A 278,303-nucleotide genomic window follows, 5' to 3' on the forward strand; every position below is an offset into this window, starting at 1 on the left:
CTAAGGCACCCACCCCCCCCCCCCCCCCCCCCCCCCCCCCCCCCTCGCCCCAAACCCCCCCCCCCCCCCCCCCCCCCCCCCCCCCCCCGCTTTCTCCTCGTTCCCATCACCCTCACTCCCACACCACCGCCTACGTGGCCCTCCTGCCCTCCGGGGACACCGGTGTCTGAGGGTCGGCTCCAGCCCCTCACCGCCGTTGCTCCTTCCCTGGCCTCGGTCATGGCTGCAGGCTGCATCCTAAGCTTCGCTCTGGGGAAGATCCCAGTGCTCTCCTCTGTGCACCCCTAGCGGCCTGAAGCCTCTCCCTGCCCCGCTGGGCCTTCGTTTCCCACTCCGTGCCCTGCAGGCTTGGAGCTGGTGAGGTGGATCCTGCTGCCCCGGGGCTGGCGGAGGCAGCCCAGCCTCCTGCTTCTGAGGAGGACTCAGCCCTGCAGACAGCTCTCCAGGCGAAGCAGATGCAGCGAGCGCGAAGTCCCAAGGGAATGGGCTTCATCCGCGGTGCTGGGCGGTTCCCAGCCCGTGCCCTCCACTGCTTGAGCCCCGCGGGGGCCGTACTGGCCTCCTGTCCACCCTAGGGCCCCTCCCACGAGCACGGAGAAGTGTGTGCGCCCGGGGTCCTCCTGTGCAGGGGCAGAGCATGTGTACGTGTCGCGTCAACCTCAAAACAGAACACAGTCACCTTATCAGCAAAGCTGGTTCTTCTTCAGACCAGCAAGGAAGGAGAGAAGGCTTTTTTTTGTGAGGGGGTGGGGAGGGGTTGAAGTATAGTGGCTTCTCATTGGCTGAGCCATGACTGCCTTTCATTGGCTGGGCTGTGAATGTCTCTCATTGGCGGGGCCATGAGTGTCTCTCTAAGGGGGACCGTGATTGTCTCTCATTGGCTGGGCAGTGACTGTCTCTCATTGGCAGGGCTGTTGCCAGGGCCAGAAGAAAATCTTTCTTCCTGCTGGTGGCGTAGTAAAGTAGTATCCATCCACCTGCAACTTGGTCCCTTTAGTGGGGTCTGCAAATGGCCATGAGTGGGGGGCCTGGAGAGGTTCTCCTGCGGCTCCCAACTCCATTCTAAGTTTTCCTTTATTCAGTTCCACAGTGTATATGTGTATGTAATTGTATATGTTTGTCTATGTGTTTGTATGTGCATGTGTGTTTGTGTGTGTGCCGTGGGTGTGTGCATGTACACATATGGCTTTGCACACGTGTAAGTGTGTGTGTGTGTGTGTGCCCCATGCAGACTGCCGTCCCTCTGGGGCGGCCCTCAGCCTCCCTCTGTGTGTCAGGAGTCCTCTCCTGGACATGCATCTTCTGGTCCGTGGTTTCTCCTACCATATGACCCTCCTGCCTGTGTTTGGCAGGGATTTCTCATCATTTTAGGACCACTGAGAAGGCCCCCTTTTACATTACCATGGAGTTGAAAGAAAAGTCACAGAGATCCTTTCCTTGCTTCTTAAGGACTTGTAGTGGGTATTTGGCCATCCTTTTCTTAAACTTTTTATTGTGGGAATTTTCAAACAGATACAAATAAAATAATAATGAACTCCATGCGCCCTCACCCCCAACTCCAGCAATGACCAAATCATGACTGGTCCTATTTCACCTGACCTCCATCTACTAGCTTAGAATATTTTGACAAATGCCAGACATCATATCATGCCATCTACAAGAATTTCAGTGTGAATAAAAGATAAGGATCGAAAAAACACACGCGCAGAACAGCATTGCCACACCTGAGCCAGAATGAACACGACTTTAGTTTTATCAGACATGCACTCAGTCTTCACCTCTCCCCCATGGTCATATACACCTTTAAAAATAATTTTCTTAGATTGGGACCTGAGAAGTCCATGTAGAGGCCCAAACCTTGCGTGTGCTCTCCACCACCTGCCCACAGCAGTCACAGAGCTGTGGCCCTCAGTCCTCACAGGAGCAGCACCCCCAACCCAGCCCTGCGGTCTGTGTACCCCATAGCATCTGAGTGGGCCTGGGGTGAGGGCTCAGGTCCTGGCTGATGGGCTCCGCTCCTCGAACACCTGCATTGGTAGGCATGCACTGTGGTCAGACCTGCTTCAGGGTCCTTGGCTGAGGCTCTTTTTCCAACTCTGACTCAGTGCTTTTCACTCCCAGCCTTGCCCCACTGACCCTGCCCCCCCACCCCGCACCATACACAGGTGGGAGCTTTATATTCAGGGATCCTCAGGAGTGAGATGGTCCTCCTGCCCGTCTACAGGGCGTCTGACTCTTGCCTTGTGTAACCGTGAGGCAAAATGGAACACTGAGCAGCCGCTGCCTTTCTTCCATCCCTGGACTTTGCTATGACACTAGATTGTGACTTGTCATTTGGCCCAACACCCTAAGTGTCTGTGGACACCGGCCGCTTAACAGGATGTACTTAAGGTCCCTTCCCTCCACTAACTGACATGCGGTCAAGTCTCTCGCTCTCCTTTTTTTTTTTTTTTTTTTTAAGATTTTATCTATTTATTTGACAGAGAGATCACAAGTAGGCAGAGAGGCAGGCAGAGATAGAGGGGGAAGCAGACTCCCTGCCAAGCAGAGACCCTGTTTCAGGGCTAAATCTATTCTAAGCTAGTAGTCTGAGATCATGACCTTAGCCGAAGGCAGAGGCTTGACCCACTGAGCCACCCAGGCGCCCCATGGTTGAGTCTCTTAGGTGAGAGATTTCTCAGTCATCTCTTTCTCTCCCCTTGTGACTCTTGTTTTTGATGCCCGGCCCTGCACAGTGGCCCACAGACCGGAGTCTGCTGCTTGCACCCCTGGAATGTCATGGGTCCTGTTCTGTGCCTTCTCTGCTCTTGTCCCTGGGATCTAGCTCCAGGGGTTTAATCAAGTTCAAGTGGGTTTTTTTTGTTGTTGTTTTTGTTTTTGTTTTTGTGGCCAGCCTCTTCAGGAATGGACTGGTTGTCTGTTTGTTAAGTATAATTACAAATTCATGGATTTAAGCACTTTTTTGTGTCCCCATTCATGGAAATGCTGCTACTTTTTGCCATGCAAAGCATCTTGTCTTTGGCCAGTGGGAGCGAACTTGAGTTACCTCCTGAATCCTTTAGACTTTAGCCAAGAGTCTTGATCTGCTTTGTTTTCTAGGATGAACGACTATCCCAGGAGTTCTATATTCCTAAGCCAGACCTGCAAGTATCCACTGACTTCAGGAGCTCCTCTTTCTCTTCAAGAGAAGTGGTATCTAGAGACCAAAATCTAGATGCCTGGGTGCTGGTTTTTAGGTCTTGTCAGTCAGAACTTAGTCAGAACTTAGTCTGAACTAAGATACTAACTTTCCTTTCCAAGAAATGACACAGTACAAGTACCTACTAATACTATGCACCCAGATTCCGATCTGCATGCTTCTCCCTGGACCTTTTTGAAAATACATCTGCATCTCATTTATCCCACACAGAAACTTCAACAATGCCCAGAGTCAGTATTCATTTACACTTATTCACAACACAATAATCCCCAAATCACAATACCAACATTATTATCAACAGTGTGATTACTGAAAACGGTTTAAGATGCTTTTATGTATTTTAAAAAACATCCTTGCATTATGCACATGTACAGATGAAACTGGGTTTTAACATTATTTGGAAAATGATTACAGAAAATGAAGTGTTTTTGACATCCTTTTCATAGTTGGACTATACAGGTGACAGTCAAATACTGGATTTTAAAATCACTTGGAAGAGTTTTCTAGGACTGTGCTGTCAGGTGATAATGCAAGTTTATTGGTTTTATCTTGCTTTCAAGTTTAAAAATTTCCTTTGGGGCACTTCGAGGACTCAGGGGGTTAAGCCTCTGCCTTCAGCTCAGGTCATGATCCCGGGGTCCTGGGATTTAGCCCCACATTGGGCACTCTGCTCATCAGGGAGTCTGCTTCTCCCCCAACCTCTCCCCCCTCATGATTTCTCTCCCTCCCTCTCAAATAAATAAAATCTAAAATCTAAAATAAATAAATAAATAAAATTTCCTTTAAAAATGTAATTCAATTTAATTTAGTAATTACATAAATATTTATGTAGCTCTAAAGCCAAAGCCACAAACCAAGGGATATTCCTGTATATAGAAGTCTGGTTTCTATCTAGTCTCCCTTCACCTCCTTTCTGCCTATTCCCTATAGGTAATAATTTAATTTAAAACAAATTTAATGGCTTATCCTTCCATTTGTAAAGACAAGCTGCTGGCATGCTGTAAATCAATAAAGACACATCAGTGATTTTTCTCACTTAGCAATCTATCCTGGAGAAAACCATTTAGTAACATATAGAATATTTCTTTTTCCTTTTTACAATCCCCTGGTGCCCCGCGGTGTAAACAGCAAGCACTTCATGCATGCAGGGCCCTTTGACGTCAGGCTGTGCTACCCTACCGCACGGCAAGAAATAGCCTCTCCAGTCTCCTCTTCCTCACTGGGCTGGTCTGTGAGTGGGACAGATTCCTGGAACCAGGATGATTGGGTCAACAGGCAAGGCATCTCTAAGTTTGTGCGATTTCTAGGTTCCCTCCGATGGGGTTCATATCACGTTAAATCCCAACAGATGACATCCAAGGCTATCTCCCCCAGAGATGGCTGTCAGATGCCAGGATATAGCCTCATCTGACAAGGACAAATTGTGCTGCAAGACACTTTTAATTTCTATTTCTCATTTCATGAATATGCTGAGCATTGTTTCAGATCTCCAATGAACCCTCTCTAGCTCATGGTTCCTCTTCTGTGAATCTGTTCCTCTCTGTTCTCCATTGGTGTCCTGCCCAACTTCCAGAGGAAGTGGTCCTTCAGAGCGGTAGGGGGAATGACATGGACGAGCAGGAAGTGCTCAGCAGTGTTGGTCTGGGGAAGCTGAGGACCCCTGTCTGGGCATCTCTGTGGGTGCTGGAAAATTAAGCCTCTCCTTGGACCCCGCACCCACAGACTGGCTCAGAGAAGCCCAGGCAGGAGGCCGGCTGCCCTGGGAGGTGGGCGGTGGGACCCCTCCTGAAGACATATGCCCTTTCCGGGGAGATTGCCCTTCTCAGGCTCCCTCCATGTCAGCTGTAGACATTCACGGTGATTTCCAGATGGAGTGAGCTAGTGCTCTCCATCCGTCACACTCTCAGCCTGGGCCCAGCCCTGCAAGTCTTGGCAGGCAGGTGCTTGAGCTGGGAGGACCACCTGGAAGAGGAGGCTTCCTGGGGAGGGTGGGCGCAGTGAGTGGGGACAGCTCCCGGGTGGGCTCTGGGCTCCAGGACCACCGTGTCTGCCTCCCCGGCTACGGAGGTAGGGTGGTGCTGGAAGGCAGCATCCCCAGGCGTGAGAGCAGGCGGAGGACCTGGCATGGGGCCAGCGGCCAGCCTCGCAGCCACAGAGCGCCTTGGGCAGAAAAAGGGGAAGGAGGTCTGTGAGAGTAAGGGAGCGAGTTCAGGGAGTCAGCAACAGTGTGAAAAGCAGCTGGAGCAGCACCACCCCACCCCACCACCCCTATCTGGCAGGGTCCCATGGGGCTCCGAGCAGCAGCAGAGACCAGAGGACAGCCCATTGAGGAGCCAGCCCCGAGGAGGGCAGCAGCAGCTGTGTAGGGGTGAGTGAGCCATCCCAGGGCAGCTGGGGGCCCTAGGATCAGCCATGGGGCCAGCACCTGCTGCTGTCTCCCCAGAGCAGCAGCCTCCCCTGCTGGATGTGGCTATGGGGCATGGGATGTGCCAGATGGGGACACTTCTGTCACCTGCAGGTGTCTAGATGCCCCGAGGCATCTTCCAGCTAGGGGGAAAGGCGCAGCTGAGCACAAGCAGAGGGGGTGGGAGGCGAGGGGGTGGACAGCTGCCGGAGCCTAGTCCCAAGTGTCTGAGGGCAGAGGCTGCGGGAAGCTGCCCCCTGCTGCTGGTGAAGGGGATGGGGTCGATGCAAGGAAGGACAGGGAAGGGCAATGCCCAGGGCACTCCCATGCTAAGCCTGTGAGTCTGCTAGGCTGTGGCATTGGGAGTGGGAGGGACAGGATAGCAACCCCCCATCGGCCCCTCAGATCCCCTTGTTCCCATGCCAGCCACCCCTGTGATGTGACAAAGGATGCCAGCAGTGGGAGCAGGAGCAACTCAGCCAAAGTTGCAAGAGCTCAGGACCTCAGGCTACCTCAGGACCTGGGAACCCCTCAGGATCTCAGGACCCTTCAGGACTCCAGGACCTCTTCAGGACCTGGGGACCCCTCAGGACCTCCTCATGACCTCCTCAAGACCCCCTCAGGACCCCAGGACCACCTCAGGGCCCCTCAGTACCCCTCAGGAACCCTTAGGACCTCAGAACCCTTTCAGGACTGCTCAGGATGCCCTCATATCCCCAAGTTGCCCAGTGTCCCTTGTCCTATGGTGGCTTCTCCCTTCTGGCAAAGCCCCCCCTCCCACCTTGCTTGGGCCAATCTCCATCCGGAAAGGACTGTAGATGTGCTGTCTGGGTGCCTGGCTTGACCAGACCCTCTGACTGGCACTGTGGGGTCCCAGGCGGCCCAGCAGTGCCCTCCTGGATGCAGGGTGAAGAGGGAACAAGGGGCTCCAGGGGGAAGATTTCCGAGGGGGTGCTGAGCGGAAGCGCAGAGAGCAGAATCAGGAGCACTGGATGACCAGAGCCAGGGCTGCCCACCCCAGGACTCCAGGGCTCCACAGCGCTGTCCTAGACCCGTGGCCTCTGTGTCGAGCCCTGGAGTGTGCGACTCTCAGGTCACAGATAGCATGAGAGGTCTAGAGGCCAAGGAGTGTCAGAGCTGAGTGTCAGACCGCAAGGCTCTTCCTGCCACCACAGATGTGCGTGCCAGCTTCTGGAAACAGGGCAGCCATCCTCCAGTAGCCCCCTCAGAGGCTGTTCCCCACAGGCGTGGGCCTGGGGCTTTGGCTGGAAGCTGGGGGCAACTTATCCTTGGCCTTGCATGCACCCCAGCCATTTCCTGGGGTACAGGGTAGATGCCAGAGGGGAGAGGCCTGGGGGGCAATGTAGCGAGGAAGTTGTGACTGTCCTTTCCCTCTGGGGAGTTGAGCTGGGTCTGAATGCTAAGGGAAGACCACAGGGCCAGGTGACACTGGAGAGAAGAAGCCCTCCTAATGGGGGACAGTGCCGGGAGGGGGGGTGACTTAGGGACAGGCCAACAGCAGTTCCATTCTGGGGAGGAGTTCCGGAGTGTTTCCTGTGCGTGAGAAGGACACTAGTCTGCCAAGAGTGAGGAGGAGCTCTCATGGCAAGAGGATGTTGGATGGGGGTGGAGGGTCTGTGAGGAAGAGAAGGGGGGGGTGGCCAGGACCCCCTCGCTGAGGAAGGGAGGGACACTCGGGAGATGGATGGCAGGTGGGACTGACCCCACCCCATGGTGTCCCCAACACCCCTCCCCCACAGGTTTCCCCATCCCCTGTTTCTCCCTGTGGCACCCTCATCTGGCCAGTCTGGTGGGAGGGGAAGAGGTTTCCCAGACCAGGTTTCTGGGAAGAGAAGAACAGAAAGTGTCCATGGTGGGGAAATGACAGAAGCTTGGGTCCTCTCTCTGCTCAGCTCCGCAGATAGTCTAGACTTGTGGCTGAGTCAAGGTTCCAGAGGCGTCAGTTTCCAGACACCAGGTGCCTGGGCCAGGGCTGGGGCCAGGGTGCGGCAAGGGTGGCCCTGACCTCAGGCCGAACATCTCAGAGGCTGCCAGCACCCAGTCATAGGGACTGACTGGGCTTTGATGCTATGTTTGACTACACGGAATCAAGAGCACCAACCCTCCATGAACGTGAACATGAATTGGCCCTGTGCTAAGGGCGGGCGGTGGGACTGGCCTTCTTTTGCTTCAGGCTCCAATGTGGCAGCGAGGGGAGGTTGTGAAAGACCAGCCTCTACCCAGCCACCAGTCCGGCTCTGAAGGTGGCCTGTCCAGCACTGGGGAGCTCCTCTCACGCTTCCCCTCCACCCGCAGAAAGGGTCATGTCTCAGAGCAGGCGGCCGGCTACCTCCCCTGCCTGCTGTGGGCTTCAGGCTGTGGGAGAGAAGCTGCCTCCCTTCCTCCTCCTCCTCCAGGCTAGCGTGCTCCTTCCCTGCCCCATGGGCACCCTTCCACCTTTCAGAAGGCCCTTCCATCTCCACCTCCTCCACCATTCACGCCCAGCTCAAGTGCCGCCTCCTCCAAGAAGCCTCCTGTCCTAGTCTGCCTTCTGTGAACCCCCAGAAATAGTGAGCCGATGGGAGTGCATGCCCCACTCTGCATGAGGGCACACCTACATGGATGGCCTGCATCCCCCTGCCACGGCGCCCAGGCGGGGGGCCCCAAGGGTGGGCACAAAGGGGGAGCAGTGATGTCAGAGCAGATGCACCTTTTAGCTTGGGGAGCTGACCCTCGGTGGGTCAAGGCTGCACTGCCTGGTGTCCTTAGGGCCCTTTGCCCTCTTCCTTGGCACTTTGATTCCTCATTTGACCCAGGTGGGCGGGGGCATCATTCTCAGCAGGCGAGGGGAGTGAGGGGAGCTTGGGGAGGGCGGGAGTGCCCAGAGGCTGCAGCGTTTCCTGGGCCCGCCCCTGGGCCACAGCCCAGAGCTCTGTGCAGTGACTCAGCGGCCACATTCACTTCCCTAGAAGGCCCAGCTGCACATGGCAAGGATGCGCATTTTGTCATCAGCGGAGTAGCCCCAAGTGTCCAGAGGGGTGGAGGACCAGGAGGAAGGGGGAGCACGTGGGCTCTGCAGGTGCGAAGCAGGGGAGGGACCTGGGGGTCCTGCAGGTGGTGGCCAGGAGGGAGGGCAGACTGGGGGAGGCTCCCAGGGGCTCCACGGTGTGGGGTGGGGTGCTTGCCAGGCCTGTGTTGGTGGTTCAAGGCTGCCACCAGCAAGAGAATGGACCTGGGCTGCAATCTGGAGCCAGCCCTGTGCTCCCAAGCCTTGTGAACCCTGGGGGTGCAGGGGGCCTCTGCCCCTGGGAGGGAGCCTGCCTCACAGTCCACACAGAGGCCCCAGCCCACCCCGTGCTCTCCTCCAGGCCACAACCAACTGGTCAGCATGCTTCAGGGGGCCTTCCTTTGTGCCCTACTCTGAGGCATTGATGTGGCTGAGAGCAGGAGGTCCCTGCCTTGAGCTAGAACAAAGTACACAGCCTGCTACTTTAATCCATGAGAAATTCTTTCTAGAAAAAACCAGACCCAGTGCGGTGCTCAAAATGGCTGGGGATGCCAGAGATGGACAGAGAGGCAGGGAGAGAGGGAGGAGCCATGCTAGGACCCCGGTCAGGCTGGGCCTTGAGGGATGGGCCTGGGGCCACTGTGGTGGGGGAGAGTGGAGACAAGACCCCTCTTCAGGAGCCTCTGGGCAGAGAGTTCTGGTGGCAGGGTCTGGGGGGGCGCCGCCCAGCCCCTCCCTCCTCTGGGTCTCAGTTCCTACCTCTGGGAATGGGAGCATTCCCTTGTCCCTCATAGCTGTGCCAGGAGAGATGCTGGGGTAGACTGCAGGGCCCACACGGAGGCCCACAGGTGCCTGGGGCTAAGTGAGGGCAGGGCCAAAAGGCCTGGAGGAGCAGGGGGCAGGGGTGAGGCCTGGTCTGGAGATCTGGCTTCTGAAGAGATGGGCTTGAGGAGGGCCACCCGGGGGAGGGGAGGGAGGAGCAGAGTGGCAGGAAGTCCCCTGATCCTGGGCTGCGGGGGGACCTGACCAGAGCCCACCTGGCAGGTCACCTGTGTTTCTGGGGTAGCTGCAGTTGTGAGGGCAGGGCAGGCAAGGAGGAAGGACCCCCATGGATGGTTCCAGTAGGCACTGGGGGGTCCGTGGAGCCTGGCTGGCTTGTGGTCTGAGGGGCCTCTGAATCTGGGTGTCAGAAAGAGAGAAAACCAGAATCCTTTAAGGGAAAAAAAAAAAAAAAAAAAAAAGGAGAGTATCATTAGCAATGTGTGGAGTCTTCACATGCAGAGAACAGCTCATACATCTTTAATTGCTGGCAAGTGTGCCATTTTCAAATTCAAAAGGGATGAAATGGGATAATTTGGCAGAATATTTCTGTTTCCGGCTGAAATCTGTGCTCCTGCTTCCCTAATGGACTGTGACCTGGAGGTTCCCAAGGGATTGCAGTGAGGAAATGAGCTCCCTTCCCACCCACCCAGCCCCAGGCACCAATGAACCTAATGGTTCTGGATATTTCTCCCTTTCCTGTGTGGGGAAGAGGCAGGGACGCAGAGCCCGCCCAGGAACCCTCCCTTCCATACCACTCCTGGAGAGCAGGGAGCCCCCAGAGGTCCTGGTACTCATGGGGGGAGGGGTGGCCACTCCCACTCTGTCCCCCCAGCCCCCCAGCCGAAGGAACCAAGGTGTGGGGGGGAGTGTGCCCTGTGCCAGACACTGGGCACACAGGCCACCCATCCAGGTGCCCCGTGATCCCACGTGTGTGACACCAATGCCCCATTCTGCTGGAGTGCCTGAGGTCCACCCAGCTTGGGGTGAATCCAGAGTCCAGTTCCTAGATCATGGGCCATGCCGTGGGTGTCAGAGCCCTGACCAAGTCTACCCTGACTCTGGGGCTGTGTTCTGGAGTGTGTCCGGGGAGTGAGGGGACTGCATGGGGTGGTGGAGGGTGAGGTCTTATGGTGGCCTTAACGGTGACAGGGATGGATGCCCAGGGCTGCCCAGAGGCCTGCTCTGACCTGAAGGTCTGGGCCTGAAGGGGCAGGGCTGCCATCAAGGCTCTGATCACAGAAGACTCAAGGGTCCCTTCCAAGTGGGACCCTGGCGCATAGGACTGGGGTAGGCAGAGCCTCGGCAAGAGTGTTGTGTCTGGGGCCTATGGCGGCTGTGCCCCGGGAAGAGGATGTAGGGCAGCAGCATGGGAGGGAGACCAGAGTCCTGGGCTTTCCGGGGAGCCATCCTGAGCCTCAGCCCTGCTGCCTGGCCCTCTGCCGACAGGAGCAGCCGGGTGGGAGACAGCGGGGGTGTGAGGGAGGCTCACAGATCAGCAACTCTTGTGGCCAAGTACAGGGAGGGGCAGAGGGGCCCTCTCAGCGGGCTCAGGCCCTCGGGACCTGAGCACTGGCACACTGACCACTGTGAGCTCCTCCACCTTCCTTTCTGCCCAGCAGCAGACGCGTCACAGGCCAGGAGGCTGGGGAGAGGGGAGGAGATCTGGTTCTGTCTCTGGGCCACCTGGCTGTGTTACCCTGCCCCCTGCCACACACCCCCACCCCCTGACCCAGCCTCTGAGAGCTTTGGGTTTCCCTATCAATCCAGTGCATGGGGATTTGGGTCTGGCCCGGAGGGTGACACGCAGCTCCTGATGATTTCTATGATTTTCTTGGGGAAGGCAAGTCTGGATCCTGGATATGGGCTGGAGGTGGGTTGGGGCCCTGCCAGCCCCACAGCCCCCTTCCCTGCCTGCCATCCTTATCCTCTGCTTCTCGCCCTCAGCAGCGGTACCATGAGCAACAGCACCTGTGTCCCCAAAGAGCTCCCCTGGCCCTCCTTGGTCAAGACTGTCCTGTCCACCTACACGGGGCTGCTGCTGGGTCTGGGGCTGCTGCTCAACGGCCTGGCGCTCTGGGTGTTCTGCAGCCGTATGCGGCGATGGACTGAAACCCGAGTCTACATGGTCAACCTGGCAGTGGCCGACTTCTGCCTGCTCTGCACCATACCCTTCTTCCTACACTCCCTGAAGGAGAGGACCACAGACACGCCCTTCTGCCAGCTCTCCCAGGGCATCTACCTGGCCAACAGGTACATGAGCATCAGCCTGGTCACGGCCATCGCCGTGGACCGCTATGTGGCCGTACGGCACCCACTGCGTGCCCGGACACTCCGCTCCCCTCGCCAGGCTGCAGCCGTGTGCGCGGCGCTCTGGGCACTGGTGGCCGGCTTGCTGGGGCTGCGCTGGGCCCTTGGCGTGCAGGAGGGTGGCTTCTGCTTCTCGAATGCATCCCGGCAAAGCTCCAACACCACGTTCTTCTCCCTCCTGGGCTTCTTCCTGCCTCTGGCTGTGCTGGTCTTCTGCTCCCTGCGCGTAGTCACCGCCCTGGGCCAGAGGCCGACAGCCAGCCCGGACCAGGCAGAGGCGACCCGAAGGGCCACCCGCATGGTCTGGGCGAACCTGGCTGTGTTCGTGGTCTGCTTCCTACCCATTCACGTGGTGCTGATAGTGGTCATGGCCACGAGCTTGAACACCTCTGCCATCTGCTATGCACTCATCATCACAGGCAAGCTCTCGGATGCCAACTGTTGTCTGGACGCCATCTGCTACTACTTCATGGCCAAGGAGTTCCAGGAGGCATCTTCGCTGGCCTCAATGCCCATTGCCAAGGCCCACAGGAATGAGAACTCCCTCTCTGTGACCCTTGCCTAGAACAAGTTGTGGACACATGGGCCAGGTCCCAGGCTCTCTGGGAGGTCCTGCCTGCTGGGGCATCCCTGAACTCGCTGTGGCTGTTGGGCATGCTCCAGGAGCCTGGCAGGGTGGAAGGGGTGCGGGCACAGACCCTGAGGCAGAGTTGTCCCAACCCCTGGGATGGAAGAGGGTTGGGACCAGAGCAGGAGGCCTGAAGGCTGAGTGAGGCCAATCTTGGACAGGGCCAACACTGGAGCGCCCAGAGTCTGGTACCCCTGGGGTACTGGAGTGTATGTTTGCTCTGTGCTGTGACGCCTCAGTGGGCAGCCTTCTGCTGTCCCCCAGGGCTGGGCCTGGACTGTCAAGGGTCCCCCACACTCTCATGGTAGGAGGCTGGGGTGTCTTTCCAGGTGGCTTTCAAGGACTCTCCATCCAGGGACTCTCCTTGAGTCACTCCACCTGCTTCCCACCCCCTGGCCCACTCCCAGCCATCTGCAGGTCTCCTGGGGGCTATGGGCAGCTCTCGGAAGGGCCATACTAAAGGCCCACAGCCTGCTTTCCTCCTGCCAAGGAAGAATCAGGACCGCTCGACACCCTGTAGGGGCTGCACAGATGCAATGGGCTGGCGGTGGGCTGGGGGACAGTGGGGAAGGGGCCAAGGTCTGTCGAGGGGGCACGCTCCCTTCATGATTTCTTTAGGGAAGCTGGAGGACCCTGCCTGGGGGCTGCAGGACCTGGAGGTCCTCAGGCGGGGGTGGGGGTGCCCAGGCCTGTGTGAGCTGTACCTGAACCCCTCCTTGGCCTCCCTGCTTGGGCCTGGGCACCCCCACTCAGGCTGGAACTACCAGGGCCTTCTAGGGCCCCCTGTGGTGCTGGCCCGAGGGGCTTGGCTTCGAAACCCCAGCCCACCTGCCTCCCTGGACACCAAAGAGCCTCCCTTTCCTATTCTTCTGTCTATGTGCTTGGAGCCCAAATGTCCCGGCTTTGGGCCCCTGCAGCTGAGGCAGTTCCTCAGGGGCCCCACGGGGAGTGGTCCCTGCTCAGGGAGGTCCACGCTTAGGGGACCTCTGCTCAGGGATGGGGCTGTCAGGGGGCCCGTGCAACTCAATCTACGGCTGTCCTATGCTGGGGCTCAGATGCCCCCTCCACCGTTGGGGACCCCTGCCCTTTGTCACCTTGGGTAGGGAGTGCCGACCCTGCCCCCGCGACGTGCACCAGGGCTGGGCCAGGCAGCACTCTGTGCTGAGAAGACGTACAGATGGCCAGGCTTGTCGGGTGGAGCAGGGCCGGGGGGAACGCAGCCATGTGGACTAGCCCAGCTCCCCTGTGTTCTCCCGTGCTGTAGGCTCGCCAGGGATGTCCTTGGGAGGGCGGGGGCGCTGGGAGGAGACCTTTTCGGGGTGGGGCTGGAGCTGCTGGGTGGTGGAGGCAGCTGGCTATGCTCCTAGGACACCAGCCTCCTGAGAAGGGCCCCCCACGGCTCCCCCTTGCTGGCCCCCGTCTGTGGCTGGGGAAGGGGATGGGTGTGCCCTCTGTCCCTCACGCCACTCCTGACTCCCAGCAAGTGCAGGCAGCTGGACTTTCACAAAATTCCCAAAGGAGCAAGAAAAGGAGCCAAGGCAAAAATCACAGATGTTAAACATCCAAAGAACTGACTTCTGGACACTAATCATGGCCCACACACTCTGAGAGGCTTTTGGGCCGGGCCAGACCACATGGAATACCTTTGCCCTAACACCCCCCACTCTGGCTCAGATGGCTTACGGGGCAGTTGGGCACACTGGTCAGGACTGGGCTCACCATTAATTAGCAAGCAATGGGCATCTGAAAGCAGGCTCACTTTGAGGTTGCATCAACAGGAGTATAGGGCCCAGAATGCGGGAGGACACCAGTTCGTTCTTCTGCTAGGCTTACATCTAGGGTATTTTATCTGGCTAGGGACACTGTTCTGTCCCATGCCATAGTCATCTGGAGGGGGTCTGGAGTGTATAGGCTGGTGAGGGCCAGGCAGCAACCAGAGGAAGTGTGAGCAGCAAGTGACGGGAGGTGCCTTCACCTCCAGCAGATGAAGCAGGAGGTGGTGGCATCTGTGGTCTCCAAGCAGCAGACAGATCAGGATGGCTGTGGAAAGCAGAGCCATGATGGGGAGGGACCCAGAAAACGACCCAGGACCGGGGTGTGTCCAACCAGAGAGCTGCACGAGACACAGCTGTACATATCCAGGAATTTGCACACAGAAGGAAGGTGCTCCTGGGGGGACCATGTCACCTGATTCCTAATCGTCTGTGTGTCATCCGGCCAATGTCCCTTGTCTGTGGCTGTTTCCTCTGGGGCAGCTTGCTTCTCTGTGAAGGCTCTCTGTCTCTGCTGGGGGTTGGAGCCTGGCTGCAGCTGGCCTCAGGAGAAAGTATTCTGAGGGAGGAGGCTGGCAACCCATGGGCAGAGCTGAGCTTGGCCTCCTGTTATCAGGGACCCACCCGCTGCTGTGCACCAGAGAAACCTTCCCTAAGAACACGTGTCTATCTTCTACAGGGCCAGGGTGTATCAACCAGAGGCAGTACCACAGCAAGGGGGCTCTGCAGGGTCTTGGGGAACGGGTGCAGGTGTAGGGCTGCTGCCCAGCCCCCCTGTGCAGGGGCATGGCAGGGTTTGGGCACCCCAGGGGCCCCAGGGAGGGGGGCAGCAGAATACAGTGTCCACCCGACCAGAAGGTCAGTGCTTCAGGAAACTACTGCCCACATTCCCCAAGTGACCATCCAGATAGTGGCCCCCCGAGTCTGACCACGTGAAACCCGCTGGGGGAAGCAGCCTGTCCATCTCATGAGCTGGCAGTGAAAGGGTCTTCCAGCTCTTGCCTCCCCGGAAGGGTACACAGGAGGGCAGAAATGACACTGACGACCAAGAGACCCCTCCCCCCACAGGATTGGGACCACACACCTCTCAGAGCAGGGGTGTCCTCGCCACCCTTTCAGAGCCCCTGCCGCACACAAGATGGCTGATGCGCTGGCGCCCATCGCTGCATCTGTGTGGCGGGCCGTCCCTCCCAGCGTCGTCCTAGCACCTGCCCTCAGCTTACCCCCATCATGGCTTCACAGGCCATGTTGTTCCAGTGTGAGGTGTCCCCGACTCATGGGAAAATGGGCTCCCCCACATGCCTCTGCTTCCTTCCAGGCTCTCCCGAGCCGGGGCCAGTTCTCAATTTCCTCTGATGCCCTTCCTCCTGCAGGTGGTTGGCAGACCCTCTGCAGCCCCAGGCCTGGACCCTCTCCCTGGGGCTGCTGGCACAGCCAAGGGCAGGGCCGCCCTGGTGCTCGGGCAGGCTCACACTCCTGCATCAGGGTGGCTTCCAGAAGTCTCTGAGAGGGAGGTTTGCATGCAGGGGTTTCCCGAGGAGTGTGCTTGGGAATCCTACCCTCAATGGTGCTAGCAGAGTGGGGAGGGCCAAGGGACAGGCTTCCGTACCCGTGGGGGCCCTGCACTGAGATGACACAGCCGAGAACACAGGTTGCCATGGACACATGGTCCCTGAGGCCCTGTGTTACTTGCTGAGGGCAAGTCCAGAGGGGATGTGGGCTGGGCTGTGAACTCTGGCAGGAAGGGCAGGCAGCATGTGCCTTGGTCATTATGGGGGCCCCTGGCAGCACCCCACAATGTCCACTACAGCCTGCCACCCTGTCGGGCTGGGTGCTTGGAACCCTGAGCGGCAGCTCTCCTTGGCTGTGGGGGAGGGGGATGCGGCTGAGGGTCTCTGGGTTCTCCAGTCCCGAAGGAGGCAGGTATCCTGTCAAAGGTCTCCCCAGCCAGTGCCAATCATGGATGTGTAGAGGTGGGGGGCACCACCTGGCCCAAACTGGCCTCCTGGAAGCCGCATGCAGGCCCTGCTCTGCCCCGTGTGGGAGGCCAGTCCCTGCAGGCTGGAAGTGCCCTCGCTCTCTGGCCCTGGGCTCCAGATGGCTGCAGAGGTGGCCCAGGGCTGTGGTCAGGAAGCAACGTGGTGCAGGGTGTCACAGATGGCAGGCAGACACAGCGGGAGCCAGGCACACAGAGACCAGAGCAGGGGGCTCTGAGCAGGGGTGCCCCCCTGCCAGATGCCCTCAGACACATGACCGTACCTGTGCACAGAGAGCACAGAGCCTGTGATCATGGCTTTGGGCTCCAGTCTGGCTGTGCGGACAGTGGCCCAGCCCAGCTCCCCAAGACCCCAGGCCTCCCAGACTGGTGAGTACCCCCCAAGCCTGCGGCCCCCTGCTGTCCTCTCCGTGAGCCCTGGCCTGTCCTCTCCCTGCTGGCCAGTGGAAGCTGGGCAAAGGGCTCCCAGGTGCAGGGCCCCAGGCTGGCTTGCATCGAGCCCCGTGCTTCCCACTTGAGGACCGCACTGCGCTCCAAGAACAAGCAGGCGTAGGGCAAGGGCTAGGGGGACAGTTAGCGTCTGTTTGAGGTAAGATAGTTGGGGGGTAAGGAGTGAGGGACAGAAAGGTAGAGCTGGGGGGACAGAGATGGGGAGACAGTGGGAGGGACAGAGATAGAGCTGGGGGAGAGAGAGGGAGAGACAGTGGCGGGGGCAGTGGGGGACAGAGGCTGAGAGGAGGGGGAGGAGAGAGAATGGGGGAGATGGGGGTTGGGGGAGAGCCTTTGGTGGGAGGGAGGCAAAAGGAGGGCCCCAAGGAGGAGGGTGGACAGTGAGTGGGAGGGCCGAGTGGGTGGCTGGGTTGAGGGAGACACGCAGACACAGAAGCAGGAAGACCAACAGAGCCAGGAGAGAAGACAGGCTCAGCCTGGTGATCCCACCACTCTCCTGATGGGCCGGGGGGTCCTCTCTCTCTGTAGACTGGCCTGTGGCCCCTGCCAGAGGAGTGTGGGGGCCCTGCCCCGTGGGCCATGGGCTGATGGTCCTTAGACAAGGCCACAGGATGTTGGGGAGTCGAGTGGACAGTAAAGTCACAAAGGTCTTGGGCTGAGCTGGTAGAGAAGCCCAGAGAGGAACCCCCACAGAGCCCCCTTCTGTGGCGGGGTCCACTGTGCTCATCCAGGCATCTGGTCCCTCTGGGTGGAACAGAGGGGGTGGCTTCAGTGGAACCTCTTGGGATCAAGACAGGGAGCCCTTGGGGCTGTTACTGGAAGTGGTGGGGGAGGGAGAGAGAGCGGGGAGGTCAAGGAGGAGGGACCAGCCACAGCAGCGGTTCCCTGCCTGCCCCCAGGTGGAGCTGGTCACTAGCTTCCCACCGCCTGTCAGGGAACAGCTCCAATGGGTACGGATCAGACACAGCTGGGCGCGTGCCGTCCCAGGTTACCAGGGTCGATCTGCCCATCCGGCACCAGGGCTGCCCCTCAGTGGGCTTGGGCTCTGGGAGTTCTGCAGCTGCCGGCAGAGGTGGATGAAGACCAGCATCTCCATGGCCAACCCAGCAGCCACCGACTTCCTACGGCTGCTGAGCCCACCCAAAGTCCTGCCCACGCTGGGCCAGGAGCTGGGGGAATTCGAGGGCCCGCTGTGAGGGTCCCACAGGACTTCTACCACGTCAACCCCTACCGGAGCACGGGCCTCCCTGTGGCCATCCCTCGGACTGCGACACCACCTCCTGCTCCCCCTGCAGGCTTGGGCCTGGCGCAGCCCCTGCCGGGCCGCCTTCACCGGCCTGGCCTCTGGCTGCTGGTCTCCGGGACGGTGGCCCTGGTCATGTCCCTGCCGCCTGCAGATGAGAACTTCTACTTCGGGCAGGGACACATCCGGGCCATCAAGACCTTTGCCTTCTCCCTGCCTTGGGTCTCCATCTCACTGCTCACCCTCAGCCTCGGCTCTGCGGGCACCGCCTCAGGGGGCCGACCACATCCCCAGAGCCCTCCACATCATGGCTGCCAACCTGGCCACCTTCGTGCTCTGTGTCCTCCCAGTGCACGTGGCCTTGGTGGCCGAACTTGCAGCCAAGCAGGCGAGTGCACCTTGCCCCACCACCCAGCACGTCGCTGATTTGTGCAGGGTACCACCCGCCTGGCCTTGACTTTCCAGGGATGGACGCGGGGCACACCTGCAGGTGACCACCCTGACCTGGGTGTCTGCAGCGGGGCAGCTAAGGAGAGCCCCACAGGAGGGGCCCCACACACGGCCCTGCAGCAGGCGGCACAGGCCCCCCACAAGGAAACAGTCCCCTCCCCCACCATGGCACCCACAAGAAGCAGCCTCCCTGCTCACAATACTGCTTCAAATTCATGAGTCCTGGGGATGGGGACTATTGCTCAGCAAGTAGAATTTAAGCAAGGAATTTAAGGATCACCCCCAGATCTTTGTTCTTCCTGCTCTGCTGGCTTGGACCCTTGGGCTGCTTCCTTTGCGGCATGCGCCCCCTCCCCAACCCCAGCCCTCAAGCTCCAGAATGACCCTGACTTATGCTAGGCTGACCTCCAACCTCTGTACTCCACCCCTGCGGGTGCTCAGGAAGGGAAGGACTCTCCAAGCACCCAGGTAGCACTCCTTGGCAAGTACTGAGAAGGGTGTTTAAAAAAACACACATTTTTCTGTGTCACTTATAGATCATGATTAGACACCAAAATCTATCAAAGTTCCAAGGTCTCTCTTCAGGCCTGTAACACCACTGCAGACCGAAGCTCAGGATCCAGAAGCCTGGATCCCAGGGTTGTGGGACACACGTTTACAGAGACACAGACGCTAATTAAGTTTAAAGACATTCCTTTGCAGGGCACCTGGGTGGCTCAGTGGGTTAAAGCCTCTGCCTTCGGCTCAGGTCATCGTCCCAGGGTCCTGGGATTGAGGCCCACATGGGGCTCTCTGCTCAGCAGGGAGCCCGCTTCCTCCTCTCTCTCTCACTGCCTCTCTGCCTCCTTGTGATCTCTCTCTCTGTCAAATAAATAAATAAAATCTTAAAAAAAAAAAAAGACATTTCTTTGTAATAAATGTTCAGTTGTGTTCCGGAAGCATGTCGAAGAGGTCTAGTCCCTACCTTTGGGGTGCTTCTCAGGGCCGCTTGTTCTGCTACACACATCACACCTCCCAGCGCCAGCAGCCGTCGCCACCCCACAGCCACATCCTCCACTCTGGGCCAGGCCCGGGGACGCCCACAGGCTGAGCTGAGAGGCCTGGTGATCCCCTCTGTTAGTGGGGGACGGGAGGGGCTCTCCCCACAATGCTGTGGCCGTCAGGATGTGCCCATCCGGCTGGAGCCCGAGGGCCTGCCTGGGAATGGAGCTACAGGATCAGCACAGACACCTCCACAGAGAAGCCAAGGCAAGAGACAGCCCCCAGGGGCTCATGTTGGAGACTGGGGTCCCCAGACTTGGCCCAAAGATGCAGATGTGGATGCTCCTGAGAGCCTCAAGGGACTAGAGGGAGATTGGGAGACCCAGACCCCTGTCCCCTTCCCCCCACCCTCCTCCTCTCCCCTCTCCCACCCACCCCTGCCACCTGCTCCAGCCTCCTCAGAGCCATCTGCCTGGCAGGGCCAATCCGCAGGCCCTCGGGGGTACGTCTCCGGCCACACAGGCAGAATGAGAGCAGCAGGGCCTCCGGGCTGCACCCCAGGCTGCACCTGTCACCTGCAGGGCCACTGTGGTGGGGGCTGGGACTATGATGGGTTGCGGCACTAGGATGGAGTGTCCAGACCATCATGGGAGTGTGGGACCGTGATGACCACCAGCCACAGGAGGCCTCAGTGCAGCACTGTGCAGTAGCAGGGCTAAGGAGGGCAAGCGGGGCTTCCAGGAATTAGGGTGACCCTGTGCGGGCGCAGAGGGGTGTGACAATGGGGAGGAAGCAAGGGACCCAGGCAGCAAAGAGGCAGATGGGACCGACTGCCCTCAGGGAAGCACTCTCTGGAGAAGTGGCCTGCTGTGTGTCCTGTCTCTTCTCAGGAACATGCCCCCACCTCCCACCCCAAGGTATAGGCAGACGCTTCTCGACTGAACCCCCCGGGTGCCTCAAGATAACTTGTTTAAACCAAAAACCTGGTTTATGGCTTGCCAAGCATACTTTGTACACTCGCTTTGTAAATGAGTGGCCCAAAGGAAAACTATCTCGTCCTTAACATAGGGATCAATGTTGCTACTCCCTGCATTCCTTGACCTTAAAACTCGTGATTCCTGCCTATATGTTAAGCTATAATCTTTTTGAACTTTTACAAGAATGTACCTCTGACCTGTCAATTTGTGGCTCCTTATGTAAAAAGGTCTATAAACTTTGTAAAAACTGTTCATTCTCTGGAGCCCTTTCTTCCCTCTGAAGGTCGTGTTTCCCGGGAAGCTGTTCTAATCTGGGCTTGAATAAAACTATTTTCTTCCTTTATTAGTATTCTTTCTGGTCAGTTTGCATTGTCACTTGCTGGTCTACAATAGACAAACTGTGCTGGTCAGGCGAGCTCCCCCTGCTGGCCGCCGGACACGCCACACCCCTCTCTCCTCCAATTTTGACTCCCTAGCTGTCCCCTTCTCAGCACAGCAGCCTCTGGAAGCCTGCCTGCCACTGTCTGTTGGCCTCTGCCCAGGAGCCCAGTGAGCCTGTGGAGGATGGCCCTTGGTCCAGCAGTCAGGAAGGTGGTCCTTGCACCCGGCAGCAACAGTGCAGATTCAGGGGGCGTGGTTGCCAGCCTGTTTTCCTCTCTGCCTCAATGGTATCGCTTGTAGCCTGAGGACTCTCAGATCCAAGGTCACACCTAACACTAGGACACAGATGTAGGAAAGACATTCGAGTTTGAAGCCCACGGCCAAGAAAGCAATCTTGAGATGTCTTTGGTGCGAAAAGGTGGTTTTATTAAAGCTTGGGGACAGGACCCGTGGGCAGGAAGAGCTGCTCCGGGGTACTGAGGAGGGGCCCATTATATACTGTAAAGTTGGGAGGGGGTTAGGGAGAGCATAAGCCTCCCAGGTATTTTGGCAACGAGGCTTCCAGGATCCTGAGGGAGCTAACTATTGCTGGGAAAGATCATTTATTACTGCTTAGTAAAAACTCAGTCATGAGACTGAGTAATCGGTGGATCGTATGCCTGGGGGTGATGGCCAACATGTATCTTATGGGGGTAGTGATAAAGGAAGTTTCCAAAGGAATTTCTATAGTTGAAGTAGATTCACAGGATCCCGGGGTCAGGCTAAGATTGCCTGTGCCCTTAGGAAGGTGTCCACAGGGAGGCAGCCAAGGTCCCAGGGGAAGGTCACTCTGCCCGTTTCAAGGACTTGTCAGTGGGCTGTAGGTAGTAAGGAAATTTAACAATTTTTCTTCTGCCTTTGTTTCCCACATCAGACATGACCACAGGTGGAGACTCACATGCTTGTCTAGATATTTAATGCTTACATGTGTGCCTTTGAAGCCTGGTGTTGGTGCCTGTCCCAGGCACCTTCCCCCCACCCCCAACTCTGCCCCGAGCCCTACCTAGATCACAGGGCCGAGGAGCTGCCCTCTTCCTGGTCCAGCCCTGGGGGTCTGAGCCATAGCGCCGTCTGGGATGAGGCCAGGACTCCTGGGTGACTCCCAAGCCATGGACAATGGTGGGGAGGGGCCTTCGTGGGCGCTCCTTTAGCCATCCCACAGGGTTTCGAGGAATTGTCCAACAGCTAACATGAGCAGAGGACAGGGCAGGCCCATCCTACCCGTGCTCTCCCTTTGAGTGACTCTGAGGAACAGCCTCTGAGCTTCCTGGGAGGCCGTGTGGGTCCAGGCACTGCAGGCTCTCGTCCCTCTGTCTATGACTCTGAGGTCCATCCAAGAAGATGGCCAGCTGCTCACCATCTCCATGCTAAAATGCCGGGGCGGCTCTGCCTCAGACTTGGGGAAGTGTGGTGGGGTCTGGAGGGCCCTGTGACAGTGCTGCCACAGTGCACTGGACAGGAAAAGCTGAGAGGGAGGGGTGGCCGCCCACAATATGCAGCGGGGTTCCATGGATAAAACAGCCACCCGTGTGGAGGCTGCAGCCGAAGACCAGGAAGATGGTTTACTGATACAAGCACCAGACCTGAGAGCAGGGAAGCGGGTCTGGGGTCCTGGAAAATTTGGTGACCTTCACAGTTTGCCTGAGGTGGGCCTGGCTGAAGAGGGGCAGGTTTGACCTGTGACCTCTGTTCAGGGCAGCCTGGGGCCCTTCCCTGGTGAGGTTGAGACTGAGTCCCCACAGGAGGCTAGGGGAGGTGGGCTGGAAGAGAGGGAGCCCATTTTTGCCCTCGGGGTCGTGGCGGGTCTCAGGTCCCCATTGGACACCCTCAGGGCCCCCTCATTCCTGTGGGAACCCCTGAAGTGTGCTCTGGGACACTGGGTTCCGTCTGAGTCCCCCCAGGAACAAGGGTGGAGGCGGCTGCCCATGGAGGACAAGACTCACCAGGAGCTGGATCCTGGGGCTAAGAGAGGAGGTGGCCGGGCCGCGGGGCAGGCCTCCCACAGCTGCGTATATGCTCGCGCCAGGAAGGCCGAGGGTGAGGTTTGATGAGGGAGCAGGAGGCTGGCTGAGGACAAAGCAAGAGCTGGCGCCTTGCACCCCCCCCCCTTCATCCACTCCCCTCCATAGGTGTAGCATTCCTCAGGCACCCCTGACTGCCATAAAATGATAAATAGTTAACTTGCTGAGATCACAATCCTGCAAGACAGGAGTCTCCCTTGGTTTGCAAATTTCCTTGAGATTACAACAAAGAAGTTAGCCCAATTTCCAAAGACACAGAACTCAGTTCCTCAAGCCTAATGTTACCCTCCCCTCCATAAAAACCGAAGGAGGTGGAAGTAGAAGGAAAAGTAAATAAAGTTAAATTTCTTCTAAACCTAAATCTCATTAGCAAGGATGCTTGATAGCAGGAATGTAACATTCCACCAGACTCCCAATTGTCTTTACTTGATAGCAACTAAGCCTTCAATATCCTGATAGTATTCTTTGCCCCAATAGCCCTTCTGAACACCCCTTTGTCCTCACCTACCCAACTCCTACGTATATAACCAACCACCCCTCACAACCCGGGGCAGCCGCATCTCCGCCTGCCCACGGGCCCTGTCCCCGTGCTCTAATAAATCACCTTTTGCACCAACGACATCTTAAGAATTCTTTCTTTAGTCGTCGGCTCCGAACCTCCTCACCCCACCGAACCTGACTTAGGTTCTGGGACTTCATCAGGATGACCCACTCTGACAGCGTTTCCCCAGCTTTTTCACTGAAATTTAGTTGGTGGAACCTGTCAGTCTCCTGACTGGAGCAAACGCACCCATCAGTCCACATCCAAGTTCCTGTCCGCTGCCTTGAAGGCCGGGTGCCCCCAGAAACTGTCCTTGGGACCAGGACTGTGGGAAGGGACAGGACGCCCCACGTGCACACTGCTGTCCCCAGAATTCCAGTTCTGTCCAGCCTCCGCTCGAGCCATCTCAGAGTCCCTTCACCACAGCAGAGAGTCCGAATGAGAGACGAACAGACGTGCTTTGCCTGGGGACTGCATTTCACAGATTCTGGATCAGTGTGAGAGACCACGGAACAGCAGCGAGAGTAGGTTCTGGTGTCGTCTGGAAACCACCCAAGGTGGAGACTATTCACTAAGATTCACGCGTGTAGAACACACATTTATAAAACACCACCTTGGAATTATCATCTTATCAGGTCTCTGGGACATCGTACACTTAATAACAACAATAAAACTGAAAAAGAAAAAAAATTGGATTTATTTTAGAGGATAAAAACCTGGCTGTGTTGCTGGGTTGTTTGATTACGTGTGTTAGCAACAACAAAATACTCACTCCCCACAGACAGAATGATGCCCTAGCCCTCGTAACTGTCACTTGTGGCTTGAGGACATCGTCCAAGAATTACAAGCTGCGAGATTCCGGTGGAAGCCATAAGTGGTCACTTAATAGCAGTGACACCGAAGGCAAAAATCAAGATGTTTTAGTAGAAAGGAAGTGGTCTGGCCACGGTCCTACGTCTTCAGCAGTGGACTCAGGGGAAGGTGGGGCCCCTCAGAGGGACTCACTTTTGGGGCTCGTGGGCCCGGGAGCCCCACGCACTGATTCCAGAACCGACTGATGCAGGGTCAACAGCAGCTGGAGGTAGACGGGGTGGGGCGGGGTCTGAGAATGGAAGGTGGGGTTAGTTAGCACTGACGTGAACGTCTGATGAGTACTGCAGTGTTGATGTGACCGGCTTGTGTCTGCCACCCCGAGCGTGCAGTGGGGACAGATGCCGCATGGATACTGGAAAATCAGAAGGCAAGTCGATGCCCCCTTGTGCCAACACTTATTGGGTGTGCTTGGTGGGGGCCAGTAAGATGGCCCAAGCCCATGGAATTCATTCCTTTGAAAGCATATAGGACACCTGGTGGGCCAAAAGGGAATGGCCACTGTCATCACTGCCCCCTTAGAAGCTGGAGTGCAGAAGGACAGATTCTCCAGGTCAGCCCTGGGTGGAGGACGGACGACTACGGCCAAGGGCAGTGTGGCGACCACGGGGATACCGGACCAGAAAATTTCCATTTGAGAGCCAGGCTACTGGGTTGTGATAGAGATGGCGAATGACCGAAGGACAGAATCTTGAAACCCGAAATGCCCATAACATCCTGCAGGACGCCCCAGAAACACTGCAGTGGGAGCCCGGTGATCAGAGGAGTCCACCAGGTGAACATTTAACTTGCATATCTGGACAGGTGCATGTTACTGTGGGAATGCCAACAGGTACGCGTATGTGTGAGCAGGGAGCCCCTGAGGAGTGGCGAGGTTCCCCTGCTGTGCGTGCCCGGGCCCTGTGAGCGGCTCTCGGCCAGCAAAGGGCTGCCAGTTGTGTGGACAGCAGTTCCAAGGTGATCGGGCTGCATCTGGGGCCAAAACTCTGACCAAAGAAGGTAAAATTGAGTCAGTCCATGAATAGAATTGCACACTGTTGGACATCTATGGTGTTTACGGGCCTCGTCCAAGTAGGACATGTTGGTGCCCATAGAAGAGCTCCCTTCCATTGTCAGAAGGTGATTGGAACTGCAAGTGCGAATCTCAGCGCATTTGCGTGACCCGGTCCCTGGCCGGTGAGCTGAGGGCATGTGGGAGCTTTGCCACCTCGCGGAGAGGGGCAGAGGCTGGACGCCCTCCCCTCACACCCTTGAGCCTCACAACGTCCCCAAAATGTCTGCCAATGAGGCAGCCCAAGACCGCAGACGGCTGCGGGGTTCCCTGAGGGGTGCACTGCAGGCACAGAGCTGACTAGCAGATCGGTGCCTGGTGGCCCCAGGAGGCTGCAGGGGGTCCTGCCCAGGATAGGCTGGGCTCTGCTTACTGGTGACTGGATGGTCAGGGCGCAGTAAGACAGCAGGAGAGTAGGTTCTATACCGATGTGCACTGCCAAGTTCATCTTTTCAGACCGAAGAACGTACTTCTCAGAGAAATGGTCTGATAGAGGATTGGAACAGGCGGGTAAAACATCGGTTGTCTGAAATGTGGGGAGACCCGGCCATGGAGGGCCGGTGTGTGCTTATGCTCAACATGAGGGCCCACCCCTGTGGACAAGGAAAGGTCTCTGTGGCAGGGGACGTGGCCTGCACTCAGCACTAGGGGCTGGTGCTGGGGAGGCCCTGCCACTGTGACCCTCAGGTGTTAACATGCACCCGGGCTAGAGCTGCCCCCCTGGCTGTCCCCCGGGGCAGGCCCGGGGCTGGTGCCACTGTGCCCTGCAGGGTCCAGCCCAGAGCTGCCTACAAGTCCCGGGGCCGCCCAAGTGGCTTCAGGGCCTGCATGAAAGCCACAGCCCCCACAAGGTTGGGTAAGATGCCAGCTCTGGGGTCTGGGCTGGGACTGTACTCCCAGTTTGGGCCAGGAGGAGCTGAGGGCCACCTGGGCTTTGGTTTGTCCTCTCAAGGATGCTCAGGAGCCCTCTGGGCCTCTCTTCAGCTGCTGGGAACCAGCTTCCACTACAGAGAGGCAGCCTGCCCCTCCCTCAACAGCCCAGGCCTGCTCCCAGGCTTGGCCCCGGGGAAGGGTGGGTCAGGGCCTGCGGTCACCTGGGCTGGGCCTCGAGGAAGGGGTGGGTCGGGTCTATAGCTCCTAAATGATGGCCAGGCTGAGAACAAGATTTTGTTAGAATTCAGATGCTGTGTCCTCCTGCCAGACTCCAGGCTGCTCTGCAGCTTCTCACCTCTTCTGCAAGGCCCACCATGCGTGCTCCCAAAGACCTGACATCTCCATGCAGAGAAACTTCGGTGCTTTATATCTGTAGCCGCCTGGGAGGGAGAACTGGTACCCGATACGGCCTGCGTTCCTTCCACCATGAGCGATCTCGAGCCTGCAGCCTTGTGTCCAAGTCCACCCATGTATCTTTTTCTGTGAACCCTCTGTTGTTTTACTTTTTTATTTTCTTTCTGTTTTTGAAAATAATTTTTAATAAGATTTTATTTATTTATTTGACAGAGAGACAGAGATCACAAGTAGGAAGAGAGGCAGGCAGGGGGGTGGGACCAGGCTCCCTGCTGAGCAGAGAGCCCGATGCGGGGCTTCATCCCAGGACCCTGAGATCATGACCTGAGCCGAAGGCAGAGGCTTAACCCACTGAGCCACCCAGGCACCCCTTTGAAAATATATTTTAGAGTTCTTTGTTTGTTAATTTTTGCCCTTTGTCTGTGACAAAGGTTGCAAACTGTTTTTTCCTGGTTTGGCATTTGTCATTTGACTTTGTTACAATGTCTCCCCTATGCCAGTCTCCTTTTTATTAGGGTATTGTTAGAGGAATCGATGCTTTTCCTTGTTTCTGGATATTCTGTCCTGGTTGGAAAGATCTCCCCTACTCCCAAGTTTAGAAAGAACTTTATCCTGTTTTCAAGTTTTCACAGGTAAGTTAACACTGCATTTGATGGAAAAGAACTGGTGTTTTGCATAAAAACAACTTTGGTTTTATTATTTGTTATATTTTTCCATTATTTTTTTCCTAGGAATACAGATATTTATTTTTTCATTAACATACAATGTATTATTTGTTTCAGGGGTACAGGTCTGTGATTCATCAGTCTTACACAATTCACAGTATTACTATTATATATTTATAATTCTATATTATATAATTATATGCTAATAACTTTATTATTATTGTTTATTAACATGTATATATTAACTTGGGGAGAATGGACATCTTTAGGATGTTGGGATATCCTGGATATCTGGGATATCGTAGAACAAAGAATGAGTTTCCCTATTTTCAAATCTTTCAGAAATGTTTAAAAATTTTCTTTGGACCCAGGCTTTGTGCCTTCCTTATTAAATGAATTTCTAAGCACTTTGTAGCTTTGCTGTCATTGTTACTTTTCTGCTCATTGCTGGCTGTGTGAAGCCTCCTGGATGTCTTTCGCCTGTTAGTGTTGGCTTCTGCTACATTAACAAGCTATCTCTTACAGCCCCTGTCAGATTTTGCCTCGTCTGTTTCCTGTGTAACTATTGTGTGATCTGCCAACAGGAATGCGACTCCTCTCATTGTTCCCTCTCATCTAGTTGCATCAGCTCATGTCCTGGGCGCTGACCCTCGATGGGATGTGGGCGCCTGGCAGTGTTTCTGACTCAGCCAGAATGTCCGTGGTCTGTTCCCACCGAGCGAGATGCCGTGTTGGTCATACGTGCTGTCTGTGACTAAGACATGATCTGTCACCTCCTTTTTGGACAGGGAATGGATGTTTTCTTTTTCCAGATGCCTTTTAAGTGTCAGTGCAGATAACTATACGATTTCATTCCTCAGTCAATTAATAGGGTAAATTATATTAAAGAACGAACGGCCCAACATTGAACCACTCTTGCATCCTTCCTGTTAAACTTTTTCCCCCCCCCTGGTAATTTTTAAATTGTCAGTTCATCAAAGCTTTGTATTAAAAACTGTGTTCTTTTCCAGCAAATGCAGTGTTCCTTAAATTTAATGTATGCTTCCAAGCTTGTGGAGTTTACTTTACAATGCTTTCCAAAATAAAGATCCTGAACTCCAAGAATTCTAATAATTTGCTGATATACTTTATTGCAATGTCTGCATATTCACTTGTCTTGTACTAATTTACTGGTTGAATTTGCTGAGGGAGCACCAGAAGCTTCTGACCTGAAAGTATTTGTGCCGAGACTGCAAGGACATTCTATGGGGACAGAAGTGCCATTGGCCTCTGGTCTGGGGTACCCTGAGGAGCCTCTCCTCCTTCCTGGGGCTGCGACATTTGTTGTGGCTCCCCAGCCTCCTATCCCACACAGATCCCCTTGGAGGGGAGCTGGTTGGTCCGCATCCCTGCACCACCCCTGTGTGCTCATGGTCCTTCTTCTAGAAGACTCCATGCAGCCCCATTAAGCCCTGCAGAAGCTACACTGGGTTGGTGGTCAGGATCAGCCCGGGGGCCCTACTGACCCCTCCCAGGGTGGCCACTCAGAGGAGGGTCAGGGGAGCCTGGGGCCCAGACCGATGGGTGGGAGGGGAGAGGATTTAAAGGGGGTGAAGGGGCAGCCACAGGAAGTGGGGTGGGAGGTTCTTTCTCTCCCATCCCCTGGGAAACTAGTGCAGGAAGTCATGGCCTCCTCACGAGAGAAAAGCTCACCCAGGACCTCCCTGTTTTCTGTCTCTCGCCCTTTTTGGCCTGAGATGAGGGCGAAGCCTTGGGCTGGAGACCCTGCCAGCCTCACTTTCGGAATGGGGCTTCAGGAACCCCTAGCTGAGGAAGACATTCTCCTTTTGGGGTGGAAATTTCCAGGTTAGCTCTGGTCTTTGAGAGGAGATGGCTCTTCTCAGCCTAGCAAGGAGGCCCCGTCATGGGCAGGGCTCTGCCTGGCTTTGCAGAGCCACGGCCGAGCTGCTGCGAGGGTGGGGTGCTAGTGGGTGTCCAGCCCACTCCCCTGCAGCCTCAGCGGGAGGAGGCTGCTCCAGCCTCTCCCAGCAGTGGGATCTTGGGTGTGTCCAGGACAGCCAGCACCTTCTATGCGAATTCTCCCCTCGGGTCTTCTCAGGCCCCGGGGGACGCACCCCGGACCTCTTGCCCACCCTCCCAGCTTTTACCTTTGGTTCTAATTCTGAAAAAAAAAAAAAAAAAAAGAGGCAAGAGACACCCTGTGGGACACAGAGGTGACTCAGCCCAGGCTCCCTGTGGACTGGTCTCACCTCTGCTTGCCCTTCCAGAAGCCTCTGTCAGACTAGGGAGACAGTCAGGTTTCATGAATGGTTTATTGACAAATGGTTTCCAGGGAGATGGGGGGTGCGAGTCTGGACCCCCTCAGCTCAGAGGGGCCCCAGGGTCCCACCAGGGCCTCTGTCAACTATGCTGGTTCAACCAGAGCCTGGTAGCTGCCGCCCCGCCTCACGTGTGGTCTCCCGGCTTCTGCACCCCCCTGCAGGCATCGGGGTGTCTCTCTGCCCCGGGGCCAGCTTCCCTCTAGGAGTCCGGTACTTGTTCTTCTGACTATACAACAGGTTCCTCTGGAAAAGGCGAGGAAGGCGGCCATGGTGCAGTAGGACCGCCAGCACCATCCCTGCAAGAAACCGAGGGTCAGACCACTGGCCCAGGAGGCTCACTGGGGCCTCTCCGCCAGACTGTCCGTGTGACAGGGAATCCTACAGATCGGGACCTCGGCCAGCCTGCATGTCTCTGTCTGGGAGCTCTGGTCTGCTCTGGCTCTTCCCCAGCAGAGGGGGTGGCCCATAAGGAGCCCGTGTCCTTTCAGACCACCCTCTGGGGACCCGGGCCCAGCATTCCCTGCACCAACGTCCTGAGCCACATGCATGGCCTGCTTGACCTCCTTCCTCCCAGGACTGCCTCCTGAGAGTGACCTGTCATCCGTGGGGATGGCTGTTTTGAGGGTGTGGGCAAGATGGAGGTGAGGACCAAGGAGAGGAAAAGCAGGGGGGCTGAGGGCAGGAGCAGGGCCTAGCCCCTGGTCCCCAGGTTCTTCCCAGAACTTGCAGACAGAGAATCCTGGATTCCCGAATGGCCGCCCCGGTCACAGGCAAGGTGTTGGCCATGGCAGGAGAGGGGAGCACATTTGAAGTTTCATGTGAACCCATTAAGGACACAAACTGTAGTGTGTGGGCCCTGAGAAGGTCAGGGGTGGCCTGGCCAGGACCGGGCTCCATGGAGGCCCAGCCACCCTGGCTCCCAAGAATGGTCCCGGGCCCACACACGTCCATGCTTCACTCGCCGTGCCTCTCTTACCTTTAGTGGGACACTGGGGCCACCCCTGCTATGGAGGAGGAACAGCCCAGGGAGGTGAGTGACGAGCTCAGGGTCTCCTGGGCACACATGTCCATGGAGAGTCACAGCCCAGGAAGCCACCCCCACTTCCCATGCCTCATCACCGGTGGCCCAGCTTCTCCAAATGGACAGGGATTCAGTAAAGGGCACCAGCCCACCAGCGGGGAAAGACCAATGCCACAGGGGAGGTCGAAAAGCAAGGGGACAACAAACACGTAAGTGGGACCCAGGGAGCAGAATCCCCAGCCGGCAATGCAGAAGGCTGGAAGGCAACCCGCTTTGTTCCACAGAACCCCCAAGTTCCAGCAGGGCACAGCCCAGGTACCCTGGATGTGGACGCATCCCATGCTGACCTGCAGGGCATGCTGTACGGTGTGTGACAAGCTCAGTGGCCCGGAGCCCTGTTCCTATGGCAGTTCCCATCCCAACCCTGGAGGGAGGCAGAGAGAGGCTGTGGCCTTGGGGCAGCAGGAGCACCCCAGCATGGGAGTCCCCTCCCTGGACAGGACAAAGTGGGCATGAGTACGGAGGGTGCTGCCCTTCCAGCCTCCTCCCTGCTCCCCCCACGAGGTCTCCAGAGGAAACCCTCATGGCTTTGGACTTCACAGCAGCAGTTATGGAGTCTGAGGTTCTACTGGGTTAAATGGCATCCCCCCCCCGCCAAATTCATGTCCTTCCCCAAGCCTCCAAATGTGACCTTATTTAAAACAACATCTTGGGGTGCCTGCGTGGCTCAGTGGGTTAAAGCCTCTGGCTTCAGCTCAGGTAATTACCCCAGGGTTCTGGGATGGAGCCCCGCGTCAGGCTCTCTACTCGGCAGGGAGCCTGCTTCCCCCCCGCCTCTGCCTACTTGTGATCTCTCTCTCTCTCTCTCTCTCTGTCAAATAAATAAATAAATAAAATCTTAAGGAAAAAGAAGAAGAAGCATCTTTGTATCCTTAAGTGGTTGAACTGATGAGGTCACACTGGAGAAGCGTGGACTGAACCCCAGTGTGGTTGGCGTCCTACCACAAGGAGCCGCAGAGACAGACTCACAGCAGATGCCACGTGAGGACAGGCAGAGAGGGGAGAGATGCAGCCACAGGACAGGGGACTGATGGCCACTGCCAGAGACCCGGAGGTCAGGGAGGGGCCCTGTTAGCCCTTAGAGTGAGCAGGACCCCCACACCCGCATGTCTGAGTGCTCACCTGGACTGCGTGCCAAGTGCTTTGGGGCTACAGGCGCCAGGAAACAAATGCAGAGACCACAGGCCCCCACATGCAGGAGAGGGACCTCTACCCTGACTTTAATCCATGACCTGACACGCCATCAAGCTGGGTCAGAGAGACACGTATTTCCGACACTGAGGTCTCCAAGATTATAGCCAGGACCACTTCTCAGGGCCCCCGGAGCCGTGCTCCGCCAAGGAGGAGTCACCCGGGACCAGAAACGGAAAATGTCCCCCAAGAGGAAGCTGTCCAGGAGTTCCTGAGTTGTCTATGCCCCTCGGGCCATGCGGACCCTGCTGTCGAATTCGTGACTGAGCACGAGAGATGGGGACGTCCCTGACCGGGGGAACAAGCCTTGGGACCCCAGGAGGCCCCAGGCCCACAGAGCTGTGGGGGGCTGGGCTATGTGGGACTCTCAGACCCCAGCGTTCTCATCCAGTGTGCGCAGAGACCTTTGTGGCGCCCCCGCAGGGAGGGTGGAGAGCACATGCCTCCTACCTGCGATGTAGAGACACTGGGGCGAGTCAGGCCGCACTCAGGGACCTCTGGGGTGATGTGTGGCACAGGGGGAGACTGCTATGTCTCAGACCTCGCTCAAGTGGACCGTGAAGTTACCAATCGTAACCCCAGCCTTCTCATCACTCCAGGGACTGCTGACTGCCTGGGAGTCCCTGGGGAGGCTGGGGCTGTGCTCCCTCAGAGGAAAGTGGAGGAAACTTCCAGAGCTCCATGGACCCCAAAGACCCATCCACTAAGTGTGAAGAGTGAGCGGGGAGCCCAGGGGCTAAGACCAGGTGCTGGCAAACCCCAAGGCCAGGGTGGCCTGGACAGGCTCCTGTAGCTCCCGCCACGGGTGCCCCAGCTCAGGGTCTGTGAGACGCCCCCAGGCGCATCCATGAGGCTGCCCTCCCTGCCCCGCCCCCATCCTCCCTGGTCCCAGCCCCTCATGACCGCATCTAAACCAAGATGGGCCGGGGCGCCTGGGTGGCTCAGTGGGTTAAGCCGCTGCCTTCAGCTCAGGTCATGATCTCAGGGTCCTGGGATCGAGTCCCGCATCGGGCTCTCTGCTCAGCGGGGAGCCTGCTTCCCTCTCTCTCTGCCTGCCTCTCCGTCTACTTGTGATTTCTCTCTGTTAAATAAATAAATAAAATCTTAAAAAAAAAAAAAAAAAGTTAAACCAAGATGGGCCACTCGGCCCCATCCCTGATGTCCCTAACAGGAACTGAAAGGATCCCCCCATCTCCCTCACCTACATCAGGGACCCCAGAGCAGGCCATCCCTGAATCGACTCCCCACCCATGAGCTGGAACACAGGCATGTCCACCAGGAATGCTTCGAGTGTCTCCCAAGCCACCATCCACAGATGGCCTTGCCAACTGTCTGTAGTGACCCTTACCTGTCAGAGGACCCAGCCAGTACACCTGGGCATACTCCAGCAGGGTGGACCCTGAGCACTGGAAGGTGACTGAGGCAGCCAGGGCAGGGTTGAAGAAGGCAGACGTGAAAGGCCCTGCTGTGGAAGGAAACACAGACGTTCCTTGTGGACCCCTGTCGGCAGCCGCCTCTCCTTGGGATGGAGCCCTGTGCCAGGGGCCTGGAGCTCAGCCCATCCCGACCCTTGTGCTGATGGGGACACAGGTGGGAGGGCTGTCAGCCAAGGCCAGCTCCACAGGATCAGGGAGCAGCCAGGACAAGAGTCTTTCCACGAACGTCTACCACCCATCCCAACCACTCGCCCCTGATGAACTCTCCTCTCCACCACTTTCCCCACCACCCGCCTGTGGGAGGTTGTCCTTGAGAGAAAGGGGGACAGAGACAAAGATGGAGAGAGAGAGACAGAGATGGACAGATGGGGAGAGAGACAAGGGCAGAGACAGAGCAACAGCAGTGAAGGGCTGAGCCCAGAGAGGAAGCAAGAGAAGGGAGGAGGGATGGGGAGGACGCGGAGACATGGAAGAGCACGAGCATCCCTTCGCCCTGGACTGGGTAGACCACTGCCAAGGAGCAGCGGCCTTGAGTGGGCCGTGTAGGACCTAAAGCTGGTGGTGGAGACCAGGCTCTGGGAGTGGTGTCCTGGATGGCTGCAGGGCTGAATCAGGAGCTCCCTGTGTCTCCCCAGGGCTGGAGCCCAGGCAGTCTGGACACAGAGCCTTGCTGGCAAGTGTCTGCTCACCTGTGCCTCAGTTTCCTCACCTGTACGTGGGCTCTAGCAGTACCTTCCTGGACACACAGTGTCTGTCCTGTGCCAGAACGTGGACAGTGTCTCAGGAATTCAGCCCTCAGTGCTGGTTTCTTCCCTACTGGGCCTAGCCTGCCCCAAATGCACACGTGGGCTTCCAGTTGTAGCCCTGGGCCTGAGCAAGCATGAGGCACCCACTGAGTGACCTGTGGCACGTCCCACAGCACACCCTTCCCAGGGAGCCCACTCCCAGCCTCCTGTCCCTCCCAGCACACCAGTCCTCTGGGGTGGAGGAGGCATCCATGCCTGGAGAGCCCTCCTAGTGGAGCAGATCCCACAGACAGAAGAACTATGGTGGAGTCCCCTGGGGATTTAACAACAGCCCCAACCTGGCGCCTTAAGTTCTGGCCCAGCTCCATCCCCATGTCCAGGGATAGCTGCGACATCCAGCAGCCTGGACATCCTGCAGCTGAACTCAGCTCTCTGCTTCTCCAGCGAGGTGGGAAGGACAGGTGGTGTCCATGGCGGCTGAACGACCCCAGGAGAGCTTCGTCCAGAGGCCCAGGGCCCAGGCATAGGCATGGAGAATGGGAGGTGGGGGGGATGGGAAGAGGATGGGAGGAGGAGAGGAGGATGGGGGAGGATGGGGGGATGGGGGAGGATGGGGGGATGGGGGAGGATGGGGGAGGATGGGGAAGGATGGGAGGAGGATGGGAGGATGAGGGAGGATGGGGGGATGGGGGGATGGGAGGATGAGGGAGGATGGGAGGATGGAGGATGGGGGAGGATGGGAGGATGGGGGAGGATGGGAGGATGCTGCCCTCTCTAGAGACATTTGGAGCCACTTGGGAAGGGACGGAGAGGGTAGGAAGAAACAGCAGGACCTGGGACTCTTGGAAAGGACAGCAGAGGACTCCAGAGGTTCCAGACCAGAGGGTGGGCTGGGCCTTAAAGAAATGTCGTGGGCAACCCACCTGCCCCGGGACACGGACAGGAACATTTTGGACCATGGAGCAGCGCAGCTGGGAAGGAAGGCGCTGACCAGGGCTGAGGGTCCCACCCCAGTGCACTATGTCCAGTCCTACTGACCCCCATTCTGCCACGACCAAGTTCCCAGAAGAGGGCTGTCCACCATCCCCAGGGGCCAGCGGTCCCCCTCAGCGGCCACCTCTGTCCTGGGTGTCCAGACGATGCAAAGGCTCTGACATGTCCCAGGGAGCGCAGCCAGGTCTCACCTGTATAGGCCATGAAGGTGACCAGCAGGGCCGTGAGGGGCACCCTATAGACAGGCAGAGTGTTCCGGAAGCGGAGGAGGCTCAGGTGGAAGAAGAAGGCACAGGCGCCTTCCACCAGGGTGCCATGGGGCACGGACGTGCGCAGTGTTGAGCTGCAGTGTGCATCCATGAGGCTCTGGAGGACATGCAGGTCGCTGAGCTCCCAGGCCCAGTAGCGCCGGGTCAGCACGCGGGCCGCCTGCATGCCCAGCCCCTGGGCCGCCAGCGCCAGCAGCGTGCAGGGCACAGAGGCCTCGGCCAGGAGCAGTTCCTGCAGGGACACAGTGGGGTTGGCCGCTGCCCCATCGCAGGTTGCCCCATGCACCAGCAGGAGCAGGAAGAGCAGCGTCAGTAGCAGGTCGGGGCCGAAACCCCCCGCCCAGGGGCCCAGCTCCACCAACACCCGCATCTCCAGGCAGCAGGCCCCCAGCTGGGCGGCGCCCACCACCTCCCGGGCGAAGCTGGCGTAGGTGCCCTCCGAGAGCAGGGCCTTGGACAGCCTCCTGGCTGCCTGGCAGAGGGCGAAGGTGGCGAAGAAGAAGGAGAGGGACACGTTCAGACCGGCCATTGGCCTGGGGGCTCCTGAGGAGCAGGGCCCAGCAGGACGCCTGAGCTGACGTGTCAGGGCCCGGCCCAGCCCCAGCCCCAAGGACAGGGCAGCTGTGGGAGACGCCACCTGGGCGGACAGCCCTGCGAATGCCACACCTGTGCCCCTACCTCCCACCACACCTGCTGCCGGCCTGGGAGCCGAACCGGGAACTTCCACAGTGAATGCCCCGTGGCCAGGCGTCTTCCCTGGGGCAAGAGACATACCAGGTGCCTGTCCGCCCAGCTGCAGGGGCTGGACATGGGCCAGAGCTTCAAAGCCACCACTGGAGCTCCGTGACTCAGCCCCTGGGGCTCTTGGCTCCTGGGACGCAGCTGGGCAGCTCCTTGCACCTGTGCTCTGTCCCCCACACCCCCCCCCAACAGGTGAGGATCTCCGGCTCTGCTGTGCTGTGGGCAGCTGTCTGCTGGGCCGGGCCTTCCCATGTGAGGGAGGGAGGGAGCCCTGGGTGCTCCGGCCTGGCTGCTGGGGACGCCTCGGGGAGCTGAACCTGCAGAGGTGGCCCCACCACACCACACACGTTAATTTTTCTGACTGGCAGTAAAGACAAATAAAAATGCATCTCTAAGCAAGCCTGGCTGGTGAGCAGCTCAAGTGTCTCCTGATGGACGCACAAATGCATTGGCCTTGGAAAAAAGACCCGTACCCTGTTCCCTCCGTGAGCAGTGATTCCCTGTGCACAGACCTCCTGGGGACACCCTGTGGGGCATGGTTCTTGAGGGCAGAGATACTGTCAGAGACTGTCCCCAACACTGACCGGGCTTCAGAGACACAAACCTAGGGGTCCATGGTCTCAGGGCCTGGAGGTCTGTGGCACACCACAGTGACAGCAGTTTGCTCAGGGAAGAGCAGACATCAAGCAGCTACACTGGGTCCTCAAGGGCAGCCAAGCCCTGGTGGAGGGGTCATATGGGCCCAGGGAAATGGCTAAGGACAGCACAGAGGCCACTCCAGGAAGGGGTGTTGGGGGGAACTTGCAAGGGGAAGGGGCTGCCAGGCTGAGGAGGGCCTTGTGCCCTGAGCCCTGTCCCCCAGGAGAGGGAGGAGAGAGGGAAAGAGGCTGGGAGAGGTGTGGTACTGCTGGGTACAGCACCGCCAAGGGCCACAGGGGGCCAGCCTGAGGCGGTGGGTGCAGTGAGGTGCAGAGATCAGCTGTGGGGGACAGGTGCCTCATCCCTCTCCCCCGTGTCCCAATGCCTGAGGCCTGCAGTTGGCCGGGTAGAGCCATGGATGTGGGCTCTGAGCACAGTGGCTGGGCTCTGCACGGCAAAGACTCCACTGTCTAGACACCACCAGGGGTACAGGAGATACCTCTGCCCCTCCTACCCTCACCTGTGCCACCGGGAGGACCCCCACGGCCAGCAGCAGACCCTGACTTCTGCCCTGTACCCCTTCCCCATCTTATTGTGCCCCCTGCCCCTCAGGAGAAGGTGGGAGCACCTATCAAAATCCTCTGCCTTTCCTTCCAAGGAGTCAGCTGAACACAGCTGCTGGAGAAGGTGCAGAGTAGGACATCACCAAGAGGAGGGGTTCCTGAGAGTGCCTGACCCCTGAGAGGGCCCGACAGCTGGCGGACTGTGGCAAAAGTCCCGGCCATGCCCCAGTGGTCCTATCATCTGCAGCCTTGAAGGATGGCCCAGCAGGCCCCTGTGATACAAGCAGTGCTCCTGCTCTGGACCCCAGGCCACTGGGAGCAGGCTGGGCACGTTTACAAGGAAGCCTAAGGGGAGCTCCATCTTTTCCAGGAGAACCATCTTTCACCTCCCCTGTCCCTCTGCCTCCCTGATAGTCCCTTGGTTTGTACTGTTCCAGCCCCCAGGGCTCTCCCTCCACTTTGTGCAGGTGGGGGACTGAGGTGCAGGAGAGAGGGTCTGAAGCATGATCTCAAGGTCCAGAATGTTCCCAGAGGTGGGGAAGGTGTCTGAGGTACAAGGGCGAGTTTAACCCCAAGAGGAAATCCACCTGCTGCTCCTCCTGGAAGGCAGACAACCATCCAGACTCCAGCCCAGCGGCGGGGGCGGGGTATGGGGTGGGGGATATGGGGGGTGGGAGATCCATCCCATCCTTCTCCACAACCTTGGCCCCCTCAGAGGTAGGGGCAAGCCATGGAGACTTGGAGTCTGGAAGCAGAGAAGCGGGGGCTCCCTCAGAGAGCACACAGTCACCCCCTTCCTCTCCCCCGCAGGTGGGACCCAGCCCCGTGAGAACACAGGGATGTGGTTTCAGACACAACAACTGTGTCTCCGAGAACAGGCGAGCCTCCCAGCTAGAGTGCGGCAGTGCCTCATGCTGGGAGATCCAGGGAACTGATTTCATAATTCCACATACTTTGTAACTTTCAACGAAAACTTAGATAAAGCGGGCCCTAGGAGCCCCCTTCCATGCTGTGCAACAGAGGGACAGAGCCAGAAAACTGAGGCCATTGCGGAGAGGGACAGTCCATACCCAGGCCTCCTGCTGAGCCCACCGCCGGCCGGGGCGCCCTCTCCTTGGATGTCTATTGTCACCGCGTTCTCACAGGCCGTCGCATGCCATGGTCACGCTGCTGAGTCTGGCGGCCTCGTGTGGGCCTGTGGGCTGCGCTCGTTCCTTCTAACTGCTGGATGGGGATAACTTAGTTCCTTCTAACTGCTGCAGGGGATAACTTAGTTCCCCAAGGTGGCAGTGGCCCAGGAGCCTAGGGTGGGGGTGTTGGTAACGCACAGTATCTTCAGCATTTGGGCCGTGAAGCCTGAAGCACAGCTTCTGCCCACTGCTCATTTCTCCCTGTGGCCCCGACTGCATCTCCCCAACGGTGACTGAATATGGCCACATTCTGCTCCTCTGTATTTTATCTAACTTTTTCTGATTGAGTTCTAATGATTTTTCACATATTCTATATATACTCCTGATAAAGCCCCTTGTCCTGTAATTGTTTCACATGTATTTTCATCCAATTCCATTTTTTTTAAGATTTTATTTATTTGAGAGAGAGAGCAAGAGTGAGGGGGAGGGGGGGAAGGGGGAGGGGGGGCTGAGGGGGAGGGGCTAAGGGGGTGGTGGGAGGCAGGTTCTCCACCAAGCAGGGAGCCTGATGTGGGGTTTGATCCCAGGACACTGGGATCATGACCTGACCAAAGGCAGAGGCTTAACCCACTGAGACCCCAAGGCACCCCTGCTGTTTTGTTTTTTTAAATTTTGAATTCCAATTGTTCATTGCTGGTTAATAGGAAAGCAAGTGACTTTCATGTATTGTCTCTGAGTCCTGTGACCTTGCTAGGATCTCTGCTTAGTTCCAGGAGGTTTTGGGTCAATTCTTTAGGATTTTCTTCAGATGATCTTGTCATCTGCAACAAAAAACAGTTTTCTCTCTTCCTTCCCAATCTGCGTGCCCCTTCTTCTCTTATTTCACCTCGAATTTCTAGGACGGTGTCGAATAGGACTGGTGAGAGGACCTCCTTGCCCTGCTCAGTCAAAGGGGTGAAACCTCCAGTTTGTCACCAGTAAGTATGACGTCAGCTGTACGATTTTGACAGATGTTCTTTACCGAGTTGAGGAAGTTCCCCTCTATTTCTAGCCTGACCCCCGTCCCCTAAGACTTTGTCATGGAGAAAGCTCTGGGCATATTCTAAAAGGACTACACTGCTGTTCCTCCTGTTAGAGACATGAGGGGATTTTTCTTCTCTCTTCAGTGAGAACTTCGTGGGCTCCTTCTGATAAAAGCCATGGGAGTGTGAGGGCCCCCTAAGTCCGAGCCCCAGGAGTTCCTCACCTCCAGCTGAGCCACACTCAGCCTCCAGCAATGCGGAGTCAATGCTGCCATCCCGGTGTTCCCACACACCCCGGCCACGACGGCTTCTGCACCCACAAGCAGCTCTCAGATGGGGCTCTCTGAGCTCCTTGCTTTCGATTCTGGGTGACGTTCGGCCCAGTGACCTCAGTTCTCTGATGGGTGTGAGAAAACTTGCTTCTGGTTTTATTCAGCTTTTTCCGTTAGGATGAGGCATGGTGGCTGCTAAGATCTCTACAGTCTGAGTTGATGACTTAATGTTTTCGACATTTAGGAAAATCAATCTATAAGGAGCCTCTTGGATGTCTCTTCCTCAGATTTCTTTTACTCTTATCCTACAGTTTATTTGTTGAAGAACTGAGGTCATTTTCACATGAACTTGACCACGTTCTGGATGTTTTGAGGCAAATTTATGCTCAAAGACGGATCCGTCTTTGCCAATAATTTATTTAACACAGGCCCACCGTGGGAATTATAATTTAGAGTGATGGTAGTTTCCAAGCCAATAGCACACAGAATAATGTCTCCTGATGAACCAATAAGTAACATTATCCAGACACATTGATTGATCACACGGTTGTTCCAGGCAGAGGGAAGAGGACAGAACGAAAGTCCAACTGAGTTGAGAGCTACCTTCCCGCGGGTGGGTTCTCGGAAGATGTGGCTTAGCCAGCGAGGGCGGATGAAGCAGGCATGAAGCCCAGGTCCCCTGTGGCGAGCACACTGTAAGGGAATGTAGGTGTCAGGAGGGAAGGAAGGAAGAAGCTCCGTCTTGGGTGTTGCCACCACCGCCACCAGTTGCCTCACCGTGCAGGACTGTGCCCGGGTCTCGGGAGAGCACTTTAGATCAGCAAAGATGGCCTCACCAGACAGAAGGCTGGCGGCTGGTCCTCACAAGCTCCGATATTTGCAGTTTAAACACCCACCCACCCGCGATTGCCCCACTTCCCTGTGTGCCCACCCGCATTTGCAACTGAGCGTCCGCAACATGAACACCTTCACCCTGAGTCGCACGCAAGGGGCCCTGGGGTCCTCACAAATGCCCCCCACACCCTGGATCTTGGTTCTCGATCGCAGCCCCCTGGGGTCCTCCTCGGCTCATCCAGAAACCCGATCGACGTCAGCTGTTCTCGTTCATTTGCCCTGTACTGTGTGGTCCCATGATGAGGTAGACATTGTCCAAATACCTCGGATTTCCAGTCAGCAGTTCTTGGTGAAATACTTCTCTATCGAAACACCGCTGTTGTCTCTCCCAACTGAAGCAGGATGTTTGGTCCGTTTCCAGTTGGCATCGCTAAGGACCAATTTTCACAGAAGTCTCTTATCCGAGTATTTATGTTCTTCTTGTCCAACTGCTCTTTGTGCCCTTACTTTTCATTTCTTCTGATTGATCACGTACGTTTTTATCGTCTCATTGGTCTTTTCTACGACCTTATTGGCTAAAGGTGTAGTTAGCCATGGGCATTAAATTTTGGCAGCTGCTTGTTCTATATCCACAGAGAGAGTGATTTTTTGTTTGTTTAATGTGATTCATTAATGTGATTCATTAATTAAATTCATTTAATGTGACTCACCAGATTCATTTTTGAACCAACCTTGCCTTCCCAGGACAAACTCCGCTCGGTCATGACAGTATTTTCCTTTTTACACATCATTAGCTTCCCTTTGGTGAAAGATTTGAACTTATTTGTTTTCTATGAGGATGTAGCCTGAAGGTCTGTAGTTTCATCTCCTTGTAATACCTTCGTCTGGTTCAGGTATGGGGTAATGCTGACCACATGGAAAGCTTGGGGCTGCCCGCGCGCCCAAGGGTGCGTGAACAATGCGGGTGGGTGTGGCCAGTGACCAAGGAACACAGGTGGGCGCCTTCATGATAAACATCATCTTGTCCCTCACACCCCTTGGGCTCTCGGCACCCCCCCACACCCTGCCTCCCCACCGTGAGCAGTGGGTGCTGTCTCTGGTCAGTGCTGGACATCTGGCCCAGCGGCCATTTCCAGCCTCATCCAACAGACTTCACACACAAATAAAGCCACTGTGGAGGCCCGCAGGTCTGGTGTTGCATAAGGAGCCACATTTATTTCTTAATTGGACAGAATCTTAAGTGCACACACACAGTACAGGAGCCTAGAGCCTAACACTCAGGTTTAGGACGTCAGGGAACTAGAGTCATTACATCAGGATGGTGGTTACAGGGCAGGGGCCCAGGGTGTGCCACAACCACATATGTACAAGCTAGGGGAAGCTGAGGGGACGGCGAGCGGCAGGAAGCGCAGGCCCACAGGAAGCCACAGCCTCTGCTGATCCCAGGGATAAGAGGAGGGCGCCTTCTGGAGTCCTGAGCGGGAGAGAGCGGACAGAGGACCAGCAGCTTGACCCCGCTCACACCTGGACCGGCAGCATTCAGGAACTCTCCCCGAGTGTTCACCACACCTGCCCCTCAGGGAGGGCCCCTCCTTGCAGCCCCCCGGGGCCCGGGAGTATGTGTGTGTGTGTGTGTGTGTGCGATGGGTGAATGGGACACGGGCACCGAAGGAGTGATGACTTGGAAAGAACTCAGGAGCCTCTCAGCTCCCTCCCGGGGACTGGCCTGGACACAATGGAGCCCAGCACCCCCCCTTCCTGGGCTCACCCTCCCCTGGAGGAGGCAGAGAGCTTCTCTAGGGGAGGATGGCTGTCCCTCAAACCAAAATGAGTGGCATTAAGCAATAAAACAAAAAACCTCCCAGAGACTTGGCTTTCTGGATCTTTCCGTCTCTTCCCACTTAGTGGGAAATTGTCAGGTCTGACCTTCCTCTCTGCCCCCCACAATGGGCAGACCCTCAGGGGCCCCCAGATCAGCCCCCCGGGGTCACAGAGGTGAAGCCCACACCCCAGTTTGCTAAATGCTTGGCCCCCTAACATGACATGTGGGTAGCTTCTGGCAAGGGCAGACGTGAAGAGACCAGCTTTTCAGACTCCGATTTCTCTCCCCAGCACTCTGAGGGTCTGGCTGTGACAACAGGGCCAGGGCTTCCAGCAACTGCCAAGGGGCATCAGGCCAAAATTAAACAGTCCTTGAGGAACCTCCATGGCTGTGGAGGCTCCCGAATTTGGGGTGGTTCCCAGAAACCCTCGCGCAGGCCCCCTTCCTTCAGCCCGCCCCACGAGGCAGGTGCTCTGCAGGTTGGCTGGCCTCAGACACCTGCGTCCTGGGTACGAGTGCCTCAGACCATCCAAGGCCACGGCTGCAGGCTGGCTGACCTGAGTGGGCTGTGGCCAGGGCGGGGCACCTCCGGGCTCCCTGCAGGCACGTGGGGCTCCTGGGAACCAGCTCACCTTAGCACAGCCCCTGCCCTCTGTGGTCCTCCTCCCTGCCCTCCAGGCCCTCGTAAAAGCCAGAAAAAGTGCTGCTCTGGACTAAGCCGCACCCCTGCTCTCTGCGTCTCGGCCTGGGAACATCTGGTTTCTGGATGACGTGTGATTTCAGTCTGGATGGGAGCACTCATCCAGTGCCTCCAAGGAAGGCTACGGAGCCCTGTGCCTTGCAGATGTGGCCTTCCAGGACACGCATCCTAGTGAAGTAGCTACTACTCCAGGGGTGCCTCCCAAGCACTGGTGGTGGGGGCGGGGAGCAGAGAGCAAAAGGGGCCACTGAGGCACTGCCTGCAGCTGGGGGTTTAGAAGGCACGCTGGCCTCTCTGCTTCTGGCTGGGCTGGGGCGGCTGGTGGGCCACACCCCACTGCCAGTGGCCGCTCAGGTCAGGTGCCCACCAGCCTAGTCCCACATCCGAGGTGGCACTGAAGGGGCCTGAATAACTTTCCCCAAGGAGCGCCCCCAACTAGAACCTTCTCATCCGGTGTGGGAGCTGACCCCACACATCCCTGGAGGAATGCAGCTATACACCCTCCCAGCCTCGGTGCACAGAATGCAGATAGGGTCCACATGTCACGTGGGTGTCTATCGGGGACAGCCCAGGCTGGATGGGGCGGGCTTTGGAACCTCTGACCAGGTGTGACATGGTAATCCAAACTGGGTGAAGAGGTGAGGGGTCTGTGAGCCACGCCCCGCAGGGCCTGTAAAGACAGCAGAGAACAGTGTGGACAGACCGGCTGGCCGCGAACTTGGTCCTGGAACCCCTTGAACTCTGAATGAAACCTGCTCTCAGGGGGCCATGGCAGGGACAGGGGTTTTGTGGTTTGGTTGCTGTTTTTCCTTGAGTTGGAAGGAGGCCATCTGAGTGTGGGAACAGGTCATTGAAGACCCCCGGGCCCCGCAGTCTCTTTGATGTGTTTCTGGTCTGGGTGTGATGCCTGACCAGACTCTCAGCCTGGGGCCGACCCTTGCCCTGTGGGGGCTGGGCCTTGGGTGTGGCATCTGCACAGAGAAGGAAGTAGATCTTGGAACAAGAACTCCCAACAGCACGAGGACAGCCCCTGGGTGCAGGACAGGAGCACCTCCCTGAGGACAGTGGCCGGCCGGCTGCCCTCACCTGACCCCGGGACTCTCAGAAACTCTTCTCTTGGGGTAAAGGGGGAGGTCACACACTTTCTTCCCAGGAACGACCTGGAGCTCACCCCATTTCTCACCGCAGCTGCAGAAGCAGCACCTGAAGCCCCTGGCTGCCCGACCACCTTGAACCCCAGCCACCTGCACGTCGGCGGCCAGGACACACGACGCCAGCTGCAGTCCCGGATGGGAGAGCCCCACAGCCCAGGGGCCCGTCTGCCCGGTCTCCCTCTGCTCCACATGCTCCCAGGGAAAAGCTGCATCTCCAAGGCTGTTGTCCGGGTGATAGGATGCCACTTCCTGCTGGAGGACTGCACGCCCCGCTCCGCGCAGCTCAGGATCCAGGCACCAGGTCCCCTGACACTCACACTCCCCCTACCCGGGATGAAGGCCTTCCCCCCCCATGTGGCTGGGGAGAAGCCCCCGCTCGGGCCTGGCCAGGCGTGCCCCATGGTGCCAACCAGGAGGCGCCTGGCCTGTGCGGATACCTGTTCACCATGGCTTTCCCTATGAGCCCTGGGGGATGTGAGTGGGAGCAAGCGGGGGACAGGGTCCATCTGAATCCTACAGATCTATGTGAAGGCATTAGAAATAAATACTTATAAATAGAACACAGTCTTATAGTTAATTTCTGAGTGGACCGTTTCAATGTCACTAACTAATGTATATTAATTATAAGTCTGTCTATGCTTAAAAAAATATTAGAACGGCAGCGATGCCCCTGTGGCTTGTGCCCTCTGCCTTTCCAGCACCTCCCAGCTCTTCCCACCCAGGGCACGCTCGGAAAGACCAAAGAACAAACATGGCCTCTGCTGGGAGCAGGACAGGTCGTATGGTGCAGGTCCCCGGGCCAGAGGTGGCGCTCACGGGGCCCGACGCGGTCCCCAAGAGGGGACTCGCTGGCTGGCTGGTAGGGGCAGGCTGGGCGCGGTGACATGACGGGTGGTGATGAGGGCTTGGGGGGCCGGCCTGTGGCTGTCCGAGAGGGCTCCGGCTCACACCCTCATCTGGGCAGACCGCCTTCTGGAGAGCTTGGACCTGCGGGAGGGTCGGGAGACATGCCACGGTCGGGATGCCAGCTTCCACATGGCTGACATCCCCTCTGCTTCCCCTCACCCGGAGACCAGCTCCTGTCCCTGGGACTCAGCGCCCCCGCCTTCTGGAAGGCCTGGGTGTAGGGGAGTGGGGCTCACCTGAGCCCGTGTGTCATGTTTCCAGCCACAGAAGGACGGCCCCCTAGTACAACACTTAACCAGCAGCAACAGCCAAACAAGCTTTAAAGTCTTCAAAACCTGCTCCCTCAGGCCCAAGGAGCAGGGCAGGCACTGCCAAGACAGCCCATACCGTATGGTGCCGGCCAGGAGAGGATTGAAGGCGTACAGCCAGTCGTGCATGTCCTTGTCACTGTTGGCCTGCAGCAGGATGCCGCGGTGCTCCGTGCACACAGCGAACGTGTTGGGCGTCTGTGAAGGCAGGAGGCCGTGAAAAGGTGCGAGGCCTCCCCACCATCCCAGTCAGCATGCAGGGTCGTGCTTCCCGGGGCCCGGCTGGAGCAGCTCGGGGGTGGGGGGTGCAGGACACGGGAGAGAAGACCCCCGGGAGAGAGCTAGGAAGGCTGCCCCACTCTCCGTGGCCTGCACAGCCCATTCGGACGCAGACAGGTGTGGCCTCCTAACAGAAGGGTCTGCGGTCAGGACATCCTATCTCTTGCACGCCCCAGGGCAACCTTGCCACTGCTCTGTGCCCCCCGAAGACGTGTCTACCCCCACAAATGAGGTTCCTTCCCCTTGACATGGCTTAGCTGCCGGGCCTGGCCTCCTCTGCTAAAGGCCGAGCCCTTGTGGTGGGGGACAGTGTGGGGAAGCAGCCTGAGATTGTGTCCCCAAAGCCCACCACAGGGAATCAAAGATCAGCCAGTGGGCACTGAGGCTCCCAGAGGAAGGGGTTGAGGTCCCCGGCACACACATCCAGTGCCACTGCTGACTCCGAGAGGAGAAAAGCCAGGGGACAGGAAGGCCGGACTCCCAGGCCCACTACATGACCTGTCCCATGGGGCTGGGTGGCCCCAGGAGAAGGGGACAGGGTATTGACTTCTCCTGAATGGGAGTGGGTCAATGCCTGCTCCCCCGCCCCAAAGGACCACAGCCCATCACGGCTGGTTGTCATGGGATGAGGAGCCCTACGGGTGGGCAGAGGGGACCCCCAACATGAGAGGCAGAAGGATGCTGTGCGAGACAGAACACTAGGGCTGTGGTGTGGCAGCTAGCCAGAATAGGGCCCGCTGGGAACTAGGTGGCTAGGGAGGGCCAGCCCCCTCCCCGAGCCCTGCTGGCGGCTTGCAGGCCTCAGCCTGCCCGGAAACCCATCCCATCTCCCGGGCCGCACCTTGAGCATGGCCTGCTGGTCCTCGCTGTACTCCACCTGGGCGGTGGACAGGTTGAGCACAAACCTCTCCACGGAGTCCTTGTCGCTGTTGTATAGGTAGGCATAGGGACGTCGTACGACCACAAAGCGCTTGGCCCAGCCTGCCGTGTGAGGCTCCAGGAAGTGCAGGTAGCCCTTCTTCGACACGATGGGGCTGCAGGGCAGGGACAGCTGCTGGCTCCTGTGCTCCTGGCCCCGGGGGAGGGGGGTCCCCACGCTGGCCCCCCACCCACCACCAGGCCCCTGGCAGTACTGGCCACTGGGAAGGTCAGACAGGGGCCCCCAAGAACGGCCAGGGCCAAAGTGCTGGGAGATGCCTGGCAGAACCCCAACCTGGGTGGTCAGAGACCAGAACCACCAGTTCTGAGCCTCAGTTTCCCCATCTGTACAACAGAGAAAGTGAAACAGAGCAGACACTGCCCCGAGCAGTCATTCCCTGTCACGTGAGCGTGACCCATAGAGTGTGGCCTTCTTGGGGCTACACAGGTGTCAGACTAGTGACGCACAGATGCACGGAAACCGGAGTTCTGCAGGGGCACCCATCAGGTCCCCTGCCCCGGGCCTGGCACTGGTCCAGCCTCCTCCTTGCTCTTTCTCTACCCCTGCCCAAGGTTGGGGTGCCCAGCCTGTCTCCCTCGCATGGAGCTGTGGGGACAGAGCTGGCTGGGTGGGGCCTCAGAAGCACCCCTGTTTGGGGGCCCCCCACATACCTGACCCGGATCTCCTGGATGTCAGGAACCAGCAGGCGCTGGGGCTCCTTTTCTGCCTCTGTTGCCCGAGCCGGGGAGGGAAGCTTCTTCGAATCTGCCTCTGGCACAGGCTCGGCATCTGGGCTGGCCGGCCGGGAGCAGGGCTGAGGGGTCCTGGGAAAACAAAGCCAAGCCTCTGCCTTCCTGCGAGGAGACGCCCTGGCCAGGCCAGGCCACCATCTTGGTGGCTTCCTCCCACCCCCTGCATTACCCCCTTAGGTTGCCATGAGTACCTGTCAGGATCTGTCCACCCAGACGCACCCACAGCTGGGGCTGGAGGGCCCAGGCTACCCGATTCCAGGGCTGCACCAGGGTGCCCCGCCCGTCCCATGGCACCTTCTGTCCCCCGCCCTCGTGAAAGCGGTCCCTCTCCCCAGATGGCCCGTGGAGCCCGGGCTGTCTTGTCTTCAGGGGCCCTCTGCACTGGGGCTTGCTGGGTCCAAAAAGTCTGACCCATGGCCAGGGAGGCCCATCTCTGGGGAGGCCCAGAGGGCTTGGATGAAATGTGGACACCTTGAAGGATATAAAATGTAAGGGCTCAGGTGTGGGCAGTGCTAGCATGGCTGGGGGAACGGGGCAGACGGCCGGGTATATGGCCGGGCATTGCGGCCACTGCCACGGGGCTCACCTTCTATCCTACTGAGTATTGTGTGAGCCCATCCCCCTGAAAGGGTTTTTGGTTTTGTGCCATTTGATCCATTCAGCATTAGTCCCCATGACACTAGAAATCAGTGCTTCAGCCGAAAACGTCCTTGGGAGAGTCAGACGACTGGAGAGCAGCTAGGGGCCATGCCGGTCAAGGGTGCAGGGTGGACCGCCCCCCCCCCCCGCGCCCCGCCCTGCCCAGCTATGTGCGGCCTTCCCGGGTCACTGTTGCCCCACCCCATCCCCATGCTCTGCACCAAAGCGGCAGCCACACCGTCCTCAGCTGGTTTGTAGCCCTGCCAACTTCTTTGGGGTCTGCACTCACCTCAGCTCTGCAGCTCCGTACCGCCCTTCAACCAGAGAGGGGCAGGTGGAGGAGGGCGTGAGCGTGGCTGCGCCCAGAGGTGACATGGAGGGGTCCCGGAGCAGGGTGACAGACATCTCAGAGAGCTGTGGAGAGAGTGAGCCTTTCATGGGGCAGACGGGGTGTGGACGCCCCCACAGTGGCTAATCTCTGCACCTTGGCTCATGTTTTACCTCCATTTAGGGCACCCCCCACTCCAATGGCAGGCCAGACCCCCTTCCCAGCCTCCCTTGAACCTCTCCCAGCCTGCCCTTCCCCGGGCTGTGGGCTCTGTCTGGCCTCAGGAGGGACTTGTAACAGCTGCACTCCAAGGAGGGAGCAGGGACCACATCCAGGTCAGAGAAGGCTCTGCCGCCGTGTAGTCTTGGAGCCCCGACTGTAGGATGGGCAGTCCAGGAGCCTCAGGGAAAGGCCCTTCCAGGCAGAGGGTGAGGCTAGTGCAAAGCAGGAAGGCCAGGCTGCAAGAGGGCTATGCATGGTGGGCTCTGTGCCAGGGTGGGCGGGGCGGCATGAGTGGCCCCTTTGGTAGGGGAAGACAGCTCCAGGGCTGGGGCCCGAGCACCCAGGACAGAGGCAGCTGAGGGCCGGGCTGGAGGCAGCAGGGAGGGTCCTGGATGGGCCTAGCCCTGGTTCGCCCTGAAGGCCCCAGGGCTCCACGGACCCCACACACAGACCAGACCAGGCCCTTGGCTAGGAGGTGCTCCTTTGGGCTCTGAGAGTATGTTTCTAAGAAAACCCTTATTTCCTTCTCTGGACGGGGGTGAGAACTGTTCTTGGAGACGAAAGCCCTGCGGACAGCCCCTTGCTGCCTACCTTGCTCTCGCTCGCGCTGACGCAGACATGGCTGTGGGTGTACTCTCTGTTGAACGTGTGCGTGAGGAGGCGTAAACACTGTAACGAGAGCAAATGTCCAGTTGGGGGTGGTGCCCCAGACCTGGCTCGACTGCAGCACGGCCCCTGGATGTGGAGGACTGGCTGAAGGCCTGGACACAGTGGCTCCAGCCTCCAAGGTGATGAGTGAGCCAGGGAAGCCTCTGGGAGCAGGCCCCGGGCCCAGGGCAAAGATTGGGGGGACAGCATTGCCCAGCCTAAGAGGTATTCCCAGTGGCCCATCAAGCTACCCAAGGAGCCAGCTCTGGAGAGAGGGGTGAACTCCCCATCAGCACAGGTATTCAAGGAAGCAGATCACTGCTTGGGGGAGGAAGCTGTAAAAGGCTGCCAAATTCCAACATATGTGGAGTGAGCGGCAGGCAAAGGGCCTCTATGGACCCTCCTTGTCCCAGCTCCTGCCCTAATAGGACAAGGCTGAGTCCCCAGAGCCCTGCAGGGACCACAGTCAGGGCAGTGCTGCCTGAGCTACCTTGACGGCCAGCTCCCGTTGCCTCTCGTTGGGAGCCTCCACAGGGGACGGCCGGCCCTCAGCAGAGAGTGGGGAGGAGGGGCTGGATGAGCCGTGGGACCCGGAGTCCTCACTGGAGGCAGGGGATGGTGCCTCGGGGCCGGGCCGCTGGGTGGTCTCCAGCTTCTCCCGCAGCAGCAGGTAATGCCTGGTCTTCTCCACCTGCAGGAGGCGGGACATGGCTCAGCCGCTGCACCCCAGGGTCATGTGGACTCGAGAGCCTACCCACTGTCTCCCCATGGGCTGTGCTGCTGATGGGACTCAGCCCAGCCATCCGGCCACCCTCCGTCCAGCATCCGCGTCCCCCACGTCTGTGCTCACAGTGAGTGGAGGGACAGTTTACCCCTGCTGCAGCATCCTCCCAGCGCCCTGCTTCCCACATGCACCTGCGGCCTGGGCTGTCCATGCCCACAGCACACGAGCTCACCTCCTGCAGCAGGCTCAGCTTCTCCAGCTCCCATTGGTGGTCCAGGATGAGACTGTCGCTCCGGGGCCGCCAGCCCGCCAGGTTCTCCTCGCCCCGGACATAGGCCACAGATGTATCCAGCACTCGCCTTCGCCGCCGCTGCATCCCTACAAAGGGGACCCTGGGCTGACCACATTCCCGCCCTGGCTCTAGGCCTTGGGCTTAGGGTGGGGATTTATCCACAGAGGGAGTCTGGTCCCCCTGGGAGCGCCATGCCCACAGAAGTCATCCAGCCCCCAGTGCTGCCTCTCCCCTCACTGTCCTCTGGCCTCTTGGGACAACCCTGCAAGTTCAAATGTTAGCACTTGAGTCTCAAAAGGGAGGGCCCCCCCAAACTGCAGCTTAGCTGAGGTGATCTGAGTGACCCCAGAGAACCCCGACTCCCTGACAAAGTGCCCCCACCCCCTTCAGAGAGAGCAGGGCAGAGGCCTACCTGGGCTGCCTGCATCAGCCACGTGGCACAGGCTGAGCTCATAGACGCCCGTCACGCGGTTGCTGTGGGGAGCAGAGAGAGGACGTGTGGACACCAGGCCCAGCAAGGGCCTGTCCAATGCACACTGGAAACAAGTCCAACTGCATGCCCTTCTGGGTGGCCTTGCATGGGGTCCCTGGGCTACAGCCCATATGGATAGGTTTGTTGGGGAGTCCGCATCCCAGACCTCTCCAGGCCCCATTTTGCTGAGTGCACACTGCCAACCTTGTCATGGAGGCAGGCCCAGCCGGCAGGCAGTAGCCCATCCCCTCTGGGTGACCCCCGGATGCCTGGGTCATAGCCAGCCTGAGGCCACTAAGTCCTGAACCCCACACTCCACCCTCCTGTCTGTGCCCCAGGTGTCCTGCACACTGGGGCCCACAAGACAGCGTGGGAAGGAGGTGAGCACAGGAGGCCCAGCACCTGTGGTGGTCTCCGCTTCTGGGACAAAGCCCCCTCCTCACTGCCTTGACGGTCCTGTCCATCACCCCGATACCCCAGGAATGCAGGGACTGGTCAGAGGGCAAGAGGGGATGGCTGGTCCCGGGCCTGACATTCTACTCCCTCAGGTGCTGCCAGCCTCCAGGAGGCAAGAGGTTCTGTCCAGAGTGCCCTTTTTCCAACCCAGCCCCCCCCATCCTGCTGACATGATCCCCGAGTTCCCTGGGGAGGAGGTCTCCCAGCCATGGGGGTGGAGCTGGGCTCCAAGACCACCCACGAGAGGGTCCCAGGGCAGGGGAACGGTTAGGAGAGTGGCTGGTCTACCTTTTCATCTGGGATGGTCTGCAGCTGGCCAGTCACTTGAGCCTCTGCCGGGCACACCCAGCCACTCCCCATAGAGTGTCCACACAGCAGCACCCCAGCCCCCGCCACCCCCACTGTAGGCTCGCCTCTCCCAGCCACTTCCCATGCAGCCCCCCACCATCCCCACTGCAGGCTCGCCTCTCCCAGCTGCTCCCTGTGCAACCCCCCACCACTTCCACCGAAGGCTCACCTCTCCGAGGCCCGCAGGCTCCCACTGCCAAACAGGTTTCGGATGGAGCGCGAAGCAGGCAGCTTGGCGTCCCGAGAGTAGAAGACCATGCAGAAGTCCTTGGTGATGACCGCTGGCTGGGTGCAGTTCTCCATCTGCCATGGGGCCCAGGGCAAGGGCTCAGGCACAGGAGCATCCCCACAGGACCCAGGCACCAGAGCCCCTCTAACCATCTTTGGGGGGCTCACAAGCCACTGGTCAGCAGCCTCAGACCTCCATGGTCCCCTGGCATGGCACCAGACCCAGGCGGGAGGTCTCTGCTCCCTGCAGCTGACTCCTGGGAGAAAGCCAGGATCCCACCTCCCTGGGCTGCAGGTGGCTGGGTGTTGGTGCCGGGGACCCCGAGGATCCTAGACACAGGCCCCAGCCGCCTGGCCATGGGATCAGGCGACACACTCCCGAAACGCCTGTGAGGGTTGAAACAGATCCCAGTTCTGCACCCACGTTCTCCTTTCCGTGACTTCCCCGGGTGCCGACAGGCTGCGTCTCTTGACGCAGGCTCTTCTGTTTTCCCGAAGCTCAACAGCACCCCGACGAAGCCCGTGCGCACTGGGACCTTACTGGGCCAGACCGGCAGCGTCTCCCCAACAAACCAGCATCCCAAGAGGCAGGAAAGTGGGTCCCCATGGCATAGCTGGAGTTTCAGGCCCAGAGGGCAGGGGGTGCCTTTACCTCCCCCGAGCCTCCTTATTCCTCAGTAGTGCCCCCACCTGGCAATACCCCTGCTCTCAGCCACTCCCCCGCCCCACCACCTCTGTGCTTCACAGGGAGGGTGCAGCCCAAGACTGGGGGCGCCTATTTCCAGCCCACGTGGAGCCTGGAAGGAGCGTCCTGCAGTCCCAGGGCAAAGCCGCACCCTGCGGTGAGTAGGAGGCGCCTTGGAAAGTAAGGAAATCAAACGAGAACTTGACAAGTCCTCAAAGAAGACATAGGGGCATCTGGGCTTGTCCAGGGCCACTGAGCACCCTCCCTGCCCCTTGGTGAGCAACTTCAGGAATCTCTCACCTCGATGTAAGCTGAGACAGTCATGTAGATCTTCTCTCGGTACGGGGTGACCCGGTTGAGCAGGAGAGAGTTATGCATGGAGCTGTCCCACGCAGCCTCGAACTGGTAGAAGGTCCTGGAAGGAAGCAGAGACAAGGTAAAACATGGCGGCCCACAGGCTGGGCTTGTGGGTTGGGGACATGCAGATGGACAAACACAGACAGAGACATGAGGGCCGCCACAGGGAGAGCAGCCCGGGCGGTGTGGAGAACAGACTCCTCCTTACTCGAGCTGGAGGGGTTTTCCCCTGGGCATGGACGGGCGGGGCAGCCCACAGCGCTGGCTCTAAGGCAGGAATGGGAGTGGGGGCCAGAGAGGGCTGAGAAGGAAGGGAGGGAGGGAGGCCCGTGGGCTGGGACATGGCAAAAAAGGGGAAGAGAGGGCGGGAGAAGAGGGGAGGTGGAGGCGGACAGAGGGGTGAGAGATGGGGAGAGGGCAGAATGGAGACCACCCCCTCCTGCCCTGTCTGAGTAAGGAGGGGTCAACCTGCCCGGGTTGGCCAAAACCCTGTGGCCCACCTCCTCCCCTTGGGGGAGGATGCTTGGAGTGGAAGCCAGGGTGGCCCATGGCAGATGGCATCACCACACACCCCCCACAGCCAGGCTCCTCTCCATTTAGCACTGAGCAGGCAGTGGGCTCTTCCCCCGTCCCCATCTCTAACCCCAGAAGAAAGTGAGCAGAGCAGACGCCCGTGGCCCAGAAGGCCCTCTGAGGGCAGCATAAGGGGTCCCCAGGGGGCCAGGACGTTAGTCTTCAGTGTCTCCACTCCGGAGCAGGCTCTCCTTGTCCACTGCCCAATGGCAGAGCTCCTAGACTCTTACTTAGGCAGGGTGCCCATCTGAGGATCCTCTGTGAGGCAGGGAATTTGCCTCAGTCCAGAGTGCGGCCACTCCACGAGCCACTCCGCGAGCCCCGGCCAGCACCACTCAGCACCCAGCCATGCCCCGTTTCCATCCAAGCATCCTCAAAGACACAGCTGAGACACACTTCAGCACAGACTGCGGACAGACAGCGGCACACGCCCCAGCACAGCCAGACCACCCCCTGAAGAGGCTGGCCCAGCCTGGGAGTACAGAGGGCCACCAGGAGGGGCAAGGCCACGCCAGCTTGCAGCCCATGCCTGCGGCCTCCTGGCTCTCCAGGGCACACTCCAGGGACACGGGGCAAAGCAGCAGGATGGGGCAGGGCCGCTGTCACACACATACACACACGTCACCAAAGACAACGATCCAGAGGAAGGGCCATGAGGACAGCGGGGTGACCAGACTGGTAGAGAGCGCGGGGAGAAAGGAAATTGAAAAGCAGAAAAGGACAGACCAAGCGAGTGCGGAAGAGAAAAGTGAGCTGTACCTAGTGTCATTTCCGAATGAAATGCTAAAGGTGGAGGCAGCCAGGACACACACGTACACACAGAAGAGATGGACACGTCAGAACGAGCCCCGTCACGTGGCCGGGTACAAGCTAACCCACAGTGAGCGGGGGAGTGCGCCATATCCGCCAACTGCCCGGGCGGCTCACGGGGCAGCGTCGGGAGCCCTCTCCGACCCCCAGTCCCCGAATCTGCAGCCAGAGCTTTGAGTCCGTGCCCAGCAGGACCAGGCAGGTACCCATGGACCCGTGACCGACCCCTAGAGGGACGCCTCCGTCCCAGGGGCCCCCAAGCGCCCTAGTCCCCGTGGGCCAGGCCCTCGGGGAGAGCCAGAGGTCCAACGCAGCCCAGGCCAGACAAATGCCGTGGCACAGCTGTGTGACCTCTGGCCATCACCAGACACCTCTGTACCCTGCTTCCTGGACCAACCGCTGGCAGTCACCATCCCTGCCTCATGGAGATGTCCTATGGGTTGAAGGAGCTCATCCGAGGTGCTGAGGGCAGGGCCCAGATGGGATTATTCTTACTAATTCTTGTTACTAGTCCTCACCTCCAAGGGGCCCTGACCACACACTGGGAAAGGCCAGCCTGAGGGCCTCCTACCCGGGGCGGCCAGCCAGCCCCAAACCCTCGCTGCCCGTCCCCTGTCCACCTTCCTCAATGTCATTAAAGGATGCTGCTGGTTTCTGACCCACTGCTGGTGCTCTGGGGATCAGCAGGGCTCTCTTACATTGGTGTGCACTCTCTATTTGTCTTTCGGGAAGACCTGGCCCTCCTAGGGCAGGCTCCTAGTCAGACACCAAGAGCTGGACCCCCATCTCGTCAGGAGCCCTTCACCCTTGGGTGGGACATACCAACGGAACTGGAGCCAGCCCAGTGAGGGTGGCCAAAACATTAGGGCCCGGTAGCAGCCCTCACCCCAGGACCAGATGGACTCTGCCACAACTGGCCGGGACCGTAGGAGAAATGAGCGGCACCTCCACACGAGACTCACTCACCGAGGCCCCTCGGAGATGCTCTTGGCCAAGAGGGCCTCAGTCATGTTGGGATGTGGCTCTTGCTGAGACCCAAAACCCCTTGAAAACCTAAACCTGTGGGTCTTGTGTGTTGAGGTGGGGCCGGGCAGTGGGTGGGGGTCCCCCTTGGGCCCATGTACACAGCTTAGGAGGCGCCTTCCACTAAGCCGTTCCCCAGGCACCAAGATGGCTGGGGTCTGACCTGGCTCAGCCATGACGCTGCTCACAGGCTGTTCTCAAAGCCCTAGTCAGCCTTCAACCCCAGGCAGCCCTCCTGTAGACCGGCCCCTGGCTTACAGCCAGCCATGCATCCGCACAGTCAGGGGGGTCAGAACCTGGAGCCCCAGACAGGAAGGGTTGTCAGCAGCACTCGCGAGCCCCCGGGGCCTCTGCAGAAGGAGGTCTCACCAGACGCCAGCAGGAATGCTTAGGGCGGGGAGGGGTGACCGAGAGCCAGCTTGCCTGCTTGGGACCTTCACAGCCCTGAAGGGTGCAAGGCTGCGGGACACAGCATGGGACCGGGGATCACTGTCCCCCATCACGGAGACAGCCAGACGGAGTCAGGGCTACTACACCAGGACCCCCACTCGGGAGCAGACACAGGACTCTCGGGACCTCTCTGGCCATCAAGTCACCCCAGGAAGGGAGCACCCCTCCCTCAACTCCCACTTGGGACACCCAGCCAGTCCCGCAGATACACTCTCAGGAGAAATGTGCCAGCCAAACGAGGGGTCCCTGGGTCAGAAGCACTGCGGATTCCCAGACCCCACCCGAGACCCACTGAGGTGGAAACATGGGGGCAGGTTGTGTCGTGAGCAAAGTGCCTGGGCTCACTCTGGCGCCTCACCACAGTCTTGGCCCACCCTGCCGACCCTTCGGATCCAGATCCATGTCAGGCCGGGACCCGAGTGTCCCTGACCCAGGGAGGCCCTGCCCACAGCTCCCAGGCCTGAGCCCTTCTCCAGGACACCCAGCAGCAGGCAGGGCTCTGCTTCCCCAAGGGAAGAGCCCTAGGAGTTCCCGCAGGACCCTTCCTCTTTCCGTGGTAGACTGCAGGAATCAGGACAGAGGCTCCCCTCCTCCGAGCCCCCTACAGGGGCTGCCAGCCAATATCTCCCTCTGACCAGCAGGGGTGGGTGGGGAGGGGGTCTGTGTTGATGCCCCAGCCACAGGGCTTGGACAGCGGGGGGCCAGAAACAGGACCACCCCCCAACTCAGCTCCAGGACTTAGAGTTCAATCCTCAGACAAGTGAGGACCCACAGGGGAAACCTGAAAACGCATTACAAAGTTGTGTTGACAAAGAATATGTCATAGGCTGTGAAATGTTTTTTTCATGCTGATTCTTGCCCAGCAAGCTTCAATGGCCGTCCCCGCCACCACAACAGTTGTGGGTGTTTCATGTCCCCTTGGAGGGTGACATGGGAGCCCCCTGCGTTGGCCTGGCCTGATCTAATGGACTGTGTGCCCGCTGTATCCCTGCGGAGCTCAGGGGCAGGCAGAGGGTCATCCCCCGCCTCACCCACCCAACAGCGGCACCTGGTCGTTCCTCACGGGATGCCAGCTGCACACAGCCCATTGATGCACCTTCCGACAACTGTGTGGTGACTTGTACCCAGCACTTGGGACGAGCATCACAGCCACGGTGGGTTAACGGGCAGGCAAGGGGAAAGGGATTCTGCTGTGCCCACTGCAGTCCTGTGCACGGCTTAGCGGCCTCATGCACTGTGCAGCTGGAGAGTCCTCAGACCCAGAGGGAATGAAGAAGTAAGAGGATTGAGAGACTGAGGAGGTGAGGAGGTGAAGGGGTGAGGGGGTGAGGGAAGGAGGGGGTGAGAAGCAAAGGGGTGAGGGAATGAAGGGGGTCGGGGATGAAGCGGTGAAGCGGTGAAGTGGTGAAAGGATGGGGGCGAGGGGATAAAGGAATGCGGGGATGGGGTGAGGGGTGGAAGAATGAAGGGACGGAGGGGGTGAGGGAGTGAGGGGGTGGAGGGGTGAGGGGATAAGGGGTTAATGGGTGAGGGAATGAAAGGGGTAGGGGATGAAGGGGTGAAGGGGTGGGGATGGGAATTAGGGGATGAGGGGATGAGGGAATGAAGAGTGAGTTCTGAGGGGATGAGGGAAGGAAGGGGTGAAATGAGTGGTTGGGGTAAGGGGATAAGGGGGAAAGGGGATGAGGGGTGAAGGGATAAAGGGATGGGGTGCAGGAGTGAGAGGTGAAGAAGAGGGATGTGAGGTGAGGAGATCTGGGGATAAAAGGGTGAGGGGTCAGGAGGTGTGGGAATGAAGGGGTGAGGGGTAAGTGGCTAGGTAAGAGGATGAGCGGGTGAGGGGATGAGGGTGAGGAGCTAGGGGTGAGGGATGAGGAGATAAGAGGTGAGGGGCTGAGGGGGTGAGGGAATGAGGACTGACAGGTGAGGGGATGAGGGACAGAATGACCACGTGACCCACATTCACACAGTTGTGTGGAAGCCTCCCAGCTAATAGATTTTTGTCACCTCATTTCTGCCACAGCAACTTCAAGCAGGGGTTAAATTATCCCCTTTCTGAGGACGGAAGGAAAACGAGGTTCCAGAAGCTTCCGCCACCTGTCCACACTCACACAGACAGCCAAGGGCACTGCCAGCCAAGGGCACAGCCAGGCTGCCCCAGTCCACACATCTAGGGCGAGACCCTCCCTGGACCACACCCCTCTGTCCACTCATTCCCAGGACCGTCCCCACAGTGGTTCCTGCCCCACAGGGCTGGGCCCCGTGAAGGAGGCAGGGGCTCTGACCCCCACTGCCCCACATGCCCTGGGCCTCCTCTTTCAGGCCAAGCCCACTGGGGCCGATGAGCCCTCATCTGGGACTGGGGGTCTGGACTCTGCTCAGGCGCAGGGGTGAGGGCCTCATGAAATTGGGCGGCTGAAAAGGAAAATCAGTGCCCATTCCTTCCATGGTACCTCTTCCTGGCTATGCAGTATTGTCCCCATTTTACCTAGGAGCTTCCTGGAGGCATAAGTTGCAGGTGTGGAGTTGGGGGTTCGAGGACCAGTGAGCACCCCTCTATCCTACAGAGCTAGCTATACAAACGCAAACTTGAACAGAACATGCACATCCCCCCCCTTCCCGCACCAAGCTATCACACTGAGGGGATTGGAACCTTCTATTCATCAAGGAAACAGCTCTTGACATGGGTCCTGTCCAGCAGATGCGTCCGAGCAAGGGGCTCTGGGCCCAGAGCTTTCTGAGAGCAGGACGACGGCCTTGGCCGGCCCAGGTCCCTACCAGGCCCCCTCCCTGCTCTGGGCCTGCACGTCTATGCTCCCTGTTCAGAAGCAGCCACCGCCACATGTGTTCCCTTGACAGGGACCCCAGGGAGGGCGAACAACAACCTCTGGAAACAGAGTGTCCACAAACTGTGTCCACCACACAGATACACGTGTGCGCATGCTTTCGGGGTCACACCAGCAGGAGCCACAGCCTGTGGGGCCCAGGGCCTGTTCACAGTGACCCTCACAGCGTGACTCAGACAGGCCTGTGGTGCCACCCACACCACCCTGGGGCTCCTCCCACAGAAGGAACAGGCACCCCCCCCCCACCCCCCAGGCAGCTGAAAGGCTCACACATTTGCTGAAAACCTTCTGAATGCTCATTCATCTTTCAAAACAGCTGACCTGCAGGACCACCCCCACAGCACTCTGACCACCGTCCACAGGACCCAGAAGGACATGACCTTGACCCTCTGCTCAGAACAGACTCGAGTCTCACGGACGGTCTTGATTAGGGACTTTGAGGCTGTCTGCCCCTGGGGCCTCACTGATCCTGGCACCCAGTGGGCCTGCTCAGGGACCTCACTCAAGTCGGGGAGGCAGCCCCCACCCAGGAGCCCCTGCCTCGGGGGGTTCGGACAGAGACCGGCTGGGCCCTTCACAACTTACTTTACTGCCCACCCCCTGCCATCCAGGGTGTGTGGCAGTCAAGGCCAAGAGCGGAGCTGGAGCCCCCAGCCCAGCCAGGTGAGGGGCTGATGCTCAGGCTGGAAGGTGTGGAGCATGGAGGTCCCTGGCAGGGCTGGTTCTCGTCCGCCCTCCCGTCCTGGGCCCACCACAGCCCCTCTCTCCCTCTTTTCTCTTTCACCTTACAAGGGGTGGGGCTGGTGCTGGCCAGCCTGCATGCGGGGGGCGCCTGCTCCGGCTCCGGCAGGGGCGGGGTCAGCATGGGGCGGGCAAGGCTGGGGGCAGGAGCAGGAGGCTGGCCAGGGTCTCCGGAGGGGCAGGAAACTACTGAAGCAGCCAAAATCAAGAGGACGGGCAGAAGGAACTCAGCCAGGAGGGAGGGGTGGGGTGAGGAGAGGAAGCAACAAAGAAAATCAAAAAAGGATTCCAAGGAAATAAAACCAAAGAAGATGGAGAAACAGGAGGGAAAGGGGAGCAAGTGTAGAAGAAATCCAAAAAGCTGAAAATAAATGTCAGGGTGTGGGGCTGGGGAAGGAAAGAGGCCAAAATAAAACCAAGGGGCACAAATGATACCTAGGCATGTCCGAATCAAGAAACTGCCTGCAAAACACAAACAATTACAGGTTAGTGAGGCCGGCGGGGCAGGGCAGCGGGGTGGCGGGGCAGGGCTGCAGGGCGGCGGGACGGCAGGGCAGCGGGACAGCGGCAGCAAGGGGAGGGGCAGCGCAGAAAGAAGCTGTCCGTGGTGACAGGCCCAGTCTGAGCTGGGGAGGCCGCGAAGCACAGGGCCTTGGAGCGGGAGGAGGCTGAGGCTGTGGCAAAGCAGGTTGATAGCTCGCACCCCTCAGCCCAAGCCTCGGAGGTCTCTGAGCCTCAGCGCCTTTCGGGGGGAAAGGGTCCACTCAAGTGGCCCATTACAGGGCTCCGAGAACATCAGCCAGGGTCCAGGAAGAGAAAGTTCCCAGGGAAGGGGAACCTGCCGGCTTGGCCCGCCGAGCCTCCAAATGGCATCTGCCTGGGGCCCCCAGGTGGGGACGGTCCCCAAGATTTTCCTGGGGGAGGGCTGGGGGGTCGGCGGTCCTGGGGCTGTACCATCATGGGCAGGAGTCAAGCCTGAGGCCAAAGCAGCTCTGGACAAGGTCTATCATCCCAGCCCACAGATGGGTCTTCCTCTACATTTGAACCAGGGCAGCCCTGACCTCAGACACAGGGCCAACAGGCCCCAGAGCTGCCTGTCAGCCAGCCTCACTTCCCACGGCCCCTAGGAAGCAGAACCAAAGCTCCGTCAGTAACGGGGCCTCAGGCCTCTAGGATCAGGGCTGGACTTGCTTAGCTAAGGCCCTGAGGTCCAGCCGGGAGCCAGAGCACCCTTAACTACTGGGACTCAGCCTAGAGCTGAGGCCCCCAAGGGCCTCCCCAGCAGCTCACAGAGGGAAGCCTCAGAGACACGGTCCCCCATGTAGGGAGACCACACGGGGCAGGAGGCTTGGAAGGAAAATACTTAACCCTGCCCTCTTGGGTTTTGCTCCCCACTCCCTTTCTGCCCCAAGAATCTAGAAGTTGCCAGGCCAAAGGAAGGGTCTGAGGCAGAGGGAGTGCTGAGCTCACTCAGCAGGCAGAGCCTCCAGGGTGGCCCTCCGCTCTGGGGTCCTAACTCCCACATCCCTGCAGGCAGCCCTCATGGGATTGCATTCTTGTGGTCAGAGGAGCCCCTGAGCCGGCTTGCTCCACGGTGCCCCCCAGCTTCCCACTCTGCCAGGCGGGACTCCCAACCCACTCTTCATAGTGACACCTCCCGGCGTTCTGCACCCCAGGACAAGAGTGCAGGTGACTTCCCTCGGGAAGGTTTCTGGGCAGGGCTGGAACCAGAGTCACAGCTGCCCCTCTGGGAGTCTCTGACTTCTGGCTCCCCAGTTGCGTGCACGTGCACGTGCAGGGGGGATGCTTCCCTTAAAGCCCACTCCCCAGGGTGTCCACAACAAAGCCAGGTTCCACTGGGGCTCAGGAGTCAGAGGGGCAGGACCTGACGCCTCATGGGTCCTAGCGTTCCTGGCAAGTGCAGGATCCCCAGTCCCCTCCAAGCACTCCCATCCCTCAAAGACATTTTTTTCCTGTAGACACTGCCACAGGAACCAGTGAAGACAGCCAGAGCGCGAGCTCCCGGGGTCAGCTCTCAGCGTCTGCCTGCAGGCCAGGTCTGCCCATGGGAGAGCCGTCTGGGATGCTGGAACATTCTCGTCATTTCCCCAAGTCCCTGGAGAGCAGCAGCTCAGACACAGCAAAGCCCACATCCCCACCAAGAGGACAGGTCTCGACAGCTACGAGGTACCCACCCCCCATCAGTCCCCAGATGCCACCCCTCACACCCCCTAGCCAAGCCCAGCAAGGCTGATGTTTTGGGGGTGAACGAGGGCATCCCCGGGGTGTTGGCACACCCCACCTGCCCCCCTCACATAAAGGGGGAGCTGGGGCTGCCCTGGCTGCCAGGTCTTGGCCATTAACTGCAAGCTGGGAAAGGAGCAGCCTAGTGACAAGGAGCAGGTGCCAAGCTGTGCCCAGAGGCCAAACCATTGACCTGTGCACCCTGGAACGGCCACCGGAACCCCCAGCCTGAGGCCCAGACCACCCACAGCAGCATGGCTGGGGACGTTCGGGGCTACTTGTCTGCCCAGCAACCCCGGTGTCCCCCCTCACCCCCGAAACTCCTAGGACAGAACCCAGCTCAGCCATCCTCAACACCCACTGCCCTTCCGCCAGGTGACCAAATGAACAGGCTGGACAAATGTGTGAGCTGTGATGGGACAACGTGCAGACACACACACCAAGGGACTCGGAGGCCAGGCCTCCCCTCCCAGCACCCGTTCTGCAGGTGTCAGAAAGGAAGGCCCGAAAGTTCTGTGGCTGGACAGGCCCAAGACCTCACACAGCCAGGTCCACTGCAGTTGTGGCGGGCTGAGGACACACCCCGGGTCCTGACCTGGACTCTGTCTCCAGGGAGCTGGGAACAGAACCCACTGTTGCCCGGAGGGCACTCACCGGTCATCCTGGGCCGGGTGGATGTAATCAGAGGACAGGATGTTGAGAGACAAGATGTTCGGGTCAATCAGGGATTCATCAGTTTCTGGTGTGTTTCGGATTCGACCTACAGGAAAGGCCACAGTCCAGTCATCTCCCAGGAGGACACGCAGGTGCTAGGTCCCTGCCTGGACCGGCACGCCGGAATCTTGCGGCCGCGTCAGGGAACCGACTCCCCCTGGGCCCACAGGAGCACCCGACAGCGAGGCCGCGGCAGCGTCTCTGCCAATCCCGGGCGCCGGCACTCAGCGTACCACCCTGCCCTCCGTCCTCCCACAATCTCAGTGTCTAGTTTATCAGCCATAAATAAGTCTCTCTCTCCACATCGGTCTCTCTTGCACCCAACTGAGAGGTTCTAACCACTCAGCCTAGAATGCACAGGCCCTTGTTAGGAAAGGAAATCTTAGCAAGAGAAGGAAAAATGTTCCTTCTTCTCTTTATACTAGAAGGAAGGGAGAATGAAGGAGGGAAAGGAGAGGAAAGGAGGGGAGGAAGGACCATCTGGTTGTTAATCTCTCTGCAGGGCACACTTCTTGCAGAGCCCCCTAAGTCGCCCCCTGGGATGGCGGTCATGTCTGGGGAAGGCGCCACAACGTCTATGAGTCAAGAATCCTGCTGGTGGTTTGGTGTGTCATTTCTTGCCCCAGTAGTGTTAGATACCAGAACACTCCGCTTCGTCAGGGAAGAAACAGACACTGAATTTTCTCCATTAAGCCATGCAGGAAGACTGGCCTTTTGTCCCCCGTACACATGGGTGAGGCGGAGCCCAGGCCCTGGCCAGGAGTCTGTGGCCATGTATGCTGGAGTTACCTGCCCCACCTCCTGGAATCTTCTTGCAGCATTTGGGTTCTGGGAGGAGGCAGGGGTGGGGTCCCCCCAAAAGTGCTCCCAGGGTGTGACCCCCATAGTGGGAGGTGGAGTGCCCCGTGGCTTGACTGGAGCTAAAAAGCTCCTTCCAGGGCTGGCCCCTGACCTCCTCGGCTCCTAGGGCACGACGTCAGCAGCTCTCTGCCCATGTGTGTGGTCAGGCACCCCGCTGGCAAGCGTGATGCCTGGGGGCCCCTGTTGGGCAGAGACGCCCCTTCCCAGTCTATCTCGTTTAGGAGGCCCAGAGAGACAGCGCCCAGAGCCCTCAACCCAGAGTAGGGCCTTGGTGTTCATAGTTTTCCCCCCTCCTCCCAGCAGCTTCCCTCCTCTGCCCACACATGGGGCAAGCCCTCCCATCTGCACGAGGTCTGGGTGCCGGCGGGGTACGTGCTGCATCTCATTCTTTAGGTTGATTCCCTAAACTTGCCCTAAACACCTCAAAGGAGGATTTGCTAGCTCCAGCCTTTTAGGATTTGTGTGAACACAGATACCAAATGGCTAAAATGAAAGCATTTGTCTTGGGCCCCCAGAAGCCCACAGTCCTACACCTTGGGGCCCAGCATATGGCTTCTGGCAGTGGCATCCCTGCAACCACGCCCTCAGGGCCCCCCATGAGACCCAGGACAGGACCCTCCAGTGGCAGCCCTCCTGACCACAGAAAGGCCCAGGAAGGGGTTTCCGGAGAGACCCATAGGGGAAGGACAGATAATCCTCTGAGCCCTTGAAGGGAAACTGGAAAACAAACTCTTCACAGCTTGGCAAAAGAAAATGTCCGAGGTCCATGGCAACCACTGTGAGTTGAACTGTGTGTTCTCTCCCTGTGTGTCCCCCACCACCACCACAAAGGATGCATCGTGCTGACCCCCAGGACCTGAGAACGTGACTTTATTTGGAGCCAAGGTTTTGGTGGATGTACTTAGCTGAGCTGTGGTCATACTGGAGGGGGTGGGTCCTGATCTAGGTCCTCCCAAGAAGAGGCCACCTGAAGGGTCCCTAAGCCGAGGAGGGCCAGGCAGTCCCCACAGACTGCTGACAGCAGGAAGAGGCAAGGACCGGCGCTCCGCTACAGGCTTCAGAGGGTGAGTGCCCTCAGCCTCGTGCCTGCAGGTCTGTGGGAGGGCCCAGCTCTGCCATCCGCACCAGCGTGGCTGACAGCAGGGGACTCCACAGAAATGGGGCAGCATCACCGTAGCCCGAGCTTTCCTCTCCAGGGAAGGGACTGAGGCACAGAGAGGTTCAGCGACTTGGCCAAAGTCACGTAGACTTGGGGCAGCACTGTGGTTAGAGCTCAGGCATCTGGCCTGGACAGGAGTCTTCCTGCCAACCCACCCCAGCCCCTAAGGCAGCCCGCACTCATCTCACTCACCCACGACCAGCTCTCGAACTTCCTTCCAGCGGATGTGGCTGCCTGTCTCATGCAGCAGGGTCACGGTAATCCGTCTCTGGATGCCCTGCCCAGCGCCAGGAGAGAAGACATGTTCAGATGGCCTGGGGCCCCCAGGGTGGGGAGCACAGGCAGGCAGGGGCAGGGAGCACCTCGCACCTGGTGAAGCAGGAAGGTCCCCATGCATGGCATCCCGCCACGGTGGTCCACGACTGCAGGAATGTAACTGCGAAAGAGAGATGAGTGAGGCAAACCCCCCACCCCCCACACTCCCCAACACATACCTGTGCGCCCAGAGGAGATGAAGGGTGGGAACAGGAAAAGCAGCTCCCGCCTCTGGCCGAGAGGAGGCGGTCCAGTCCAGGGAAGACAGAGTCAGCCAGGCAAGGACAGCCATGCACACCAGCCCGAGGCTATGGCCCGGGCAGCCTGGCCATAGCCAGTGAGGGTACTCACTCGCCATTGGCCTCCAGCTCGCAGATCTCGAAGTAGACCAGGAGGTCGTACTTGCAGTGACAGGGCCCAGGGCAGGGCCGCGCCAGTGTGCTGAGCTTGGTGGCAGGCACTGTGGAGTGACAGGAGAGAGACACCACGGGTGGGAAACCCAGCCTGCCATGTCCCGGCAAGGTGTGGGGACACATCAGGGCAGCACGAGCCCATCGCTCCCCCAGGGGTGGACGCAGGAGAGCCCCGGGGTACCTGGCTTGGACAGCGGCATGACCCTCGGGAAGTGGCGGCGCGAGGGCCTCAGGGGGCTGTGGAGAGAGAGGCGCCGGGGTGAGGCAACTGCAGGCAGGTCTCCAGGCCCCCAAGCCACAGCTGGAGCCAAGGGCAGGAGCAGCAGCAGGAGCTCACAGCGCTACCTGCTCCAGGTCCCCGTCTGCCTCCCAGGTCCCAGGAAAGGCCCCAGGCTCAGGCCTTCACCAGCCTGGATGCGGGAGGAGGCCCGTGGGGACCCCAGACCAAGCCCGTGAGAACTGGGTGAGATCGGACTCTAGTTCTCCGTCCAGGGCTTCCAGGACAGAGCCTCCCTCAGCACCCCAAGGACAGATGAGCCTTGTGGGGCCAGATACCTGGGTACCAGCACTCCTCACGGCCTTTCTCTTTCTCCAACACTCTGGAGCCCCTGCATAGCTCCGGGTCCCTCAGGACAGCAGAGAGGGCAATGGGAGTGGCAAGAGGCTCCCCTAGCCCCAGAAGCCTGTCTGCGGTTCTCCCCACACCAGGTGGCGGTTGGGAAAAGCACAAGGGACACCTGGCCCACCCACAGAGCCCAGGGGAGGTCACAGGAGATGAGGGAGATGGAAGGATGTTCCCTCATGCTGTCTGGGGTCTAATGACTCCAGGAGCCTGGAACTGCTGGGCCCAGAGTGGCTTTCTCTGCAGGAGACAGGAGCAGTCTGCCTCATGCACCTCCCTGGCCATTCCCCCACCCAGCCCCTGTTTCCCTGGCCCCAATACACAGCCCCTAGCCACGAGGGCAAGGTCTAGACAGCAGTCCTCTTTAAGAACCTTGCTGCTCAGTCCTGGAGGGATGTCTCTCATTTCTCCTGGATCCTGCTGACCTTGGGTGCCCGGCCGCCCTGTCGATGGGGAAGGTGGGCATCGGAGGCCTGCCTGGGTCAGGGCAGCTTCACTGGTAAGGAAGGGAGAGGGCCTGCACCCTTGAGAAGGGCCCTCCGACCCACCCCAACTTGGGGGTGCTGACCTGAGCACGTCCTTGCAGAGGGGTGGGAATGGGTGCTGCTGGTAGTGACCAAAGACTTCGAACACGATGGGCTGGCTCTTGATATACTCGATGAAGGACTTGGTCACCTCTACCGCGATCTGGCAGGTAAGGAGGGCAGGTGGGAGGGTGAGGCCATGCCACAGGGGAGGGGCAGGAGGGTCGCAGAGGTTAACAGCTCGGCCTCCCCAGAGAGCCAGACTGGAGACCCTGGCTGGGCCCGACCTCTGCCGACAAGGGGGTGATGCTCCTCCCTCGTCCTTCCAGCCCTGACAAAGGCCAGCCTCCCGAGAGTGCCCTTTCAGAACATGAAGCTCAAGAGGGGGCAGAGGCACCTCTGTGGCCTGCAGGGACCCTTCTTGGGCCCTTGCCTGCTCATCGAGGGGTATGGGTTAAATTGTGTTCCCGACACTCCCCATTCCTGTGTTGCAGTTCTGACGCCCAGATCTGTATTCAGAGATAGGATCTTTGTAGAGGTAATCCCAAGTTAGAACAAGGGCACCAGGGAGCCCTAAGCCAATGTAGCTGTGTCCTCATGGAAAGGGGATATCAGGACACACAGACAGACACAAAGGCATGACCACGGGAGGACAGGGAGAAGAGGGCGTCTGCCTGTCCAGCAGAGGCCTGGCATGGAGTCTCCTTCACAGTCTCCACAGAACGACCCTATCCAGGCTTTGATCTCAAGCTTCTGGCCTCCTACGTGGAGGGGCCGTGGCTTTGTTAAGGTTGACCAGTAAGTGGGCTCTGTCCAGGGTGCCCAGGAAATGAGCCCACCAGGTGTGCACACCTTCACGCCTGACTTTGCTTCCCTGGCTGAGAACCCGAGGCTCAGGACGGGCTGGTCTGGGGGGCCCTTTCGAGTGTGGGCGCGGGACCACTCAGGCCACACACCCACAAGCTGTACTGGCCACATCTGTTTCACACTCCTTGGCGTGCACGCGAGGCCTCAGCCCTTAATGGCACCATTACGGCCAGGTGATGGCCAGCGGCCGGTGAGCCCTGTTCTCCGGCCTCCGGCCTCCGGCCTCCGGCCTCATGAGCCCTGTTCTTCTGACTCCACTCGGAAGCCCCTGCTCTCCTGACTGCCAGGCTGGGGACACTTCCTGCCTAGGGCTTCCCCGACCTCTCCAGACTGTGCCCAAGCACCCGGGGACCCTCTGTATGCTCTCTCTGCTTCTTCCCCACACCAGCCAGCACCACGCTGGGTACCCTAGACAGCTCATGTTCATACCTGCCCAAGGGGCCCCAGCCCCAGTCTTAAGCCCACTGAGGCCCCCACTGCCCAGTGACAGCACATGCCCCCACCTGGCACCTGAGTCCCTGTGCCCTCACACCCCAGCTCACGGCCGGGGTTCAGGACCGGGACAAGGTATGACGCACAGTGACTGCCGCCGGGCTCAGCTTTGGGGCGGCTGCGGTGGAGGGGAGAGGGGGTCCTCAGGACGTACGTTTTGGACATGGTAGAAGCCGAGTGGGGGGCCTCTCCCTGTGTTCTTGAGGGGCTCCGTGGAGAAGGCCTCATCGTGGCGATGGATGAAGCTGTAAAAGGAGAGGAGGCACTGGCTGGGCACAGGGGCTGTGGGGTGGGGACCCGCAGCCGGCACAGGGCATGGGGCTCACTTGAACTGGCAGAAGATGTCGGCGTATTCAGCAGAGATGCTGGACGCCTGCAGGACGGTCACACGGAAGGTGAAGGTGTTGCCCAGGCGTAGATGGTCCAGGGCGGCGTCCAGCGGCCCGTCCAGAGGGGCCTTCTCAGGGCTGTCCAGGAGGAGGCCTTCCGGAGACACAGCTGTTGGGGGGCCGAGGGCAGAGCAATGTGGCAGGACCTCCGCAGGGCTTAAAGCCCGGGATCAGGTGAGGAGCCCACACGGCTGCTGTCCCAGGAACGTCCTACAGCCTCCCTGGGGGACCCTGGCAGTGGGGGCTGAGCCAAGAGGGGGTGAGCCCTCTGGACCATGGTGGGTGGGGTGGCCCCCTACCTGAGCAGGTGTTATTGTTGACCTCGTCGGCCGAGGGCCCGGCGTCTGCACCCTGGCCCTGACCTTCCACGATGCGCAGCTCTTCCTGGGAGGTCCCCGAGCGGGACATCCCCACCACTGGGCAGGATTCAGACTGGAACTGGGTGGGTTGGGGGCCAGAGTCAGAGGGAACCAGCTCAGGGTGAGGCCACACCACCCACTGAGGACCCCAGAGCCAGGCCAGGGCCTTTGCAGACCCGTGATCTAGACCCGCCCCTGCCTAGTGGGTGCCCACCGCCCTCAGCCTCAGTTTGTGTGGGCTGCAGAGGGGAACGTGGGGAATGGTTCAGGTGGAGTGCTGGGCAGCCTGGTGGGGATGGGCTAGGAAAGAGCCTTAAGATGGAGAGGGGAGGAGCCTTCTGTGAGCGGAGCCCAGTCTGGGGGCGCTGGGCAGGACCCTCCCCTCCTCTACTCTGGGCCTGAGAGCAGAACAGGGAGCACAGCTGGAAAGCACCATCTCCTTTGAGTGAGGACCCGGCAGGGGGCAGTTCCTGTCCTTTGGCACCAGAGCAGGGCCAGCCCAGGACTGTGTGGAGGGGCCCCTCTAGCTCTTGCTGCAGTGTCAGGGCAGGGCAAAGATGGAAACAGTGTCCGGGACAGCAAGCTGGGTCAGGGCGGGTCAGTGGGGGCATCTTGGCGTGTGGTGGCCCATACAGCCAAAGGCCGGTGGGGAAAGCAGGCACAGACCCAGGGGAGGGCAAAGTGAGGAGACAGATGGACCCCATGGGTCAGGACAAGTTAGACAGTAAGAGAGGCCCCGAGGATGGGGCCTGGGAAGAGAGGAACCAGGCTAAGGAGGACCCAGGGCCTGCCAGGCAGGTCCCGAGCAGTGCAGGCATGCCAGGACCCTCTGGGGTCAGGCAGGAAGAGGGTCGTTGGTGTTGGAAGGGAGGCCAACCTTTGCGCCTACCTTTTCAAAGTGCTGGTCGTCAAAGGAGATTCTGGCCGTCCCTGACTGCCGGACGCCAGAGCCATAGTCAGGGGCCTCCTCGTCAGCTACAATGGGAACAAGTGCACCGTCAGGGCCCTGCTGGTCCCCAGGAGGGCTTGGCAAAGTCAGTCGGAGCCGCCAGGCAGGGGAAGGCACAGGAACAGGGACGGGCTCTGACCCAGGACGGGGGTCCCCAAGTGTGGTCCCCAACCACAGTTCCAGAACACCCAGGGCGCTGTCCCGGGCACACAGCCCACCAGCCTGTATGTCTCCAGGTCCAAGAGGGGGCTGCCTCCTCAGCATAGCCGGCCCTGATGGGGCTACAGACTCCACATTCTCAAAACCGAGCTATGACCCCTGCCCCTCTACTGAGTCCCGGCCGCCACCACCCACCGCAGACTTAGATGCTCCAGCTGAGCCCACACCACAGGGCCCTCCTAGCTTCACCCCCAGAATCACAACTGTCCCTCTGCCATCACCTTTGCAGGCCTGCACTGTCCTCCATCTGGACCCTCAACAGCCCCCACACAGCCCTCACTCAGCTTCCATACCTGCTCCCCACATGCCCCCCATTCCCCTCCCTTCACAGAGTCCAGGATTTCCCGTTGTTTCCCACCCCTTGTCCTGCTGCCCCAGGGACACCTGGCTTCCATCCCCTCCCCAACCCCGACTCCAGCGGACCCCACCCTGGGAGGCCTCTCGGACCCTCCAGGGGCTCCAACCACCTCTTCTGGGGCCTTCAAGAGGGGACAGCCCTGCTGTGGAGAGCACAGCAGGGCTGCCCAGGGTCCCGGGGCTGGTCTAGGACCTGAGCTCGGCACAGTTTAGCGCTTGAGGGTCCAACAAGCAGAACCTCGCAGGCCAGGTGGGATCTGTGAGCACTGGAGCTTTTTGAAGTAGCTGCTTGTCCGCCATAGCGTTAGACAGGGAGAGTCCCATGTGTCCAAACAGACAGCACAGGCCCATAAAGCAGGCTGCTCAGTGGGACCGACTTCACTGAGGCTCAGCCTGGGTCGCAGAGGGCTAAGGTCCAGGGGACAGAGCCCCCCCCCAGGATTACAGGGACAGGGTTCCCTGTGAGGAATGAGGATGGCCCTGGATGTCCTGAGTATCTGTTTCTGTCCTCCCCCTACTCAGGATCCCAGAGGTCTTGGCACGGCAGTGACACGACTGGAACACACTATGAAGAGCACCTAAAAACTGTAGGCCAGTGAGAATTTGGCAAAAGGGTCCCAAAAGTACAACCAGAGCCCCCTTTCGTGGCTGGGTCATCCCGGTGGGGGTGGGCGGCACGGGGCTGTGCCGGTGGGGGGCTCGTGCTCTGCACGGCCCGGCCTCATCTTGTCCTAGAGACGCTTTGCCATCGAACTCCCCAGGGCATCCAGGCTGCCAAGGCCGTGGGGAGGGGGCAGAGCAAGGCCACAGGGCGAGACCACGGGTCAGGGACCGAGGGCCCGAGGGCCACGAAGGCCATAAAGGCCATTAGAGCATGAGCACAGGCCCTCAGGCCTGCGGTTTCTACTCAGATAAGCGTGTTCACAGCTATGTTCTGAAATGGTCTTTCAACACGTCTGTTGGGTGGGAAGTTTCCCGTGGGATGCCACTTACAGGGAAGCACACCCAGGCTCAAAGGCATTCACTCTGTGGCTCGGGGTCCTGGGACCCTGCCAGGCGGAGGGGGCTCAGCAGCAGGAGGTACCTGCCTCTGCAGCCAGGGGATTTGACCTGCAGACCACTGTGGAGGGTCCATGGCCTCTGGGCGGAAAGGCCAGCTCCAGAGAGGCCAAGGGGTCTGAAGGACAGACCCAGTAGGGAGCCTGGAAAGAGGCTCTGAAAGCTACTGCTGTGGAGGTGGCCATGGTCCGGGGTCTGCACGCCTGTGCTGGGCTCAGACATGGCAGGGAGCCAGGACAGAGCAGTACTCTGCCCCACGCTGGGATCTGGGTCCACCTGGGGCTACCCGATGGGAGACAGGGGGCCCCTGAGATACAGTGGGCTCAGCCTGCACAGTATCAGCACCCTGTCCCTGACCCGTCAGATCCAACCCAGGATAGTCTGAAAGGACAGAACCTGGAGCTGGGAAGCAGGAGCTGCTCCCGGAGACCCTCCTGAGTGCTGGCAGACTGCATGCTAGCCTGGGGGCAGGACAAACAGAGGAGGCCAGCAGCGTGCTGGCCACGGTGTAGTGCCCACGGGGACCTCCCACCCAGGGCTGCCCCACACGCACCTGAGGTGGCCTGGACGGCCACGCGAAGGAAACCCTTCACCTCTCCCTTCTCACTGACGACGGCCACACGGTGCACCAGGGGCACGGGGTACAGCAAGTTGCTCAGGTACACGAAGGCCCTGGGGGAGCAGAGGCCAAGGTCAGGGCCTTCCCGGTGCAGGCTGGGAGCAGCGCTGGCGGCAGCACGGCCCGGGCTCACGACACAACACGGCGAAGCAGAGCGAGGAGCCAAGCAGCCAGGGCAACGGGCAGGCAGGGCGGGCGGGGGCTGTGCTAGGGGGGTGAGGCAGGGGGGCAGTCAGTGGGCTGCGCAGGAGACAGGAGGAGGCACAGGGACAGAGGAGGAGGAGGGCGTGCGCGGGGCAGGCAGAGAGGAAGTGCGAGTGGGGCTGGCACAGGGCTGAGCCCGCAGGGCCATACCCGCTGTCTGAGAGCTGAGGAGGGAGGTTTCAGCCTGCTTCAAGGAGGAGGAGGACCTGGGGACCCGGCCACGCCGAGCTATGACCCTCACACTGGCAATGATGCCCGCAGTCCCTCTGCCTCCCACCCCTTTCCCAGTGACCCCTGGCCTCAGCACCCCACAGAGGGCTCCCACGGCAGAACAGAGCTCAATTCCTTCTCAGATCCTTCCAGAAACACAGCAGGCAGGAGCTCAGAGTTGGCCAACAGGACACCACCCCCACCTCTGTGCCAGAGAAGTGGGCTGAGCAGAGCCCTGAGGACCCCCTAGACTGCCCTGCACTGCTCGGTGAGTCCCCATCAGCCACTCACAGAGTACCCAAGGCTCTTCCCATCCGACTGGCTCAGCTGTGCCCCCGGCAAGTGGCAGGACCGACAGGGTAGTGGCCATGTCACCCCAGGAGTCTGCCCAGCTCCCAGCTAGTCTATGTGCAGAGGTCACTCAGATAGCCAAGAGGACCATGAGAATCCTGGAATACGTGGGCCATTGGGCCAGGTGTGTAGGCTGGTGTGGAGCACAGCTCCTCCCTGGTCAGGGGCAGCCTGCCCAGGAGGACTCCGGGCACAGGACAGGCGGGCATAGTGTGGCCTAACTCTGGCAAAAACCCGCCGCTCTGCTCATCCTTCACCACAGGACCTGTCCCCAACTTGCCCTCCCATCCAAGCACAGAGTGACAGGTGAGGGCATGGCATTCAACAGCCCTGAGCTCCCAGGAAAATCTTGGGGAAGCTGGGGGCTCCCAGGAGAGAGGTCCAGCTTGGGCAAGGATGGGAAGGATTTGGACCCAGAAGGGAAGAAGGACCAGAGGTTGGGGAGGGAGGCCCACGGCCTCAGTCAGGGAGAATCAAGGAGGTACAAAAGCAAGAGCAACACTGGGAGTGGGGGGTGAAGGGGAGGTGGGGGAGGGAAGGTCACAGTGCGCAGGCCAGGTGGGTACTGGGAGGAGAAGAGAGAGATGTCACCCCACCATTGCCCCTGTCGGCTTGTTCAGAGCTCAGACACTACCCAGGCTGAGCCACCGGCCTCGCCCTATACCTGAGCTCCCAAAGGACTCCCTACAGCTGTAGGCATGGGGAGGCCATTCCTCAAGGGCCCCAATTCCAGGCCCTGGCGCCCCACTCCATTGTGGTTCCTCCATCCACAGAGGTTTAGAAAGCTGGGCACCACTTGGCTCTTCTTCCACCCCAAACGTCCCCGCCGAGGGCTGGCCACACCTGTGCTTCCCCGGTGGCCCCCACGGCAGCCAGAGAAGGCTCAGGGCTCCAACCAGACTTCCACACACCCTCGGTGCTAGCCGAGCCTGCCATTCAGCACCCTCCCGGTCCCAGGACACCCCAGGCACTCTCTGCTCCCAGCACTCCCATCGTGTAACCCCTTATAGCCATGTTTGTCTGACTCAGCAGTGGCTCTGTCTCTGCCAACATTCCCTTACTTGCTGGGCACCCCCAGACCGAGATAGGCGCCGGCAAAAGGGAAAGGCTGTGCTGTTTCAGGGGCTCAGTGTCACCCCGAGTGTCTGCGCCCAATGGCTTCCTGGAGCCCCTCTCCTTCCCGGCAAAGAGCCCTCTCCGGGAACACCCCAGAGAAGGACTGCTCCAAGGGAGCAGCAGTGTTGGTGGATGACCAGGGTGGGGGCTCTGCTGCCCCTGACCACCCACCAAGACAAGACATGGGCACGGCTAGCAGAAGCCAGCGCTGGCCCCACTCACAGAGGAGCCCAAGGCCCAGGGAGCAGAAGCCCCTTGCTGCAGCAACCTAGGGCACCCCGCTGACAGGGACTGGCCAGGGCTGGCCAGCACCCACCTTGGCATGGACATGTTGAGAGATGGAGGCGGAGGGCAGGGCCCAGTCTAGGTCAGGGCAGGGACAGGCCGGCCCTGACCCGGTTCTCTCCTTGAGACCTTGCATCACAAAACCTGCTGTGCTCGTCCCAAATGGACTCTTTCTGTCCCGTTGCCAACCATGGGCCTAAGAACCTGCATCACTGTGCAGATCCGAGGTTCCCACAAACCAGATGGGGGCTGGGCCACTTGTGACCTCAAGGCCCAAATCGTGATGAAAAAGCCGTGATGGAGTCCTAGCTGTTCACTGCACCCGGAGCTGGTGGGGGCTGACCCCGGACAACAGGGCCATCCACTTCAGGGCAGCACTATACCTGTCTCTTCCCAGACGCCCACTCCTCACATCCTGGCAGTGGACACGGGGCTGCCCTGACCCCCACTGCATCTTAGCTCAGGTGCCTGCACCTTCCTCTCCCAGGTGTGCATCAGAGCTGGTGAACGAGGACATTAGTGCCCCTCTGCAGATCTGCACATCAGGCTCAAGAACAGAGAGGAAGGCGCCGGGGGCTAGGGTTTAAACCCAAAGCCTGGCTGCTCTCCAGCTCCGGCAGGTGCAGTGCCCACCTGCTAATTAGGAGATCAGTTCTTTCCTGATTTTTTAGGATTTCATTCTGTCAGATGAGAAGGAAATTCTGAGCCCTTATGACACTGAGCACAGCAAAGCCCGAGTTCAGATCCTTACACAAGACCCATCCTATCTGTGCTCCCAGAGGCAGGGCCTCCCAGGGCTAGGGCCTTGGGGGACCCTGTGGTGGGAAGTGGGGGATTACCTAATGAAAAAGACCCCTGGGGTCCATGGCCGACCCCGTTCCCCGGCTCTGAAGGTCCTAACCCAGCAATGAGTGAATGCGTGTACACATGCTCCCCTGGGGCACACGTGGGCAGGGGGGGACACCCCCAGAAGGCAAGAGAGCATCTGGTGCTGGATGCTGGGGCCGCTCTTCTTCCTGACCCCTCCCCAGAATCCCCAGGATCTAATCATGAGATGGTGGTGAGCACATCACCCAGAAGGGACCTTGGGAGCCCAGCAGTCACCATCCCCAGGGCCGGCAGCCTGAAAGACCCCACAGCCCAGGCAGAGCTCAGCCTGACCCACAGAAGCCAGGACATGAGGAAACGGGGCCCACGGCCCAGACACTGGCCTCCCCTGCACTGCCCCATAAGTGCCAGAAAGTCTGATATCAGCCTCAGCCACCAAAGGCCAGAACTGCCCAGTGCTGCCCGAAGGGCCTCTGCCAGCCAGAGCTCACCCACTGCACACAGAGGGGCTCATAGCATCACCGGTGACAGTTCGGGCTGATCGGCCCTGTGCACAAGGCACTGAGCTGGGAGCTGAGGGACTGGCCACGCCAGCCCAGGGGGCACAGTGTGGACCCAAAACAGGTCAGCACTGTTCCACAGAGTCTGGAATGCTTCCCTTGGGTTGTCCCCCTCCCACTCCCCTGCCCTCCTTCCCTGCACCCTGGCAGCCAGCCCCTCACCCTCCTCTCTGCAGCTCCCGGCCGTCCAGCTTCTGAAAGCAGTGCTCCTGGCCAGGAGGATTTTCAGTGGTGGGGGGCAGACCAGAGTCCCCAGACCCCCTTCCTCTGCCCAGGTCAGCCCATCCCACCTCCCCACTTCACCTGGCACCCCAGACCACCAGAGGGAGAGGCCACTGGGGGGCTAATCCTGGCCACGGGCGAGGAGCCCAGGGTTCAGATGTGGGTGGCCCACGCTGGGGGGGGGGGGGCTCATCCATGGGGGAGGGCACCTTGAAGCAGGCTGAAACCCGCCCAGAGAGAGAGGAGGCGGCAGAGCACAGAGCCAGGGCTGCGTGTGGCGGGAGGGGAGGAGGCGGGGCTAACCACGAGGCTGGTGAGGTGCAGAGACGCATGCTGGGGCCAGGAAAGCCTTTCCGAAGGGAGACAAGAGTGGGCACCCCAATTCTGCTTAAGCTTTGGCGAGAGAGCCAGCAGCTACCAGAAGGATTAAAGGGAACCAAAGATAGGGTCCTTCTCAGGGCCTGGCCTGCACAGCTGCCACGCGGGAGAAGCCAATTCTTGCCAAACCGAAAAGATGGGGACTTTTCCAAATGAAGCCCCTCACAGACCGCCCGCTGAGGGGGGCTGGCCTCTCACTGATGACTTTCGTTTGGTTTGCTTGTTTTGTAACATCTCAAATCCACAGGGGGGGAGAATGTTGGAAGGACCCAGCTCTTTCTGGCTGAGACTGCAGAGCCCACACCCCGTTTCTCCTGGTACCCTCGCTCCCCTGCACCCTGAGCCCACGCCTATCTGACAGCGGAGCGATTCCCGGGCCCACAACCCAGGGCTTTCTAGAGGCCTGCGAGGAGCTGGCCCCCAGGGCTTCAGCCCCCTGACGGGCTCAGGGAGGCCCAGACGTGGGGCATCTCCAAGGGAGAGAGCCCACATTTGCATCCAGGAGGCCAACATGTCACACCCACGGAAACCCGGTCAGAATAAATCTGACATACACCTGCGGGAGCCTGCTTCTTTCCAAGAGAAGTCAGGGTGGGGGGGCTTTCGTTCCGGGGTCTGCACCCAAGGGCTCCCCATGTGAAGTTCCTAATCTGGGGCCAGCCTCAGCCTTCAGTTTCCAGGCCTGGTGCTCCAAGGTCAAGACCTGCAAAGGCTCCCACTGGCTTAGCCCAAGGAAACAATCTCAGACTCAGAGAAGGTCACCGTTGAAACCATCTTGTGCTTTTCATATGTTCCTCAAATCTAAATGCAGTTGTCCTGTGAGCCAAACATCCTACCACTGCAGCTGGGTTTCTAGAGTTCTCCTTCACCTCTTTTGCTCCCATTCCACGGTCATAAAACCATTAATGGCAGCTGCATCTGCCCAATCTGCCGGCAAGGTCTGGGGTGCCCCGGGGCCTCTGCTCCATCTCCTGACCTTGTCTTCCCTCTTCTGTCCAGAAACTGTAACGGGCCGTTTCTGTAAAGGGCACTTCCCAAGAAGCATGGGCCCTGTGTGCCGTGTCTCTCCAGGACAGGCTGGAGATGAGGAGGAACGAACTGTCCTCACCTTCGGACGGAGAAAGGCTCGAGGAGAGGCAGGATCCACTGGGCCCCAGGCTTGCAAAGTAGACCGGCCCCTGCCTGAGCGCCAGCTCTTCCTTCCTGCCCTCCAGGACGGTCTCTTCTGGCTTCTGCTCCTTCTCCCAGAGGGTGTGGCAGGGAGAGCAAACTGGAAGCCACCCCCTCTGGGGCAACAGCAGAAGGAGGCTGAGGGGAGTGAAGCCGCCTCAGCAGGAGGTGCGTGCAGAGACGCAAACCCCCACTCTCCCAGATGCCCCCACGGACTCCCTCCCAGGGTTCTACAGCCTGTCTGCTGGAGGAGCTCTGCCTGCTTGGAGCCGGAGGGCCGTGCTCTGGGTGCAGGGCCCCTTCCGGGACTGGGACCCTAACTGTCCCCGCTGGGCATACTCCAGGATGGCCAGGAGCCCTCTCGCTCCCTCACGCACTCTGCTCGGGGAGGCCAGCCCCGCGGCCTGCCTCGGCCTGGGGGTCCGGGGAGCTGCCCTGGCGGCGGTCGAATTGTGCCCGCAGCAGTGCTCCTGCGTAAAAGAGCTGGTTCCTTCCCAGCATGCCGTCCTTGACCTCACCAACCTTCCTACTAAACTGAACAGGGGGGGCCGGTCGTAAAACGGGTCCCGGCCGTCGCACAGCGCGTGCTCCGGAAAGACGTCGTCCTCCAGGTCCTCCTCCTCCTCCTCCTCCTCCTCCTCCTCCTCCTCCCCCACGCTCTGCTCCTCGGCAGGCTCGGTGGCGTCGGAGTCGGGGCTCGAGAAGGTGGGGGAGGGGGTGAGAGCAGCCATGCGCTCGCTCATGCATGTGTTGAGAAGAGGGTAGCTGTTGCAGCCAGAGATGACTGAACTGAGGTTAGTACGACAAGACAGAGAGAAGTTAACACCAGCTACTCGCAGGGACGGACGGGGGGGGGGGGGGGGGGGGGCTTCTGTTCAAAACCAAACACATAAACCATCAGGAATGTTGCTTCAAAAGACAAGAGAACCAAAGTGCACCCCGTCCCCAGGCTTGGAGAGAAACCGCACGTGTGGTCAGTGGAAGGCTACAGAAAGTTCTAGAAAGCACCCGCTGGCATGATCCTGGCCAGGTGTGGCTGAGGTTGTGTGAGGACCGGGTGACTCACATTCACACCCATGGACACATGCAACCTGGTGGCCATAGCCCCTGGTGGCAATGCCGAGACTCCCTCCCCTTCTGGTCTCCCAAATTATAGGGCCCACTGGCCTGTGGACAAGAATGGCTGGGGAGGTGCCTCAAACCCAGGAAGGATGAGGACAGGCAACTCAGGGTGGAAAAGGGCCTCTTGCTGGGGTCCCCCAGCCAGGGGTCTCGGCCTTGGGAGGAGGCCCATTCCCTGCCCCCAACACCTTCTCTCTCTCTCTCTCTCTCAGCCCAGGGAGGGAAGGAGGTGCCCACCTGCCCACTAGCCGGAACCAAGGAAAGCGGTCATAGAAGGGGTCTCCACCAGTCACCACGTTGTCACAGTCCTCGATGACACTGGAGGGCACCTCCGCCGCCCGGTCGTACATCTCCCGCATCAGGTCCAGGCGCTGCCTGTTGTGGGGGCGGGGGTAACAGAGGTCACCATGGGTGGAGCATGGGGCAGGCCATGCCTCCCACCGAGCCAGCAGGCTCTGCTCAGCTCTGGCCGCAGCTCAAGGCTCAGTGTGATTTGCTGACGGAGCCTCCTCACTCCTCAAACTCAGTCAACCATGAGCAAATTCCAAGTGAGCACGCGAGGCACTGCTAAATGGCCTCGACACTGACCCAGGGACAATAAGGCGACATGAGTAGGCAGACCAGGCCTGGAACAGGAGGCAAGGGGACCGAGAAGGCCTGCCAAAGCCCAGGTAGGGCAGCTTGGGGTGGGGGATCGTGTCGCCAGGCCCTTAGGACCCAAGGGAACAAAGGGCAGATTGGTGATCGGATGTAGTCATAGAAAATATTTTCAAAATGATTATCCCCAGGAAAACCAACACATATAGAAGAAAGAGAATGCAGTCATTTCCCCCTAGAACTCGGGAGTGACAGGAACGTGGTGCTCATCCTCACACGAGTCCCAGCATGGCCCCAAAGATGGTGGGAAGGGGCTGTGAGCATGGGCCCTGGCTCGCACGAGTCAGGGGAGCACATGTCCCTGCGTGTGTCCACGTGTGAACAAGCCATACGAGAGGAAGGTGTGCGAGGGTGAGTGTGGAGGGGTGTGTGTGGTTGGATCTGGGGAGGACTGAGAGCATGGATTAATGACATCTTCTGTTCTCCATAGTTGATGACGTCGTGACATCCCTGGGGCCCACCAGCTGGGTCAGCCCGCGAACAACTCATGGGTGAGCCAACCTGTCGCACACAAACCAGCCCACCCGCCCTTACCTCGCTCACACACCAGAGCAGCACCCGTGCCCGAAATCTCCCGATGGTCAGGCCCATGGCATCCTGGGCAGCCCTGTGCCCAGACCCCACCAGGTGGCCAGTTCCCGTGGATGGCCCTGCCCGCCGAGGCCTTGCCCAACTCTGCTCCTTCTCCCTCCTGATGCCCAGAGCCCTCCCACCGGCACGACCTGCCTCTGTGTGGAGCCTCCACACCCAGGGGACCACAGCAGCATCAGACTTTCCTCTGATGGCATCGACCTCTGTCTCACTCAGCCTCTCTCCAGATCAAGTCACACATTACACTGAGCACGTGGGGAGCACGGAGGTGGGGCTATGAAAGATGGCTCTCACAGCAACAGCTGCACCCCCCTGTCCGAACCCTCCAGGTCCCTCCGAGCCCCTCTGCCATCCTGCCTGGGATCCCTTGGGTCCTGAGGTGGAGAGGCACCCTGCTGAGCTCTTCTGAGAGCCCAGCTTGGCTCTGGAGACTCCCCACCCACCTCTCGGGGCCTGCTTTGACTGTGCTGGCCCCACGCAGCCCCCACTGCAGTACTGTGAGCCTCGTCCCCCGTTTCCTCCACGAAAGCCCACTGAACCTCACTACTGCGTCGGCAAAGGGAGAATGCAGCTTCTATAACCGCACTTTTCCTTCAGATTATAAAAGCCATTGCAGCAGGAGAAACGCCCTCCTTGACATAGGAGCTCAGAGGGTGTGCCCCCCCACACCTGAGCTTCTCCAGCGTCCAGTAGTGGGTGGCCCCATTCTTCTGGTCCTGGACCTCCACGGCCACAATGGTGCGGGGGAAGGGACGAGTCTCCCGGTCTTTGGCGGCCTCCGGGGGCAGCAGATCCGGTGGCAGCGGGGAGTAGAGAGTGTCTGTGAGGAGGACGAATTGGAACTGGACCTGCAGCAGGGGAGAGGGTGGCGGCCGTCAGCCCTTCAGTGGATGGAGGCCAGGCCCCAGAGCGCTTCCTTCCCACCTCTAGGCTGCACTGGAGCCTTCTGAACGGCAGCCGGAGAGAAAGCTGCTCCTGTTCCCCAGTGCTCCCTGAGCCTGAGGCCACAAGCCTGCCTGGGTCTGTCCCCAAGCCTCCCTACCCGTCCCCATTCTCAGGGCCCCAGGTCAGGGGTGGCAGCTGTGCCCTCCCCCGGGGGTGCAGGGATGCCCATCACTGGGTCCCCCCTCGTGCGTGTGGCCACGGCGAGCGGGCAGTGAGGCAGGAGCCCACCTTCTTCTTGAGCTCGACACTGATGGCATTGGCCTCCTTGAGGAAGATGGCGTTGCCCCACAGCAAGTCCCGCAGTGACGTGAACTGGTACCACTTCCACTTGCGGAAGGCCCAAAGCGCCAGCTCACACTCTCTCTCGGTCCACTGGACTGTGGGGAGAGGTGTGCACAATTGTTGCAAAAAGGCCACAATACCCGACTCTGGCCATGGCCCAGGGTTCTGTGTCTGGACCCCTAGTGTCACACTGACTGTTCCGGGAGCTCAGAAAGAAGGAAACCAGTGGGAAGGTCTGCCCCAGGGAATGGCCTGAAAGGCCCAATGGGCCCCAGAGAGGCCACCCAGAGCCAGAGCACTCGGAGAGGCCATCAAGCTCAGAGAGGGTCGTGGCAGCGCCCTTACAGACATGGGGGGCCCCCGGCAGGGGCAGGTGCCCATGGGAGGACGGCAGGAGGGCCAACCGGGGCTCAGCCTGACTCCCTGCCCTGGCTCACATGTCTCTGCCCCTCAGGCCCACAGAAGGAAGGACGCGGGGACACGGGGACGGGCCTGTCTGGGCTCCCAGCCTCGGCCCCTCTCACCCCGTGCCCCTGCCCTGAGGGAAGAAGCCTCATCAGATAAATAGCTCCACACAAGGGCATGCCAAGGTCACGTCTGCACAAAGGTACTGACCAGCTGACCGCGGGCCAAGCTGGACATGAACCCCGGGTCTTTTTCTGCTCCTTCTACCCCACCAGTGGCCCCCCTCGTGCCCACAGTGGCTGAGGTCAGCAGGTGGGCCCCTGGAGTTAACGCTCAGAAAGGGGGTCCTGAGGTGAGCAGCAGTGACCGGGTCCCGGATATGAGCGCAGCCTCATGCTGGCAGAATGAGAGAGCAGAAGCCGCACCCTGCCCATACCCACCTCGCCACCATCCAGGCTGTTCCCGCCGAGACTGGCCTGCGTGCCAGAGCCCAGCTGCCTCCCTGCCGCAGCCCAGCCCCTACTCCCCAATCCTGCTGCCATGGGCACCTCCCAGCGACAAGGAAGCCTCTGCTTAGGTTGGGCCAGGGGCCCCAGGGGAAAGGTATGGAGCAGCGTGGGGGCTCCTCTTGTCCAAGACCGCTCCCCAGCCCAAGGCCAACGCCCCATCCACTGAGAGCCTCTCACCTTCGTCCTCAGGCTCTTCCTCCTCCTCGTTCACCTCGGGGTAGTACCTGGAGTCCATCTGCCTCTGCAGGGCCTCCAGCTTGCTCTCGTAGTCCTGGCCACGGGAGAAGCCCTGTGGACCCATGCGGGGACCGGACCCTGTCCCTGCCCTCCCGCCTGGGCCTCCCTCTGTGGGCCCCAGGGCCTGCACCACAATGACGGCTGGCTGAGTGGGGACCCCAGCTCCCCACCCTGCCCGTGGCCCAGGGCCCAGCAGCCGCCCTCACCAGCCTCTGCTGCTCTAGCAGGTACGTGGCCTCCTCCCGCTCCCGGCGGTACTGGTCCTCCAGCTCCTGGAGTCTGCAAGAGGGGGCTGGGTGAGCACGCACAGGGGGATGAGCAGCAGGAGGGGCGCAGGGACCCTGGCCTGGGCCTCACCTCTGCTCCATCTCCTGCTTCATGTCAATGCCCTGCTTCTCCAGCAGCTCTCGCTGCGCGAAGGCCCAGTCCACGGGCTCGGCGGGCGTCTCCGCACAGGGCGTGCGCTCCCGCTCCTGCCTCGCCTGCTCAGGGTGGTTGAACCGGAACACGTGGCTCTTTCCCATGATGATGCGGTTTCCTGGGGGACAGAAGCCAGGTCGGCAATGCGGCGGGGGGCTGTGCCCTGGGGGTGGCTTCCAGAGAAGGGGGCAAGGAGGAGGAGGGGATAGTGGAGCACACGCGCTTCCTCCGGCTGGCCCACCCCGGGGCGCTACCGGGAGCCACCCCAGGTCCCCACTCTGGACCCGCCAGCCACCCGCCCCATGGCCCAGGACCTCGCTGTCTCCCCAAATCCACGTCCTCTGTGCCTCCCCATAGAGCAGCCAGGGATGTCTGCTAAATAGTCCTGGCACTTTTCCAACAGACAGTCCTTTCCCTACCCGACAGGGGCCACTGCCCTGGCCATCCTGACCCCGTACCCTGTCCGTGGACATTCCTCCACCCCCGGGGGCTGTGCTCAGGCCCCTCCTGCAGTGTGGGCTCAAGGGTCCTTCCCTGCCCACCTGCCTCCCCAGCTGCTGGAGCATGACAGGGGCCAGCGTGTGTGTGCCCAGGGCCCGCCAGAACAGATGTGTTCACTAGGCCAGCAGCATAGCCATACCTGACCGCAGGATACTGGGCTCCGTGACTTTCTTGCCATTGACATAAGTGTCTGCACCCTCACAGGGCTCCAGGGTCACCACGGCTATAGGACAGACAGGGGAAGGCTAAGAGGAAGACTGTGAGGGACTGTCATTCCGGGTGGTGGTGCCCTCTCTGACCACATGCGAGGCGAGGCTCATCCAGCCACCCAGGTGCGGCCCCCATCAGGCCTGTCCCCTCCCTGCTAGCTGCAAAGCCCAACAGCTGGCAGACAATACCTTGTTTGGGCCACACAGGAGGGCCGTACCTCCCACACAGATGAGGAAGGAGACGCCCGATGGAGGGGGCGCGTGTGCCCAAGTCAGAGAACCAGGGGGCCATCAGGGTCTCCAGGTGGGCACGGATAGGAAACAGTGGCTGGCCTGTCCCCAGGAGTCCCAGAAGCCCCCTGGAGCTTAGAGTCCACCCATCCAGAGGAGGGCAGGCTTTGGGGACAGCATTCTGGGAGAGCCAATGTCCCAACACTTAAGGCAATGACCCTGAAGTGTCCTGGTCACAGTGGGCTGCGGGCCAGACACTTGTCAGGGAGCACACCTGGTGCTGGGGGAGCGTGGGGCCTGTGATGGCACAGGGACACAGCAAAGGCCTCCCCAAGAGGACCACGTCCAAGACAGGCAGTGGGGACAGAGGTGGGCAGGCCAGCTGGGTAGTGGACAGATGGCAGTCCAAGCCCAACAGAAAAGTGGGGTCTAGAAGTAGCTCTCCATACTAGATCTAGGCTCATTCCCACAGCTTACTATCCTCCTGCCCAGGGAGACCCCCAGCCCACTCTGGGGGCGGGAAGGGGGCTCCTGGGTCCACAGCCCAGCACTCAGAGCCCCAGTTCCCTGGAACCACTTCCCCAGGGCCGAGATACCTTCACTGCCCCCTCGGGAGTCACTCCGGAAGATGCAGTGCTCCTCCTTGATGAAATGCCCACTCAGGACAATGTCTTGTCGTCTCTCTGCATCCTCACGGCCCACTCTGCAGAGGAGGGGGGCGCAGTGAGCACTGGCCAGACCCAGTGCATCCAGGCCGCCATCCCCGGGCCCACTCCTGCCCCCCAACAGGGGAGCCTGGCTGGACTCCGTCGGGAAATGCCCAGGGTGCATGTGAGCAGGGCCGCAGGGGATGCCCCAGACATAGCCTGGCATGGAGAGCCCCGTGGCACAGAGTGGCCCCAGCCTTGTGTCCATGCTTGTTAGCGTGGGCAGACAGTAGCATTCCAGAAGACACCAGGCTCGGCAGCCCCTCTGTGGGAGAAGCCTGACTCCCACGAGCCCCACCTGGTTATCCCGTCCTTGATGTAGTACAAGAGGCACTCAGACATCAGTGGGTCCTCGTTCAGGTTGACCAGATGTGGTGTCTGGGGAGAGAGGAGCCCGATCACCTCTCCTGGGGAGGCATGGGGGCCCAGCACTGACCACCCACCTGACCTCTCTCTCCTCGGGGGCCAGACCACCACCAGCCCAAAGTTGCCTCATGGGGACACAAGTGTCCTCCCAGCCTGGCTTCCCTGAGGAGGGGCCCAGGTCTAAGGGTCTGGCTTCCCTGAGGAGGGGCCCGGGGAGCTCAGAACCTACGTGGGAGGCACTCAGGGGGAGCCCAGGGAGGTGCTGGGGGCTGGGGGTGGCCTTGGGTCTATAAGTTGCATGCTGGGTCCCGCAGGGACCAAGGCATCAGGCTCTGGGTCCGTTCCTCCACCCTAAAAGGGAGCTATGGGACTCCATTCAAACTGAAGCACCCAGGAGCTGAGAGCCCCAGTGATCTGTGAGTCCAGAAGGATTAGGGTGCTGCTGGGGAGGGATCTGACCTACAGGCCGAGGAGCAGAGGCTATGAAAAAAGTCCCTTCAAGCCCCCCCTAGCTCGGTACCCCCATCTGCCTGCCCCCCAGGTCAGGCCCCCTCCCATCTACGGGTGTACCCAAGTAGAGCAACCTGTCTGAGCACTGCCTCAGTTACTTGCCCCTTCCTGAGCAACCCCACATGCGTCACCCACTGGGGCTCTAGACATACTTCCTGAACTCAGGAATGCCACCCCACACCATGTCCCAGGCCGGGGTCCTGCAACCCATGGAAGCTGGGACAGCTTTCTTGGCTTCCCACTGGGCACCTTAGAATAAGCAGCCTCCACACCAAGCTCCAAGTCCCCCAGTGCCCCACCACCAGTCTGCAGGACTGTGACCGTCCCCATGTTATCAGACACTGGGGACAACCATCCCAGCCACCCCTTCTCCTAAGCAACGAGAGCTGTGCTCGCCAGAGTCCCAAGATGCCCTCTAAGGAAGAGGTATCCTCAGATGCCCCCAGGGCAGTGCCCAGACCAAGGTCAACCAACCCAAGAGGGAATACTATTGCCTCTGCCACCAACGGCAAGCCTCCAGGGTGCAGATGTCCCGAGACCACCTGCCCCAACAGCTCTGTACACCAGCCCTAGGGTATGCCCTCCAGGAGGGGGCAGGGGCTGAGAGCCCAGGAACAGTCCATCCCAAGTGAAAACTACAGGCCGATTCCAAAGGGCTATGAAGCAGCCTATCTCCTACCCCCCAGCCTGCCCCAAGTGCAGAGCCTGCCCACACAGCCCCATCCTGTCTCCGGGCCTTAGCTCCATGGCCTGGAGCTCACAGGGCAGAAGCAGCCTGAGGAGCCCAGCCCCGCACCCAGGGAGTGGCCACCAGGCTGATGAATGGATCACCCAGCACGTGCACTTCCCTCCCATGTGTCTCCAGCGGCACGGAGGGCACTCCACATGCCTCTGGCTTCAGGTCCTGGCAACACAGAAGCCCTCTGTCCCAAACAACGCCTGGGGGGAAAGCCAGCCACAACAAAGCTGCTCTAGGGCAGGCAGGACCAGAGAGCAGAGCTCCGGTCAGAGTAGGCTGTCACCACCTCCTTGGAGGCTTCCCAACTTGAAACTTGGCTCCTAAGAGGTCTAAGGGTCTGGCAATCTCTGGGGGAATGGGGGTCCTGGGTCCTAGAATTATCAAAGAGACTTTTCCCCAAATGCTCATGCTACAGCCATCTGAACTGCCAAAGGGGTTGGCGCTTGGCTCCACATGAGGCCCCACTGACAGCGCCAGATCTGCAGAGCCAGCTGGGACGGGAGAGGAAGAGTCCCAGCTGGGGCAGCTGGGACCCCAATCTGGCTGAGCTCCAAGAGGGCAGTGCCGCCCACCGTCCTGGCTAGCACAGGCTCCGGAAGGTCTGCATCCCCCGTCCTTCCAGTGGCACCCTCCTGGGCTGAGCGGGGGTGGGTCCCAACCCTGGCCTGTCCGAGTTAGGACCGCACCCCAGAACTAGAACGGGCACTTACCTTTTTGGGAGAGAACACCCCCAGGGTGCCGCCGTCCTCCCTCATGGCCACGCCCATCTCCGCCAGCAGGGCTTCCCTGAAGGAACAGTGTCTGATTCAGCCTGAGCCTCGAAGCTGCAGGAGCCTCACTCCCAACTGACCCATCGGCTGAGCAGGAGCTGGTGAGGCTCTGGCCCTTTGGCCCAGGGGCACACCATTGGTCCATGATTGCCTGGAGAAAACTGTCACCTGACTAGGGATCAGGTCAATGGGACCATCAGCGATGGGGGCGTCAGGGGGAGTCTCTGATGAGAGGACACGAGCCTGTCCCCCACTGGGACACAGCCACCCCCAGGAGCAAGAGCCCAGGGCTGGGTGCTGGAGTCCTCAGTTTCCCCACTGCCCACCTCTCCATCCGGATGGCTTCCGTGCGCCGCAGCTTCTCCTCCCATGTCTCATTGAGCTCCGCGATAATCTTCTCTGTCTCCTGGGCAGTGGGACAGAGCAGAGTGAGGCTGGGGGTCTGGAGTGGGAGCAGACAGAGGCCCGGCTGCCAGGCAAAGGTCTGCAGGGCACCGGGGCCCCAATTCCCAGGTCTGTCTAGCCAGCACAATGCCTTAAATGCCAAGGGCCGAAGGACTAATGTATCCACAGACACAAGTCTCTTCTGCGGACACAGCCAGACAATAAAGAAAAAAGGCAAAATAAACCTGGAGAAAAAGAAACACATATACATGTAAGGACCCTGAGAGACATGTAGGACACTGAGACACACATGGGGCCACAGGGAGACACACAGGACATTGAGAGACATGTGGGGACACAGAGAGACACACAGGACACTGACAGATGTGTGGGACACTGAGAGACACTCAGAGACACAGAGAGACACAGGGGACACTGAGACTGGTTCTGAGGCCCAGATGTCCCTTGGCCACTGCCGGGACGCAGACGACAAGCACTTCCAACATCAGCCCCAGCTCCTGGTTTCCTTCCCAGCCCCACACCCCAGGGGGTCCTGCACCCCAGGGTCCCCCACACACCCGGCACCCCCCACCAAGCTGCAGTCCAGCCTCTGTGTGTCTGCCTACTAAGTCAGCCCCAGTCCCGTACAGCCCAGCACCCCACAGTCATTTGCTAAAGGAATGACAAGCCCCTCGACTAAAAGCCAGCCGGACCCCCGCAGGGCCACACGCGTCAGCACAGAGCACAGGGAGGGAGCATGGAAGCCCCTGGGACCCATCTGCCCTTCTCAGCACATGCAGCCTCTTGGTGCTGGATGGCAGACCCACATGGGCTCTGCTCCGGTCCGCCCAGCCCACTGTGCCTCCAGGCAAGCCTACCCCGCGCTGTCAGCACACCCCTTCAGGGATCCCAGGCCCCTCAGGAAGGGACACTGCCCCCTCCCACCCCCCGCTGACCACGCCCTCACCTTCAGCCTCTCTATGGCCTCCTCACTGCCCGGGGCAAACAAGAGGCGCTCGTGCAGGCTGGACACGGAGGCGGCACGGCTTGACAGGGCCGAGAGCGAGGACGAGGGGCTCATGCCCACCAGGGCGTTGGTCACTGTGGAGAGATTGTCAGGGGCTGGACTCAACTCCGCCCCGCCACGGTTACGGTTATTGTTCTCAAGGTCGGACATGTCTACGGGAGGAAGGGGAGGGGAGGGTGGGCAGACATACGGGAGGGAGAAAAAAGAAAGACCAAGTTGGGAAAAAGCCAGAGGTGGGTGAAGAGAGGCAGGAAACAGAAAGCAGCAGCAGGTGCAGCCAGGGGCCCAGCGCTGGACAAGCACATGCGGGGCTGCCGCCGCCTCCCCACCGGAGGACCCAGCCCCCAGAGCCCTCCCAGCATCCCGGCGGCAGCAGGGAACCCCCTCGAGCTCCTCTCTACCTCCCCACCCTGCCCAGACCGGTGGCCTTCTAGCAGTCTCTGCACACCCACTGGGTCTCCTTCCCTTGGCTGTCGCTGCCCTGTGGCCCTCCTGCACCCAGGGCCCTGACACTTGGCCTCATCCTCTCTGCGATGAATGCCCCCGCCCCGTACCCATCACCTGCCTGGCCCGCCATGTGGCCCTGAGCTTTGGGGACCATGCTGCGCTAGCTGTCTGGCCCCACTGAACACAGGGATTGGCCCCAAGGACACCTTGGAGGAGAGGTGCACTGTGGGACCCCGAAAGGGCCCCTGCTCCTCCACCCTGGAGAGCCTGCCCTGGCTGCCCCAGGGTTCCATCCCCCCCAAGACCTGGGACTTGGGGTTAGGACAACCCCCGGCAGAAGCAGGCACGCAGCAGAGCAGCGGCAAACGTAGGACAGCACGGGGCGCTAGGGAGAACGAAGGTGTCCTGTGCCCCTGGGTCAGGGAGGCCCCAAACCGCAGGCCCATGCCACAGGGAACCTGACCCAAGGCCAGAGGTACACAGGCTGGGAGGCCCTGGCAGCATTCTCATTCGGCACTTCTGAGGGAAGGGGCTATGTGGTGTGGGGGGCCCGAGGGAGTCTGGAGCTGGGAGCCAGGGGGCAGACCCGGCCTCCTGAGGCCCCCCAGGGCTCCCCGCCCTCAGGCACTAGCTACCAGGCTGAGCTTCCCAGGACTCTGGGAGAACAGGCTAGGCTCAGCCACTGAGGCCTCCCTGTGGCCTTGGTTTCCTGTACAGACATGGGCTGAGCCAGGAGCCTAGGTGCACCAGGCAGGGTGCCCGCATCTACCAAGAGACCTATTGCCCAGCCCCTGAAAGGGGGAATGGCAGAGGAGGGCCGGGCAGCTGCCTCCCCGCCGTGCTGCCCTACACCCCGCGGAGCAGGGACAGAAGCAGGGAAGCAGGGAGCAGCAAGGGGGATACACACATTTGGGTCCTCCGGGCACAGTGTTGGCTACGGGGAGGGGAGGCATGGGGGAGGGAGGAGAGACAGAGAAACAGAAGAACAGGTTTGTCTCCAGAGGGCCTGAGGCCCACCTATCGCAGGCCAGGCACCAGGCTGGGCGGCGGGGGTCTTCGGTGGACACCCAGGGACCGCGGCCTCCCCAGCACCCCCAGTACACCAATGTGGCTTCCAGGGAAACCATCTGCGGCCTGCTTGGGCCAGCACCAGACCCAAACCATGCTGTCCACCCCGGCCGAGGCCAAAACCACAGCCTCCCCCCCGAGGTGGCTTGCCCAGGGACTCAGAGCTGGGCTGGGATTCAGGTCCACGCAATGAGGGCAGCCGGACTGGCCCCAGCCAGCCAACGGGTGGCTGTCCCGAGGCAGGAGGCCACCTCGGCCTGCCTGCCCTGCCCAGGACAGGCGGCCCAGACACTCACTGTCGGTGATGTCCCCGAGACCCTGGGCATACAGCAGGTCCCGCAGCCGCGTCACCTCGTCCTTCAGCTCACGGATCAGCTTGTTGTTCGGGTCCTCATTGATGACGGCATTACAGCGGATCTGTTTGGCCCGGTCGGCATACCTGGACGGCCAAGGGAGCTGTGGGCTGTGCCCGTGGCCGGCAGGCCCAAGGGGGCCCAGAGCCCTGCCCAGAGCAGAGCCATGGTGGGGAGGACCTCAGCAGCTGGGGCCCAGGGGCTGGACACAGAGCAGGTCACCCCACCTGGAGCCAGTGGGGCCATTGGCCAGAGCCCTACAGGGGGGTCACCTAGCCCTGCCCCACATTTGGCGGGACTGAGTCACCAGGAAGAGCAGGGATGGAGGGTACCTCTCTGTGAGGCGGAGCCTTCGCACCTGGACCTGTTCTCCCCGGGGCACACCCCTTCATCCTTTTACAGTTGGTGGCATGTGACCCAGTCGGCTGAGCAGCCTCCTTCAGGGCCAGTGCCTAAGCTGCCCGCCCTGCTGTCAGAGGGACCCTTGGAACACACCCTTGCGCCTTTGCTCCTTAAAGACCTGGTTTGGTACATGGTCCTGGGCCCTCGGACCCACGGGTGGTGGGAAGGGAACAGGCCCATGAAGACCCAGGTGCCCCCAGTAGCCATTGGAGCCTCAAGGAGCCCCAGATGAGGTGACCCTCCCCCCCCGAAGTGGTGCCTCTGACTCAGGGAGAGAGGGATCCATGCCCTCCGGAGCCAGGCCAGTCCAGGGCCCACTCATTCCAGAACACACCTCAGTGTGCTCAGGGTCTCGTCGTAGTTGATGTCTGCGGGGCTCAGGGCCGCAACCATCGCCGTCCTTGAGTTCCCGCCTGTGGAAAGAAGGCCAGGTCAGGGGGGGTCCTCTCTCCCCCGTCCACTCCTACCTTTACAGCTGGGGAAGCCAAGGCCCAGATGGGTAAACCAAGCCATGGTCCACTGTGTGAACAGGGGATCTGGCCTGCACCACGGCAGAGGGGAGCCCAGTCATTTTTCTCCTAGAGTGTGCTTTTCTCACATTTGTGGCTACTTCACAACAGCCAGGCCCCCTCCCCATAACAAGGGGGGACTGGGGCGACTTTACAGCATTTCCTGCAACATCGGGATAATTTCTTTAGAAAAATAATTTTTTTAAAGATTTTATTTATTTACTTGACAGACAGAGATCACAAGTAGGCAGAGAGGTAGGCAGAGAGAGAGAGAGAGGGAAGCAGGCTCCCTGCTGAGCAGAGAACCCGATGCAGGACTCGATCCTAGGACCCTGAGATCATGACCTGAGCAGAAGGCAGCGGCTTAACCCACTGAGCCACCCAGCTGCCCCAATTTCTTTAGAAATTTAACATTCATTTCAATTCCAGATGCAACAATTTCTTTCATTTTTATCTTTCTCGTTTGGAATATTTTTTTAAATATTTCATGTCCGAGTCCTGGCCCAGGGTGGCACGGAGCCTGGTGTCCGGTAGTGCACTGCGTGAGGAATGGACGTTTCAGCTTCAGCTCTAAGGCTGATGGATCACTCGAAGGCTCAGAATGTGGGGAGCCCTGGGCAGGGGCTGCGGGCTGGTCAGCAGCCAGGGCTCCCCTCAGGGACGTGTGTCCTGGGAGCCATGTTCCCAGGGTGTGGCCCCCACACAAACTGCGAGGTGACAGTGTGAAGGGCTTGGGGTGCAATGCCACAAGGGGTGTCAGACTGGACTGCACAGGGGGGTTCCCCCTGCCCTACCCTGGAGCTGGGCCTGGTTGTGGCCCTTGGCAGAAGGGTCCATCCGGTCCACGTCCCCAGTGAAGAACCACATTCCTAAGACATTCCCATCCACCCTTAGGGGGTCCCCGGGAGCCTCCAGGAGGCCTGACATGGCATCCATCACTAGCCTGAGCAGAGATCAGTCAAGCTGGTTCTGGGGTGCTGGGTCAGCCAGCTAGGGCTCCTATACCGCGGCCACGAAGCTGAGGAAGGCTATAGGGCCCACCTGGTCTGCCTTACGCTCACCAGGTCAGTCCAAGACTCAGTTTACCTTCCTGGGCGTCAGCCTCCCAAACTGTGAACATAGCCAGGGAGGACCCCCAAGGTTATTTTTAGGAGGAAAGGGATCAGTATTGGGATCCTTCAGGCTCCATCTCCCTATCTGTGTCTTAGGGGCTCAGAACTCAGGGAGACAGGGTGACAGATGCCACCATCCAAAAACCCAGCAAGCAAGCAGGGCTCCCAGAATCACTGAGTCCCAGCAAGGAGTAGCACTTGGTCTGGGTGTCACAGGCTTGAAACAGGAGCCCCAACATAGGTGTATGTGTTCTCTGGGCCATCCTGCTTCCCCGCACTTGCTCTCGTTGGCCCTTTGCTGGCCACCAGCCCTGGCCCTCCAGAAGGATCCCCCAGGTTTGCCTCAGCCTAGGCCCAGAAAGAGGGAGAGGCCTCCTGCTGGGAGGGAAGGCAGGACAATGGCTCAGGGCAGAAGTTAGAACCCTAGGGAGAGGTGAACCCAAAGAGTCCTCACCCAGGTTTTCTCGGAGGAGCCAGGTCAGCACAGAATCTCTGTATGGAATAAAATCTGTCTTCTTCTTTTTCTTGTTCTGTGGGAAAAGAACATTCCAGGTCAACCCTGAGCCCACTGGAGGGGAACGGAGATGGAGGGGGCAAAGCCAAGGGTCTGTGGGGTGGGTCCCCAAAGCCAAAGGCTGCTGTGGAGGGCAGGGCTAGGCCAGTCCTCAAGGCCTCTCCCTACCTGCCCCATACGGTGCTACCCCCAGCCGCCCACACTCAGGGCCAGAACCAGACTTGCTGTCCCATCCCCTCAGGTTCTCCCTAGCCCATCCCATCACACATCTGGGCCACACAGCCGGACAGAGCTGCCTTCCCTCCACTCTGTCAGAAGAACAGACCCGAGCCCATCGCCCCCTCCTCAAACAGCACTGTTGGTTCTGCTGACTAAAAAGAAAAGGTCCCACCTCACCTCTCTCTATCCACATGGAACTCCCCTTCCCTCCGCTGCAGTCCAGGCACAGACTCCTTCATTAGAACCTGCTCCCCCACCTCTCCCCTCAGGATGAAGCAGCCTCTGCTGGCTGCTAGGAACCATTGCTCCTTACAGACACGACTAATGGACTAACCGAAGGGTCCACTGATCATGGATACTCAGGTTCCAGTGGTGCCTAGTTCTTGTGGAGTTGCTTAAAAGTATTTGTTGAGCACCCGCAGGGGCCAGCAGACATGGCGCCTGCCCCCCAGACTCCCCACCCAGGGCGACGCACATAGGGGCTTCCATGAGGGCTGAGTCACTTCTCTGGGCAGAAGCTCTTCCGTCATTGTTCCTCAGGATGATTTCCAATGGGCGCTCCCTTGGCTCTCAGAGAACATAACTTGTGAAAGCTCCTGAGACAAGAGGTCAGGATGGCTTCCCGAAATCCTGCGCTGGCTTCGCTGTCGGTGGGGCCTGAGTGTCCCTCTCCTCACAGCTCCTCAGGACTGACGGACGGCCTTTTTCTCTCCATTGACACTTGGTGGGTGAAAACTGTACTTCTATGTGACCTTTGGGTTACTTCATTCCCGAGGCTCAATCCTCTGCCACATCTGTCATAGTCCTTGTTTCCACAGTAAATGCCCCACAATCACGCAGTCCCTTCCGCGATGACCAGGAGTCACCTTCATTTCCACTGCTCTGTCCATGCACCATCAGTGTTGTTCAGTCATGCTCCTGCCCCTCCCAGAACTAGCCGCTGCTCTCCCTTCTCCTCTGCCTTCCCAGCCTCTGTCACCTCATACCCAGATTTTTGAGACACTGACTTCCATTCTCCTGACCACCACACCAGGCCACCTGGGTCCCCATTCTCCAGGCAACAGCCTGAGCAGCACATGCCAGATTAGATCAGACTGTGAGTGGTGCTGGAAACCCCTCCGCTGCTCCCCATCCAACCACAGTCAGCTAGTTCCTGACAATGGATCAGGCCCCTGTCCTTCTCTGGCCTCATCATCTACATGCCTCCATGCTCCCTGCTCTAGGCCCTGAGCCTCAAAACCTTTCACATTCAATCCTGAAGAAGTTTCTACTGCAACTCCTCCCACAGCACTTCACACAGTTCCCACAGTGCCTCACATGTTCTTTCACAGTCCCTTCCTCCCTCACGCAGTTCCCCACAGCACCCTGCACAGTTTCAGGTCCACCATACAATTCTGCACCATTTGTCACACAATGCCTCCCACAGTTCATGACACAGTTCCTCTTTCTTGGTTCCTTATATCGTTCTTTGCATAGTTCCACCTAGATCCTCACAAAGATCTCTGAGTTCCTCACATAGTTCCACTCTATTCCTTATAGTTCCTGACATAGTCTTTCACAGTTCTTCACACATTTCCCCAAAGGGCTCCTCGCAGCTCCTAACATAGATCCCCCTCAAAGTCACTCACATAATTCTGTTTTTTAAAGAGTTCCCTACACAGTCCTGAGGCAGCTCCTGACACTTCCACCCATAATCCCACAATCCCTCATAATTCCTAAAAACGTCCTCAGCACTTTCACACTGTCCCCACACCATTTTGCATTCTTCCTCTCACAGTTCCACATAGTTTCTCACAATTCATACAGTTCCCAACAGTTCCTCAGTTCCTCATCTAGTTTCTCACACTTGCCCCACATTTCCTCACACAGACTTTACACAATTCCTCACACAGTTCCTCACAATTCTTCCCGTTTCACACACAGTACTGCACAACTCTATATACAGTTCCACATGGTTTCTCAAACAGCTCTTCTCACAGTTCCTTACATGGTTCCTCATAGAGTTCCTCTCAGATCCTCACATAATTCCTCTTAGTTCCTGACATAATCCTTCACACCACCCCTAACACATTTCCACGCATACTTCCCACACAGTTCTTCAAACGGTTCTTCACACAATTCTTCACAGTTCCTCAGTTTCCTCACATAGCTACTCACTTAGTTTCCCCATAACATTCCACATGTTTCCTTACACAGTGCACACAGAGTTCCTCACAATTCTTCATACAGTCTACATCTATTTCCTTACAGTTCCTCACAATTCCTCACAGTTCTCCACAGGAGTCACCTGGTGCTTTACATGGTTTTCATCTCAGATCCTCTCATAGTTCCTCACCCAGCTCCCCCACACAATTTTTTCCTCTCACAGTTCCACAAAGTCCACATACAATTCCTCACTATTCTTCACAGTTTCTCACCCAGTTCCACATACTTTCTCATAGTTCATACCGTTCTTCACAATTACCAACAGTCCACACAGTGCCACAAACAGTTCCACACAGATATTTTCACACAAATCCTACACAATTTTCCACACACTTTCACACAGATTCCCTCAAAGTTTCTTACACTTTTCCACACAAATCCCTGACATAGTCCATTACACAGTTCTGCATGCATTTCCCCAGAAAGTTTCTCACAGTTCCTCACATTCCTTTTCCCACTGACTATGTGGGAAGTGTGTGTGTATAACTGTGCCAGGAACAGTGTGAAGAACTGCACTGAGACTGTGTGGGGAACTCTGTAAGTAACTGAGAAGAACTGTGTGAGGGACTGCGCACTGTCCCTCACATAGTTTTCCATATAGCTCCCTCACAACTCCCATACTTCCCCCACACCATTTCACATACTTCCTCTCACAGTTCCACAATTTCTCACAGGGTTCACATATGTTTCCTCATAATTCTCCACATAGTTCCCCACACAGTTCTACCCAGTTCCTCATACTTCCCCACAAATTTCCCCCTATCGGTCCAGAGTTCGTCACAGTTCTCCAAAAATTTCCTCAAAAGTCAATCACACAATTCCCACACAGTCCACCCACATAGTTTCACACACTTGTTACAGTTCTGCAAAGTGCCTCACGATTCTTTACACAGAGTTCCTCTCACAAATTCCTCACATAGTTTCTCCCACAGTTCCTTACAATTCTTCATGGAAATCCTCAGAATCATGCAGTTCCTCATGTATTTCCTCAAACTATTCCTCATAGTTCCTCAAACTGTTCCCCATACAGTTACCCCACATAGTTTCTTCATAGTTTCCCACTCAGTTCCTCACAGCTACATACAATTCACCACAGTTCCCTCAAACAGTTTCACACACTTCGTCTCACAGTTCCACACAATTTTACACAGTTCCCTACACACTTCGTAACACACTTCCACAGAAAGTTGCCTCATACTGTTCTCACACAGTTTCTTTTTGGTCCTCGAAGAGTTCCTCTCATTTTCTCACAGTTCTTGACACATTTCTTCGCAGTTCCTCCTAGTACCTCAGTTTGCCATACAGTTTATCTCATAGTTCCTCACAGTTCCCACAGGTTCCTCACTGAGTTCCTCATAAAATTCCACACAGTTCTCTCTATACACTTCCTCACATAATCCTTCACAATTCCTTTCATAAGTCACCAGTATTTCATACAGTTCCACATAGAACTCCTCCAAATTCACAGATACAGTTCCCCACACTGTTTCACATACTTCCTTTCCCATTTCAGTTCCATTCAGTGGTTCCTCACACATTCCACACAGTTCCTCACAATACTTGATACAATGCCAGACCTCTTGCATGGTTCCCCCTACTAGTACCTCACACTTGCCCTAGACAGTTCCCCACACAGCTCCTCACATAGTCACTCTTTGTTGCTCACAGGTCCATACACAGTTCCTCAAGGTTCTCCCCACTCACAATTACCACATATTTTCCCACACCATTCCAACTATTTCCTATACCTCCACAGGTGCTCACAATTCTTCACATGTTTCCTGCCTGGTTCTCCACACAGTTCCGCAGTTCCTCACAGTTCCCACACACAATTCCCACAGAATCTCATACACTTCCTCTCACATTCCCTCAGAGTTCCTCACATAATCTTCACAAGGTTCCTCACAGTTCCCACACAGTTCCTTGGTTTCCTCACACAGTTACCCATTTAGCTCCCCATACCATTCTCCATAGTTCCTCAAACAGTCCACACAATTACTCATAGTTCTTCATACACTTTCATATGCATTTTGTCACAGTTACAATTCTTCACAGAGTGCCATACGCAATTCCAATTTTCTGTGGTCCCCAATACAGTCCTTTACAGTTCCATGTGCATTTTACCCATTTCTCACACTTCCTCACATCCCTTACACAGTCCTATGCACAGTATTTCACAGTTGCCCACGTAGTTCCTCACAATTCTTCATACAATTCCCACATTTGTCCCAACCCATTTCAGATACTTCCTCTCACAGTTCCTCAGTTTTCAGAGTTTCTTACACAATACTTCATAATTCCTCACACTGTTCACAATTCCACACACATTTCCCATAGTTTCTCACAAAATCATTCACATAGTTCCTCACAAATACTCACACTGTTCCTACAGATAGTTCCTCTCAGATCCTTGCTTAGTTCCTCCCGTATTTCCTCACAGTTCCTAACACCTTTCCTCATACAATTCCCCACATAGTTGGTCACACTCTTCCTCTCATTTCCTTACATAATTCCTCATGCTTCCCCACATGGTTCCTCACATTTCTTCCCACGCAATTCCTTACATAAATCAACATTTTTCCATTTCAGCACTCTCACATTGGGCTTTCCAACTACATGGCACAGCTGAGTACCCCTCTACCCGGGTGGCTCTTCCCCACTCCTCAGGTCTTAGCCCTAAAGCTAGCTGTCCTATAAAGCTTATGTGGCCATACTGACTAAAGGCTACCTTGTGTATGGGTCATGCTCACAGTCCATTTTTTTTCTTTGTGAGATTTATACCAATTCATAATTCTGTTTCTATGTCTATCATCTATGTCGCCCATCGTGCTGTGGTCCCTGCAGGGCTGTGTTGTTCTAATACACAGCTTCGCTCAGAGTTGGGCTCACTGTGTTTGTCTGCTAGGTGCACAAACAAAAGGTACTTTTACTGCCAAGACCTTTGCAGAACTAGGACTAAAGGCACTCCTTGCTTCTAGACCCCAGTGCAATGGCTGAAGACTCCTCCCCCTAAAACTGAAGAAAGCAGCTTACCTTATTGGGCCCAGAGTCCTGGAAAAGAAAGATAGAATCTGAGAACCTGGAGTGAGGCTGGGGACCCAGGGTGTGTGGGGAGGGAAGGACGAGTGGGCTCCAGAGAGCAAAGGAACCCACTAGGTGAGCCAAGTCACCATGAGAGCCTGCGAAAGGCCCATCACTCACCACCTGGCCATCGCTGGCCACCCTGGTCCTGACAGGCCAAACAACAGAGCGATCTCTCAGTCTGCTGTTACCCAGCAGCTCTTCCCTCACCCCAAACTATTTAAGAAAAAGGTTGGGGCCTTGTAAGAATTGTCCTTCTCTGGACAAAAGCCTAGGTGTCTTGGTGAATGGCCAGTACTGGTGGGGAAATTTCGACACCATCTGTAGCCTAGGGACACACACCCTTCACATCTCCGAGATTTCCCTTGAACCCCAGGCACCCTGATAGAGATAGCACTTGGCACAGGTATGAGAAGCTCCCAGCATCCTTCCAGAAGGAAGGACAGGGAGCCACAACCCATCCCATCCGCCCAGTTCTAGAAACCCAAAGGTAGCTCACCATTTCAGCCAGAGCAGAGATCACCTTCCCCAGCGTGGTCAAGGACTTATTGATGTTGGCTCCCTCCTGTGTGGGGAGAATACAGTCAGGACATCAGGAAGCCTCAGGACCCTCTCGCTCCAGAGTGATCCCCTGGGGCCTCATGCCATGAGACAAGGGGCTAAGGCTGCCAAGCCCTGACTGTTCATCCAGGACTCCTTGGAGCACAGGGGGCTCTGGCAAGAAGCCAGGCAAAGGCCCACCCTGGCCAGGGGAGTACACTTGCCCTGCTTCTTCCAGGCTCCCTGGGGGTCCTCGTAACATCTCACACTAGCCCTGGGACCCAGCTGGTACAATTTCCAGAACCTCTTCCCACCCACAATTTGGGTATTGTGGCACCAAAGGGAGGCTGGAACATGAAGGCTCTCCTTCCTGACACTGAAGACTGCTTTGACAAGAGACTGTCTGCCTCACAGCCTGTGTTCTGGAACAAAAGCCACACACCGATACCCAAGGCACTGTGAGGGCCCGCGAAAGGCCCAGCTTTCCTGCTGGGGTCTCTGTCCTTGTTGGCCCCTAGCCAGTGTGCCGGGCGCAGCCCTCTGACTCCTGGCCTCCTCACACCTCCTCCTGTGCCCCCTGCTCTCCCTGCCCGGGCTCGCCCTGTAACGGGGTGGCCCCAACCCCTTCCAGCCCGAAGACGAGCCCTCCTGCCAAGCCCATCCCAGAGCAAGCCAGCCTCAAAGACATGGCTGCCAGGTGAGCGAGGTGCAGGGTCACAGACACGCCAGTCCAGCCCCTACCTTGAGACGCGTGCCCTTGGCTCCTGTGGAGTCGGCCCGCTCACTCCCGGCCAGGTCCACCAGGCTGATCTTGCTCACCTGAAACAGCAACTGTGTCAGCTGCAGAAGAGGCCACAAGGCCACTGTGGGGACATGGCCAAGCCCTTCCCTGGGCCTGATGGTCTCTGACCCTGCACTTTCCCTCCCTTCACAGCTTGTCCGAGGCTCTGCCTGAGGTCAAAGCCCACATCCCTGAGAGGCTGTGCACCCCTGGCCCCTAAAATGTCTGCTGCTGCCGCTGTGCTGCTCTCAGCACACAGGGTGCTCTTCATCTGTCGGCACGGAATTCCCCACAGAGCTCCCCAGGGTGTCCTGTCACCTGTTTCCACAGATGGGCTCATTGTCTATGGTGGGATCCGAATCCAATTCCAGAGCCCCAGCGGCTCAGCTGCCTCACAGGGGCATAGTTGGCTGGTCCAGTGACCGGGCGGTGTTGGGGAGGAAGCGACACTGCCACGGCCTGGGCTATGCTGCCACATGGGTTCCAGAAAAACCCAGGCTCTCCCGATCTATGGCCACTGCAGATGCAGACAGGATTTGCCCAGACTTTAAAAGCTAGATACCCTCTTGGTGCCCAGAGCCCATGCTGGGTGGCAGGGGGTGGGAGGGTGTCACAGCAGGTGGCCCCCAGCCCAGTCCACCCTGTTCCAGTTCCACACTCTGGTCCCACTGGGCCATCGTGACTCTCTGCAAGGAGGGCACCAGGCTGAGGTGACCCTGGCATGACTGGGGCCTAAGTGGGGCTAACTTCTCCCAGACGCCCTGCAGTCCCTGGGGTACTGCCAGTCAGGAGAGGACTGGGACACCCCCAGGAGAAGGCCTGGACCGTGGGTCAGGGGAGATAACACGGAGAAAACCTGACACCCAGAAACAGAGCCACCAAGGGACAGGAAGAAGCTGTGAGCCAGCCAGGCTGCCCCTTGGGGAACACAGAGACCACATGTCTGGACAAGGTGTCTGTCCGGGGCCACCACGCAGGCCAAGATGTGTGGGAAAGGCATCTGTAGCCGCAAGCGGGGTGGCGCCGGCCAGCACAGCCTCAGCTTTGTGCCTATGGATGCCAGGGCCCCCGCTCCCGCCCGTTGGTCAGGCCCCACGGTCACCCCCGTGACAGGCGCTCATCCCACCCATGGCCCCTGGCCCTCAAGGGCCGCCAGCACCCACTGCGGCGCAGCTCTGGGGCCGGCCCTCCTGGGCCCCCGTCCTCACCACAACTACCAGGCAGGAGGCGGACTGGGGTAGATGCTGGGTGGGGCCCAACGTCGAGATAAGGTGGCCTTGCAGGCCTAGCCACCAGGCTGGCAGTTGTGAGGGCCTGGCACCCAGCGTGGGGGACGGCGGTTGCCCTGGCCTCCTCGTTCTGCCTGACGGGACTGACCCCCGCCCCCTGCCCAGACGGCTGCCATCTGCCAAGGCCACACTCACTTTCTCCGTGGTGATGTCGGTCTCTGCGTCGTGGCGCTTCTGGGTGAAAATGATGTTGAAGACCGCGTGGGAGCGGCTGCTGGTTTCATTCATGTTTGTGGCTGCCACGGTCCTGGGGGGAACAGAAGCCACACAGGGTTACCTGTCATCCCGTGGTAGGGAGTGAGAGTGGCTGATGACCCAGCTGGGCCTGCTCCCCTTGGCTCCCCGGGTTGCCCTGCCCAGCCACATGCTGGCGCTGCCTCTTATCACTGCACGAGCAGGGCCCCACCCACCTGGCCACCAGTAGCAGCCAGATGCTGTTGACAGGGGCTCCAGAGAGCCCAGACAACCCTCACACAATACAGAAAAGCCCCACCCAAGAGGGAAAGAAGGCGCCCATCTCTGTCCCAGTCTGGGGAGGGCCAGAAGCAGGCCCCGGGGGCAGAGCCCAAGGCAGCCTGTGGGGAGTCGAGGAGCTGCGCCCCATGCTGCTGAGGTGTGGAGACCATAGGGCGTCCACTGGACCAAGCTCACCATCTGAAAGTCCCCAGCAGGGAGAGGCCTCTTCAGAACAGCGCACTCACAGGGCTGCGATGGCTAGAGGCCCCTCACCCTCCTGGAGGCCCCGGGCAGCAGAGAGGGGAACTGGGCCATGACTGCGGGGCAGACCCCCAGCACAGTGAAGCCAGGGAGACAGACGGCCTGTGCCCTGCGATGCCTTCCCTTCGGCCCTTTGCTGAGAGCCTCTACCCTGTGCCCTATCTGGAGAGCCATTCGCCCTCGGAGAATGCAAGATTGGCCCTCCTGACCATGGAGTCTGACAGGGCAGCTGCCCATGGGGAGAGCCCCTGGGGAGCCACCACAGATGACACCAGTGCCCCCCAGGGAGCAAACCAACACCCCACCCCCAGAGGAACAGTACTTGCATAGGGGACAGGGTGGGGATCTGGAGACCCCTCCCAGGCTGGCATGTGCCCTCCGTGGCCTCAGGCCCCCGGGGCCCACCCCGCCATGGTAGAGAAGGGGGAGGTCTTGGACAGACCAAGAGGTGCCCCAGGGACCAGGCCTTCCACAGGGGCATGCAGCAGCAGGCACCGGGAGGACAGACCAGCCACCCGGCACGCACCTGGCCTTGTTCCCTGAGTCCATGAGGTCCTGGATGTCATTGTAAGAGGTGACGGCCAGCTTGGAGAGGTCCTCCACATACGGCCCCAGCAGTGGGTGCTCCCTCACGCGCAGGTTGCCCTTGTTCTTGGGATTCAGGAGGTCGCGGACGCGCTCACAGTAAATCTCCATGTAGCTGACCTGCAGGGCAGAGACATTCCCTCAGGGACCCCCAGGCAGGGAGCTGGGGGCGTGGGGGCCACCAGCAGGGAACCATCCCCCAAGGTGGGGATACAGGGTTGTCATCAGGGACTCTTAAGATAGGGGTACGGGGCCACCTGCTGGGTAGGGGGAGGCATGCAAAGGACCCCCAGCCCATGTGAGTGCAGGAGCTGGGCTGTCAGCCCATCCGCTCCAGCTGGCCTCCCCCTCCTGCTCACCCCCCATCCTGGGGGCCCGTCCAGTGGGAACACTCCAAGGGCACTGCGGCCACAGCAGAACCAGGCTATGCAGCGCGGAGACACCTGTCCTCACACCTGGCACAGAGCGCTACTTAATCAACACTCACTGAGCAGGGGACCACCTGGACCACCTCCCCCTCCGTGCTGGAGTCACAGACACTCAGGGAGCCCTACCTCCACGGAGTAGGACATGTTGTCATTGGTTGTGTCGTTGATTCGGGAGAACAGGTCCTCACAGAGCTGCGGGGCGGAGGACACAGCGTCAGACGATGGGGACAATGGGGCTGTTCTTACAGGCCTGCCCCCAGGTGCTGCCCCCAGGTGCTGGGGGCAGCCCGAGCTCTCCAGGCCTCTCCTGCTCCCCAGTAGTCCATCTCAAATGCACTGAGAAGGCCTGCACCCTAAGAGCAGCTGTCTTCTGCTTAAGTCCTGGAGTCCTTTTGGATGATATCCGATCCTTTCCCACTTTCTGCGTGCCGTCCTTGTCTACACTGGGTGGGCAAGGGTGTCTTATGCTATAGACTACCTGGCATTCTCCCCTGCCCAGGCCAGGTCAAGTGCTAACCAGCACAGATCCAGAAGCCTGCCCAGGGGAGCTGGTGGGGTGGAGGCCCGGGTCCCAGCAGTACTGAGGCATCTGTCTCAGCCTTAAGTTACCCAAAGGCCCCGCCTCATCCAAGCATCTCTCTCTGCCCAGACGACTAGGCCTCACAGAGCCCTGCGCTAGGGTCTAGGGCTCCAGCCTCTTCAGGGAAGCTCTGCCCCTTGCTGCTCCACCATGCCCTCTGCCCTCCTGGTTTACCTTCCCTCCTGGATCCTGTCCTCCTGTGGCTACTCTCCCAGGGCACCCTGCTGGGTCCTTCCGCCTCAGTGGGTGCAGACCCATCTGGTTTGCCCTTATGAGGCCCTGTGCCACCTTCCCTGACCCCTGCGTGCCTGTGGGATGATGCCCTGCTGGTCCTTCTCCTGCTTGCCCATCATGGTGTAGGACTTGCCGGCCCCGGTCTGCCCGTAGGCGAATATGCACACATTGTAGCCCTCGAAGGCGTGCTGCAGCATCTCCTCTCCGATGTCCCGATATACCTGCTTCTGGGAGGCGTAGTTGATGTCCTCGGGCTGGAAGACAGGAGGCCACACAGCTGTAGGAGGCCGGATGCACCCCTGTACCCCCACCCCTGCACACTCCCTGCACAGGGGTCCTAACCCTGCCCAGCAGGGTGCACTCCCCGGGGAAGGGGCTGGAAGGCGCTGGCCAGAGGGCATTTCTGCAGAGTGAATGGGCTGTACCAGGGTCAGAGGCAGGAACAGGAGACAGAATGCTCAAAATGAAGGCATGGCCAGCAGCCTTGGGACTGGGAGGGCGGGACGGAAGGCCCAGGGAGCCCAGGGACCGGGCTACCATGTGGAATGCTCTCCTAACAGGACTGCTTTACGCAGGTCCCAGGGAGTTACCCTAACAACGCATGTCACCACTGAGGGTGACCTTCCACATACAACTTGGGAAAGTAGCCCCCTCCCCGCCCCGCCCTGGGTCTCAAACCTGTCCCTCCTTCCCCTGTCCCAGCGGCAGCCCTGTTTAAAGACACAGACATCTCAGAGAGGTCAGGGGACAGGTCAAACATCCACACAGCTGTAGCCCACCCCCCACGTCCCGCGAACCCCAGCCCTGGGCTTACCGAGGTGTGTGACCAGTAGGAATAGTCGAAGCTGAAGCTTTTGGGGGTCTCCTTGGGCTGTTTGGGGTTAATGATGGCTGCAGAGGGGGACAGGCATGGCAGTTAACCCTCTGCTGGGGGGACAGGCCATCAGCATGTGGTATATACCCCCCAGACAGGTACCCCAAGAGAGGGAGGCCTCTGGCCCAGACAAGCCAGTCCACCAGGGGGACAGGACCAGGGCTCCAATTCCAGTCAGACAGGCCATGTGTGCCTCTTTCCTCCGTCAGGTGGACCCTGCTGCCCATATATGCCTCCTCATGGCACCCAGATGGGTTCCTTCCTGCAGACGCTGGGTCAGCGGGAGACCCCACAGCCCACCTCCATGCCTCGGTCCAGCCCTTCTCCCCACCCCACCCCTCTGCTCTGCACACACGCGTCCGAGACACACACAGAGGCTGGAGACCATGGGCAAGGTCGAGCTCTTCTCCCTGTGTGGCTCATTACTGCGTGGCTCATCCGTGCACCACGGGATTCCATTGCAGGTCACACAGCTGGGCCCTCCTGCCCCATGCTGCTGGTGCCTTGTGGGCCTGCTCTCACGGGCTTCCCTGGTACCATCTTCTGCAGGGTCCCTGCCCCCAGTGAGTGGCACATGATGCTGGCCAGAGGTACCACACCCAGAATGTCATTTCTTCAAGCCAGGAAAGAAGCCACAAAAGTATGGTGGTGCCATCAGCCACCAGCTGTGCCGACCACAGAAACTGGCAGGCCCCCACCCCAGGCTGCTTTGCCCCAGGCCGGCATGGAACCCCACTCCAGTGTTTCCCATGTGCCAGAGCCACAGGCCACATGCATCTGGGGGTCAGGCAGGAGCCACCGAGGCCCCTAACCCCATCAGGCCACCCACCCACTGCCTGCTGGGCCACCATCCAAACCTGCAACTGCCCTATAGGCAGGCCTCGCAGCCATTTGCTCGGCCCGAGTGCCCCACTCCCGGCACGGGCTTTGCCTATAACCTGTCCCCAGGGATGACTCAGTTTTGGGCCCCAGACCCCAGGTTTGAGGAGTTCTGGGAGATCACCCAGCACATTTGGGAAACAAGCAGATGGAGCAGGTGACTGACCGTCACAGTGCTGTCCTTGGAGCCAAGCGTAGCTCACATCCATGCTGCCTCCAGGAGCAAGGCCGAGGACAGAAAGCCGCCCTGCTTTCAATTCCTGAGGGGACCTGGGGACGCAGCCACTGGAACCCCAAGCACAGATCATGCCAGCGCCAAGGAAACAACAATCACAACACCTCCTAACCCAAGCCCGGGCCAGGCCCCCGATGGCCCTCCACCCTGTCCAGCCTGCTTCCCTTTGTCCCGTGTGACCCTTGCCCGGTTCTGGGTGCCAACCTCGCTCTGACCGTGTCCTGGGGGAGTTTGCCATGTACCTCTCCTGGACTGCGGGCTCCCTGCGGCGGTGGTGGAGGGCTCCCAGGAACAGAGCACAGCTGTGCTCAATACCGAGTGACTGGGGACAGCCAACAGTGAGGGACAAAGGGCAGGAGCTGGCCACAGGAGAGTCGGCCACGAGGACCATCAGGCAGAGGTCTTCCGGCACTCAAGACTGCCTGTCACCTCTCCCCATTCCCTCCTGGGGGGTCCCATGGGCTCTTGGGACCTTTACAGATGGGATGTGAGCTCCAGATGCAGTGAGACTGGAAGCCAGGATCCACCTGGGCCCGGCTCCTCACCTCCAAACCCTCGCCAGGCACGCTGAGACAGGGCTGCTCTGCTAGAGCAAGGCCCTCCCTTCAGGGGCTTGAGTTTCTCCTTGTGTGGCACTAAGGAGGAGGAAGGGTCCTCCTGGGGCGTGCTCCTGCCAGGCCAGGGCGGTGGGGGGGGGGGGGGGGGGGGGGGGGGCTGGGCAGGGCCCCTCCAGAGAGTGCACAATAGAGGGCACACAAGGGACAGGCACCTGCCAGGGATGGAGATGTGGCTGGTGGGGGCCCCAGGTTGGACAGGGAAGGGAGGCAGGGAGGGACTGATGGAAGCCAGTGTGTGCACGTGCGAGAATGTCAGTGTGTGCACGAGAGTGTGTGTGCATGTGAGTGTGTGAGAGAGCATGTGTGCATGTGTACACACATGCGTGTGTGCATGTGAGTGGTGCACATGTGTACATGTATGCACATGTGTGCATGTGAGAGCATGTTGCGCATGTGTGTGCACACACAAGAGTGTGTGTGTGCATGTGTGTTCATGTAAGCCCACACACGGGCGAGCTGGTTTACCAGATGCCCACCATGGCACACTCGCTGGACTGGGGAGACGGCTCACTGCAACAGACCAGACAGAACACTACTGGGCTCTCAGGGAACAGAGAGTCCAAACCCTGGGAGCCAGCATTCCTCGTGCACAGGAGCACTCACCTCCTCCCCTCTCCCAACCCACTGGGACAAGCTCCCTCCACCAGATGTGACTCCCAGTGCCCCCCCATCACTGCACCCCTTCTTAATGCTGCAAGACACTGCCTTTGTCCCTGCTGGTCTGGCTCCATTGGGCACTGATGTGTGTGTTGCCTGCCTCCCCACTGGTGTGTCACCCAAGGGCACTAAGAGCCTCAGTTCTGCTGCCCTGGGGTTCCAGAGGGCAGCCTCCTAAGGCCCGTGCCCAGCAAATGTTTACTGATGACGTGAAGGGGCCTCATGTCCACCCTGCTCTTCCCATGCAGCCACACATGATGACACACATCACAGAGCCTTGGTCTCCCCATCCATGCCTCGGGAACTGTCCTCATCCATGCCGGACGACGGGACAACACACACAGCCACCACTGCGACTCTGTGAGCAGGACACCCACTATAATTCTAAGGGAGAAGAATTCTAAGGGAGCAATTCCAGGGGAGAAGATGGCTCCGGGCTGTGTAGCCCTCCCTGGATGGGGCTGGCAGGAGAGACAGGCAACTGCCCCCTGAGCTGAGGCTGGTGCCCCAGCTCCCGGCCTCCAGGGCTCCTCTGTGAACACCGTGAACAGGCCTGCAGTGGTGCCACCACCGAGCTCCCTTCTGTGGCCTTCCATTCCCAGGCTCACTCTATCTGAAGCCTAGAACATTCTAGAACAGTGACAGCCAATAGAGGCTTAGATGAGTTAGGCGTTTCCAACACCTGGGTCTGTGCGAGGGCTGCTGATTGACAAGGGCCTTTGGGAGAAAGACCCCTAGAGCAGAGGAGAAGGGTCTGGAATGTTCCAGAATGGTGGTCACTGCCTGAAATCACACTGGGACCAGTTTGCCAGGATCCAAGAGGAGGGCTGGAGGCAGGAAGGCCAGGCTGAGCATGGGCCTGTGGAGCCTGGTTGGGCTGGGGGCAGGCCCTGGATGTATTGGCCCTGTGGCCTTGGTCTGTCCCCTCTGCTCCAGAGGCACTGTCCTGGGTGAGGAGTGTCCTCCCCAAATTCACATCCACTGGGAACCCCAGCACGTGACCTTCTTTGGACATACAGTCCTGGCAGATGAGATTAGTAATGATGAGATCGTGCTGATTAGGGCGGTCTGTATATAAAAAGTAGGGTCCACCAGAGATAGACAGACAGACATGCACAGGGAAAAGCCCACGTGAGGACAGAGGCCAGCCCAGGCCTGTTGCAGCCGCCACAAGCAGAAGACAGGTCAGAAGCACATTCTCTCAGAGTCTCAGAGGTAACCAAACCTATGGACACCTTGGCAAAATCACTTCTGTCTCCGTTCATCTGTCCCCGGAAACGGACTTCCCCCCAGTGCAGAGGGCCTCGGGGTGCTGGCTGGCCCATGGGGGACACAGGAGGCAGGAGACGCAGGCCCAGCCTTGCCTACAGGGCCTCAGCGGTGCAGCGGCGGAAAGACCCCCATCCAGAGTCTTCCTCTGTGGGACCAGAAGGACTCAGAAGACGGGAAACCTTGCCAGATGTCCCCACGTCTGCTGTCTTGCACAGTGGGAACGTGGGGAGACACACAGGAGTCTGCACCCCTCGGTAACCTCCACTGGCCTGCCAAGGGGCGGACAGAAGCGTTTGCCATGCAGTTTGCCTGGCTCACAAAACCAGCGGATCTGGCCCATTCAAGGGAAGGGCATTGTTCATTCAGGTGATAAACACAGGAGGACAAAGGATGTTTAGCAGTGAATGTTTCTAATGTGTATGTGTCAGCATGGCTTCGAGAGGCCCATTCAGGGAACTGGCATCTCTGTGAGCACCTGGATCTGAGATCCAAGAACTGTGTCAACATCCCAGGGGGTGGATCGGGGAAGGCAGGATGGCCTCCCACCCTGACACTCACGGCCTGGCACGGGGCCCTGACGAGCCAGTGCGTGGCCAGAATGGCCACGCGGTCCGCTCCCCGGAGTCTCCGTATTGCTGGGCAAGTGCTCCCTGCTGAAAACACGGGCTGGCCCTAAGGCCTTGCATAGCCTCCACAAAGAGCAGCATCCCCACCCCTTCTCACGGGCCCCACCTACACTGACAACGTGGCTGTGAGCTGCCGCCCAAACAGCTCCATGCAGGCCCACCTCAGCCTGGCTGGGGGACCCCCCACAACTCTGCCCCAAAGTCGCCAGGAAGAAAACCCATCCTGGCCACTGACCTCATTCCACAGATAAGCTTTCCTGCACCGAGGGCTGGAGGGTGTCCCTCTCCTCTGGGCTCCCCTAGCCTTCACCCACACTTCTGACATGGCTTCTAGCACTTTCTACCAGTACCATCACTACTCTGTTTTCTCCCAGATGAATACAGCTTCCCGAGTGACTTTCTCAATTATCCATTCTTCTGACACTTCTTTCATCTCTGTCTGTCTGTGTCTCTGCGTCTCTGTCTTTCAGGCCAGAGGCCAGTCAGAGCTTTCCACCCCACAGCTCATCATCTCCTCCAGCTGTCTGCTTCCCTGGCACCTGTCACACCCTATCTGAGACCATTCCCAAGCTCCATGGGAGATGGGTCTGACTCTGATGTGTTGTTCTATATCCTGCCAGCTCCCAGAGGGTGTGGTCACCTGTGAGCCGCTCCTGCCCAGACTCCCAGCTACTGTCTGAGGTGAGGGTGGTGCTGCCAGGGCCTGGTCCAGGAGGGAACAAGGGTCCCCACCATCATTCTTGATGTCTGGGATCATCTGACAGTGACATGGCAGACCCTGTCGGCTCCTTGGGCACATGTCCTCTGCCCACCCAGGGTCACAGCTCCCAGCAAAGGTCATGGTTCCCAGCCTGTGGTTACTTCTCATCAGAAGTCACAGTTTCCACCAGGGGTCACAGTTCCCACCAGAGGTCATGGTTCTCAACAGGGGTCACAGTTCCCATCAGAGGTCATGATTCCCACCAGGGGTCACAGTTCCCACCAGAAATCACAAATCCCATCAGAGGTCATAGTTCCCACCAGGGGGTCACAGTTTCCACAAGAGATCACAAATCCCACCAGAGATCACAGTTCCCACCAGAGGTCACAGTTCCCACCAGAGGTCACAGCTCCAACCAGGGGTCACAGTTCCCACCAGAGGTCGCAGTTCCCATAAGGAGTCGCAGTTCCCACCAGTAGTCATATTTCTCATCAGAGGTCATGGTTCTCACTAGGGGTCACAGTTCCAACCTGGGGTAACTGTTCTCACCCAGGGTCATGGTTTGTATCCAGGGGTCACTGTTCTCACCCAGGATGTCATGGGTCCTACCCAGAGTTCACAGTTCCTGTGCAGGCCTTGGCTTCCAACCTTTAGGCATGAGTCATACCCCCTGAGCACCTGCTCATGTCATAAGGAAACCAAGCCCCTGGACCAACCCTTGGCTCATGCTGGGGAAGATGCTGGATAAGCAGCCAGCCTCAGGGGAGGACAACGCGGAGATACATTCTCTATGCCAGAGGGTCCCAGTGACCCAACCCCTGCTGTCTGGGGCAGCCACCCATGCATCAGCATCCTCCACAGCTTCTCCCCAGGTCCACGTTCTCTCCCACATAGCCTGGGACCCCCTCTTTAATAAACCTTTGGCACCCAAATCCTCACATCAGGGTCTGCTTCCAAGGACCCAGTGGAGGCAACACCATTCCTAAGCACTGTGACAAAACCTCAGATGCACATGGCCACACTGTGCCCAGTGGCCCTGAGCGAGCTCTGAGCGGGACCTCCACAACCTGCCCACCCCGGATGAAGGAGTCTGAAAAGACCCCCTCCCCACCCCCACACCTTCCCACAGAGCCTAAGGTACCCAGAACATTCTAGAGACCCCTGAATCCTCACCCCCTCAATAGGCCTAGGGAGGCAGCTGCCTTCTACTCTGAGTGCCTCTCCCCTTGGCCAGCCCCTCCCTAAACACCTGGAGAGCTGGTGTGGGGGGTGAGGCCGGCCATCCATCCCACAGCCTCTGGGGGAAATGAGAGCAAACACATGGTACGGCTTGTGGCCCCTGAGCCTACGGTGGTGATAGTCGCGGTGCTTGAGGGACCCCAGGGGCAAACCACTTGGCTGAGCCCGGAATTCTCGTTTTAAGTCACAGGCCTGGGGACAGACTGTTAGTCAGCTGGAGACATAACCCAGACACTGCCTCAGTTTTCATAGGACCAAAACAAGTCCCCCCAACTTCTGTGTTAGAAGCAAAGGTATACGGGGGGCAGGAGGGTCTCCCAGGGTCTGGCCATGCTCCACTTCTTGGCCTGGGTGCTGCTCGGGTTGAAAGAATCTGTCCACTCGTCTGCATGAGGGGACAACATGATCCACAAGTTCAAGGCCAGGGAGCAAAGGCCAGGCAGGGAGTGGGTGCTGTTTCCCTCCAGCAGCCTGTGTGCTAACGAAGCTGTCAGGGCCCACCTGCCTTCCTGAGCACCACACTGTCATTCCCTCCCTAACTCCCGCCTGTCAGCATGGGGACTGCAGGCCTCCTCTCCTCAGGAATGTTTGAGACAACTTACAGTCATAAACAAGGGAAAAGAACAGGCTGGAATGAACTGACATATATATGTATAAGTCGGGGGCAGCTGAAGCGAGATGAGATCCAGAACCTCATGTGCTGGTGGGAAGTGGGCCCCCAATTCACGTTATCCTGAGCCTCAGAAGGTGACTTTCTTTGGAAACGGGGTCTTTGGAGATGGAATTAGCTGTCACAGTGAGATCACACCAGATCAGGGTGGGTCCTACATCCGGGGGTCAGCATTCTGTTCTCTTTTTGTATTTCAAGTTATTATTTAAATGCTAGTTCGGTCACATACCGTGGAGGACTGGTTTCAGTGACCGTCCACTCTAGCCACAAGGCCCAGTGCTGACAGCAAGTGTCCTCCTGAGGGCCCAGCCCCCACCTAGCCCACCCGCCCTCCACCTGTGAAGGCCACTGGCCACTGCAGGCCACAGGTCCAGACAGTCGAACCAGCTGGAGCCACAGGAGGCAGGAAGGAGTCTGGTCTAGAAGGTCAGAGGCAGCAAGACCCTGTCAACACCTTGACTTTAGACAGTGGCCTTCAGAACTGTTGTAGGAGCCACCCCCACCCCCACTGGTGATCATCTGTTGCCACTAGCTCAGGGAATCGGTACCCCATGTGTCGATGAGGGAGCCGGGGTGGGGGGCTCCCCAGGCCCCAGCAACGAGCCGCCCGTGGCCACCCATAACCAGTACTCACTGGTGGTACTTCCGGACATCTGGATGATGCACTTGGAGTCTCGGCTCATCTCCCGAGAATTGAAGGGGCGGACGCGTACCGCCACCTTCACCGAGGCCCCGGCCATCGTGCCGGCCTTTGTGGGTCACCCTTAGCAGTGCTGGGAGCCCGAGTGAGCGTGGAGACCTTGAGAAAAAGGGAGACATGAATTAGAAACAATACAGAAAGGCAGAACAGCTACTTCTGGGGGCCAGCAAACTTCTCCCTTCCAAAATCCCACTAAAGGAGGCCTGCGTGTGATGCCAATCCAGAGGGACAGGGGGCTGCAGCGGGGGTGGCTATGGATAAGAAACACCACAAGTACAGCCTGGCTTAGCAAGCCTGGAAATCCGGAGCCTAACAAGAAACAAGCCAATGCACTCAGTGGGACCCAGAAAGGCTCCTGGCGCCTCTGAAAGTGGCATCCGGGTGGGACCAAAAATGGGTGTTGATGGAAAGCCAGCATTAAACCTGCCATGGGTTGAATTCTGTCCCCTCAAAATCCCTGTGTTGAAGTCCTAAACCCCAGGACCTCAGAATGTGACCTTATTTGGAGATGGGGTCCTTGCAGATGTGACTGGTAAAGATGAGGTCATGCAGGAGTCTGGTAAGCCCCGGACTCAACATGGAGTCCTAACGAAAGAGAACAACTGGACAGACACACACCAGGAGAGTGTCAGGTGAAGACAGAGGCAAAGATCCAGGCGATGCTTCTACAAGCCAAGGAATGGCTAAGGTGACAGCAGACAAAGCCCAGAAGGAAGCCCCCCTCTCCACACCTGACCTCTGACTTTCGGCCTCCAGACTGGGAGACTGTGGAATCATGTTTCAGAGCTCCTGGCAGTCTAGGGAAGACCCCCAGGGCCCCACCCTCCACTGTGGCCATCCAGGGCCTGGACCTCCCCCACCACCTGGCAGGAGAGAGCCCTGCCCAGCCTGAGGACCCGCGGCCCAGATGAGGGCGGGCATGGAGCACCAGCTGAAGGGACAGGGTTGAGGCACCCCCAAGATGCCTAGCCCTGAAATCCCCATGCGGAGTTCATGGCTGGGGAGACCTGCCAGGACCTCACCCTCCAGCAAGAAATACAGACACTGAAACCACCAGGAAAGGAGCAAGCAGCAAGGAACAGTGCAGGAAAGAGAAGAAAAGTATTTTTTAAATTCCTTGTAATTAATATTCTCAGAGAGAAAAATTGCTATGCCCACGAATGGGTGGAGAATGCTATTTTCAAAAGGGCTTTCTAATGAATATGAGAGGTTTTGGAAATTAAAAATATGAAAACATAAACTTTGAAAGTAAACCAAAAGGTTGGAATTAAGTAATTTTCCATGAAAGGGAAGAGATAAGATTTGAGGATCAGGGAAAAGGAGCCACTGAGAGAGAACTCAAAGAAACCTCCCAGGACCGCCAGTCACGAGTCTCCAAACTCAAGCATCACCACTCAGCCCACTGGCAGGAGAAAGTCACACACCAAGCAAACTGAGGCTAATGGAAAGATTCTGGTAGCTTCCGGAGAGAACTACAGACCACAAACGGTGGAGAATGGGAATGGCATAGGTATCTCACACAGACCCCAGAGATTATAGAGAAACACATCCAAACTGCTGAGGAGCAGTGGGGACAGTAAGGGGGGGCCAGTCTTTGCTGGAGCATGGGGAATGGTGGGGGTCCCTGCTGGGGCATGCGGGATGGCAGGGAAAGGAAGCAGCCAGGGGGACCCTGGGGAGGCCAGGGAGGGGCAGGGAGGGAGGCACAGCACAGAGCTGCCCCGGGCTCCAAGGCAGGGCCAAGTGTCCCTGTGGGCAGGAGTACAGTAACAGGCACTGGGGGACAGTCCCATGGTGCTGGGGCAACGCAGAGCCTCCAGCCCCACCTGGTGGGCAGGCAAATATTCAAAGGAACCACAAAGCGACAGAAAAATCTTGTTTGCACCAAAGCTAGAGCTGCTGAAGACCCAATGATACATGGGTGAGTCTCCTGAGGCTGAAGCTGAGCCGCCCCATCTGGCAGATGGCTGACAGGGAGATGCGACATGGCCCCTTACCCAGCCCCCGACCCAGTCCTTCTCCTTCTGACTCCATGCCAAGGCTCCGGGGCCACTGTGAGGCCAGCAGCTGGGATCAGTGGACAGGCACAGGTCCTGGCAGGGCCAGAGTCCAGCCTTGTTTTCCCAGGGAAGCTTCTAGGGGGTCCCAGGAACAGAACCATCTTCAAGCATCTGTTTCCACAGAAAAATGCTGCCAAACACATCTCTGAGGCCAGGCCTCTTCAGAGCACCTGGGGCCCTGTGGTGTCCCTGCCACAACGAGGCAGCGTCCCGACCCTGAGGCCCAGGATGAAGAGGGTCGGGCAGCTCAGCACTGGGGGCCGTGCCAGGTGCACTCAGCGGGAGCCACAGAAGCCCACCACCCTCTGACTCGCGCTCCTGCGCCCTGGCCCAACCCACTGGCCAGGGACCTGGTGGACACACCGATCTCCATTCCCCTGTGGGAACGAGCGGTGTGTGGGTTCCCACCAGCAGTGGGGACAGCAGTCATGGGACGGAGATCATCCCCCCAAAAGCCTGACCCTGACATAGGCTGGGCCTTTAAACCTGTCAAGGGTGTTTTCAAATAGGACAGGGTTCCAGAATGTCCTCCCATACCCTACATCCTAGGGCTCTCACTGGCAGCTGGAGCCAGCAATAACCTGATGTCCAGATGAGCAGGAAAGGAAATGGTTAGCTCAGCAAATCCAAACGATGGGACAGACGGTCCTAAGCAAGTGGACAGATGCTGCATTTCAGTACTATGTCCCACAGCTCCCAACTCAGGCTGCAGCCGCCGGGGGCATTCCTGGCATCGACCTCACGTGGAGGAGATGCAAGCCAGGGACCAGGGACCCAGTCCCGTTCCTGCCTTTGTCTCTGCCGTGTGATTTAACCCCTGAGCCTTGGTTTACCCTTCTGTGAAATGACAGGGTTGAGGCCATTTGATGACCCCAAAGCGATTCCACCTCTCAGGGCCCGGGACCCTGAGGAAAGCCAGCAAAAGCTCCCTGCGAAATTACCGTGCTGCTCTGGCCACTCTGAAAGCCCTTTCCCACAGGCCTCCAACAAGCTTCCAGCCTGATGATGTAGCCGGCCACCCAAGGGGGCTTGGGGGCTTGCAGGACAGGGCCCTTGGGAACATGGAGGAGGACAAGCTCAGGCAGAGAGATGTGGGCCATCCAGAAATGGCCAGGAGCTCCAGAAAACAGAACTCAGCCTGACATGAAGACCAGTTGCCACCTAAAATGAACCAAAGTGCCCATTCAGCTGTGAACCCCCATCACTAGAGGCATCCAAGGAGAGCAAAGGCTTAGGGGAGAGGGCTTGAGATTCTCAAGAGCAGAAGGATCCTGACAAAGATGGAGGGAGCCCCACAGGGGCTGGGATCAATGCAGACTTCAGGCTTTAAACTCCCAGGCCCCACCCAGGGTCGGGACACCCCCAGCACAGGCTAGATGTGGAGCAGAACCACCCCGTGGGCAAGCACAGCCATCCAAAGGCTGCAGGGAGAGAGGGATGCCCTAGAGCAGCTGGCCACTGAGGGCTGACAAGTGCAAGACATGAGCCAAAGCCCAGGTGGGTGGGAGCAAAACTGGGGGCTGCAGACACACCAGCCACATGCCAGAGCCCCTGCAGCCACAGCACACACTTTTACCCACACACTATAAGTTAAGGGGTTTTTTTTAACAGTCTCACCCTCTCACCTCCAAATATGGTCACCAAGGAGGGGATTGGAAGGATGTGGCTCCCTGGGAATCTGCATTTCCTTAGGCAGCAAAATCTCCCCCACACTCCAGATGGAGAAAAGTATTAGGCTATTCCAGCTGGGGTGGGAAGGGCAAGAGCAAGGTCATGAATTCCTGGTGTGGATGTAAATTGAAATGAGATTTCTAGCATTTAGCAACATGCCTTCATGTCTTCAAAAAAAAAAAAAAAGGAAAAAAGGAGGCTATATCTGTTGAGTGAGCAATGCTCAGTGCTGAAATAGGAAATAATTAGAAATAAAGAAAATATTTATGAAAGCAGATGTTCAATTCAATATTGCACAATTTTCAGTTCTTCCCAAATTTAGATATGTTAATTCAGTGCTAGTCCAGTAAGCAAAATATTCCAACAGGATTTTCAGTGGAATTATGCAAGAGTTCCAAAAAGACCAGTGAAAAATAAGAACAAAGAACATACCCTACCAGCTATCAGATTTACTATAAAGCTGTCATGACTTCCAAAGTCCAGCAATGACAGATGAATAGAAACGAACAGAAAAGATGAAGCATGACCACAGGCGGACAGACAGACACACCTAATGGATGATAAGGCAGCATTTCAGGGAACTGGGTGAGACTGGTATTGGAGCAACTGGCTCTCTCATATTTAAAAAGAGCTAAAACCTCACCTCTGAGAGGATTACAAGAATACATGGACACTATGCTATGGCTCCAGGGTAGACAGCGGGTGTGAGCGCAGAGTAGGGAAAGCAGAGCCCTTCCAGGCAAAAGGGCTGGAGACACATCCATGCTCCCTCCCACTGTTTCTGGCTAGAGAAGCTGGGTAAAATCTCACAATGTGAATCAAAGAGCTACAGAAGCCACTCAGACTAGCAGGCCAAGATTCCAGAGACGGGGGCTGCTGGGATGGAGACAACATTCCAACACGCCACAGCACTTTCTCCCTAAATGCATTTGCATTCTGGGCACGGAGCAAGAGGCTGGGAATCTGGAGTCTTCCCAGGCAGAGAGCTGTTGCTGAGGGATGGAGAAACCCACTGAGTTTTTGGTCAAGAGACGCAAACTTGAGAGGTCAAAATCCCAGGAGAAAGAAGTAGGAAGCTTCACTCAGCCAGTTCTCCTCTTAAGTGCAAAGGTATGAGGGTCAGGAGTTTAAAAATCCAAACAGAAATCCTCTGCAAATCAAAGAAGAGTCTTCTGCATTGTCAGGTGCTAAGGAGACAAGGATTAGCATTCAAGATCCAATGGGAGAAGGGGCTCCAGTAATCATACCAGGGCCTGATTTGAAAGCCCTGAAAGGCACAGAGTCTAAAAGCAGAACCACAGGGAGAGCAAAGCTTAGCAAAACTGCGATGCTTCCCTGACTCAGTCAACTAAGTCTTTGCCTGAATTAGGGATGACTGTCCACTCTATCCTCTTGGAAAGAAAAAGGTGAGTCACCCAAGCCTCTTCTGTGTTACAATAAGCAAGATCTGACATTAAATCAAAAGTCACAGGGCACGAAAAAAGACAGGCCTATAGGATTCAAAACAAATTGGGGGGAGAAAAAAACCACAAAAAGAAAAAAAAAAAAAACATATCTACACATGATCCACATCTAGGAGTTATCAAAGAAGGACTTTATAATAACCATGGCTTATATTTCAAAATAAAGAGAAAAGGACAGAGAAAATAAATGGAAAAATGGAGACTTTTGCAAGATCTAAAACTATGAAAAAGAATTTCTAGTGAAAATTCTAGAACTGAAAACACAATAACTGACATTAAGAACTCAAGAAATTAGACACAGCTGAAAGCAGTGTTCATGAACTGGAGGAATTAAAGAACAGGAAAAAAATGAATGGAAAATATAGGAAATAGAGTCAGAGTAATATAGGACACAGTGAAATGGCCTAACATGCAAGTAACTGCAAGCTAAAAGAAGAAATGGAATAGGAGAAAGGCAATACTTAAGAAGATAATGACAGGGGAGCCTCATGGCTCAGTCACAAAGTGTCTGCCTTTGGCTCAGGTCATGATCCCAGAGTCTTGAGATCAAGCCCCACATCAGGCTCCCTGCTCAGCGGGAAGCCTGCTTCTCCCTCTCCCACTGCCCTTACTTGTGTTCCCTCTCTCACTGTCTCCCTCTATCAAGTAAATAAATAAAATTGTCAAAAGAAGAAGAAGATAATGACCATTGTCTAAAATTGCTAAAGTACATCAACCCACAGATTCAAGAAGCCTACAAACACAAAGTAGGATAAATACAAAGAACGCTACACAAAGGCACATCATAATAAGACTGAGTGCCAAAAAGGAAGAGTCCTAAAAGCAGCCAGAAAAAAAGAGACAGATAACCTCTAAAGGAACAAAAATTGGAATGACAACTGACCTCTCAACAGCAATGATGAAAGCCATAAGACAAGGTCAGGTTTCAGCATCATCAGATAAGTGGAAAAGCAACAATTTATATTAGACTTTCTAGGATACATGTTTCAACTGCTAAGGTAATCATCAAAAAAACAGGAAAAAAATATGTAACCAACAAGTTAGTAGCAAGAACAGAAAAAAATGTACATCATTTTATTTTATTTTATTTTAATATTTATTTACCAGAGAGAGACACAGTGAGAGAGGACACAAGCAGGGGAGTGGGAGAGGGAGAAGCAGGCTTCCCACCAAGTATGGAGTCCGATATGGGGATCGATCCCAGGATCTTGGGTTCATGACCTGAGCGGAAGGCAGACGCCCAATGAATGAGCAGCCCAGGTGCCCCTGTACATCATTTTATTAATCCAATAGAAGGTAACCAAGGAGGAAAAACAAAACAACAGCAAAAAATCCTAGGTTGAATGGAAGATGAAGACTTAAAACTGTAGATAAAAACCCGTTAGTATGGCTTGAACACTCCCGGCAAAACATCATAACCATCAAAACAGATTTTTTAAAAATTCTATTCTGTTGCTAAGAGACAACTTTTTTTTTAAAAAAAAATATGTTCTTTATTTGAGAGAGAGAGTGTGTGTGCACACAAGCCTGCATGGGGGGGAGGGGCAGAGGGAAAGAGAGAATCTCAAGCAGAGTCCCTGCTGAGCATAGAGCCTAACATGGGGTCCATCTCACCAAGTGGGATCATGACCTGAGCCAAAATCAAGAGTAGGACACTTAACTGACTGTGCCACCCAGGCGCCCCCAGGAGACACCTTTAAATAAACAGGTTGAAGGTTAAATAAACAAGGTTGAAAATAAAAAGATAAACATTTTTTGTTTGCTTCTTCTATCAGATACTGAGAAGGGAAACTATACATCATACACGTTCTTTTAAAGTGCACATAAAGGGGCACTTGTGTGGCTCAGCTGGTTATGTGACTGACTCTTGATCTCAGCTCTCAGGTCTTGATCTCCAGGTTGTGAGTTCAAGCCCCATGCTGGGCTCCACTCTGGGCATGAAGCCTACTAAATAGATAGACAGATAAATTGCACATAAAGATGTACTAAAATTGGTCATATACTAGTCATAAATCAAACTCTAACAAATTTCAACTTAAAATTAAAATCCTAATGTGTATGTTCTCTGACCACAGTAGAATTGAGCTAGACATCAATACCAAAAAAACAAAACAACAACAATAAAACCCTACAAAATCCCCCAACTGCTTGGACATTAAGCAATAGGATTCTAAATAACCTATGGGACAAAGAAAAACATTTAATCGGACATTAGAAAAATACTTTGAACTGAACACTAATGCAGATATAACATATCAAAACTGTGGGAGGCAGCTAAAGCAGGACTCACAAGCCTGCAGGGGTCAGGGGGCCTTCACATGGTTCTCGGGTAGATTCAGGCCCAGCGTCCCTCTGCAAGCTGCAGGTTCGCCAGGCTGACCCTCGTTTGCCTGGAGACCAGCCCAGTGGATGTGAGCCAGCAACCGGGGCTCTGCCAGAGCAGGGCTATCTCCTGTTGATCCCTGAACCCTGGTGTCAGCAGCACCAGGGGGTTGGAGAGACATGGAAAACTCAGGGAGGTGGTTGGATGTGTGCATCTGAAGAGGGGTCAGGCAAGAAAAATGAATGCATCACTTGTGAACACTAAGTCATGGCAATGGAAGAGATCAATAGGCTGGATAGAAAAGGGGAGAAGGAGATGGAGGAGTGGGAGAGAAGTCTGGAACTCTGGACAGGCCCTCTAGAATCCTGCCCTCACTGCCAGAGGCAGTGGGAGACCCAGATCCCGAGCCTTGTGGGGACACCACAGGTCACTTCCCAATTCCCCACCAGCCTCCTCGGCATTCACCTTCCTGAATCTGCTATCAGTTAGAACGAGGGTTCTGCTTTTCATTTTCCCAAATGCGTTGCCATGATTTCTCTGTCTTCCACCCTTCCAGAAGGGCTTCGGTCTCTTTCATTTACCTTTACCGTTATTTTAGTGCCATTTCAGGAGGAAGAGAAGATAAATGCATGAACCTCACAGACAGAACACTGAGAAAAGATGGCCCAAAGACAAAAGTGGGTATACTTTTTATAATCGTACTTATGCAACTTCTTAAACAGGTCCCCCAAAACTGGCAGAATAAGCACATTACTTAGCAAGATAGAGCCAAAAGCATCAAATAGCACAAAATAGCTAAGAGAGCTGGAAGAGGTTGGGGATGGAGAGGGAAACCTGCTGATTTCCTAAATAAGTTTTGTAGATAGATCTGACTCTTCGAAACTGTGCTCATATTTAAAGATTATTTTTAAAAATTACCAAATGGAGGCACCTAGGTGGCTCAGTCATTAAGCGGCTACCTTTGGCTCAGGTCATGATCCTAGAGTCTTGGGATCAAGCCCCACATCAGGCTCCCTGATCAGCGGGAAGCCTGCTTCTCCCTTTCCCACTCGCCCTGCTTGTGTTTCCTCTCTCGCGGTGTCTCAAATAAATAAAACTTTAAAAAATAAAAATAAAAAATTACCAAATGGTTCGGGTAAATAAGTAAATAAATAAAAAGACCTTCAGTTTGCTCATTAAAATTAACATATATAAAACCAACAGAAAAACAGGTGAATGAGAGACCTCCACTTTTGGCAACATGGTGGACGGAACTCCCTCCCATTAGAAATCACTGAGAAACTTAGGATAAATAACAAACTTCAGAATAAAACAAGAGAATGTCTGAGGAAGGGGAGAGAAAGCAGCAGGAATTGCTGAATCCAAGAGGCAAGCCCACCAGGGAGAAAACTGCAGGCATATGTTGACACCAGAACCGTGGTGAAGCGGATCTCACACACTGAATGGAGGACCGAGGCATGGCCTCAAGTTCAAGGTTGGAACTGGAACCAAACCACCACAAAGAGTTCAATCCTTTAAAGCTAGAACCTTGGAGCATGGAAGGCTGGGAGAAAGCCATGGCTGGGAGAAAGCCATCTGTCATCAGAGGAACACAGGGGACTTATTCTGAGTGATCTCAGCCCCAGGTGGTTAAAAAGCCAGTGTTCCTGAGAACTCGAGGCCACAGACCTGTCTTCATGCAGCTTTGTGTTTCAAATTTGCAATACCTGCATGATCAGTGAAACCCGAGTTTGAGAAGTCAGCTCAGAGTGTGTCTTGGCTGTTTGCAACTTTAGGACATCATCACAAACACAAATACAAATCCTCCTTAGAAACAGCTTCCTCTTCTTAGGTCCCTACAGATGAAGATCAGTCAAAGGAGAGCTCACAATTACATATTACCAAATACCACAGAAGCAATTCACTGTGAGCAAGAGTTGGGAAAAGGAAAAGAAAACAGAACTAGAATTAGATCCTGATCTTGGACTATCAAGGATTTCAGATACTGAAATCATCAGATACAGATCATAAAATATGCATGCCTAAAATGTTTAGAGAAATAAACAGGAATGAGAAATAATGCTGTAAAATATGGAGGGGGGAACCATGTAGAACGTTCAGAAATAAAAATGTGACCATTCAAACTTTAAAACTTAGCAGACGTGTTAATCAGTAAATAAATGAAGCTGAGCAGAGAATTAATGAACTGGAAAACATATTGGAAAAAATTACTCAGAATGGTCCCACAGAGACAACACGATAAAAACATAAAACCAAGATAAAGAGTCATGCACCATGAAAGAATTCACTAATTCATCATGGCAGAAGTTTTAACACATTGCTCACTAATTGACAGCCCAAACAGACATAATTAACAAGGATATAGATGGTCTAAACATGACAATCATGAACTAATGAACACATGTGCTCTCTTCTTCTTGTAAATTAGAGAAACGCATTCTTTTCTAACACATATGGAACAACTACAATATTCTACCATTTTGCAGGTCAGAAAACAACTCCTAATAAATGTCAAAGACTCTGTACCAAATGCATCTTGTAATTTGAAGATAATTAAAAATCAATAAAAGACCATTAAAAACCCTGTATTTAGAAAAATTAAAAATAAACTTCTAAATAATTAATACACAAAGAAGAAATCATGATGGAGATATAAATAAACTTAGTAGTGAATGATAATGAAAAGACTACTAGCAACACTTGGGGCATTTCCATGTTCAGCCATGATGGGAGTTACAGGACCACACTTAAACTCCCCCTATAAAGAATAAACTAGCAAACCTGGGCAAAATGTATGAAAATAACTGTCTTTGGACACTGGACAGCAGGCCATGCAGAACTGTGATCCCTGAGAGAAGGGAAACACACAAGGGAAACCCTACAATCACTCCAAATCCGCCCAAAGGCAATTCCAGACCTCATGATTTGGACGGTAGGACGTAAATAGCTCAGCAGCTCTGATGAGTTGAGGAGATGGAGGCTAGAGTTTGGGTAGTTTGAGGCAGCTGGAAATTGTGGGTCAGAGTTCTGGAAGGGAAAGAGTGGCTAAGCAGCAAAGGTCAATATATTGCATAGGAGTGCCTTGAGTCTTTGTAGAGGATGCGTCCATCCCCATGTAGTGCAGGCAAGGAAGACACAGGGATTCCCAAAGCTCACATAAAATAAGAAGGGTATCTGGACCATAATAGTTCTCTTGATCCTCCATTCCAGACATTCAGTGGATATCCCAAAGAAATCACACTTGAGTAGTGGGCTTAACCATCCCTCTGACATCTGCTCCAGTGAAACTCTTAAAATCAGGACTTCAAGGATCAAATGAGCTCAAGTAATTTACTACCTGCCAAAACAAAGCCCAACATGCTTTCTGGGAAGAAAGCATAATTCAGATACTCCACAATGTAGAAATGTCTAGAACCCAATTAAAAAAACAAATTGGGGCACCTGGGTGGCTCAGTCCATTAAGCATCTGCCTTCAGCTCGGGTCATGATCTCAGGATCCTGGGATGGAGCCCTGTGTCAGGCTCCCTGCTCAGAAGAGGAGTCTGCTTTTCCCTCTCCCCCTGCCCCTCCCCTGCCTCGTGTGCACTCTCTCTCTCAAATAAATACTCTTTATAAAAAAAATTACTACATGTGCCAAGAAGCAGGAAAAGATGATCTATAACCAGGAGAAAAATTAGTCAGTGGGCACTTGAGTTTTCTTACAACAGTTAAGGAAGCTGATTTAATAGTTTAAGAATCTACTTACCAAAAAAAGCAGGAGACTTTTCACAAGTGAGCCCTAATATACACTCAAAAAACCCAGTTAATTCCAATCTTATACAAACCCTTTAAGAGAACAGGAAAGAGGGAGACGGGTAGAGAGATTATTGGAGACAAAAAAATTGGAGAAATGAAGATCAGACATTGATCTCACTAATGAACATAGATATAAAAGTCCAAAACATTAGCAAGAAGGCCCAGCAGCAAATAAAAAGGTTAATACAGTAAACTTATTCTAAAAATATCAATATGGATATATATGTGGTTTAACATAAGACCTCTATTCATATAATTCACCACATATCAGATTAAAGGAGAAATAACCAAATGCGGTTCTCTATAGTTGCTGAAAAGGCATTCAATAATTCTCAAAATCAGTTTATAATAAAACTCTTGGCAATAATGGGAAATAAAAGAAATCTTTACTCTCATAACAGGCACCTACTAAAAGCCTACCCAAATATCATACCTACTCGTAAAATATTAGGAACACTTTCTTTAAATTCAGAAACAAGTTTAGGACGCCTGTCATCACTTCTATTTCACATTGGAACAGTGGTGCTAGCCAGAGTGATAAGGCGGGAAAAAAAAAAAAACAACAATAACAAAATATGGATTGGAAATGAAGAAACCCAATTTGTCATCACTTGCAGACTATTTGCTTATCTACACAGAAATCAAGAGGATCCACAGATAAATTATTTGACTTAGTAGGAAGGTGACACAAAGTTGCTAGAAACAAACCAGGTTGGAATACACGAGAGATAAGTAGTTAAAAAAATATTTTAAGGTGCATTTAAAAGATAATCCAAAGCATATAGTACCTTTATCATAATAAATGTCACAACTGATGCATATAACTTTGATGAGGAAATTTTTAGCCTTCACAAAAATATAGAAAACCTAAATAAATGAACTATAACCTACACATGGAAAAATTTTGATATCTTTAAAATGTTTATTTTCACTCAAAGGAATAAAAAATTCAATGTATGGTCAAATGAAATCTCAACCAGATTTTTTATGAAAGTGTTGATGCTATGAATACTAATGACCCATCTAAAGAAACACAAGAGGATAGAAGACAACGTGTCCTCGTGGAATCAAGACTTAACATAAAAGTACAGTAACTAAGATGGGGTGGCCAGGACAAGGTAAGTCACCACCCGTGTAACAGAAGGGATCCCAAAAGAGACTTACACAGACACAGTCCTTCTGAGAGTGGGCAAAGGGGGCTTTGCAGGTCTGTGGGAAGGGAAAGGAGTACTGAAGCTATGTTACTGAGAAAACCGGTGATGGCCTGAATTTTGGGACCCCATATTCCTAACCCAAACCCTACCCCCCAGTGGGAAGGGATGAGGAAGTGGGAGACACTGCTATATGGTCAGGCATAAATGAGCTCAGAGGGTGGGCCTTATGAATGGGATTAGTGCTCTTATAAAGGTCCCAAGAGAGCATGCTTCCTCTCTCCAATGCAGAGTTAGCTATCTGCAAACTAGAAGTAGGCTCTTGCCAGAATCTGGCCCTGCCGGCACCCTGATCTTGGACTTCCAGTCTCAGAATTCCGAGAAATCACTGTCTGTTTACAAGCCACCCGGTCTCTGGTATTCTGTTACAGCAACCCAGACAGATGAAGACAACTGGCTAGCCATATGGAAAAACACAAAATTAGATTCCTCCTCTATACCAAATCAAATTCCATGCATACTCAAGACCTAAATGTGAACAACAGTTTTGGAAGATAAAATAATGAAGAAAAGTGGTATCTCCATATTCTCCTTCGAGGATTCAACCCACAGAAGGTACCAAAAGGAAAAGTCCAGACATCAAGATACCATTAATAGGTGAAGAAGAGTTCACCCCCCTGGAGATGTATGCAGCACATCTAACTGACAAGGGTTCATATGCAGAACACACAAAAATCAAACAACAACAGAAAAGAACACCAAAAAAATAGCCAAAAGTTATGAACAGGCAATTTACAGGACAAGAAGCTCAACCACAATGGATAATGATGAAAGTGTGGCTCAAAACCATATCCAGGGGCGCCTGGGTGGCTCAGTGGGTTAAGCCGCTGCCTTCGGCTTAGGTCATGATCTCAGGGTCCTGGGATCGAGTCCCGCGTAGGGCTCTCTGCTCGGCAGGGAGCCTGCTTCCCTCTCTCTCTCTCTGCCTGCCTCTCCATCTACTTGTGATTTCTCTCTGTCAAATAAATAAATAAAATCTTTAAAAAAAAAAAAAAAAACATATCCATCAGGGGCACCAGGGTGGCTCAGCCTGTTAAGCATCTGCCTTCGGCTCAGGTCATGATCTCAGGGTCCTGGGATCTAGCCCCACGTCAGGATCTGTGCTCAGCAGGGAGCCTGTTTCCCTCTCTTTGCCTGCCCCTTCCCCCGCTTGTGCATGCACGCACTTGCTCTCTCTCTCTAATAAACAAATAAAATCTTTTAAAAAAATACATCAGATCACAAAATTAAAACATGTGGCAACATGAAATGTTGTAAGGACAGGGAAACGGGAACATCACAGCACACTTGGGAAAACCTCATGAGCACAACCACTTTGGAAACAACATGGAGATGTCCACTAACATTGCAGACTCTGGCACCAGCCACTGGGCAACTCTACATGTACGAGATCACAGGAGAAATGTCCCCAGTATCTGCAGCAGAAAAGAGAAAGAGGAGGAAAGGGGAAGGAGATGGGAAAGCCTGACTGTCCACTGACTGGAGACTGAACAAAGTGTGACTCAGTCACACCACAGTCATCCAGATGGGACAGTGAGTGAAGGAGAGCCATCCATAGTCCTTGGGAAACTTACAAACAGCCAATGTCACTTGCCCAGCAATATGCAGCCCACACGGGGCTTCACACACAGAAGGGACGCTACCTGGAGCCCAGGGGTCAATGACAAAATTCTGCACATGCTGAGGGCTAAAGTCCGGGTGGTGAGAACCTGCAGGTCAAGTCGGGACTCTGAGGCCCCAGGGACTGCCAAGGCCTTGATGTGGACCTCCACCAAGTCTGCAAGGTGGGGTCACACCAGAGCCTCCTCCTCCTTCTGTGAGGGTTAGGGGAGTGGTCACTCAAAATGCCAGGGACCGGAGAGTGTGCTGGAAATGCTTCCTCTCTGAAGCTGACCGTGCACACATGGCCATTTGTGGAAATATTCTAGATTCTTTTTCATGTGTCCTACTACATAATAACCTTTTTTAAAGACTTAACTTCTTTTAAGAAGTCTTGCCACAGAGGGGACCAAGCAGCGGGGCTGATTTTCAGGGGACAGGGCCAGGCCTCGCTGCCTGGGGCCGGGCTGCAAGCAGAGGGTCTGAGGTGGGACGCTGGGGGTCATGGTGTCGGACATGCCGTGTACCGGAGAGTGGCAAGAAGGGCCAGCCTCTCTCAACAGCACTGGGTGTAAAGTCTGAGAGGACACGAGCAAGTGTGAAATGGTCCCGGGGGTGCAGAGTCACGTGGCCGCAGGTGCCACGGAGGACTGCCCACCGAGCTGGGGAGGGCACACGCAGGGGTAAGGGTCAGCCAATCGCGGGCTCAGAGCCAGGGGAGGAGAAGGACAGGGCAGGGAGTGTGCCAGAGCCCAAGGAGCTGTTCAAAGGGTTCCTGAGCCATGAGGGTCTGTGCCCTGCCGGCCCTATGTGGGGTGCCATCCATGTCTGAGGGTGAAAAGGCCCAGCCTGCAACCGTGAGACGTGCAGCAAGGACAGAGAGGACAAGGGAGCCAGGCGACAGTGGCCATGCACGTGGATGAGGAAGTGACCCTCGGTAAGGACCCCAGGGGAGGGAGACCCGGAGCCACGAGTCAGGGCCTCCAAGGAAGGAGGGGGTTGAGCCCATTCACTCGGTGAAGATGTGCTGAGGACCCGCTGTGGGCAGGTCACAGGGGACACAGGGAATGGGGCTGGCCCCTCAGTGAATACTGAGGACATCACATTTCTGCGTAAACACGGAGTATGGGCAGGAAGCTCAAGGAAAAGCCAAACCTCTACGGACACATGGATGGGCAAAGGTGGCCTGAGACCCAGGACTGGCCCCCGGTGCAAACCCACATCAAGCACTGAGGCTTCCCCAGCGTCCCTCACCTGGCGCCCATCTACCCCCAGGTCAGCAGCACCGCCTGGAACAGAGCACCCACATGGCACCTCTTCCTGAAACACTGATTTTCCCTCGAAAGTTGGGAAAAACAGAACTCATCTTTCTTAGTCTTACAAGAGATGTACATTAGAGCCCATGCCGGGCCCACCCCGGGGCCCCTGCAGGCTCGCTCTTGAGGCCCATGAAACAGAGGGCAGAGCTTGCTGGTGGGGGGCAAGAGAGAGTGGTGAAGGGCAGGAGAGAGGCCTCGCCAATGACCTCAGACCCCTAACAAACCTTCTGGAGGCTGGGGTGGGGGGTGGCCCAGAAACAGCCCGGAGGGGGTCGGCATGATAGCAGGGCCCTCCGGGGGTTCTGGGCTTGTGGGCTCAGTGGGGCCCATGGAGGGAAGGCGTTCCAGGATGCAAGGCTACAGAAGACGACCCAGGTGTGAGTCTGCAGAACCACCACATGGACCCATGGGACCTCCATCAGCTCCTAGCCGCCCACCCCCACAGAAGTCATGGCCGCCACACCCCCAGGCCCGGGCTCCCCAGACACGGGAGAAGATGTGTGGTGAGAGTAAGAGCACCAGTGTGGATGTTGGCACCCCGCATCCTGGAGGAGCGGGACGGGACTACGTGGACCTCGCACCCAGCCCTCCAGACCTAAAGCAGAGCCCCCTCACCCCCATGCTGGGCTCCAGCCGGAAGCCCACTCTGACCTGGGGAAACCAGGGATGGCGTGCTCAACCCCCCACCCCTCCGCCACAGGCATCCCCAGCAGGAAAGGGCCCTCAGGGCTTGCCACATACACCAGGAGAGTGAAAAAGCCTTGAAGATGAAGACTGTAGTGAACCAGCAGGGAACTCAAAATAAACCACAGAGCAGAAGAAGAAACAAGCAAATGAACAGGAAACACCTCTAGGAACACTCAGAATGTTTCAGGAGGATCGTGTGCTTCCGAAACAGGAAGAGGACGCTGTGAAATGGGAACAGTTAGGGACAAGGAAGAGGGAGCTCTTAGAGATGGACACGTAAGTGCTGAAACACATGATCCCAAAAAGAACTCAAAAAGGAAGCCCAGAAATTGCCCAGAAAATAGGACATAAACAAGGAGACACAACATACGAGAGGAAAAAAAAAAAGACCAAGACAAGACAACCAGGGCCTAACATCAAGGAAGAAAACAGAAAGCGTAAGGGGTGGATGGCTGCTCGTAACGCGTGGGCCCACAGGCCAGGACATCGACACCGAGACGTGCCGCCAGACATACCACAGACCCAGGGCGACGACTGACCCGGGACCCCATCCCACAGGCAAGGACTCAGCCCCATTTCCAGGAAGTTGCACAGGAAGCCAAGAAAGGAGAAGCTCTGTGTCCAAGAAACAGAGCCATCCGGCCCGGGGATGTGGACAGCAGGGGGCAGCTGGGGGGGACACAGGCTGGAAGAGGCTCCCAGGTGTGGGTGCCAGGAAAGAGGGGACTTGGCAGAAGAGAGCGCATGACGGAGAGCTGGGGAAATCAAATGTTCCAGAGGTCTGTCTTGCCTAAGGTCAGAGCTCACGCAAAGAAGAGCAGGCCCTAAGTTCTCTCCTTGGGTCTGGGTCCGGTGACCACGTCCCTGCTCATCCTCTCATCCTCTGGGCACCAGGGACCTGTGGCCATGTGGCGGAGAGTGAGGACCAGGTGACACAGAGCAGCTGAGTCACCCCAGGCCCCAGTCCCACGACGGCCCCTCAGAAACCTGGTCCCCATAGACCATAGACCCATAGGCCTTGGACACTGATGGCCCCGCCCTGTCCCTTACCATCCCGGCCGAGCTGATGACAGATGGGGAAGGAAACTGAGGCCCACCTGAACTCTCCTGGCAGGGCTGAGACCCAAGAGCAGGAAAAGGGCTCCTGACACCCCTCCAAGTTCTTCCTGGGCACCATCAGCCTCCCTCCTAAAGGCCGAAGGCCAGACTCTAGGGAGAGGGGCCTGCAGGGGCCCGCGGGCCCTTCCCACCCATCCCTAGCACTGCATTTCAGGAGAGGCACCTGCCCCAGGACCTGCTGGGCCCTGAATGGGAGATGTGAAGACACACAGACAACCTGCGCACGCCCAGGGTGGCAGCCGCTGTGTGTGAGGCCCTGCACTGGCTGGGGTGGGCGGGGGCAGGGGGGATGGAGGGGTAGATCGGGTATTTGAAGGGGCAGGTGGGGCAGAGGATTTGGTCAAGGGGTGGAAGAGTGGGAGGGAGTCGGGGTGGGTGGAGGTGAAGGAGCAGGGGTAGGTGCCGGGGTGGGGTGGAGATGTGTGGAGTAGAGGAGTAAGGGAGCGAGCAGGTTGGAAGGTAGGGTAGGGGGCAGGTCGGGGCTAGGGATAGAGGGTGGGCTGGAGGAGTGTGATGAGGTGAAGGGGTGGGGTGGGGGGCAGACTGGAAGTGGGGGTACGGGAGTAAGGTAGAGGAGTGAGTTGGGGTAGAGGAATGGGGCAGAGGAGTGAGGTGGGGTACAGGAGTAGGGTAGGGGTGGGAGGGGGGACAGGAGTAAGGTGAGGTAAAGGAGTAGGGTAAGGGGCAGGTTGGGGGCAGGTTGAGAATGGGATAGAGGGGTGGGGTGGAGGAGTGGGGGGTACAGCAGGGTGGAGGGCAGGTTGAGGGTTGGAGTAGGGGGTGCTGAGGCTGCAGAAAGTCTGGGGTCTAGGGAGCCTTTGCCTACAGATCTGAGAAGCCGTGGGGGGCACCACCTGCCTGGCTGGGATCATAGGAGCACCCCAGGAAGTCTCCCAATTCTGCAGCCAATAAATGTTGACTTTCTTCCCCCAGGCCACTGCCCACCAGGGCTGGAGGAACACCTTGGGGGCTGCGGGCAGCTTCAAGGTGGTGGAATCTGGGGGGTGCAGGGACTTCCTGTGGAGGCTGGGTGGAAGGCTCCAGAAAGGGAAGAGGATGAGGTGGGAACAAAGACAATGAGGGCACGTGTGTGAGGGGGGTGCACGTGGAAGTCTGTGTGCGCATGTCAGTGTGTAAAACTAAGAGTATATGGGGGTTGTGTGTGTGTGTATGTGAGAGAGAGCACGTGTGTGGGTGTGTGGCTGTATGTGTAAGCTAGTTGTAAGTGCGAGAGAGGGTGAGGCTGGGTGAGTGGATATGAGTGTGAGTGCGTGTGTGACTATGCGTATGAGTGTGTGAGACTGGAGGGGTAAGAGTCTGAGTGTGCGTGGGGGAGTGTGTGAGACTGAGTGTAAGGGACTGCTTGTGTGTGGGTGTGCCCCGGGTGACTGATGTGAGGCCAGCTGAAAAGGAAGAGCAGGAGGTCTGGGTTGGGGGCGGGGGGACTGGCTGGCCCTCCTGGCACCCCGGCACGTCCCCACCCCTTCTGAATGGGGGGGCAGCCACACTGCAGGCCAGGATTATTAGGAGATTAAACGCAGGGGGCTGAGGCTCTCCAGAGCAACAGCCCCTCCTCTCGGATGCCCAGCCACCTCCATCCCAGTCTTCTCCTGATCCATCTAGTGAGGCCTCGGGGCTGGTAAGGGGCTCACAAGGGGCTCAGATTACAAAACCACAGAGAAAGCTGGCTGGGGGCCGGGGACATAACCACAGAGGCACACAGGAAGGGCTGGATAGGAACCCAGAGGGGTCAGGGGGCTCAGCCTCTGCTGTGCCCTCCACTCTTCCAGCGTCCCCTCCACTCTCAGTGCAATGACCCCTTTGCTGAGTCCCTGAGCTGGGGGTAGCGTCCCAAGCCAGAATCCTCATGGTGTTCAGGAGTTAAACTGCAAACCTGCTCGGTCAGGTGGGGCAATGAATCACATGCCCACATCCCCGACCCTTACCCTCTGCCTGCTTCCCCAGCCCTGCCTGTGGGGTGAGGCCCACAGCTAATGGAACAGACCCACCTGCCGGGCTCTGGCCTGGGCACCCCAGCCAAGCCAAGAGGTTTGGGGCAGGGTGTGGTCCAGCCCCAACGGAGCTGTGTGATGCTCCTGGATGTGGATGGGGAGAGGAGGGCAGTAGAGGTGGGGGGTGGTGGGGGTCCACTCCTTTGATCTAAGAACACTAAATGGGACAGTGCTCCAGGAAGCATCCAGGACTGGGCAGGAGGGTGAGCATGGGCTCATCCTGGGGGTCACTAGCTGCTGCTGACCCCTATCCCACCCCAGGGGTGACTGCTCAGACCCCTCGCCACTCTTAGAAGTAGGGGTCTCAGGCATGGAGGGCTGTGTTCTGATCCTTAAAGGCCAGGGCGTGGTTCCCAAAGCTGGTAGCCCCTCCTCGGTCCCCAGTCAGGTGGTAGCAGGCCCCCATCAGAACATCCCCTCCCCCTGCCACACCCTGCTCCCCTGCCATGGCTGGCCTATGCAAATTGAGTGAGACTACTCAGACCCCCCAGGCCCCTCAGAGTCTTCTCCTGAAGCTATGTTGCTCCCATCAGCACCTCCTACCTGTCTCTGTTCCCCCACCCCTATGCCTCCCCCAATCCCATCTCTCCCTCCACAGAACCCACAGGAGGACCTTCTTCCTTTACTTTCAAAGGCCATCTTTAGCCTGGGTCATCAGTGGTGACACCAGGGGGGCTTGAAGGGAGACCAGGCAGGGTGGCAGGGCCCTCTGTCCTAGGAGTCTGGATCAATTCTAGCTCTGCTCAGTCTCCATCTGGCTGGTGAGGCCCCTGGGGGTGAGGGGTAGTCAGGCTGTGGGGGCACCCCAGTGTGGGGGAAGGGGGCACAAAGCTGACATTCAGCAGGCCCTCCTCACAGCCCCTCCCCACTGAGAATCTTGGGTTGGGGAGCCCTGACTCCAAAGCTGATCCCCATCTCTGTCCCCTGGACCACACCCCACAGGTCCACCTGTCTTCAGATCCTCCCTTAATGTGGGACAGAGTTGCTCATCTGCTCCCTATCTAGAACCCAATACCCTCCCCAGACTTCCCACCCAGATAGAGGCTGACTGTCCCCCTCCGCAGCCAGTCTCTTCCTTGTCACCATCAACCCTTCTTGGATCTTCACTCCAACAACAGAAAGCAGATGGGCAGGCTCTAGCAGCATCCCTCACCCTCCACCGCAGACACCGCAGACACCGCACCCCACAGCAGGGGACACAGCTGCTCTACACCTGACCACCCTCACCCTACAGCCCCAGTAAGGCGGGTGGCCAACCACACCTGCAAAATGGCCGCCGCAGGTAGAGCCCCAACCCCCCACTCTGGACCCCAGAGCTCCCGGGCAAACCTGCAGCTGCCTTCTCAGGCCGAGTCGAGGCAGATGGGCACCGCTGCCCTGGTAGAGCCCCTTTAGCCAGACCGAGAGCGGGGCAGGGAGGGCGGGTCGGTGGCACAGCTCTGCGGGAGCCTGCGTTCTGGGTCTTGCAGAGTCCTCCCCAGGGTTAGGACCTGGGCAGCCCTGCGCGTCAGGGACCTCTCCACACCTACTCCCGCAGCCGCAAGATCCGGTGCGATACCCTATCAGGCCTTTAATCCCAGCAATGCGGGTACCCCTTGGAGGGGGCTGCCATTTGAGGAGGGGGCACTAGTCTCTCAGGGGAAGTCGCTATTCCTGGGAACGAGGGCGCGCATCGGGTCCGCGCCGGGGCGACGTCGCGCCCGCGCCCAGCAGGCCCCATGACTTGGCATTCCCTCCCTCCCCTCCCCCTCGCCCCTGCGGCCCGCTGTCCTCCCCCCGCCCCCGCCGCCCACCTAGCGCCCAGCAGACTGCAGACCCTCCCTCGGCGCCTGGATGCCGCTGCCACCCTTTCCCCCGCGCACAGCCAGCGCCGCTTGTTTGGGGTGGAAGGAGAGAGGGTGAGCCGCAGCCTAAAAGGGGAGTCCAGGGGTCGTCGCGGCATACTCGTCCCTGTCATCCGAGTCGGGCGGTCCCGCAGCCCCCTCCCCGCCCGCCGCCGGGCCACACCTGTTACTCGGGCGCTGGCTGCGTAGACACAGGCCTCCTCCGCTGACGGCCCCTCCCAGGCCTTTCTAGAAGGGAGCTAGGGTCTCTCGGGGGGAGGACATGGCTGGGGGATGGTGAAGGGCAGTCCCGGAGGTGCGCACGAAGCTGGCCTCCCGCCGCAGCCCCCGCCCGCCCCGCCCGCCTGTTATGCTCCGGGCTCCAGCATCCGCCCTCCCCCACCCCGGGGACTCGGGCAGATGCCCCGCGCTCTCCCCTTCTCCACTGCCCGCCGGTCTAGCTCGGTGGCCCCTCTCCAGGAAAGGACTAGAGCGCGGAAGCGAGGGAGGGGGCGTCTCGAGAGGCCACCGGCGGCGCGCACCCTCCCCGCGGCGACCCTGCCCCTCCCAGCGACAATCCCGCCACAGCAGAGGCCGTAGCGATGGGAACCTTTCCCGAGGGCCCTGCCAGGACGCGAATGAAAAGGGGACACCCCTCAATTTGCCCCATTGTTCTCGGGGACGGGGGAGGGTCGGGGGAAGGGAAGGGGCCGCGCGCGCGGCGCCGGCGCCTCGATGGCGACAAGGACTCGGCTGCGGGCGTGAGCTCCCCACGCCGCGCGCAGTCGATGCAAGTGCGGGAAGCTGAGCGCAGGTGCCAGAGGCCAGGCGGGCGGCCGCCTTACCTCCCCGGCGTCACTGGCGGCCCGGCATGGGCACGGGCATGGGCGCGGGTCCCCGAGCGCGGAGCTGCTGCTGCTCCCGGTCTGAGCCTGGTGCTGTGACGGCGGCACCGCGTGACGGGCTGCGCGCCCCCGGCCCGGCCCGCCCCGCTCCCCTCCCGCCGCGCTGGTTGGCTACGCGCTGCGCCCAGAGCCCCAGCCGCCAGCTGGTTTGTCGCGCGGGTAGAAAGACGGGCGTCGCGGCCGCCTCGGGGAGGGGGCTGGGGCCGGAGGGGGCCGGAGCCGAGCTGTGACATCACCGCCGACACAGCGGTTTGCTGGGTGCAGAGGGGCGAACCCACACGGGGCTCAGACGCGGCGCCCCCTCCGCCGGGCGCAGTCCCGGATCTCCCTCGCAGTGACCCGGCGGCGCTCAGCCCCGAGTCCCCCGCCCACCAGAACCTGCCACGGATCCTGCGCTGGGCCTTCCCCCACCCTGACCCCTTTCCAATGAAATCTCCACCTGCCCGCCCACCCGAGAGGCTGGCAGCACAAACGCTTAATCGCAGAGGGACAAAGCCCAGGTGGGCTCCTTGCACCGGGGAGGGGCGCTGGGTCGGGCAGGGAGGGACCCTGACTCTGGGTGTAACAGGTGAATTTTGAGTCGCATCTGGAGTCTTGGTCAGAGCACTAGAGGGGAACAGAGCATCGCAGACCGCTCTTCCAGCGGGGATGACATCTCTTCTGCCGCCTCTCCTCCCATCATGCCTTGGGTGTAGCCCCCACCCTCCGCCCGCCCCACTTCTGCAGGTCATCAGCCCCCACTGTCCCCACAGCCTTTCTCCCCAGCTTCACTTCCCAGAACCGAGTCACACGCTGCTCCAGTGCCACACGGGCAAACCCAGCATTCGTCAGCCTCCCCAGCCGCTCTTTGGGCCACTTTGAATGACTGACAGACATCTCTGCTGCCTGCAACCACCATTCGCACCGCCCCCCCTGCCCAGGGGTAGAAACTTTGACAAAGCCCCTGGCCAGCTCACCCACCGGAACTGCGGTGGGTGCAGTGACGTCATGCCATCGTGAAAGCCGGGCGCCGGGATCCCTTTCCACCCCAGCTCTCCTCCTCAGTGTTCTCTGCATCCCCATGGCTCCGCCTCCCCCAGCGCCTGACACCTGCCAGGAGCTGCCCTAATCCTCATGCAACCTAGTGAGGGAGGGGGGTTTCACCTCGATCTGCAGCATCTGTGTGGCGTATGCCCCCAAAGTAACAAGGGCATAGACACATGCCCACTCTGCAAAGGAGACCACCCTCTCACCCTGCCCCCCAAAGGCCCCCAGACAATTTCTCCCTTTCTATTTCCTTGAACTACCTACGTGAAAGAGAATTTATTGTTTTTACAAGCTTTTGGTAGAAACAATAAAACTATGGGGGGGGGTAACTTTATCATTTCCATTTTCATCATATTTATTGATCTGGTTCAGTTCTCTATTTCTGGAGCCAAATTTTACATGTTTCTAGGAACTAATCAATTTTATCGAACTTTTAAAATTACTATCATATATTCCTTTTTCTATTAATTGCTTCTGTAATTATTTCTACTTTTTATTCTACACTTTATTTATTTGCCTTATTTTTCCTTTTTAATATTTCCTAAGGACCAACTTTTAGTTTTGTTCATCTTCTCATCTTTCCCTTTATTTCAGTTACTCCTGCCCTTATCTATTATTTCCTTCCTTCCTGGTTCTTTGGATCTAATACGTTGCTCCATCTTGAGCTAAGTGCTTAGGCTCATTTATTTTTGAACTATTTAATTTTCTGATAGATATATTTAAAACTGCAGAATTCCTCCCCCAGCACTGACTTACTGGGTCTCACAAATTGGGACATACAGTGTTTCATTATCATTCAGAGCTAAATATTCCTTAATGTCCCTAATGATCTCTTTTACACTCATGAGTTACAAACCCATGCCTTCTTTAATAATGTTACTTACTTGCTAACAGCGTTTCTTGCTTGCTTGCTTGCTTGCTTGCTTTGGTATTTTTTTATTATAACTTGTTGTTACCAATTTCTAATTTAATCATGCTATTGTCTGAGAACAGTCTGTGTTCAGTCAGGATCCTGGCAGGAAGCAGATGGCACACTCCAACTGGGTAACTTGAGGAGTGTTTGATAAAAAGACTATTTACAAACGAGTAGGTAGGAGTAGGGAAACCACAGGACTGAGTAACACTAGGGTGACACTGTGGCCTAAGGAGGAGGGGGCAAGGGAGGGAGAGAGAGGGAGCAGCCCCTGGAAGGAGCCAAGGCCTCAGCTGAGCCCTCATCCGGAGGGATCAGAGCAACCAGCCTCTGGGCCTCACGCTCCCTCCTTCCTGGATCTGGGAGTGTTCCCTTTGGCTGAACCCAAAGGGCAGCTGGAAGGCAGGGGCGCCCAGTGACAGTAAGGAGGTCCATTTAGGGTGGTTTCTTAGAGCATGGGGTGAAGCACAAATCAAACCTAGCAGCCCAGTTTGCTGGAATTTCGCCTCAGAAACTTATCAAGGCTTCCTTAAGTCCTAACACCTTTAGGTCCTAACACCTGGTCTCTCTCTGTGAATATTCTACATGTGCTCAAAAGCTTATCTTCTTTTTGATGGGTATAGAGCTCTGTATACGTTTAAGAGTTTAAGATTATTATGTTGATCAGGATTTGGAGATTTCTGCTAGGTTTGTGTCTGCCTGAGCTATTAAATTATTATTTTTAGAAATAAAATCTCCAGTTACATTTGTTGAAATCTCTCTCTCCTTTCCATTCTGGCAGATGCTGCATGATCTGCATTGAGACATCTTTATAGGTATTGAAATGATTTTGATGCATGTGCATGTTCGTTCTGTGGCCCATTTCATTAACATGCACATGGTGTCCTTTGTTTTTGCTTTTGTTTTTTGTTTTAAATTTGAATGTCATGTATTAAGATGTCTATCCAGTTTCCTTTGGTTCATATTCGCCTGGTATGTCTTTTGCCAACGTTTTATTCTAAACTTCCTGTATCTTTTTTTTTTAAGTGTTTCTCTCTTTTTTTTTCTTTTAAGATTTTATTTATTCATTTGACAGAGAGCAGAAAGAGGAGGGGCAGAGGGAGAGGAATAAGCAGGCTCCTGAGCAGGGAGCTGGACATGGGGCTCAATCTAAGGACCCTGGGATCAAGCCCAAGGCTTACGCTTAACCAACTGAGGCACCCAGGCACCCCGAACGTTTTTCTTTTAAGTTACCATTGTTAGAATTTTAAAATCTAATCAGTTCGTACCTCTTTTTTGGTTTCCTCCTTTTGATTGGAATTTAATGCACATACATTTATAGTAATTAATGTTATATTGAGACTTAGTTTTGCTATCCTACTTCCATTTCCCATTGAGTACAGTGAATATACTTCTGCTGGTTTATCCGTGTTCTTATTTTTATTCTATGGCAAGTGTCCTGAATTTAACACCATTTTAATGTAAGCTATGTGCCCTTTGTAGTCATATATTCTCCCTAACATTCAAGTTCTCAGCCTGGTCACATATTCTTTACTCCCAGGCACTGATCCTGTCTAGGACTACAGACTGAGTTATTGTGAATATACTTTTCCTTTTCTTTGGCCTTGATTTCATTTAAAATAATTAATACTCATTCGGGGGAACTTGGTCTTATTTTCCATCCTTCTGAAAGATTCTCCTGCATTTTTGTTGTTTAGGAAATACAAAGTATTTTAATGTGGGGTTTGGGGTGAAAAACATTCTGAGGCCTTAGATTCCTGAGAATTCCTTTATTATACTTTCCACTTGGCTAGATATAAAATTCTAGGTACAAAGTTTATTTCCTTCCATTACAAAAAAAAAAAAAATTACTTCGTGGTCTCCTTGTATGCTGTTGAGAACTCCCGTGTCCACTGGCTTCTTGTTCCATATTCTTTCTCCCAGGATGCTTCTAGAACTTTCTAAAGGTGTGGATTTTCCTGTAAGCTTATAATCTGAGGTTGATTTTTTTTTTCATTCTGGAAAATTAACCTCCCTTGTTTTTCAAATATTTTCTCCTCTCAGTTTTAATATTTTTCTGACCTTAGGACACCTACCATCTGCATGCTAGCCCTTCTTATCCTCTGCAAGTCTTTCTCTTTCTCTATTCTCTAACTCTCCACTGGATGATGGTGGAATTCAGGGCCCCTCCCTCAAGCAACAAGACAGGGCTAACAACCAGATCCTTCACATCTTAGCTCACACCCATGCACTCCCCTAAGTTCTTGTACCCATACGAGGATTCCCTTTCTTTTGCCCTTTTTGTGGGCTCCAGTCTCCATCAGCTGTGCAACCCCAGGGCAAGTTCATTTACCCCCTAAGTCCATCACGGGCTCCTCAGAAGGGATAAGAGCAGGACCGACCTCACACGAGAAATGCCAACAGCAGGGCTGGACACGCGGTGAGCCCCAAACGGACCACGTGCCACAAGGAGGGACACCAAGAGGACTCCTGTGATAATGAGCGATTTGCACTGTCGGTCACCTCCATTCCTCTGAGAAGTGTCAGCCATTGCAATGACAAATGAGAGGAAAAAAGGTAAAAATATTGGAAAGGAAGAAACAACATTATCATTATTTGCAGATAACGTGATTTTCTACATAGAAAACTTTAGGGATGAGGGAAAAGCAGTGAGTTAGGGGCAGTAGGAAGGGGTAGTTAGGAAGCAGGAAGTTAGGGGCCCTAGGAAGCATCATCATGGAGAGGACAACAGCTTCTGTAAAGCAGACAGTAACTGGCTGGAGCCTCTTACGGAGGAGTCTGAGCACAAAAACACTAAGAAATGTAAAACATCCAGAAACAACAAGAAATGTGCACGTTTCTTATTTGTAAAGAAGTCAACAGAAAAACTAAAATCCACCAAAAAGAGGTAAAGGAATGGAAAAGCACAGCATACTTTTGGAAAGGAAGAGGCAATATTGTTAAAAATTCAGTTTTCCCTAAATTAAAAGTACACATTTGATGCCATCTTAATTAAAATAGCACCAAAAGTTTACATGGAAAAAGCAAACATGCAAGACCAGCCAGGAAATTTGTTTAAAAGGAGACAAATGAGGAAGATTTGCCCTGTTAGACCTTAAAACATGTGATGAAACGCTAAAAATTCTAAATTCTGAAAGAAATAGATCAAAAGTTTATGGTATCATGTCAAATAATGTGGGGAAAATAGTAACAGGTATAGGTCACTGTGAGAGACACACAAAGCTACCACCTGACACGGCATCAAGAAAAATTTCTGATGGAGTAAACATTTATCTGTGGAAAAAAAAAAAAAAAAGAAACTTTAGGAAAGTAGAATGAAGTGTGATTGGATATATTCAGTATCTCGGTATGGAGAAATCAGGACCCATAACTTGAAAACACTAGAGAAACCCGATGGACTGCAGAAAAACTAGGCATCTATATGGCCCAAACATCCTAAGCAAGATTGAAACACCAACCTCATACAGAAAAAATATTTCAGAACATGGGAAGGTGGAGGGAAATTTCTAGAACTATAAAAAGCCTATGCGAACTAATAGCAAAAATGTAAGTAACCACCAGAGAAATGGCCACATACTATGAAGGGACACTTTACAGAGAAACAATGGCTCACCAAGCAAAGGTCATCACCTTTAAAGGAATGCAGATTCAAATAGTGAGTTTTTTTGTTGACCTATCAGACCGTGCAAAATGCCAGGCGAGATCCAGAGACCAGGCTGTAGGGAAAAGCGCCCCTCCACAATGTGGCAATGGCCAGGGCCAGAGGCACTATTTTTCGGCAGGGCAATTTGTCAAAATGGTTCCTCATTTAAAGTCCTCCTGTCCTTTTTAATATGGGGCTCGAATTCACCACCCCCAGATCAAGAATTGCATGCTCTACAAACTGAGCAAGCCAGGTGCCCCAAAACTGCGCCTATCCTGGGTTCAGTAAGCCTGGGCTTGCAGTTTCTACACACAAAGATTGGTCCCCAAAGCTAGAGATAATCCAGGTGTTCCCCCATGGGTACTGGCTGAACGAATTGGGGTAAATACGGGACACATTGTTCTGAAGCTACTAAAAATCAGTGAATCTCAAAAGTTATGTGTGGCTATGCAAAGATCACCAGGATGTTTAAATTATTTAAAAGGGGCACAGAAGCGTGTGCATCAAATCTGCCCCTGCCTTTGTTTTCCTGAAACGAAGCACGAAAAACTGGAGACAGGGTTTGCCAAGGCTGGGGCTGCCATTGGGGAAGGGGGCTGAGGAGGCCTTCACTATTAAAAATTTATATATTGTTTTTCTGTATGCCCAGGTTGAATTTTCTAATCTTAGTCGGGTGTATTCTTTTATTTCAATGTCTCTAAAAGTGGAGATTAAGACCCATTTTCATTTTTACTTTCTTTTTTATCATTCTGAATTGACAATATTAATAAATATTAGAAATAAAAAGTTTTTAGAATCCTATCTGAGCTGTAGACTTCTGTATAGCCAAACAATCTGGAAAGACCCCCAGGCACTCCAAATATTAGGTTTCATCATGAAATCGCTAATGTTCAGCTATTTTTGACCTACATGAAAAAATGGTAATTTTAAAAATAAACTGTGGAAAAATCTATCACTAAATTCAAAATACACAAGCCAAGCTTGCAAACGGAAAAGATCATCCCCCTAAGTGCCACGTGCCAAGAGGAAATTCAAAACTATGGTGATGGCCACAGCCAAGTCGAGCCACTCAGGATGAGCAGGGATTGTAATGTCTGGACAGCAACTTGGCAGGTGCAGAGGGGACATGGAGAATAAAGTGGGGAAGGAGGTTCCCCGTCTGCTGGGAGAGCTCTGTAGGCACCGGGATGGAAGGACCAGGTCAGGAAAGTGACTGTCCCACTGGGGTCACCCTTGTCCGAGCAAATTGGAAAGAAAAGTGAGCCAGAAGCCTCCTGCCCTGTGGGTCCAGGGAGTCTGGGTCAGGCCAGCACATAGCAGAAAAGCAGAGGAGGGGCGTGGGGTTCATGGGGAAACCAGGTGCTAGCCTGTGACCTGAGCTTGGGAAAGATTCTTGAAATTCCAGAAGGAGGAATAGAAAGACATTGAAAAAAATATGTGAATAGATATTGGCTTAGAATTTTCCAGAAATGCAGATAGAAACACTCAGTGGAAAATCAACATGACCCCGAATAAGAAAAATAAAACCAAAGCTGCAGAACACTAGACATATATAATAATAATAATAATAATAATAATAATAATAAAAAATAGAAAGCAGAGTGACAAGACAGGTGACCCGAAAAGAAGCGGCATTGGACAGCTGGGGAAGTGCTGAGACAGCTGTCCCTGCCCCAAAGAGGGAGACCTTGGCTACCCTTCCCCTTGGGTGGGAGTCCTGGGAGCGGGGGACGCGGGGGTGTCTGAGGGGACAGGTGCAATTCAGAAGATGCTGCGAGGCCTCGAACCCCGGCCTGCACCGGGCTGTGCAGGGACCACCGGTGATCTGCCGCCAGCGCCTAAGGAACAGGAGCCGGGCCCTGGAGGCCCAGCCCTGTGCAGGCCTCGCCTAGAGGAGGAGCCCCTGGTTGCCTCAGCAACCCGGGCAGCCCGGTTTGGGCTCTGCGCTGCCGCTGCCACAGCAACCGGGCTGAGCGGGGCGTGTCCAGCCTGCACTGCAGAGCCGGTATCAGCGGTCCCCGTGGACCCCTGCGCACCTGTGGGCAGCTGTCCTTCCTGGGGCTCTCCTGCTGCTGGGGTCCGGAGCCGCGGAGACTCTGGGCTCGACCTGCATTGCCACCGGCTTCCAGACCTGTGCTGGAAGGCCCTCAGCTACTTCTTCCAGATAGGGAAGGCCATGATGGAAAGCCAGGGGAGGACTTGCTCCAAGGCCATGCAGCTGGTGTCTGGGTAGGATCCACCCAGCCCAGCAAGGACCCTTTTCTCCCCAACTTTGCTCAGCTCACTCTTACAGGTCCAGGCCCTATGGGCAGCCTCGGTAGGACAGTTTCCCTGGACTTGGATCCTGTGGCCATAGAGCTCCTCTAACTGGCGGAAGCTCCCTTGCCCACCTGGCCCTCACTTTCTCCCTCCAGACTCCTGCCCAGCAGCACCACTGCAGGCCTCGCCCACTCTATAGGTCACACTTTCTCTTTCAGCTTCTGCAGCCTTCCCTTAGCGCTGAGAATTCCTCCTCTCCTAAGCCCTCCTAGGATACCTCCTCCATGCAGCCTTTCTGCCTCCACCACTGGGTGGAACGTTCCCATCCTGAGTTCTCATCTGTTCCAACTCTTAAGAGCCTCAGGTCCTCGTGTTTAGAGTGGGGACAATGACCTTGTTTGGGTTTGGAGAAAAGTAAAACAAAGGAGTCAACAGGCATTGTGTAAGCTGAGAACCAGGCTGTCAGGGCCCACACTCCCTAGGCTGGGAGGCCAGACCAAGTGCAGAGCATTCAGGGACCTCAGTAATGCTGTGTACAGGTTTTCTGCAGCTTATGGGGCTGCAGAGATGGGGTGCTGTGGGTCTGGGTGCAGTGGAGAGAGGCCCCACAGAGCCCCAGGTGCTGGCTCAGGAGGCTCGGTAGACCTGGGGCCCTGGAGCTGACCACAGACTCAGGTCCTAGGGTCTGGGACTGTAGACCAGGGTGACCTGAGGGCTGCCTGACATTGGGCATGTGGGACCACAGAGGGACAGCCAGCAGAGAGCCTCAGGCCCAGCCTCCAAAGCCCTGCTCCGGATTCTCACCAGGAACCGTGGCCCTCCCAGCCCCTGCATCAGAAAGCAGAACTTCCAAAGTTTTTACCTTTGAATAACTGAGCTTGGTTTACACATGCTCTCTTGCACAGGGAGGCAGTTTTCAACCCCATTTTGTGCATGAGGAAACTGAGGCTAAGAGACTTGAAAAGGCCCCAGAGGATCAGGGTACATGAAGTCAGTCTTAGTCAGAACCTTGGCTAAAAACTCACATCTAGACTCTAGGAGCTTCTCAAGGGCCATAGAGGGTGAGGCAGACCCTGGGAGGGGGAAAGCAGGTTCGGGGTTCCCAGGCCAAGCTTTAATTAACGGAAGCCCTGGTTGGCAGCAACCTCCCAGTCCCTCCCGGGAGAGCCAGCAGGGCTGGGATGAGGCCGGGGGAATCTCTTTGTAAGAACACACCTGCCTCTCATCAGTACCTAATGTCACATCACTGCTGAATCACCCAGGAGGTACCACCGATATTCTGTACTCCTTTATGAAGCAGTGAAAGGACCTGCAGGAGAGCTGCTTGCTGGGCCTCAGACTGGGGAACCTGGAGCCGTGGGTGGGACAGAGCAGAGCAGGGTAGAGACTGGCAGGCCCCGAGCTTCTGGCCTAGGAGGCCCAGAGGGGAACTGCACTGCGTGTGGACAGCTCTGTGGGGCTCTGCTCACCGGCCAGTTGCTGACTCAGTGTCTGGATAACAGCAGCTGGCAGGTCAGCAGCTGAGCGGAGGCCAGAGCCCATTGTGGGGGACTGGGACCACAGAGCAGCAGCTTCTGGGGGCTCCTGCGGTGACCCAGCCAGAAGGAAGTCACTGGCTCCTTAAAAGTCAATCAGAGTCCCCTCATGGAGCTGTCCTTCACCCCTGAAGACCCTGCCATGGTTTGCCCTCCTCCGCACATCCACAAAGACCCTACAAGTTCTGGGCTGGGTCTGGGACACGTAAGGTGAGGGAACAGGAGGGACTGTCTCTATGTCCTTAACATGCTCTTTGTTAGGTGGGGGCTAAGTCCGGACCCTCCCACTGCCCCCCTGAGCTGGAGTGAGGGTGGAAAGGAAGAAGATGGAACGTTCCCCAGTGACTCCTGGAGGGACTCTAGGTCAGCCTGCACATAAAGCTGGGGGAAAGCACTGAGGACTAGAGGCTGCGTGGGGTTCTGTGTGCAGAGGCTGTCCAGCACACAGCCAGCTGCTGCCCAGGGCTGATGGCCAGAATCACCTTCCACAAGGACTTACAGTGACGGCAGGGGGGACATTGTGCCTTGGCAATGCCTGGGAATCTGCAGAGTGGGACCCCCTCCAGACCTGGCTTCCCCTCCCCATCAGCCTCTGTCTACTCTGTCCCTGGAGGCTGGCCTCTCCTGGTCTGGACTGGTTTCAGGCAGTGGGAGGCTCCAGCAGGAGATGAGAAGGCAGGAGGAGAGGCCAGGGTGCAGGTAGGAGCAGGTTTCCCCAGTTCCTCCCTTTTCAGAGCACCCCTGGTGGGTTGCCACGCTTGTGGAAGGCTTTGGCCCCTCCACGGCCTACTCTGGTCCCCTCCCTGTGCCCTCCAGCACCGGCGAGGATCTTGAGTACAGCTGACTTCTAGGCTTCAGCCCTGCTCCGTGGGCCCTCCGCCACAGCCACCTTGAGTAGATGCCCCCCGTGGACTCTGCGATACCCCACTTCAGTGTGCTAGCGAGTTTCCCGAGGGAACCGCCCCCAATGCATGCCGGCCCTTCACAACGGCCCGTGGACACTGACATCATTTTAATTAGGCCTCAGGCCCCTCCCGCAAATACCAGCCAATCAAAGAAGAAATCGTACACCCCGTCTTTTCCTGAGTCCAAGGTAATAAAAAGGAAAACGAGCCAGAGAAGGATAGTCCAAGGACAAAACACCAGCACACCAAGCAATGGGAAACTAAACATGTGTTTGGTTTAAGGAGGAAGAAAAAGGGAAGCCACGCTGTACTTGGAGATGAGGGAGACGGTCCCTATTGCCAGCGGAGGGGCATGGCCACATTCCAAGAGGCAGAGGCAAGAAGCTTCGAGAAAGACTGAAAACAATGGACCTCTCTATTCAGCTTCTGAGCTCAGATAATAAGCAACAACAATAAACCGCAGCCGCGGGGAGTCAAAGGAAGAGCTAAACCCTGAAGTGATGGAACAGAAAAGAAACGCGGTTCTGACGGAGAGCAAAAGGATGCGTGACTTGAAAAGGAGGAGATAGAGCTATAGAAAAAAAACACGTTAAATATTTATACAAAATGTGAGGAGTTGTCCACTAAAAAAGTGGACAACTTTCCAAGAAAATGTGAATCGCCAAGATTTTCTCACAGGGTGCTGATAGCTGCATGGTTATGTCCTGGTGAAATCCCAGCGCCCCGCGGGCCAGGGTTCAGAAGCAGGAATTCTGATAAGCAAGCTGGTCATGAGGGCAGAAGACTTGTCTGGGGGCACAGGGGCTCCAGAAGCCACACTGGATGAGCACAGCCCATGTTGCCATGGAATAAGACCATGACAAAAATGACCGGTGACAGAGTTAAAGGACCAAAAAAAAAAAAAAAAAAAAAAAAAAATTCAGCAAGGAAGAAAGGTTTATGACATCGGTGAAAGATCATGGACCTGCACCCCCAATATGGAATTCTCTCTAGAGCTTCAGTCCAGGCTTCCGTGTGTTTGGCTGTTTATAAAAGAAGGTATTAACTTTGATGTTTCAGAAAATGAAGAACCAAATGTTGAAAAACCATGAAGAAGGATGACGCTGCGAAACGGTTCGTGAGGACTCAGGATGGCGAGGGCGGCCTTGGCTGGGGGGCCGCACCCCGAGTCAGGCGGGGCTCCGGGGCCAGTGCCCTGTGCCAGGACCCGTGTCTGAGCGCGCACTGGAATCCTTCGTTTCTGCTGACTGCTCCTGAGCCACGGGGCTGGTGTAAGGACTCCCCACAGAGTTTGGGGGTTGGCGGAGTCCCTCCAGAGGCTCCAGGAGAAACCTCCCTTTCAGCTCCAGGGCCACATGGTCCTCTTGCAGCTCCTGCCTCTGTTGTGTGGCCTGACACATGGTCACCACGATGTCCCTGCCTTCTCTGCGTGTCTGCTCTCCTTCTGTCTCCCTCCTCTGAGGACCTTGTGATGGCACGAGGGACAACCAGACGGATGTCACCCACCAGAGGCAGTCCTGGTGACACTGACACACAGTGACCCTGTAAAATCAGGGGTCACTTTCATGGCTGCACTGAGACTACTGTGGGGGACTCCAGGGAATTCCCCAGGGCCTGAGCCTCACCGGATGGCAGTGGAGGCATCTGGCTTCCCTGCACTGATTTCTGTGGGGGGCGGCTGCGTTGGCAAAGGTGTTTGGCTTCTGTTCCACTGAAGTGTGAACAGACTTCCTTCCCTTCTGGTATCATGCGAGTATCTCAGGCCCAGGGGCCGTCCCTGCGTGCATGTCCCACGTTCATCCAACCAACATTGTGCTGCTGGTTGTGAGGGTCGTGAGCATGGGCGCGGCCAGCTGCACGCGGGCCACCAGAAGCCCCCTCCCCTGGAGGCACCCTGTGACAGCCTAAGGCCACATCCCCCACGCACACGGTTCTCCTTCTCAGGGGTCATCCATTCTCCTTCACGTGCTTGTGTTGGGATCTTCCCCTCTGAGTACCCCCTGCCCAAATCTGTGTTTCTTCCCACAGGATAATGTGCCTGTCATCTTCCTAAGGACTCAGGCAATCATTCTGCACACCAGAACGGCACGTGCATGCTCCACAGCCTCCCCGGGGAGGCTGAGAGGAAAGAGGCCCCTGGGAGGGTCTTCAGTTCTGCCTCAGCCCGGGAAACACGGCACACGGAGGGCAGAATTCAGCCTCAGAGGGCAGAGGATGACATTGCAAAATTGAAACTGGCAGCAAAAGTGACTGAAATTAAATCTTTTCTTAGATCTTGGCAGGAGAGAGTCTGACCTTGGAGGAAGGAGTTTGGGGATCAATTCTTCTCTCATTGGCTATTCGAGAGGATGTGTGCGGGAGCCAGGAGCCCAGTGCAAGTCCCAGGGACGGTGACGGTGCTGTTTGCGAAACTTCACCGGGAGCTAGAGTGAACTGGTTGCTCTCCTCAGGGCTTTGGGCCTCCTCAAGAGGGGTCCGCATGCCCCCACCCCAGGTGCGAGCACTGGAGGGGCCGTGTGGAGGGGCACCCCAGGCAATAGTGGAGCAGAGGCAGGGGTCCAGCGGGGTGTTCAGGGACTGGGGCATGGCCTGTGTGAGCCCTAACTAGCATGCTGCCTCTGCTAGAGCAGCTGGGAACGAGATCCCAGTGACCTCGTAGTCTAAGCCACTGTCTGGGAGCAAGGAGAAAAAGAGGGAGAGCCCAGAACACAATGAGAAGTGACAGGTAAGCGCTCTGCATCAGCCACAAACAGCACAAGGCCCCCATCTGCCTCCAGGAGCAGCCTCTGCCTGGCCCAGTCTCTCTCTCTGGGGGGCCCCACACCCTGGCCCAGCAGAGCAGAACTTCCCGCCTCCTAGGGAGATACCAGCCAGGTCCCTGACGGCCAGCACCTACCTCAGAACAGCCCAAAGCTTTCTATCTGCATTCTCACCTGGGGCCCAGGCAAAGAGGCCCACTGGTCACCACTGATGGAATCCCATGGTGGCCTGGTGGCCCGGTAGAGATTTCCAGGCTGATGACCCGCCTCATGCCTCAGTCTCCTCATCCGTAAATGGGAATAACACCAGACTTCCCTCCAGGGGAATCAAAGATTGCCTGAGTTAAGTTCTGTAAAGTACAAGGACAGGGTGCACCGAGGGCCCACTCGCTACCTCCTGGACTTCGAGAATACACGGGAACCTACTTCCTACCTGGGCTCTGGGATTCAGCCCCCACCTCAGCTGGATCTGGCAGAAGAGGTTGTCCCAGGACCCCCAGCACTCCCTGTGACCTGTGCTTCCAGCCAGGTGGGGAGAGCAAGCTTCCTGTCAGGGGTCCCGACATCTCCCTGATGTCTCCCTGGGCCTTGGCTGCCACCTCCTGGGCCATGTCTGGAGTCTCAGGAGCTCAGTAGCCCCACTGGCAATGGCTCCCTCAGAGCGGGTGCCCACGGAGAGGTCAGCAAGATGCTCTTAACTGCAGAACACCCCTCCGCCCACACTGGATCTGAGGGGCAGGGGCAGCCCAGAGGGGTGTGCAGAAGCTCCCAGGCCTCCCGCCAAAGCAGAGCAGAGGCAAGGGGACAAGGAGGGCCAGGAGTTGACCCTCAGGTCTTCCAGGGTGACAGAGTGAAAGTCTGAGCCTGGAGGGAGGGCTCTGTTCTGAGGAGGGGGATGTCTCCTGCTCTGGGGTGACACTTCTTATAGTGCTTTGACCTTTCCCGCCAGGAAACCACACCTGGCCTTGGGCCCCAAGCCTCACACCCTGGGGGAAGTGTCCCTGCTGCCTGCACCCTCGGCCCCCCTCCCCTCTGCGCAGAGGCTCCAGGGACAGGAGGTCTGTGCCCGGGGCAGCAGAGGCTGGCCAGGTGGCCAGGGCAAAGAGCTGGCCTCCGTCTTTGAGCTGAGCTGCCCCTCACTCCAGGGCCTCTGGGCAATCGCCTCCCCTTGGTGGGCTCAGTTACCTCTCCTGGGCCAGAAGACTCTGGGACCCTTTAAGGATCTCATGCCCCGACTCAAATAGAATTAGCAGCCCCTTCATTCACCTGTCACAGGTGTCCCCCTTGCCCTCAAAACTGTCTGTTCTATGACACAGTTGGAAAATAAGGGGTGACAGGTTGTCCCCACAACCCCCTCACCTCAGCATCACCGAGGGTATACCTCCTGACCCGCATGTCCAGAGCCGTGCGTCAGAAAGCCCCCAGACCCGCCGGGTCCCAATCCTGGGGTGAAATCTATAAAAGACGGAAACAGAACCAGGATGGAATGCAGCTGCCAGAGGTCCACAGATATCTCCAGGCCCAGGAGACAGAGGGCAGCGCTGAGCCCTGAAGGAAGAATACTCCCAAGCCAAGACTTGGGTTCTTTTTACTTTCTAAAGAATTTGTTTATTTATTTGAGTGAGAGAGATAACACAAGCAGGGGGAGGATGAGAGGGAGAAGCAGACTCCCTGCTGAGTGGGGAGCCCAATGTGGGCCTCGATCCTAAGACCCTGGGATCATGACCTGAGCTAAAGGCAGACACTTGACTGACTGAGCCCCCCAGGCACCCCAAGACCTGGGTTCTTTAAGATGTCAGTGATGTGGAAAAATAAAAGGTGGTGGGGTGGGATCCCTACACAGGTACATACAGACATGCATACGTGTACACAGAGGTACACACATACGTACACATGCACATGTATGTGCATATGAGAACGCGGGCTTGCTCTCATCACAGCACCGGGACTTCATCTGCATCCAGCTCGAACAAATTACCTTTGGAGAGACACTGTCTAGACACCTTGGGCGAGCCAGATACGACCGAGGGATGAGTTTCAGAAAATATCTGTTTAGATGCACTCACTCCGCAAGGTGGGGGTGAAGTGACGCAGTGTAGGATTTGCTTTAAAACCCTCCACAAGGGGCACCTGGGGGGCTCAGTCAGTCAAGGGTGTGTCTTTGCCTCAGGTCATGGTTTGGGGTCCCAGGATTGAGCCCCGTATCGGGCTCCCTGCTCAGGGGGGAGCCCTGCTTCTCCCTCTCCCTCTGTCCCTCCCCCTGCTTGTGCTCTCTTTCTATCTTTCAAATAAATAAATCAATAAACTCTTAAAAAGAAAAAAACTGTCCAGGGAAATTAGATGAGGGCCCAGGTCAAAGAGACAAAGGTGAGTGACAGTCCTCTGCCCCGGCGCCTGGGGATTTCCATCGGGACTCCCACTGAAGGTAATGTAAAGATAATCACCCTGTCCTTCCCTGTGTCCCCCTCACTGCCCCCAAGGGGCCCCACAGACAGGGGGCACAGGAGATTGATGTGTCCTTGCTCATGCCCAGAGCACAGCCAAGCTCAAAATTCCTCGTGCAGCACAGTGAGTATCCAGCTACCTCCCGGGACCTCCTGCCTGTTGGCAGCCTTGCCCGAAGACCCCTATCCCCACCTCTGCCCTACCCGCAGCAAGGGACCTGGGCAGCTTTCACCTGCAGAAGAAAAACAAAGCTTTGTTCCGAGGGAGAAGTAGCAGCTCCCGCGGGGGCTCCATCTGGCCACTGGGGGTCACTGTTTCCCCGCGGGGCGGTGCCCCGCGGTCCCACCTTCTCTGTCCTGTCCCTAGGCCGGCCACTCTCTGGGAGGTGGCGTCCAAGCACAGGTTTTTGGAGCTGGGTGACCTCCGACCCCAGACATACCCGCTCTGAACCTTCCCCTGCTGTGGGTCCACTGAGAAGTCTGGCCTGATACAGTTGACACAGAAAAGACACTTAAACGAAAGTATGAATTAACGAACCAAATGTCCGCACCTCTCCCAGAATGGGACACAAATGAGGCACAGGAATGTGGGTCTGCTCACGGACCGTTCAATTTCCTCAGTTTTATAAAGCCAACTGTGCACCCTGGCCAGGGTACCCAGGGCCACCCGGCTCGGTGACTCATTAGCGCCCCCTCCCCAAACTCAGCTGAGGCTGTGCTCCCAGCTGGGATTCACAACAGAGAAACAGTGCAACGAGCAGGAAGGGAGAAGTGGGGGGACCAGGGGTGAGCTTCCAGGGCCCTTCCCCCTGGAGTCACACAGGCCACCAGCAGGCATGACGATGTGTGAGGTGCTATCTTCAGGGGAGCCTGTGAGAGACGCAGCACCCAGGGTTTTTATTGGGGGCTAGGCACGGGGCACCCCACCTGCTGACGATTGGGGGTACCCAGAAGGAAATGGGTGCTTAGCATGAACCAGGTTTCACAGAGGTGTGGGGGCAGCAAGGTCCTCTCATGAACGAGGGTGCTGGGAACTCTGCTGGGAACTCCTGCTGAGGGCCCCCTAGGAGAGCCGTGGGGCCTGCTTGTTGACCCTTTTCTGCACAGCGGGTGACAACAGCTCCCAATGTCAGGCAAAGCCGATGAAAAGAAATCTGCTGTAGAAACACCGTGGAAAATACTCTATTGAAGCTGCGGCTAAACCAAACACATCTGCTCCCAGGCCAAGCGGATGAAGGAGGCCATAGCTTGCTGTATGTCAAAGCTCAAACGCTTTGAGGGGCGCCTGGCTGGCTCCGTCAGTAGAGCATTCGACTCTTGATCTCGGTGTTATGAGTTCGAACCCATGTTGGATGTAGAGGGACTTTAAAAAAATTAAATCTTTAAAAAAAGGAATTGGAACGGAGGGCAAACTCCGAGTGTCTGGGGGCACTTAGAAGAGCAGTGATAACCTGTGGCTCTGGCCTGTTGTGTCCTTCTGTCAGGGACCCAAGAATGGCACTGACTCTGCTCAAACACCAGTCTACACCAAGTGATTGCCATGACCCGGGCAAACATCTGGCAAAATGGGCACAAGAAAGTGACCTCCTCCTGTTATGAAATGGTCTCGTGTAAATAGAGGGTTTCTAGGCATTTAATTTGTTTTAAGTTTATTTTGTTCCTTTTCAAAATTATTTACAGTGTGTGCATAAAGACATTTATCTTAAACTCATCTGTAAAAGTATATCTCAGGAACGCATGGGATTCATTTCCCCAGAACAGCAGGGCCCACTGGGTTTGGGGAGCATCCAGATAAGGGGTTCAGGGCGATCATCTGCAGAGCTGCAGGAGAAGGCGAGGGCCCACACCCCCCACCACAGACAGAGCCCTGAGGCTCTGAGGGAGACAGAGCTCTGAGGGCGTCCGAGCCTGGATCAGGACCAGGGCCCAGGCCCAAGAAGAATCTGTCCATTCAGCTCCTCCAACATCATCCACACACAGTCTCCCTCTAGAAAATGACCGAGTTCAGGGGAATGGGTGTTCATGAAGTTCTCATTGAGTGTCAGATGTAGAAGGGCTGTGGGAACAGGATGAAAGTTCAGAGCCAGGGGGCCAGTCCTCACAGCTGTGAGGGGTCCGTCGGAGCCTCTTCCCATAAGCGCTGGGCTGTGTTTCTACCAAGCAGCCTGGGTCGGGGGTGCCCCAGCCTCTGCCAGCCAGGCCCGGACACAAGAGATATAGCCAAGGATCCCTTCCCCTTCTGTATGTTTGCTGAGCTGAAGTGTCAAACCCTTGGGGTGTGGGAAGGGCAGGAGCCAGGAGAAGCTGTGGAAGAGATGCCTGCCTCGGGGCCAGGCACCAGGCAGCAGGTCCTGAAGGAAGAGGAGGCCGGCGAGGGCTGTGTGTATGCTCTGAAGACCTGCCTGCAGTTCAGCAGGTGCCCACAAGACCCCCGAGGAACTCCCAGGCCTTAGGAACTCCCCGATGTAATGCGTGTGTGTTCAGCTGATCCGGCCGGTCCCACTATGAAGCCTGGGCCAGCGTCCCCTCCCTGGGGCCTGAGTTCACCACCTCCGTGAGGACCAGCTGGACGAACTCTCGGCAGAGGGGATGAGGAGCCAGGTCCCCATCCCTCAGGAGGAGTCTTGAGACCTGGGGACGCCCGAGGGTGGCACCCTCACTTCACCACACATTTAGGATGCCACCTGCTGCTTGCAGGAGAATGGCCAGAGGGGGCTGGTGTCCGTACTGTGGGAGCTGGGGGGCGGGGCAGGCATGCGCATCTAGGTGCCAGAGTTCCATCAGACTTTTCCAGAAAATCTCGTGTGCAGGCTTTCGACAATCCTCCAGCTGGATTTTGGAATTAAGGCTTGTGAGGGACCCATCCAGTTCGGGCTCCAGGATGCCTGGGCCTGCTTGCTCCACGTACCTACGTGAAAGACGGCCTGAGCCAGCTCTCGCCTTTTCTCTGTGGGGATGCAAAACGCTGCTCTCCCAGGTTTTGAGGTGTGAGGGGGTGGGGCACTTGGGTAATCCTGGCCCAGGTTGCTCTTCTGTTAAAAGCAGTATTTAAATCCAAATGCCAGCGAACAACATCTCTCAGGCGTGAAATATGAAACTCCTTAAATGTTTCTGCTGTTGGTAAATCCAGCCAAGCCGGTCTTGCAGCTGCCCCACAGGGAGGGGCTGGGACGCGGGAGTTTGGGGGGGCATGAGGAGGCCCTTGGACGCAGTCTGGCCACAGCCCCCACATCACAGGCAGGCCCAGGTTCCGGGCTGGGACAGATGCCAGCCCGCATCCTCCCTGCTTTGCCATAACTGTCACATGATGAAAAAACAGCTTCCTGGGGAGCCCCGGATGGGAAGGGGCAGAGCCCCCACGAGGCCCGAGATGCACTGAGCAGGCATCTTGGGTGGCCCAGGGACGCAGAGTCACTGTCGGTGGAACCGCTCAGTCTCATCCAGCACGCACTCCATGGTGACAGAGCAGCCATGGGTCCTACGGTGTGGCCAGGGGCCAGCCTCCCCGCTGCCTGCTCAGTGCCCGGCCCACGGGGCTGCGTAGGACAGAAGCAGCGGCAACCAAAGGCCACGGTCAGCACCCAGTGGTGTGACAGCTGCCCTGGGGTGTGCTCCGAGCTGCTGCTTGCCTGGGGCCAGGCATTTCACATGCAGACCCTTGTATCCCACACCCCAGGACTCCCTGAGCCCCCAGGGGCAGCTCAGCAGGCAGCAGGGGCACTGATGATGACAGATGATGTCAGGAACGTTTTCCCATGGCCACTAAGCACTTATCCAGGGACACCATGCTCTTCAGGGACCCCTCAGTGGGATAGGCTCTACACAACACCCATGGGGCAGAGACCCCACCCTGCTACTTGCTTGTGGCCTGGACACCCTGAGCCGGAGCTGCATGGCACCAGGCAGGCCAGGCAGACTGAGATGGCAGGTTCCTGGCCAATCCCTCCCTCCCCCACTGATCTGGAACAAGGCAGGCTGTTGGTGGAAAGGGGAGTATGAGGCCCTCTCTTGGCCTTTCCACAACAGCCTGGCTCTAGTTGTAGATTTAAAACAGAGCACCCCTGGATACCCAGCAGGAGCGGGCTGTTGGCAGAGGGGCAATGGACCTGTGCCACCCACAGACGAGCTCATCGTTTGCTGGAGCACCAAGGGGACAGACAGCCCATACCCTGCCTTCCTGACACTACACTGGGGTTCGGCAGGTGTCAGGCCCATGGGCAAAGCAGTCATTTGTCCTTTTCACATCAGTTATGGAAAACCAGGAGTTAAATTAAAAAAACCAACTGTATCATGGCAGGTGGTGGTCGAGGGGCCCACAGCTGAATGGAGAAGGAAGACCCCCTTGAGTCTGCAGGGAGCTGGCCCAGGAGCAAGGCGGAGGACTTCATGCCCCACCCAGAGCCCTGGTGGATGCACAGGAAGCATGGGACACCCACCCCCGGGGAGCAGGGACTGCCACTGTCCTTAGTATCCAGGCTTAAACCTGACTGGCCCACCTGCCCAGGTGGCCTTTATCTCTGGGACTCCAGAGACAGAGGTCGGATACCTGCCCCTCCACTGGCTGTCCTCGAAGGCTTCCTCGGCTCCCAATCGGCTCTTGGCCTGAGGAAACGCCTCTCAGGATTGCAACAGCCTCCTCCCGGGTATGTGAACACAGGGCATCTTCCTGTTTGGGAACAAGGCCCACACCCCTCCCTGGCTTCCCTGGGCGGCACACGCACACCCACCTGCCAGAACTGGACATCCAACCCTGGGCCCCAGCTTCTCCCGCCCTCCCACGTGCCGTGCCGCACATGTGGTGCTGCCTGGAGTGGGTCCTGCCCTGAGGGGCGGAGGGCAGACCATAAACAGCATGACCCATGTGGCATGTGACATGATGGAAGGGCATCCAAGGAGCTCCACACAGTTGAGAGGACTTTCTAGACAGGAGGCTTGGCCATAGCCCTGAGAGGAGAGCAAGCCAAGCTGAAGAAAGGGACAAGCATTAAAGGCAAAGGGAACAGCACATGCAAAGGCACAGATGCACTTGTTAGCCTGGAGTAAAGGGTCCGTGTGCCTGGGGGGTGGGGTGCAGCCCCCCAGCTGGGAAGGTTGTCACTGAAGGAAGCAGCCCAGGGCCCATGGGGCTCTAGACAAGGAGCCAGGTTGGCAGCTGAGTGAGGGGGCTGGTCCTTGGGGAGAGTTGGGCCCTGGTTTCTCACAGGCAGGAAGTGCCCATGGTGATCAGCTCTGGTTGGAGGAAGGGTTCACCAGGGCTGGGCCTGGCTGACTCCACACTGTGACTCCAGAGGCCTGGGGTCACACAGATGTCCCCAGACCAGCACCAGGCCCCACAGGCCATGGTGGGGCAGGACTCAAGTCCGCCAGCTCCCTTAGGGGAGCTCTGCCCAGGTGCCCCACACATGGGTCTCTAGCTGGGGAAATTGCCCCGCTTTGTTCCCTGGCCCCTGTGGATTCCTCTGGGTACTTCCTGTACTCCGGGCCCTGGCATGGGCCCACTTCTCCATTCTCCAGGCCCAGCTCCCGTGCCTCCCACTCCCCCTTGACCTCCCCCTGGCAGCCCCCATGAGCTTCTCCTTCCTTCCAGGCTCTCAGCAACCTGGAGGCCATGCAGACCTGGGACTCCTCTGGCCCGCCCTCCTCCCTCACCTGTTAGGCTTCTGGTTTTCTTCTTGTTGACACCGCATCAGTGGGAGCAGCCGGCAGAGTCCTGGTCCTGGACCAAAGCAAGGGCTCTGGAAGGAGGGAAGGAGGGGAGGTAGGGAGGGAGGAAAAGAGGGAGGTTGGAGGAGGGAGGGAGGGGAGGAGGAAGGAGGGAAGGAAGAGGGAGAAGAGGAAGAGGAGGGGAGGAGGAAGGAGGGAGCTCCCACTAGGCCTTGTTATGCTGGGGCAGTTGAGGCTAACGGTCATGGCGTGCATGCCCTTGGCCAGCTAGAACCGCATCTTCCCTGGGGCCGGGGCTGGGCCCTGGGGCTAAGCTGGGCTGCCCTCTGCGTAGCCTGTGGAGCCCATTCCCTCCGCCTGTTTCTTCAGCCATCAGATGGACAGAGCACCACCACTTCTGCAAGGCTGTGGAGGTCCCCAGGGGCCCAGACCATGCCCGTCCAGCCCGGCTAAGGCTCTTCCGGTCCCTGCACCCCTATGCTGCCAGAAAAACCCAGACCCAGCAACAAGAGCTGAATGAAGGGATTTTGCTGAGCTGGGGATTGAGCTGTCATGTGGGAAGGTCCCATGCCAGGCCCAGGGGGAGGGTGCTGCCTCCTTGGTGACCATGAAGAATGCTGCAGGAAGCCCTGATGCTCCCCTGGTTACTAAGGCCACGGGGTTGGGGCCCTAAACGCAGGAAGTCCCGTCCCTGCTCCAGCCAGGCCCCCCAAAATGTAAGCAGGTGCTGAGCAGTGAATAGCCAGTTGGGCGCCTCCTTCTCCTGGCTGCTGGCGACACGGTCTTCTCCTCCTTTCCAGGAGAGGAGCAGCTTCTCTGTGCCCATGTCCCTGGCTTGGCTGGGTCTAGCCCCTTTTCCTGCTTCATGACCTGCATTTATTCTACCCACCTGTCAGCTTAACAAATTGGAGACAGCTCTGTAAGCAAGCGTGCCCTTGGTTACGGGATTGAACACCAAACGTGCCCTTGGGAAAGAAGAGGCACAGGGAATACTTATTTCTAGAAGGATGAGGAAGGAACATGTCCCAGTGTGTGTGTGTGTGTGTGTGTGTGTGTGTGTGTGTGTGTGTGTACGCGCGCGCCTATATGCACAGGGCATACGTATTTTCTAAACTGAGCCTTTCCCTTAGCTCGGCAAACTATGGCCCCTGGGCCTAATTGAGCCCACCTTTTGGTCTTATAAATAAAGTTTTATTGGCACTCAGCAACCCCATTGTCGTCACTTTTGCACTACCACAGCAGGACCGAGGAGCTCTGCCAAGCCAGAAATAGCTGCTCACTCACTGGTCCTTTAAAAAAAACCTTTGGGGTCCCCTGAGCCCGGCAGGATACATTTGGCTGGGGCTGGGCACCTGACAGCTGAGAGGAGCTGGGGAGGGGGCGGGGAGGGCAGAGGGCAATGCGCCAAGCTCTGTTTCTCATTGACTGGACTCCGGAGGCTCCTCCTCCCTAGCAAGGGTTCAACACCCCGCCTGTCAGGCCCTGACATGCGGGAAAGACGCCGATAACGGGTCAGGTCACCACGGCAAACAACGAAAGTCCAAAGCTCTAGTGGGAGCCTATCGACTGGCCTCGCCTCCAGACACCAGCTCGAGGTGCCCTGGGACATGTTCCGAGCACTGGCCAGGGCCACTGCGGCACTGGGGCCCCAGGCAGCAGGCCGGGTGCGCACCATGGCCTCCCACCAGCTGCTGGTGCCCCCACCGAAGGCCCTGCTCAAGCCCCTGTCCATCCCCAACCGGCTTCTACTGGGGCCCGGCCCTTCAAACTTGGCCCCGCGCGTGCTGGCGGCTGGGGGGCTGCAGATGATCGGACACATGCACAAGGAGATGTTCCAGGTAGGCCGAGCAGGGGGCAGCGGCCAGTCCCTAAGCCTCCTCCTCAGCTGGGCGAGGGAAGGGAGGAGGGCCTGACCCATGTCCCCTCTGTCCCCAGATAATGGACGAGATCAAGCAGGGCATCCAGTACGTGTTCCAGACCAAGAACCCCCTCACGCTGGCCATCAGCGGCTCAGGGCACTGTGCCCTGGAGGCCGCCCTCTTCAACCTCCTGGAGCCGGGGGACTCCTTCCTGGTCGGGGCCAACGGCATCTGGGGGCAGCGGGCTGCGGACATCGGGGAGCGCATTGGTAACATGTGGGGCACAGGGTGCGGTGTGGGTCCTTGCCTCCCCCTTCCCCACGACCTCCAGCCTGCCTCCCAGGTGAAGCTGGCAGACCCAGCCCACCCACCCCACTGAGCCATCGTGGCCCCTCCCCAGGCGTGCCCATCCCCCTCATGCCTCCACCTCCCAGCGGGCCAGCGGCTGCCTTCTCCTAGCGGGCATCGGAGTGCTTGAGAGACTCCCACCTCCCAGGCTCCCAGAGCTTGAGGACAGCGGTTTCCAGAGCCCGCGGGGAGACAGCGCTGGGGGAAGCTATGGATTTCAGCACAAATCTGAGAGCCCCTGCAGCTCTCCCGGGCTCCCAGGCATTACCTCCACCCTGTGACAGGACAAGGTGCCAGAGGCTGAAATCCCCTCCCAGTACCAATATCTCGGAAACAACCCTGTTTCTGGAGCAGCGCGGACAAGGTTTTCATCTCCCAAGTACAATGTTCTGGAGAGACAAGAATCAAAAGCAGGAGTGTGCCGAGGGTTTAATGATTGACCTCGGTGTTTGGAAGCATCTCGCAGCTCCTGCATGGTCAGCTCCACACATGGCTGCACTCGGTCCTCATTAATGGACAACCTCCAGTGGCCCAAGGGGTCCCCACCTTTCACCTGGTCCCCTGAGTGTACACACTGGCTTTCAGAGGGAGGTGTCAAGGGGCAGAGGCCGGGCCCTGGTAGGCTCAGCACCGTGCTCCAGAGGCTCTGCCCACAGCCCGCACCTCGGCCTTGGGATCCCACATGGGGTTGGGGGTCCTGGGACCTCCTCCTGCTCACCTATGGCTCTCTGGGGGTTGGCTATGTGGGGGGGGGGCACTGTGGGGGTTGCGAGGGTCCGAGAGAGGGAGCAGGGGCCTGCCTTCCCAGAGCCCCCACTCACCCATTCCTCCTCCATTCGGTCCCCAAATGTTGCTGGGAAGGCACGGGGTCCCCGGGCCTGTGCAAATGCCTGCTTGCTTCCTGGGTGAGGAGCCTGGCTGGGCTCGGGGAGGCTCACCCCAGGAAGAGGCAGTACAGCTGGCCCCACACGCTCACACCCACCTTCCACTTCCCTCTGGCTTCTTCTTTGGGCTGGGGTGGGTGGGTTCCTGCACACACAGGGCCTGCTGCCTCAGCACAGACCCTGTCTCCAATACTGGGGGGCTGGGCACTCGCCACTCACTCTGCCCTTGCCCTCCCCCAGGAGCCCGAGTGCACCCAATGATCAAGGACCCTGGAGGCCACTACACACTGCAGGAGCTGGAAGAGGTAGGGCGCCAGGGAGGAGAGGGGCCAGCCCACAAAGGGGGCTCAGGGCTAGGACACCAGGGCTGGTGGCAGACCCTCAGCTCTTCCCAGCACCGGGGGACCAGGACAGGAGGAGCACTCCAGTACTTGGGAGCCGGTGGAAAGGGATAGGGATGGTTCTGCCTGGCAAGGAAACTGAGTCAGGATCCTGGTCCTGTGGGCTGAAGGCAGGATATGGCGGGCAGGACATGCCCTGATGCTTAGGACATCCCTTCAGGAAAGGTCCATCCCAACCAGCTAAGACCCTGGGGACTCAGCGGACCTCCCAGCAGCCTCAACAGGACGAGGTGGGAGACTGGTGCCATTCTTCTTTGGTCTCTGGAAGAAAGTCCTTGTCTTCCTGGACAAGCCCATCTCCCCAGAGCCCAGGCTCTGGCTCAGCTCAGGGAGGGACACAGATAGGGGACGAGGCTTGCTGGCGATGCCCAGATCTCTACCGTCCATGGGGAGGAAAGGAGAGTGTGGGGGGTGGATTCTGACATGCCGTCCCCAGCAAAAATCTTTCTGGGCCCAGAGGGAGTCCAAGCCTGCTGGCTCTGCCCATGACAGTCACCTCTGTCCCTCGCAGGGCCTGGCCCGGCACAAGCCAGTGCTGCTGTTTCTGACCCAGGGGGAGTCATCCAGCGGTGTGCTGCAGCCCCTCGACGGTTATGGGGAGCTCTGCCACAGGTAAGCCTGTCCACGGTGCTGGGGGCAGAGCCAAGCGCGTGGGAGTCCGCTGGGGCTGAGACCGCTGGCAGGTCCCTCCAGTCTGGGGGGCAGCAGACAAGACCCAGATCCCATTCTGATCTTCTACACCCTCTCCAGCCTCTGTCACAGGGCATAAGGCCCCTCGGGGGTCCTCTGCCCACCAGAGAGGAGGACCCAGGTGCTCCAGGCCAGGTGTGCCCTCTGCCAGCCAGTCCCCGTGGCTGGGAAGGGCTTGAGACTGCCTCTGCTCCCTGGGTCCCAGGAGCTGCTGGGCCTGCCCCAACCTTGTCCTGAGATCCGAGGGCCCCGGAGCAGCCTCCTACCTCCACTGCCTTCCTGCAGCCTCCCCACCCCTGCTTGGGATGGGCAGGACCTACGGTGTCATCAGGTGGGACCGGCAGGCCCATCCCAGATAGTTGACCACAGGGTGCAAGAAGAGAAGCTCTACTCAGCCAGACAGGATTGCCCTGGCAGGGCTGCTGTGCACCCTGGGGGAGAGGGGGCTACCTGGCACCACCCCAGCCAGGACAGCCTATACCCTAGGGTCTTGTCTAGTAAACCAAGCTTGGGCTATCACCCCCCAGGACATCCACCTGTTCCCTCTGCGCCCAACGTGGGGCTCAAACTCATGACCCCAAGGTCAAGAGTTGCACGTTCCACCGACTGAGATGGCCAGGCGGCCTCATGCCATTTTTTTTTTTTTTTTTTAAATTCCTGAGAAAACATGGAAATGGAGGAGAGTAAAAGCTTTCAGCTGTTTCTGAACCTTGTCCTCCCTGGGTGTCCTTCCTGGCAGAAGGAAAGCCCAGCCTCGTGTGCTCTGGTCCCCCGGCCCCACTCAGAGCCCCAGCGGTCCGGCAGGACCACAGCTCAGTGGGGTGGCCCTCAAACACACCTGAGTGGGGGGCCCTATGTGCAGGCCAGCCGGGCCCACCACACTCCCCGGGGTCCCCTCATGGACACCTGCTCCACCCCTCTGCTCACCCTGGTTCCCACACAGAGCTGGTCCTGGGGGTCTGGCAATCCAGGAGGGTGTACCCTGGAGGAGGCCAAAGGCTGCTGAGCTTTCTTGCTGGCCTTCTGGGGGTCTTCGAGGCCCCTCCCAAAACCCCAGAGTCCGAAATGTCCCGGGCTTCACTCTGCTGCCTTGCACGCCCAGGTACAACTGCCTGCTCCTGGTCGACTCAGTGGCATCCCTGGGGGGGGCCCCCATCTACATGGACCAGCAAGGTAAGCCACGTACCTGTACCACTGCTGCTTGGGGCCCCTCTGTGCCCGCAAGCTCGTCGTCAGCCCACACTGTGGGTTAGGGCCCCAGGGAAACTTCATCTTCTCCCCCTCCACCAGCTAATCAACACCCCATTGTTTCCGCTGGGCTGTCAGGCCGCGATGTGGGGAGCAAGTGGGAGGGAGAAGCCCCTCCAGCATCTGGAGAGGTGCTCAGAGCCCCTCAGGTGTGCGTGGGAGAAGTGACAGGGTGCCTGTCAGCCAGGCTGGGCCTCAGTTTCCCCATCGGCCGGCACCCCACCAGTGCGTCATGTGCAGCCAGAACTCTTTGCAGAGAAGCCTTCTAGGCCCAGCATTTCCCCCCAGAGGAAAGTCCTGATCCACATGGGTGGTGCCTGTCTTCGGCCACCCACCCAGCTTGGTCAGCCACACTTCCCCCAGAACCATCTCCATCAGGGAGCTCCAGGCAGGCGAGGGCGAGATTTCTGGGCTGACCCTCAGATCACTGCTCTGCAAGGAAGGGCTCAGGAAGGGGGCCCTGGGGACGCAGTGCAGGAGGCAGGGCTGTCCGGGATGCCCACACTGTGCCCCCCAGGCCAGACAGCCCACCGTAGGAGAGAGGAGGCTCCAGCCCAGGTCCCCAGAGAAGCCGGGGTGAACCCAGGACACGCTCCGTACTTCTGCCCTAACCCTCCAGCCCATCCTCAGCGGAGGCTGCGGACCTCAGTTTCAGGCCAGTGAGCTTTAGTCATGTCTTTTGGCATGTCTGTCCGTCAGTGTCATCTGACTCCCTGAACGTACCACAGCTCCCCCTCTCCAGGTGGCAGACCTTTGGGTTCTTTCCAGCATTGCACTTTCAGGAGTAAACCATAGACAGTGCTGGCTGTCCATGTGAGCCAGTAGCCCACATCAGTCCTCAGTTGTCCCTGCCAGGCCACGCGATGCTCAGACTCACAGCCTCTCACATCAAATTCGGTTTTCGCAGAAGTCAGAAGGCTCTTACTTTGAGATGGAGCAAGAAAACCTGTTTCCCCATTCCCTTGGCCACCCCCACATGCCCACTCACCCCTGACGCCACCTGCGTGGGCTTCTCCTCTACCCAGTCCACTGTCAACAGGCGGCCTAAAATTTAACTCCATCTCCCTGGACACAGCGTCGGGTCGCAGAGGTCAAGGGCTGAGTCCGACAAGACTGTCCACCTTGCTTCAGACGGCACCTGCAATGAGCCCGCCCTGGGTGGAGCTCGACCCCCCAGGAGCACGCGCCCCTCCTCTCCACAGGCATTGACGTCCTGTACTCAGGCTCCCAGAAGGTCCTGAACTCGCCTCCAGGGACTTCGCTCCTCTCCTTCAGTGAAAAAGCCAAGTGAGTGACCCCGGGACCTCCCACCTGGGGCTGGATGAGCAGTGAGGCCGTTGGCCCCTGAGGAGGGAAGATCAGAACAAGGGAGGGAGGGCTTCCTTGGGCCATGCTCAGACACACTGCTGCTCCCTGCCCAGCTGGGACAGGTGCACGCCCTGGACAGGTGCAATGAAGCTCTGAGCTCACAGGGCAATGGGTAGCCGGGGCACAGTGAGGATCACGGGTATGAGCCTAGTAGCCTCAGAAGATTCTCATCATGGTGTGTGAGGATGCAGGGCCTGGCGTTCTAGAAGCTCCCCAGTTTCAAGCCAAGGACTGGGAGCTCCGTGGCCATGCCCTGTGCCCCCCCACCCCCAGCTCAGCATCCAGGAGCTGATGCTTCATGGGGTGGGCATGTACCCGCTTTGTCCGACAGCCCCAGTGTCTCCCACATCCCCAGTGTCCAGACCCTGAGCCAGGTCGGTCAGGGACAGGGGATTGGCCCAAGAAGATGATTACCGTAGGCAGCCCTCGACCATTTACCAGCTCAGAGACTATCTTAGATGTGGTCAAGGGTTGCACATGGGTGTGGGAAGACTGAGCTGCCTGTGGGAGGACCACGGAGGTGGCTGGGTCTGAGAGCGGGGCTCAGAGCTCAGCTAGAGGCCCATCTGTTCACACCTATTTGGATAATTGATGTATTTAAGGCTTTGAGGCCTGCTGCATTACCAGAGGGCCTGAGAGCTGAAGTCCCCAGCTGTACCTGGCCCAGGAAGGCGCAGAGTCTGGGGAGGCACAGAGTCCCCCTGGGCCAGAGCACAACCACAGGGGTCCTGGGGGGCCCTGCACCTCTGGCTCACTTCTGCAAAATAGGAGAGTCTGACAGGACTGCTCCCAGCGCTCCATCCAGACAGGCATGCACTCAGGCTGGTCCTTCCTTCCCAGAAATAAGATCTACAGTCGGAAGACGAAGCCTGTCTCCTTCTACCTGGACATGAAGTGGCTTGCCAACATCTGGGGCTGTGATGACCAACCCAGGATGTGAGGACCGCGGCAGGGCGCATTTCTGGTGGCCCCTCACCACCCAGCCTCTCACCAGTTGTTCACACCCGCCTCTAAACCCAGACCCCAGCTGGAGCCCCAGAATTCACCAGGGTCAGGCCAGCGATGCCGCTGGGCCTGGGGGCTCAGGTCCAGCAGCACGACCCCCATCACCTTCCACCAGGCCCTCTCCTCTCAGAGTCCCTGTGAACCTCTGGGCCCTTTGGACCTGGCCCAGCCACATCTTCCCATTCCTGGGTGTCAGTTTACCCACCTCTCAAAAAGAGGAGCTGAGCTGAGGGCTCCTTGTGAAGAGACTTTGGCTACAACCCAAGATCCCTTATGACACACGTGGGGCTGAGGGGCACCAGGAACTGTGCCGTACTCTGGGGCCACTGGGGCTAAGAAAGGCCAGGTGGAGGGGGAGCCAGTCCTAGGCGATCTGGCCAGGGTCCTTGCTCTGAGCCTTGCTCTTCCCAGACCCAGCTGTTACTCTAGCTCGGAGTCTGTCATGCCCAAAACTGGGCAGCAGCCCCCGGGAAGCAGGCTGGGCCCATTGTCAGAGAGCCTGACTTGTCCCCCGCCCAGTGACAGGGGACCAAGCACCGTCCTATCTTCCAGATACCATCACACCACCCCAGTCATCAGCCTGTTCAGCCTGAGAGAGAGCCTGGCCCTCATCGCAGAACAGGTGAGGGGGGCACGGGGCAGAGAGCAGTGTGGAGCAGGGGCAGGGGCGGGACCTTGGGGCAGCAGCTTCCAGGAGCCCCTGTGATGAGGCTGGCTGCCCCAGGGAGGCCCCTTCTCTGGACCCCCAAGCCCTTCTGAGGAAACAGATGGGAGGGCTTCCTGCAGAGAAGCAAGGGTTGAGTGTATGGTGAAGCAGAGAGAAGAGCTTCGCAGGACAGTGGCTCTGAGCTGGACAGGTCGGGCTCTGAGAAGGAGCCCTGGGAGAGGGGCGGGAGGGCTGGCTGCGAGCAGAGGGGGCCGAGGAGGACAGAGCCCTGGGGTCAGACGCAGTGACGGGGCAGGTAGGGACGATCGTTTGCCCCCTGGGCTGCTTAGTGAGGTGCTCCATGAGGGCCCAGCTGAGCATGAGGGGCTTTGAGGGACTGGAGTTGGCTGCTGGTCCTGAGTGTCAGAGGGACTGACTCCAGCAGGCTTGGCGCTGTCCTAGAGCCACTGCCAGCTCCTGGGGTGGGGCAGGGGCGGAGCAGGGACAGGCATGTGTGACTGGGGGTGGAGGGGTGGGGGTGGGTGGTGACTTTGTCCAGTGCCACGACCACACTCTCATGGCCCCAGGTGTATTGGCTCTGCAGGACACAGGACAGAAGACACTGCCCCCAGCACAAAGGCCTTTCTCATCCAATATCTCCCAGGGGCCACGGCCTGCCACCAGCCCAGGAGCGGGAATGAGCACTGGAGCTGTGGCGGGCCTCATGCCGAGGTCTGCCCTTCTGGGTCTGCTCATAGAGCTGTACCCCGGGGCTGGGCGAGGAGAAGTTGAGGTGTTCTGGAAGCTGGGTTGTCCCTACACCCAGGCTAGCCAAGGGCTCGGGGGTGTATGGCTGAGATGGACTAGGGATTGTGGGGGTCCATGTACTGGGAAGACAGGATACAGTGGGGAGCTTGGAAGCCCCTTCCTGCCCCATGGCCACTTCCACACCCACAGCAAGGGGCTCCCACCTCACATTGTCCAGGAGCTGCAAGGTCCGTCCACTGGCCAGGCCCCTCCCAAGTCCCCCAGACCCAGACTATGTCCACCCCTGAGGTGGCTCCAGGTCTGGTCACTGGGGCAGAACCAGGGCCACCAGACTGGGGACTCAGGGGGTCTCAATGGGGATCGGAGTCCAGGCCAAGCGAGGGGCCCAGGAGCCCCCTCTGGTCTGAAGCTGCCCTCCCACCCCCCAGTCATGGATGACAGCCAGTTTCTTCCACTCTCACCACCGAGGGAGATGTCCCCCCCACCCTCCCCGGCCCTACCCACTGGGTACCCTCTGCCCTCCCAGGGCCTGGAGAGCAGCTGGCGGCAGCACCGGGAGGTCACTGCATACCTACACGAGCGCCTGCAGGGACTGGGTCTGCAGCTCTTCGTGAAGGATCCAGTAAGGAGGGCGGAGGGCAGAGGGCAGAGGGCGGAGGGCAGGGGGTGTGGGGGGGAGGGGAGAGCTTCTGCCCAGTCCCTGCTGAATGGACACAGCATCCTGTGGTCACCCAGGCAGTCACTGTCACAGCCACAGCTCCCTGACCTCTGGATTTTAGAACACTTTGACGGCCCTGAGAGCCTCCTTGAAGTAGTTGTGGGTGATCTCTGAGCCAGAACACGCCCCTCGGCCTCCAGAGCCCTGGCAGTCCCCAGGCGGGGGTGGGGTGGGTAGGGTCACCAGCCAGTCAGCCCAGGCTTCTTAGGAAATTGAAGCTCCTTAGCCCCAGGGAGGTCGTGACCTGTCGGAGGGAACAGACACACGGACACACCCAGCGTGCTCGGGCTGCTGGGGAGGTGGTGACCTCACTGTCCTCGGGCTCCTGCTCCCCCACTCCCTGCCCATCCCCATCTCTGCCCGGCCCCTCCAGACCCTGAGACAAGGGCTGGTTTGGCCAGATCCACTGGTGCTGGCCACATGCCGTGGGGAAGGTGGCTGAGTCAGGCATATCCTGCAGGCCATCCGGCTACCCACTGTCACCACGGTGGCTGCACCCGCTGGCTATAATTGGAGAGACATCGTCAACTATGTCATGGACCATTTTGACATCGAGATCACGGGCGGCCTTGGGCCCTCACTGGGGAAGGTAAGGCGACAGCGGCTGCTTGCCACCTGCCACAGAAGCTGCCTTCCCCACCCCCCACATGGAGCACAGTGCACACCAGGCCCCAGCTGAGGCTGGCAGTCATGGGGTCCCTAGGGGGAATCCGGGCAGAGGGACAGCTCCTGCCCCCTTTCACCCCAGCTCAGTGATGTCGTGGGGTGCAGCACTCCCAATCCCACACAGAATGGCCTTCTGCTGCTGCGGGTGGACCGACCAGGCTAGAGGCCCCGGGCCTGGGTCCAGCTGTGCCCTCCAAGCAGGCAATCCTGAGTGCTCATTAACTGACCACCATCCTGGCCACTCCTCCTGAGCTCTGCATGGCTAAAGGGCCAGGGGCTCATTGTGTGACTGGGACAGGGGCATCCCCGCTGGAGGACCTGGTTCAGGGCCTGCCTGACATCTGCATGTCCCGCCCCTACAACAGGTGCTTCGCATCGGCCTGCTGGGCTGCAATGCCACCCGGGAGAATGTGGACCGTGTCATCCACGCCCTGCAGGAGGCCCTGAAGCACTGCCCTCGAAGCAAGATGTGACCTGGAGGCCCATCCTCCCAGAGGGGTGGGGATGGGAGACCCGGAGCACACAGACCTCGCCACATGGCCTGGCCACAGAGGCGAGGCACACGGGAGCCCCAGACGTCCTTCTCCTCTCCAAGGGGCACCTCCCGGAAGGGGACTATGTGGGCTCAGGTCCCACAGTACCTCCCATGAGAGACACAGCCCCTAGGTCCCTGGCCCACCCAGAATACTCAATAAAGAATCACTAGGCACCATCCTCACTGCATGGAGGGTGGGTGGCAGAGATATCTGGCAGGGAGTCACCATGGCTGCCAAAGGCTCCTTGGCTTGGGGATTGCTGGGGGACAGAGCCTTGCCTGGGGCCCCCCCGGGGCTGGAAGACAGATTGGGGACCTGTCACTGTACACCGTAGCCCCAGATCTCACACCTTCCAAGGACAACTGCACATATGCCTCCCGGGCTGACTCGTGACTCGAGTCACACATGTTATGGCACCATCACACCCCAGGCACAGGGCCAGGACAAAAGCCGGGAGGGCTAAAGGTCACGACACATGCGTGTAGGTTGGCAGGTGCCAGAAGTCTGGGGGCCTCAGCTGGACAGCCAAGGTGGCCCCCGGCCCAGCCCCTCACCCCCTCAGCTTGGCCCCTCTGGTCCTCTGTCCCTTAACTGCTCCTTCACTTGGGGTTTCTGCCTGTGCCCGGCTCCCTTCCTCCCCCTTTCTAGGAATCTCAGAATACACCTTGGCCCAGTCACAGCCACAGCCATACTCCAACTCCTCACCGTCCTAAGATCCCCAGGTCGGGGGCCAGGCAGGGCCTCTCCCAGGTTGAGGAAGACATCCAGAGCCCAGTGGGCCCCGTGTCTTTGTGCAGGACCTGGGTTGGCCTGGCTCGGCCCCCATCACTCACACAGGTGCAGGCCGGGCACAGTTGTGTGCGCTGGGGAGACCCTTGAGCCAATATACGCGACCCACCCCGTGTGCCCGTGAGCACAGAGGTGCAGGAGCAGAGAGGGCCCGAGGGTCTGAAACCCCCAAGTCGAAGACTGGGTGGAGGGCGGCTCTTCCAGAGAGAACCGGACAGGGCCCTGTGGGCCACCTTCGTGCTGATAGCAGCCCTGTCCGGGTTGGCTCTTCCTGAGCAGACATGGGGAGGAGAATCCAGCGCAGTTCCCCTGTGTCCCCACCAGGCAGCGTCCCCTACCCCCATCTGATTAGGCCAGTCCTACAGGTGTTTGCGTGTCATATCCACAGAGTCACTCAGCACATTCTCTCGTGTGTCTGCTGCTTCTGTGTGGCACTGACAGTCACACATGCTGCTGCGGGACGCAGGGACACGTTTTGTCTCCCTTCCGGGGCTGTTCCATGATCCTGGCATCTGTTGGTCACCTGCTTTAATGGACCTACTTGTGCACCGCCTGGAGCGTCCTGGGGTAGCACAGGAGGTCCGGCTCTAGCGCTAGAAGATGCCACGACGCTCCCTGGGGCTTGTGATCCTTGCCATCCCCACCGGCCGTGCCCGCGAGTCCCAGCGGCTCCGTCCCCGCCGACACCTGGGGTGTCTTCTTTTCTAGCGGGGGTGAGATTGTGTCTGATCCGGTATTAAGTCGCATTCCTCTGATGCATCATGACATGGACCATCTTTCCGGGTGGGGACTGGCCATCTGTAGGTCTTTTCTGACTTGTTGGCCTAAGTATTTTGCTCCTTTTACTTGATTTTCATCTTTTCATTGTAAACGTATGGCCATGATTTTCTAAGTCCCGGCACTGCGCGTGATGCGTATTTTCCCCTATTCCCCCGCTTACCTAGTCATTTTCTCTCCTTTTTTTTTTTTTTTTTTTAAGATTTTATTTATTTATTTGACAGACAGATCACAAGTAGGCAGAAAGGCAGGCAGGAAGAGAGAGGAGGAAGCAGGCTCTCCAGGGAGCAGAGAACCTGATGCGGAGCTCGATCCCAGGACCCTGGGATCATGACCTGAGCCGAAGGCAGAGGCTTTAACCCACTGAGCCACCCAGACGCCCCGTCATTTTCTTAATCATGTCTTCCAAAGAGCAGGTCTTTTCCCTCCGTGAGTTCCTGGTTACACGTCTTCTCTCGTGGTCTGTGCCATTGGTAAACTGTCTGGACACTTTTGATGATGTAGAGCTTCCAAAGATCTCTGCTGTTTTCTTCTGGAAACTTTATGGTGTCAGCTTTTGTGTTGAGGTTCAGGACACACTTTATATTAATTTTGTGCATGGGGTGGAAAGGGGGCAGTTTCGCTTTTATCCACTCCGACAGTCCATGTTCTGGCAACGTTTCTTAAACAGGCTTTCCTGAGCCCACCTGATGGACGTGGCCTCTTCGTCCTTTGATCATCCTTACAGATGCGCTCTGGCCTCTCCTCCCTGGGGCGCTGCCTCCATCCAGGCCCAGACAGCCGCCCACACTGCAGCTTCACGGAGTCTTGAAAGCAAGTTGTGCCAGCCTTCCGATTCTGCTCTCCCTTTCAAAGATTGCTTTTTTTTATCCTAGATGCCTTGAATTTCCACGTAAATTTAGAATCATCTCGTCTCTCTCTTCAGAACAGCTTGTCGGAATTTTGATAAGAATTGAAATAAATCTATGAATCAAGTTAAGGACAATGGACATCATCAAAATATAAATTCCTATTCATGAATGTTAATTTGGGTCTTTTAAATTATACTCAGCGATGTTTTCGTGCACAGGACTTACATATCCTGCATTACATGTATTCCTGGGTGTTGGACAATTCTGACCCTATCGTAAATGGTATTTTAAAAATTTTCTTTCCAGTTGTTTATTCTTAATGTATACAAGGACAATTAACTTTTCTCTCTGTTCACCTGTCTTCTAACCTGGCCAAATTCACAAAGTCTAGCAGTTTCTTTGTGGATTCCTTGGGGTTTTTTACATAGACAAGCAATTTGTCTGTGAATATGAGTCTCACTCCTTTTCCAATCTTCATGCCTTTTATTATTATTATAATCCTGTCTCGCTGCACAGGCAAGCCTCTCTGTAACCCTTGGCTCGTGAAGGGCAGCTCAGGTCCCGTAGCCACCAAAGGTCCCGTGGCCGGAGGCTCCTTCTCCACCGTGGCCCACTACATACAGCCACTGCGTTCTGATGAGCTGTTCCCTGCTGCAGGTTTGCACGTCGGGGTTTCAGAGACACTATGTGCTGTCCCATTCCCCCAGGGGCACCCTCAGAGCCATGCTTGTGCTGTAGCACGAGTCCATCCCCAATCCAGCCCTACTCAGAACCAACAGCCTCAAGTTACCCGCTATGCAGACATTCCCAGTGAGGTGCATGCGACCTACAAAGGCCAGTGGGGGGGGCTTGACCCTGCCCTCACTCATCACAGGAGGGGAACTCGGCCTAAAAACCCCTGCTATTCCTCCGAAGCAATGTCTTGGCATGCCCAGACCACAGAGCCCCTTCGACCTTTAGCTCTGACACAACCCTGAGACGGTAACATTTGTCTCCCAGCCTTTGGAGTAAAAGTGTCCTACAAGGCATCAGAAGCTCTTGCCAGTCAGTGCTCCCCGGAGGCCTTATCAGTATGATGTCATAAGCCAGCAGGATACTCTACAGGACCCGTCTGGGTGATGAAGGCCCACGAGGCCTGCATCGTGACACAGAGCAGGCGGGCCTACCTCAGCCTGGGGCAAGACCAGGATTTCACACTGTTGCCTCTTCCAGGTGAACACAAACCATCTCTAACTCCCTCCTGCACAGGACTTGGAGGGCACATGTTCTGCAGCTCGGCCACCAGGAGCCTGTGCCGACGCCTTCCACGCAGTCCAGACCACCCACCAGAGCACCTTGGCTACAGGTGTTGTTCGCCACATTTCGAATGTATTTTATTTTTTAAAGACTATTTTTATAGGAGTTTTGGATATATAGCAATATTGAGAGGAAGGCATGGAGATATCCCATAAAGGCCCTCCTCCCATCACCAACGTCCCTCAACAGACAGTGCATGTGTTGTAACTGAGGAAACCGCATGGACACGTCACCATCACCCCAAATCCATCATTCACTTTACGGCTCACTCTCGGTGTCGTGCCCTCTGCAGGTCTGGACACATGTGTAACAACACATATCCATCTGCATTGTTTCATACTGAGTATTTTCCCTGCCCTAAAAATCCTCCATTCTTCACCTGTTCATCCCTCCCTCCCTCTCTCCTCACCCCTGGAACCACTGATCTTACTGTCTCTGTAATATTGTCTTTCACAGAATGCAGAATGTCGCCTTCTCAGATTGGCTTCTTCACTTGGTCATAAGCGTTTAAGTTCCTCTACGTCTTTCCGTAGGTTGACAGCACATTTCTCTCTAGCACTGAGTGATATCCCGGTGTCTGGTGGACCAGTCCGTTTATCCACTCACCCACTGAAGGACATCTTAGCTGCTTCCAAGTTTGGGTGATTACTTGTTAATGTAGCTGCTGTAAACATTCATTGCAGGTTTTGCGCAAACATGAGTTTTAAGCTCTTTTGGGTAAATACCAAGGAATGCGATTGCTGGATCGCGTGGTAATAGTGTGTTTAGTTTTGTGAGGAACCATCAAACTCCCTTCCAAGTGGCTGCCATTTTGTGTTCCCCTGAGCAACAGACACAAGTCCCTACTGTTCCGCATCCTTGCCGGCGTTTGATGTCAGCAGTGTTCCAGACTTCAGCCATTCTCATCAGCGTGGAGAGGTTTCCCGTTGTCGTTTTCGTTTGCATGTTCCTGTGGGCACTCGTTTCATGTACTTCTTCACCATCTGTGTGTCTTCCTGAGCGAGGTGTGTGCTCAGGTCTTTGGCCCATTTTTCAATCAGGTTGTTTGCTTTCTTGCTGTGTTTTAATATTTTTTTTAAAAAATACATATTCTGGATAATAGTCATTTGTCAGACATGCCTTTTGCAAACATTTTCTCCCACTCTGTGGCTTGTCTTACTCTCTTGACATCATCTTTTGCAGAGCAGGAGATTTTCATTTCAATGAAGTTCAGCTAACCGATTATTTCTCTCATGGATTGTGCCTTATCTTTCAGTTAATCTTTGGAAAGGGCATAGGTCTGTGTCTAGGTTCATCATTTTGAATGTGCATGTCCGGTTGTCACAGGGACTTTTTGCTGCACTATATTGCCCTCACTCCTTTGTCAAAGATCAGTTCATTATATTTGTATGGGTCTATGTCTGGGCTCTATATTCCATTCCACTGACCCATCTGTCTGTTGTTTCTGCCAATATGGCACTGTCGTGATGCCTGTAGCCTTGAAAGGAAATCTTTCAGGAAGTCTTGAAAACAGTACCATCAGTCCTCCAACTCCGTTTTCCTCCTTCAGTATCATATTGGCTATTCTGAGAGGGTCTTTGGTCTCTCTATATACCTTTAGAATCAGTTTGTCAACAGCCACTAAATAGCTAGCCAGGATTGGGATTGCGTGGAATGTATAGGGCAAGTTGGGGAGAACTGACATCTTCGTCTTTGGAGTCAAAGTGTCCTACAAGGCATCAGATGTTGAGTCTTCCTATCCATGAACATGGAATATCCATTTGTTTACCTCTTCTTTGATTTTGTTCATCAGAGTTTTGTAGTTTTCCTCACATAGATATTTTACATATTTTGCTGGATTATATCTAAGTATCTCATTTGTTATTCATCTGATTTTTGCTAAGGTTGTACTGGTAAAATAGGGTCTTTCAGGATGATGCTAAGTCATTATTGCCCCTGGGATACAGGGCGTTTTGCTAGACTATTTTGGCCATGAGCATAGAAGTGCTTTTGAAGTCTTTCCCTTGGCCTTTCCTACCACTAACAGACATCCTGATACATACTCAGATACTGAGGAAATGATTATAGGGTGGGCCTTTGTACCCACTGTGAATCTGATTGGACCAAGGTTCTGTGCTCTGCAAGCCCCTCTCTAATGGCATTTTGTATCCCCCTGTATGAATGTCAGCTCAGGCCCTGAATCCCATGGCCTTCAAAGGACCTGGCATTTCCTGTCCTCCGTGTGTGGCCCATGGCCATTGAAGCTTTGGAGGAAGCTGGGGAAGATGCTGCTCCATGCACTTGCCATGGGAGCAAGCTCAGCAGCTTGTCTCTGGGAGACAGCTCAACAACTGAGGAATGAATATAACTGAGAGGCAAAGAGGGTAGAAAGTAGAAAACATAGGTTCTCACGTGAGAGCTCAGTGGGGAAGGGGCTGCACACTGGCTGTTACGGGCTGATGAGAGAATGTGGCATGGGGAAATGGAGCACTGAGGACAGATGGAGGGGATGGTGTCAGATGCCCGGAGATACCACCTTACACAGGAGAGGGGGACCACCCCCTTGATGAGACTGGCACAGGTAGGCAATGGGACCTGCAGGTGTCCCCTGTCGGCTTCAGTTCATTCGATGAATTAGAAGGTGGGGACATTTGGGGAAGAGGGTGATCATTTACAGGAAATGAACAAAGTTGGAAACTGCCCACTAGCTTCTTTCACTTCTATGTCTCCCGGGGAAATATTCTCCATGCAGATGTACAGAAAGTGGTAGGTGCCATCCCCACTGTATCCAGTGCGTTCCTTTATTCAAGGTCAGATATACAGTATTTCGTGGCCACAAAGCAGCATGTGACATAGGTGGGCACAAGCCGTTGAGCTCCAGGTCTCATGCAGACGCCCGGTTCTGAGAGTCTGATAACATCACACAGAATGGATCAATACCCATCTGGTGAAGCACAAGGCGCCTTCATCCCGGGCCCTGGGGGGTCAGGCTGCTGCTCCTGGGGGCCTGCTGCCCGGCATGCTCAGACCCCCACCAGGCCATCCCCAGACAGGTGGTCCCTATGGACATCTCTACTACCCACCACCTGCCTCCAGGTGAAGCCCATTCTCCTCTGCAAATGGCCTTCTATCCTCTGTGGGGCCGTGGGGCCAGGCCGTGGGCAGTAAAGACTGATTAGGGGATTGCTCAGCACTCCTCGTTGTCCAGAGTCCTGGTCTTCTGGAAGATGCTCTGCATGGCCGAGATCCGGTCCTTATCCTGGATATTGAAGACCTGGAACTGCAGATGGGACAGGGCATAGTGGGGTCACGGAGCTGTCTGGGGGACGCATCACAGGAGCCTAGACACAGTGTGGGACAACACATGGTCCTTCACCACCAGCACTTCCTGCCTCTGGGTCTCTGCCTGGTCCTCCCCAACCTGCACGGTCCTCTCCCACCCAGGGCCCTCTCCTTCAGGTGTCCTTCTTCACACACAGGTATCCTCCCCAGGTGGGCCTGACACACAGAAGGCCCCACCAGGTGCTTGGAGAGGGCTGAGGAGGCAACTCTACTCTTGCTTTCATCCCTCCAGCCCCCATGGGTCCTGGAAGGAGATTGTGTTGGCTTTTTAGGTGAGGGTGGGGGTCAGCCCTGGGGGAAAGGAACAGGAATGAGCTCAGTAGGAGCAGGGGAAGGGAGGGCTTAGCAGAGCTGACGGCACCTTGAGGGCTCAAAGAAGGGCAACTGGGAGAGTAGCCAAGTAAACCCTGAACAGGCCATGGGGGTAAACTCCTAGGGACACAGCGTGGGACTCCTGAGTGCAGGGAGGCAGCAGGAAACTGTCCCTGTGAGGCCCAGGGACAGCCACACCCATTCACCGGGAAGAGAGTCCCAGGGTAGGAAGGTGGGGCTCGAGCTCTGGTCATGTGTGGCTTTAGGGGCAGTTCTGGTGGGTAACGGAGGCTGGCTCAAACCTGGCCTCCAGGGGCACTAGTGGGCAGGGGCCCTCATGGCCTGTCTGGCCTCCAGATGCCCCAATCTTGCCGACCAGAGGACCGACCTACCCGGCCTTCCAGCTCTGTGCCCACCTCATGTCCCCCTGGGCCTGTCTGAGACCCCCTCATCCTGCCACGCCCACCTTGTCCAGCAGGACGTCAAAGTAGGCGGTGGCCCAGTAGGCCGGGTTGCTGGCAGGCAGCTGCAGGAGCGCCTTGACCCCACTGCCGAGGCGCGGCGGGGGGCTGCGGCCCAGGTGGGTCACGTGGATGCGCAGGGATGGCTCTGGCTGGCTGGCGAAGTGTTCCACGTGCTGGTACAGGGCGTTAAGGTCCAGCCCGGTGTCCGCAAGCAGGTTCCGCTCGGGGTGGAGGAAGTCCGGCAGGTTCCTGGTGGCCAGACAGCAGAGCAGCACCACCAGCAGCCGGTACACGGCGCCCTGCAGCTCTGCCCAGTCCTCTGGCTCCGGGAAGAGCACTGCAGCCCACAGCAGCACAGTCTGAGGCAGGACTGGGGGTCAGAGCCCACCCGAGCATGTGGCCTGCTCCAGCCCAGGGGCAGCCCACCCCACCCGGCTTCCCCACCAGCCTCACACCTGGCCCCTGCAACCCACCCCCCTCGTCCAAACCTACCCCCCAACCAGCAGCCCCCTGTCCCATCGGTACCCCTCCCCCACACTCCATGACTCTGCAGCCCTCTGCCCCACCAGCACCTTCCCCTACACTCACTGCCTCTCCTGGAGGTCCCAGGGTGGGCTCAGCTCCTTCCCACCTACAGTCTCTATTCTGGCCCCTCCCCAACTCCCCGAGGGCGAGGTACCCCGCCCCCAACCAGCTCCCATCCCAGGACCCCTCAGCTCCTCTGGCCCTTTGCTTCCTGCCCCACTCCCCTCAGATGATCATGATCTCCTACTGCGCAAGGCAGCCTGAGCAGAAGAACCCTATCCTTGGGCATTGTCCTGGTGCCTGTGTGTGTGTGTGTGTGTGTGTGTGTGTGTGTGAAAAAGCCCTAAGAATGGAGCTTCCTGACTGCACCAGGCACCCTCTACTCTCCCTCTCCCTGAGGCCCTTAGCCAGAGGCCCCTCCCCTGCCACACCACTGCAGCTACCTCTCTGTGCCCTCACTACCCCTCCTCCCACCAGCCCCCATCATCCTTCGCTCACTGTGGGGCTCAGGAGCCACTGCCCCAGACCCCAAGGCCACCCCCCCCACCAGAAGATGGCAACCCCTCAGAGGTGGAATGGAGGCCTGCAAGGGATGGTGAATGGGTCAGAGGGAGCTCCTGTGACAGGCCAGCCCACACCCCTAGCCCCCCTGAAGACCAGCCTTACACTGCTTCCCCGACCCCAACACAGCTCACCACGGGCAGACCCCACACAGGCCAAGGAGGACACGGCTCCAGCCAAGTCCCAGCAGCCTAGTGAGCAGCTGAGAGCTGCAGACAGGGCTGCTTCCTCTCAGAGGGGGAATACCTGGCCAGTGACCTTCACAGCCGCCAGGGGCCCTTGCACCCGAGAATCCCCCGCCCCTGGCCCATGCACCTTCAGATGGCCGAAGGTCAGGCCAGGGCTCTGGCCACCATCACGCCAGCTCTCGTGGTTGACCCGGTCCAGGATGGAGAGGCTGTCCAGGCGGTGGCCCGGGAAGGAGCCCAGTGCACCTAGCAGTCTGGTGAGCAAGTAGTCAGTGCAGACCCTGGGAGTCGGGAAAGGCACACCACAGATGGTTAGCGTTGTGGCCCCAGCCAGGAGTCTGGGCAGCCTGCCCCCACCACTTCGCCCCAGGAAGAAAAGCCCCCAGCTTCTGTGGCCTCCCCGCGAGAGGACCCGCATGCGGTCCAGGCCATGACAGGACCAGTGGCTGCACCCAGCACACCCTCCCCATGGTTCCCAGGCCTGTACGTGTTGGGCAGTCAAATGGGAAAGGCCAGTGTTCTTGGAGAGACATGTAGGCCCCACAACATGGAGAGGTGGAAGGAGCCTCCAGGCCATCTTGGCCCTTTTGTGTGGACAGGAAGGTGCCACTCTGACCTGCCCAGGGTGGATAGGCAGTTCTGGTCCTTGGGCTCGCACGTCCACTCCATGCCCCATTGGCAAGTCCAGCCTTCCCCGGGCGGCCACACAAGAGCTTGGGGCACTGTACCCCCGTGGCACTCACTGTGGACTTGCTGAGCCACCAAAGGGGTAGAATCTGAGGTCCCCCCCAAGGGCCCCCCTCTGTGGAGTCTCAGTACTGGACAGCCGACTGCCTGCACACTCAGAGTCTGAATGGAGGGACAGGGGAAGGATCGTTCCCTGCTGGCTTGCACGCGTGACTGCCCAGCTTACCCTCCCTTCCTTCCCACAAGCCCGGACAAAGCCCTGCTCAGGGTGAGGGGCTCAGAGGCGCTCAGGGGAGCCTTTCTTTGGGGGCAGAAGGCCACAGGAGGGCATAGCCAGCTCCATGAACATCGTTGACTTCCAAGAATTACCTGTAAGAGCAACACCCACCCCAACCAGGTGCCCTGTTCCCAGAAGCAGCACCCAGCGTAGGAACTGGTGGGCGGGTCACCCCCCTCAAATCACACCACCCCTGCCTGCAAGATGCTGTGGAAGCCATTTCGGAGCTGGAGGGGGCTCAGTCCCTGCCCTTGGCTTGGGGGTCTCAAGGGCAGCTCAGCCTCCACCACGTGCCCCCCACCCCCGACTCTATCTTTCTATCTCACAGACACCAACTCAGGGCCTCCCTTTCCTGCAGGTGCGTCTGAGGAAGGGGCCTCAGCACCTCACCGGGATGGAGACTGGAGGTCCACAGGAGGCTGGCTGGGGAGGAGACACGCAGCTAACCCCATGGGTGGGGGACACACCATATCCCATCTGGGAGGATGCTAGCAAATTCCTCTGGTCACCCTCACTGTGCGGGGACCCCTCCCAGCCACCCCAGGACCCTGCGTGACCCAGATAAGTCTCTGTCCTTTGCCGCTTTCCCACCTGAAACAAAGGTGTCAGTCCAGGTCTCGAGGGTTCCCTTCCAGGCGGCCTCCTGCGCTTCCCAGTTTCTCCCCGTCTCTCCTCACAGCCTGCCCTGCCCACTCCTCACGTGGGGTGGGGGCACAGCTCCCCCCTCACCACTCCCTGCAGCTGCAAGGAGCTAAAGCTGGCGGTAAGGAGTGAGCATCCTGGCCAGATCCCACATGCCCTGCCCCTCAGAGATCCCAGTGACATTGGTATGGATGGCTAGGGCAGGGGGGACATCACTGCAGACCTTCCGGCTCAGAGTGAGGGGAAAAGTGGTGGGGCAGCCCCCTTCCTGCCAGTTCCCCAGGACCCCCAGACCCCAGGAGGCATGTCCTACCTCCAGTGCTGAGCACTGGCTGGTACCAGCGCCACCTTTTGGCTGACGATCCTTTTCAAGCTGCCTTCAGGGAACCCATGCATCAGCTGGGCCCCCTCCAGGGCGGGTACCCTCTGCCTTCTTCGTACCACAGGCACGACGTGGAAGCACACTGTTCTCCAGCCACTGGAAACCAGCAGGGACAGATGGAGCTCCTCCTCCCTCAGGCTGTCTGCGTTCAGAGACCCTGCAACGACCGCCATGTCTTGGAGTCCCCATCTCAGGCTGCCCTTCACACCTCTTGGAAGGGTCTGAGGAGGTGCAGGACGGCCTGGGATGTAGCACACGTGTAGCCGCACACGTGTCCCTGAAGGCCTGATGTTGGACATGCTTAGTGCCCAGTTCCCAGGAGGGTCTGAATCCGAGGGCTGACAATGAATGAGCCTGCCCTCCCTCATTCTACTCCACACCCTGGGTCCCCAGAACCGCATCCCAGACTGCACATGGGAGTAAAGATGCTCCCACATCCCTCATGGCTGACGCAGCCCAGCGCCCACTCCCCTGACCCAGAGCCCCCAGACCAGCCAGGAGGGGACATTCCAAGAACAGTAGGGGCACTCTGGTGTGACCCGGGGCCCTCTGGACTTCCATGTCCGTTGTCCCTCTCCCCCCGCCACCGCCCGCCAAAACATATTGATACCACAGAGGGAGAAAGGGGAGCTGAACAGTGTGGGGAACCCTCGCATCTCCAGCCCTGACCAACACCAGCCAACACTGGATTCAGAGCGGTCGCCCCTTCCCTCCCCTGGCGCTGCCCAGCGAGGGTGCTGGTTAGAGGTCAGGGACCAACCTTCTGGGAGACATGTACCAAAGGAGGCCCCCAGTATGTGCCTAGGAGAAAGGTCTCTACGGGACTGAGCGCAGGAGCTGCATTCCCAAACTATTCCACTGCACACAGCCCACCAACGCCCCTCGCAGCACTGGGGGTCCTGTATGAAGGAGCCTGCTCCCCCATTAGGCAGACCCTTCCCCCAAGTCTCCTATACGGTAGTTCTGGGGCCACTTCTGGGGACCTAGCCCAGAGCAGGTCCTGGTCCTGCCCCCTGGGCCACTCTATCCCCCTCCAGGAGCCCCAGTTTCCTTGTTAGTTAAAGGAAGAAAGGAGTTGGGTGATCCCTGGCCCCTCCCAATTCAGGGTTTGAGCTGCAGGTGGTGGCTTTATTTCCTTATCTACTGCCGGTCACACCTTCCCGAGGTGGAGGCAGGCAGCTAGGCTTGGAAGGCAGCCACACCTGCAGCCCCAGCCAGGTCACAGCCACACCCTGCCTTAGCCCCTAGGCTGGTCTCACCAGTTTCTGCCCTGGGTGGGAGCATCCTGGACCTTGTCACCTGGAGGGAGCTGCTGTGTTTCCCTTTTAAGGTACGTGTCAGGAAGCAATGCCTGGAATTTCCCTGCGTGCTCAACTCAGGCGGGTGTGGTCCCAGGCGCCTCTGCTCTCTTAGCCAGGAACTGAGGACGGTGGAGTCCCAGGGATAGTGAAGATGGGCAGCTCAGAGTGCGCCCAAGTGGCCCAGGCTTGGCACACCCCAGCAGGTGTGTCTGCTCCCAGACGGGCCCAGGGCCGGCAGGGGCTAAGGCCAGGTGGGAGTGGCTATGATCTGTCACAGAGGCAGACAGACAAGTCCCTGCGGTAATTGAGAGGTTCAGATGATGAGCAGAGAAGATGTGGAAGGGGCTGGAAGCTGGGCAGGCCTAATGACAGGCTCCGACTGCCCCGAGAAGGTGGCCACCGGCCCCAGGTCACCAGGCAGGCCTGGGAGGGGCCAGAGCTGGAAGTTGTTCCCTCTTGGGGCTGGAAGTCCACCCAGGAGCCACTCTGAACAGCCCAGGGCGGGTCACTCTCCCCGAGATGGGCTATCTCACTCTGGCATCACAGCAGACATGAGGACCAGCCGCCACCATGGGCCTGTCCTTCCCAAGGGAGGCTGGGCATTCTGTTTTGGTTCCCAGTCCCTGCCAGGACAACCCAATATATTTGCTCTGGTCCCCAGGAGGAGGCCCTGCTGTCTGGATCTCTGCACCTGCCTCTTCCCGGGACTCTCACAGTCCAAGCGGCCCCCACTGGAGGGAAACCCGCCATCTGTGGTTCAGCCAGGAGCCCTGCACTCCCTAGGGGCTCACCACCCCGAGTCACACCATGTGGGCACCCAGACAAGACACTAAGGCCAGACTCCAGCATGGAGCCTGCTCAGGGCCCAGGACACCAAGTAGCAACCGGTCCATGCATGGAAACAAAACTGTGTGTGTGTACACACACGTCCACACACACTCTCATGTGCGCCCACTTCTGCATGCACATGTGCACATACTCACACACGTGTCCACAATCCTGCACACACGCTCACTCACTCATATGTACACACTTCCACCTACACATGTGCACACACTCAGACATGCGTCCGTAACCCATACATATACACATGCACACACATACTCTTCCCAGTGCGATGTGACCAGGGATTGCACTCAGGGACATCTGTAAGGACAGCGGGCTGAACCAGAGCTGGTAACAGGACCCCTCGCCCAGACCTGTGGCCGGACCCTCATCTAGCAGGTCAGCGGGAAGACGGTGCCCTGGCAGGCGTCGTTTCCAGCTGTTTCACTAGTAACAGCCTGTCCACTGTGGCCACCAAAGTCATCAGGCGACATGGAAACACATGACCTGTCTTCTCAGAAGTGTCTGGAGCTAGAAAGGACCTCAGAGCAATGTCCCTCGACTCGTGTGCCCTCTCAGTGTGTACACTGAGAGACCTCGTCTATGCATGTATGCGCACACGTGCACACATACACACTGCCATCACACGTGTGCCCCGACACACCCCAAGAGACCCCGTCTGTGCACACACACGCATACACGCACACACAGCCATCACACATGTGCCCCAACACACACACTGAGAGACCCCGTCTGTGCACGCACAGGCACACACGCATACACACACACACACACACACACACTGCCATCATGCGTGTTCCAACAGTTGCTTGGTGGCTACCTGGTGCGATGAGGCTCTGGTGTTTGCAGTGCACGATGGCTGCCACCAGAAGGTCCTTGAGGACACGCAGGACCTTGCTGGGCACAATGTGGCTGCAGCAGGTGCCACTCCCCTCCGAGGAGATGCTGGAGACATCTTCGGCTGTCCACTGCTCCAGGTTGGCCCCTTCCCTGGGGACACCCAGGCGGCAGGACGTGGGGCCATCCCCTGCCTCGGCGGCCCCTACCTCTTCAACCAGGAGGACCTCGGCATCCACCCACAGGGGTACCTCCATGCGCACTGGATCCTCGGAGGAGCGCAAGGCGAACTGGAAGGCCTCCAGGTCCCGGGAGTAGTCCACGAGGAAGCGGGGGTCCAGCTCATGCACGCGCTCCAGCACCACTAGCAGCACGTTCTCTGCTCGCTGGTAGTCCTGTGCCCGGGGCGCCCCCCTCGAGCGGATGGCCTGCAGGTAGTGGTGCCACAGGGACACCTGTACGGCCATGGCTGGGGCCAGGGCACAGGGGCAGCCAGGGACCGAGGACCCAAGGATGTATGCAGGCCCCGGAGAGGAGCAGGTCTGCGGGTGGGGCCCCAGCTCTCCGCAGAGCAGAATTCCGGAGCTGCCACTGGGTTAAATAGCTGAGCCAGGCCCGGCCTTTGAAGTGGGGGTGAGTCAGTCCCCAACAATTAGGAATGTCACTGGGAGCCTAGGGCAGGGGGAGGGGCCGGGTCACAATTCAGCTCTGGCTCCTCCCTCCTGTCACACAGAGTGCCTCTTAGCAGTTCCAGAGAGCCCTGGAGAAATACCACAGTCAGGCTGCGCTCCTGCCATGGCTTGACCACCTCCCGCAGGCCATTCCTGGTGGCCCCCCCATCCCTGTGCAGCGGCCACAGAAACTCTGTGACACGCAGTCTCCCACCAGCCTGGGGGAGGGACACAGGACAGCCTCCTTGCTCAGATGACAAAGGTGAGAGCTGGTGGTAGCCTTCCCAGGCCCCCGGAGGGGCAGCCCACTGCAGCTGCCTCTGAGGAGCCTGGATGGCAGGCTAGGGGGTCTGCACTCCCCCAACAACCTCATTTTCCACTGAGGCACCTATGCCTGGCCAGAATTGGGGAGCCTCCAATTGGGGGGGTCACCTGCCAACCCACCACCCAGGTGAGAATCTTGCCTCCTCTCCCTGCAGTGCCACACTTCCAAACCCCAACCCCAGGCCCTAGCTCAACCTTAAGGAAGCCTGTACCCACCTGGGTCTGTAGCTCTAGGGGACATCTCCTGGGCTCCTTACCGGGTGGAAAGTCTCGCCCTACTGGCCGCTTCAGCACAGCACTGGGAGCCCTGCCCGGCCCAGCCTGTCTCCCAGCTCAGGTGGGCAAGTCCCAACCAGTCACCAGGGAGCCGCCCCCGCTGACCCTTGGCCCTACTGGGCCAGCCCTATATGCACACACCTCCCACCCCCCCACCCCCCCACCCCGCACCCAGTGTCTGCAAACAGTAAACTTGGAGATAGCCCCTAATGAGGTTTCCCGGAGACACAGCCCTGCAGCCCTCAGGGTGAGCCCTCTCCTCCACCCATACTTGGGCCTCAGATACACAGAGCTGCAAGCAGAACCCAGATGCAAGGGGCACCTGGGGTTCTCATTGGGTTAAAGCCTCTGCCTTCGGCTCAGGTCATGATCCCAGAGTCCTGGGATGGAGTCCCACATCAGGGTCTCTGCTCCGCAGGGAGCCTGCTTCCTCCTCTCTCTCTGCCTGCCTCTCTGCCTACTTGTGATCTCTGTCAAATAAATAAATAAAATATTAAAAAAGAAAAAAAAAAAAAAAGAACCCAGATCCAAGGTGCTCACTTCTTGGTCCTTGGAACCCCCAGGGCCTGGCTTTCTCTTTCATACCTCCCAGGACAAAGAGCTCACCACCTCACAGTGCAGCCCATAGCACCATCAAAGAAAAGACGAGTTTCCTCCCTCAGACCTGGCCTGGTCCTGTCCTCTGGGGTTGTCCAGAGCACGTCAGTCCCTCTCCCAGGGCAGCTGCTCAGTGTCAAGGATGCTGATGCCCTTGGCCGGCGTCCTACCCCATCCATACTGTGTTCTGCTCCCCACCACACACTCCGTGTGGCCCTTCCATTTTCACGGGACTCTGACCTATAGGGAGGGGCATTGCTGTGGAGGACCTGGGTCCCGCGCTCCTGACTCTGGCCCTGTCTGTGCCTTGGCTCCACCATCTGCAACCCGTGATATCACATTTCTCCAGCTTCCTTGGACCTCAGGGCAATCCTGAATTCCCCCAGGAGAGCAGGTGGCCCCACTAGGCACGGCGCTGCAGGGACCTCCCCGACTCAGGGGCGGCCCCAATGTTGTGCACCCCACCCCCGGTCCTGGGAGCCCCCTCCTCAGGGAGAGTGACACCAAAGTGTCCAAGGCCAGTTGTCTGCTTTCCCCTCCACTGCTGGTCAGCTTGCCCTCACTGCCTCCACTACCACTCCCTGTGACATGTGTTCCACATACCCCCCTCCTTGGGGCTCAGGGCCCCGGGCCCTAGGCCCCACGGCAGTTCTGTGTATGCCCTTGGACTTCTCACAGACCGCTCGCACCTGATCTCTTGCAAGGGCAGGGCTGGGAGAGAAGATGCAAGAGCAGCCCTGGCCCACTGGGCAGTGTCTGACCACAGAGGAGCCATGGAGTTCAGGGGCTGCAGGTCACAGAACCCAGGACCACCACCCCGCAGACCCCAGGGTGGGGCAGTGAGGGGCCCGGGAGGGTCACGGGGGTCCGCGTGGTGGGCAGTCAGCAAAGGAGTTTGCCAGCTGGTGGACATGCCACCCCCAGCACAGGTTCATGCAGCTTCCGTGTCCGAGGACTCCCTCTCCGAGGGAGATCAGCGCAAGCGTCCTGATCCTGTACTTCTGGAGCTCCTGGTTGTGCTACAAGAGGGGGACCCACATGCAGCCCACAAAGTGGACCATGGGAGTCTGGCAGCAGACCCCATGTGACCTCCGAGGCCCCCCATGCTCACTAGCCCCCTCAGAGAGCATGGGCTGCCACTCAGACATCCTAGGCCTTCCTGCCCAGACCATATCTATCAGCCACAGCTCTGGGCCAGCCCACGCAAAAACAGATGCTGCCTGAGCTGCCAAGTGTGATCTCCCAAAAGGGTCAGCAAGGCCTGAATCAGCCACAGAGTCCCAGGGGGCCCCTTCCTCTGGGCCCAGGGGCAGGCCTCTCTCTCCAGGCCCTCCCCTTCTCACTCAGCCCATACGCCCAGAGCACTGGCTGGAAGCTGCTTCCACTCAGGGGTTCACACAGAATTGTCAGACCTCAAGAGAAGACATACCCAGAAGCTGCTCTCCAAGAGACCCTGGGGGAGCCGCTGGGCGAGCTGCTGGCCGGCCTGGGAGCAAAGCCCTCGGCAGAGAAACAGGGAGCACAGGATAGGCCACCAAGACACGGCCACGCTCTGATGGTGACCCACACCTCTACAGCCACCAGCTGCCCAGAAACCAGCAGCCCTTTCTGCACGATGCCCCTGGTGGGCCGGGCAGTTCCTGTGTGCCATGGATGCAGGAGCTGCTGAAGTGAGCGCTCCAGCACCAGAGGGTCCCTCCCACATGTGGCTTCTGTGGGCCTAAGGTTGGAACAGCAGTGCATGCCAAACTACACACACCTAGGCCTGGCTCCCGGGGTCCCTAAAGCCCCACTGTCAGCAGTGGCCTGGTGGTCATGGGCAACCCCATCTCAGCTGGATGCTGGTCTGTGGCCCAACCACATCCAGGACACGCAGTCAGGGTGGCCAGAATCTGACATGCACATCTGACTGGCATGGGTTGCAGCTGTGAGCGCGCACTCGTTGCTTCTGTGGAACATCCAAGCCTATCGGGCCCGGCCTGTGTGTCTGCCCCACCTGGTCCTCCTCCTCCTAACTCACCCCAGGAAGGTCGCAGCAGCAGCAGGGAAATGGGGTGTCTCCCCCGGCCCCAGCCTGCCGCTTTTCCCTGGAGTCCTGCTGAGAAGGCCCTGCTTCCTTTCCCAGCTGCCTCCAGCCTCCAGTACAGGCTGCAGGCTTGTGGCACGGGCTGGGGATTGAGGACGAAGCCCTATGGGAAGCAGAGAGACCGGGAAGCAGCTGGGGTGGGTTAGGGGGACAGGGTGTAGCCCACGTGGACCCCAGTGGCTAGGGGTGGGAAGAGCCATAGCGCCAACGGGGTCAAGGCCTGGCCCCAGGAGGGGGCCTGCACTCCCGAGGTGGGGCTGTGGTGAAGGGGCCTCAGGGCACGGACCCCAGAGCCGTCAGGCACCAGGGTCCACGGTCACTCAGGAAGCTGAGCCCAGGGAGACGAGGCAGGAGCCAGCAAACTAGAAACCACAGCGGGAGAGAGAAACAAGCTCCTCACAGCCATCCCCAGGCTGCGGTCTGACCAACCGGCCAGCCCAAGCTGCTGGAGCATTTGTGTGCTGGACATCAGGGGCAAGGAGCAAACCCACAGAGTGGGAAGGAGGGCTCAGAGAAGGCCGGGCCCCACGCTTCCGCACGGGGCCCTCGCTTGGCAGGGGAACAGTCCAGGCAGGAGGGACAATCCCAAAGTGGTGGTGGGGCTTACAGGGAAGGGAGCCAGGCCCTAGGAGGAGGGGTCCCCAGCCCCCAAATGGATCACAGCCCGCATCCCCGCCCAGGCTTCCTTCAGGGATTTCTCACGTGGTGAGAACGAGGAAATGGCTCTGGCCCTCGGCTTCCGCAGGGCTCCCACGCAGCTACATCCCTGTCACTGGGCGTGACAGCCCAACCGTCTGAGCACCAGCAGCCTGTGGGTTTATGCTGCCCCTCGGTTTCTGGTGATTTCTTGAAGGGATCTTCTGCAGAGTCACTAGACATGAAAGGCACAGAGCACAGGACTTAAATCACCGCTCCTCGTCCCCCCGATCCCAGCGGCCATCTTCTGACCCCCCGCCCATCACTGCCCATCACCTCCCCTCGTCCCCTAGGTCCCATGGGCCGTCATCCATCCTGACCCCCCGGCCCATCATTGCCCAGGAGCCCCGCGGGTCTGCTTCTTCGAAGGTGGCCTCTCCCACCAGCCCCAGAGCGGTCTTCCCTCCCCTGGTCTAGGGAGGACACGGGGGCTGTACTACCTGCCCGGGAGCCTGGGGCTGGGGGCTGGCTACCCGGCCAACTGCCTCCTTTTGCAGAGACCAGCACAGGGGTGCCCAGCTCTGGCATAAAGCCCATCACACCCTTCTACCTGCACCACACCATCGAGCAAGGGACACGTGGGACTGCACATAGGAGGTGACAGCCCACAGGGCAGCTGACAGGGGTGTTGGCCCAGGAGAGACGGAGGGCACTGAAGAGGCGCTGGGGAGGAAATAGGCAGACCTTCCTGTGGAAGATGCATGTGTGCTGGTGGCTGGGGTGTGAGGGTTCATCTGTAGGCTGCTGTCCGGCTCTTTGTGGACACTTGGGGTCCCCCAAGGAGAAGCAGGTGTGGGCCAGCACTGTCACCCAAGAGGTGGCCATCCTCAGCTAGTGGCAGAGGCAACCAGGAGCAGAGCTAAGCCATGAAGCTTTGCAAGGCAGGAAGGAGGCTGGGGCTGCCACAGCCCAAGAAGGGGGCTGGCAGAGGCTGTGGGGAGAGGGGTTCTGAGGGTCTCAAATCCAACCACTCAGTTACATAGCTGCTACCTCTGTCCCCTGGTTCAGGGGTACAGACACACTGACAGTGACCAGTAGCCTGGGGCACTCCCCCCACGGGCAGTGCCTGAGCCCGAGTGTCCACAAGGAGTCTATATTTAACGTAAGTGCAGAGTATGCAGCCTGCTTCCTGTCCAGCACCTGCAAGGGACACACCCGATGGAGGCCGTGACCCTAGGTAGTTGAACCACAGCTGCTGGCAGGAGTCACTCCTCTCCTGAGTGATCACCCACCGTCCCGATGGACTGTCACCGAGGACAGCTGGCTCTCAGGGAGGGGGGAGGCGGGCAGGTCCTCAGGGGACAGAGTCACTGGAGAGGAGACTGACACCTGGACAGATCCTGGAGCCAGTTAGGGTGGCCCGGCTGCTAGGAGGCCCTGCGGGGCTAGGACAGAGGCAGACCGTTCCTCTCCTCCGGGGTTGCCCTGCGTGTGACCCATCTTCAGAGGACAAATCAGGACAACGTGTCCCATCCACGGCAGGCCCGGCCACACCCATCCCTGTCATGCCTGTCAGAGCGAATATAAGAGATGTGACCAAGGATTGGCCTTCACACCAGGAAGCCAGCACTTTGGTGCGAGTTTTGAGGTCCCTTCCCCTCTTGGAGAGGGTCTGAATCAGATGTGGCAAATTCTGGTGCTCCCAGGGCCGGCAACCAACAGAAAAAGTTGAGGCCATTCTCTTGCTCTGGGTTAGGACCAGTTGTGGTCTTTCCTGAGCCCTGCCCCTGCTCATCCCACAGAGGTGCTACCTGCATGCTAAGGACCTCTATAACACCCTCCATCCACTCCAGAACATTCCCCAGGAGCCATGCCTGGGCCCAGGGCTGCCTGGTCCCGAAGGTTCTCCTTCTCATCCATTGACAGCCCAGGACCAGGAGCCACAAGCATGGACACCAAGCAGTGAAGCCACGGAGCCTGTGGAAGCCCTGAGGGGCTGAGCATCTCCCTAGAGGAAAGGGTACTGGGGTGTGGGCGAAGGCTGACCTGTGCCGGGCTTCTCTGTGTGGCCCGAGTGTTTAAGGGGGAGAATAAGCCGAGGTGAATGTTGGGTTGGGGAGTAGGGGCAAGAGGCACGACAGGCTGTCCCTCCAACCACGGAGCCGCAACTCTCCTGGTTTCCTGAGAGAGATGGCGGATAATGACGCCGGCCTCCACAGCCCCCTCGTGCCACCACCACAGGGATGTCCCACACTGAGCTCCCGGGGTGGGAAGACTCACTGGAGGCAGGCCTTACCCTCTATGCCCTCAGAGCCCACCTCGTCGGGGTCAGAGGAGGCCCAGCCCCTGAGCAATGTTGCCGCTCCCTTTGCCTCCCTGAGGACACCTGCCTCACATCTCTCCAAAACCCCTGGGCTCAGATTCTGGGGGGAGGGTCCTATAGGCAGCCTAGGGTGCTGGAAGTTACCTAAGCTACAGCATGGGTCCCCTGGGCTCTGAATCTGGATCTCGGCTTTTACCTTCAGAAGCTGGAGGTTATGCTTGTCCAGAGGGGCCTGGCACAAAAGGACTGGCTAGGGCCCATCCACTTGCCTATCCAATGAGCCCCATGCCAGCCCTGCAGGCCCAGTGGGACTACGTCCAGCCGGGGAGCCTGGCCTGTGCCTGCGTGAGGCACTCCGGTGGCTGTCCTTCCGGGGGGCAGCCAGCAGAGGCCCTGAGGATTCCGGAACAAAGATCCCGTGCTTCTCAAGGACAGCTTCCTTTAAGCACAGGTGACCTGGTCTTGGATTTCCATCTTGAGGAGACAGATTGGTCCCTCGAAGTCCCTCAGCAGCCCTCCCACCGAGCATCCCCCCTCACCGCCAGGTCCCTTCTGGCCTTGCCCAGGCAGGCTGACTCCCATCTTCTTGAGTGGCCTCAGAGGAGCCCAGGCTCTGGGGGTCCCCGGGACATCCCCAGAGTCCCATATTGGTCTCCTCTCATTCGAGGGGCAGTCATTCCCGGCTGCTGGGCCCATCTCCAGCAGCTCTGTCCCTATTCAAGAGGGACTCTGCTGGGAGAGACCCAGCTTGGAATGAGGCATGGGGAGGGGACACCGGTCTGCCTTGATGCCCAGTGCCAGATTCAGTCCAGAGGCCCCAGGAGGCCCAGGCTGGGAGGGACACAGGTATGTGCCTGTCCCTCACTTGCTCCTGGGCCTGGATCCCATCACCCCAGTGGGTGAGCTCTGGGTGTCCCTGCTGGTCCTTTATGTGGCTCTGGAAAGTTTTCAGTGACAGGGTTACAACGAGTATGGCACAAGTCACCTGTGGAATAGATTACCTTGAGACCGAGCTCCAGAGGGAAGCGTCCAAGTGCAAGGTTAGGATGATGGGGGTCTCCTTTGGTCCTCGGGAAGGTGGTTTCTCCTCTCCAGGCGTCAGTCTACCCATCTGCTGGACACATTCCCACTACTGACCTGAAAGTTCTTTTCTAGATGTTAGAAAAGAAATCCATAGGGGCTCCTGGGTGGCTCAGTCGTTAAGCATCTGCCTTTGGCTCAGGTCATGATCTCAGGGTCCTGGGATCAAGCCCCACATTGGGCTCTCTGCCTAGTGGGAACCTGCTTCTCCCTCTCTGGCTCCCCCTGTTTATGTTCACTCTCTCTCTCTGTCAAATAAATAAATAAATAAAATCTTAGAAAGAAAGGAAGGAAGGAAGGGAAAGAGAAAGAAAGAAAGAGAGAGAAAGACAGACAGACATAGCTTCTGATTTTCCCTTAGGAGAAAGCTGATGTGTGGCCCCAAGCACACAATTCCTCCCAGGGAGAATGCCCTTGGAAGGCCAGGAGCCCTTCCCCACAAGGGCGGGGGAGGGGGAGACCTGGGGGAGAGCCAGCCCCTCTGGCTGTGGTCTTTCAGGTGAACAGCTTCACTCAGGGCGTCTCCAGTGTCCAGGAGACCGCTTGCAGACAACAGCGTTCCTTAGTCCCCATGGCAACAGGGCCTGCACTCTTGTTTCCAGGGAAACTCAATCCTCAGCGTCGCGGTTGCCCCAGCAACGCCTCTGGCTTAGTTGGCTGCTTGGTCGCCAGCCCAGAGGGGGCAGCTGGACACCCAGACCGACCAACCGGAGGAGCCAGGTGCTGCACAGGTGTGGGGCTGGGTGCACTGGGGCAGGTCCCAGCCTGGCCAGGGCACCAGGAGGACACTCACCGGGCAGCCAAGCCCCGGCTCTCTCCCTGAGTCCTGTGCTCCCATCCGAGATGAGCTCTGTCTCCAGCGAGCCTGGCCACGGGGATGCCACTGCAGAGCGGTCTCCGCTGGGGCTGGACACCGTGATCCAGGTCAGTGGGGCACCCGCCCTCTAGCACCCTCCTGGGAGTAGTCTCCGAGGGCACCTTGGGAGGGTGCACGGAGAAGCCACACCTCCCCAGCTCCAAGAGGCCCTCAAGCACTCACGTGGTCAGCACGAGCACGCACACTCGCGTGTGCACGCACACATACACCAGGGCAGCCTCAGCTCAGGAGAGGGGCCTGGGGAGAGAGTGGCCTGGGCGTGGGGAGACCTGAGTCAAGCACCTGGCCTCCCCGTTCATGCCTGCATGAGCTCAGGCCACCGGCCCCCTTCTCGAGCCTCAAGGTCACAGCCTGCGCACTGTGGGTGGGGAGTGACGGACTACCCTTCCACACCGGGGTCGCACATGCTGGGATCTCATTCCCTGATTTCTTCCTGGCAGAGTGTGGGAGCCGCCATTGCTGGGCAGATAGGGTTCATCCCAGGATCTATTCTGTGACTTCCAGAACTTTCCCATGTGCATAACAGCAACAACAGTGGGGACCGAGAACTCTCCCCCTGCCCCTCTCTCCTTCGTTCCCCTACTTCCCAGAGTCAATCCAGTGCAGCACCACCATCCCCACTCCTCAGCTGCCCCCCGACTGCCATCACCTGGCTCTGGCCACCTGGGCCAGGCCGTCCCCACCCTGACTGACCCCTTGGGGATGCCAGTGAACCCTCGGTGCCCTGGCTGACTCAGTCATTAATTAACCCGGTTCTTAGAATCTCAGAGTGTGCTGTAGGAGGTTGACGTGGGGTTGACGTGGTCAGAGAAGAGTGATTGCCCATGGTTGGTGCCACGTGATTACATAACACGGTGCAACCACCCTCCACATGCACATGCACATGCACACCCCCGTGCACACACGCATGGTGCCCACATAGGGTACGACATGATGGGACAGGATCCTTGAGTTGGGCGATACAGCAACACAAAACAAGGGCCGGGCCTGGTGACTTTGTCTGGCTCCCAAGACTCTCAATTCTCTGGCTGGAGAGAAGGACCGGCAGAGGGAGGTCAGGCTTGCACATCACAGTTTCCAGACTCCTTCAGCCAGGCATCGCACCCTCCCATCAGCTGTCAGGGGGGAGGAGTCTATCATCCCCTCTGGATTCCAGGAAAACGTAGGCTTGAGGGTTGAAGCACGTTGCTATGGTTACCGGGGTCTGAGGGAGAAACTCGGGCTGGAGCCATTGTCTGGCATTGGGCGCAGGTGCCTGGCGGACAAGAGTGTCCCACAAGTCCCCACTACCTGTGGGAAACTGTCACCTGGAAGTCACAAGGAGTCATACCCGAGGTCCACACCGCCCACCCAGCCAAACCTGTTATTTGCATCGTGGTGATGGAGATCCGAGTGCCGACACCCCAGGGGGTGAACAGGCAGGCTGGCGCCAAGAGATGCTCAGATAGGCCTGTCCAGACGGGGAGGCAGGCCCACGGGGCTCCTCCAGCCCCGCCAGCTGCAAATGGAGAAACTGAGGGGCCTGGGAAGGGGCGGTTTGTGGATGGGGGCCTCGCAGGGGAATGGGCCTGAAAGTACCCCGGTGCCTAGAGAAGCGCCCCTTGCAGCCTGGGCCAGGTGCTCTGGGGCCTCCTCCTCAGAGCTGGGTTCTTGGGGCATCCGGGCCCAGAGCAGAGAGACGGGAGAGCCCGAGCAGGGGGCCAACACCAGAGGGCTCTGGATTCTGGGTTCAGTCCCTTTAAGAACTACCGAAACAGATGCTCTTTCTTTTGGGTATAGGTTCTGATTAATGATAATTTCCTGGGAATTTGTCCACAATATCTGAATTTCCAGACTTACTGACAGAAGTTATTTCCAGTATGTTCTTGTTCTTGTTCTGATGACTGAGGACCTGAAGCAGGTGGCCACCGGCCCCTGGAACTGAGGGGCTGGAGAGCCGGGGCTTCCCGCGTGACATTGAGGGGACCCGGGGCAGGCCAAGAGGGGTCGGTCACCCTGAGTGATACCACGTTTCCTTTTCTGACTTCAGCCATTGGTTGATCCTCTTTCCAGTATTTTTGCCTTCTGGTCCATTAATGTATAGACTTATTATCCTTTGCTTTTCAGTTCTTTGGGATTGTTGTTCATCTGACTTTTTGAGATGTGTGCTTATCTCATTAATTTGCAGGTGTCTTTAAAAAAAAAGATTTTTTTTTAACCGTGCGCCTGGGTGGCTCAGTCGGTTAAGTGTCTGACTGTTGGTTTCAGCTTGGGTCATGATCCTGCGGTTGTGGGATCGGGGCTGGCATTGGGTTCTGTGCTCAGTGTAGACTCTGCTTAAGAATCTCTCTCCTTCTTCCGGTCTCACTCCCTCCGTCTCTCACGTGCGCGTGCATGCTCTCTCTCAGGTAAATAAATAAATAAAATCTTAAAAAAAGATTTTTTTAACTTCTTAAAATATTATGGTAAATATAGATGTATCTAGGCATAGAATTTACCATTTTCACCGTTTTTTTAAGTGTGCGGTTCAGCGGCATTGAGCTCCAGCACTTTCTCGCCTTCTCAAATGTAAACTCTGTCCCCATGAAACACAGACTCCCCACCCCCACCTCAGCCTCTGGCACCCGCCTTCTGCTCCCTGCCTCCATAAATTTGGTTCCTCTCAGGACCTCGGTGGTGGGGTCAGACACTAACTCTCCTCTGGGCCTGATCCATTTCACTCTGCGCAGTGTCCCTGGTCGGGGGGGTGGAATCCATGCGCTCGCCGTGGTCACAGCGTCCTTCCTTTGCAAGCCTGGATTGTGCTCCACTGTGCGGCTGGACCAATTTTTATGTCTCCACTCACTTGTTCACAGACGGCTGGGTTGTGTGAATACGCTGCTGGATCGTTGCTGTGCAAATCTCCCTTCCAGTCCCGCCTTCACTCCTTTTGGGATTCACCCAGATATGGGGTTGCTGGGTCCCCCAGTAACTCCTGGTTTAATGTGAGGAAACCACCCCCACTGTTTACCACAGCAACTGTATCATTTCCCACTATCTTTTGGTTGTTGTTTTTTTTTAAGGTCTGCTTTTCTTTCTAAACAATGCATTTGCTACCTTCCATACATTTTGTCATAATAATTTTTGTCATTATCCAGTTCAAACTGTTTCCTAATATCCATTTGATTTTATCCATGGGTTCTCTAGAAGTATAAACACCCTGATTTCCAAACACATGGGGGTTTTCATATTGTTTTTTTAACACCTCGTTTGACTACACTGTGCTCAGAGGTTTGTTTGGAACATCTTGGCGAGGACAAGCCTACTGGCATCCAAGTGGGGACAGGGAGGTGAGTGGATGTACGGAGCTGACCTCAGGGAGGAGCTCCATGCTGGAAATAGACATTTGGGGTTGTTGGCAAGTGAGTAGCCGGGTGTGTGTGTGTACATAGAAAGAGGAGCTGGAGCACTCTCCACTCAAAGATGAGGGAGGCAAGAAGGAACCAGCCAAGGAAACCAAGACCAATGTCGTGAGGACAGCTGGGAGGGGTGGTGTCAGGAAGACAGTGTTTCAGGGAGGAGGTGGGACCCACCTGCTGCTAACAGATCAAGGAAGTGGAGACCACGGACCACTGGGATTAGCAGCATGTAGATCACGGGTGACCCTGACTGCAAGGTCCCCTCATGGGGCATGTAGGAGCAACACTTTTTTTTAAGAGTGGTATAAACTAAAACAGTCTGAGTCTATAAGAAAGGTCTGAAAGAGAGAAAAATCACTGATGCATAAGGAGAAGGCAGGCTTGCTGGAGCCATGTGTTAGGGGCATAACAGAAGATGAGGTGTGATGGGACAGGATGGGGTGGGAGGGAAGCTGAGGGGGCCCACCCATGGGACAGGAGCTGGGATGGCTTGAAAGCATCACAGTGTGGCAAGCCCCCATTAGTCACTTGCCAAGGGCCATGGTCTGTCCTCCTTCCAAGCCAGCCAGAGACCAAGGCGCCGGCCCATCTTGAATCTTCCATCCATTTGCCCTGATGCAGCCAAGGTCACAGCAGACCTGGTTAGATCAACCAGCTATGCTGATCAGATGGGCCACATCCCCATCCTTGTTCAGACACACTGCCCTTCCTGCTGCCACCCAGGGTCCAAGGGGACTGTGGTGGCACAGCCACCAAGGGGGCAGGTATTCAAGCTTTCCACAGTGTCCTCTGCGCCCTCCTCCCCCAGGCCCCACACAGACTTTGAGAACCCTCCCCACTTCCTTTGCTTCCACTCTTCCCTCTACCTGGACACCTGATCTGTGTCCCCACTAGCTGTTGGACAGCTCACCTGCCACTTCCTCTAGGAGGTCTGTGTGGGCACTGCAAACACAGGAGCAAACAAGACCAACAGGGCCCTTGCCCTTCCAAGAGTTCCTTAATATAAATTGTTTGTAATTGGTGATTTGCTCCTTAGGCTGGGTTTTCCGCCATTCACATGGTGACCTGTGCCAAGCGTTGATCATGCTGGGGACACAAGAGATAAATGACAAGTTGTCCCCCCTCTCCCCCAGATGCCTGTTCGGTGTCTGGCCCGCATCTCCCATTTATTATGAGTTGAGGACCAAACGGCCCCCCATAAAAGCACGGCCCTGCTCCTGGGGTGATACCCAGTGCCCCAGAGGGCTCCACAAATGCATAGAAATCTACACTGGCCAGTGCTGAGACACAGCAGTCAGTGGCCAGGTGCTACCCCAGACACAGAGAAGCTCTTTTTCCTCAGGAAACGGAACCTGGCAGGCATTCACCCCAGCTAGGGCCCTCTCTGCCGCAGGCCAAGCCACGGAAAGATGGCAAGCAGACGTCCGGTCGCTGGCCTTGGCTGCAGGCCCTGTCCTCAGAAATGTTCTCCCAGCTGTGCGCGCTCCTGGCGAGGGCCAAAGCCTGCTGCCAAGGGATGCGGAAAGGCCTGTGGTGCCCACAGGGGGTGGGGGGGGGGGGGCTGGAGCAGGCAAACAGGGAGGAGAACAGGGTCGGGGGTCTCGAGAGCCCATCTCCCTGGGCTCAGGGACGTGCCACACTGGGGAGGACTCCTGAGGCCAGCATGCCTGCTGAGACCCAGTCTCCAGCCACCAGGAAGGTGCCAGGACCAACACAGGTGGCTCAGTCCTAACTCTGCCCTTTATGAGTGCATGACCTTGGGGGAGCCCCCTCACCCATAAAGTAGACAAGAGTGGGTGTGACAATGTTCGCTAAGAAATCCTCAGTGGTGAGTTCCCTGCCTCACTCTACTCATAAGGGCTCCAGACCGTCATGACCTTCACTTCTCGTGGCTTCTCAGCGGGGCCAGTGAGCCCTGCACCCTTGCACGTCCCCCTGCGGGTGCAAGTCCCCCTGGCCCAGCCTCCTAGCTCAAGGGCTGGGACAGGCGCAGCCTCTTGCAGTGCCTCTAGCGGCCACACGGCGGCACTGTGGGAGCTCGGCCGCCTGGCCCTGGCAGCGGCGGGCGGGTCCACGCGAAGAGCCGCCCAGGACAGCCCCTGGAGTCTCACTCCCTCCCTAGGTCTGCTGCTGCCTTAGGACGCTGCAGCCTTAACCTGGCTGAGCTGGGATCGTCCTCAGGACGCTGTCTACTAGGGTGATTTTAATGAGAGGTTCTGGTGCCCCTCCCTAACCGCCCCTGGGGTGGTTCACTCTGGGGTACCCAAAGATCCCCCTCAGTCGGGTACAGGGAGCCTCACCTTCTCCATCTTGAAGATGCCAGGCTCCTCTTGTGAACCCCTCCTTCTCTCCGCCTGGGTCATAGGCTGTCTGTGTCCCCGTGTCCCTAGCAGCCTGGACGTCCAGAGGGGACACTCAGGGACTTACTGATGCTGCCCCAGCAAGAGGAAGTAGTGACCTTGCTCTTCGTGATTTCCATTCCTGACCTACAAGGTCATCTGCCCTCTGGAGAGGCCTCCTGTCCCGCAGACTCCACACCGCACCCTCCACAGAGCTGCAGCACCCCCAGGGCTCTAGGATGCCCCCTCCCACTTCACAAAGGAGGAGCTGAGGCAGAAGACACACCCAGGGTCACAGCTTTCGCTGGCTGTGGTAGGGCAGGGACCCCAGCCCAATTCTCATGGGGAATCCTACTCTGATCCAGGTGGGAGATAGATAGGGGAGCCCAGGTTCCTACGCATGCAGGCTATCCCCTCCACACAGCTGCAGTGGAGAGTGGAGCAGTGGGGAGCGTAGCGGTGACCGTGACCAAAGGGTGCCTGGCCCCCTAGGCGGGGATCTGCTTCCATGGACAGGGCCACACAGGGGCTGGGAGCTCGCCTTTAGTGCAAGTTGAGCTGAAGAGGGCGCTGGGGGCAGGAGGAAGGGTAATGGCTGGGTTCAACTATGAGTCTGAGGTCTTTGGGGAAACCGACGTCCAGCCCTCCGACGGGCTGAGAGTACGGGACGGGGCGGGGAGTGGGGTAGCCCGAAGTCTCCCTGTGCACTGCCGGGACACGCTGACGCCCAGTCACCGGAGCCAAGCCACAAATAGCCAGCTGGGGAGGAGGGTCCCGGGGCGGAGTGAGCAGCCTCTGTGGGCCAGACTCAAGGCTGCCCGGAACAGGCAGAGAGCAGCGAGGTCCTGCCCCCAGGTCCGTGAGGCCCCGCGATCCGCCCCGGATGGAGACCAGGCGTCTCTCCTGGCCCCGCCCCCTCCTGGCTCTTCCCTTTCCCCTCCCGGACCCGCCCCCTCCCGATCCTCCCCCCTGCCCGGCCGCCCTCCCCTCCTGCCCCTCCCACTCCCCGTTCCGGGCTTGCCCCTTCCCCGCCCTCAACACCCCACGGTCCCTCCCCTCCGCGCGCCCCCCGCCGCGCCCCCTCGGCTCCAGCTGGGCCACGGCCCATCGCAGGCACCCGGCCACAGCTGGAACCCATTACGCCCCCAGCGCCTCTTGGGACGTCTCGGCTAATAAGTGACCCTCTGTAAATGTTAGGAATGAGTCAAGTTTATGCGGCGCTGCTGCCTTCCCGTTAGCGGGTGGCGCCTCGGATGCCCGAGGGAGCGGGGAGGGTGGGGGAGGGCGAAGGGGCAGAGCCATTCCGGGCCTCGGAGGGAGAGCTTCCTGGAGTTCATTGTTCCTACAGCGGGGCCGCTACCCCGCTGAGCCTCAGTTTCCCCCGAGTGCAAATACAGGGTTCAGGGCAGACAAAGGCCTAGCCCCTTCAGCCGCCTTGCCTCCCGGGAAGACATTAGAGGCGGTTGATGGTCTTGGCACCCGTGCCTTGCTTGGCCCAGAAAGGGTAGCAGGCATGTCCTCCCAGGCCCCCAAGGCAAGCTGCTCACCTCCCACCCCGGGTAATATTGAAGGGGGTCATCTGGGGGAGATGTGGGGGGATGGCGCCTTCCCAAGGCCCCCTGCTGAGTCAAACTCAAACATCCTCCTGCAAAGCAAGACTCCAGCCTGAAGAAGGGCTGGGTCCCAGGTGGGCCAAGACTAGGGTTCTCTCTCCAGGGGGAGGGCAGTGGAAGTCAGGCAGTGGTATTTGCTCAGTGATGGTCCAGGAACTGGGCTGCTGTTGGGGATCAGAATGGGGCCCTACCAAGTGTCATGCAGGAGCCCAGGTCTGGGGGTGACTCTTGGCAGTCTGGTTCAAGTGGAACATACCTTGTGTCCGGGGAGAATTGGAGGCATGTGGGCAGAAATACCAGGGCAGTGGAGTGGGCAGAACAAGGGTAGGCCCAGGAAGCCCTCCACCCCAACCAGCCAGGGGCTGAGGGACAGAGCCAGGTGAAGGGGTCTGAACCTGGAGAAGGTCTTCAGAGAGAGCTAGGAGGAAATCAGAGGAGGGAGGGGACCAGCAGTAGGAGGTCACTCCTTGGGACCCCGGGCTGGGAGGGAGATCTGGAGAGTCACAGGGTGGGCGAGCAGGCTCTGAGGAACCACAAGGAGAGGGATCCTGAAAGCTAGAGGAGGGGTGAGTTTGAGCACATCTGGGACTGGGTAGGGGGTGACAGGAGGAGCCCGGTTTACAGCCCTGGAGAGTCACTGGGAGCAGACATCTGTCTCCAGGATCCCCTGAGAAGACTTACATGTCCAGAGAGGGTGCAGGCCCCTGGATGTCCTTCCCAGGGCCAGTGCTGCAGTTAGACCCGGCAAGAAGGGCCTGTCCGGCCTGGGGTTTGGAAGGCGACGCCTGTGGCCCTCCCCCAGCTCTGCTCACCTAATGAGGCAGAGAATCCCCAGGGCCAAAGCAATGCACCAGCAGAGCCCAGGGTCCCTCAGCCCCAGCCTCTGGGTATCCAGGATCCTAGGATTTCCTGCCTGCTTCCAGGCCTCCTGACACCTCTCCCACAGCAGGTCAGCTACTCTGGACAGGCCAGGAAGGAAGGCTGTCATCACTCTCCTCCCATAGCCCCTCCCTTGGTTCCTGTCCTGCTCTCTCCCAGGGCCTCCTCGTGCCCTTCCTGGTGGGCAGGGAGGTGGATGGGTGGGTCTAGGTTCTTTCAAGTTGCCAGTCCCTCTCAGAAACCCCCACAGCCAAAGTGGTGAGACTGTGTGCCACAGGGGGGTGCCAGATCGGGTCCCATAACCGAAGCAAGGGCAACTGCCTCCCAGTTTCTCAGGAGGGGCCCAGTATGAACACTCAGCCCGGCCCCCAAGGGAAGGAGCAGGACCAGAGGGCAGGGCACTCGTGAGCAGCTAGGCTATGTGTCTCCTCCTGGCCCCCAGGGCTCAGGACACATCCCTGGCAGGCAGGGTGCTGTCCCACCCTGCAAGTAGAGAAACCAAGGCATGTACTCTGGGAGATAGCCTCAGGCAGTCCTTTCCAGGGCACTGCTGCTGGGGGCCGGGGAGCCCTGCGGTTGCCCCACTAACCCCAGTGAGCTTGTGGGAAGGTGTTTGGCAGCTGTCCAGGAGGCTGCCAGCCTCCAGTGTGTCTGCATGACTATTTTTCAGAGGCTGGAGGACACTGTCTTGAGTCCCATGGCCACCAGAGAAGCCCGGACACTGACCGTTCGTGGGGCAGGCTGGAGGGCTTTGCCCACACCTCTGCCCGCCCGAATCCGTGAGATCGTGGCTGGCAGCCTGGGGGACGAACCACATCAAGGTGATGGACGGTGGTAGGGGTGACAACGGAGGTGAGGGTGGGCACCAGGGGAGCCACAGGGCCATCAGCTTCCTCACCTACCCCATAGTGTCCCCCTCGGCTGGCCCCTCCAGGCCTGTCATCTTGTGGTGTGATGGGGCACAGAACCACACCCTCCCACAGGGGTCACCACAGGGGTCCTATGTCAAGACCCACAGCGTGTTTACCACGAAGCCACAAGGACTCTCCAGCGCTGCATTTCTATTTGTGACACATTTGTGACCAGCCATCTGGATTTCATCGTATTTGTTTCATTAGATGAGTGAAAATCCTGAAGGTCAAAACCCAGGAAGCACAGACACTGAGCTAGTCCCCCCAGCCCGCCCAGCCCTCTGCTCACCCAGCCCTCCCCCCATTCCCTGCTGCAAGAAGAGGCTTTGCAGCTGAGGGACTGGCCCCCAGATGGGTCCCCGCAGCAGGCCACCCAACTGATCAGGCCACTTGGCCCTTACTAGTGCAAGTGACTCTCTCATTTGTGTGTCCTGAGACCCCTTTCTGTAGTCAGGGTCTATCCAGCCTCCTGACAGAACCAGTCACTCACAAAAGGTGTGTGCCAAGGAAGAAGAAAGCCCACTGTGTGCTTAGAAAAGCAGCTCACTATTCAGATGTGATTTGGTTACCCCAAATCAGTAGTTCTCACTGCGTCACAGGGGAAGGGGGTCCCCAGAGTCCAGGCCACTCCCACACCCTCCACTCTAATTGGTTTGGGACTGTGTTGGGGTTAGAGATGTGGATGAGAGGTAGGGCAGCCGTCGGTGTCCAGTCCTCCAGCAGGAGAGGGAGGGAGGCCTGGAGCATGAAGCCCACATACTCCAACCAGGGTCCCCAGGTCAGACCTGGGACCCTCCTGGACAAGCAGGGAAGACCAGCCGTGGGAGCCCAGTGAGGGGCCCAGAGGCCCACTGGACAGGGTGTGGTGGCTGAGGAGATAGGGGGACCCTGATTCGGCCACCCAGGCTGACACTGGTGCTACCCGTCCAGGGACACAGGAGCCGCTGGCCATCGCGGCCCGTGTGCAAGAGGAGAACGAGCTCCTGCAGGAGGAGCTGTCCAGGCTGGAGAACCTGCTGACCCAGGCAGGCTCTGAGCAGGACGAGCTGGCCGGCAGGTACCATGCGCTCAGTGAGCGGGTAAGCGTGTATCTCGGGTATGTGGGCACAAGCAGAAGGCGGCAGGCAGCCTGGCCTGCGGCAGGGCGGTCACCTCCTGAGACTGGTGGTCAGAGGGCCGGGACCATTGTTGAGTCTTGGGACACAGTGACAGGGGATCTCAGCCACAGCACATCTAAACCAAACCCCAAGCCACAGACCGGAAAACAGGCTGGAGAGGGGAGGGTGAGAATAGGCAGGTGTCCAGGCCCCTCTTCCTCCTAGTGCTCCTCTCCCCTGGTCTCGGAAGTGTGGACTTGTGTCCTGGCTGCCTGGGGGCTTTGTGGGGGCAACCTGGTCATCCTGAGCCTTTGGCCCCAGTACCTCACTCTTGGGGTCTGCTAGGAATGGGCCCCATCCCTCAGACAGAGCCTGTAGAGAATTGGCTTTGCTCCCCTGACCTTTTCCTGACAATCAAGGTCACCACAGACCTCAGAGGACAGCTGTGACCAGGGGGTCCTCAGTCCTTGGTCCCCAGGGCACCTACAGTGCCTTCCACCGCAGCAAGAGGCCATGTGGTTATAAAGTGTGGGGTTGGGGGAGCTCCTGTTGTTCAGGTGCGAACCCATACTAGAAAGCTGAGGAAACCTGCCAGGCCTGAGCCTCTTTCCAGGGTCTGCCCCTCCAAGCCCCATGGCTCCTGAGTGGGACTGGGCTAGGATGCCCGGTCCCCGTGTGGGGTGCTCAGGGCCTCCTATGCGTCTGGCCCACCCTACCCTTGCTGTCTTCAGAGTCCTCCTTGTACTACGTGGCAGGATAGATGACCCCACTTTCCTCAGAGCAGCCAGACTTGCCAAGGGCCGTGCTGCCTGCGTTGGAGCCGAGACTGAACCAGGGCTGGCCCTTCCGAGCATGACCAGTGACCCGTGCCAGCTACCCAAGGGCATCGACAGCCCCCACACTAAACACCCATTCTCCCCGCTGCCTCACCCCTACTGCACCCCTCAGGCAGGACCACGAGGGTCGGTGTCCTCATCCCTGTCAGGGCCAGGAGGACATCAGCAAGCTCCAGCCCTCCGGGGCTGTCTGTGGCCTGGGCCCAGTTGTGGGGGTGGGGGACCTTCCTAGCACAGGGTGGGGAGATGTTGGGAACCGGGGGTAGGAAGAGAAGCCAGAAATCCTGCGGACAGATTAGTAAGCCTCATGAGTCAGAGCTGAACTCCCAGACCCCGCAGCTCAGCGCACATGGCCGGATCCCATGGGCGTCCAGCCTCCCCCTTGTGCAGGCGCCTGAAGGGGCCAGGCCTCCCCAGCGTCACCCCCGAGCAGATGGACAGGGTGGGGCAGGGGTCAGGGTGGCCAGTGTGCCTGCTCTGTGGGCACCCCCAGCCCCTGCCCAGGCCTCCAGCCTGCCTATTGGACCTGAGTTCCCCTCCCCAAACACCCCAAGTGTGCTCTGGGTTGGCACAGCTGGGGGCAACCCCTGGCACCTCCTATTCCCCTTGGATCTCCAGGCTCCCCATCTGCTCAGGCCCCAGCAGGGAGCCAGGAAGGACACAGGCTCTGAGGCAGGCCTGGTCCAGCTCAGACGACCCTCCTCTCCACCAGGCCTGCGGGGGGACGAAGCCCACTTGTGGTGGTGGCCATGCTCCTGCTCACCTGCGAGAGGAGACAATGGGAACGCCGATTCCAGCACCGGGGTGGGGGAGGGGTGCAGATGCAGGGGTGGGACCCCTATCTTCAGCTCTCTCAACGGAGAGTGACCCCAGTTCAGCTATCCTGCCCCTTACGAAACAGGCCCTGGAGACCCCTCCTCAGCCAGCCACAAGCACTGGGCATAGGGTCAGAGGCGAATGCCTGTCCCTCGGCCCCCTTATGGGGAGGGGCCTGAGCCTCAGCAGGCCCCTGCTGGCAGCCGGAGGGACACCCCTTCTCCCACCTTGGGGAGGGCTTTATCCACAGCCACCCTGCCTGGGGGCTGGGGAGCCACTGGCCAGGTGGGGGCTTCTGTTCCTCTCCAGCTACAGGCCCGCCTGGAGAGCATGGAAGTTCGGCTGCGGAGGTCGGAGCTGGAGCACAGCGTGGACCTGGAGGAGGCCTTGGGCCGTCTGGAGGCTGCTGAGCAGAGGTGAGTCGGGATGTGTGAGGCAGTCAAGGCTATTGGGAGCTAGGCCATCACCCCTAGAGGTGGCAGACCCCACTATGCCTTGGGGCCTTTGGCCAGTCTCTTCCTAAAGTGACTCCAAGTCAAATTTGCCTGGACATGTTGGCTGCAGGCCTCAGAGGCAGTGGAAGGAGTGGGCAGAGCAGGGTGGGGAGGGGTCCCACAGGCTGTGGCCTCAGGTGTGGGGTGCAGGTCCCACAGGTCTGAGGGTCTCACAGAACCTGTGCTCCTGAGCATGCCTCCTCCAGGCCCCTGATGACGCCAAGGCTAGTGCCCTGGCCCGCTCTGCAGGCAGGCCCCTGAGCTAACTGTGGCCCCTGTTAGCGCAGCCAGTCTCAGGGTGCCCATGGGGGCTGCCCTCAAGACCCCTCTTCTTCACGTTCTGGTCCTACCTCCCAGGTCCCCTCGGCTGCATGGTCAGGGACCCCTCTGCTCACCAGCGGCCAGAGCGTGCCGTGCCCTACCCTCCCGGTGGTAACGCCAGCTCTCCAGAAGCAGCCCTGACCCCCAAGCTCCAGGACCCCGTTCCCAGAAGGGAAGGGCAGATCTCCACACTGCAGGGAAGACAGACAGGAGGGGTTACACCCCTGAGCCCAGCGGCAAATCCAGACCTGGGGGAGGTTAGAACATTTATGGAATACTTCCCGTTACTTGCTTCATCCTCAGGGACTCTGGAAATGGAAGGAAAGTGCTGAGAAGCATTTTGAAAACCAGTTTTCAAAAACAGCGGGGGAGGTGGGAGGGGTCACAGCCCAGGAGGAGAGGACACCCAGGTTGCAAAGAGGAGCTCAGAAGGTCCCTTTTGTGGCCTTGCAGCCTGCCCGGAAGTGCTGGATCTCAGAGAGACACTCCAACCTACGCAGCCGGCTTCAGTGGAAAAAGAACCCGATTGGTCACAGGGGGGCTGCCCCCATCCCAGGGCGTGTAGACTCCCTCTCTCCACTGCCCTGTGCCCTCCTCCCAGGCCTGGTGCCCTCAGCTCCCAGTGCCACGCCTCTCGTGTGTCTCAGGACTCACGGCCCCTGCGACGGAGCCAGCCACACTCATGGAGCACAGCCAGGAGTGCTCAGCACGGGAGGAGAGAGAGAGTAGGCATCTCAGAGATGGAGGAGGGTGCCGGGGGCACTCAGATACTGGCACCCTTTGGGGAGCCGTAGGGGACCCGTGGCAGGTGGTCTGTGCCTCTTAGGTGTGGCCTGGGGACCTTCACACCCGAGCTGGGTCAGCCGGGCCCAGGAAGCGTAGAGCTGGGCTCTCAGAGAGCCTTTCAAAGGAGAAGCCACTTGCCCACTGTCACGCTGCTGTGGTTTTGGCCCATCCAGGAGCACGGGGCTCTCCCAGGTGAACGCCCTTCTGCGGGAACAGCTGGAGCAGGTGAAGAAGGCCAACGACAGGCTGGCCGAGGAGCTGGCCAGGACGGCGGACGGCATGCTCCATCTTCGGGGCGAGCTGGAGCTGAGGGAGGCCCAGCGCTGGACTGGGAGACAGGTGCTCTCCCACTGTGCCCATGGGCAGGGGACAAGGGCTCCAGTGTTTGTGGCTGGTGGCAGGGAGGATGCAGAGGGGGCCGGGAGAGGGTGAATCGGTTCTCGCTGTGGTTACTCCTGGAAGGCAAGGCCACTGACCTCCTGCTACCCCATGTTCCCCACCCAGCTTGGCCACAGCAATCTACAGAGTGGGGGCACCGGAGGAGGGAGGCCCTCACTTGAGAATAGGCGGGACCTCAAGATCAGACTCGCAAAGTAGAATGAGGGCACAGGGTCCTGGCTCTTGCACAGCCCTCCCCATTCTTGAGAGAGAGGCCTGACTCTCTCTCTCAAGGCCTGACTCCTGCTTGGACTGCAGGGTCGGGGACACTCAGAGGAGTCAGGAGCCATGCCATTGCTCCTAGCCCACGGCCAGTGCCAGTAGGGCCCTCCCAGGGCTTGCCTGATCATAGTCTTCTGAGCCCTAAGCCCTGCAGGGGTTCAGGACACAATGCCCCAGGCCACAGCCTCAGGGTTGTTCTCTAACAGCAAGACCCCTGGTGTGAGCTGGAGGAGATGCTTGGGAAAGATGAAACCCCACTCTCCTCCCTGGTCCAGGTCTTCCCATGGCTAGGCTGTGGCCCCTGAGTGAAAAGAGGCATTCACACCTCTGCTCTGGTCTGTCCTTGGACACAGTCCTCTGAAAGGGGCCCAGCCTGGGGCAAGGTGGGCCTCCACAGCTGTGGTCATCCCTAAGGGAGGGTCAGGTATCCCCATGGCCTTCCTACTGTCCTCTCCAGACGCCACTGGCAGGATTCCTCTCAGACACCACCTGGAAAATGCTTCCAGGTGAAAGCCAAAGCCAAGGGAGTCCGGTGTTCCTGGGCCCCAGGCTGACCCCACACAGATGTCCCTCAGAAGAGCCCACCTCATGGGGCCATCCTACACTGTCCAACCAGCGTCAGGCAGAAAGGACAGCTGTCTGGGCCCCCGCAGGCCCGGGCCACAGCTGCCACACAGGAGGGCTTATCCCCTGTGCCCAGCCGTCTGTGGCTGTTGTTCCATGGAAGGCTAGGTAGACCTCCTGCTGCGTGGACGGGGAAGAGCAACAGAGGGAGAGTGTGCCTTTACACGGGTCACTGAGAGGGCCTTGTCAGTCACCACAGGGTTGTGGCTGACAGCAGGGCTCCTGCATGTGGCAGGAGGCCTGTGAGAGGCAGCCCCACGTCCTTGCTTCCACCTCTTCCTGCGGCTGGACTTGGGCCCATCGAGCGGAGATGAACGTCCTAGAAGACAGATCTCTAGTTCAGCTTGGACTGGCAGGTCGAGGGTCTCCATCTCCCCCCTCGATGTCTCGCTGGTCATCAGGTGTTCTCTCTCGGTATTTTAAAGACCCTTTCTTTGTCCTCTGGCAGGAGGTTGGCCCCCAGGGCCTTTGATGGTATCTGTCCTCCCACCTGGCAGCTTTAAGATCCTGGCTTTGACTTTGTGGTCCTGCGGTTTTACTAGGGTGTGTCTCTGCAGACTTCTTTCTGTTTATTCTGCTTCGGACTCATCTGCTGTGTCTTTGTTACTTTCGGAAAGCAGCCCTCGCATCTCTGAGTGTTGCCTGTGCGCATCCTCGCTCCTCCCGACTCCAAGCAGACCCACTGCTCTCAGGACCCCCGACTCCTTCAGCCTTCTGAACCTGGCATGTCTTCTTTGTGTTTGTAGTCGAGACAATGTCTTCAAATACATCTACCTGGTCAGCATGTCTGTCTCTGGTGTCCAAGTGCTGTCAATCCCTGTCTGCTTTGTTTAAATTCCAAATATCCTGGTTTTCATCTTTGATTCTTTCCCAAATATCTTACTCTTAACTCACATGTTCAAGCCTCTTGTTTACTTGCTGAGGCATCCTGAAAATAGGTATGTTCTCCATTGTGTTTGATGTTCCAACATCTCAAGTTCCTTAAGGTCTGATTCTATTGTTTCTTCTGGCTCTTGACCATAGTGCTCTGTTTCCTTGTGTCTTTAGAGATTTTTTTTTGTTTGTTTTTAAATTTTAAACCAAGAGCTGTTTATTTTTCTTAGAACTTTGTGAAAGTTCTTTGGAACCTGGAAAGGAGGTGGCATCTTTCAGAAGGGATTTTTGTTTGCTTCTGACAGGTGCGTAGGGGATCTGACAGTCTTTGGGGCCCAGTGAAGTAAATTTTCAGCCTGAGTCCTTTTTAAACCCCAGGTTGTATGAATTCAGACTGAAAACTGCATATAGGCTGACTTGGGACCCCATATCCACAGGGAAGATACTTTTACTCCGCATCTTACCATCAGGCTGCTGTCACAGAACCACAGACTGGAACTTATGTCTTGCTAACATTAATTCTCACAGTTCTAGAGACAGGAAGTCCGAGGTCAAGGTGTGAGGCCATTCAGCGTGCAGACAGGGGACAGCTCCTTCTCACTATGAACACACACAAACCCACGCACAGTGGAGGGGGCAAGAGAGCTCCCCAGGGCCCCTTTCACAAGGGCACTAACTCCATCATGAGGGTGGAAGCTGAAGGCCCCACCCCAACCCCGTCCCACTGGGGATTAGGTTTCAACATTCAGATTTTAGGGCATGCAGACATTCCATCCACGGTACCTCCTTACGGCACCCTGCAGGCAGGGCTGTGCGTGTGCTCGTGTGTGTATGTGGGCGCATGGGTTCTGGTCAGTCCTCGCTGGCACCCCAACTTGGAAAGCAGCTTTGAGATCTCACTCCTGAGTGTGGGCAGACTCCCCCTTTGGAGGGGCCCCAGGCTTCTCTCGCCACCCCTGGAGCCGCTGTGGTCAAGGAAACGTGTTTGAGTTACTGAGCTTGGCAGGAGGTTGCCTGTGCTGCTCTCGCGCTCCTGACCTCGCTGGTTCCTGGCGTGACTGTTCCTCCCCACATCGGCCAGCCCGGCCTTGCATTCCGGAAGCTGTGAAGTCTGGAATCTGACATAGTTAATTGAAGTTCCTGGGCAGCCAGGCCAGGCATCTGCTCCTCCAGGGGGCAGGTCTAATCCCTGCTCTTTGATGATCACGATGGGGGGCCGGTGGAGCAGGGCAAGCACACAGAGGACTTGGGGGCACTCAGCCAAGTGTTCCTGGGCTCAGTGGGGGGGGGGGGCCTGGGATGTGGGATCAGGACAGGCGATGGCAAAGCCTTCATGAAGGAGAGAGGGTGTGTGTGTCCTGAGAGCTGGAGGAAGTGAAGGCGCTTTGTTGGAAAGCAGCATTCCAGGGGCGCCTATAATAAGCAGGGAGGGCAGAGGGAGCGCGGGGGCAGTGCTGGGCACGTGCTGAGCCCGCTGGGAGCGCAGGAGGTCAGCACTCAGGGCACAGCTGAGTTTGGGGCCAGGGAAGGTGGTGTGGAGACTCAGGACCCCTGGGCTTCAGCTCCGTTCCCTGGAAGGCAGACACCACTGGACGTACATGGCTCCATCCCGTTACGGCCCCCAGCTCTGTCCCCTCTCCCACTCCTACAGTCCTGCAGTGGCTTCCTGCTTCCCCATTACTACCCCAATTCACTTAGCCCTGTCTCAGCGGGCAGCTTCTCCAACTTCCCCTCTGTGAGCTCCAGGTGGTAGAGGCTTCTGGGTCCCAGGCTCCTTCGAGGACCAAGCCCCACAGCTGGACATGTTATGGCTCCCCCAGAGCTGCTCTCTTGGTGCTGGGGGAGGAAGGGAAGCTCCCCTCCCTGCACTGGGGGAAGGAGGTGACCCAATTGCGGAGGGCTGCAGGGAGACCAGGCTGGGTAAGTCCTGGTCCCGGGCAGGACCCAGCTATGGTCACCTGCCCAGGCCCAGGTCCTCAGGGTGGGGGAGTGAGCACCACACCCTGGGAAGCAAGGGATTTGCATTATTTGAGAAGGTAAGCCCATGGGAAAGGGAGATGCAGGACTACGGCAGCGCTGGGTCTGCTCCCTGCCGTGGCTGCCAACCCAGCTTGGCATCTGGAAGAGGGGCTTGTGGGGAGGGGTTGCAGGGCTCCTCACGCCAACCACTCCTGAAGCAGACCCAGCCTCTTGTTTTCAGAGCACACGCACACGCTCAGGGGGGCCCCAGGAACTCCTCCCCCTGTGGAGACAGGTCACCGCGCTCCGCATACAGCTGGCTGAACTGCGTGCGACCACAGAGAGGTACGGGCACTGGGCCCACCAGGGTGGGGGACATGGGGCATCAGGTTGACCTTGTGGGTGCAGAGGAATGGACAAGAGAGGTGGGCGATAGGGGAAAGCACAGACAGAGTGAGGTAGGCAGAGGTGCAAGGGGAGAGAAGGCAAGGGAGCAGGCCAGCTGGGAGATGCTGCAGAGAGGGTATCCCTAGGCAGAGTGTTAGGGCCCCTCAGATCCCTTTGCTCTGGGATCCTTGAAGTGCATATCAGCAGGAGACAGGCTCAGCAGGTCAGAGAGGCCATCCCATCTGGCCTGGCCTGGCCTAGCCGCCCCGCTCCCCTTCCCTGGCTGGGATGTGGCCACAATCCAGGCCTCGTGCTGGGGGCTTCTGAGGATGTCAGGGGAGAGGTCTGCTGTGGGCAGAAAGAAGGGCCCACATGACCGGCTCCTGCCCATCTGGGTGGCTCATGACCTTGGGTCCTGAGGCTCAGCTGGGGGTGCCGCCCTTGCCTCGCAGGGGTCTCACGGACATGCGAGCAGAGGCAGCTAGGACGGCCTGGCGCCTGCAAACGGCCTGCCTGAACCTTGACTCCCACCTGCGGCTGTCTGCTGGCAGCGGGCCAGGCAGCCTGGAGCCAGGGGCCCAGCAGGCTGCACGGCTGGAGCGGCAGCTACGGGACAAGGTGCGGGAGATGCTCCAGCTGCAGGGCCACTGGGACGCAGAGAAGGTGGCGCTCCAGGCGAGGTGGGTGCTGGGAGCAGCAGGCTTGGAGGTGGGACACCTACCCTTCCCCACCTTGAGCAGCAGCAAGTCCAAGGCTCACGCACATGGCCCGTGCTGCTTCCCCTCCTGACCCGCACCCAGTACTCCCACATCAGGGCACCTCACACGCTGCTGGCACCAGAGGGATGGTCCCCAAGGTGAGCTCCTGCATCCCGAACCATGCCCCAGAGGCCGAGCTGGAACACCCGAGCTTTGAGGGTTTCAGGGAATGTGGCAGGGGCACATCTGGACTGTGTCCTCCTGGCTGGCTCCCAGAAGGGACTTCTCCGGCAGAGAACACATCCCTGCAGAGGTGGGTACCCGCTTGGAGGTAGAGCATTTAAGAAGCTGAGGGAGACAGTGGGGCCCAGGTATACTCCTGGTGCAGAAGAGACCAGGGCCTCTCCTGGGGGTCTGAGAGCAAGCCCACGAGGTTTTGGACACAGAGCTACATCAGCAGCTCAGAAATTTCAGGAGAGCAGCTCCAGCAGACAGTGGGGAGGCAATGCCCCAGGGGAGGCCTAACCTGCTGAATCCAAGCTCAGTTCCTCAGAACCGAGGACCGCCTGGCCACAGACCCTGCAGGCCTGCCCTCAGGGAGCCAGCTGAGTCCAAGAACCCCAGACCAGCCCCAAAGGAGCATGGTAGCCCAGTGCAGCCTGCAGCGGCTGTACCCCAGGACCTGCACCAAAGATGCAGGGCCACAGGAAGGGGGACTCCTCTGGGGGACCACCTCTGAGAAGGAGGTGGCTCCTGGGAAGGAAGGGATAGTGACATAACTTGTTAGACTTTCGGTGGCTGAGGTGCTCCCGGCAGAGGAAGCAGCTGTACCAACGGTCATAAGGACGGGGCATGGCCTCAGGGGGCCACTGGCTATGATGCTGGAGAGCCAGTCATGGTCTCGGTGGGGGCCTGGAATGCTGAACTCTGATTCTGCAGAGACTGCAGGGGCCACTGATGGTTCTGGAGCAGATGAGAAGTTCCTGCCCAGACAAGGGACCAAGGCCAACTCGCCCAAAGCCGGGGTGTAGGCTGCACCACAGGGGAGTCTGGACACAGCCTACACGTCTGGGGGCGCCCCCGTGTCCACATGCTGGGCTTTGTTCTCTGCTCCGACAACCCTTTCCCCAGCCCCACCTTTTCTCCAGACTCTCCGAGCAGACCCTGCTGGTGGAGAAGCTCACAGAGGAAAACTCAAAGAAGGAGACCACCATCTCTTCCCTCAGGACACAGGTTCAGAAGCTGGTGCGCAGGGCTGGGAAAGCGGCTCTCTGCGGGGGGCCAGCCCAGGGTGGGGGTGCGGGCCCAACCCTGCTGAGGCAGCTGCTCTGGCCATGGCAGGCCCGGAGCCCTGGAGCCCAGCTGGATGCCTTGGAGGAGGAAGTTCAGTCCCTGCAGCACGTTCTGAAGAGCATCACAGAGGTGCAGGCCCTCGGTCCTTCCCACGGGAGAGCAGCTGAGGCGCTGGGGTCCTGAGGACTGACCACTCACGGGATCTGGAGGGTCCCCACGTGGCCATAGCCCTGAGCTCCCTACCTCCGTCCTCTCCTCTCCGCACCCTGAAGGTGGCCCAGGCGGATGCCGGGGGCCCAGAGCTGGCACGGAGCGGCGGGACGGGCACCGAGGAGGCACGGGGCCAGCAGGGGTGGCCCGCACGCTCTGCGTCCCCCTACCGGGGCATGTCCCCACTGCGGGCCCACCCCCTGGACACCCCGGAGCCTGCACTGCAGGCTGTGCAGAGAGCCATTGAGAGGCGGCAGCGACTAGAACAGGTGGGCACCCACGGCCCACAGGGGCAAAGCTGTGCCCGGATCCCCACCAGGGCCAAAGTGCCATTACAGGCCTGCTGTGGCTCCCCCAGAGCTGGATCCCTGGGGGCCACAGGGAGGGCAGCCTGGGTGCCAGCACAGGGAGCTGGGGGCCTTTAAGAAGGAAGTGGCTCCGGGGAAGGGTCTGGACACAGCCGGTGCATCTTCGAGGCCAGGGAGGTTTGGCTCTGGTTCTGAGGGCATCCTTCTGGGGAGAGTCTGGTCAAGGGTCAGCGAGGGGCTCACGCCGCACCCCCGTCCCGGGCAGGAGCTGCACCTGCAGCTGGAGTTGTCACAGGCGGTGGCCACCAGGCTCCAGGAGCAGCTGTCCGAGAGCCAGCAGGAGCTGCAGGCCTCCAGGAGGCTCCTCCAGGAGCGGGCGCAGGAGCAGGGGCGGGAGCGCGAGGACCTCCTGCGCCAGCTAAAGATGCAGAGCCGGGAGGCACAGCACTGCCGGGCAACCAGCGAGCTCCTACGAAGGTGATGGGAGGGCTGAGTGGGGCAGGGCAGGCAATGCCAGCCCAGGGGTGCTGCCAGCAGGAGGGAAAGAGGGGGCCCCACCTCCAGGACCAAAACTGCTCCTGGCGAGGCCCCCCTCCCTTGTCCCCTCAGCCCCAGGGCCACCCACCTGCTCTGAGTCTCCTTGCCCTCAGCTGGGCCCACCTAGGTAGGCTGCCTCTGCCCAGGACACACCTTCCCAGAGCCCGGACTCAGCGTATGCCCTGCCCCCCTCAGACTGCCTCTGTGCTCCACTTCCACACTCTCTCCCGCTTCACGCCTCCCGCCTCCTGTCTGACTCCCAGGACTCCTCCCAAGCAAGGGTCTGTCCATTCTTCAGAAATGGTTCATAAATCCCCCTGAACTCCCTTCCCTCCACATGCATTGGGGTCGCTTGAGAACCCTCCTGGATCTAGCGACCTATGGTACAGTTCGCCAAGAGGCTTTCTGGAGGTTTCTGTGGGCATCTTACTGCCCTGGGATTGGTGGGATTTGGGAAGTACAGGACAAGACTCTCCTGGGACACCTAGTCCTGAGTGAGGGGCTAGGTGGGACTTCTCAAAGCCACAGGCTGCCTGAGCTGGGATGTGGGAGACCAGCAGGCTTGGGCTGGAGGAACAGGGCGCTTGCCCGGAAAGACAAGGGCAGAGGAGCTCAGCCTGACATGGGGTGTGGCACGGAGTGGTAGAGGAGGAGGGTACCTGGAGGGCCGAAGCTTTCCTCTGACGAGGGGAGGCCTTCCCGGGGGCAGACAGGAGCCAAGGTGGGGGAACACAGAGCCTTGCAATGAGCAGGGTGAGGCTGAGGGACCCTCTCCCCATGGAGCAGAGGGCAGTGGGGCCAGGCGGCTATTAGCAGGGGGCACTGCCTCCTACACCCATGGCTTAGAAGCACTGGTCTGGCTGCTAGGGGGCAAGCTGCAGCAGCTAGACAGGGGGTCCTGCGTGGGTGGGCACCTGAGCGTGTGGGGCAGAGGGGCCAGATCCCACGGGCACTGGGGAAAGGGAGGCTTCGGGACTGGGTGCTCCAGGGGCCAGAGCCCGAGGGGGAGCAGCTGAGGTCCAGATTCCTGGCTGAGGGGTGGCATGCTGAGAGGAACCCAGGGTGGATCAGCCTGTGAGCACGGCTTTGCACAAGGCTGCTACACCTCCAGGGCCCGGGGCTCCTGTGGGACAAGGTGAACAGGGTGTCAGCAGACGAGCAGTCCCTTCCTTCCCGCTGAGCTCTGCAAGGACTAGCTGAACTTGGCCTTTGTGTGGCAGAGAGCAGAGCTCGGCACACACCAGGGAGCAGGACCCTTGAGTGCTTTCAGGGCTCAGAGAAGACCTCCAGGAGGGGACCGGCCTGTCAGAGCCGGAGCTGGTTGGATCTCTTCTGTCCCCCATCATGCTTCCTCAGCGTGCTGCCCTCGGTGGCCCCCTGGCCTGGCGTCCTGGCCCTGCCATGCTCCTGGGACTCCCCTAAGTTTGACTCTACCTAGGGGACGTCCCTCGGCTCCCCTTCGCCAGATCCAGTCCTGGGGCTGCCCCAACCTTCCGCCTCCCCTGCCACCAGAGAGAAAAGGGCTCTGGAGACTGCGGTGGACGAGATGAGGGGGAAGGCGGCCATTTCAGACGCAGAGAAGCAGAGGCTGGAGGCCCAGACCGAGGAGCTGCAGAGGGGCCTCCTGCTGTGGGCAGAGCGGAAGGAAGAGCTGATGCAGCAGGCCGAGCGGGGCCGCAGGGAGCTAGAGACCAGGTGTGCCGGGCAGAGTGGCTGCCACACCTCTCAGCCTCTGTGTCCCCAGCCACAAAGAGGGCCATGTCCTCACCAGGCTGGGAGTGGGGGCACCTGATGGGACAGCAGCGGCAAAGGGTTCTCCAGATTCCCCCAAGCTGGGCATCACCCACACCCCCTCACCCCTGCTCCAACCTCCCAGCAAGGTCTACTCCCTACCCCCAGGACCAGAGTGCGCTGTGAGTGCACACACACACACAAACACACACACACACACTCCTCACCCAGGGCTGTCAAGGTATGGACCAAGACCACCCACCCAGGCCTGAAACAGGACTAATGAGTTTCTGGGCCCTGCAAGGCTGTGCATGCTCCTCTGGGGCTCCCTGGGCTCGGAGGGATCTGCAGGTCATCATCCTGCCCATTGTGGCCCCTTCCTTGCCCTGAGGTAACCTCACAGTCTCTGTCTTCTGGTTTCTGGACCGCAGTCAAGGGCGCCTGGAGCAGCTGGAGGAGAAGGTCTCGGGGCTCAGGAAGGAGCTGGTGTCAGCCCAGGAGGCACTGAACTCAGCCCGGCTACAGAGGGATGTTCTGGAGAGCGAGAGGGAGGGCCTGCGCAAAGCCCTGGCACGGGTACCCGCCCTGCCCGCTCTCCCCCACTGTCTACGCTGGCCTGCCCCCTCCCACTCACTTGTCTTCTCACCCTCCAGGGCCCTCAGTCCATCACCAGAGTTCCCAAAGCCACCAACAGCCTCCTGGGTCCCCAGCTGGTGGGCGCAGGCCTGTCCTGCCTGGCCACTGGCCACACCTGCCTCTCCGTGCATCTCATGGGGCTACCCCACCACATCTGGCTGCAGCCTGAGGACCCAGGGGGCCAGTGCCCACCTCAGAGGCCTCGACACCCTGTCCTGCCCAGAGCTCCCTCCTCTCCTGGCACCACAGCTCCACCTGGGCAGAAGGTCTGCTTGCAGATCTGAAGTCTCATCAGAGTGGCTGCGCTGTTCCCCTATAGGCCGAGTCCAGCAGCACTGACCTGGAACTGCTTGTGACCCGGCTGAAGTCAGAGGGAGCAGAGCAAAGGGACTCCCTGGCCAGGATGGCGGCCCTGACAGAGGCACTGGCTCACGACAAAGGCAACCTGAGCCACCTGGTCCTGCAGGTGAGAAGCAAGCCCCCCACCCCCTGCCATCTCCTCCCCTTCTCCATTCCTGCCGAGAGAGCAGGGGTCCGGAGAGGAGGCATACTGGGGTACAGGAGACTGCCAGGTCCCGCACAGGCCGGGCGGGGTGCTCAGCCCACAGGACTGAGGGTGCTGGCATATGGAACACATCTGCCTCCCTGCCTGCAACCCCCCTCACCACCCCTCTGCCACCATGGCAGCTGGAACAGGAACGGGACCAGCTGCGGGAGCAGCAGAAGGCACTGGAGCAGGAGCAGGCCAGAGCGCAGGAGCGGCTGGTACGGGCGGAGCAGCAGCTGGAGCTGATGCAGACGGAGCGCGGGGGCCTGCAGCGGGCCTGCGGGCGCCTGGAGCAGCAGCTGGAGCAGCAGCTAGAGCAGCAGCTGGGGCAGGTTGCCCGCTTCCAGCAGCAGAAGGCCCAGCTGCAGGAGCAGGTGGACCAGGTGAGGTGTCCGCCAGGCTCCCAGGCCCCACTCCCACCCAGCAGGGCTGCCCTGCCCGGCTCTCTGGGGCATGGAAGGCCACAGGTCACCTTTTTAAAGCCACACTGGCTCAGGATGATTGCTGAAGTGCCTTCTGCCACCAAAGCTAACCGCTAACCACTGTGGCCAGACTCAAAGTCTGCTCTGACACCGGCTTCCCGGTGCGGGGGTCGGGGGTTGGTGGGGAGGAGATGGGGGGCGTGATATGCAGAGAATCTGTACGTGGAGCCTGTCCCCCATGTCCAGGGCCTGTCCTAGGACTCCCTCCGAGGACCGAAAGGCTCTGTCTCGTGACTTCCACACACTTGGGGGTCAGGAGTGTCACTGCTTCCTCCTCTGTCCTGTTTCTCTCCTCCCTGGACCTCTCTGTGCTCGCTGTTGTGTCTCAGTCTTTGCTCATGTGTTCATTCCCCCACTCTCCCCAGACCTCAGCCTTTGGAGGAAGGCAGGCTATGTGGGGAGTGACCCTGGAGCACTTTGCTTTCCTCCAATCCCAGCCTGTTGCCCCATGTGGAACGTTGCGCCCATAGTCTTGGGCACCTGGGGCCACCAGCTGTCTTGGGTGCTCTGGGACTCAGCTCCCAGTCCTTCTGTCCCTCGGGCTCTGTCCCATCCTTTCCAGCCCGTCTCTTCCCTCCTTCTGTCACTGGAGTGTGATTTGCACTCAAGAGCCACCGCGCAGGTCCACGAGTTGTGACCACTGCATGCACGGCATGGTTGGCACCGAGGAGAGGAGGATGGTCTCCCCAGGGCCTCAGGTCTACCCCACCCCAGGCAGTCTCTGTGCCACGCACCCCACCCATGCACGGTTTCGCCTGTCTGAGAGCTTCTGGTAAAGGGAGCCGCAGAGCTGGGGCCGTGTCTCTGCACAATGTCAGGGAGTGCCATCGCATTTAGTCGTGGTGACCAGGGTTTTGACTGCCTGGTAACACTTCACATAGAAATAAACCACATTCGGGGCGCCTGAGTGGCTCAGTGGGTTAAGCCGCTGCCTTCGGCTCAGGTCATGATCTCGGGGTCCTGGGATCGAGTCCCGCATCGGGCTCTCTGCTCAGCAGGGAGCCTGCTTCCCTCTCTCTCTCTCTCTCTGCCTGCCTCTCCATCTACTTGTGATTTCTCTCTGTCAAAAAAAAAAAAAAAATCTTTAAAAAAAAGAAATAAACCACATTCACTTTCCCATTTCCTGGCCGCTGGGCATTTGGGCTCTTTGCAGTCTGGGTTTTGATGCACAAGGCGGCCATGGACATAAGTGTATGAGTTGCAAACATGTATAGGGAGGGGAATGTGGCCGTTGGGTAGGTGGGTGTCAAACCGAATAAGAAACGGGCCAGTGATTTTCTGAACTGGTTGCATTGCTTTCTCCACTGCCAGCAACGGACCTGTGGGGGGCGGGGCGGGCTTTCAGTGGCTTCACAGCCTCGTCCACACTTAGCATCACCCATTTCTGCTTTTCAGCTCTTCTGTGTGTGTGTGTGTGTGAAGTTATATACCATGGTGGTTTGAACTGACATGTCCTAGATAACAGATGATCTGAGCACATGTTATTATGCTCGCTGGAAGGTTGCATACCGTATTTTGTCAAGTGTCTGTTCAACTTTTGTGCCTGTTCTTACTGGGTGTTTGGTTATGGACATATAAGAACTTTTGATGTATCTTGAACGCGAGTGCCTTGTCAGATGTACCTGGAATAGTTTACTCACCTTTGTGACTTGCCTAGACATTTTCTTACTGTTGTTTTTAACTTTGGTAAAATCTAATTTGCCAGGTTTAAAAAAATGTGTGGTTAGCATTTCTTAGGTACTGTCTCAGACACTTTTATGTAGCCCAAGGACAACCAAATGCTCGCCTGTATCTTCACCCAACTCTAACATAGGGGTCTGTGAGTATGGCAATGGTTCTCCAAGTGTGCTTCCTAGGGAAGCAGCAGCAGCACCTGGGAACAAGGTAGAAATGCAGATTCTCAAAATGCCCTGCTCAAAACCGACTGAGCCAGAAACTGCAGGGTTGGCAGCAGAAATCTGGATTGTAAGGAGACTTCCAGGTGATTCTGATGCCCCCAAAATGTGTGAGCCCCTGGAGTGTCATGTAAAGTAAGACCTGCAGTCCATTATTTTTCATACAAATGCCCAGCTGTCCCGGCACCAGTTTTTAAAGACTGTCCTTTCTCCCCTGAATTACCTTAGTGACTTGTTGAAAGTAAATTGAACATATGTCTGCACCTAGAGGCACAGATCAGATTGTTGACCTGTGCAATCTGCTCATTCTTTCCCCCAGACCACACAGTCTTGGTTACTGTACTTCTCAATAAAGCTTGAAATTAAGTAGCGTGGGTCCTCCAATCTTATTCTTCTTTTTCTCTTTAAGATTTTACTTACTTATTTGAGAAAGAGAGAGAGATAGCAAGAGAGAGCACAGTTGGGGCAATAGGCAGAGGGAGAGGGAGAAGCAGACCCCCCCGCTGAGCAGGGATACCCCCCCCCCCAAAGCAGGACCCGATCCTAGGAACCTGGGATCATGACCTGAGCCAAAAGCAGATGCTTAACCAGCTGAGCCCTCCAGGCACAACTTTACTCTTCTTTTTCAAAATGGCTTTTGACTGTCCTAAATTTTTCACATATCCATGTGATACATTTCAGAATCAGCTTGCAAATTTCTGTCATTCCCCGCTCCCCCCACCCCCATAAAGCTTGCTAGAACCTCGATTAAGATTGTGCTGACTTTACAGGTCAATTTCAGAAGCCTGGACACCTTCACGACATCACGGTGTCCCTCCATAAAGGAGTGGTATCTCTCTTAATTCTCTCCGCTGTGTTTTGTGCTTGGTATAAATGTCTTGCCCACATTTGATTAAATTGATTCTTAAAGTTGATATTGTGAATTGCTTTGCTGTTTTAATTTTATTTTCCTACTATTCATTACTAGTGTAGAGAAGTACAGTCTCACCTACGAAATTTGAGTCACGTGACCTCACCAAGTTCACTGGTGAGCTCTAAGGTTTCCGTGTTCATAATCATGGCCTCTGTGAAAAGCAGCGGTTTCCTGTTTCTGGTGTGCACGTGGGTACAACATAGTTCTCCCAGGCCCCTCAGTGGACATTCCGGGTACTGACCAAAGCTTCTACCTTCTGGTGAGCCCTCCCTCCAGATTTTGTTTTCCCAATTCTGTTAAGACTGCCAGAAGTTCTATGTGACTTCTCAGATCCTTGGCTCCCACTTCTCATTCAGATTCATAGTCCGTTGGCCCCATACTTGTTTGGAGTTATTTTATTTTTAGAAAAAAGGAATACCATTTTTAAAAACAATACAGAATTTGAATCTCCCCTCCTCTCTGATATCTTTACCTCCCCAACTGCTTTGGTAGCTTTGAACTCAAGGTTAGGTCTCCCTGGTCTTGTAAGCCTGCTGAAACCATAAGTCAAGTCCCCAGCCTTTAGGTAAGGCCTTATTCAAGGCTGCAAAGGAGCCTTGAACTACTTAGGAGCTGGCCAGTACCACGAGGGAGATCTGTGGTACAGTGTCGGGCTCAGCTGGACGGACCCCTGCTTGGGTCTTGACTGCTTTGGCAGCTCTTGGGCCATCATACAGTTTCTTATGTTGCAGGTACACTGCAAAATTTTCCAGCTGCCCCAGGTACCGGAGGGCTGGTCTTCAACCACCTCCTTCACCATTATCAGAAGCAGAAAGTTCTGGTCTCAATGTTTGAAGGATTTTTTAATAGGTCATAAAATAATACTAGGATAGCCATTATTGCCATTAGCATTTTGATGAATTCATCCCACTGTCTTCTGACTTTTCTTGTTGCTGCCTGGAAATCAGATGTCAGTCTTCTTGTTGCTCATTTTAAAGTAACGTGTGTTTTCCCCTCTGGTTTTGTTTTTGTTTTTTGTTTTTTGGTTTTTTAAAGATTTTATTTATTTATTTGACAGACAGAGATCACAAGTAGGCAGAGAGGCAGGCAGAGAGAGGGGGTTGGCAGGCTCCCTTCTGAGCAGACAACCTGATGTGGGGCTTGATCCCAGGACCTGGGATCATGACCCGAGCCAAAGGCAGAGGCTTTAACCCACTAAGCCACTCAGGTGCCCCTTTCCCTCTGGTTTTAAAAGGTGTCTTTCTTATTTCTGGTATTCAGAAACTTTACTATGCTCTGTGTCTGTGATAATTTCTTTGTATTTATCCTATTGGAGGATTATGGTTCATTTTAAATCTGTGGCTTGATGGATTTTACTGGATTTGGGATATTCTTGTGTAATACCTGTTCAAATTCTCCCTCTCCTCTCCTACTGCAACTTCAATTGTACACATGTTGGACCTTCTTATCTTGTCCCATCTTGTCATACTCTTTCCTGTGTTTTTCATCCATTTCTCTCTTCATGATTCAGTCTGAATACATTCTTTTGTCTATCTTCCAGAGGAGTAGTCCTCTTTTCTGTCTAAGCTGGCATTGAATCCATATATTTATTAATTTCAGTCACTGTATTTTAAAATTAAATTGTTTCTAGTTTCTAGTTCTGTTGTGAAATTCCACATCTTGCCATCCATCTTCTCAAATGTTGAATCACAGCTACTTTAAACTCTGTGTCTGACAACTCCAATATCTGAGTACCCAAGAGGCCAGGAAGACATTGGTATTTATTTTATGTTCTTACATGTGTTTTTTTGTTTTCTTTTGTTTTGTTTTTTTGCTATATGATCCTATCTCCTGATATGCCTGGTAATATTGATTAAATGCCAAATATCATGGGTCAAAAATTGTAGAAATAACTTGAGGATCTTGGTGACTCTATTCTTCCAGGAAGACTTACTTCTGGTTCTGGTGGGCAGTAAAGTAAATGATCACCACAGTCCCTGGTGTTAGTGACTCAGACCTGGGCTTCAGCTTGTATGAGGGATGATCTAGTTCTGATTCCATTCCACTACCAGGGTGAGGCCCTGTGCGGGTGCAACTGAAAGTTGGGCTGTTTGTTATGGCCCCTCTGCTATGATGGTTCTGATCTTGAGTTTTTGTTCCCCTGAGGCCATAGTCCCGTCAGAAACTCTCAGTTTTAGAAACTGAGAAATGGAGGCCAAAACTTCTAGATGAACAAATTCTGAGGACAGAAGAGATGCCAAGTGGTGGCTTCAGTCCTCTGTGTCCCTTCCTCTAGGTCTCAGTTCCTTCAATCCCCACTGCCGTGGTAGCTCTCTGAAGCCTTGTACAGATCCTTGTGTCCAATCCTGTCTAGAGTCTTGTGATGTTCTTGATGGAAGTGTTTGTCTACAGCAACCTTGTCCTCTGCCACCTTCTCCTGCCATTGCTGTTTCATGTTTTCTGCTCCCTGGACACTTGTGGGCCAACCAAGGCTACCATTTAGATCAGGGGCAGGCTCTCCCCTGGGAATGCTCAGATCAGGGACTTCTCTGCCTTTGCTTCAGGAGAGGAGGCCCCTCTGCTGTGAAAACACACACGTGCCCTTCTGAGGTCCAGCCTGTCTTCTGTCCACTCTCCTCACCCCTCTTCTCCCCCTCTTCCTCTGTGTTATTCTGCACAAAATTGCTTCTTTTCTCACCCTTCCCTCACCCTCCTACTTTCTGCCAGACTGTCCCTGCTCTCTCCCCTAGGTCACATGCAAGAAACAGGCCCTGGAAGAGCAGCTGGCCCAGAGCCTGCAGGACCAGGAGGCCCAGATGGACTCTCTGCAGAGGGCCCTGCAAGAGAAGGAGGTTTTGTCTGATGAGCGGACCCAGCTGCTGGCCAAACAGGAGGCCTTGGAGAGGCAGGTCCAGCTCACAGCTGAGGAGGCAGCTGACCTCAGGTACCCGGAGTCCTTCCAACAACTGGTGTCCACACAGCCTTATCCTTGAAGGGCCTCCATTGTGACAGTGGACAGGCACATACTCCAAGACTATAGATCGGAGCAAGTCTGTCTATGTGGGAGAGAGCAAGAGGCAAGCACAGTGCCTGGATAAGAGGAACATCTAGAAGTGAATCTAGTGAGAACCCTGGGATAGCCCTCCTGAGCAAAGTGGCTCTACTGGCCAGATTCCAAGTAACCATAAACCCAGTTCAGACCAGCAGAAGGAAATCATGGGATGTCTTGCTCATAAATCTAAGAAGTTCAGGGTACACATGGCTTCAGGCAAGGCTGGATCCAGGTGCTTCCACAGTGCTATCAGGATCCTGTCTGTCCCTGCTCAGTACTACTTAACTCAGGGAATTTTGCTTTCAGGGAGGCTCAGAGTAAGAGGTGGTAAATGGTCAATGGGCACTCCAGACTCCCTCCTCCAGCAGACATAGTGCCCTTCTCCCCACAAAATCCAAAATCTGTGCCATTGGTCATGATGAACGATTAGATGTTCTAAAACAATCCCAGGAGTTGCAAGGCTCAGGTTGGCAGGATGGAGTCCCGTGCCCACCCCTGAAGCCAGGGGCAGTGTCAGCCCCAGGGAACCATGAGGTTGAGACCAAGATGAGCTTCAAAGACCATCAGGAGTCACTTGCAGAAGGATTGAAACAGGCACTTGGAGGTGAGAACGAGGTGCCTGTTGGCTATTGCCCCATGGGCGGAGCTAGTTCCAAGGTCTCTGTGGAAATCCAAAAGCTGGTGGCTTTCTGACCCCAAACTTGCAGGCTCTCTTGAGAATATCTAAGTATTTTTGTAGAAAGGTTTCCTCTTGGAATTCCAGAATCTGGGGGTCACAAGAACCCTTCGAGTCCCAGGTCCTTAAACATCTTCACAGACAAGCCTCTTTTGCAAATGAAAGCTGATAGAGAAATTGGAACAGAAAACTTAACAAACTCTACTCTGGGTCAGCAGGAGTGGAGATCCCTGCCTGCTGACCCCTCCCAGGCCCCACAGGTACTCAGAAGAGCAGGGGTTAGAGGCCCATCACCTGCCAACATCTTGGGCCCGGATCAATGGCAGAGGCTGGGCAGAGGCCTCAGGAGCCCAGGATCCCCTCTTCAAGCCCAGCCCTGACCACTGGGCCCAGGGTCCCTGCACCTGCCAGCCCAGTGACCCCCAGACAGAACCCGCTGCTCGTTAAACTGCACTTCACAGTGAGCAGTCTGAGCTTCTACTGACAAGGCTGCTGGGGGCTCATCAAGCCACCTGTCCCGGGCACACGTGACCCCCAGCAGGCACAGGGTGTGTTTATCAGACAGGCACTGTGGGCTGGAGGGTGTGACCATGGCAGCCTTAACAAGCTCCAGGTGATGCCAACAACCAGCAGGGGCGTGGAGTCCTGCTGTAGCTTGATTCTCCTGCTGTGGGCTGCATGACAGTGACGGAGGACCCCAGGGTTCAAGGTCCTACAGCCCCCACAGCAGGGCCTTGATGAGGCAGCAGCCCCACAGACACATTCTCAGTTCGCAGGGTACTGGGCCACTTGCTGGCCAGAGAGATGGGTGGGGTCTCTGCCTGGCCCCTGCCTGCACCCTGGCTGGTCTTGCCGGGCCTCTGCTCCAGGAGGCTGAGACTCTTGGGGCTTGATCTCACAATCCTGAGCTCATGGCCTGAGCTGAAATCAAGAGTTGGATGCTTAACCGACTGAGCCACCAGTGCCCCTCTACTATTTATATTGTTCTGAGTTGTTTATTTGCTGCTTGTTTTGTTTTGTTTCACTTAGCTTTTTAATCCATCTGAAAGATTATTTTGTGCAGGGCCTACTTTGGTTCTAGAGATTTAAAATGAATGAGATGTTTATTCTGTTTTTCTTGTGATTTGTGAAACTGGCCTGGAGGGCACTGTCCCACTGTCTCAGAAATGAGCTCTGCACCATCCCTCATCAACAGGACTGCCTGGGTGACAGGCCCCACTGTATGATGACTTTCTGCAGGGCCGAGAGGGACTCTCTGGAGAACAGCCTCTTTGAGACCCAGCAGTTGTCCAGGCAGCTACAGGCACAGAGGGAACAGCTGGAGGGAGAGGCCCAGAGCATGCGGCTCGCTCAGCAGGCCTTGCAAGGTGCTCCCCGTGGGGGCTCTCTCTGATCTTCTCCCCCTGTCAGAGGATCTCAGTCCCCAGATATGCTGCTTCCACTCCCCAGTGCCCCGAAGGGAAGCAGACACAGGTCTGGAGCTCACAGGGCTGGACAGCTCCTGCCACTCTTGTCTGGGAGGGATGGGCACCCACCCCACCTGCTTCCAGGGATGGGCCCAGACACCAAACTGGGCTATGGCCACAAGATCAGAAAGTTGGGTCCCTGCCCCTCAAGGTGAGAACTTAGGACGCACACAGTGAGGCAGGGAGTGCTTTGTCCCCTGGCTCTGGCAGCCTCCTCAGAACAGGTGGCTGTCCCTCCATGGGGCTGGCACTCCACAGGGGGTTCGTAAGGGCCACGGAGGTTCTGTGCTGTGGGGGCCTCGTGGCCAGCCCCTGATGCACCTGTCACTTCACAGTGGAAATGCAGCAGCTGAAAAGTTCCTGGGAGGTCCAGGAGACAAAGCTACAGTGGGACATGGAGAAGCTTCAGCGGCAAGTGGCGCAGCAAGAGCGGGAGGGGCAGCTGGCCCTGGAGAGTCAGGCATTGGCCCACCATGAGGACCTGGCTCGGCTCCAGAGGGAGAAGGTCTGTTTCTGTTGGGCTGCCCAGCTGCCTGGTCACTTCCCTGGGGTCTACCATGTCCTAAAATGCAACAAACAACTGGCAGCGGGAGCCTAGGAGACCAGCCAGGAGACAGAGGTGCCCTAGCCATGCCATGGCTAGGGCCAGAGGAGGACTCTTCGAAGTTCAAGTGAGCCTGAGCCACCCAGAGCCTGGGGCCTGTGTGCCAAAGAGACTAGACCCCATGCAAGCTGACCTGGCTGCAGTCTGAGGGCCAGTAGCTGGAGGGAGGTTTCCCTGCGGGTTGTGCTTGATGTATTATACATCTTATGAATGTGGAGGCTCTGGAGGGGCTTATGAACCACTACATAAATGTGGGAGGGCAGAAGGAGAGACTCAGGTCCTGCTTTGGTGTCACCATGTGAGACAAATGTGATATGGCAGGAGTGGCCAACCTCTGGGGACCTGTCCTGCCCTGCTGTCTGTCCCATGAACCAGGTCCCACTTAGGACCTGCTGGTCTCACATGTCCTGACCTATGCAGCCATCACAGCCTGTCCCTTTATGTTGGCCCAGGAGAACCTGAGTCTGTCTCTGACAGAGGAGAAGGAATTGGCAGCTCGTCAGTTGGAACAGGAGAAGAAGCTGGTGGCAAAGAATGCAGCCAAGAGGGAGGCTCTGAAGGATGAGATTCAGAGCCTGAAGCGTGAGAGGGATGAGAGTCTCCTCCAGCTGGAACATGAGATGCAACAGGTGACAGGGGACTATGAGGCAGCAGGAAACATGCACATCCACATCACCATGCCTTCTCTCAACCAGCAAGAGAGCTATGAGGGCAACCTTTCTAGGTCACTGCTATTGCAACTATGGTCTTCCACAGAAGTTCTGGTGGACAGACATCCACCCCCCTGCTCATCCATCCAGAAACCCATCCATCCATCCACCCACCCACCCATCAATCAATCCTTCCATCCACCCATCCATCATCCATCCATCCATCCACCCATCAATCCATCCAACCCATCAATCCATCCTTCCATCCACCCATCCGTCATCAATACACCCATCCATTCACTCATCCACCCTTCTACCCATCAATCCTTCCACACACCCATCATCTATCCATCCATCCAACCACTAATCCATCCACCCACTAATCTGTTCACACATCCACACACCAATCCATCTATCCACTCACCCACCAATCCATGCATGCATCCACCCATCCACCCACCCATCATCCATCCATCCACCCATCCATCCACTAATTCATCCACCCATCCACCCACCAATCTATCCACCCATCAATCCATCCATCCACCCACCCACCCATTCACCTCTCCACCCATCAATAAATCCATGCCTCCATGCATCCATCCACCCACCCATCCATTCATTCATCCACCAGTTCATCTATCCATCCACCCATCAATCCATCCATCCACCCACCAATCCATGCATCCATGCATCCATCCACCCATCCATCTACCAATCCATCCACCCATCTATCCATCCATGTACTTTCCTGTCCCTCCATTTATCTGTCCATCATCCATCCATCCATTCACCTGACTTGCCATCCTTCTATCTATACACCCAGCTGATGTCCCACATACATGGCCATCTATCCACATGCCTAATTTTCCATTCACACACCTAACTGCACATCTATCCATCAATTTGCTTAAATACCCATCCAACTATCCTTGCACCCAACTATCCACCCATACATTCATATGGCCGTCCATCTATCTAACCACTCACTTGACCATCTATCTATCACATCCTTCCTTCTATCCACATACTCATCTGTTCATCCATATCCACCATCCATCTCTGTGTCTGATCATCCATCCACCTGATCAGTCAGCCAGTGTGTGGAGAGCTGACTGAGCAGAGGCACAGAGGTTGGGCCATGTTACACAGAGCGAAAAGGCCCCATCGACTCCACTCAGGACAAGGGATGCCTCTGGGGTGATGCTCCTCCCCAAGCAGGGGTGTGCAATCAGGAACACACCACATCCTGGCAGAGGCTTTACCACCCACTCTTCTGCTGCAGCCTCTCCTTAAAGAGGCCTCTGAGCCTCACAAGCACCATGTCCCTCAAATCCCTCTAGGCCTTGTCCCTGAAAGAAGAAGAGGGGAGGCTACTGAGGGAAGAGCTCTTCAGGTCCACGCAGGAGCTGGAGCAGGTGCGGCAGGAGGCCCAGAGCCGGCATGAACAAGCCGAGGTGAGCCCTGGGGGCCCAAGCAAGACCCTGAGCACCCAGCCTGGCGGGCACAGAGGGATCCCCAGATGTACCCTCTTCCTGCCTGGTCCTGGGGACACAGCCCCTTCCATCCTGGCCCCCTGAGCCTGAATGTCCCCTGGGAAATATCCAGGTCTCCTTCTGGGAGGAAACACTGTCTTAATGGGAAGGAAAGACCAAAAGAACCAAAGCTGGGGGTGGGTGGGGGCTGTGAGAATCGGTCCCTGCTCCCCAGCAGTGGGCCTGGCCAGGAAGAAGCCAGAGAGAGGAGGGCCTGGGGCCACAGGCAAGCCAGCAACAGAGAAGGGCGGAACCCAGACCTGGGCCCCAGCTAGCCCCACAGACATCCAGCTCTGCCCGTCTGTGCACCTGAGCTGCCCTTGGAATGGAACTGCAGTAAACAAGTGTGAGGCCTCTGGGGCCTGCTTGTTAGATGCCTCCAAAGGAGAAACCCAACCTGGGAAGTCCAGCACTGTGCCCGAGGCAGACCTTCACTGAGAAGGATGCCAACAGAGAAGGACGCCCAAGCTGAGCCAGAAGAGAGGCATCCCTGAGGCATGAGGTGTGGGAGAGACCCCGTAGGGACTGGCCCACCACTGCATTGAGGCTGCCTCGGGCAACCAACTGGGTCACCTGGGACACTGGACTCCACCTGGAGCCCATGTCAGGGGTCAGGGCAGGCAGCAGCAACTAGGACTTGGAGTGGGGGCCATGACCTTGGGGGCCCTGTGCCTCCACCCCATGGGTGGGACACCCACAGCTGTGTGCCATGGGGGGGGGGGCGGGCTCCACCAGAGTGTCTCTGCACTCTCCTCCCCTCACCCCATGGTTGCCTGACACGGTCACTCGGAGAAGAGCTGCCTGGAGGGGCTCCTGGCACCCAGGAAAGTCCTGTCCAGGAGCCTCCCTCCCTGGAGCCCCTGCCATGCTCTGTCCCACCCTTAGCCTGGGTGGCCCCACCAGTGAGTGCTGGACAGGACCCTCCTGAGACCTGAGGCCCCAGGAGGGCAGATTCGGAGCGAGCTAAGTCCCAGAGGGATGTTCGGGCCGCCTGAGTGGGCTGCATGGTCTCTATGGGAGTGGTCCAGTAGCCACTTTCCGGATGCATCTGTGGTGACTACATGTTTAGGCTGACAGTGATGTGGGTGTTCCCTAAGGCCCCCACCTATGTGAAAGTTCAGGAAACCAAGGCTGAAGGGGCCCTGTGTTCACCCAGACTCAGGGACAGGGCCTCCCCTTGCCCCACCACTGCCATGTCTTCTGAGCTGGGGTCTGCCTTTCTGGCCCTACGCTGGCAGGCAGGGTCCCACAGAGTAGGACTAGAGGCCCTTTGTCTGGGAAGGGTGAGCCCCTGCACTGACCACAGAGGATGCCCTAGCCATGGGGCCGTGGGACCCGGGGGGCTTCTCCCATGCCCGGCCAGCCAGTGAGGGTGGAGGTCCTGAGCTCCTAGGCATGAACGCTGAGCCTACTGCCAGCCCCAGGCCTCCTGAAGTTGGTGATATTTGAGGGCAGGGCCCTCTCGCTGCCAAATGGCTGTTCTTGGACCCTCAGCGGGGTGGGCCCAACAACAGCATTTTAGGGATGAGAGAGGTCAGTGCTTGAGTCCCTGACTAGGCCACTGCAGCCGACCCTGCTCTGGCCTTGGGCTGGAGACCCCAGAGGAAAGACGTGGGTGGCAGGGTCAACCCCTCCCTGTGGGGAGACCCCTCTGCGGCTTCCTCACCCTGTCTCCTGGGTACCTGGCATCGGGAGCATTGGCAACTGTTGGCGTGAGGACATTGACCTGGAGTCCCAGGCCAGGCTCTGGTCCCCAGCCACCTGGGACGGCCCGTGTGAGGACAGCGTCTGGCTGCCCGCATGGGCTTCAGCTGACCACCAGCTGCCCAAGCCTCGGGCTGCCCGTGGATGCCGTGGCCAGCTTGCTGCTCCCTCCAGGCCACCGTCAGTGCCACAACAGCGGAGCTGAAGGCCCTGCAAGCCCAGTTTGAGGATGCCATCTCTGCCCATCAGAGAGAGGCCACGGCTTTGGGCGAGAGTCTTCGGGAGATGGCAGCAGAGCGAAGCAACGCCAGGAGAGAAGTAAGGGGGTGTCAGCGGGGAGGGACAGAGGCAGTTCCAGGAGAGCCGGGATGCCGGGAGTGGGGAGAGAAGGCCTTCCCGACAGGCAGGTGTGACCCAGGGAGCAGGGAGGGGAAAGCTGGACCCTCGGCCCAGAGACCCCTCCATCCTACCAGCCCTGGGAACAGCCTTGGCGAGGTGGTGCTGGCCAGGCCCAGCCGACAGGCGGCATGGGGTATAGACCCCACGGGACCGGATATCAGGGGGGGTGATGCTGCCTGGAGATGACTGGGGTGGAGGGGCAGAAGTGTGGGTGGTTTGTGGGGTTTCCAGGGGCAGCCATGCATGGACCTGGCCAAGGAGTCAAGGTCAACACAAGGCCCCCAGGAGCCACGTGACAGTGTCCTGTGGTGGAGAGAGTCCTGGGCAAGGCAGGCCAAGCTTCAACACAGCAGGCAAGCAAATCGGGGAGGTGTTTCTGAGGGAGCTGTGACAGGACCCAGGGAGCCTGGAAGAGGGGAGGGCAGGAGGGCACAGGGATTTGGGCAGGGGGAGGGTAAGCTATAGCCCAGGTGGGGCCGTGGGAGGGTAGGGTTTGTGCTCTCCCTGGGCAAGGAGCCAAGGCCGCAGGCAGCAAGCACGCTGACCGGGAGCTCAGGGGAACACAAGCTCGGACCAAGCAGCAGAAAGGAAAGGGGCTCCTCAGCCCTCCCCCAGCCCCCCAGGGGCAGGCCCCAGCAGTAGAGGGAGGGGGAGGGAGAGAGCATGATTTAACATGACAGGCTGTTTACTTTGGCCCCCAAAGAGAAAGGTCTCCTTTCAACAGATTTCAAAGTCAGGCCCGGTCAGCGACCACACGGGGAAGCAAAATGAGATTTTAAAACTAGGGGCTGCAGGGGAGGGGCTGGGAGACTGGGGGCACATTTGTTCCGGAGAAGTGAAAGAAGAAAGCACAGGCCTCCTGAGAAGTTTGGGTTCCCAGAGAGGGGGCCCCAGAAAGGAGAGGGAACCCCAGAAAAGAGAGAAAAGCCCCAGAAAGATAAAGAGCCCCCAGAAAGGAAAGGGAACCCCAGAATGAGAGGGGCCCCCAGAAAGGAAAGGGGCCCCCAGAAAAGAAAAGGGCCCCTTGGAAGGGAGTGGAGGAGCAGGAGGCTGAGGCGAGGGGGCAGGAGCAACAAGCCAGGGAGCAGCGGCCCCGAAGAGCCTCCCAGGCGCCAGGCTGGCCCAGTTGCCATGGAAACCATAACGTTTCCACAGCCTTTAAACTGGAGGACGGTCCAGGCTTCTCAGGGCCCTGCCTAGAGCCCCACACGCGTGTGCATGCACACACACGTGAATACATAGCACGGTTCGTATTTACGCACATCCCCATGCACACACGGGCACACACATGACAATACGCACGTGCATATACACGTGCACTCATGTGTGGACACAATCCTTCCAGGGAAATACATAAGGATACCGCAGAGCTCACACAAATGTGCAACGAGCCGCACAGGCTACCACGCACGCCTACACGCACCCGTCACGCACATGGACCTAGGCACGCACATTCACACACGTGTGCAGAGGCACAGGCCTCACCCTCACCCGTGCTGCGTCCATACACGTGTGTGCGCAGAGCGCACATGCGTGTGCTCACACACATACACAGGCCTGATCCCCATCACAGTCCCTCCCCTGCTTTCCCTCTGGCCATGCAGAGTCCTGGAGCCCCCTCCCTGCAGGAGGTTTCAAAAGACGCTGTTTATACGATTTCTAGTAAAGAAATAATTATTATAATCACATTAAGTGATTTGACTGTAAAACTCCCGTCCGAGGCCGCTGTTCTCATGAAGGGGGCAGGCGGGCGCGCAGGGGGAGGGACCCTTCTCCTGCTTTGTTGTGCTTGTTTTCATCTCCTCGCCCTGGGAAATGAAAACAGTTTCTCGTAAGATGGATAGGGCCTTTCGCTGGTCCTTGACCTTCCTGGTGGATTTTTGCTGAGCTCTGCGGAAACCGCTCCACACGGTTGTGGCTCCCATATGTGGGGGTGAAGGGGGAGCAGAGGAGGAGCTCAGGCCCTTCCCCAAAACAGAACAACAATAACCGTGAATGGACACAGGAGCCAGGCTGGCCGGGGGCCTGGGCAATGTCCCGCTGGAACAGCCAGCAAAGTGGGGTTTGCATTTGGCAAACCAGTGCCTTGACATTGCTCAGAATTCTTGTGGCTTCCCTTCTCTCGGCTCGCTGCCGGCCTCGTCCACCTCCTCCTCAGGGCCAGCCCGGCCTGCACGGAGCACTCTTTAGAGGGTCCTGCCCAGGGCAGGAGACAAGAGGTCCTGGCCCAACCTGGTGATCTCTGACCCCATGGCCCACGTGCTGAAGGGTGGACTGGCCCTTCCCCGGGTCTGCACTCTCCTCCAGGACCCCCTCCAGGGCTTGGGGGAGGGCGTGGTGCTGACATGAGGCACCCCGTCCCCGTGTCCCAGAGCAGCATGAAAGCAGCTCCTGGCCCTACCAAGCTCTGGCCTCACATAGAACACCACAATCAGCAGGCCCTGCCTAGAAGCCCCAGGAGGGTGTGGAGGGTCCTGGTGTGGGGAGGACAGTGCGATGGGGGTCCCCTTCTGGGCCTGGAACGGGTCTGACATGGACAGGGGACAAGGACTCACACCTACAGCGTCTCCCAATCCTTGGGTCTGCTTGCAGAAGCTAGAGTCTGGGCCGCTGAGCCCTGAGACTGGGGTGGCTGTGTGGCACATGGCTCCCGCTGGCCCCAGAACCCACCCACCTGGAGCCCTGCCACCCCCCACCCCTTGCATTTAGGGTGTCCGTGTTTCTGTGGGGCACTATGCATAGAGCACTCATGCGACGGACAGTGCCTGCTGCCCATGTCGTTGGACAGCCTGGCCCCAGAAGACCTTCTAAGTGCCTCTACCCAGAGACCCAGCCTCCCCTGGCCTCCCGTAAGATAGGGAAATGACAGCCAAGGGGGAGGGTGTGCCCACAACCATGCAGGGATCGGGAGCCCAGGCCCCTGGCCCTGCTGCCCACATTGGGGTGGACAGTGGCCCTATGCCACACCATCACTGAAGGGGACAGCAGGTGGGGCAGGCCATCAAGCAGGCTACCGGACCTGGATGTGGGAGGATATGTGGGCTGACCAGTGACCAGCATCCATGGAGCCCAGGGAGGGGGCGGGGCAACACCAAGGCCAGGAGGGTCAGAGAGTCACCTCCCGCGGGGCTCAGGGATCAGCCCTCGTGAACCGCCCCATGGCCTCACGGCATTAGGTGAGGTGACCCCCCAGGTGGGCAAATCCAGGTCATCTGCTTCTCCTTTAAGCCCTTGGAAACACAAGGCCAGAGCCTGGCCCCTAGCCCTGCTGCCTGCCCCCAGCGGGCCATACAGCCCATGCTCCTCCCTTAGGCTGAGAGGCTGCAGGCCCAGCTGGACGAAGCCAGGGAGGGGCTGGCTGCGCTGCGTCAGGAGCTTCAGGACAGCGAGGAGAGCCGGGAGGGACTTCGCAGGGAGGTCCTGGAGGCCCAGCGGGCCCTGGGAGATGAGGCCCGTGAGAAGGACGTGCTGCAGCGCTCCAATGCTGAGCTGCGGGCCACCATATGCAGGGCTGAGAAGGAGAAGGCCAGGTACCTCCCCTTGGAGCCTGCGCGGCCCCAAGGCTCATCCCGGGGACAAAGGATGTGGGATGTGGGACCATCTCCCGATCTCCTGTAGGCCAGATGGTGGTGGGGTGGACTCACTGAGCTGACCAGGGTGCCAGCTACCTGTCTGAAGGGCTGACCCCTGGGGAGGGGAAGGCCAAGATACCAACACAGCGGTCCTGCCTCGATGCCAGACAGGTCCCACGTGGCCAGCAGGAGATGGCCAAGGACTGGAGAGTAGACTGAGGCTGAGGGGCCTGGTCCGGGGTTCTGAGGACAGCGAGGCTGGCACGGCAGCCCTCGCAGGGGGGTGGCAGAGGTGTGGGGCTTCTGCTGAACATTGGGTCTCTGGGAATGTGGCTGGAGAGAGGAGCATCGCAGGGGGAGGGTCCGGAGACATGGAAAGGGTCAGAGCCAGTTGGGCGTTCAGCCTTCATCTACCCCAAAGGTGATAGGGAGGCAGCCCCAAGGAGGCTGGGCCCTGGGACCCTGGAGAAACAAGCCACAGGAGAGGCATCAAGCCAGAGTGGGGTGGGTGACAAGAAGTCTCTGTGCGGGATGCGATGCGGGAGCCCCTGCCTGTGACCCATGGCTCAGTTTTCAGAGGTCCAAGGAGGAAGGGGAGCAGAAGGTGCTGGTCCTGGAGGAGGCCCGGGCCGTGGCCCAGAAGGAGGCCTGTGAGCTGCGGGCCAGTCTGAGGGAGGTGGAGCAGGCCCAGGCAGATGCACACCGGGAACTCCAGGAGCTGGGCAGACAGGTGAGGGCCACCATCCCGCAGCCCTGTGCCCACAGAGGTGTCCCCACCCCCACCCCCAGGCCCCAGGGCATGCACTGGCTGGAGCAGGGGCTCCAGGACAGGGCTTTGCTTCCTGTGGCTCTGGAATATTCTGCCCCCATGCTGGAAGCCGCTTGCCAGAGGGCCCTATTGAGACCCATGGGGCTCCTGGTTTCATGTGCCCCAGGGGGTACAGACCTAATGGCTGAGAACAAGCACTTGGATGCTCATGGACCCTATGGATCAGGAACTCAGCCAGGGCGCAGAGGGCACGTGCCAAGAACACTCCACAGTGGGGCCTTGCGGGCAGGGCCCAGCTGGCCTGCAGCGACAGATTCATGGGCCCCACTGCCAGGCTGGCTGTCACCTGGGGCATCCCCAGGCTCCCCCATGGCTTCCTCCCTGCATGGCCACCTTGGGCTCAGAAAGCAGCTGTGCTGTTTCATCTATCCACCTCGGCTTCCAAAGTCAAGAGCCACTTGTGCTGAGTTCATGGTGGGGCGGGACGGGGGGGTGGCCCACAATGGCTCAGACAAGAGCCCAAGATGCCCCTTGAGGCTGAAGCCCTTTTCAAGCCTCTGCGGCCCTGTCAGACTTCCTCAGACTTGGAGCAGGTCGTGAGATGCCCTGTGCTCCCTCCAGACTAGGCATCTCCTTCGCCTCCCTCCTTCCACCCCCACAGTCCTCCTGTAAGGTAGGTTCTAGTACCTTCCTTTACATGTGAGCCCACGGAGGCTCAGAGAAGTAGTGGAACGAGGCTCTCTGTGAGTGAGAGCCGGTGAGGAGACCAGAGCAGCACCTCTGACACCGACCTCAGCCCACTCCCGCCCACATGGTGTCCTGGCTCCGAGGGCACCCCACCTCCAACACCTAGAGTGTGGGCACTGCATCAAAGGAAGGTGATGCCCCAGGACATGTGAACAGAGGCAGGGGTCCAGGAGGGCCCTGGCAATCCCATGCTCACTCACAGGTGAGCATGCTGGAGGCTGAGAACCGGAGAAAGAGCCAAGAGGTGATCCAACTGCAGGTCCGGGGCGCACAGGGCGCTCAACAGCAGCAGCAGCAGCAGCAACAGAGTCAGCAGGAGGTGCTGCAGATGCAGAGGCTAGCCACGGAGGCTGAGGCAGCCCACGATGGTGCCCGGAGGGAGGTAGGAGAGCTGAGCAGCCGGCAGAGGAGGCACCAGTGCTGCCTGAAGGGCTGGGGTCCAGGGCCACCCGGCCTGACTCTTGCCCACATGCACTCCATGAGTCCACATGCTCATCTATCGTACTTCCCAGCAAGGTTGGATGCAGCCAGGGTGAAGGGACAGGGGCTCTGACTGACCCAACACCATGGAAGTGGTGACCCCTGCATCTCCTAGCATTCTTGTGTTTTAGAAAGGGACAGCCTCACCCAGGTGACAGGAGCATTCTGAGCTGGAAGACAGTCAGGGACCCGTAAAATGTCCATTTCTTAAAGAGCCTCAGGATTCAGAGCATACACCCACACCCACACCTGCCCACGTGTGTCTCCCCGGCCCTGACCATGTGCTCACATGCACACACTCTCCCACCTGCTCCCTCCCGCAGGCCCGTGTCCTCCTGCCCCTACAGCAGCTGGAAAGGCCCTCTGTCCAGGCCTGGCTCTGTGTGCTGCCGGAGGCCAGGTGGCCTCGTACCTACCCGGGCTTATAGCCTGGCCTGCCCAGGATCCCCCAGTTCAGACCCAGAGTCATGCAGACAGTGGCTTCATTGACCAGAAAACATGGACTCCCTTCCCACGACCTGTGTGACCATGGTGTGACCTGTAGCTCCTCACCTCCGCCAGGGAATGGAGTCGTTGGCACTGTGGCCACCCAGATAGGAAACGAGACAAGGCCCCACCCTGCCCCCAGCCCAGGCCTCCACCCTAGGACTTAGAGTCTGGTGCAGGCTCTGTGGCCTCTAAGCCTGTCACTTCCCTAGAGGTGACAGTGCTGCTGTCAGCCCTGCCATCACTCAAAAGTGTTTACAGGGCACGTCATGTGGCTGAAGGTACACATCCCAAGAGCATGGGGCACAGGTCAGGCCGTGAGCACGGTCTGCAGTAGCAGACAGGGCATTCTAACCGGGAATGATGGAATGGGCTGCTACAGATGGGCAGTGGGTCAGGGAGGGTCCCTCTGCGCCTAGCCCAGGCCACCAGAGAAGAGAGGGAAACAGGCCCAGCAGAGGACCCATGGGGAGGGGGTACCCAGGGGGCTGAAGTAACTCGAGAAGGGAGGAAGAGTGGCCCAGGCCAAGAGAGGCAGGGGAGCAGGCCACCCAAGCCCAGAGCCTCCCCCTCTCGACCCCCGTGCTCCACGGGCTAGGCAAGGCTATAGGGGCTGGGAAGCCCTCGATGAGCCCACTCTGTTGGCACTTGGAAGCCCGTGTCATTGTGTGAGACACCCTGAGGCTCCCATGCCCTGGGCTCAGGAGGACACAGACCCAGCCCATGCCCCCTCAGGCCACAAGCACGGAGCTGGCTACAAGTGGAACTGGGGCAGGCCACAGGAGGGGACAGCCTAGGGTCACAGCTGTCAGACCTGCTGGGGTTTTCCCGTGTCTGCCAGGATGTTCTCCATGGTCATGGGGTGTCCTTCCCCACCTGGGCTCGGGGGGTCCCCACTGCCAAACATGGACTGGGAGGTGGGTCAAGGGCCCCTCGCTGTGACATGCTGATGGGGAGGGTCTGAGGGACTCCCTCAGGAGAGGTCAGGACGAGAGGCCTGGGGGCAGGGCTGCGATGGCAGGGGACTCTGGGATGGCCTCACATCCTTCCCACAGGTCCTGAGGCTGCAGCAGAGGCTGGCGGAGGTAGAGGCTGGAGCGGAGGCCCAGAAGCAGCGGCTGGAGGCACGTCTCTGCCAGAGCCAGGGTGCCGAGCACGCTCTCCGGGCCGAGCTTCGCACCACGACCAGGAGGCTGCAGCAGGCCCGTGGGGCGGTGGAGGGGCTGCGGGCTCGCCTGGACGAGGCCTGCGGCCAGATCCACAGGCTGGAGCAGGAGCTCGCTCAGGCTGAGGGTGCCAGGCGGGATGCGGAGGGCCAGCTGAGCCGGCTGTGGTCGACGCTTTGCCGTGGCCTAGGGCTCCAGGGACCGAGGCCCTCGGGCTCCCCCAGTAAAGGTCAGTGTCCTCGGTGGCTTCGTGTGGGCTCCTGTCCTTGCTCGGCACCCACTTAGGACAGAGCCCCCACAGGCCTCACGCCCCACACCGTGAGGGGCCTAGAACCCCATGACCCCCCCAACTCCCTGAGGAAGGGGGCTGTCACTGCATCCCCACCCCGTTCCCTCAGCTGACCCCGTCCTGCAGGCTCAGATGGCATCCAGGCTCGCTCCGCACAGCAGAGGGCCAGCCTCCCCGGCCGGTCCCGCTCACCACCGCGATGGCCCTCCCCTGCACCCGGGGACCCCAGCCCAGAGGTGGACATAGCCTCCGTGCGGGACGCCCTGTGGGACCTGGCGCAGCAGCTGCGGGACACCCAGAAGGAACGAGTAAGGGGGTGGAGAGGACATGTCCCGAGGCCCCTGAAATAGAAGGAAGCTGCTCATCGCTCTGCTATCCACCCCAGGCCTGCTGAGACCCTGGAGGGGCCCTGTGGGTCCCTGGGCCCCTCAGCGTTCACACTGTCCTTTCTTTGGCCTGAGAAATAGCAGTAAATACCATGGTGTCCCACAGACCAATTGCCCCAAATGGCCCAGCTCCTCTCTTCCTCCAAATGGGAGTCACTCTGATGCCCACAGGTCAGCGCGCCGAACCCTCCAAGCCTCCCACCCGACCCCTCGGCCCTCCCTTCCCTCCCAGGCTGCCCTCTGATCTGGGTTCTTCCACCTAGGATGACTGGCACTTCCAGGCAGTAAGCCTGAGCGGCCGGCTGAGCAAGGCAGAGAGCGAGAGCGCCCGAGCCCAGAGCCGTGTGGGGCAGCTGCAGATGGCGCTGGCAGAGGCTGAGGGAGGTGAGCTCCCTTCCCTCACCCTGCCCTCAGGGAGCGCTATGTGGGGCCCACCACCACCTCAGGGGTTCCTGGGCGCCTCACCCCTGCTGCTGGGTGTGTGCAGTCCTGGGAGCTGCTCAGGCCTAGCCCATGGGGGCCACACCAGACCTGTGTGCCTCTCTGGGATGTGGCTGGCATGGGCCAGCTGGCTGGATGTTTTCTCAACAGCAGCCTCCCCATCACAGGGGAATAAAGTCCAGAGATCCCACAGGGCCTCCATGCCCTCCTGCCACACTGGCCTCTTACAGACCCTACCTCAGGGCCTTTGCACAGACTGTGGAGGGACACTCTTTCACTGACAGTCATGAGGCCCATCTCCGCATCAGGTCTCTGACCCCTGTCCCTGTCCCCTCAGAGAGTGCCCTGCCCTGCTAGTCACCCCAACTGCATTACTGTCCTTTGCCCCCCGCCCCATTAACAGGTCTGCCTAGAAGGTGGGCCCAGGGCCTAGCACAGTCTCAAAGGAGGAAAGTCTGTGGAAGGAAAGAAGGGGGAGAGAAAGAGAAGTAGGCAGAGGGAGCCAGGACCCCAGACCCGCCAGCAGGGAGTGGTCAGAGGGGGGGCCTCTCCAGCAACCCCTTCCAGGTGCCAGACACTCAAACTCACCCAGCCTCAGTCTCCTGGCCTGTGAAATGGGTAGGGGCAGTCCCACATGTGGCCACCCCTCAGAGCCTGGGAGCCAGGCAAGCCTCTGCCACACAGCTCGGCGCCAGGCGGACCGTGAGAGGAGCAGTGCACAGGCGGCGCGGGCCCTGCGAGAGGAGGCGCTCGGAAGGCTGGAGCTGGAGCACCTGGCGAGCATGCGGGCAGCCAGCTGGGAGAAGCGGAGGCTGCAGGTGGGGCCCTTGGCCAGGGGGATCAGAGGGCAAGAGGAGACTGGGAAGGCTTCTGAGGGACGGGGATCCCTATGGGCAGAGGCACAGCTGGGACAGAGCAGGGGTCCTCGAGGGACATGGGGGCCCCGCAGAGCTCATTAGGGTCCCTGGTAGAGCTATTGTGGAGGTGGTCCCTACCCTTATTTTACAGACTGGGGAAATAGACCTGGGTAGGGAGATACTTGCCCCCATGGCGGAGCCCCAGCTTCCCCAGCCCCTCTTTCTCTCTGTGGCCATGCCGACAGGCCTACAGTGACACGGGCCCAGCCTCGGAGCCTTCTGTGGGGTCACGCTTATGCCGCTGCAGGACAGGCTTACTGTGTCACTCAGACGTAAGAGGTCACATAAGATGAATTGGGGTTAATGTCCCCACATACAGGCTTTGTGCTGTGAAGGTGGCCTTGGGGACCCTGCTTTCAAGGAATGATGCTGGGCTGGAGGTGGGGGAGGTCTGGCTGGACAGGGGAGCCCTGCACCCCACACAAGTCAAAACAATGCTGGGAGTGGGCCAGAGTACCCCACTCCAGACCACCCTGCAGGACTAGGCTGGGGAGCAGTGGGGTCTGGGAGGTTGAAGCTCCAGCCTACCATTTCCAGAAAACTCTTTGAGGCCCTTGGGGGCACAGGGACCAGCACATGAGGGGAGAGAACACAGGCTCCCCAGAGGTATCTCGGGGAATCAGGGTCCCTAGCCCTGCCCTGGAAAGATGACGCTGATGGGAGCAGCAGAGGAGAGGGGCCGATCGGGACCTGGGGGGGGCAGGACGGGCAGTCTCAGCCCCACAGACCCAGAGTCCTGGCACTCCAGATCTTGGAAGGCGAGGTGGCTTGGCTGGTATGCGGGAGTGGTGGGCTGGCTAGGCCTTCGGGGCCCTGAAGGCAGCCCGCCCCTCAGAGGGCTCAGAGAGCAGGTGCAGAGCCTGGTGGTCCTCAGAGTCCTCGGTCCACTGTGGGGCCCAGAGCCCTTGAGGAGGGGCCTCCTGTGGGGCGAGGGACAGGGGGCAGAGGTGGACCTGCAGAGAAAGCACCGGGGAGCTCGGGAGGCTGGGACTGAGACCCAGCCTGGAATCTGTGAGGACACCTGGAGTCTTGAGGTTCAGAGGCCCTCTGGCCACCACTGCTGGGGAGGGCTTGGAGGGGCAGTGGTGAGGCCCAGGGGTCTGGCTGGGCTTGTGGCCAGACTGGAAAGATACCCGAGTGACGCCAGGGCCCAAGTGACTGGAGCAGGTGGGCTGAGGCTGCATTCACATGTGTGTCTTCTGTGCACACTTGAAAATAACGTTTTCTGGTGGCACGTTACACACTTTGAAATACATCTTAAATACGATACTCCACATCGGATCCATCTCCAGAGTTCATCAAAGCTAGGAGTGATGTGTTGAATTTTACCACTACAGTTGGGTGGGGGGACATCTTTCATTTCTAAGAGTCTTGGGTTTATAGATTTCTATGGCATGTTCTTCAGAATTTGAAGTTTCTCAGCCGCTCGGACTTCGCACCTGAAGGACCGAGTGCCACTAAATGCTGTTTGCCTGGAGTTCCACTGCGTCCGCCTCCTCCCTCAGGGCTCCTCTGCCCTGCCCTGAGTCCTGGCTCTGCCCTCCCCACCCCTGTAGGTTTTCAGTCATTTCCTCAGCCCGGCCTTGGCTCTGAGCCCCAGATGGAGTCTCTGCCTTTTCCAAGGGAATTTACCCCACTTACAAGTTTTGCAGTAATTTCCACACTCTAGTTCTCTCTGATTGCTGATAGGACACTTGCTGATTTAATGCTTCCTCATGACTTCCATTCCATCCCTTTCTTAGGGTTATTTGCTCCCCTTGGCCTTTTGTGGAGGTGGGGGAGTGTTGCAACAGTACTCATGACAGCAGATGCTGCCCTGTACTGGGCAGGGGGACCCCTTCTGGCAGCCCTCCCCCCAGCTGCTAGGCTTCTGCACCTGTGCCTAGAGGCTTATGGAGACTATCTCTCTGCAGGGGCCCTGTCCTGCTCCAGACTGCCTGCCTCTACCTTCCTTCTAGGTGCCCAGTGGGGGTCCATGAAGGGCCTGGCCCTGAGCCTGAACCCCCTGCCCTCCACAGACACCAAAGGCTTTCTACTCACAGCAGCCCAACCATGTATGCCTTTTGCCCGCTCCACAACCATTACCACAGACGGAGGGCGCACCCATCTATGGCTCCCAGTCCTGCAGGCCAGAAGGCCCTGCCGGCAGGACTCCACACCCCGGGATGGGCCAGGCTGTGCCCTCACTTGAGGCTCTTGGCAGAAGCCCCCACAGGCTCTTGGCAGCCTTCCCCCCATCTGAGGACAGAGTGGCTTCGGGAGGCAACTCCAGCCCCGGGCCTGGGCCTTCTTAGGGGCTCTCAAAACATGGCATTGGCCGCAGGACCCTCACACCCGAACCCCACTGCAGCCCCCTGCCACCAGCCTGCGGGGCTCCTGGGGTCAGTCAGGCCCACCTGGATGATCACATCTGCGACATGACCTAACGCGCTTACAGGTGATCTGGTGGCCGCAGGTCCAGGCGGTAGGTAGCTCTGCCCATGACACCAGGCACTGGCAGCCAGTGCCCCACGTCCACGGGCTTGTCGCCTGTGCAGGGGACATGGGTGAACTCGCTCGCAGCCCAGCTCTCTGGGAGGGCCTGAGTCTACTTGGATTTCATCCAGTGTTTGCACTGTGACCTCATTCTCAGATGGGTTCAAGGAAGGTAAGTGTGTTGGGGGCTGTTTGAACTGTTCCCTCCAGAGTGGGAGCCAGAAGGCCCGTTTATCTCTGAAATTCAAAAATGTGCCAAAACATTGACTTGCTCCCTCTGTTGTCTGAGCCTGGGCCTGTGGAGCTCTCTGCAAAATCAAATCTGTCTTTAGCTGAGGCATGTGATTTCCACTTAAAAAACATCTCTTCTCCTCCTCCCCATTCTTTTGTCCCCAAATTCCCTGCAGCTCAGCCCTGCTCTCTGGGCCTTGCCCTTTTGCTGCTGTCACCTTCTTGTCCCTGACCCCCCACCTATGTCCCGGAGAACTCACAGTCTTCACCCAGGTTAGCCGATCTGACTGCCGTGTCTTATCCAATCCCTGTCCTCACCACCCTGGGTCGGTCCTTGTGTTTTTCATCTCCATTGTTCCCACTCCGGCTCCCAGCATGGCATCCCCTTCTTGAGGTCTTCGGTACACATCTTCAGATACCTGTTCCCATTTCTTGCATTAACTCCGTTCTCTTTTCATTCAAGACCCTCAGATTCACTCCCTCAGATTGACTTGTCTCTTGAGCCACAGTTGGTTGCTACTGTCGAGATGTTTTCCTTCTGCGTGGCTTCAAAGAAGGGGATCTGGTCTTGTTCCAAGTCGGGAGTGGGGAGGACCCACCTGGGACTTTACATGTCCCTGTCCAGATATTTCAGGCTGACACTAAAAGACAGAAAGAGGAGCCCGGGGGTTGTGGGGTCCATGGGGAGCTGGCAGGACTGAGAAGGAGGCAGCACGGAGAGATTCCAGAACTTTCCCACTCCAGAGACTGGGAGGTGAAGGCCCTGTTCTCAGGGGCACAGCTGGCTGTGGTGGGGGGTGTCCTGGGTTCCTCCCCCCCCCGGCACTTGCCTGCCAGGGGACTGGAGGCCTTGAGGTCTCCCCTGCAGCCCGGGCTCTCTCTGTGTCAGCGTCCCTGGGGTTCTGGCAAGGTTGCCTTGTGAGGCTTCCTCACATGGATGCAGATGGCTTGGATGTTGTTCAGATCTTCTCTGAACAAATCTCTCTGTGGATTTTTTCTCCTTAAGGATTTACTCCATTTTTCAGTGACGTGTAGGTACTAAAATCTACCAGCATTATGTCAAGTTGTTCCTAGAATTCTGGTAATTCTCCTATTTCTAGGCCACTTCATTCCATCTGCCTCCAAGTCGTGGGAACCCCCAAAGTCTCTGCTCTCCAACCCTGAGGAAGCTTTTTCCAACTTGTAACCTGCGGGCAGTTGAGGTGGGCAAGTGGGAGGGGAATTCAGACCCACTGGAGGCCCAGAGGCCCCAGGCCCTTTTGACAAACAGCAGATCCAAGCAGGGCTCCAGCCTGTGGCCATACTCCCCACCCCCGCCACCCTCTGCCACTCAGGTGGCCGGGCTGCCAGCGTGGGCTAGAGCAAGGTCTGCATCCAACATGACTGCTTTCACTTTCATGGACTGGGTTCTCCCCTGTTTCACATGAGCCAATGTGTTTGTTAAGAGAAAGTTGATTAAAAACATATTTTTCTAATTAAATGGTAGGCTGTGCTATGCAAACAGTAAGATTCTTGTTTGAGAGCAAACCCCTCCCCGTTTCCAGGGCTACCCTGGGAATTCAACAGATCAACCATGCAGAGCCGGGCCCAGAGCATCAGGACACACGCCCCATACCCCACGCGGGGGTCCTGCAGGCAGCTGGTGGCCTCCAAGCAAGTGTGGCAGGGGGCACGAACGCCCCTGGGAGAGGCGACCAGTGGAGTCCCACCCCCATCGGAGGCGGGTTACAGCTTCCCAGGAGAGAGGGGCTCTCGGGGTCCTCGTGGCACTAGTGCCACTCAAACTGTCCAGAGCCACCCTGTGGTCTGCTCACATACCCCCTCTTCTCCAGAACCCTGGTCCCAGGGCCCAGCCGAGCATCCATCCAGTTCCAGCAGCTCCTGGGCTGACAGATGGGGCAGGGCGGGCCACACAGGTGGGCAGGGACCTCCTGGCCGGATGTGATGCCCTGAGCCCTGCAGGGTGTCCAATTTCTTCAAGTTTGGGTGTTCCGATGATTTTCTCTTCATACAATGAACTGGTGGGCCTTCCACCTTTTTCTGTCACCTATGTCACTGCCCAGCCCAACTCAGCTTCCCTGAAAGGGTGCATGGGATGGGCCTGCTCCTCCCGTTCCCTTGCCTGCAGTCACTCCGTCCCCTGCCTGCTCCGACCTTTACCATCTTCAGGCCTCTTGCTCCTATTTTCAACTGCACCGTCGAGGCCCCACGTGTGTTATCTATTCCACATTTTATTCATATCGAGTCCTACCTGGAGCTGGAACTGTTGGACACCCGAGGTTCTGCAGTATTTGTATCTGTGGCCACATCTGTTTCACGCCATTGGAGATTCCTGTTTGTTTCTCTTAATTCTACTCACCAGCCATTTGTCTGTTTTATTGGTCTTTTCAAAGAATCAGCTTTATCTCTCCTCTCATTTTTACTTACAGTTGTTCATTGTGGCTTCTATTAATAGTGTTGTGATCTCTCTCCTTTCCTAAAACGAGTAGGTGACAGGTTTATGTGTGGGCTTTGTCTCTCAGCAGAGCATTCCAGGTTATCCCATTTTCCCCACCTGTAGCATGGTGGGCATGCCACCGACTTCTGGCGTGAATGCTTTTTCTTTTTACCGGTTTTCTAGGAGTTTTCATTTTTACTTCTTAATGCAAGGGTTATTTAAAAGAATGATGACGTGTGTGCCTCTTCCTGCTGCTGCAACAGATCTTACTGGGGAGAGCGTGAGGCTCTGAGGCAGTAGGGTCTTTCGATCAGCTTCTGGCTGGATCTGTGTGTATGTTCCTGATTTGTAGGTTGTTTGTTGGTTCTTTGCTCTGTTGGTTTGGTTTTGTCTTTTTTTTTTTTTTTTTAATGGTATGTTTGGAGGGAAACAGGGCACCATGATTGCAAAGTATACGGAGAAGGATAGGCATTTGATATTTTTAATGGAAATTTTGAAAAACAACAGTAAAGCGGGTGATAAGGCTGGAATGGTCAAAGCAGAAGGGGTTTACACCAGGATGGACAAACCGGCAGGCAAACGGGGCGGAGCCTAGAGTCGGGGGAACCAAGTTCCCCTTACATCTGAGCGCTGCCTGGCACCGGCTCTCCTGGGACTGGCCCGAGGGCCCCCAGAGGGCAGGACCTGCATGGGGCTGCAGCTCCCACTTTCCTGTGGCTACTTGAACCCTCAGACTGAACCTGGGTGTGCAGGCGCACTGGCCTAAACCACATCTCGAGCAGCACCAGGACTCAGAACCCAAGCCATGGGAGGAAGGAGAACTCGTGGCGCATCGGGCAATGTGCATGAAGGGTTTCGCCGTTCAATTATAACGGCTAATTTGGATTCCGTAACAGCTGAGTCATTACAAGAGAAGCACAATGCTTCACATAAGTGGTTTGGGCCTCTTTAAAATACCATGAAATATTTAAGCCATATTTGAAGGAAAACTCTGCTTTTCTCCTAGAAATGTGCACAGACAGAAAATGGTAGTTTCCAAATTCGCAGGGAAGGGTGAAACCCTGCCATTTTAGGCATAAGCACTGGCCTCCCCACTGTCCATTTTCTAAAGTACTACAGCATGAGACCAAAGGAAGTACATCCAACTCTGCCCATGGGGTCGCCCAAGAGGGTAACCCATGAGGTCTGCCAGGGGGTCGCTCCCCTCCTTCCTCTGAAACCACCTCTTCCAGGAGCAGGGCCACAGTCATGCCAGCATTTGGGACAAATGCTGTGGATGGAGGAGAAGGGGCTGTGGCCATCCCAGGGGCCTGGCTATTGGTGTCTGTGGGGCAGGGGTAGGTGTCCTGGGCCAGCATTCCTGGGCAGGGTTGGAAGGGCGAGGGGAGGGGAACACGAGCTGGTAGAGGCAGAAAGTGGGGAAAGTGGGGTAGGGGGGGTGAGCACCACAGTCTCCATGAGCTCAGGGGGACTGTCACGTTCATTCCAAGGGCTGGAAGCAGGGGGCGGGGGATGCCAGGTGTGTCCTCTGAGGCCACTCTGGCGGCAGCAAAGGACCTGCCAAGTGGAGCCTCGCAGCAAGTCCTGCACCCCGGCCCCCTCCCCACCGCAGTTCTGTCCTAAACTACCTGATGGGTGCACGTTGTATTTGACCTGTTCTTGCCTCTTCCCAGTGACCTGTGGCCCAAGCAGACGCCCTGGGCTTCTCCTTCCCAGGGAGCCATGTTTCCAGGAGACCCTATGCCTTCCTCTCCCTAGGAGCAACTGGACGTTCTGCACAGGGCCCTGGATGAAAGCAAAAGTCACGGCCAGGGCCTGGCCCAGAGAGGGAAGCTGCTGGAAGAGCAGGTCACCTGCCTGGAGCACAGATGCCCGGAGGCAGGGGGCACGAGGGAGCCCTTGTCACAGGTGAGTGACCCCAGAGGGCAGGGCATTCCCTTTAGGCAATCACCCGCCTGGGGGGCCTGAAGGGAGGCTCTGGGAGATGCCTGAGGCAGGTGTTCATACCCAGAGCCGCCCAGACAACCATCAACCTCCAGAGCACACGGAAGCTGAGGCGGGAGGGGTCACAGGCCCGAGGCCTGCCCACAGTAAGCGCCCCTACGACAGAGGGATGATTGTGGACGCGCAGCTCAGGGGGAGACATCAGTGGAGCCTGGATGCCAGGCCTAGGCTCTCAGCAGCCGCAGCCTGAGGCGAGAGAGCGGGTTGCATGGCGCCGCGCACAGGGAGGCGCGCCCCGCGAGAGCAGACGCCGCGCAAGAGCCGGCCCGCCTGCAGGGGGAGCTCGCGGAGCTGCGCGGGCGCGGGGCTGGTGGGCGGGCCCGCAGCTCCAGGGGGGCGGGGAAAGGGGCGTCCCGTTGGGGGGTCCCGGCCGCCACAGGCTGCGGGAGGCGCTGCACTGGCACTGGAGGGTAACCCACAACACTTCCCTCCCTGTTGGTGATACCCCGGCTACTTCTGCTTTCCTTGCGGAGGCACCACAGGTCATAGCAAATGGCCCCGGTTTGTCCCAGTATCTGAGCCAGAGCCCTGCGGGGAGCCTTGTGGCCTGGCTCACTGCCGACCCCTGGAGCCCAGGGTTCTGCTGTCCGTGTTGGAAATGGCCCCCGGTAAGGGCCCCACCGACTGCACCAGGGCAACCGGTGGGGTACGCACCGTGGTGAAGGGGGACACCGTTCTTGCCACCCCAGCAGTCTCCACACGGGGCAAGGTAGGACAGGGCGACCAGAGGCCCCCAGTCCTGCAGCAAGAAAGGGAACAGCAGCGAGGCTGAGGGGCAGGGCCCATCCCAGGGGCCCACTGGCCAGGGATTCTGACAGTCACACTGTTCCCAGCTGTGAATGGATCTGGTCTCCATGTACAAAACAGGCCAAAGCGAAGCCATTCAGGTTGAAATTGGAGGTGGAGTTTGCCAGAGCACTTTCCTGGTGCCGAGAGAAAGGAAATGGCTTTCTGTCGTCCAAGGGGCAGCTCCCTTGTCCTGGAAGGGCTGCCTCAGCCCCCCAGAAACAGGAACAGGGATGTGAGTGTGAGATCTGCCCCCTCTGCTGCCTGCCACGGAGGGCACCAGCCATGTTGTGGGCCCTGGGATTCTGATGTCCTCAAAGCCTGCTCCAGAGACAGGCAGGACAGGGACTAGAGTAGGGAATGTGGAGGAAATAGGGGAGGTTGGGGACAGCCTTTACTGGACTGACGACCTGGGGCCTGAGGCGCTCAGTGACCCCATCCACAAAGTGGGAAAGCAGTAGTCCCAGCGTCAGGAGTGGCTGAGGGCCTCGGCCGCGGTCCCCAGAGTAGGGTGGCATTCCCAAGGCTTCGCTGAGATGAGGATATGCACGTGTCCTGCTGCCCTGGACACCACCCAGACCATGACCAGGGTCCTCAAGGACCATGTCTGGGCCGGATCTGGACAGAGACCCTCATTGCCAGTCCCTACGAGCGGACACAAAGGAGGAGAACAGGGAGCGGCGCTGCAGTGTTCCGTGGCACTGGCCCCGGCAAAGGTGTGGGGGAGCTGTGCCAATGTGGGCTCACCTGCGTAGAGAGAACCAGACCCAGAAGGGAGGGCGTTCCTTGCTCATGGCTGCTCCGGGCAGCAGCGTCTGGCCACTGTCTCTCAGAGGCCCCCTGGAAACTGGGAGATCCCGGAGCTGGCCACTGCTTCCTCTGCTCACCAAGGCCTGCATAGACCAGCTTTATGCGAGGCACTCTCATCTGGGCCAGGGAATGCCGTGGCCTCACCACACCGAGTGCTAGCCCATGGAATGAATGACAGGTGCTGGGGTTCCCAAGCTCGCAGACTTTGGAGGACAGAGGATACAGCAAAAGGCGTGGACACCACTGAGGAGTGAAAGACAGGCCACCAGCCACAGCAGGGTCAGGAGACAGGGCTGCTTCTCGAGTAAGGAGCAGCCAAGTCCCTGTGAGAATGACAGCTGCCTTCAAAGGCCAGCCCAGGCCCAGTGCAGTCTCCGGCCCTGGTCTCCGGCAGCTCTCAGACAAGCACTGAGCAACACGCACCACCGGGCGAGGGCATTGTGGGCCCAGAACCGCCAGGAGAGTGTCGGCCCGTCCATGTGTTCCCAGGCACACACGAACATCTCTCCTGGGGCAGGCCCTGGCCACCGGATACATGCTGTCCAGCTGACATGGACTTAGGGACAAGCGGGACATGTGGTCAGCTCAGTGGGGTGGCAGTGGGGCCAGAGGTCCTGGGAATGGGATCAGGGGCAGGATGCGGGCCTACAGGTCAGGACAGTCACTGGAAGCTGCTGGCCAGCCTGTCCCTGCAGAGCCACCTGCCCTCCCAGGAATGAAGGTTGACCAGCCCCTGTAGTCCCAGGAATCCTGCTTGTCCTGGAGGGCGGGCCAGCCGCTGAGCCGCTGGGCTGAAGGAGCCTCCATGGCCTTTGCTGGGAGCAGTGGCCTGGCCACAGTGGTATTGCCCAGGGCACCAGAGCCAGCTGGGGGGCCCCTGCAGCCCAGGTCGGGGAGGGGAGGAACAGCTAATGAGTTCCAGGAGGTCAGCTGTGAGGGGCCCCCAAACCCATAAACCCTTTATTGGTGTCTCAGGAGGGGAAACCCGGATGTGGCCGTTTATTTATTTTGGATTTCACTTTTCTCTTTTTAACATATGATTCCAGGAGCGTAGCTGGATTTTTAAAGAAACAGGACTTCCCTTTTCAGTGGAAGTGGACTCTTTGTTTTTCTGACAGCTGAAGAAGAAAGGAGTCCTTATTTTTGTGACACTACCCTCCTATCACTGACCGCAAACTTTCCCAGTGGGCCAGGCCACCAGGTCTCCCATGCTCTGCGGGACCAGCCCCCAGGGCAGAAGCATGGGTCAGGAGGACACAGAAGGGAGGGCCAGCCTGGAGGCCCTCGGAGACACCCCACCCCCACCCCGCACAGGGACCCACAGGGCGGCCGTAGCAGGGTAGTGGAGGGGGCCTGGTTCATAGAGCAGGCACTGGGTTCTGATCCTACCCCAGCTGCGGACTGGCCTTTTGCCCACCCAGGGACTTCCGGGGACGAGACCGTCCATGTCAGGCACCCACAAGGCATGACCTGGGGCGGCAGTTCTTCCTCCACGAGGATCACCTGCCACAGACAAAAGGAGCCCCTACAAGCCTTCCCATTGGAAGTGTCTGCCTCCTCCTCCATATGATATTTAACCCCGGGGCCCTGGGCCTGGCGTAGGGGGAGGGTCACCAAGAGGGGGTTCTGCGTGGGCAAACTGCACCTCCAGGGAAGACAGATGGTGGGCACACAGGCTTGCTGGGACAGGATCAGTGTGTCCAGGGCCTGGGAGCTGGCTGGGGGAACCTGAGTGCAGGGGACTGAGGCTCCGTGGGGCAGGGGATGCGGGGGGTGGGGGCTGCACCTTGCCAGGCGCAGGAGGCCACCCTGTTCTCCTTCTTCAGCCCTCTCCCCGGTGCAGGACCTTTCCCCTCCCCAGCCTGCTCTCAGGAGACACAGAGCCCTTTCCAGAGCCCTGTATGTTATCCCCACAGTGAAGGCTGGCCTGACCCCACACACCTGCCAGGAGGCCACCGCAAGCTCTGCTGTCTGGGCTCTTGCAGATGGAGCAGAACACGCTGAGGAAGGAAGGGGACACAGCCCGGCCAGGAGCCAAGAAGGAACGACCGAGGCAGGACAGGGACAGGGCCCTGAGGCCAAACCAGCAGCTGCAGGTTAGCGGGCCAGAGTATCTTCCTGCACTCCAGCCTGGGGACGGGGGAGAGGATGGGGAGTCCAGGAGTGTCTGGGTCTCAGAAGAGTGCTGCACACCACCACCACCCCACAAACTTGCCTATGCAGATGGGAAGAACAGGCTGGACCATTCCTATACCACAGAGATGAGAAGACATAGCCCCAGACGACAATAGGGTCTACCAGGGTCACAGCTCAAGTCATAGGCAGAGGAGGAACCAGCAGCGGGGGCTCGAGGGACCCCTCCTGGTCTTCTCTCCGAGGCCCCATGGGATTGGGAGCATGGTCAGGGGACCTCGTGAGTGAGGCATAGACCAGAAGAGCACGTGAAACACAGGGTCAGGGCAGACCTGTGGGCAAGTCCTGGGGCTGCCCCTCTGCATGCTGGGGGCATCTGCCCCTGCTGGGCAGACCCCCTCCCTCTGCACAATGACTGGGCAAGAGGAGCAAGGGGAGAGAGTCGGCCTGTGACACCAGCAGGACCCACCGGTCCAGCCAGGCAGAAACTAGGATGCCATTAAAACCCCGGAGTGTGAACATGTGCTCACCTCTAGACCTGCTTGCCAGTGCCAGGTTGGGGCCTGTGCCCTGCAGACAGTAGTGCAGCCAGCTGGGGGCTGGAGGAAGGGCTAGCAGCCCCAAGGGGAAGGCAGGACACCTGCCTGGGGAGACTCCGTGCAACACGCTGATAGGAGGGCAGCAGGTCCAGAGAGTGGAGCGGGAACCGGCCTGAGACCCACGGCTCTGGGAGCTGGCAGCCCAGCAGCAGCAAGACCTGGCCCCAGAGGCCGAGCCACATCCTGGGGTCTGGCTGCAGGCTACATAGGCCCTGTGGTGCTGGGACCCCCACCCACCCATAGCCAGTGACAGGCCTGGAGGAGTACATGGGCCCAGACCTCCGTGTCCAGGTGGAGGAAGGGGTGCAGATGGGCCAGCATCCCCAGCCGAAGGCCCTCCAGCAGCGGGATCCCAAACCGCCACTGGGGGATCCAGCCAACCCTGGGACTCTCACCCTTCCATCCCGTCACTCCCACGGCTCACCAAGGGCCAGAGCGAGGATCCCGGGACAGGTCGCCACCTTCTCTGTGCCCTTAAGGTGAGTAGTGATGACAGTTCCTGGATCAGAGGTCAGAGTCAGGAGGCAAGAACAGTGGTGTATGTGGCCTTGGGCATGGACCTACTCTGTCTCCCCAACCCCCCACACGCACCTGCTGGAGCTGACCCTCAGGCCCTGAGCCATCAGAGACCTCAGAGCCATGGGGTCAAAACCCTTATTTGACACCTGAGGGAACTGAGACCCAGAAAAGTAAAGTGACACCCAGTGTCACCCCCAAATTAGTGTCCTGAACCCACGAGCCCATGTCCCAAACCAAGAAGCCAAGGAACAGGAATTTCCTTATCATTCTGAGTACTTTCATGGCCCGAAGGGAAGAGGTTTTGTCCACTGCACACAACTGCCTCTGTCCTGAGGACCCGCACACTTGGGCGTTGTCCCTGTCTAGCAGCTGGTGAGCCTGTCCACCATCCAATGTTTCTCTCCCACACATGGCTCCTCTCCCCTCAGGAGCCACAGAGCTCCGCAAAACCCCGTGCTTGGGGGCCCTGCCAGCTGGGCCTGCCCCCGCACCTGAGCTCCTGTCCCGCCCCCAGGTGGCCAGTCTGAAGAAGCAGCTGGACCAGGAGGTGCCTTGGCGTCAACAAGCCCGCCTCAGCCAGGCCGCCTGGGCCAGAAAGTGAGCCCGGCTGCAGAATGGCCCCAGGCAGCCTGCCCACCACAGCCATGATGGGCAGTCAGGCCCCTCGAAGCTCCCTCCAGGAAAACCAGGGCCTCGTGCTATTCACAGAGTGTGGTGCAGGCAGCCCCAGCCCCGAGCCCACCACTCCCGCCCCAGGGGGCCTGTGTCACCAACGCTCTGCCGCTCCCCCAGCATAGCGCTCCTCCTGGCCCACAGGACACTGTGCTCCAGGACAGTCCTCCGCCGCAGGGAGCCACCCATAGCCCGCACCTGTCTGGCCCTGCTTCTGCTCGGACACACTGGTCTGGGCCAACCCTGGGAGCCAGGCCCCGGCAGGCCGGCCTCCGTGGCCATAGGCTGCATTCCGTGCCCTTGGCTCTATAAACACGGGGAAACACATGGAAAGTATTTCCACCAACTGGAGCCAAAAACATAATGTCCTGCGAGGCCCAGCCACCACTTCCCCACATCCAGAGGCCACGGGACCTTCTATATCCAGGAACAGCAGGCCCGACCCAGCGGCAGGTGGCTGGAAATGACTCAGAAGCCAGTCCCCGTGACTCACGGGCCACGAGAAGCCCCAGCCTGTGAGAGTTCAGGCTGTTACAGAGCCTCCCACTTTTCCAGCCTATAAACTCTGGGAAAATTCTTGTGGGAACCCAGCCCTACTTGCTGGGAGACCGAGGCAGCCATCTTGATCCTCTGTGGAGTGGCCTGTTGGCATTTTCACTCATTGCCCCATTCACACTGGTCCCAGCGGCTTCTCTCATAGAGGATGTGGGGCCACGGCTGGGCAGTGGGGTCTGCAGCCACAGGTGCTGGCTGCCCTCCGGGGCGTGGGCACAGCCAAGGGAGTTCGGGCTTTGTAGCCGTGGCCCAGATGGGCCATCACCAGCTGTCTGTTGCCAGGTTGACCTCAAGCTTAAAGCAGGCTGCTGGTCGGGCTTTGCTTTCTGCGTGAACACAGGGATGGAGTTACCACGGGGCATAAAGGGTACAAAAGCAGTGGCTGGAGAGAGACTGGCAATAGGCTTCGGTCTGCTCTCTGCTCTGCCTGATTATTGGGGATTGGGTTGAAAAGGATTCTGAAGTTCAGCTCAGGCTCAGAGGGGAGGAGCTGGGGGACAATTAACAATGGCCACTGTGGGCAAAGAAGGTTTTAGCACTGGTATCTGCATGTGATACTCACCCATCAGGGTGGATCACAGGTGGGGGAGGGGAGCAGGCGGCCGCACACTGACTGCTGGAGAGTGTTCTGCAGAATGGGCAAGAGTGGGGCCATGAGAGGGAAGGGGCGGCCCTCAGGTAGCAGATGGACCCCCAAGCCCCCACCCCCAGCAGAAGGACCCAAGGGATGGGGGTGTGAGGAAGGGACAAGAGGCTGGAGATGCAGGTGTGTGGGGGCACTTTCCTCTCTGCCTGCCTGTGGCACCCACAGCTGTCACATGCGTCGTCTCTCTGGACCATAGCTCCCAGCCCAGAAGAGCTACAAAGATGCTCATGGGTGAGAGGGAGGTGCATTGCAGACACCAGATGGGTCAGGGTGGCTCCCCGGTATTAAAAAGGAGGCTTCCCTTGGGGCACCTGGGGGTTCAGTCGTTGGGCATCCGCCTTCTGCTTAGGTTGTGATCCCCGGGTCATGGGATGAGCCCCACATCAGGCTCCCTGCTCCGCATGGAGCCTGCTTCTCCCTCTCCCACTCCCCCTGCTTGTATTCCCTCTCTCACTGTGTCTCTGTCAAATAAATAAATAAAATGTTTTTAAAATATTAAAAAATAAATAAAATGAAAGCTCCCCATAACCCGACTGGAATTCTCTATGGCGAAGTCCATGCTCTCCCCACATGCACAGGAGGGATGTTCAAAGCACCTGTGAGACCTCCAAGATCTGCATATTTTAATGAATAGTTCAATCCATGTAAGAGATGTTATTTCTATTTATTCAACATAAAGTCATATGCTTGGGGAAAAAAAGATTTTCCTAATGGAAGTAAATTGGTGTTTTCTTAAGCCTCCCAATAGTAGGACACTGAAAATTCCCGTGGAACCAGGAACCAGGCTCTGTTTCCCCAGCATCTCCCTGGAGCACCAGCTGACACATGAGGAGATGGGGACTCCACAAGGCTTTGCTTCTGGACCAAGGCCACAGGACAGTCAGCAAGAGGCCAGGTGATGCCCAGAGGCCCCACACCCATGTGGCCAGTGAGGCTGCAGGCCCAGCGTCCTGTTGCTGGAGGACAGAGACAGGCTGGGGACACCAAGCAAGGTGAGGCCCAGTGCCTGGGGTGCTGGAGCCTGGCTGGGCCTCCTCCTGTCCTCACACGCACCATCCACCCCACCCTCCTGGAGGTGAGATCCTGGGGCAGGGGCCAGGCAGAGCGCACGGGAACCAGGGCTGGATGGCTGTTCATGCCCTCCCTGGATGCTGAGGGGAAAGGCTCCCAGCTTCTTCCTTGGCCGAGGTGTGTGGAGGCCTCCAGCCTGAAAGAGCCCGGCAGCCCCAGTATCCGTCTGGGGGTCATCAGCCCTGGACCAATCCTAGCTCCACCCCCTGCAGCTGTGTGATCCTGGACGGGCTCTCTGGCCTCAGTCCCGTCAAATGGAGCAACTCCACCCCACAGCGGCATGGGGAATCCTCTGTGAAGTATGGCCCAGATCGGCATCATCAAGAGCTCTCGGCAATGGGGGGCGGCACCAGCACGCCATAGCTCTCACGGGGGCACCGCCAGGCATCTGGGGCAACAGCCTTCTCAGGAGTCAGCGAACAGGCCCAGTGCCCACAGCATGGTGGGGGCAGACGGAGTGGGGGGAGCCGGAGAGCCACAGAGAAAGCGCCACTCTGGGGGCCCAAGGAAGGTCATGATTCCCATGGCACAGAGCAAGCAGGAAAGGGTGAGGGGGCACCCTGAGGGGACAAATCCCGGCCTTTGAGGGAGGCAGAGCCTCCCACCACAGCTGGAGCAGGAAATGGGCCACAGGACCAAGGAGGCCAGCTGGAATCAGGGTCACTGATATTCCGGCCTCTAAAACATTCATATTTTTTAAATAACTGCAAATAAAAAATTTTTTTGAAGATTTTATTTATTTGTCAGAGAGAGTGTGAGAAAACACACGCAGGGGGCGTGGCAGAGGGAGAAGCAGGCCCCCCCCCCCCCCCCCGCCCACCTACTGAGCAGGAAAGCAGGAAGCCCAATATGGGGCTGATCCCAGGACCCTGAAATCATGACCTGAGGAGAAGGTCCAACCAAGTGAGCCACCCGGGTGCCCCGCAAATAAAAATTTTACAAAAAACATATAATAAGAAAACCACCACCCATAAGCCATCAGTGCAGATCCTAAAATTTGAGTTCTTTCTACTGGCACATGTACAGGCCGGTGGCTGGGGGGCCAAAGACAGTAGACGCTGCAACGAATACTCTTTCGAAAGACTGGTAGTCAACGTTTTACTCTGAGCTTTGTCCCATACCATTAAAAATGCCACCGAAGCATGATTTCACCTGCTGCCGAACCTCCCAGCAAAAAGCCAGTCCCTGGGCCCCACAGGAGCCCTCCTGTGGCGGCTGTCCCTGGAGGCTGCAGCACAGTCTGGAAGTGGAGGCTTTGCCCCTGCGCCAGGGGCAGGAGGGTGAGGCTGCAGGGCCCTACCCGCACCCAGCGGTCTCTCATCACCCGAAGACAGAGCCCCAACCTGAGCCAACCTGTAACCATTTTTGGCCTGTCCCTGCGATTCTCTGGCTCAAAGTGTTTCTAATTCCTCTCTGTTGTTTGACCAAATGAAGCAGCAGTGAACATCCCAGGGAGTAAATGTGGAAGCCTGTTCTGGTCATTTCCCTAAGACCAATAGCGGCCATCCCGTTGTGGGTGTCCAGCTGCATGGGGGCTCCATGGAGGCCGTTCCTCCTTGCTGCACATTAGGGCAGAAGCCGAGTGGGCCCAGGACTCAAGGACAGTCCCTTCGTGTGAGGAATGCTGTCATCCCGAGCTAGGTGTGCCCGTCTCTGCCTCAGTGGACCAGCTGTGCCAAGACCCCATCCAGCCTCACCGTGTAATAACAAGGCCGGGCGGGCTTCCACGAGAGCTGGACCCAATGGCCCTAGAACCTCCTAGCCTTGTTCCCGGAGCTGCTGGGGACGGGGGTTACCTGGGGTTAGGGTTGTGTGTTTCTTGTTTCACATAGGTCTGGGAACTCCTGGAGAGGGAGCTATGGGAGGGGCAGACCATCAGGCTCCGCCCCACATGCAGCCCCGCCCCACATGCAGCCCCGCCCCACATGCAGCCCCGCCCCACACGCAGCCCCACCCAGGGTCCCTGACCCCAGCCCTGCAGGGACCCCACCAGGTGCGTTCTGGGGAAGGACACTCCCTACCTTGCCCTGTATGGAGCCCCTAGTCCTGAGGTATCCCAGGGTCGGCTCGAGGGCTCCCCCATTGAAATTGCACACATACCCAGGCCCTGAACTAAGCTGTCACAGGCCTGTTGGGGAGGCTCAGATTTCCTGGCCGCAGGAACATGAGCCTGCTTGATAAAAACGACTTTGGTTTTGATAAATGTGGACTTTCTGTGGCAGAGACAAAGGCGCCCTTGAGTCCAGAGGGGAACCTAAAACAGCACATTGCTGAAAAGTATTTCCTGATAATATTTTTAGCACCTGAAAAAAAAATTTTTTTCCCTTTTTTTTGCCTGTGGAGTTATTGGGGCTGGGTGGGGAATTCGTTTTGTTTTGGGTTTTGGTTGTTTTGGGTTTTTTTTTTTTTTTTTTTAATGTACTGTCCTGCAGTGGTGGGGCCTCATGTTAACCCCCCAGACCAGGTACAAATTGGCCCAGACAACCAGGCATGGGCCCCAGGTAGATAAGACCTCACTGGGGACCACGACCCAAGGGTCTGCCTGTGGCTGGCTCCGACCTGGAGCTACAGGCAGCTGCTCTCTGGGGTGGCGCCCAGGCCTAAGCATGGCCTCACCAAGCCACCCAGGGGACATGCTTGTGTGGCCTGGTTGGGACCCCTTGTCTAGGGCAACCACTGCCACCATGTCTGAAGAAACAGTCCTTTTCTGAATGCATCTAGTGGGCACTGTATCCCCAGCCCATCTAGCTGGGCTCTGGAACAGCCCTCCTCCCCCCAAGTCTAGCCCAGAAATGGGTCTTGACTAGGTTCCCTGGACGCGTGTGCTCAGGAGGGGGAGCAGAAGAGGTGCCCGTGGGCAGGTGGGCAGCTGCTGGGTCTGTGAGCAGGTGTGTGTGAGCAGTTGTGATGGAGTGTGGGTGTGTGGGTGTTTGAGTGTCGTGTCCATGTGTGTGAGAGTGTGCATGCGTGTGTGTGTGTGACTAAGCGAACATGAGCAAGTGGGAACGTGCCCTTCCTCCCTGGGTTCCTGCAGAGAGCCATGTGAACTTGGGATTCTTTTCCCCGCACAGCCCTGGCCATCAGATGTCATTTCTGACTTTTGTCCTCCAAGGCCACCCAAGGGAGGCCTTGATCTTTCTTATCCTTCATTGGAAGCATACAGTTGTCCTGCTGTCCTGGGGCGTCCCCAAGGCAGGAGCCTGGCCTCAGGGCTGGCCCTCTCGCAGCCGAGCTCAGTGGAACTAGGGAGCAGTTTGGGGGGACCTTGTTCTCTGGGTGGTGCCTCCTTAAATTCTTCCCTGATTCTAGCCTACATCTGTAACCCGCAGAGTCAAACCGTCACACTCGAAGGACCTGTCCACTGTTTCTTCAAAGTCACACTAATGTTCCTGGCTAACTGCAAAACAACAGTTGCTCACTGAAGACATTCTAGGACACACAGAAAAATACAGAGCCAGACATAAAAGCTCCCAGAAATTCAGTGGTAGTGCTGGCTCTTTCCACTTATTCTTGGTGGGTCCCCGTTGTCTTCAGGCGCTTCGGGCTTGGCTCACAGTCACACATCTCCCAACGCCAGATTCTGAGGGCAGGGAGGATGGGAGAGGGTCCTGCACTGAGCCTGAGGAGGGACAAATGTTCAGAACAAGGTGTGAGGTCAGTGGTTCCAGGGGAAGAAGAAGAGCTGGGATGGCCACGAACTTGGAACATGGAATCTGGGCTGTGGGCTCCATCCACCAAGCCCAAGAGCATCTATCCACTTGCCCCCAGGCCCACGTGGACCTGTCTTCCCCACTGACAGCCACTAAACCCAGGAGTCTGCTGAAGAGTCTCTTGCCGTGAGGTTCCCTTAGGATCCTGAACCAGTTGGGAAACCTCCCCAGGAATTTCTCCTGATGTGGCTGTGCAGGGCACAAACACTTTGTCTAATGCCCTGAAGTCCCCCAGGCCTGGGGCCCTCGCAAAAACAGAGGGAAACCTCACCTCCAGGGCCAGGAGCAAGTAAGTGTCCACAGGCCCAGAGTTTGGGAGCTGCAGGGGGCTGGCCTCTAGCCACTTCCACAAGGGTAACCAGGCACTGTTAAGCCAGAGTGGCCCCAACTGACCACTGTCTGCAGGGGGTGACAGGGTCCCCTAGCAGGACAGAGACCCAGACTTAACATCTCAGGTAGGATTTAGGGTGTGTCTCAGAATTGCTGTTTGGGCAAGGTGCTTCCATTGGGCCCGCCCTAGTCTGGCGACTGTGGACCCACGGAGGAGGAGGATGATCCCCGCCACAGGACGCTGGTCGGCGAAGCTCTCACCTAGGCAAAGCTTTTGCCGAGAACCAGAGAGCTGCGCCTCAAAGCCAGCGCGGGCGCCCCACCCTCCCAGAGGCCTGGCGCTTTAAGAGCGGTGTTATTTGCATGACCCCGCCCAGTCCCCGCCCAGGTCCAGTGACCGCCCGGCTGGATATTTAAATCGCGGCCCCTGGGGCGGGGCCGGCCCTGAGCGCGGTCCCGCACTGCGCCTTCCTTCGCGGAGCCGCGACCTGAGCGCAGCTCGGCGGAGCGCGCGGAACCCCACCGACTGCGCGCCGCGCGCCGCGCTCCTCGCACTCCGCCCGGCCCCGCCGGCTCCGGCCCCGCACAAGCTGCCAAGCCGTCCGTCCCCGCTGCGCCCCCGCTGCGCCCCCGCTGCGCCCCCGCTGCGCCCCCGCGCTGTACTCGCTGCGTCCCCGCGCTGTCCCCTCTGCGTCCCCGCTCTGTCGCCGCGCGGTCCCCGCTGCGCCCCCGCGCTGTCCCCGCTGCGTCCCCGCTCCGGCCCCGCTGCGTTCCCGCTGCGTCCCCGCGCTGTCCCCGCGCTGTCCTCGCTGCGCCCCCGCTCCAGCCCCGCTGTGCTCAGCTGCGTCCCGGCCGCCCATCCTCGGCGATGCAGCGCGGCGCCGCCTGGGCGCTGCTCTTGGCCGCGGCCCTGGGGCTAGGCGTGCGCGGGGTTCGCGGCGCGGTGGCCCTCGCCGACTTCTACCCTTTCGGCGCGGAGCGCGGCGACGCTGTCACCCCCAAGCAGGACGACGGCGGCTCGGGTCTGCAGCCGCTCTCCGTGCCCTTCCCGTTCTTCGGCGCCGAACACTCCGGACTCTACGTGAGTAACCTCGAGCCGCGGGGGTGCCGGGGAGGGCGCTGCGCCCCGCCGCTGCCCGCCGCCGCGACTCCCGCCGCGGCCGCCAGCAACTTGGCACCACGGCGGCCAGAGGTGGAATGAGGACAGCGCTTCCTCCCTCCGGCGGCCAAGGCCGGACAGCGGCCCGCGGGAGAGGCGGGCGGGGGTGGGGTTCGAACTGCAGTCGGGCCACCTGGGCGAGGGGAGCGTGGCGAGCCCCGGCCCGGCCTCACCCGCCAGGAGCTTGGGCACCCCGCGCAGATCGCATCTGCCCAGCGACGAGTCCCCAGCACGGTGGGGGGAGTCCGGCCCTGTCCTGCTTCTTTCAGACACATAAGTGTGGCAGTAGCCACGTGCTTCCTGGGGCCTCAGTTTCCCGAGTGAGGCACCCGACTCTTTCAGTTCCTCACTGGGCCTGAGACGGCCTCACCCTCTCTCCTGGTCAGGCCCCGCCCTGAGTTGACACCTGAGGCCCACTGCCAGGAATCTGGGACCCATGCCCAGCAATCAGGGCAGGGCCTGCTTCTCTGCAGACCACCTCCTGTGTCTCGCAGCAGCTGGGGGCAGTGTCTCCTCTGGCGGTTGTCTCCCTTTCTCCCTTGGTCCTGAGTCCAGGAGCTGGTCACTCAGGCCCATAGGTCCCAAACAGGACTTGGAGAGGGAGCTAGGGACTCAGGAGAGCAGGAGCTGCTCCGGCTGAAGGACGAGGCTGGAGGGCTGGTTCTGTGTGCTGCTCCCAGGGAGGGACCCTGGGCCACAGAGGGCATGAAACATTACAACTCATCCCTGCTTGGTGCCTTTACTATGAGGACCCCTGGGCACTGGCACCCACTATCCTCTGAATCAAGGCTAGAAAAGTATTGGGCCAGCCTGATGGTACTTCCCATTACCTCCAACACTGTCACACCAGCCATTGCCTCAGCCACTTTCAATACCACTGCCACCGTCTGCCCTGCCATCCACCCACACGAGCACCACCCTCTGCATACCCCTGTCTGCGCAGCCACCTGTTCCATCAGCTCTCTCCTCCCCACCACCTTCAAGGCCACCCCCACCCCCACTCACATCTTTTGCACTATGGACATCCTCACCCAGCTCTGTCCCAGTGGCCTCAGCCAATGTCATGCTCTCCCTCCACCAGCAGCCACAGCACAGCCTGGCAGCAGCCTCTCCCTGCACCTGTGCAGGAAGGCTTCCGCACCTGGGCAGCAGCATTTGCTGATGGCAGTGGTGGGAGGGGCACACATTCTCTGTGTAGAAGTCACTCTGCTGAGGGTCCCCCGGGACAGGATGAACTTGCAGTGGTACATGGTGGACAGTGCAGAGTCGTGCTCAGCATCTGCAGGGGCCAGATGAGGCCCTTGACTCTTAGCTGTGGGAGAGCTGGGGATACTATTCTCACAGAACACTATCAAAATGTACCATAAACATCTGGGCCAGGCTCAGCCTTCCCATCAAAGTCGCAGGTGAAAATATTATTAAAATGGTCGACCCTCTTAATAGCCTACCAAAAACGTCTACCCTTGCCAAAATAGCCGGGAGAAACGGCTCTAAGGTGGAAAGATCTGCTAGGAAAATAAATCATTTCATCAGAAATGAATATTACAGCAGCTAACCAAACATGTATCTCCATAAAAGCCTTTTCCTGAAACAAAAAGAATATTGGAGTAACACTTGTCAGCATGGATGCAGTGGGCAGGCTGTGCCCTCTGGGGAGTGGGATTCCTGAGGGAGCAGTGCCCAGACACCTGCCGGCAGAACCTCGGGCACTGTGGTCGTGGAGGGCAGGGCAGCCGGTGGGAGGCAGGTTATGATCAAAGCTACATGAGAGAGGGGAAGGTGTTTGCCCCATAGCATGTGATCCTGGCTGGTGCCTCCTGTGCCTGTGCCTGGACTATCAGAGGGCAAATGGGGAAACTGAGGCTTGGAAGGCAGATCCCAGGGCCTTTTGGATCACCCTGTCCAGCTGCCTCCTCACCCTTCCATCTCAAACTCAGTGGAACCCAAACAGAGATCCTGCTTCCTCCCTGGACCCACCATCACCTTCCGATGCCTCCTTCCTTTCCCTCGTCCCCTCATTGTCGGAGCCTTGGAAACACATCCCACTTCCCAGTGTCGGCACCGTCACAGCCCTGGGTCTGGCCACCGTCCCCACTCGCCAGGGTGCAGGGTGCGTGTAGGTGCCTCCTTGCTGGTCTTTGTCTCCTGGTCCTGCCCTTGGAGCCTGTCCATAGGAGCACTGACAAACATGAATGAGACCCTGCCTCTCCTTTCAGCCCCCAGCCTCGAGGCTGGGTGGTTTGGCCCCCAGAACACCTTCCAGCCCCCTCTGCTCCAGCCACACAGAGCAGGCCCCACTCAGGGGTGGCGTTCACCATTCCTGCAGCCAGGGCTCTTCCCCAAACTTGCAGGTCTTGATGAGGGCCCCCACTCCCCTCCTCCACTGTGTCCCCTGTGCTTGCCCCTGACCCCACCATTGTTGTTTCCTTGCTTGGTGTCTGCCTTCCACCTGTGGACCTGTGTCCTGCAAGCCGTGTCAGGACAAACTCACAACATGTATTTATGTATTCTGAAAGGAGGCAGTGGACATGGCACGTGTGTGTGTGTGTGTGTGTGTGTGTGTGTGTGTGCGCGCGCGCGCGCGCGCGCGTGCATGCACATGCACGTGTACGCACAGTGGACGCATTTCCTGGCTCTCTCCACTCAGGGAAATGAAAGCTACACTACCCCAGAGCACCAGACTCTCCTGGTGCTCGGCTTCTGCTTGCCAAACGTCAGTCTTCCTGGAAGGAACTAGGGCTCTATGGAGACCATACGCTCCAGGCAGGGAAAGTGCAGAAGGAGCCTGGGAATCAAGCTCCTGAGAAGTAAGACGTGCTCCAAGAATGGTCGGGATGTGGCAGGAGGACACAGAGGGCTTCAGAGGGCTCCCTGGCCATATGGGGACAATCAGCTGAAAAGACTGGTAGGAACAGGTTTTCATCCATTAGATAAAGAGGGAAGCAGGGAGCTTGCACTGGTAGAAGTCCACAAGGGATGTCATATGGGAATGAGGGGAAGGACTGTAGACAGCAGCGGCAGCGTGTCAGACTTCACTTTCCTGACCTGGGGCCTGCGCTTCCAGCAGAGGGAGTCTTTGGTTGTGGGCAGAGGGAATCGTGTCTGCCCCTTGCTCTCAAGCAGCTCAGGAAACATTGTGTGCAGACAGACAGACAGATGAGGGGAGAGCCCGCACCCAGTCACATCCGAGTGGCGGGTAGGTGGGAATAGAGTGGGAGGACGCTCCTTGTGGTGTTTTTACAGTTTTTCTGTCTATCAAACCAGAGTGAACGCCTGAATGTTCTGCTAGAACAGCCTTCTGTGTGTGCTGCCTGGAGCACCTGGACACACACCCGGCCCCCGGGAGGCCACCCCAGCCCTCTGGGAACAGCTCGGGCCTCCCCGCCCCTTAGCTCGCAGGAATGGCACGAGGCCAGAACTGGGGAGCTGGAAGGGACCAGCCCACCAAAGCCTGTCCCTCCACAGCTCACGGTCAGAACCTGGTGCATTCCTCCCGCATCGACTTGTTCAAGCTCTCGTTCCAAACCCTCAGCCAAGCCCCCACACTGAGGCAAGAGCTAGCAGCCATGTTTTGGTTTTCATATTAAAGTCATTCCTGGGGGCACCTGAGGAGGGGCTCCACAAGTTAGGCATCTGACTCTTGGTCTCAGCTCAGGTCATGATCTCAGGGGCGTGAGGTCGCACCCCCATGTGCTCAGCGTGGAGTCCGCTTGAGCTTCTCCCCTCCCTTCGCCCCTCCTCCTCTCTAAAACAAAGTCATTTCTGTCTGTTTTGTTCACTGTACTGTTCCAGCTTCCAGAAGGCGGCCACAACTGGAAGCTGCTCAGCCAATGTCTGTTGTTAGCATTCTGGTCAGTGCGATGAGACATCCACAATCCCACCACCCAAAAATACTACTTTTAACATTTTGCTGAAATTCTTGACCCATTTTTGAGCATACCTAGGGTCCACAAGATAGACCTTGGGGCTGCTGCTTCACACAATTCCTGTTTCCCATATTTCTTTCACTATTTTATGTCATGAGCACTTCCCATGCCTTAAATTTGTAGAAACATGCTTTCTGGTGACAGTCTAATATTCCATCATGTGGCTAGATCAGAATTGATCTAGATTGAATCAGTTGCTCTATTGACTGTTGACTGAGTGGGTAGTCTCAGTGGCCCCCATGAATTAATGACAAGGGCACAGGTGCCACCTCTCCTCTCATTTACACGGGTCTCCTGTCCTGTCCTTTCCTTACAATACATTGCTCCAAGTGGGCTGACTGAGTCTGAAGGAATGCATCTCCTTACTGCCCCCTGACACACCGAAAGGCATCCTCGTGGGCACTGTCCTCTCCTGGCCCCCAGGGAGGCTGCTCCTATGGGTCGGTGAGCAGGCAACTGGGGGAAAGCACCAGCTGGTTTCTCCCCATCCTTTATCTCTGAGGCTGGAGGGTGCAGACTTAGAGTCTCATTGTCCATAAACTGGTTCTTTACAAAGTGGAACAAGTCATTCATTAAACACCTACTGTGTACATAGCCACTGCCCTGCTCCCTAGCCCCAGCACTCAGCAGAGACAGAAGTCTGACTGCACAAGCTGAGTGCAGGCAGAAGGAGTGGGGCAAGGACAGGATCCAGGCTTGGGTCCTTCAGCCCAAACCCTTCACGCAGCAGGGCAGCCTGGGACCACACCGTCCTCTGAGCTGGCCCGGGGGTAGACCAGAGCGGGCACAGCCCCTCGGACCCCTGCAGGCTCCTCTGGTCAGCAGGAGCATGGGCACAGCCAGCTTCAGACACTTGTTCAGTCGGGGTTTGGGATGAGGCTGGGGCCCAAAAGTGTGACTGCTGTCCACAGAAGGGGGAAGAGCAGGGTGAGTCTGGGTGTATGTGGAGAGCAGGGGACACGCCAGGTTTGCATGCGGGGTTCATCTCCACTGTGGGGGCTATAGGAGGGCAGTGGACCCCACGTGGTTGCAGGGATGTAGGATGGCTAAAAGGAAGGGCCTCTGTCCAAGGAGTGGACCAGGCTGAGGGGCAGCAAGGTCTCCGAAGAGACAGGGAGGCCACAGCTCAGGCAGGTGATGGGCACAGAGGAAGGAAACTGGTGCCCAGGTGCTGTGGGCCTGTATTCTATAGGGAGGCATGTCCAGGGGCCATTGGGGAGCTGGGCTCTAGGCCCGAAGGGACACCTGGTTGTGGGGTACCCAAGGAGAGGCAAGGAAGAGGCTTTGTCAGGGCGAGGGCGTGGGGCGGGAGCTGCCATCTATACCAGGAAAAAGAGAGATGACAGCATCAGGGACAGGACGTGAGACACAGGTACTGGGACATCAGAGAGGCAGCGCCTGTGGGTGGGGGCCACGGGCAGCTAGCTGAGGGCAGAGGAGAGGGTGGCCGCAGGCAGCCTCCGGAGGACGACTGTGGAGGAGGGCCGCAGGAAGTACAGCCTGGGGCTCCCAGCGCAGGAGGGCTTGGCCTGGGAGGGAGGAAGGGAGCGGCTGCTCCTCTAGCCGAGAGCTCTGCTTTCCCACCCTCCCTGGGAAGCCCTCCACCCAGGTGCCCGGGCCCAGGAAGTGGGCCCTGAGGCAGCTTCCTCCCCTCCCCATCTGCCTTCGAGGGTCCCCCTCCTTCCCTACCCCGCCCCCAGTAGCCCTGGGTGCTATTTCCTAAAGCAGGCTCTAGCTCTGCCCCAGCTCAGCCAAGGGCCAGCCTCCCCTCCTTCCCCAGCCGGGTGCTCGCAGCAGGCTCAGGCTCTCCAGGGCTCAGACCCGACCTGGCCTGTGAGCCCCAGGGGCCCTGCCCACTCACTGCCCTGCAGGCCGGACTCCAGCCCCCAGCTGTGCCGTGGGAGGAATCCTAATTACCCAGAAAGCTGCCAGGAAATAAAAAACATGCCTACATTTTTCAAAACAAGCTTATAAAAGGCCTCAGGGGCTTTATTGTTTTATTCTTGGCAGAGAAGTCAAAGCAGGAACCAAGGCCCCGCCCTTTTGGATGTGATGTTTGCAGAGCTGGGGTGCTGTGGCCTCGGGGTCCCTGGCCGCCCTCCAGGCCCGCCCGGCCACGCACAGAACAGCCGCTCCATCCTGCAAGGGTGGCACTGCAAGCCCCTGAGCTCCTGGCTCAGGGACCAGCCAGACACACGTCACATACTTTGGGCTGGAAGTTGCCTCGGAGAGACTCTCCAGGACATTTCCGCTCTTTCCTGGTTTTATCCAAGTCGGAAATGCCGCCAGTGCTATCCCTCTGTGCCTTTCCTGAACCAGTGGGGGACTGGCCTGGGCCTGCAGGAAGGGGGGGTGCCCTATGGCCTGCCCAACACCACACTGCACACGTGCAAGCACACACACACTCACACATACACTCATATACATATATACACACTCACACACATACACTTGCACACCCCCACATACTCATACACGTAACACCCTGATACACTTACACACATACATGTACACCTGAAATGCATACACACATACCCTTACACACACATATATACATGCGCACGTACACACTAATACATTCATGTACTCACACACACCACCACATGCATGCACACACTCAGCACATACACATATATAAACACTTGTATACACATACACATATTCATACACATGCACACTCATAAAATCACACACTCATACACACTTATACACATACTCATACACAGAAACACAATCATATATGTACATATACACATACTTGTACACATATACACTCATCACACAATCACACACTACCTACACTCTCATAGAGATACACACTTATCCACATACACTCATACACACTCATCACACACTCCCACTCATACACATGTTCCATACACGGCCACACATGCATGCGGGCACATGCCCCTCTTGCCACCCCACAGGTCACAGAGCCACTGCAACTTCCTGTTGCATGCGATGGCTTCTGGGCCACCCTGGGGACCTGAGCAGCTGCTTCCTTCCCGGGACCATCAGCCTGCTCGGAGGGTATGGGACGCCCCCTTGTGGACTGACTGCAGGGCTCTGGGAGAGAAGGTGACAGGCAGGAGGCGGAGGGCGACAGCTGCCGGCAGCCCACCCCTGAACTCAGTTCTTGCTGCCACAAAGGCCTCACGAGACAGCCAGTGTACAAGTCCCACCCCGGGCTGGGACACCTCGGGAACGGCCTCATTCCAGCAGCAGGTGCCTGCACATTAACGAGGCAGCCCGTGTGGGAGAGGCCTGTCTTGGGGAGACCACGTGATGACCAGAGCGAGGCCCCGGCCAGTGGAATCTATAGGAAGGGGCTGGGAGGGCAAATCAGAGGCTCCTCCTTTCTCTCTGCTCCTGGGGTCTCCCTGTATTTCCATGACAGTCCCAAAGGGCTGGGGGAGTCCCCCACACGGGCCTCAGGTCCTCATGGCCAGCCTAGTCAGGGTGGCTGTACCGGGCCCGAGGGCCCAGCAAACACCCAGGCCAGGCCCATGGTCAAGTTTCTAGGAAGCCAGTGGCTAAATGGCATGCAGGTGGACCCCCACTTCTCTAAGTCCCACATGGGGATGAAATCTACCTCATTCAGCTAAGACACTTGCCTGTCACAGGGGGGTATCTGAGGGGGATTCCAGGTCCAATTCTCCCTCCTCAGCCTCCATATCTTCATCACATGTCTTATAAAGTACTACTGCACGTAGAAAAATAATAATAAAATCAGTGTTTTGCCAAGTGACATTTGCCCTGCCCTGAAGCAGGAGAGGAACCCTGCTGAGGGGTAGAGAGGGGCTGCTGCATGGAGCCCCTCACCCCCCCAGCTCCCTGCTCTGGGTCTGCTGACCCAACCCTCCGGTCCAGCTTGCACTGGACCCCCACCGTGCAGATGTTCCCATCTGGAGAAAGAAAGTCCAGTGTGGTTCCTGCCCAGGTGAGAGTGCCTGCCAGCAGCCTGCTTGTTCAGCCCGGGGCCCCCACCACCTTCTCGGCTGTGGTCCTGGCCCAGCCCTGCCCTGGCAGGGAAACAGGGCCGGCTTGTTCTGCCTCCTGCCTGGACCCCTGGGCTCCAGGCCCACAGCCCAGGGGTGGGGGATGGGGGGAGGGCAGCAGCAGTCTGGGGTGAGGACAAGCTGGAGGCCTCTGCACGCACCACACACACCTGGGTGCCGGGCTTGACTTCCAAGCGGGAGGAGAACGCAGTGGTCTGAGGAGCCACAGCGGAGGACAGGCCAGCTGAGGGACGCAGGGAGGGCAGTATAGGCTCTGTCCACCCTGGCAGGTGACCATGGCCGCCTGCAGCTCCAGCTGAAGCCCATGGGCTCTCACTGCCTGCTGCCGTGGACTCTACCCCTCCCATCCACGGGTGCCTTTTGTGAAAGCCTGTGACTTCTCACCCTTAACTCTCTTCCTGAACACATGCAGAAGAGGGGACCCATGATATGTGCCGCAAAGGGACAAATGCGGTGCAAGCCTCAGTGGGCCCACCCCGTTATAGCAGCCCCCAGCCCCTGTGTGCTCCTTGTGGTGCTGCCCTAGCCCCTCTTCCCTGCCCTCCCAGCATGCATCCCCAAGAAGACCGTTTGGACACTATGTCTGACGGAAGTTCAGGGAAGCCTTCTCTTGCACCTGCTGCCTTTGCTCCAGGCATGTTTAGGGTCACCCACTTGGGGTATTGTCTTAGTTCACCTTTGCCATTTAATTATCTGGAGAGACCACAATTGTTTGACTGTGGTGGACATCTGGAGTTTCTAGTTTTAGGCTCTTCTTAACAACGCTGCGTATGAAAATTCTGGACCATGTATCTGGGCACCCTTCACACACATTTGTACATAGTGAGACCGCTGGGCCATGGGGGTGCACCTGTCTTCAGCTGATTAGACATGTCGGCCCACGGGTGTTCCTACCGCACGACACCCCACCAGCATGTTTACCATCTGGTCGTTGTGTACTGATGTGTTAATATGATTTTAACTTCCTTTTTATCAGTGAGACTGAACATATCTTGTATATATTCGCTGACTATTGGATTTTCTCGTTTGTGAAGTCTTTCCCCTTTTGATCTGTGTGAGTTCTTAACAAACCCAGGTCACAAACACTTTAAATTTCTTTTTCCGTTCTATGCCTTATTTCACCCTCTTTAATGGCATCTTTGGGTGAATAGGTGTTCTTAATTTTAATATAATATGTGTCCTTCTTTGTGTTTATGATTAGAGGGTTTTGTGCCTTATTGTAAAAATCACCCCCAAAAGTCAGTGTCCAACACTGACTTTCTCCAACAGTGTCATTGCTGAATTGCTTTGTCATTCACGATGAGGTGTCACACACCCCCTGGAGCTGGGCTCTGTATTTGGGGAGCGATCAAAGGGGCAGGGAAAGGAGACACGTGCTGCCTCACAGCGCCCCTGCTGTGGGAACGAGTGTTTTGCAGGGCAGGGAGGTGGTCTCCGGGCTGTCCAAGTCCGGGGCACCATGGGCGATCTTAGTGTTTGTCCGTCTGTCCTGTTCTTCTTGAGAGGGCCTGGGTCATTCTTGGCATTGCATTTTCATATAAAATTTGGAACTGGCTTATCAGGTTACATGCATACACATACTTGTCGGGATTTTTTTGAGACTGCTTTGAATATATGGGGGCGTGTAGGTGAACAGGTATCTTTACAACACTGGGTCATGCAATCTGGAAACATGGCGTGCCTCTAGACTGATTTACATCGTCTTTAATGCTCTCAGTCAAGCTTTAGAATTGACTGCAGAGAAGCTTTGAGCATCTTCTGTTAGATTGATTCTGAAGTACTTATTATTTTTATACTGTTGTTAATGGTGTCTTGAATTTCTATTTACTGCTGGTATGTAGATTCATGGTTGATTTTTTTACATTTCCTAATTTTACATTTAACAACCAAGCCTCTTAATAGTTTTACTAAATTATGTGGAGATTCTTTTGGATTTTCTACAACCGCATTCATGTTGCACGGAATTCAAGGCAGCAGTGTTCCTCTCTGTAACGTATTTTTTATTTTTTGTTTCATTTTTCTTGCCTTGCTGTGTGGACTCAGGTCTCCATTGAATTGTCCAGTGGAAATGGTGTTAACACGCTCTTTATCTTGCTCCCAATCTCAAAAAGAAACTTCCGTATTTTACCTTGAAACACCTTGTTTGCTCTTGTTTATTTTGAAGACACCCTTGATCAGATTAAAGGTGTTCCCTTATATTCCTAGTATTCTGAGAGTTTTTATCACAAGTGGATGTTGACTTTTATCAAACTCCATCTCTATACCAGTAAGATGATCATGTGCTTTTCTCCCTTAATCTGTTAATCATTTAAATTGATTAAATCAATGGGTTTTCTTTCTCTTTTTTCATCTGACAGAGAGAGAGAGATCACAGGTAGGCAGAGAGGCAGGCAGAGAGAGAGGGAAGCAGGCTCCCTGCTGAGCAGAGAGCCTGATGTGGGGCTTGATCCCAGGACCCTGAGATCACAACCTGAGCCGAAGGCAGAGGCTTAACGCACTGAGCCATCCAGGCGCCCCGAATCAATTGGTTTTCTAATGTAAAGCTTAGCTTGTATTCCTCAAAAAATACAAACTGGCGGGATGCCTGGGTGACTCAGTTGGTGAAGCGTCTGTCTTCAGCTCAGGTCATGATCCCAGCAAGCTCAAATCGAGTCCCAGATCCGGCTCCTTGTTCAACCGGGAATCTGTTTCTCCCTCTGCCTCTGCTGCTGCTCCCTCTGCTTATGCTCGCTCTCTCTCTCTCTCTCTGACAAATACATAAATAAAATATTTTTTTAAAAATCCAACTTCAGGGAGCACTTGGGTAGCTCAGTTGGTTGAATGCCTGATGCTTGGTTTTGGTTCAGGTCATGATCTCAGTATCAGGAGACCCAGTCCTGTGGCGGGGTCCATGCTCAGCCTGGCGTCTGCTTAAGACTTTCTCTCTCCCCCTCCCTCTGCCCCTCCCTCTGTTTGCATTCTCTCTCTTATTCTCTCTGTCTCTCTAAAATAAATCATTTTTAAAAAATCCAACTTGGTAGTGACGAATTGTTTCTCCTATGTATATATTGCTGGATTAATTTGCTAGTTTATTGAAGATTGTGGCAACTTTTGGCATCAGTGAGACTGCCCTGCTGTTCATCCATGCCCTGGCTTTGGTCTGAGTATCATGATTGTGCCAGTCTCGTGAAATGAATTCTTCTAGTTAGAAGGACTGATGTATTTCTGGAGTTACCCCTTACATGTTTGCTGGAACTCACTGGTAGTGCCATCTGGAACTTGAGTTTCCCTGGGGGAGTTTGTGCTGATTCAATGCCTTCAATAATTATATTTTTAAAAAATGGGTTTTCTATTTCTCCTCACATTTGATAAGTTGTATTTTTCTAGGAAAATTTCCGTTTTATGTACAATTTCAAGGTTGTTATAACATGAAACTGTGGCGGTCTGGGATTTGCTGGCTCTCCTCCCTGGCTCATGTCAGCCTGTTACGGACTTGAGGGTGCTGGCCGGAGACCCCAGACTTCTGGTCTCTATGGAAGCATAGATGCTGCTCCTTATGGTGCAACAGGCAGCAAAACCCCATTGTCTGCATCAGGGCCTCTTGCTCCCCACATCCCACGGGGAACAGAGGGGCCCCCACTGTGAGTTCGTGTCACAGCCAAGAAACACTGAGCTTAGCGAAACCTGCCTTCTGTCCACAAGGGACACAACACTTCATCCCTCAGGGCTGATCTCTGCAAACACAACCCTGAGGTACGGCCCAGGGAAAGCAGAGCCTTGCATTCTTGGCATACCCAGCAACAACACTCAAGGCACTCAGGACCCAGGGCAGACTGCCTCTCCCCACAACCCACCTCCTTGGCCCCACTTGTTCTTGGCCAAACTCACATTTTCATATGGGTCTGCCACTCCGTCAGTCCCTCCAATTGGTTGGACCACAAAGGCCAGGACCACACTGATGTGATTGGGCTTACAGTGCATGTAACTGAGGCTGCTATCCATTGGGCTCAGAGCAGCAATGGCAATTGACACAGCAGGGCCTCCACCTTGCCCCCAGCTGCAGGTGCAGCCTGCTGGACATTAGTCCCAGAGAGGACACTGGGTCTTATTTCAGCCAGGACGTTACCCAAGGCCAGGCTCTTGTCCACTGTGATGCACAGGAGTAGTTCAGAGATGCCACTACGGATAACTACAGAGGCCGTAAGTGGCCCAAAGCAGTGACCCCCATTAGGGCGAGCCTCTCACCCTGCTTTACTTGGAAGCTTCGGGGTCTCAGCCCTGAAAGGCTCAGGAGCCCCCCTTGGTCTCAGGCAGAGAGGGATGGTTGACCCCCTAATCCCCAGCCCCACTGACGGACATTCCATGGCTCACCCGCCCCCACACACAAATAGCCGACCTAAGGGGCACAGATCCCCTCTGGCCTGAGATCTGGTGCTGACTTGGTTTGGATCACTGCTGTGTGGGCTGACTGAGGTCTATGGGCCATGGCCTGGAGCACTCACAGGCTTGTTCAGTACCCCAAGTGGAACCCAAGGCCAAGAATGACCTTGTGTTGGAAAGACCAAAACAAGGTCGTGCCCTCTGGGCATTAACAAATTTTTGTGTCAGGCACAGCAAAATCATTTGTGACTGGCTGAGTGCCAGGGGCTTCTCCATCTTTCTTGTGGACAAACAGGGGTGTGGACCCAGCACAGGGCAGGAGGCAGACCAGGCCCACAGGCAGCAAAGGCAGAGGTCTCTTGGGCAAGTCTGGGGAGGCTGATCCAGGGCTCGGCAATGCCAGATGCCAGTGGATGGTGGGGAGTATGCAACGGTCACCAGACCCTTGTACCAGGGCATGACGGCCCACAATATAGAGGGAGCATCTCTGTCAGGCACAAATGACCCAGAAGAGTCACTGTAGTGATACAGTGGAGTGGGTGGTCAGCATCGGCACCGAGAAAAGTGAGACCCCCACGCCGGGCCTGGGAGTGGTCAGTAGTCTCTCCAGGCAAGATGGAAAGTGGGCCAGCTTCCACGCAGACAAAGGTGTTGGGCGGTGTAGTTTCTGTACTGGCAGCACTGAGGCCTTTCCTTCCACCAGGCACCAGCAGGGGCCATGGTGCCATCTCTGGTGTAAGGAGGGATTCCCCCGGCCAGCCTCTGCCAGGGAGAGGTCTCCATCAGTGGCCTGCTCTCCATCAGTCCCATCGGAGAATGCCCCTCCCTGTGGGCCCCTCAGGAGCAACCCAGACTGTCCCTGCTAACTTCAGGGTGCACGAAGGGTGCGCCCAGGCTCACAGGCCCCAAACACAGCATCATCAATCAGGTTGGCCTGGCTGTGCCTTCTAGGCTGCAGGCCGATGGCAGACGGGAGCCAGCAGGCTGACTGGTGGTAGGGTTGTCTCTACACTGAGCTCTAAACAGCCACGGGCAGGGTGTGAGCAGTGCCCCCTGGTCCCTGCAGAGCTTTCCTTACAAAACCTGACCAGGGGTCTGCACAGGACAGCCCAAGAGCTGGCCCAAGGTCTGTTTGTGTATGGCCCTGGAGCTAAGAATGTTGTTGGTATTTTTAAAGGGCTATAAAAACAAAAACAAAAGAGCAAAGAAGAGTATGTGATGGAGACCGTATGTGGTCCCCAAAGCCAAACATAGTTACTATCTGGCCCTTCACGGAACAGTCTGCTGACCCTCCACTAGACCATTTGCTGCAACCTGGAGGTCAGTGAAACCCTGGTGCATCTAGTCAAGGATCCCTCCTGGGCCAGGGTGACTGCTTCTCATTCCACCCAAAGCACCGCCTGACCTTTCCACAGGCTTCCCCGTTGGAGATGGGGCCATGGCTCCTGGGAACAGCATTAGGCTCCAGCTTGGGTAGGCCATTAGCAAACCAAACAGGCTTTCAGGGGATGCTCAGGGGACGCTCTGTGACTGGAGGACCCCCTGAGCCAGCGGCTTTACTTGGGGCCCTGGAGTGAAAGATGAGGTCCCCCAAATGGGTAATTGCCATTTTTCATGTAAAACTGAGACAACTTAGCTTCTGTGCCATTTCCATTTGGCCACCCACCCTGCTGGGAACTTCTCTGGTTACTGGTCAAGTTCAAGTTGACCCACCCCAAATGGAGATATTGGGCCAGAGTCATGAGGTTCCCATGCATCACCCTGGCTTCTGCAAGCTCTCCATTGGGTCCTACCTCAGGCAGGGAGTGCTATTGCCCTGGAGAGGCCTTGTGAGCCTGTTAACTCCTGGACTCCCCCAAAAGGAGAAGTCCCAATACTTTTTGGCAGAACGACAGGCAACAATGACACACTCGGACCCCACCCATGAGGTCTCTTAAACTTCCTGTCCCCCACTGCAACCTTGTCTTTTCCTACAATAGCACTGCACGTCGAGTTAGGAGACCATGCTCTCCACCTCGGGGACCCCAGGAAGTGGGGTGATGTGCACAGGGAAGGTCACCCTCTTATGTAGACTTTAGCTCCAGGCTGATGCCCACACCGCAGCCTCACTCGCTTCCTCCCTCTCTCCCTCCTTCTCCTTTACTGAGATATAATTCACATGCCATACAATTTACTCTCTTAAAACTCAGTGGCTTTTTGCGTATTTAGAATGGTAATTCATCACCACAATTTTAGGACATTCTCCTTACCTCTGAAAGAAACCCTATACCCCTCAGTTGTCATTCTCCAGCCCCCCCAATTCTGCTCTGACCTAGGCAATCCCTAATCTACTTTCTGTTTCTATTAATTTGCCTATTCTGTCCTTTTCTGATTGGCTTCGTTCACTTAATAATATGCATTTAAGGTTCTTCCATGTCTTTTCATGATTTGAGAACTTCTTTCTTTCTTTTTTTTTTTTTTTTTAGATTTTATTTATTTGGGGGTGCCTGGGTGGCTCAGCGGGTTAAAGCCTCTGCCCTCGGCTCAGTTCATGATCTCAGGGTCCTGGGATCGAGCCCCACATTGGGCTCTCTGCTCTGCCGAGAGCCTGCTTCCTCCTCTCTCTCTGCCTGCTGCTCTGCCTACTTGTGATCTCTGTCAAATAAATAAATAAATAAATAAAATGCATTTAAGGTTCTTCCATGTCTTTTCATGATTTGAGAGCTTCTTTCTTTCTTTCTTTCTTTCTTTTTTAGATTTTATTTATTTGGGGGTGCCTGGGTGGCTCAGCGGGTTAAAGCCTCTGCCTTCGGCTCTGGTCATGATCCCAGGGCCCTGGGATCGAGCCCTACATCTGGTTCTTAGCTCCACGGGGAGTCTGCTTCCTCCCCTCTCTCTGCCTGCCTCTCTGCCTACTTGTGATTTCTGTCAAATAAATAAATAAAATCTTTTTTTATTTTAAAAAAGATTTTATTTATTTAACAGAGAGAGAGAGATCAAAGTAGGCAGAGAGGCAGACGGTGGGGGGGGGGGGAAGCAGGCTCCCCGTGGATCAAAGAGCCCGATGTAGGGCTCGATCCCAGGGCCCTGGGATCATGACCTGAGTCGAAGGCAGAGGTTTTAACACACTGAGCCACCCAGGCACCCCGAAAGCTCATTTCTTTTTAACACCAAATAATATTTCATTGTCTGGATGGACCACAATTTACCCATTCACCTACTGAAGGACATCTTGGTTGTCTCCAAGTTTGGGCGATTATGAATAAAGTTGCTATAAGCATCTGTTTGCATGTTGTTGTACAGGCCTAAGTTTTCCACTCCCTTGGTTAAATACCAAGAAGTGCAACTGCTGGATGCTAAGGTAAGCATATGTTTTCTTTTGTGAGAAACTGTCAAATTGTCTTCCAAAGGGGCTGTACCATTTTGCATTCCCACCAGCAGTGAATGAGAGTTCCTGTTGCTCCACATCCTCAGCCACATTTAATGGTGTCAGTGTTCTGGATTTTGGCCATTCTAATAGGTGAATAGTGGTGTCTCATTATTTTTTTAATTTAAATTTCCCTGGTGACATATGATGCAGAGTTTCTTTTCATGTGCTTATTTGCCATCAGTATATTTTCTTTGATGAGGTGTCTGTTAAGGTCTTTGGCCCATATTTTGATCAGGTTGTTTTGTGGGTTTTTTTATTGTTGAATTTTAAGAGTTCTTTGTGTATTTTGGGCTAACAGTCTCTAGCAGAATATTGTTTGCAAATATTTTCTCCCATAAGTCCATTTTGTGACTTGTCTTCTCACTGTCTTGATACTATCTTCCATGGAGCAGAAGTTTTTAATTTCAGTGAAGTCAAGCTAATTAGGTATTTCTTTCATGGATCATGGCTGTGGTGTTATATCTAAAAAGTCATCACCAAACAAAGGGTCATTTAGATTTCTCCTACCTAAACTTCTAAGAGTTTTATGGCTTTGTGCTTTGTATTTAGGTCTATGATCCATTTTGAGTTAAATTTTGTGAGCCATGTAAGGTCTGCATCTAGATTCATTTTGTGCATGTGTGTGTGTGGAGATACCCATTTGTGCCAGCATCATTTGTTGAGACGATAATCTTTGTCCACTGTATTGCCTTAGTTCCTCTGTCAAAGACCAGGTGACTATACTGACCCAGGGGTCTAATTCCAGGCTCTCTATTCTGTTCCATTGGTCCTTTGTCTACCACCAGTGCCGCCCTTTCTTGATTACTGTAGCTGAGTCAGGTAGTGTCAGTCCTCCATCTTTGGTCTCCTCCTTCAGTACTGTTTTGGCTATTCGGGGTCTTTTTGCCTCTCCATATAAACTTTAGAATCACTTGATTGATTTCCACCAGCTAATGTGCTGGTATTTTGAGTGGGATTGCATTGAATATATAGATCAAATAGAACTGACATCTTGAAACATTGAATCTTCTTATCCACAAACATGAAATTTTCTCTCCATTTATTTAGTTTTTCTAAGGCCTTTTTCATTAGAGTTTTGTAGTTTTCCTCGTACAGATTCTATTAAGTGTATAGCTAAGTATTTCATTTGGGGTAGTGTTAACATAAATGGAATTTTTTTTAATTTCAAATGCCCCTCCCTTGTTCATTGCTGGTGTATACGAAATTGATTTTTAGGACTCAGTTGAGAATATCACCATCTTAACATTAACAGTGTTATGGCATCTGATTCATGAGTATGAGATGTTTTTCCATTTATTTAGATCTTAATTTCTTTCAATGATATTTTGTAATTTTTAGGGCACAAGTTTTGTACCTCCTTGGTTAAATTTATACACATTTTATTCTCCTTGATGCCATTATAAATGGAATTGTTTTCTTGACTTCATTTTTGGGTCATTCATTGTACATGTAGGCATAAAATTAATACTTATATATTTATCTTATATTCGGCAACCTGCTGAACTCACTGAGTGCTTCAAATAGTTGTTGTTGTTGTTGTTGTTTTAGTGGATTCTTTGAGATTTTTGATATAATAGGTCATATCCTCTGCAAACAGAGGTAGGTTCACTTTCTTTCTAGGGTGAATGCCATTTATTTAATTTTCCTGGGAACCCCTTACTTTCTGTTGCATACATGTCACCATAACTTTCCTCCACAGTCCTCTGAGCCTTCAGCCACCTCTGCACCTGGCACCACCTTCCCCTAACTGAACCAGGTAGGATGGCAACTTGGATGCCTGTAACCAACAGAGTTGTAAAAGTTTGAGTCCTTTACCTCTCTCAAGTCCCCTACCATACTTGGCTTTTTTGGTAAAGCAGCTGAAGTCAGGATGGAGGAGGGAGCAAAGATCTAGGGACACAAACAGTGACTGCACTAATAAGGAAGGCTTTGCATTTGCCACTCACACAGCTCAACCAAGTGGACTTTCAATGTTTCTGGTACCCTCAAAACTCTAAATCCTAAAAAAAACAAACAAGAAAGCAAACAAAACCCTTTACATCCTCATTGCTGAAACCATTTCTTTCAGCTTTCAGAATCTTTTGACTTAGTCATCAGGGCCCTTCTACTTTTTTACTAGGGACTTGAAGGGTCACTGCCACATTGTCATTATAACAACAATCAAAGCTCTGATCACTGAGCACCGCTCACTGCTCAGCTTTATTAACAGGTAAAACAGTGGGCATCCTCACTCCCCACGTCTTACTCACCCAGCACCCCCACTTATGGAGAACATTATCTCCCCAGATCCTGGTGAGTCTTCTCAGTTTCTCCTGACCCCGTCCATGAAAGCCCTTGTCTTTCCTCTTCCAGAAAGTCATTACTCTATTATGTTAACATCCCTTCCTCCTTTATTTCTTCTTAACCCAGTTTTGGTAAGCTGCATTTGTCTAGAAATATTTCCATTTTATATAAAATCTTGAAATTTTGAATTTATTCTTATTATAAGTATTTATAATATCACCTTATCTTTTTTAACAATGTCAAAGTATAAAGTCATATATTCTTTTTCAGTCCTGATAATGGCAACTGATGCCTTCTCTTATTTACTTGACCAATTCCACTAGAAATGTATCTATTTTACTAGTAGTTTAAAAAAAAACAAGTTTTGGTTTTGCTGATTTTCTTTTCAGTGTTTGTTTTCTAGTTCATTAGCTTGTGCTCTTAATTTTTTATTTTTCTCTTCCCATTTTTGTTTTGGTTTGGTTTGGTTTGGTGTTGGTTTGTTTACAATATGTGGAGTATTTACTAACATTTTGGTTTATTCACAAAGTATACATACTGAGATAACCATGTAAAGCTACAAATTCCCCTTTAATTTCTTTAATTTCTGCTTGCACCACACTCTCACAAGTTTTTGCTAAATAGCCCTTTTTTTGTCTTTTTTTTTTTAAAGATTTTATTTATTTATTTGACAGACAGAGACCACAAGTAGGCAGAGAGAAGGGGGAGAAGCAGGCTCCCCGCTGAGCAGAGAGCCCGATACGGGGCTCGATCCCAGGATCTTGGGATCATGACCTGAGCTGAAGGCAGAGGCTTTAACCCACTGAGCCACCCAGGCGCCCGTCTTTCAGTCCAAAGTTATTTATATTTCTTAATTTCCATGCACACAGAATTTCCTACCTTTTAGGGTTAATATTTTTAGTATAATTGCACTGTAGCCAGAAGACAAACTCTGTATTTTTTGTAATCACTTGAAATTTGTTGACACTTGTTATGTGATCAGTATATGGTAAATATGTTTTTTAAAAAAATTTTTTAAGATTTTATTTATTTATTTGACAGAGAGAGAGAGAGTGAGATCACAAGTAGGCAAAGAGGCAGGCAAAGAGAGATGGGGAAGCAGGCTTCCTGTTGAGCAGAAAGCCTGATGCGGGGCTTGATCTCAGTACCCTAAGATCATGACCTAAGCCAAAGGCAGAGGCTTAAGCCACTGAGCCACCCAGGTGCCCCTAAAATAATATTCTATTTGTGTTATATACTAGGTCACTTACCATTTGCATTGCTCAAATTTTCTGTATTCTGACAGATTATTGTGTCTGCCTAGCCTACTTTACTAGAGAAGGTATGTTAAAATGTTCTACTATGATTATGAATTGACCTATTTCCTTTTGTCAGTTTTTCACTTATGTATGTTGAGACCTTGCTATTAGATATATAAAAATGCAAAATTGTTATATCTTCCTTTATTATTATGAAGTGGCCCTCTTTGTCTCTAGCTTACTTTTTGCTTTATGATCTGTTTTGTCTGATAATAATATAACTATAAACCATAAGTTTCCATTCGTTAGCATTTGGAGGGTATATATTTTAACCTGAATATCTAATTCATTTTCATTTAATGTGCTACTTATGGAGGTGTGTTTGGGTTTACTATCTTCTGTGCTACTTTTTCTGCTTCCTTTATCTTTCCTTCTCTCTCCTTCTTGCCATCCTATATGCCAAAAATTTTAATCATTCAGTCATATCCCCTTTATTAGTTAGGACTATATACACTGTTTCTATTCTTTTGGTGATTATCCTAGGTAGTACAAAATTCATTTTTATTTATCAATATTCACTAATAAATTAACTAATGCTTTTATCCTATTCTTGGAAAATACAGTGAGCTTGGAACACTTAAATTCTCTTCTAATTTATAGGATATTATCATTAATTTTAAACTTACAGATTTTTTACACAATTCCACAAAGTTTTATTTATATTATGTCTTTATATGGTCAGTATTCATTTAGATTTATTCTCATACTTTCTGTTTTAATCTGTTCAGGCTGCTATATCAAAAGTGCCATAGACTGGGTAGTTTAAATAACAAACATTTAGTTTTCACAGTTCTGAAGATGGGGAAGTCCAAGATCAAGGGGCTGGCAGATTTAGTGACTGGTGAACAAACACTTTCTGGTTAAAAGCCATCTTCTTGCTGTGTCCTCATACATCAGAAAGAGAGAGGAGATCTCTGGGATCTCTTTTCTAAGGGTTCTCTTTTATAGTCTCCCCCATGAGGGTTCCACCCTCATGGCCTAATCTCCTCCCACAGGTCTCCCCCAATGCCATCACAGTGGGGGGTCAGGTTTCAACATAAGAATTTTGGGGAGAACAGACATTCAGTCCATAGCACCTTCTTTGCCCTTTTTCCTTCCTGCTTCTCTGACTTTACATCTCGCTTTAACTTGAATTTTTTTTCATGTGGGTCTGCTGTTTAGATACTATTTACTTACTTACTATTTATCTGAATTATCTTTATTTTGCCTTCAGTAATAAAGGATATTTTATCTGGGTATAATTTTATGTTAGCAGTTATTTTCTTTCACCATATTAAAGATATGATCCCACTGATTTCTAGTTCCCATCATTGCTTGTGAGAAATCAACTGTCACTCTACCTGTAAGATCTTTGATGGTAATTTATATGTTTTCTCCTTTTACAATTGTCTCCTTGTCATTCATTTTCTGCATCTCTAGCAGTCATTAGTCGTTGCTTTATTTTTATTTTTCCAGCTAGGGAATCACTGGGACTATTGAATATGTGGCCTGATGTCTTTCATTGGTTCTAGAAATTCTCAGTCATTGCCTTTGTAGCTCCTTACCCTTTGATACTACAAACCATACATTTATCTGATCAGCCTACCACTTCACATAAGTCTTATTTTTTCTTCTCTACTCTCCATCTTTCTGTCTCTGTTCTAAATTCTGGATAGTTTTTTCTGACCTATCTTCTAGTTCCAGTTCATTTATTCTTTCTTCAATTGCTTCAAATCTGTTCTTAAATCCATCTACTTAGTTCTTAATTTGTTATTTACTTAGTTTAAGTGCTAGAATTTCTATTTAGTTCTTTAAAATGGCCTTTTTAAAAGATAATTCTGGGGCACCTGGGTGGCTCATTCATTAAGTGTCTGCCTTCGGCTCAGGTCATGATCCCAGGGTCCTGGGATCAGCCTCACATTGGGCTTCCTGCTCAGCAGGAAGCCTGCTTCTCCCTCTCCCACTTCCCCTGCTTGTGTTCCCTCTCTCACTCTCTCTGTCAAATAGATAAAATCTTTTTTAAAAATTAAAAAAATAATAAAAGATAATTTCCATCCCTGATGGTTTTTTTAATCCCAGCCCTTTTTAAAACAATATTTATTTCATTTAAAGTAATCTCCACATCCAACGTGGGGTTCAAATTCACATGCTCTACTGCCAGCCAGTCAGGTGGCCCCCCAGCCCTTTTTCAAATCATATTTTTTGTATTATGTGCAATACACATAATATAAAACTGATCATCTTAACCACTTTTTTTTTTAAGATTTTATTTATTTGATAGACAGAGATCATAAGTAGGCAGAGAGGCAGGTAGAGAGAGAGGAGGAAGCAGGCTCTTTGTCAAGCAGAGAGCCCAATGCAGGACTTGATCCCAGGACCCTGAGATCATGACCTGAACAGAAGGCAGAGGCTTAACCCACTGAACCACCCAGGCACCCTTAACTACTTTTAAGTGTACAGTTCAGTGGTATTAAGGATATTTATGTTGTGCAGTCATCACCATCTTTCACCTTCAGACTCTTTTTGTCTTGTGAATGTGAATTCTGTCCCCATCAGACACTCCTACTTTTCCCCTCCCCCAGCCCCTGGCCACCCCCATTCTATTTTCTATTAATTTGACTACTCTAGGTCCCTCATATACGTGAAATCATAGCATTTGTCTCTTTGTGACTGGCTTACTTCACTGGGCGTAATGCCCTCAAGTTTCATTCACCTTGTAGCACATGTCAGAATTTCCTTCTTTTTAAGGCTGAATCATACTCCGTTGTATACATAGACCACATTTGTTTCCTCGTTCATGCAGTGTTGGAACTTGGATTTCTTTGGGCTGTCATGCATAATACTGCTATGAATATGGGTGTACAAATATCTTTTGAAGGCCTTACCTTCAATTCTTTTGGGTATTGTTGTGGATGAATGGTGTGCCACTCAAAATTCAGCTGTTGAATTCCTACCCCCACAATATGATTGTATTTGGAGATAGAGCCTTTACAGAGGTAATTAAAGTTATATGAGGTTGTATGGGTGGGACCCTAATCTGATAAAGAGGTAGAAACACCAGAGAGCTCTTTCACTCCTTATGTGCACACAGAGGAAAGGCCATGTGGCAACACAGCATAGAGGAAGCCATATAAAGCCAGGAAGAGAGACCTCACTAGAAAACAACTCTGATGGTCCCTTTACCTTGTATGTCTAGCTCTAGAACTACAAGAAAACAAATTCTGTTGTTTAAGCCAGTCAGTCTGATATTCTGTTATGGCAGCCCTAGCAGACTAATACAGATATTTACCCAGGAGTAGAATTTCTGGATCGTATGGTAATCTATTTGCATTTTTTAAAGAAACAGCCATCTGTTCCCCACAGTGACTCTGTCATTTTACATTTCCACTAGCCGTGCACAAGCATTCCAGTTTTTCTATCTCTTTGGAAAAGAACACTTGGTTTTTCCTATTTTTTTGATAGTAGCCATCCTGATGGGTGTGAGGTGGTAGCTCATTGTGGCTTGTGTTTGCTTCTCCCTAATGATTAGTTATGTTGAGCATCTTTTCCTGGGCTTATTGGCCATTTGTATGTATTCTTCAGAGAAATATTTATTGGTGTCTTTTGCCCATTTTTTAATCAGGTTGCTTTTTGTTGTTTAGTTGTAGAACTTCTCTATATATTTAGGATAAGAATCCCTTATTAAATATATGATTTGCAAATATCTGCTCCCATTCTGTGGGCTGCCTTTTTACTCTGCTAATAGTGTCTTTTAATGAAAAAAATATTTTTAATTTTGATGAATTCCAGTTTGTGTTTTTTTTTTTTTTCCTTTGTCATCTGTGCCTTTGGTGTCGTATCCAAGAAATCATTGCCAAAACCAATGTCATGAAGCTTTTATTCTATGTTAAGAGTCCAACTTCATTCTTTTGCATGTGGATGTCCATTTTTCCCAGCACCATGTGTTGAAAGCCAGTCTTATCTCTATTGCTCCTGACATCCTTGATGAAAATCCTTTGACTGTATATGTGATGGTTTATTTCTGGGCATCCCATTCTATTCTGTTTGTCTGTCTTTCTATCTTTATGCCAGTGCCACACTGTTTTGACTACTATAGTTTTGTGTTAAGTTTTGAAAGCAGGAAGTATAAATCCTCCAACTTTGTTCTTCTTTTCCAAGATTGTTTTGGCCATTGGTGTCGTATCCAAGAAATCATTGCCAAAACCAATGTCATGAAGCTTTTATTCTATGTTAAGAGTCCAACTTCATTCTTTTGCATGTGGATGTCCATTTTTCCCAGCACCATGTGTTGAAAGCCAGTCTTATCTCTATTGCTCCTGACATCCTTGATGAAAATCCTTTGACTGTATATGTGATGGTTTATTTCTGGGCATCCCATTCTATTCTGTTTGTCTGTCTTTCTATCTTTATGCCAGTGCCACACTGTTTTGACTACTATAGTTTTGTGTTAAGTTTTGAAAGCAGGAAGTATAAATCCTCCAACTTTGTTCTTCTTTTCCAAGATTGTTTTGGC

General features: G+C 57.0%; 7 protein-coding genes across 47 annotated transcripts in view; 4 read left to right on the plus strand and 3 right to left on the minus strand.

The window, feature by feature from the left end:
• The first annotated feature begins 5,407 nt into the window (after positions 1–5,407).
• GPR35 (G protein-coupled receptor 35) lies at positions 5,408–16,825 on the plus strand. 3 transcript variants are annotated; one of them, XM_059393859.1, is made up of 2 exons: positions 5,408–5,567; positions 11,377–16,825. In XM_059393859.1, the coding sequence occupies exon 2, from the start codon at positions 11,387–11,389 to the stop codon at positions 12,302–12,304; it is 918 nt and encodes a 305-aa protein (XP_059249842.1). In that variant the 5' UTR covers positions 5,408–5,567; positions 11,377–11,386; the 3' UTR covers positions 12,305–16,825. The 3 variants fall into 3 exon arrangements, with proteins under 3 accessions (XP_059249842.1, XP_059249843.1, XP_059249844.1); XM_059393860.1 differs by having other exon boundaries at positions 11,380–16,825; XM_059393861.1 differs by lacking the exon at positions 5,408–5,567 and adding an exon at positions 8,601–8,682 and having other exon boundaries at positions 11,380–16,825.
• Positions 16,826–29,505: 12,680 nt separating this feature from the next.
• Positions 29,506–35,657, minus strand: LOC132014455 (aquaporin-12-like). The gene is made up of 3 exons (XM_059395484.1): positions 35,051–35,657; positions 33,033–33,149; positions 29,506–29,708 (listed from the first exon to the last, which is right to left on the minus strand). Exons 1-3 carry the CDS (start codon positions 35,655–35,657, stop codon positions 29,506–29,508), a joined length of 927 nt encoding a protein of 308 aa, XP_059251467.1.
• A 5,860-nt stretch (positions 35,658–41,517) lies between these two features.
• Positions 41,518–132,695, minus strand: KIF1A (kinesin family member 1A). Of its 27 annotated transcripts, none has more exons than XM_059393865.1 (51): positions 132,570–132,695; positions 110,577–110,741; positions 102,988–103,064; positions 102,248–102,427; positions 101,486–101,551; positions 100,873–101,051; positions 99,765–99,876; positions 98,301–98,378; positions 97,519–97,584; positions 96,972–96,989; positions 91,455–91,530; positions 89,714–89,792; positions 88,921–89,063; positions 88,464–88,490; positions 87,050–87,261; positions 86,025–86,104; positions 85,639–85,714; positions 83,612–83,691; positions 83,203–83,309; positions 82,306–82,389; positions 81,603–81,783; positions 81,452–81,524; positions 81,186–81,279; positions 80,041–80,189; positions 79,537–79,715; positions 77,857–77,994; positions 77,020–77,262; positions 71,108–71,226; positions 68,860–68,945; positions 67,911–68,049; positions 67,549–67,720; positions 67,377–67,467; positions 65,908–66,026; positions 64,899–64,954; positions 64,656–64,764; positions 64,359–64,425; positions 64,182–64,266; positions 61,910–62,015; positions 59,447–59,473; positions 53,901–53,924; positions 52,512–52,626; positions 51,468–51,601; positions 50,435–50,496; positions 49,963–50,108; positions 49,497–49,697; positions 48,950–49,027; positions 48,098–48,222; positions 47,089–47,241; positions 46,340–46,532; positions 45,299–45,417; positions 41,518–44,992 (listed from the first exon to the last, which is right to left on the minus strand). In XM_059393865.1, the coding sequence occupies exons 2-51, from the start codon at positions 110,680–110,682 to the stop codon at positions 44,950–44,952; spliced, it is 5,472 nt and encodes a 1,823-aa protein (XP_059249848.1). In that variant the 5' UTR covers positions 110,683–110,741; positions 132,570–132,695; the 3' UTR covers positions 41,518–44,949. The 27 variants fall into 27 exon arrangements, with proteins under 27 accessions (XP_059249848.1, XP_059249845.1, XP_059249852.1 ...); XM_059393862.1 differs by having other exon boundaries at positions 77,020–77,286; XM_059393869.1 differs by having other exon boundaries at positions 77,020–77,286; positions 87,050–87,183; positions 132,570–132,694.
• Positions 132,696–155,255: 22,560 nt separating this feature from the next.
• AGXT (alanine--glyoxylate aminotransferase) lies at positions 155,256–165,127 on the plus strand. 2 transcript variants are annotated; one of them, XM_059393890.1, is made up of 11 exons: positions 155,256–155,615; positions 155,713–155,905; positions 157,109–157,173; positions 157,781–157,881; positions 159,062–159,132; positions 160,410–160,494; positions 161,416–161,511; positions 162,133–162,202; positions 163,521–163,616; positions 164,173–164,301; positions 164,744–165,127. In XM_059393890.1, exons 1-11 carry the CDS (start codon positions 155,385–155,387, stop codon positions 164,849–164,851), a joined length of 1,245 nt encoding a protein of 414 aa, XP_059249873.1. In that variant the 5' UTR covers positions 155,256–155,384; the 3' UTR covers positions 164,852–165,127. The 2 variants fall into 2 exon arrangements, with proteins under 2 accessions (XP_059249873.1, XP_059249874.1); XM_059393891.1 differs by lacking the exon at positions 161,416–161,511.
• Positions 165,128–171,377: 6,250 nt separating this feature from the next.
• MAB21L4 (mab-21 like 4) lies at positions 171,378–186,975 on the minus strand. Of its 4 annotated transcripts, none has more exons than XM_059393893.1 (8): positions 186,885–186,975; positions 183,627–183,795; positions 182,859–183,027; positions 178,954–179,642; positions 175,918–176,143; positions 174,126–174,279; positions 172,727–173,083; positions 171,378–171,886 (listed from the first exon to the last, which is right to left on the minus strand). In XM_059393893.1, exons 4-8 carry the CDS (start codon positions 179,435–179,437, stop codon positions 171,794–171,796), a joined length of 1,314 nt encoding a protein of 437 aa, XP_059249876.1. In that variant the 5' UTR covers positions 179,438–179,642; positions 182,859–183,027; positions 183,627–183,795; positions 186,885–186,975; the 3' UTR covers positions 171,378–171,793. The 4 variants fall into 4 exon arrangements, with proteins under 4 accessions (XP_059249876.1, XP_059249877.1, XP_059249878.1 ...); XM_059393894.1 differs by having other exon boundaries at positions 178,954–179,730; XM_059393895.1 differs by lacking the exons at positions 183,627–183,795; positions 186,885–186,975 and having other exon boundaries at positions 178,954–179,398; positions 182,859–183,021.
• A 95-nt stretch (positions 186,976–187,070) lies between these two features.
• CROCC2 (ciliary rootlet coiled-coil, rootletin family member 2) lies at positions 187,071–247,055 on the plus strand. The gene is made up of 31 exons (XM_059393892.1): positions 187,071–187,887; positions 196,719–196,869; positions 197,890–198,038; positions 200,018–200,124; positions 201,483–201,648; positions 205,667–205,770; positions 206,265–206,492; positions 207,659–207,755; positions 208,076–208,282; positions 208,587–208,798; positions 210,371–210,553; positions 211,021–211,165; positions 211,545–211,691; positions 211,913–212,155; positions 217,792–217,985; positions 220,009–220,136; positions 220,571–220,740; positions 221,292–221,468; positions 222,833–222,946; positions 224,903–225,046; positions 228,440–228,657; positions 229,270–229,429; positions 230,418–230,474; positions 230,517–230,597; positions 232,237–232,576; positions 232,763–232,944; positions 233,286–233,406; positions 234,148–234,281; positions 241,282–241,431; positions 245,109–245,219; positions 246,889–247,055. The coding sequence occupies exons 1-31, from the start codon at positions 187,372–187,374 to the stop codon at positions 246,973–246,975; spliced, it is 5,223 nt and encodes a 1,740-aa protein (XP_059249875.1). The 5' UTR covers positions 187,071–187,371; the 3' UTR covers positions 246,976–247,055.
• Positions 247,056–254,169: 7,114 nt separating this feature from the next.
• The window catches only part of SNED1 (sushi, nidogen and EGF like domains 1), an 81,780-nt gene continuing 57,646 nt past the window's right edge, over positions 254,170–278,303 (plus strand). For all 9 annotated transcript variants that reach the window (XM_059393897.1, XM_059393902.1, XM_059393899.1 and 6 more), the window contains exon 1: positions 254,170–254,439. In XM_059393897.1, the coding sequence (XP_059249880.1) occupies positions 254,227–254,439 (213 nt within the window). In that variant the 5' untranslated portion in view covers positions 254,170–254,226. The remainder of the gene's footprint in view (positions 254,440–278,303) is intronic.

This window comes from Mustela nigripes, chromosome 3 (genome assembly GCF_022355385.1).
Source record: "Mustela nigripes isolate SB6536 chromosome 3, MUSNIG.SB6536, whole genome shotgun sequence".
NCBI lineage: Eukaryota > Metazoa > Chordata > Mammalia > Carnivora > Mustelidae > Mustela > Mustela nigripes.

What these genes read in the sequence shown, in the direction of transcription:
- AGXT (XM_059393890.1), top strand. Translation starts at nt 155,385, where the DNA reads ATGTTCCGAGCACTGGCCAGGGCCACTGCGGCACTGGGGCCCCAGGCA. An exon ending in TGGCCCTCATCGCAGAACAG is followed by an intron (nt 162,203 to 163,520) that starts GTGAGGGGGGCA and finishes CTGCCCTCCCAG; the next exon opens with GGCCTGGAGAGCAGCTGGCG. An exon ending in AGCTCTTCGTGAAGGATCCA is followed by an intron (nt 163,617 to 164,172) that starts GTAAGGAGGGCG and finishes CATATCCTGCAG; the next exon opens with GCCATCCGGCTACCCACTGT.
- GPR35 (XM_059393859.1), top strand. Translation starts at nt 11,387, where the DNA reads ATGAGCAACAGCACCTGTGTCCCCAAAGAGCTCCCCTGGCCCTCCTTG.
- KIF1A (XM_059393862.1), bottom strand. Translation starts at nt 110,682, where the DNA reads ATGGCCGGGGCCTCGGTGAAGGTGGCGGTACGCGTCCGCCCCTTCAAT. An exon ending in GATGTCCGGAAGTACCACCA is followed by an intron (nt 103,065 to 110,576) that starts GTGAGTACTGGT and finishes CCCCCTCTGCAG; the next exon opens with CCATCATTAACCCCAAACAG. An exon ending in TACGGAGCTGCAGAGCTGAG is followed by an intron (nt 47,242 to 48,097) that starts GTGAGTGCAGAC and finishes TTGTTTTCCCAG; the next exon opens with GACCCCTCAGCCCTGCTCCC.
- LOC132014455 (XM_059395484.1), bottom strand. Translation starts at nt 35,657, where the DNA reads ATGGCCGGTCTGAACGTGTCCCTCTCCTTCTTCTTCGCCACCTTCGCC. An exon ending in CACCTTCATGGCCTATACAG is followed by an intron (nt 33,150 to 35,050) that starts GTGAGACCTGGC and finishes TTCCTTCCACAG; the next exon opens with CAGGGCCTTTCACGTCTGCC. An exon ending in CTGGCTGGGTCCTCTGACAG is followed by an intron (nt 29,709 to 33,032) that starts GTAAGGGTCACT and finishes GGTTTCTTGCAG; the next exon opens with GGATGGTGCTGGCGGTCCTA.
- MAB21L4 (XM_059393893.1), bottom strand. Translation starts at nt 179,437, where the DNA reads ATGGCCGTACAGGTGTCCCTGTGGCACCACTACCTGCAGGCCATCCGC. An exon ending in CCAGAGCCTCATCGCACCAG is followed by an intron (nt 176,144 to 178,953) that starts GTAGCCACCAAG and finishes CGGTCGTTGCAG; the next exon opens with GGTCTCTGAACGCAGACAGC. An exon ending in TTGACGTCCTGCTGGACAAG is followed by an intron (nt 171,887 to 172,726) that starts GTGGGCGTGGCA and finishes TCCCATCTGCAG; the next exon opens with TTCCAGGTCTTCAATATCCA.
- CROCC2 (XM_059393892.1), top strand. Translation starts at nt 187,372, where the DNA reads ATGCCCTTGGAAGGCCAGGAGCCCTTCCCCACAAGGGCGGGGGAGGGG. An exon ending in AAGGTGGCGCTCCAGGCGAG is followed by an intron (nt 206,493 to 207,658) that starts GTGGGTGCTGGG and finishes CCTTTTCTCCAG; the next exon opens with ACTCTCCGAGCAGACCCTGC. An exon ending in AAGAGGTGATCCAACTGCAG is followed by an intron (nt 230,475 to 230,516) that starts GTCCGGGGCGCA and finishes CAGCAGCAGCAG; the next exon opens with CAACAGAGTCAGCAGGAGGT.